Below are 204,780 nucleotides of genomic sequence, written 5' to 3' on the forward strand. Positions count from 1 at the left end.
TACTGCCTGATAAATCAGGTTAAAGAGCTATTGTTAATGCCAAAGACAGTATTTAAAGGTAACATGTGCACATAGTGCTCCTTACCTCTCCTCTGATGAGAATACAGTCCTTTATGTCAGTGGAAACAGCAGGTTTGCCGAATTCCCAGCTAGTGAAACTGACAGTGGAGTGGTCAATCCAGTCAAACTGTCCCTCTGTCTTCCTGTCATTCAATCCAATCCAAAGCTCATCAGTGGATGCTGCAGATACAGACAAAAAAGTATCACCCAAAAAAATATGTTGCCATTAACTTAATGTTCCTAATGATTAATAGCCAAGGAAAATCACAAAAGGGGCTACTTTTACTCATCTTTTTTTGTTTTTTGCAGTGTATATATTTAGCACATTTTAACGTTAATATGCTTACCTTTAACCTTTGTGTGCTATTTGGGTCTGTGAGACCCGTTTTCAGTGTTTACTAAAAGAACATGTTTGCAATCTAATTATTTTAACCTGCTTTATTTGGGGGCGGACGGGCCTCACCTCCTCTAGGGGGGTCTTCACGTCCTCTAGGGGGGTCCGGGGGCATGCTCCCCCGGGAAGATGTTTTTTTTATATGTTGAAGTGAAATGCATCAATCTGGTGCCCTCTGGTGTATCCATAAATTCTGGTGAATTTATAGGTACAGCTCTCAACACTCAAATGAAAGGGAGCTGTTTACTTTTCAATAAACCAATCATCTTTAGAATATGATCACAACCAATAACAAATCATTTAAACTGGTTTATTCTTATCTTATGTTACCTAGTTAGCATTCTTTCTTTTTATTTATGCATATTTTACTAATCATTCCCTTTTTAAACAGTTTTTTGTTTTTTTTACTGTCCTATAGTACACATTGGAATGATTTCTTACTTTATCTATATTAAATAGATAAAGGTGCGCTCACACACACACACATACACACACACACACACACACACACACACACACACACACACTCACACACACACTCACACACACACAGGCTGTGTGCTTCTCCGTGGCGATGACGGCTTGCGTTAAAAAATAATAATAAACATATTTGTAAAGTGGGGGGACACAAAGGGGATTTCGAAAAGAGCGGGGGACATGTCCCCCCTGTCCCCAGTGGAAATTACACCATGCGTGTGTGTGCGTCAAGTGGAATAAATATATATGCAAGTTGCAACACACAGAGTAAAACTCTGCCCCTCATGTGTAGGCTGGCATGATAGGCTGTTCAATGGGGCTGATGTGTTGTGTAGATTCTGCCAGAAGGAAAATCAGCGGGGAGGTGCCACATTGCAACGCTGGTCCCGCAAATCAAGCAAGAACGTGATTAGTCGATATTCATTGTGGGGGTGGGGGGAGGAGGGGTGTTGTAGTAAGTAGATAGAGTTCGTTATGATTTAGGTTTCGTTTATGCATAGGATAGATTCTTTTAATTACATTTCCTTTTTTGTTTTGTGTATTTTATACATTTTGGATTTGCTTGGCGAGCTATTTTTAGAACATGCCCCGCGGGCGACTCACGTTGCCCCTGCGGGCGACTAAGTGCCCCGCGGGCACCGTGTTGGCTACCCCTGCTGTAAACTGTGTACATTTGTTGCTGAATTTAGCTAAAAATTCAGAAAAAGATGAATATTGTATTAGTTGAATGGTCTCCGTAGCTGCTTTAAGCTAAAGAAACCAAGTAAGTGTGCTGCTGAACTTAGCGGAGAAATGCAGAAAAGTGAAATGATTTGAATAAAAAAAATGGTTTCGGCTCAAATGCATTGCAATGACTTTGTTGAAAACTTGAAAGTGAAATGTTAAACTGGAAGAGGAGGACAAATAGTGAAGAAGCTTAATATTTAAAAGAAAAGTTTAAAAAAAGGTAAAAAAACCAAAAATGTATAGCCTCAATGTCCTGAAGTAGCTGAATAATGTAATAGATGAATGGTTTCTGTAGCTGAAAGTAGGCTGAAGGAGTTAGATATTAAATGTAAGTAGTAGTGAATTAATGTGTATTAAGAAGAGAAAATAAAGTAGAAACACTTTGAAAAACAGCAGAACATTTTAACTGCAAACTTTTTGAACTAAAACCATACGTCACCAATAATGTATAAAATATGTGGAACATGTTTAAGTCAGTATGAAGCCTCCATCAGACAGAAAATAATAGGCTGAGACAGTCTGTTAAACTCCAGTCTGTGGGTGTTTCTCAATGTCGAGGACGCTTGCTTGGTAGCACATGTCTTCCGAGTCACTTGCTTCAGAGGCGAGGCAATAATCCTTCCTGGCATTCGGAAAACAAAGAGTGGAACAGGCGAGCAAGTGTGCAGGTGTGCGTCATATGAGAGGCCCCGCCTTACATTTTACGCCACAGATTTTGTGAAATTGGTCCGTGCGCAAAGCATCGTGGGGATTTTAAGACTGCGGAGGCTACACATGTGCAGCCTCGAAATTTCTCGCTACGAAGTACGCCGGGCTCGGTAGAATTCTAAGTATGCTGGACATTGGAACAGTCCTTCGGCGGCACTTGATGACGTAGTATGCTTGAAATAGTGGCTTTTGAGCAGCCTTCCTCGACATTAATAAACACCCTGTGTGTTTGTGTTTTGAGGTGACAACGTTATCTAACACCTGTGTGTGAGCCCAGAGATCAAAGGTTAACATGGTGATGTGCAGTGATCAGTGAAAGGAGAGCCATTGATCCACTTTCCATTGATGTGAATGAGAGATACACCTCTTACATTTCCAACTATAGTTGAAAAACGGTAGCTGCTATCGGTAAAATGTCTACGTTGTGAGCATGCCAGGACCCTGAGGAGCGTCTCAAGTGTGCTTTTTGTGTACTTACGGGTCAATAATGTGGCATTTTTGGCAGATTAACTAAAGCTGTGCAGCTGGTGCTGTGATGAAAGATGAGGCTGAATTTACAATGGGCCTTAATTGAGACATGTTGAAAGTTTTCCTACAATTCAAGCATAAAATGATGTCCAAGGAGTGTAGGGTTTCGGAATTATGGCAGGTTTGAAAAAAACATTTAAGGCAAATTTCAAGCTCTCCTCCACTCTAGCTGTGACATCATGCACTCTAACCCTTAACGAGCTGCGCAACACACACTAATGTTAAAATCTGAAGGAGGCCTCTTTACCAAGCTCCAAACTAATTATATGTCAAAAAGTGTAAATAATATAAAAAATCTGAAGAATAAGTTTTATAGCTGAATGTCTTGTGACCGTTTTAAAGTTGGAATGAAGTCTCTAGCTGAAGGTATGTGTAAGGAGTAGCATTTGGCGCACAGTGTAGGTAAGAGAGGATTTGAAGGTTCCTCCCATGTTAAAAAAAGAGTTTAAAAAGCTGAATATTTCAAAAAGTATAAAATATTTTGAAAAAGTTGAAATTATTGAAATTATTCGGTGAAATAATAATAATAATAAGATTAAAGAAACAGAAGAACTTTAATGTGAATGCTGTTGCACAGCATTCGCACTAATTACAAGCGGAAGTGATGATTAAGAGGAATTCTTTTTATATGAGTCTCTACATAATTTTTTCTTTTGGACGTTTCTCCATATCATGTCTTTACAGATAACTTATGTTTGTTTTAATTTTTCACGTACTGTATCCAAGCTGAGAGATTACAAAACTTTGGTCTTCCACATTTCTTATGGTGGCGAGGTCCCCTCCTTCAAAGCGACAGTCTCTCTGGGCATCAGGCCATGTTTTCTGAGTGCGGTTAAGGTTGAAGCAGTGGCCATTGTAGGGAATCCAAGGGGCTGAACAAAATCCTGTCTCTGCAGCTGATCATGAAAAGAAACAAATAAATATATTGATTGATTGACATGTTAACAACAGTTTGAAATGGGATTTGTGGAGTAGAGTAAAATAGATCTTATTCTTTACCTTTTGTAGGCAGTGCCTCGGCTGCTTTACTGTAGCAGATGTATCCGAGTTTCTTGCTGCAAAGTGAACTTTGCCATGAGTACTGTCCAGCAGGATCAGCAATTGCACAGTTGTGTCCAGGATCAGCAAGGGGATGTCCTAAAAGAAAGCGGCAATTACTTGACAAGTTGGTTTAGCAAAGCTTCATATTGTTCTATAGTTGATGGATGAGGGATCATGTTACCTTTTATAAACCTTACAGATTAATATGGGAGTATCACTCTTTTATTCTAACTCTGAAAGCAAGTGTTTTCCCTACATTTGGACTACTTTAGTTCCAAGGAGAGCTGATTTGAGCAATGGGATGCATAACGTCCCTGCATAACCTACTATACCTGTCTTGTGTATATATTTAGGCCTAGACCTTTGAGTGACTTACTCAATAGACAATAAATAACGCCTTTAAATTAGTTTTATATTTAAAAGGAAGCCAAGGGCCACGAGGGCCATGGCCCTCGTGCCCTCCCACTTTGGCCTTGTGCCCTTAAAAATGATATCTGCCATAAGGCCACAGTGGCCTTGATGCCCTCTCTGATAAGTTTTGTGGTTTAGCAGTCTGCCTCTTTTCTGACACGGCTTCAACACCAGCATATTTTGAAGGAGGAAAAAAAAATCAGCGGTGCACTTGATTTGAGCCTGGAATGCACCGCTTGGACGGTCTATGATGACAGTTGACATCAATCTAGGACCTATCTCCGCCCACCCCCTCACGCGTCCGTGTGCGTAGGATGGTCTAGGACCTAGATAGCTGATTCTCCGCTCAAGAAAAGGCTGAGGTGAGGTAAGGTTTTGTGATGATCCTGTTTGCCGTTAAGTTTTTCATTTGTCCAGCTTTAAGTGTAATTTTATGGATTACATTACTATTTCTTGCTCGTATGGTAATGCATAATTATAATATTTTGAAGTGTTTTTGTTACTACTTGGATAAGTTATCAGGGTTCGTACGGGTGCTTGAAATCCTTGAAAATGCTTGAATTTTTACGAGGTGTTTTCATGACTTGAAAAGTGCTTGCATTTTGGGAATGGTGCTTGGATTTGAGATAAAGTGCTTGAAATTGTAAATGCTTTACTTTTACAATAAATTGCTGTCTGACTGAATAGTTCGCTTTTTAGATTAAAAGAAAATAAAGAAGTCGGAGCGCGCTTAGTTGCTTCGCTTCTACATAAAACAGCTCCGCTCCGGCCTTCCCGCGCTATGCGCGCGACCTGCAAGTGTTTTATTTGTGTGACCTGGGCATTCTAATGAGAGAATGACAGTATGCCAGGAGGTTGCTGTTTTAACGAGCGTTGGCTATCCGAAAAGAAATACAAGCTGTGGCTAAAACGAGGATCAACCCAACGATTCGCCTTCTGCACAGTTTGCCACAAAGAATTTCAATTATTCGCGATGGGAGAGTCTGCGCTGACGAGCAATATGAAAGGTAAGCCGTAGTAGAGCATTTTGGATTAGGCTAACGTTGCATGTTACGTTTGTTTAAGCTAGTAACGTTAGCGAACTCGATGTGGGATAATTGCTTATGCAGGTGACAATAATAAAAAGGAGCGTACCTATGTCAGTATGAGCGACAGTCGCCATCCTGTGGTTTTCAGAGGATGAAGCACATAAAAGCAATGTATTTCTACTGGTAGTATTTTTCGTGCCTAAACTTGCTCCATCGAAATCAGTCACATTGACCCGAAGACACATTTTGAGTTATACACTGTTGGAAAGAGGATATTCCTAGCTTTCTAACGGAGGAAACATATTTTCGTTTGTATTAATGGTCTGGGGGAAGCTCGCGAGTGTGTGTTTGTGTGTTTGTGTATTTTTCCGTTTGTGTGTATTGTGTTAGTTTCCCGGGGAAAACACTCACGAGAAACACCGGCTGTTGTTATGCCTGCTTTGACGTAAAGTTACTCCGTTCTCCGCTTGTAATTATGCCGTTACAAGCTTCAAAGTTGTATTTATCATCTGAATTTGCCGAAACAAGTTTAATATTCTGAAAGCCAAGACTTTGTTTATTTGAAATCAGATGAAAACAAACTGTAACGGACCTTGCCGTGTTATCTATGATTACTATACGCAAGGGGTCGGCAACCCCTGGCACGCGTGCCCGCATTGGCATAACCAGTGGCACACTAGGAATAAGTGTGCAAAATATTTAAATTAATTTTCGGATCCTGAACGCGAGATCGCCGCCAGAGCTCGTCTCCCCGTTACCTGCAGAAGGAAGCCATGCACGCAACGCAGCCCCGCTCTCTTTAACTCCAGGTGACTTTCTGCCGCTTTCCTCCGTGGTGCAGTGCTGATCGTTTCACCACGGAGGAAAGCACTTAACTAATTGCAGTAGCCATAATGAGCTGTACAAATGACGCAGTTTTTGCGTGGCTGTGTATTTAGTTGAAAGCCCAGTGGCGATCTGCTCATCTCTCATCGAAATAATATGCTACAAAGGGGCGGACTGGCCATCTGTGTGTTGAACTTTCCTGTCGGCTCCCAGACCGTAGTGGAGGAGGGCAGAAGCAACAAGCTTCAGGTTCAATAACCCACTTTAGCTTAAATGACTGGAGAGAGGCGAGCTCTTCTTGGGAGGACGTTGCATTTATTTAGCTGTTCTTCTGTTTCACAAAATACATCACAGACCTCTGTTTTTCTGCTTTCCCGTTTCACTTCCAGAAACATATACACGTTCCCTCACTGTCGCTCTACCATTCACAAACACACATGCACAAGCCGCACCCCTCTCTCTCTCTCTTAAAGGGACAGCGATCTCATCTCACTCTGCATGACCCTAATATCATAACTTGTGTGTTCTGGAGAATCACAGAACGGACGATCGTCCTTATTATTATGCCGTTTAAACCAATTATTTAAATGTGTTTGTTAAATTCGGCATCATGTAAGTTGCGCTGACAGGTCCACACACTGCTTCCCCGCAGCGAGGCTCCCCCGCCCTCCAGCTGATAGTTGACGAGCGTCAAGCTCCTCAACCCCCCCCCCCCCCCCCCGTTGATAATTATCGATCGTTGGCACGCTGATAACATTTTTAAAATGGCACTTCATATCAAAAAGGTTGCCGACCCCTGCTATACGCCATACATTCATAATGTCAGCGGGAGGGAGGGGGGAGCATCGCTACGTAAAAGCATTAGTGCGAGGGAGAGCTGTCATCTTCCCTTTACAAGCTTCAAACATGTATTTATCGGGAGATTTTGGCAATAAAAGTTTCATATTCTGCAAAAAATTCCCTGGAAACCTCCAAAACCCTTACACAGAAAGAGGATCTCTGCACATGCTTTTTTTTATATCAGCTTTGTGTTTCAATGGTTTTGTCCTAACCTTGGAGAGCCGTATGTTTACTGCCACCCTAAAAGGACCTCAAAAATGTTAAAAATGTTAATCAAGAATTTATTGAAAAGTTAGTTGGCTGATTGTTTTATATTGGCTCAGCCAGGTTATATGGGATGCCCAGTCTACTATATATGATATGGGTCACTCATTTTACAATATTGAAATTTGGTTTCTTATCTTTAATTTGTCATCCTTATGTAGAATGCTATTACGAAACACACATTTGGTTGTTTATAGCATAAAGAACATCGGATTTAATGTGAGGTAGGGAAATAATAATTTGAGTATAAATATGTGCATATAAATATGTAATTTACAACAGCTGTACGCTGCTTGAAAAGCTTGAAAATGCACCTTGAAAATGCACCTTGAAAATGCTTGAAAAGTGCTTGAATTTGACTTTGGAAAAGGTGTAAGAACCCTGAGTTATGTTGCAGTTGTGTTCTTTTTTTATTATTATCTAGTGCTAGGCAGTTAGCGCTGTGTTGTTAGCTGTCAAAGACCTCTGTGCAGACTTATTTGACCACCGGCGATCGCAGACGGAAGTTCAAAGTTTGCTGCTCGTTTATATCGCCCAATTTTCAAAACGCGATCAAAATACCCATTCACATGTCTTGTGGCATGCCTGAACTGTCTACATACGACATTGTGCGTCACCATAGTAGGGAAACTTTCCTCCCATTATGGTCCAGATTCTTGTTGGAGAAGGGAAGAATGTACCCCAATCTGCTGCACCTAATACAAATAGTCCTAGTTTTTCCTGTCTCTACCTCTCAAGTTGAACGGCAGTTCTCAGTAATGAAGAGAATGCAGGGCGATTGGCGTTTAAGCCTGCACACTTCAACAATTGAAGATCTACTCCTCATCAAATCCCAGGGTTGTGCTCCTGCTGAATATCAAAGTGATGAAGCTGTGGCAAGATGGTGGGCAGCTGGCATAAACAAAAGGAGAACCAATATTCATCCCTATGGTCAAAGGAACCCCAAAAGTCCAAATCTCCCTGACTCGTCATCATCTCCATCTTCAAGTGACTCAGAATAAGGACGCACCTTGACGTAGGCCCACTACCACAGTCTCACAGTGAGCCAAACATGTCTGTGCTATAAGAATCCTTTGTAGTTGTAATAAAGACTTTGTTTAATTGCAATTTGGTGTCCATTGAATGCTTAATAAATATATATAAAAGTATTGTAAATGCATATACAATCGTAGTCACTTCATATCGTATGTTAAATCATTGTTTTAATTTATGGCCTTGGTGCCCTGGCTTTTGGCCTTTGTGCCCTTAAAAAATTGACAACTCAAAAGGCCAAGTGGCCTTGCCCCTAAAATGACGAAATTCCAGGCCTGGTTGCAACTGACTAATGGTTTTATTGGGGTGGCCAGTTAGGAGTGCATGAACACTTTCAACAAATAATTGCCTGAATGGTCTTTTCTACATCTAGCTTGGACACAAAGTTTTATCTTTTTTTAAGATGCCAGATTATAGAATTCGTTTCAGCTTTAATGTGGCCAAACAAAATGGAAATGTGGTTTGTTGAGTATTCATTTTTTTTCAACACACTGGATTCTATTTTGTCTAAAATTGATTTTATTTTCCTATACATTTTAGGATATAGCAATTTTATTTTATCAGAATAGAACCACAAAGAAAAATACCTACCAGAGTCCCAATTCATATAACGGTAAGGTCCCCCATTAGACCATTTCCAGCCATGCTCTGGATCCAGGAACAGACCAGTCCAAAGCTTATTGCCTCCTGTACCTAGTAGTGCTGGCACGGAAATCAAAAAGGACAAAACATTTAGTCTTTCCCAATGCCACTAATTAGTTGTGTGGCTAAAAGTTTCTGATCATTGTTTATATGTACAGTATATATTCAGAGTCAGTGTCACCTTACCTGTGACATAAGCCTGCTGGTGAAGATCGTAGATACTCAGCAGGGAGGCCCCCTGCTGTTTGCAGCTGGCTTCAGCCTGGGGCCAAGTCAGAGCTGATTGTGAGTTGAGCTGGTAATATTCTCCTGTGGTTGGGTGTGTATTCCAGTCTCCTTTTGCTATGAATGTAAAACATAAACATGTTATGTTTGCTACTTTCTCTCTGTGAACTTAAAGCTCACCTATTATGCTATATTTGAAAGATATATTATCGGGCCATATCTATACAAAACATGTCTCTGAAGTGTTTTGCTCAAAACAGATCACCCATTGTAGCATGCCTCATACCCAGGGGCGGGGGGGGGGGGGGGGGGGGTTCGGGTGCTAGTGGAGTATCAAGCCCTCAGCATCGCGAAATGTCAACGGGGGGGCGTGCGCGCCCGTGCCTCGCAGCAGGGAGCGCATGAAGCACGTAGTCACGCGTCTTACCAGTTCTTATGCAACTCGCAAATATCTCTCTCTTCTCTCTTTTCTATATCTCTCTTCTCTCTGTCTCTCTCAATGTTGGTGCGCAAATGCGCTTTTTTCAAATGATCCGGTGCTCCTTTTTTGGCGGCGGGTGCGCATGCGCACCTGCGCACCAGTTATGTGCAGCCCTGCTCATACCCCTCTATTTCAGCTCTGTTACGAAAGTGCTGATTGTTGGTCTGGCCCTTTAAATGTAACTGAGCTGCTGCTGGCCACGCCCCTTTGGATAGTCAGCACGTTTGTTCTGGGATGTTATTATAAATATGCATCTGTAATTTTGGTTCTAATCAAACAAAAAAATTCAGATTTTCATACTGCAAACATTTAGGTGTTAAAGGGCCCAAGATGCATACTAATGAGTTAATAGCAGGTTAAAATATAATCTAATAATAGTATTAAGAGTCACATATTGTACTGGCAGTACTCACTTGTAACTGGGCAGAAGCCCCAGCGTTCGCTTTGATATTTTGTTTCAACTGCACACCAAAGATGCCTTTGCGGAGAGTCGAGCGTAATGCAATTTGAGTACCACTTGTCTTTGTACTGGAAGGGAAATATGCACGGCAGTCCAGCTGCATTTCCATGAATTGCAAAAAGTTCTGAGAGTTACAAGAAAAAAAGAAACAATTATTTGACAACTTCAAAATAATGCTTGATTATATTTGAATGCAGCTAGGAATCCTTAAAATATGTTTTTGTGATTTTGAAATAAATAAGTAAATAGCAATGCATGAGTACTACTATTTTAATCTTCTGTTGAATTGAGCAAAATGTAAATATATTTTTTAACATCATCTCTCTAAAAGGTTTTCTCTAAAAATGTTGGTAATCTATTTTAAGAACTTGAACTCCAATGAGAAACGGTTTTGGTGTAGAGTGCCCTGAGGACAGTGCAGTTCCTTAAAAACATTGCATTTGTATACTGTACCTCTGTATGTTCTTGCACAAGCACCACTGGATGTCCCTGAAATTGTAAGGTGGTTGTTTGGTCCGACTGTTTTAGAGAGAACTGCTGTGTTGTCTGCAGTGAGCTCAATGTAAAACTCTTGTCCTTTGAGGGCGAGCAATGTCCCGTTCTTGCATTCCCACTTTTGGAGGTCGCTGGTTTCGTCACATTCATGGAGGCTTATTTCACTTCCCACACTTTTACCTTGGACTCCAAGGCACTTATTTGACAATTGAACCAGAAGTCGGTCCCCATTTGTCCAGCGTACATCATTGCAGTTGTTATTTGTTTTAACCAAACAAAACCCAGTGTTCTTGTTAGTGAGTTGAAATGGTGAATCTGTTAAGAAAGAATCACACACTGTACTTACAAGAAACCCAAAAAATATATTAACAACTGTTTGTCTATCATTGACTGAAAATAATTCAAAAATAAAGAGAAATTTAATAAGCAAAGTTACAATCATCTGTTCTCTTTTAAAATATAAATACAAAAATCTGTTTGCTATTGAACAGTAGCAAATAAACAAGAATGTGTTTAACTCATCTGACGCAAACTGACACATGAATGCACACTGCAGTCTCACATAAGGAGCAGTGCATCTAAACTAACAAAATCCCTTAAAAGTTGAAATACTGTACCATCTGAAGCCAAACATTGTAATGTTTGGATGAGGAGCAGTAAGGCTGTACAAGTTATCCTCATGGTTGCCATTGAGATGTCTCACATCTGAAGACTTTATCCATGCATTTCTTGCTGCGTTGTGTGTGAATAATTGTTGAACGTCAATCTTATAGTACTGACACATCCTGTCCTGCCAAGTCGTCAGAACTTTTGAACATTTGTCTTAGACTTTTTTCCTCTGAAATATCACTTCCGATTTTTTTTAACCAGACCCCGAATGCTGATACTTGCACATTTGGCTTTTTCATCTTCATACACATTCCCAGAAAACACTTCCTTTTTTTTCATTTGCCATTTCATAGTAATCAAACACAAAAACAAGAAGTACTAGTATAATGCTCGAGTAAATGATAATTGAAGTGATAGACAGCAAAACAAAAACAGGTTTTTCTCCTATCTCAACATACATTACAAGCCAATACGGTAACCAACAGTTATTGCATTTATTATTTATATACATTGGTATTGTTACATTTATTTTACATTCATGAATATAAATGAAAGTGTCACGGTCTGTCTGTGTTGTGTTTTGTCTTGTTTAGATCTGTCTTTGGTTTTCTGTCTGCGTTGTGTTTTGTCTTGTTTAGATCTGTCTTTGGTTTCCTGTCTGTGTGTTCCCTCCTACCTGTACCCTCCTACCTGTTTACTTGATTGTGTTCACCTGTTGCCCCTGTGTTTTCTCCTCCCTCCTCACCTGTCTCTTGTTTCGTTGATTAGTCTTGTGTGTATTTAAGTTCTGCTTTTGCTGTCTGTCATTGTTGGTTCGTCGTTTGTCTGTGACTGTGTTCACCGGGGAGTGTTCTGAGTTTTGACGTTTAGCATTGAAATAAAGGATTTTTCAGTGTTATCGGCGTTTGGGTCCTGCTTGCTTCACTCACCGTAACAGAAAGTGCCTGCTATGATTTTAAGACCCTTATGTGAGGACAGTGGAAGCAGATGTGATACAAATTGTGGTTGATGCCAAGCATGATTCACAGATACCAAAGAAGATTGGGGTTGGCCGTTTGGTTCTTCCCTTCCACTTTAACTGGAGAACAGATTGTGTAATATTCCCATCAAGAAAGCTATCATAATGCTGACTTTCTTTTTTTCCCTTTTTTTTTTGTGTGTCTTTGAGCAAATATTAGGCCTTCTCGAGAATTGTTTGCAAGAAAGTCCCCAGTGTTATTAATGTTGTGTTAAAATAATTTTTCAACATAGTTAGTGTGTTTCATAGAATGGTTGTTGAAGACTAACCCAGTGTTTCCCCTAGGTTTACCCCCCCCCCCAACGGGAGCAGAGAGAGGAGCAGTGGATTATTGTTATTGATATCGTACAGCAACAACGTATTTGTACATTAAAAAGTAATACAGTACAGTGTCACACTGTACTGTATTGCTTTTATTCAAACTGTATTCCCTTCTTATCATGTAGCCTACACTTCTTCCTTTCATTGATACCGTCCAATCAGGTACCGGTATTGACTTAGTACCGGTTCCCGGTACCCATCCCTACTGATGATACATTTTAAGAGACAATTTGTTGAGTCACTGCCGCTAAATGCCGGTAGCATCAAGCTAGCAAATCCTGCATTAGCCTCATATCAACAGGTGTAGACAGAACATCCAATTATCCTGAGCTAATTTACGGAATAAACCAACTCACATCTCCTGTCTTTTTTTTCACCCAACTGATAGCTTTGTTCGTTATTCTCGCATCCAGGAGAGAAGCTTTAAAAGTAGGAGACCAATGGAGTCTCTGAGAAGGTTCAAATGGGTACTTTAATTAAAATGGCGCGGTAATGTTACAAACAGAAGGTAGTGAGGAGAGAGGGATGTAAAAAGCTCCCTCTCTGTGGTCGGCCGAGCAGAAGAGAACCCACAAGCATTCGTCCTTCCCGCTTGCTGGTCTGTTCGCTCCTCCTCTCTGGGGGCTGTGGTGACGTAGGGGGTCCTCCCTCCTCCGATCTTTAATGTTCGTTGTTGCGCATAACAGAGGATTCAGACATTTTACATTCATTGCTCACTTCCACATGCCTTTTCTCCTCCTTATCTCTTTCATAACTTTATATGTAACACATGTTAACGGCGTCAATAGCCAATTTAATGATACTACTGGACGGTAGTCCCGGATGTCGTCATGAAGGATTTTCAGAATAAAAGCTTGGTATTGAGAAATTCCATTTTTTTCCAGAATAAAATAGCATTTAAACTGACGGTATGTTCAAACTTAATTATGCCATAAAACATTGATTTTAATTTCTAATACAACTTATTAGACTATTCTTCTGCTGGCGTTTCATTGTTTTCTGTCAAATTCGATACTGTAGTTCAAAACCGCAATACCTGCTCACCATCTGTGAGCTATTTTTAGAATACGTTCGTTGTTGCGTTCGCGCGCGTCCACCTGGGCAGGCTGTGTGTGTCCTTCTCCCGTGACGATAACGGCTTGAGGTTAAAAAATAATAAACAAATTTGAAACAGGGCGGGGGGTGGACAAACGGGCAGACAGCAGAGCTCGGGGCAGTAATACAGATTTGTTTGACTTTTTTACACTTTGTTGTTCTCCTCCTTTCCTCCGCTCTTGTCTCTGATTGTGTGTGTGTGTGTGTGCGTGTGCGTGTGCGTGTGCGCGTGCGTGTGTGCGTGTGTGTGTGTGTGGACACTGAAACATGCACATACATTGGATAAACAACATAGGCGTTTAGTTTATTTAATAAAAGAGCACATGTTCAATGTGAAAAGTGACCGTAGATAGATTACTTCAGTTGCAATTTGGTGCTATATATATATATTTTTTAAATAAAAAAACACCTTGAATTTCAGGCGGGGCGCGGGGCTCCGTTGGCAGGGCGCAGCGCCCCGCCAAGACAATGGTAGGGGAAACACTGCTAACCAGCAGACACACATTACTGATACGGCTAGGGTGACCAGGTGTCCCGCTTTGTGCGGGACTGCACAGCATTTTTATCATTTGTCCCGCGTCCCACAAATTGAGACTATGTCCTGCATTTGAACATGGAGCCCCTTTACCGACATAAAATAGAACGAAATAGCAGGATAAACTTTTGGTGGTGTAAAATGGAGCTACAATAAAGCCTGGGAAGGTATTCTTGGGTGAAACCAGTGGAGGGAGTGTTTTGGCTCGGTACGCTGACGGCCAGCACTGCCCTTTATTATTTATTTCTTTAAACGGCATCATTTAAGTTGCGCTGACAGGTGACAGAGGTCCATTAATATGTGTTAAAATAACACATGGAATCATCTAGTAAACAAAAAAGTGTTCAAAAATCCAGAATATGATTGATATTTTTGCTGGCTACTGCAGAATGCTGTGGTAGCCATGCTGGTTGAGTGTGCTTTGAACTCTGAATAAATCACCAACAGTGACACCAGCAAAGCCCCCCCCACACCATCACACTTCCTCCTCCATGCTTCAGGGTGGGACCAGACATGCAGAAACCATCCGCTCACCTTCTCTGCGTCTCACAAAGACACGGCGGTTGGAACCAAAAATCTCAAATGTGAACCCATCAGACCAAAGTACAGATTTCCACTGTCTAATGTCCAATCCTTGTGTTTCTTGGCCCAAACAGTTATCTTCTTCTTGTTCTTCATCCTCAGTAGTGGCTTCTTTGACCCACCTGGTCGAGAGAGAGACCGTACAGCTGTGACCAGTGTGTGGAAAGATGGCGCCTGTGTCGGCTCGCCGCTCCCTCAGCTCTACCTTTAACTATCCTTTTTGTTGTTGTATGTATGTCAGAATGTCTCTGCTCTGCTCGTCTACGATCGCCAAGCTCTCCTCCACCTCAGACCCTCACTGGAGTTGATATTGCTGCCCAAACCTACATCTGGCAACCATAAATCCCCCCCCCCCCTCTACTGTCGGATATTCCCACCTACCTGCGCCGGTTGCCCTGCATCCTGCCTCGCCAAAAGCGCTTTAGACGACGGGGGAAGCGTGGTGGTGCACTGCTCCATCTTAAGGCATACCTGACGGCTTCTTCTGGGACTTATCCACGCCTCGGATGCCATGGCCCTCCCGCTGCACGCCATGTGAGGGATCGGTGGATTCGCCCTGTTTTTCCGGAGCTGCGGCCCCTTCTGAGCCCGCTGACAGTTCCTCCTGCCCGACTGACTGCTCCCGGCCCGCGCGGCGTTCAACACGCACATCTTCGTCAGCTGAGACGCACTACACCTTCGGCAAGCCTGGAGCGAAAACTTTGCATGGCTTTGCTAAATGCTAGGTCGATAGCAAACAAAACGTTCCTGCTAAATGACTTCTTCACCTCTCGTGAACTGGATTTTATGTTTCTGACGGAGACCTGGGTCCACGCTGGCGAGTATACACCGTTCACTGAACTTCTTCCTCCTGACTGTACATTCTTCAGCTCCCCCTGTGCCACCGGCCGTGGTGGGGGCCTAGCATCAGTGTTTAGAGCTAGCCTCCAATGCCGATTGCTTCACCCTGTAACTAGCTATGCTAACTTTGAGTTGCAGCTTTTTGAACTGAACCCGGCCTCGCCTATACTCTGCGCAGTCGTGTATCGTCCGCCAAAGTGCAATAAGGATTTCATAAATGAGTTTTCTGACTTTCTGTCCGGGATCATGGTGAAATATGATCGTGTTTTGATCTCCGGAGACTTCAATGTCCATGTGTGTTGCGAGTCCGAACCTCTGTTTAGGGACTTTTTAAATCTCTTTGATTATTTTGGTCTCGTTAATCCGCGGTTGGCCCAACACACGAAAAAGGACACACTTTGGACTTAGTATTATCGTTTGGACTGTGTCTCTGTGGATCAAATCTGTGCAGCAACGCGTATCTCAGACCATTTACCAGTTCTGATTACAACCTCGATCCCTTCCGCAGGAGTTGAATCACGTGCCCCTGCGTGTCGTCTGCATTCAATTAACCCCTTGACTGCCTCACAGTTCTCTGATGTTTTTAATGCTTCTCCGATCTGTAAATTAGAGGTGAACTGTGTTTTTAGTGCTGATGAGCTTATCTCCATGTTTGACTCGACATGTACCCTAATACTGGATTCTGTTGCTCCTTTTATGCTTAGACGCACCAAAGTTCTCTCCGAGCCATGGCTCAATGACTGTACTCGTGCTCTCAGACGCGCTTGCAGGCGTGCAGAGAGAAAATGGAAAAAGGGTAAACTCCATGTCTTCTTAGAAATCCTTCGTGCTTGCCTTTCCGACTACCAGACGGCAGTCAAAGCAGCCAAAACGGAGCACATTTCTCTGTTAGTCTCCAAAAACTGCCATAAACCTCAGCCCACACTAGTGCTACCCCAGATCCTGCTCCTTTTCTGTGCCCTGCTGTCCTCGACAACTTTGAGCCTGTATCCCTCTCCTCTCTCTCAGATGTAGTCATGCACCTGCGGCCGACAAACTCCACCTCAGACAGCATTCCCTCTCGCCTTCTCAGAGATGTTTTCGAATCAGTTGGAACAAGTATTTTATTACTTATAAATACCTCTCTTAGCTCAGGATGTGTCCCAGCTGCCTTCAAACATACCATGGTCAAGCCACTACTTAAAAAGAAAAATCTCGACCCTTCCATTCTCGCAAATGTTAGGCCCATCTCCCAGCTACCTTTTTTATCTAAAGCCCTGGAGCGAGTAGTCTACGCCCAGCTGCAGTCTTTTTTAACCATGCATGGCATCCATGAAAAGTTTCAGTCTGGCTTCAAACCCATGCACAGCACTGAAACAGCCCTTTTAAGAGTTTTTAATGATCTGCTCCTAGCCGCCGACTCAGGTAGCCCAGCTGTCCTGGTGCTGTTAGACCTGACAGCTGCCTTCGACACTGTGGACCATAGCATCCTGTTGTCACGGCTTGAACAGTCCGCTGGCATCACAGGCTCTGCCCTTACATGGTTCAGGTCCTACCTGACAGACTGTAGCTTCTCTGTGCAGCTAGGTGCCTTCTCCTCTGCCAAAGCCCCTCTTACTTGTGGGGTTCCCCAAGGCTCGATTATGTGCCCCATCCTTTTTCTACTGTACATACTGCCCCTAGGTTCAATTCTCACAAAACACAACATCCCCTTACACTGCTACGCCGACGATGTACAGATCTATCTGCCACTCAATTCAAATGTCAACTCATTACAGCTATTGATGGACTGCTTTGCAGAGATCAAATCCTGGCTGAGCCAAAATGTCCTCAACCTCAATGAGAGCAAGACTTAGGTCATCTTTTTTGGACCCCAACCTCCAGCCTCCCAGGTTGACATTCTGGGCTCCCTCAAAAATAATATCCTCCCTTCTGTCACGGACCTTGGAGTGACCTTCAATAGCGCTTTTAAATTCGATAAGCAGGTCAGCAGCGTAGTCAAAACCTGCTTTTTTAAAATACGACTATTGGCCAAGACCAAGTCGTTTTTATCTTTTAAAGCCCTGGAAAGGGTTATTAACGCCTTTGTTACCTCGAGGTTGGACTACTGCAACGCTCTGTACGTGGACCAGGCGTCAATTAAACGCCTGCAGCTAGTGCAGAACGCAGCTGCACGTCTACTCACTGGCCACAAAAAGCGTGACCACATCACCCCAATTCTGGCCTCACTGCACTGGCTTCCAATTCGGTTCAGAATTGATTTTTAACTCCTTTTATTTGTTTTTAAAGCACTAAATGGGCTGGCTCCAGCCTAGCTGAACTCCTCCAGCGCTAGACCCCAGCCAGAGCTTTAAGGTCTGCTGAACAGCTGCTGCTGATAGTGCCCAAGACCAGGCTAAAAACCAGAGGGCACCGAGCCTTCGCGGCAGACCTAGGCTCTGGAACACTCTGCCCCTCCATGTGAGGTCGGCCCAGACCCTAGGGTTTTTTAAATCTACTCTTAAAACACGCTTCTTCTCCCTGGCCTTTTAGTCAGAGCGGAGCATGACTCCTGACTTTTCCCTGTGTTTTTTATATATCTGTTGTAATTTATTGTCTTTTATTGTGATTGTAGTAATGTGTTTTTATGTGATTGTAGTATTTATTACATGTACAGCACTTTGGCCTGACCAAAAATCGCTTTTAAACGTGCTTTATAAATAAACGTTGATTTGATCTGATTTGCAGCGATTCGACCATGAAGGCCTGATTCACGCAGTCTCCTCTGAACAGTGGATGTTGAGATTGTCTGCTACTTGAGCTCTGTGATAATTTATGTGGGCTCTAATCTTAGGTGCTTTGATTTGCCGTTTCTGAGGCTGGTAACTCTTGTGTATTTATCCTCTGCAGCAGAGATAACTCTTGCTCTTCCTTTCCCGGTGGGGGGGAGAGCCAGTTTCATCAAAGCGTTCAATGGTTTTTGGATACATTAAAAGTTCTTGACATTTTCCGGGTCGACTGGCCTTCATTTCTTAAAGTGATGATGGACGGTCGTTTCTCTTTAGTGAGTTGAGTCGTTCTTGCCATCATTTGGATTACAACAGTAGTCAAATAGGGCTTTCCACTGTGCCCTAACCCTACCTCTGCACAACACAACTGATGGTCTCAAACACAATAAGAAGGCAAGTAATTCCACAAATTGAATCTTGACAAGGCACACGTGCTAATTGAAAACCATTCCAGTTGACAACCTCATGAAGCTGACTGAGAGAAGCTAAGAGTCTGCAATGCTGTCATCAAGGTAAAAGGGAGCAACTTTGAAGAATATAAAATAAAAATCATATTCTGGATTTTTTAACACTTTTTTGTTAATTAGATAATTCCATATGTTTTCTTTTCATAGTTTTGATGTCTTCAATATTAATCTACAAAGTAGAAAACAATTTAAATAAACAAAAAACATTGAATGAAAAGGTGTGTCCAAACTTTTGACTGGTACTGTATATAGGGCTATAGATTAGCCATAAGAGAGTCGATGTTGCAAGTCCATCCTCATTGGCCCCTCAACCTTAAAGGTCTCCTATCATGCAAAATGCACTTTTTTATGTCTTTTATACATAAATATGTGTCCCCGGTGTGTAAGGGAACCCACAAAGTGTCAGAAAACAAAACCCTTTTTTTTCCTCTGTACCCAAATCTCTAAAAACGGGGGTACAACGGAGCTGATCCAGATTTGCTGCGGTCATGACGTAATATCGGAAATGTGGCTGGCTTTACACCCACGGCCCTATCAGAAACGTTGCTGTATCAGAAACAATGTGCCACGTGTTTTGGACATAATATGGTCTTTGTTTACATTAGCAAGCATCGCTAACACTCAGAGCTAAGCTGTACTGGAGAGAGTATGTGTAATAAGCAGGATATAAAAAGGAACTAAACCCGCAAGAGAAAAAGCATTTGAGTTCCATACTGTTTCAGAAATAATCCTTGATGTGGTTTGGAACATTATATGTTATTTAATCACGGCAGCATTTAGCTGAGAATCTGCTGAGTTATCAGCCTTCTCTTCCCTCTGCAGCTCACTGTGTGCCTGCGCTCCAAAGGGGACGGGGCCAGCAGCTGCTGACCCAGAATCAGCACTTCTCTAACAGGGCTGAAACAGAGGGATATGAGGGATGTCTAAAATGCATGATCTGCTTGGTATTTTGAGCAAAACGCATCATAGACATGTTTTTTATATATTTGTATATATCTGAGACCCATAATATATACCTAAAAATAGCATAATAGGAGACCTTTAAATATGGACTTGCAGGAGCAGCACAGAAAGTAGGCTTGTCTATATAACCACTGAAATATAACTTATTTAGTCAAGGAAAACTTTATTTAAATACTTAAGTGTGTGTTCATTTTTGACAATAATGTTTTGGTTAAAAAGGAAGTGGCATCTGTGAATTTGAGAAGTGAGCTGTGAGAACAGTAGTGTTGAGTAAGAGGTCAAAAGTGAGATGTTCTAGTATAAATTGCTCAATAAACAAAGCAAAGGGCCACATCTTACATGCAAGTCTTTCATTATTAATAATAATAAAACAATTTATTTATATATCTCTTTCCATGGTACTCAAAGGCATTTACAGATATAACAAAAAAAAACGTTATAACACACAATATTTATAACACATTTAAAGCAATTCTTGAACATGGTCTGATTGGTGCAGTGACAAATGTGTTTGGGGAGAGAGTTCCAGAGGGAGGGGGATGTTACATCACCACTAGACCAATGGCAAGTTAACCTTGCCTTGCTTAACCAACTGCTGATTTCACCAAGGGGGTTAACCCAAAGTTAGCCACATCTTTGCTACGGCTCACTTAAAGTTGTCAGACATTTTTAGAAGATGGACCAGCTATTCTTATTTAAGTAACATGTTGATCATCAGTCTTCCAACTGCTGTTCTATTTGTATTATTTTTTTAATAAATAATAGATTGTTCTTAGTTTCAGTGTTTAGAATAAAGCAGCAATCAAACAGTTTAATCCTGTTTTAGTTTCCTAAAGTGAATTGGTAATAACTGCATTGAATAGGCACGTGATTGCACAGGAGTCTGTCCGTGGCAAATATTCAAATATACTATTATCCTAACAATTTTAAGTCTTCCCAGTACCTCCAATGAATATGTTTCTTCATAGTCATTACAAAATATATGAATTCAATTATCATTACAATCCATGTACAGTCCTCGTGGCTTTGGACATTTAAGCTAGTCATTGCTAAATCTATTGAAATTTCTCCCATTTCAAACACACTGTGAAATCTCTGAAATGTCAGGTATGTTTACCATTTGATCCTACTTTTTAGTGTTTTTTTAATTACACTGATACAACAGGTTCAGGGCTGTCTTCCTCTGCATGCTCTACCAGTTTTTCGGTTTCAACCACACCAGTTTGTGACTTCTCCTTGCTGAAGAACAGCGGGTTGTTAAAGGTGTTTAAGTTGACAGGGATGGATAGGCGATGAACAAACTTCTTATAGAGGAGGAAGGCAATCACTGCCCCTGTGGCAATCCCAATAATGCTCACCACAACTGCCAAAGCTATGTGGCCATGCTGAAGGGGATCACCTGTTTGCGAAGGTTGAAATAGAAGACGATGATGAGCCAAAATAATTGAATTGAATTGCAATTGTAAAGTGAAAGGTGTGTTACTTACGATTTGGTAGTGTTGTTGGTGTGGTTGGTGCCAGTACTAGAGAGAAAAAGAGGAGATTTGACTATTGAACACCAACATCTGACACAATATCAGCCTAGCAGTGACCAAAACTGACGGACTGAAAACCAGATTCAAAGTTGTCCATAACAAATGCATGTTTTCCTGTGTAATGGGTTATTATAGAAGACAACCACCTAGTTTGTCAAATGTTATGACTTTTTGACAGTATACCATGGGAAGACCAAACACTTTTTAGTGCACAACTATAAGGACAATGCATACTCATATTCTGCTCACCTACAAAATCACACTATTTCTACAAGTTGGGAGTGCACAAGATGGGGCAAGCTATTACATGATTACATATGTTAACGTTTGTTGTTGGAACAGTGAAGTCAGTGTCTGGCACATTTCCAGTAGCTAATAAGCGAAAGGCAAGTCTTAAACAAACAGAAAGCTGCGGTCGGTCAGTCACTATTATTTCATTATTTGAGTCTGATGGCATTATAAAAAAAATCAATACAATGCACACCAAAGAGTCCAAATAGGAAAAAATATTTTACCTTGGGGTGTTTTGCAGATATATGGTCTTCTAAACCTCTGATTGCTTGTCTTCCATGTCCCGTCTGAAGTACTAATCCCTCCGTGGCTGCCATCATCAGGTTGATCTTCATCCCAATAAGCGTAGTCCATGATTGTTTTGTCTAACCACAACCACTCCCCTAGAGACAGATTTTTATAATACTTTGTTTATACCAGGTGCTTTTTCTGTCTCAATACTTTACATGAGACAATAACCAAACGTTGTGAACAACAGCTTATGAGAAAGAAGAATTTTAAAATGTATCATTTTAAAACTGTTTGATGGATGTATACATTTACCTTTGTGAGTTTTAAACAGGCCAATCCAGAACGAGCTGTGGCTGTCTTTAAATATGTGTGTGTTGCTTTGAATGAAGTCTTGCTCAAAGGGATGTTCAATACTGGCTAGTGATCCACCTTTACAAAATAAAAGAGTCGTTACTGAGAGCTATATCCATTTTAGTCTCATAAATATCTTAGACTATCCACAAAAATGACTTACCATGTCTTAAACAGCTGGCAGATGCTTCTCCCCACCCTTTTCTTTCTGAGAAAAATTTGTAACAGTATCCGTGAAATGGTAACCAGTTGTTCTTCCCGCCTGTGTTTAATGCATCTGAGTCTTCAGGGCAAATGCCAGTGAAAACACTTGGCTCTGTTGGTGGCACATCTGTAATTGAGAGAGACAATAATGACACTGGAGTCTACTCATTAAATATTTTCACACTCTCAAATCATTTATTTATCAGTATCAGTATTTATGTCACATAACTCAAACACACGGTAAACGCGTACAATCCACTTATTTTATAGTTCGAGTGTTTTTATAAACAGCGATTTGTGTCAAAATGTTTAAATATTTAAATTATACCCCAAACAGTTAAGCACGGGAGGAATTCTGACATTTACAGGTTGATCATTTAATGTTGAAACAAGTTGGCATTTAGGATAAGTTGTACATTCATTAATTCAAATAAACATTAGTTGTTGTACCTGTAGACTTCATGCAAACACTGTTCATGATCTGCTTGCAGTCAGCGGTCTTCCATTTTCCATCCACATCCACGTAGACACAAGGTCTGTCCCTGCTCGGTTCATTGTTGCCCCAGTGAGAAAATTTCAGGAACCAGCCATCAATATATCTGAAATACCCATTGGTCTGAAAGCAAAGAATTACCTTACACTTTTGTACAGCCATGTATGTCTAAAGGGTGGTTCCTGATGTATTTAGTGACCCCCTGACTTACATTTTGTAGCCACTATGAGGTTGACATTTGTGATTTTGAGTAAACTGTGTAATGTTTTTCTTACATTTTTCATGTTGACCTCAGAAAAAATTGCAATAGCTTTGTTGATCCTTTAACTTTTGGTTATAACCCAATGCCTGGCAATCAAGCAGCCATGAGCCACACCTGTCTTTTGGTTATCATTTTTACAGAGGTTTGTGGAAATAAGCACAATCCTTTTGCCTTGTGCTTTTTTTAAAGGCTTTCAGCACTGTACCTGATTTTTGTTCAGCCCAATCCACAGAGGAGCTTTAAGATTCAAAGCCAGCATCTCAACATACGCCTGTGACCAATTGTTTCGCAGGTTAACCAGTCTGGCACCATCATCTTCACAATGCTTTTTGGCTGCATCCCAGCTCATATTTTGAGTCACAACCTTTACAGAGTCATTTGATATTTTGACATAGTCACTGGAAGTCGTTGGTTCAGGGGAGTCTGGGAAAGAAGGATCTGTTGAGGGTGAGAAATAAGATGGAATGAAATGTAGTTTTTCATTAAGATCATACCATAGTTGTAAAGATGCTTTTCCTCCCTAAACTTGCAATAACAGATTTTTTTTATTTGTGGACAGCAGATATATGTTTTGAAGACAGCATCCGATTTAAGTTGATACGGCATACTTGTTAACCAATAGTTAATAGTTTATCCAGGGAAGCTGGAGTTTCAACAAATAGTTATCGGTAGGTTTATTGCAACCTTGTCTCTTTTTTCCATGATTTAATTCATATTAATCATAAAACATTTTAGCTATGGCTGCTTTAATTAACATACAAGAAAAACTCTTAACAAAATATTCCAATATTTGAGTACTAAAGGAAAGCTAGAAAATGAACTCACCAACACTTTTAAGACATACAAATCCATTGGTGTCATTGCAAGACTTTCCAATCCATTTCCCAATACCAAAGGAAGAATTGGTTGTGATCACAGCACATTGTTCCTGGTTAAGCACAAATTGCGATTAGTTAGGAGAAGAGAAAACTGTCAGGATACAATTTAAAGAGGCATTACAATTATTTTTATTTAGAAAAATGCAGCAAATAAAACATGCACTAAGTTTCTTTCACGTACTGTAGCCACAGGTCAATCTTTCAACATATATATTAAATACAGAGTTATTTGAGCAACTTAGTACAGTCGTCTAAGTGTGGAGGCTGCTCTGCTTTAGAAAGCCATTGGGTCTTTATTCTTAACTTTAAGGGAAAATATTCCACCCTTTCATGCCTGTTCAGAAGAAGCTAAATGCTTGGGCTATGGTATTGCTGCTATCTGCTTTCTCACATGGGCTCATCCAAGCAACTTCACACTCAGCTAAATATAAAATGCTAAGTACTAAGTATTATTATCCATTAAAACTATTCATCAATATATTAAAGGCAAAAACTGTATGTAAAAATAAGTAGCATACATTGTGATGGTAATGCTTTTCTTTCACTCTTTAATAAAAATTGTGTTTTTACTGTGAAAAATAATAGATATACTTCAGAAATGTTTTTTGAGTACGTCTTCTACCACTAGCAATAATTTCAAAGTAAATATGAAAAGTAATGCAGGACATATTTTACTAGGGGGCCCAAGTCCCAACTACGACGGTCTCCAGGAAATTTGCCAAATAACACAATCAGTTGTGTGCTTTGTCGTAACCATTGCGCTTATAAAGTAGAGCATCGATTATTGTTATTTTGCCCAAATAGGCTACGTTCTCCTGCTCTATGAGCTTTGCCGACAGTGTCTACATGGATGTATTGGTTAAAAACTTCGGACTCTTTAAAAAACGTCTTACCATTCGTGATTTACGAAGTATTTCCATTAATCTTTGATGATCCCAGTGAACCTGCAATGTTAACCCAGATATTAATTATTTTTGTAATAAATGTATTTGTCTCAGGACTACTAAAGATTGTGTTTCAATAATTAATAATTGTAAACAGTTAGGCCTCAATTAAATTTGAACACGTTACCAGATGATGTCGAAAAATTATTTTCCCGAAACTCTAAAATGGAAAATCAGACAAGAGAGAAATAAGATGTCAAATCTTTATAAAAACACACACAATTGATCACAAGGGCACACTCGCATTATAAAACTACTTTTTGTTTTTGTCCACTTACTTCCAAATCCAAGTTCACATATTGCCTTGGTTGCCCATCAGTCCAATAAAATGCTTCAGAATATGATCTGCGTAAACCAATCCAAAGGTCTGTAGTAGGTGTGTCAGCCATTTGAGTTATCAAAAACACTGAAAATGTAACAGAATGACTTTAAGATCAGATATTTTCATGAAAGATTAACTCCTGTAGATGAACCTCAAATCGCTGTACTTCAGGATGTGCACTGTTCTGTTTTTGACATGTAGGTATATTACAAAGAGGACAACATAATTCAGTGCCCCTCACACATCACTATCAATAGTATAGAGCTGGTTAAAACCACTCTATTTTGGTGAACAGCACCGAAGAGGCTGCTAGCTTTAGATTTGTTGTACATCGTAAAGACATGAGACACTTCAACTTCTTAAAATGTTCATCTATAGTGCCACAGTGACGCGTCCTAAAACCTGGAAGTAAACTCCTTCCGGTTCCCTCGACAAAAAAGCAATGCAATTTCTCCATAGGATTTTGGAAAATAGCTCGAAATAAGGTCTGTGGTTGATACAAATTGAAGAGACGGATCACGTTTTGTTCAGCCGGATAATATCCACATGTCTACCCTACTTTTATAGAAGCCAAATGCTAACATTATGCTATAAACGAACTACAGCAGGGTCGCTGCTTCAACGACACGCCAACTTAAAGTCCATATTCAAAAATACAGATTCAAAGTTGTACAAGTTGAAGCGTTTGTTTTAACAGTTTGCAGGAGGCAAGTGCTTGCTTTCAAGCTGAACAGGGCAAACAAACTTAGCGAGAGTGTTTACGTGTTCGATGTAATGACGTACAATGGCCTTGACAACTTCTGTAGTCCTATTCAGCCACTCGGTAACAACCATCAATTTTCAGACACCTAAACTCTTCAAAAATCACCAGTGGGGTCACTGCTGATGTATTTAATGTCATAGAACAAAACGTGATCTGTCTCTTTAATGTGTGTCAACCACAGACCTTATTTCGAGCTATTTTCCAAAATCCTATGGAGAAATTGCCTTGCTTTTTTGTCGAGGGAACCGGAAGTGGTAACATGCTAACTTACTTCCGGGTTTTAGGACGCGTCACTGTGGCACTCTATACAAAGTTTTGTAATCACAACCATCAAAAATGTCCAATGTAATCTTGGCATACATGTATGTATGCTGTATCTTTGTCACCTGCCATCTCATGCAATAAATTATCCTGACCATTAACACAAAATAACACAAACATAATTTAAAAGGCTGGTGGCTATATTACCAGGGGGAAAAAAAAGTGAAAACAAACCTTCCACGTGTCTTGAGGATATAGAGGCCAAGTTTCCACCCATATCTTTGCATTGTTTCCTTGCCCCGTTCCATGTTTCTTTTTGGTCTTTAATGATGCTGTAACACTAGAGGTAAGGAATAATAAGATAATTTTCCCCAATTAAAATACACTTAATACTGGCACTCAAACAGTGTCATATGTTGCACATTGATTCCAATTGTACATGAGAAAAACAGCTCAATCTCGAAAGAGCACCAGATAAAAATGTATAACCTTTTATATATTTTTTAAAAACAATGCTGTCCATCAAAGGCTATTATCAATGCAAGCACTGAGAGGTAAATGTTGTTCTACTTGAGGTGTATTCCAGAGCATTCAACACGTTTAAATGCTTAAAGTTATCTCTGACCTTATGGTTAAGTTGCTTCCAGTGGGGTGGGCAGCCACCTTTAGGGGCAACTGTGGGGGCCACCGTTGTGTTGGCAGGTGGTGAGCCACTGCGTTTACAAATGGAGCCGTACTCAAACCCGCAATTGTAATTATGCCAGAACCCTGTGAACCAATCAGAGACTTGAAAATGTGAGCAAAATACAATGTGATTTTTCAAAATAAAATAAAAGTCAATCATTTTGAAATGTTCAAAAATGAAACCTAAGTGCTATTAATGGTCAGGCTCTTTAGTGCGATCAATTTGAGTAATTTCCCTTTCTGCTATGTAGAACAGTTTTTTATCAGTAATGGTACAGTTTGCCATTCCTACGCTAGATTCTAAATACCTACTTAAGAACAAGGAATTATTCTAGTCCCGAGTGGCTTGCAAAAAAACGTGAATCAGGTACCAAAACTTCCCCTCTAGATGGACATGTGTCTGCCAATAGATTGTAGCCCACCTGTTGACAAAGTAGCTTCTCAACAAATTCTTGCTCTATTAAACTGCACTTGTTGTTATGACGTGTTGCTGAATAATCCAAGACTGAAATCTTAAGGATTACAATTTCAATGCTTGAATTTCCTATTTGCATAACGTCAGTTAAGGTGAATCTTATCAGTTCACTCACCGGTTGAATAGCCCATGATGGCGCAGTTCTCATCATGATACTTGAAATCAGGCTGACCTTCATTCCAACTTTGATACAAAACTGGAGAACTATCCATCCACCTTTAAGTAACATAAACAAACCGAATGTTGTCAAAAACAAATACATTTTCAGTGATGTTCCAGGGTGGTCAATGTAAATGTTTAGAATGTGTAAAGGTTTTAATTTGTTAATGCAATCTATTATGGTTATTCACATTTAAACACACATCAAATGATTAGGAAATAAATCATAGTAATTGTATTTGAATATTTATTTTGATTAAAACATTTTTTTTACTAATTAGCAAAAAACAGTTTACATACATGCACCAAGATAAGATTATGATTTTAAATGGTTTAATAAATAATGAGCAACTTAGTCAGTATCTCTGCAAGGTCTAAAATGAAAGCCAAATTCAACAATAAGTTACAGAAATGCTATCGACTTAGATTATATATCCTTTGTGTTTGTATTAATGACACCCTTGTAAACAAGTAATTATTCTTGGAACTCCCAAGAGTCATATTACATTTTTCTTTATTATTTGTGTTTCATCCATACTCACTCATATGTTCCATCAAGGTCAACATCCAGGCCTATCCAGTAAGAACCTTGACTTTTGGATATCTACACACAGACAGAGGCACAGGTTAATTACCAGTAGAACCTACATTTCAGTTAAATGTAAATGCCGTAGTTGTTGTACTTAAATTGATAATCTCTTAGTTTAATGTAGTCGAGATGTCACTGCTTACCTGATTCCACAAAAAGACCCTTTCAGCTTCACTGTCGATTGTTACTAAGTCCCCATGCCTCTGTTGGCAGAAGCGACGAGCTTTTTCCATGGCCATCTTCTTGTTGTTAATATAATATTGAGTTCCATTCCAATCTAGCCACCCATCTGAGGTCTTGTTGTAGTCTGAAAACATGTCAGAAAGATAAAAATGTATCTCTAATATAACTATAATATTTTTAATTGGTTGCTTTTGTGTAGGAAGTCTGATGGCAGTTTAGATTTAAAGGTAATGCAGCACCTGCCACATGGTAACTTCAACAACATTTCTTTAGAATAGATAATAATTCTGATGACTTTTACAAGAGCAAATAAACTAATTTTCATGTGTTGATATTTGGGTGATTAAGGCACTAGTTTCTATAAACCAATGATCGCACATTGCAACTAGATGTCAAAGAAAAATTGGGACGCCATAAAAGAAAAAATTGAGCTATACAATTTTAATATAATTTATGCAATCTGAGTTAAAGGTGTATCTCATCATTCATGCAAAAAAAACCTGCCAAATGTATGAGTTAATATTTGTATCAAGTACTACAACGGTTATATTGTACCACTGTCAATTGAAAAAAAGCAAATTTACACAGCGTTTTAGTGAAACTAACCATTATAGAATATAAATTGCCTTTTGTGTGCTGTTTATTTTAAGAGAGCAAAGGACAATTGACTGATTGTATCTATATTAAAAAGCAGCATGAAGCAAAACATGGATTTTAATTTAAATTGTACTAATAATCATATTTCCATATACCCACTTACCAGGGATGACAGGGTCTGGAGGCGGCTTTGGAGTTGCTCCTGTTAGGTCATGGATAGACAAAATATATTTTTAGTATAAAAGTGATAGTGAGAACTTCTGGTTTGATACATTGCATTTTCCTCAACACATTTAATGAAGACTTTGCTGAAAAACAACTACTTTCAACAAATATCTCAAAAGAACACACTTTTTCTTTATAAACAAATGACCATGCATTACCTGTACGGATCTGACACAGCCATTGATTATTCTTCTCACAGTTCACATCACTCCAAGACCCAGACCTAAGATATGTTCTGGATTCAGCACACGATTCCACATTGTTTTTATTGTTTGGCTCTCCATCGTGCCAGTGTAGGAAGTTCACCTGAAAACAGAAATAAACAATTGACAATGACAAAAGGATTTATTTTTTAATTTAATTTAGTTTAATCAACTAAATATGATAGACTCAGCCATTGTAGAAGAAGAAGACGTTTAACTCACTGGAGACCCATCGCTCCATACGTAGCCCGTGACTGGGTCTGGAGCACTAAGTCCAATCCAGACTGTTCCAGAGACACTGTATAATGGACGGACTCATATTAATGATTTAAATATGCAACCTGTTGAATGTTTTAGCAACACACTTCTTTTGTTATCTTATGATGCCGACCAAATGCTCTCCTAAACACTATTTGTATCACTTTGAATCCAGTTTTGTACTTTTCATATTATTTGATTTTCATTTACCATAGGCTACAGAGCTCGATTTTCTGTCAATGATAATGTTTACCACCTGATTTTAACCATGACAAACAGGGAAGAATTTAAAGCATTTAAAAAGAATTGCAGTGATCTTTGACGCAAGTAGTGTGTGATTGAGACTGGAAATTGTATCTATTACAGCTATGATTGAATGAGACCAGGTCATACTGTACCGTTTCACAAAGGTTAGCTCAAGACCGCTGTGGATGCTGAGCAGGTCTCCTCCGATAGTCCTGCAATAATCTCTTGCGTCATACCAGGTCCTTTTGCTTTCTGATGGCTCTCGAAACAACTTCAAACAAGGCAGGAAGTTCAACTGTCAACTGATGTCTAGTGGTCTTGTAGTTTGTGTCAATTTCTCTGCTTCAGAGTGCTTCAATGCAATTTATTGTCAACATTAGCACTTGAAATACTGGAGGAAGTAAGGGCCACATTTGGTATTGTGAGTAATTTCCGTTAATCACATGTTAAGGGATTCAAGATTAATCGCATGTTAACAACGTTGACAGTCCTAATTTGAAACATTTGCCAACTTGTAAATAAGAGAAAAAGTCATTACGTTTTAAAATATCATGCATTCCTTTGTGAATCAGGTGCAATGCAATGCAGGTGCACTTGTTTCACTTATTTTAAGTTGTGTTGGATTCTACCTTATAGCAAAAGTTTCTGGCTCCGATTGGAGTCCAGCCGTCGGCACACTTGAGAGGGGCTTGAGTGGGTGGTGCAGGGGTTAAAACAGCCCCCTCTGCCAGATGTTTACAGATGTATTTCTCCTTATTGGTGCAGGGCATCACATCCCAGAGGCCAGCAAAAAACCCTGTAGTCATTGCAACACACCCCTGTTGGTGACCTTGAATTGTTGAGGAAGAAATGGTCAAATGTCAGTTGTGAATCCATTTTCATCTTACAGAAGGATTTAAAAATGTCACCATACCTGGCATTTCAGCATTCCAGTGAGTAAACCTCACTGAGTTGGCATTGGTCCACACAAATTGATCAATGTCATTCTGGTTTGAGAGGCCCAGCCAGAAGTATTTCTCTGGTCTCAACCCAACCAAGCTGACGAGGAAGGCATTATCCACTCTGGAAACATTTACACATTTAGGGTCGCAGGAATTCTCATGATGATGTACAGAAACAAAGATTGTTGTTTGAGTATTTTTACCCATTTGAAACATCAGCTAAGTAGGAATCTGATGTCTTGCAGTCATTTTTGGCTTCATCAAATGTCTTTGTCTCTGTTCCTACAAAGTAGCAGTAGGAGCCGTGTCTTTTCCAACCCTGGGACGTAGGGGAAAAGAAGTGGGAAGATGTCTGGTCTTAAATACATTTCCAGAGAACACAAAGCAAAAAAAACATGACCGCAATACAGTATGTCTTCAGGGATTTGACATGGTTGCTTATTCATTGAGTATTTCAAACTTTGATTCCTGGCTTTCACTTTCCAATATGTTTTCTCTCTTGGAACAAAAAGTAACTGTCCTATTTACTCAAATGATTCGGATATGAACAGAGGAGTTCAGCACGCTTACTTGCACCATCAGTATATTGTAGCCTATGTTCTTGATCTACGGGTGGCTGAAATTGTGTACATTTTAACATGGCCTTACAAGCTACAGTATGGGAAGCAGTGCTTGGGCCTACCAATAAGTAACATCATGTTATTTACTTTCAAATGAATATTGTCCTTTCTCAAGAAACAAAACCAAGGATCTAATTGAACTTTCTTTACTTGAATGTTGAAGTTCCGTCTTGTGGAAACAAATTGATAATCAGACAGTTTTGAGGTACAATACCGGGCGTTATATGATAACATTCAGTGTTTAACCTTTGTACCCACCCATATACAAAAATGTTTTATATAAGAAGAAAAACAAAGGGTCACTTACAGTTTTGCAGCCTACATCCCGCTCCACTTCATCTCCAGAGGGTTGAGAGGCACTCATCTTCATACAAATGAAGCCATGTTTCTCATCACACACACGGTCAGCCCAGTTTCCATTCTGAAAGATAAAGGCACACAAACCTTTTTTTTTTTGAACTGCAGTGAAGTCATTTATTGCAACCTTTTCAACAGAATGTTCCTTGTAAGATCAGCAGTTGCGTTCGATATGCTATTATAGATTCCGGCTGCTAATGTACAGGCTGCGTTACACATTACTGTCAATAATAGGCTGCTGGTTGTAAAGTTTGCACAATTTGCTGGATTGTTTTGAATCAGATTAGTTTAATGACTTCATCACCAAAACAAATAATGATACTTTTTCAAGAGGGTAGCAAGTGTAACATATCCACATGGAGCTCCTTACTGTACCTCTCCCCTGATGAGAACACAGTCCTCTGCGTCAGAAAAGACGGCAGGTTTACCAAGCTCCCAGCTGGTGAAGGTGACAGCAGAGTGGTCAATCCAGTCAAACAGCCTCTCTGTCTTTTTATCATTCAGTCCAATCCAAAGCTCATCAGTGGATGCTGCAAACATGGAGAGAAAAAAGACACCTTTCACTCAACTGCCTATGAAATATCATTATTGTGGAGCTCTGCTCTACTTGGTATGTGTGCAACTCCTCATTGTTATTAAGAGATGGCCCAGACATCTGTGTGCAATTTTGGCAAGTTGTAATTCTCTAGATGGCTGAGACTGTGATGCTCATCACAAACCAGAACACAAAGCTATATGTTGGGAAACAAATGATTTGTCTTGAATCAATATCATTAGGTGGGAAGGTAATGTTAAGTGTTGTGCCAGTGAAAGGTTTTGTTCTCTCAGGTGTATTGTTCTTTGCAAACTCTTATTTTTGAAGCTCACTAATTATTTATTTTTCTCACCATAGCCGAGTTGAGAGATGACAAAGCTTTGGTCCTCCACATTGCGGATGCTCACTAAGTCTCCTCCTTCTTTGCGGCACACTTGCTGAGCATCAGACCATTTTTTCTGAGCTCGGTTAAGGTGGAAACAGTGGCCATTGTAGGGAATCCAAGGTCTTGAACAAAATCCCGTCCCTGCAGCAGATCAAGAAATATACGGACTGAGTCATTGATATACATTTAACCAAAGACATTATATTAACACACAAAACGGTTGAAAGGTATTTGTTTGTTTTGTTTACCTGTAGTAGGAGGAGTCACAGCTCTTTCACTGTAGCAGATGTACCCTAGTTTCTTTGTGCATGTTGAACTTTGCCACAAGTACTGCACAGCAGGATCAACAATTCCACAGTCGTGTCCAGGATTAGGAAGTGGATGTCCTAAAACAAGAGGATGGTTACCTCGACATGTCAGTTCTCACATGTGTCTTGGATCAAACAAGCTTTATTTTTAAGAAGAATTCTATAAAATGACATTATAAATCACAGGCTTAAAAAAAATCATTGTACTGATTATTTTTTAACAGCAGTGACATTAATCATGATAAAGTGGAACGGGCATTTCGGAGACACAGCAGACCTATTTTTATTGTTTATGGTACTAAGTGTTACGCAGAGTGAAGCAGGTAGGACCCGAACGCAGATAACACTTGATAATACCTTTATTGCAAGGGCTCTTATCTCATACATGACTTGGACAAACAAAACACTCTACGGTGAACTAGGTCACAAACAAAAGAAGCACCAACACTGAACACAGGAGGAGTAAGACTAAATACAGGGAGGGGTAATCACAAGACGAGAAACAGCCGGGCAGGGGAGGAGAAACACAAGGGTCACAGGTGAACAGAATCAAACAACTAAACACACCAGGGAAACTAACAACAGGAGGAAAAACACAGGGAAAAGGACCAGACAATAACCCAGGAGGAAAACATGACAGCAAAACCCCAACATACAAAATTACAAACGTGACATAATCCTAGGAGTGTGACAGAACCCCCCCCTCAAGGGACGGATCCCAGACGTCCCAAAAAACAAAGTCCAGCAGGGTGGGTGGAGGGGGTCTGGAGGACGGGTCTCGGGCGGACGGCCCGGGGGCAAGGCAGAGACCAAGGTGGGGAACTCGGGCGGATGGCCTGGGGGCAAGGCAGAGTTCGAGGAGGGGCGAAGACCGGACAGCTCCGGAGGCCGTGCAGGAGCCGGTGTCGACAAGATCCCCCACGGAAGAGGACACAGGGCCGGCAGGACCCCCGGCAGGAGAGCAGTCGGCGGAACCTCCAACGGCACATAGGGTTGGCAGGACCCCCGGCAGAAGAGTAGTCTGCGGGACCTCCAACCTGACAAGACATGGAGTTGGCGGGACCCCCGGCAGAAGAGTAGTCTGCGGGACCTCCAACGGCACAGGACATGGGGTTGGCAGGACCCCCGGCAGAAGAGCAGTCTGCGGGACCTCCAACGGGACAAGACATGGAGTTGGCAGGACCCCCGGCAGAAGAGTAGTCAGCGGGACCTCCAACGGCTCAGGACATGGGGTTGGCAGGACCCCCGGCAGAAGAGCAGTCTGCGGGACCTCCAACGGCACAGGACATGGGGTTGGCCGGTCCCCCGGCAGAAGAGTAGTCAGCGGGACCTCCAACGGCTCAGGACATGGGGTTGGCAGGACCCCCGGCAGAAGAGCAGTCTGCGGGACCTCCAACGGCACAGGACATGGGGTTGGCCGGACCCCCGACAGAAGAGCGGTCAGCGGGACCTCCAACGGCTCAGGACATGGGGTTGGCAGGACCCCCGGCAGGAGACCAGTCTGCAGGACCTCCAACGGCACAGGACATGGGGTTGGCCGGACCCCCGGCAGAAGAGCAGTCTGCGGGACCTCCAACGGGACAAGTCATGGAGTTGGCAGGACTCCCGGCAGAAGAGTAGTCTGCGGGACCTCCAACGGGACAAGACATGGAGTTGGCAGGACCCCCAGCAGAAGAGTAGTCTGCGGGACCTCCAACGGCACAGGACATGGGGTTGGCAGGACCCCCAGCGGAACCTCGAGCGGCACTTGAGTAGGGACTAGAGAGAGGGCTTGAGAAGGAACTCGAAAGGAAACTTGAGAGTTGACTTGAGAGGTGACTTGAGAGGGATCTCGAGAGGGAACTTGAACGGAGGCTCGAGAGGAGACTTGAGAATAGACTCGATAGGGAACTCGATAGGGAACTCGAGAGGGAACTCGAGAGGTGACGAGAGGGATCTCGAGAGGGAACTTGAACGGAGACTCGAGAGGAGACTTGAGAGGGAACTTGAGAGGGAACTTGAGAGGGGACCTGAGAGGGAACTTGAGAGGGAACTCGAGAGAGGGCTTAAGAGGGAACTCGAGAGAGGGCTTGAGAGGGAACTCGAGAGAGAACTTGAGTGAACTTGAACGGAGACTTGGGAGGGGACTTGAGAAGGGACTCGAAGGAGACTCGAGAGGGAACTCGAGAGGGAACTCGAGAGGTGACGAGAGGGATCTCGAGAGGGAACTTGAACGGAGACTCGAGAGGAGACTTGAGAGGGAACTCGAGAGGGAACTTGAGAGGGGACCTGAGAGGGAACTCGAGAGAGGGCTTGAGAGGGAACTCGAGAGAGGGCTTGAGAGGGAACTCGAGAGAGAACTTGAGTGAACTTGAACGGAGACTTGGGAGGAGACTTGAGAAGGGACTCGAGAGGAAACTCGAGAGGGAACTCGAAAGGATACTTGAGAGGGAACTCGAGAGAAGACTTGAGAGGGGACTCGGGTAGGAACTTGAGAGGAGACTTGAGAGGGGACTTGAGAGGGAACACGGGAGGATACTTGAGAGGGAACTCGAGAGGAGACTTGAGAGGTGACTTTAGAGGGGACTCGAGAAGAGACTCGAGAGGAGACTGAAGAGGGGACTTGAGAGGAAACTTGAGAGGGAACTCGAGAGGAGACTTGAGAGGTGACTTGAGAGGTGACTCGTGTAGGAACTTGAGAGGAGACTGGAGAGGGGACTTGAGCAGGGACTCGAGAGGAGACTTGAGAGGGAACTCGAGAGGGAACTCGAGAGGATACTTGAGAAGTGTCTTGAAAGGGGACTCGAGAGGGGACTCGAGAGGTAGCTCGAGAGGAGACTTGAGAGGGAACTGGAGAGGAGACTTGAGACGGTTGGTTCGCCAACAGAACACGAGGGGCTGGGGTCGGCCGGTACGCCGACAGGACTCGGGGAGCTGGCGTTGCTTGGAGAGCCAACAGGAGACGCGGTGCTGGAGTCGGCACCATGGCTACTGGGGTCGGTAATGAAGCCGGAACCATGGCTGCTGGGGCCGGAACTGGAGCCGGAACCATCGCTGCATGGGCCGGTTCTGGAGCCGGAAACATGGCTGTGGGATCCGGAACTGAAGCCTGGATCATGGCCAAGTGGGCCGGTTTTGGTGCCGGAAACATGGCTGTAAGGTCCGGTTCTGGAGAAGGAACCATGGCTGCTGGGGCTGGTTCTGGAGCAAGGACCATGGCTGCTGGGGCAGGCACTGGAGCCGGAACCATGGCTGTTGAGCACGGAGCAGAAGCCTGGACCCTGGCTGTGTAACCCAGGTAATGGAGCACGGAAGCAAAGCTGCGTGGGCCGGTACTGGAGCATGGAGCCATGGCTGCTGGGGCCTGTACTGGAGCTGGAGCCATGGCTCTTTGGGCTCGGGCTGCTAGCTTGGCCTTGCGACTCCTTCTCTTAGCAGCCACCTGAAGGCTCCGTGGACCCCCATAAGCCAGACGAGTTCCAGCATACGACTCCTGGACAGGAGCAGGAACTGGGTTAGAAGCATGGGTTAACTTCAGACAACTTCAGCCACTCTCGCCAAATGGGGATACCTAAATGACGGGGACGTTGTGTGTGACTGCGGCATTGAACCACAAACCATGCAACACCTCCTGATATGCCCCCTGCTGGAGCAACCCTGCACAACATCGGACTTGGCAGAGTTTAATGAGAAGGGACAGCAATGTGTTCAGCTGTGGCTGAACCACATCTAACCAAGCCCTGTATACTGCCTTGTGGACACGATAAGAAGAAGAACTTCAGACGGAACCCACCGAGGCCTATGGTGCCAGGTTGGGAGTTGGGAGACAGGGAGCTAGCATGCCTGGGGCTAGCAGGCCGGGAATCCCACACCGGGATAATGGCTGTTGGAGCACGGGCTGGAATCCTGGCCCTGCGTCTCCTAGAGGCTCTTTGGAGACTCCATGGACCTCCAACAGGACCGTAGTCGGATCCGAGGAAAGGGTTGGAAGCGTCGGACCAGTCCTCAGGACAACTTGTGAAAAGCTGTAACCACTCCGGCAACAAACTCCTCAACCAAGGCATTTCGGCCACCTCCATTCGTGCCCTCTCGAGAATAGCCTCTTTGTCCTTTCTAGAAGAAGTTCCTTTCCACTCGGCATGAGAACATTGTAGAGAAAAGTCTTGATCGAACAGATCCAACTCAAACTCATGAAAATCCGCTGGGTCCATTTCCGGTTGGTGCTTTCTGTTACGCAGAGTGAAGCAGGTAGGACCCAAACGCAGATAACACTTGATAATACCTTTATTGCAAGGGCTCTTATCTCATACATGACTTGGACAAACAAAACACTCTACGGTGAACTAGGTCACAAACAAAAGAAGCACCAACACTGAACACAGGAGGAGACGAGACTAAATACAGGGAGGGGTAATCACAAGACGAGAAACAGCCGGGCAGGGGAGGAGAAACACAAGGGTCACAGGTGAACACAATCAAACAACTAGACACACCAGGGAAACTAACAACAGGAGGAAAAACACAGGGAGAAGGACCAGACAATAACCCAGGAGGAAAACATGACAGCAAAACCCAAACATACAAAATTACAAACGTGACATAACCCTAGGAGTGTGACACTAAGCTTAGATCTAAAATGCACTTGAAATGAATATGTATGTGTGACTTTATAAATATGAAAAATATTGTGCACACAGATGAACAGAATCAAATGCAAACAGCAAGGAAAGTGCCTCTTTAATAAATAAATGTACTGTTATCATAAGTCTTTCATCTAAACTGCTCAAGAGATTAAAATACTCAGTTTAAATATTTATCCAAGCAAAAATGATAGCAGTTTTACAACTGACTGGCAATCTGTTGTGTATAAAGTACAAAACTGCAGTATACTGTATACGAGATGCAGAAATCTTAGCATCATACGATTAGCACCACAAAGTATTGAGGTGGAAAAGAAAACTTACCAGAGTCCCAGTTCAGATAACGGAAAGCCCTCCCGTTAGACCAGTGCCAGCCATGCTCTGGGTTCTTGATCAGCCCGGTCCAAAGCTTGTCCCCCTGTCCCCCGCCCTCTCGCCCTAGCAGTGCTGTGAGTTATCGTGTTTTTGATTATGCAAATGTTGAAAGCATAGGAAGAAAAGATGATACTTAAAAAAATGGGTACGGCTCAAACATTAATCACAAGTCTGACTATTGTCCCAACTAGCCACAACTCCAATTAATTTCTTTGCACATCTGCATTATATAACCACTTTTAAAACTGCACAGCTCCTATTGTATACGCTAAAGTTATATATACATATTTTAACACTTATATGTCAAATGTTCACTGTATTTCCTTTTTGTATATTTGTATTGCTTGTAAACATTTGTATTTGATAATAGTTTTAAAATACTTTGTATAATATTTTTTCACTTTATTTCACTTTTTGTGTTTATATATGCATAATTGTACAGCTTATGTGTAAACATGGTTTATATTAAATGTAATTATGAACGAAATGTACTAAGGCATGTATAACAAGCAACGTTTAAGTTAGTGTTCGATGTTAAACTAATGTAAACTTTTTTTATATCAACTAGATATTGTTAAATATTAAAGTTAGTGTCAGCTTACCTGTGAGGTAGGCCTGTTGGTGGGGATCGGTGATGCTCAGCAGGGAAGACGCCTGCTGCTTGCAGCTGGCTTCAGCCTGGGCCCAAGTCAAAGCTGACTGTGTGTTGAGCTGGTAATATGCTCCTGTAGTAATGTGTTTATTCCAGTGCTCTTTGGCTGCATACACAAACAGAATAGGCAAATGCTTTTCAAAATGTAAAATGGACTGCATTTAAACTGCACTTTTCCAGTCTTTAAGACCCCTCAAAGCTCTTTGACAAATACAAGTCTGCAATCACACTCAGAGGCTGCCATACAAGGTGCATCTGCTTAGGGAAACTAACATTCACACATCGTCGGCCATGCCGTTCGGAGCAATTTGGAATAGTATCTTGCCCAGTCAACATGTTGACAACAAGCCACCTTCAACATTAGCCACCTTTGCATTAAAAAAACAGTTTATTGCAACCATTCTCTCATTATAGTAACATAAAACAGGCATTACTTACAGTTAGTTGGGCAATACCCCCAGAGTTGATCATCATATTTAGTTTGAACCGCACACCAAAGTCGGTTGTCTGGGTTATCATCCGTAGTGCATTGAGTGTACCACTTGTCTTTGTACTGGAAGGGGAACATGCAGGGCCTACCATTTGCATTTCCACCAATGGTGAAAAATTCTGAAAGGATAAACAAACAAATCAAAGAAAATCTTGAGTATTTCTAATTTACGAAGATATGATGCATTGCTTTACCATTTATGTTGCAAAATACTAGGATCCATTGCATATATCTGTTTTTATATTTTTAGTTCTACGTTATTATCCCTCTAAAGATTAACAAATAATTGAAACAGTAATTCTTAGTGAGAAATTAGCGTGGACAAGCATTTTTTATACTGTACCTCTGTATGTTCTTGAACAAGCACCACTGGACGTCCCTGAAATTGTAAGGTGGTTGTTTGGTCCGACTGTTTTAGAGAGAACTGCTGTGTTGTCTGCAGTGAGCTCAATGTAAAGCTCTTGTCCTTTGAGGGCGAGCAATGTCCCGTTCGTGCATTCCCACTTTTGGAGGTCGCTGGTTTCATCACAAACGTAGAGGCTTATTTCACTTCCCACACTTTTCCCCTGGGCTCCAAGGCACTTATATGACCATTGAACCTGAAGTCTGTCACCATTTGTCCAGCGTACATTATTGCAGTAATATGAGTTATATTTAACCAAACAAAAACCAGTGTCTTTGTTGGTCAGTTGAAATGGTGAATCTGTAGAAAAATATGTTTTTAAGAATCAATGTCAGAGCAATGATAAAATGTATAATTAATCAGCAAATGCTATTTCCTCAGTCTTTCATTAGGTTTAATATAAGTTGATGTTGCACTGACAATAATACTGATCATTTTTCAAAAGAATAATCAACAACAAAAATCTCACTTTAAATCACAATTACCTCAATATTGAATTTTAACAAAAACATATGGTAAAGGGTAAAACAGTCCCACATACAGTAGTTATATTGAGCATTGTTAATGACATACCTGCTCTGAAGAAACACACAAAAAGCATAACATTTAAAGTTGGAATACCTTACCATCTAAAGCCAAACTTCGTAATGCTTGGATGAGGAGTACAAAAGCTGTACAAGTTATCTTCATTGTTAGTATTCTTTTGAGACGTCTCACACCTGAAAACTGCATTTCTCACAAAGGATTAAGGAGTTATGTGAATGATTGTGGAAAGAGGGGAGATTATATAGCTTTTACATATATTGCCACATTGCATTTTTTTTCATGAATAAGCAGCATGACTCGTTATTGTTTGTGACCTATTTCAGACGAAAAGGGAGTGACAAATACTGAAAATGGCACTCTTGGGTATTTCTTGGCATTTGTTACGTCACTAATCGTCAGACAAACGAAACAATCTCGACCACCTTAAATCAGAATCAGAATACCTTTATCTGTCCCACAGAGGGGACATTTACATTTGTTGCAGCAGAAAAAGAGCCAAAGACACCTGTTAAGCCCTGAGCCTGTTTTTCAGGTCTCAGGGTTGAAAATGACATTCCTAGAACAAATGACCACATCTTCCCTTCTAAAAGGGTTAAATTAATAATCTTTTTTTCAAAGTAATTATAAACCTGTGAGTTGGATGTAGAAAAGTCAGAATCAATATAGATGTTTTTTATTTTAAGATTTTGGTGACTGACCGTTTTTTGACCGTTAGAGCCAATAGAATCGAAGGGGAATTTCCCCATACACACACATGGTAAAAAAAAAAGGTGGGGGCTTTGCGCATGCAGGTTTGCATCAGAGTGAACCTATTTGTCGCTCTGACATCTGGAAACGGAAAAGCAGGTTTATTGCTTATGGATTAGGGCTGTACCCGAATATCCGAATATTCGTTCGTTGGAGTACTATTCGGGTTTCAATTTCGTTATTCGGATTGAAGAAACACACTCCTCAATGTCAGTTTCGGTGATTTATTGACAAGGATGACGACACCCTAAAACAGAATAATGCAGCAAGATAAGCTGACAAAGTATTACATCCATGCAATTCAATCAACACAAATATATACCACGAAACAGAGTATAGTAGTATAATAGTATAATATATATATAGTATAATATATGGTATAATATAATAGTGGAAACAGTCTTACATGAATGAGTGGACGAACGTCTCAACTCGAGGCGGAGTGCATGAACAATGTTTGAACTAAAATGGCCGCTCGGCACTTCCGGGTCAGAGCACGGCATAACCGGGCAGCGACAGCAGTGACACTGCCCTCTAGTGGCCGGCGATAAACTCTTCATCCCCCCCAGACCGGAAAGCTATGGGCCGGAATAGGTTAACGGTCTACATCCCGTATCCAGCTGCCAGACTCGGGCTCGTAACGTGCAGGCGGCCTCCTCAAGCGGCCCGGCCGAGTCGGCTGGGGCAGCGTCGGCGGCGACTGCGGCACCGGGAGCGGTGCACCCAGGAAGGCACCCGTAGGAACAGCGAGGTCAGAGGATGCCCCATCAGCAGGCGTCGGTGGGGAAGCGCCAATAGCCGAGTCGCGGGGCCCGACAGCCGGCCGCTGAGCAATCCCCTGGGGCGTCGCCCAGCCCGGGTGGATAGGTGGGGGCTGATGACCCAGGGCAGCGGGCGGCGGCGACGGCGCAGCCGACTGCTCGCGGGCGCAGGGTGTGGCCGGCGTGTAGGCACGGAGGAACCGCCGGTTGCGCAGTGTCAGACGTCCCGAACCGTCAACCCTGACCCTATACTGGTCGTGGCCCGGCGACTCCACCACGATCCCCGACCTGTCCCATTTGTGGGGGCTCGGGCCTTGCTGGTTCTGGAGGAATACCCTTTCGCTGAGTGCCAATGGGCGGAGCGGTCTCGAGTGAGTCCCCAGAGACTCGGTGGTACGGGACATACGGGTCCGAAGGGCGTCCTCCTTCGCCGCCCATGCCTCGCGCCATAGCAGGCGGATATGCGGGTTCGAGAACTTCTCGAGGCGGTTCACGAAGGAGAGCGAGCCACGAAGTGGGCGGCCGAAGATGATCTGTGCTGGCGAGAGGTCGCAGTCGGGGTCAGGCGTGTTACGCAACTGCAGCATAGCGCGCAGGAAGCGGTCCTGATCAAGGCTGCCCGACGGGCCGGTGTTGGACATCAAGAGGCGCTTAGCAGTCTTAACCGCAACCTCCGCCCTCCCATTCGACTGCGGAAAGCTAACGGAAGACACACGGTGTTCGACGTGCCATAAGCGGAGGAAGTCCTCGGTGTGGCTCGCCTTGAATTCCGGACCACCGTCGCTCGAGAGCTCCTCCGGTACGCCGAAGGTGGCGAAGAACGACCGGAGGTGTTGGACCAGGCCAGCTGAGCCCGCCAGGGCAGTACCCGCCGTAGAGCTCAGGACCTCTACCCAGCCCGAGAGCCGATCCCCGACAACTAGGTAGTGACGGCCCCCATAGTCGAAGAAGTCAGCAAACACCGCCTCGAATGGCGTGGACGGGGGTGGGGACGGCCGGGGGGGTGTAGCCGCCTGTGACGGAGCATTGCCGTTGCAGTCTGCACACCCGTCCCTGGTGGCCTGAATGTCCCCGGACATCCCGGGCCAGTAAACTATGGCTCGGGCATGCTGCCCCATGGCTGAGGTCCCCTGGTGAGCGGCATGGAGATGCCGAAGGACCCTCCCACGGAGGGATGGGGGAACCACGACGCGGTCCCGATAGAGCAGGACGCCGTCCTGGGCGTAGACGGACTCACAGACCGATGACAGACTCGCCAGGGCAGGGTCGTTAACGTCAATCCCACCCTCTTGCTCGATGAGTTGGAGGAGGTGGCCGAGGCATCAATCAGCCGCTGTTTCCCGTGCGAGGAGGGGCCAAGAGACGGCTCCGAGCTCCCGTGCGTCGTCGCGGATGGAGGCCATGAGTGCTGACTCCATGGCGTCAGGCCCGCTCGGCAGCCCCAATGAGAGGCCGTTCGCTGAACCCGAGGGGGAAGGATGCCTCGACGTGGCATCAGCGGCATAGTTGCTCTTGCCAGGCAGATGCACAATGTCGAAGCGCCATGGGAGGGTGCGCTGCTTCAGTCTAAACAGACGCGAGTTTGTGATCTCATCCAGCGTACGGTCGCCAAAGATTTTCACCAACGGCTTATGGTCGGTGACCACGACGAGGTTGTCGGACCCCTGCGTGAAGTACCGCGTCTGTTCCAGGCCCCATGCCACAGCTAGGGCCTCTCCCTCGACGGCTGCATAGCGCTGCTCCGCAGGGGACAGGAAACGCGAGCCCGCGAGGGTGACCCTCCACCCTCCTGGACAGCAGTCCGGTATGCCCGAGGCACAGTGACAATGTTGCTGGAGCAGGAAGTAGCCAATGCCACGCATGGACCAGTCAGGGCGGAGGCAGGTACGCTTCTGCATGTCGTAGATCTCCACGCCCTCGCGGATGGCCTCCATTATGGCTTGCTTGGACGTCTGGAAGGCCTCATCCAGAACGGGGGACCATAGGAACGCACAGCGTGGGCTGAGGAACGGCTTAAATGGAGCCATCGTGTCACGCAACTGGGCGTAGTTAGCCACCTGGTTGACAAGGCCGAACCAACTCCTGATGTCCGTCGTGGAGCCTGGGGTGGGGAAGTCCCGGATGGCGTCCAAGTATTTTGGGAGCGGTTCGATGGTAGATTCCGACACCCTGAAGCCAGCGAAGTCGACGCACCTCTCCGCGAACTGAAGCTTGTCCGGATTCAGCACGATCCCCGATCGGCCGACACGCGTCAGGAAGTCGATGGTCCTCCACCAGTGTTGCTCCAGGTCGGTGTCATAGTGGATGGTGTCATCCACACAACGTTCCTTGCGTTCATAGTCCGAGAGGACGGCGTCAAACCGACGGTTGTAGCCATCCCCTGACGACAGGAAACCCTGTGGTGCCCTGGTGTAGCGCCAACGGCCGAAGGGCGTGATGAAGGTAGTGAGGTGGCGATCCGACTCACGCAGGGGAACACTGTGGTAGCCGTTCCAGGCGTCCGTGACGGTCTTCCAGGTGCCCTTCGGGACGCGGCGTGCGAGGTGGAACGGGGACTCAGTGGCGAAGGTCTCACGTTGGCAGAACTTGTTGAGGGGGGAGAGGTCCACGGTCCTGCGGGGGGAACCGTCGTGCTTCCGAGTGACTACCATACGATGGCACCACGTCACCGGCTCGCCGTACGGCACGCGTTCAATGACCCCAAGGGCTTCGTCCCGCAGGAGGTCATCGTGAACCCTCCGCTGCCAGTGTAGAGGCACCGTAGCCGCGGTGTGGCATGCCTTAGGCGTAGCTGCGGGGTCCACGTGCATCTCGATAGGCGGCCCCTCCATGCATGGTAGTGCCCGATGGGGGCAAGTATTGAATGTCGACGAGGCATATCTCCCGAGTAGCCAACCTTTCATCCGGTTATTGTTCTCTGGCGTACAAGGGAACGGCAGTGCTGCGGGGCGCGCCGGGGGGACCGTGCGCTGAGGACATGAGCATTGGGCGTCCCCGGGGTCACTTGGCCCCACGCAGCCGCCGTTGGTTGACCTCGTCGCATTGATGGACAGGGGCTGGACTGGCGTGTCAGCCGTGTCAGGGCTACGCCTGTCCTTGGGCCCCCTTGCAACGTCGTCCGACGGGAAGTTAATGGGCAAGAGGCCGAGGTTGAGCAACGACTCGTAGGAGAGGTACATGGCCCGGACTGAGCTGCTCACATATACCATGGAACGGCAGGATGTAGTACGGCCCCCGCTGCAGGTCGTCGAGAGCCTAGCGAAGAACGCTCCCTCGATGGCTATAGGGGAGCGGTTGGCGGCCAACAGGCTGAGGCTGACGGGTCGCAGGTCGTCCCGCGCGAAACCGCAGGCCAGGAACTCCTCCAGAGACCAAAGGTCCGACTGCGCGCCAGTGTCTGCGACGGCGGATATTCGAGCTCCGTCGGCCGAGCCCCGGTTGCTGGTGCCATCCCTCGGCCCGACTGGCATGTCCATCGAGATGGTGATTAACGCCCGGGGGTGGTCTCTCAGCCTGGCTCGCCTCCATTCGCCCTTGGAGAAGATGTGGTGCTCGAGTATGATAGGTGAAGGCCTGTCGACACAGCCGTGCGACGTAGGGGCGCGGCGTCGGCGAAGGCTCCCGCGACGTCGGCCAGGGCGGGCTCCAGCTTGCACCGACGAGACCTGGGATACCAGCTCCGACCCCATGGCGGCCTGTTGACTGTCGGATGACGGCTGTTGACGCCTCTGTTGTCGGCGGGCCCTGTAGCAGCCGATGCACACCTGGTGAGGCTTAGGATTCCACCCGCGAGGCCCCTCCGTGAAGACGTTAAAGACGTTCTTACATTCCGGACACGAGGCACGTTTAGCCCCGTCCGCGGGGCTCGGGGCGGGGCTCGCCTGTGGAGTCGTCTTCAAGCACCGGAATGACGACATGGCTGATAGGGAGGACGACGGGAGAGCGTTACGGGCCATCTCTTTGTTCTCGACGAGTGCAATCACGTCATTAACTGGCTTGACCAGGACGTCAGTTGTCCCTAGCGTCTCGCGGCGTATGTCCGAGTCATAGATGCCATTGAGCAGCACATCGCGGATAATGTGGTCGGTATAGTCCACGTCCTTACCACACTCGCATACCGCATTATATGCGCATGTCTCTGCTTTACCCCGCACTCTGGCAGCGAATGCGCGGAATGTCTCGTCGCGTTCCTGGCGTAACTGAAGTAGTTCGGTGCGCAGGACGCATGTAGCAACTGGGATGACAGCTAGGGAACGCATGACGGTGATCAGGTCTGGCAAGGGTCCGGAAGCGGCGTCGGGGACGGCTTTCAACAGGCTGTCTCCAAGTACAGGCCCAGCGCACTGAAACAGCCGGAAGGGGGCCTGTGCGTCCCCTATGCCTGAGCCGGCGCGGAATACATTCCAACGGCGGATGAACACGTTCCATTCCTCTATTGACACGCCCACATCAACTTTGGGCCGATCGAGTCTCGGGCCGTGAGGGGCTGGGGCCTGGGCTGGCGCGGCCATGACAGGCGCTGCGTGCTGGTGGCTACATCCATGAATCGTCAATATAGCAATGACAAGTGCTTCAGACAAGTCATCGGATTTGAACTCGCAGCCGGGGACAGGGCATCCAACAACGACCATGGTGTCGTCATGAAGAAACACACTCCTCAATGTCAGTTTCGGTGATTTATTGACAAGGATGACGACACCCTAAAACAGAATAATGCAGCAAGATAAGCTGACAAAGTATTACATCCATGCAATTCAATCAACACAAATATATACCACGAAACAGAGTATAGTAGTATAATAGTATAATATATATATAGTATAATATATGGTATAATATAATAGTGGAAACAGTCTTACATGAATGAGTGGACGAACGTCTCAACTCGAGGCGGAGTGCATGAACAATGTTTGAACTAAAATGGCCGCTCGGCACTTCCGGGTCAGAGCACGGCATAACCGGGCAGCGACAGCAGTGACACTGCCCTCTAGTGGCCGGCGATAAACTCTTCACGGATATTCGTTTTGTTTGTTTTTTTCCCGTTTTTTTCCCGTTTTTTTTTCGAATTTAATTTATTGAAATCTCCAATATCAACATAAGAGCTTGTGCCTCTTTGGGGGGTGCTAACACTTAACCATAAACATTATCGTTTACTTTCTCCGTCTTTATATGTAGATATTATAGTCATGCTGTTTCCAACGCAACAACAACTTCCTGTCAACTGCGCTAACTCTCCTTCAAAATAAAAGCATGTCCATAAATAGGAAGCCAAGCCAAATTACACTTAAGACATATAGCCTACAATTGCAACGAAAGTAACACACACAATGCGATATCCTTGCGATACAAATTGGGTTACATTAACGAATAACTATAAAACAACAATACTGTAGAATAACAAAATGAATGCTGTGAATACACCGAAATACACGTGTTGAAGCGGTTGGCTGCTGATTACTACGCCCCCCCTCCCTCGCGCGGGCCGAATATTCGCTGTTGATTGCTACCGAATATCCGGAGCACGAAAAATGGTATTCGGGACAGCCCTAGTATCAGAAATGTCAAAGGGACACAGACACATTGGATTAATTTATGGATTAACTTCAGCAGCATTTTTATCGTTTGAATGCCATTGAAGACCACTTTTGACCAGACAACGACATAGGGGAGCCATGTTGCCGTTTTTAGCTACCTAGCGCCACATGTTTTGATGTCTGTTCTTGTTAATAGCTTCGCAAGTTCTTATCATGGAGTGATGATGTATGTACCCATCGATTCTGTGTCATCTCACGATCAGATCGATGGGTTGGAGGTGCAGCTACGATAAGTAATAAGGGTGTTATGAGTGAGTTTCTGTGCAACACGCCGTTAGCATGTTTCGCTCGTGGCTAATTCATAGACTCAGCACTAGCTTTGTGGGTTTTTTTGAGAAAAAAAAAAGGAAAAAAGATCAGTTAGCTGAGTTTCTTCCCGTTAAATGGATATAAAACATTCATAGTTTATTTAATATTTAGATGCCCTCAGACCAAGGCCGGATTAACCATATGGGCAACCTGGGCCTAGGGGCCCTTGAGCAAAGAGGGCCCTCAGTGACAAGATAAAAAAAAAAAAGAAATGTGTTAATTTTTTTATCTTGTCTTTTTCGGGCACAACCTCACTCATCATACATTCTTTTAAATGACACTCACTCTTCACCATAAATGAGCGCTCAGTGCCCAGGGGCCCCTGGAGGTACTAAGCCGGCCTTGCCTCAGACGCTGTTTCCTGCAGATGATGCGTTCCCCGGGGGTGCGGTGTAGAAGAGGAATATTTAACAAGAAGTAGGCTATGCATAAAAATACAGAAAAAAAGATTAAAGATTAAAAACTAAAATTAAATTGAATTTTTTTTTTTAATTACACAATTTACAAAATACAAAAATACACAGCCTTTAACAGCAGAACAGAGTTCATCTGGCACAAACCTACAGGAAATAAAGCTTCAATGATCATGCTGATTGACAATGAGCATTTCAAACGACACCACTTCCATGAATTGCTACATACAACGCTGGACCTTGTTTTCTCAGAAAAGAGGACGTACTCACTGTGCTGCCAGTAACACATGGCTGTATAAACTTCTCACTGCACGTAGCTGCAATGATGTCACATGCAACACTTAGGTGTACTTTTCTTTTTAAACTCAACACGCTTACAAATCTTTGTATTACAATTCTAAAATGCCACACATTAATTTACTGTCTTCAAGAATATTACCATATTATATGGTTTGATTTCAAATTTGGTGAACTAGAATCTGTTGTGCATACACTACATTTACATTACGTTACATGTCATTTGTTGGACACTTTTATCCAAAGCGACTTACATACATTCAGTACTGTGGACAATCCGGAGCAATTTGGGGTGAGGGACACAACGACATGCTGACTGCAGAATCGAACTTGCTATCCCCTGATTTGAATTCCTGCACACTAACCACTGAGCCGCAGGCAGCCTCCCTTCGGATACAGAACTTAGTCCTGTAAGATACTACATTTCACTGTCCCTGTCTGAACAATCTGAATAGCATTTGATATACTTGTTTCATAGGTCTCAAATAAGGTCGTTATCAATTGTTGTTGTTTCTTCAGTGGAAATAGTTGTAAATAGATGTTATACTTTAATAGATATATGGTGATGGACTTCAGAATTTACCATGGGTTTCAGTGAGGCAAGCATTTGTCACAATTCAGTGGATTTGTTAACTGTTAAAGATTGGTATGACAGATGTCGAGAGCTGTTGTTTGCATCGCAATAGGATTTTCCATTGGATTTTCTATTGGATTTTGGAATATGACAGAAAATAGGAGGGCAAACACACGTTTGTGCTACCCACACATGATGTTTAGTTGTCTTATTTAATTACATATTAGCCTTCTTCTTTTTTAAAAGAGACGTTAAAAGATTCCGACACAAGTTGGGTATTTACTGACGTATTTTATGTCGTAGAAAATAAATAAAAAAGTTCTTCAGCTAGTGTTTCAGACGAGGGAACCCGGAAGTGCTAAAGGTTTAGCTCATTTCTAGTTTAAGGATTAATTCCTGTGCCACTCTATAATGAAAATCTTACAATCTGGTGGTCAAAGGTTAAGTTTACTCAGACTTCAAAAAACACATTTTTGGACATAACTCAATGATAAATGCATATTATGACAATTTGTCTAAAATGATAAAGAGATGATTTTTTGAAAAGTCAGGGATGTAAACTGCTACTAGATTGTTAAGTAGAACCATGGAACTACAAGGTGATATTTCTCGTTTGAAAATGTGATTTGTAGGGGTTTTGCATACACATTCAAACATGATAGTGAAGAATATTATTCATTTCAGCCTTAGAGTGTAATCACGTGCTGTATGCACTTTTTTGAAGGAGTTGAAGCCTGGTGTTAATAGAGCAGGGTATTATTAAATCAAGTCTGCCTTCCATTTATCAATAATGCCAATTCCCAAATCAACTTCCAATGCTTGTTTTATTTTGACTGCCCCAGACAGCTTAACAGCATTTTATCTTCAGGAAGTGACGTATTGAATGTTAAATGTTTCTCGTTGCATAGGAAATATGAAATGATGCAAGAGAAAGCACACTGTCAGCAGGTGTATTAGCTCATAGGCAAAACTTTAACCGTTTAGACACGTACACACACTTTTTGGATTGTGCAATTCTTACCAAAAGGAAGTGATCGTAACCCTAATGGTCAGTTATTTATTGTCTAAGTAAGCAAATGCAAACTTCTCGGGAATTGATTGAGAAGAAGTCCCGACTTTAGTTAATATTAGACATAAATTAAGTGTCTTTCATGGAATATCTTGTCTGATGATTCAGTCGTTACTCCCTGTAATAATACTCAGCACCAGGCTACCTTTGAGCTTTAACCAACTTTCAGATGAAAACAAGTTAAGGCTGTCGTTAATTAGAGAAACAAAAGGAGAACAACAATTCTGATTACTGTATCAATATCAATTTAGCTTAGTGAGGCACCCCTCTACCACATTTACTGCACTCTATATAATGTACAACTTTAGAAACACTTCAATTGTATATAGATGTGTGTTTGTAGTGTTATTCATTGGTGGATTTTATCAAATAAATACATATAAATAGTTAAATCAGAGAGACATGTTTTGATGTAAAAATATGTAATTATTGCCAAGAAATACACAGATGAATGTAATGGTGTTTGGCGATTAGACCCTGTTGTGGGGAGTATCATCCAGGAGGGGAATACCGAGCCGGTCGGTCTGAAGAGGAGTGGTTTAAGCTTGACGTGAACCCTGGTTTCGGGGAAATGGGAAGTGGAAGGGGTGAAGGAGGGCTGCGTTGAGTCACCTGCAATGACAGCTGTCCGGAGGGGAGAGAGCAGATTTAAAGGTCTGACGATGTTCTATGATCGGCTTGTGGGAATAGAGACGAAAGTGATTAGCTGGGGAGTGAATGACTCTGATTGCTGATTGGAGGGGTGAGCATAGTAAGAAGGAAATATGTGAATGACAGACATAAAGATACTGTAGAGTTGAGTTATCAATGGTGCGGCAGAAGTTTTTATATTTTTTGGTGAGGGTTTTTTATATAATATTTAATGTTTGTTGTCCCTGTTACTTTCCGTTATCTTTCTGTATCTGTTCAATAAGAGCAATGCAACAAAATCACACTCAAATCTATTGTTTGCACACACATACTTGGCCAATAATAGTTTCTTTAATAAAGCAGTGATCTGATGTCAACATACTGACTTGACTTTCCTTTTCCTGATGCGTTTTACTGATACTGTAAGTCAGGGGTACTCAAATACAAATGTTAAAGGTCCAAAAAAATGTTTTTAATAAGACAAAGGTCCGATGATTACGGTCATTCAACATTTTAAACAATTGCAACAAGATTCTTAACACGAGGTTGCAAAAACAAAAATAATCTGTGTGCAGCAGTTTTCATTGTTATTGCGTCTGTGCTTGATCCCTCAGAGTCGCAGAGCTGCGCAGTTATGAATAAAGGCAGCCGCACCCTCTTTCATTCAGCATTCCCATCATTGCTTTATAAATGTCTTGCCCCCTTGTGTGTCCACTGAGGTTCGTCAGGCCCAACACATCTTCAACAAACTCCCCCTTTGCCTCATCATAAAAACTCACAAACACCAGCAACTGAGCATTGTCAGTGGTGCCAGTGGTCTCATCCACAGCTAAGGAAATGCACTGTGCATTTTGTATTCCATCACAAAGCTGATTAATTAAATCACCAGCCAGTATTTATGTTCTTCTGGTTGCTGTGGAATCTGAGAGGGGGATTTGCTTTATTTGACCTGTTATTTCCTCTTTTTGTTTGCCTTCAAACATGGTCTCCATCACTTCAGTCATGCATTATTTTATACTTCAGTTATTATCCAGTGGAAAGTCCTTACCTACTGGCCTAGTTAAAAAAAAGTGGTTACTTTTTTTTGGCTGGGCAGTGTAGTTTTACACACCGTCTTATTTGACTTTCTCAGGACTTAGAACAGTTTTTTGGGGGCAGACCCCCACAAAGAAAAAACACGTAAGGTCATCATCTTAACAGTTTTGTATGCTCATCCCGTGAGCAGAGCATCATGTCTATTACAGCTGAATGCCGCGATTACCATTTTGTTCAGCAAAACGCCTCACCAAATTAGTAAGATCCAAAGCTTTAGTGCGTTTTGATTCAATGAACAGCCATTGATTCAATGTACAGCCAAACTTGACAGTCTCTTCTCTGTCATTGTAGACCGCAAATACCTCATTCCTTCAGTACTTAGGTCCGAATCAGTCTATGGTCCGAATGCTTCTCGTTTTGCGCCGTACCGTTCAAATGAAATCGCCGCCAATCATATTTCAACGCTCGCGCCATGGGTTGACGTGCGTTACAAGACGTGTGTCTTGTGCTGCATTCACTTGCACTCGGACATTAGAGACGTTCTCTCATAAATGTCCGATGAGCCACAACTTTTCTTTCAAAACAAAGCTGCCAACTGGGGTGGCAGCGCCTATTTTTAGGGTGGCAGTTGCCACCCCATGCCGCCCCGGGGTCCCCGGTAGGTGAAACTAGGCTGCTAGCTACAGTACAGATGCAACTAGATGAGCTGTTAACTCTCGCTCTGACTTTTTTTTTTTTAAACACACATTTTTCCCACCCGCATTCCGCGAAGACCCGCCCTACTGTGCCTCTGATTCGCAGAGTGTTGGTGGGGGGGAAAAAACGCTGACGGGATGCTGAATGTGATTGGACCAATGCATTGACAGACACACACAGACACACACAGACAGACAGACAGATAGAGCGCTGTTTGTACACAGCGGAGAATTTTGACTCGTTGCGTTGTCTCAAAAATAACACAGATAATACAGATAATACATATGAAAAGTATAATTTCGCTCAGAGTCCAGAGACAGTTGTCGTTCGGTCCGGATCCGGACCGGAGTCCGGACTTTGAGGATGCCTGCTGTAAGTGATTAACTGTATCACTGTTTTCGTTGCTAATGTCTTAGCTGCCCCAGCAAAAATGCACGCATTGCAAAAGGTCATGTTCAACCGATCAATAAAAATGAACTGATCAGCTAGAGGGTGATCCACGCTCAATCTTAAGGAAATAGAGTTTAATCTTGTTTTCCTTTAAGATAACGTGAATAAAGCGAGCCATCACTTCCATTTCCGGAACAGCTTTCTGGCAACTTTAACTAGCTAACAGACTTGACTAAATTAGACTGACTGACATAGTGTTTCCATTGTAACTGTACACCGCCAGGTCCAAGGAATAAAACCCAGGACAGAGCAAACGCTGTACAGTTGTTATTTGTCATCGGAGTTGATAGTAATCATCATGAATTATGATAAATGTTGTGTCTGTGGCACAAAAAGAGGAAGTGATTTATGTTAATCTGTGAAGTGAATTGTAAGGATACTGCTGATTTAATAAAATGTTTTGAGTTTGAGGTAAACATCTGGTGCTTGTCCTATGAAAGAAAGTTGGCTAATGACAGTTGAAAAAGCTGCTTCTGTCAGCACAAATTTGCCATATCATTTCCTCAGAATGCACTTCACTACCGAGCGAATAATGTGCATGCCCAATATGAACTTTTTGGGAAGTTGTTCATGTAGTGTGTAGTAATGTTTTCCTGTTTTTATCATAGTTCATTTATGTTCAGTCAATTGCTGGTTTGCATAACTGTTTCTTAAAGTTCAGTGCAAAACCCGAAACACCCACCGTTTTACATTGAGAGGATAGTAGTTTAAACGCCTTGTACCTGAGACATCTTTTTATGTTTTCATGGCTTTTCAAGTAACTTTTATATATTATGAAAATGCAAAGTTACATTTATGATTCAGTATACTGAAAATGGTGGTAAGGAGTAATTGGGAAAAATACTAAACACTCCAAGGGTTAACTACTCTGGATGTTTTTTATTTGGGATTCTTTGTCATTGTTGCTTCTTGTACCACCTGGTGAGAGTCTCTGTCTTTACAATACCTGCGCCATGTTTCTTCAGCTGTTGGGTGTTGGTAATGCAAGTTAGGACAGGGTTGGGGAAATATGCTGTTTGATTCTGCATTTGTTAAAGGGGACCTATCATGCAAAATGCACTTTTTTATGTCTTTTATACATAAATATGTGTCCCCGGTGTGTCGGGGAATTCACTCAGCGTCAGAAAATAAAACCCTCTCTCTTTTCCTCAGTACTCAAATCTCTAAAAATGGGGCTACAACGGAGCTGATCCAGATTTGCGTCCGATATGACGTAATATCGGAAATGTAGGCTGGCTTTACACCCACGGCCCAATCAGAAACGTTGCTATCAGATACAATGCCCGACTGTTTTGGACGTAATATGGTCGGTGTTCACATTAGCATCGCTAACACTCAGAGCTAACCTGTACTGGAGAGCATGTGTGTGAAGAAGCAGGAAATAAAAAGGAACTCACCTTCTGGTATAACCGGCAAGAGAGAAAGCCTTTGAGCTCCATACTGTTTCAGAGATAATCCTTGATAATCCATGATATGGCGTTTCATCACCGCAGTATCTGCCGGTAGCATCTCCCGCATGAGCTCAGCCCCCTCCGTTTTTTTTTATCTTTTTTTTTTTTTTTAAAGCTTTATACCCAAAATCAGCACTTTTGAAACAGGAAGTGAAATAGAGGGGTATGAGGCATGGCTAGAATGGGTGATCTGTTTAGTATTTTGAGCAAAACACTTCATAGCCTTTTTTTAAATATTTTTTTGCTATTGCCTAAAAATAGCATGATAGGTCCACTTTAAATAAGGCATTCAAGCATGCAATTCAAGAAAGTAAAGGGACCATTAATCGATACAGGTGATGTGAAGATGTCCATCTATCATATAAATTGCCTCTTTTCAGATGTACTTGACTTACATGAATATTGATAGAAGTACACTATAATGCTAACAATCACTACTAGGAGTACTTTGGGCTCTGTATAAATATATCTAAACTGAAATCCTTGTTAAGCTATAATTACTGGCACTGTACAGCTAGAATGGGAAGATGACAGGAAGTTAATTATTCCCTTGTTATTTTATTTCACAAGATATAACTCACTTAATTACCATGTATTACCAAGTTTATTGTTCATTTAACAGTGACAGGCAGGGAGATTTGTTTTCATATTAAGAGCACAAGCAATCTACAGCATCTAATGAGCATAAGCATAACATGTAACAATTATATTCTGTACATTTAATCAGATAAAAAGACAAAATCAAAAAACAATCATTCCCATTGAGACATCCTAGAGCCTAAACTGTTCTGTTCCAGGAGGTCAGACATAGCCAACTCCATTGAAACTCACACTTAGTGACTTATTGTTAAATAACTGAATATACACTGAATATTGTAAAAAACAAAACAAAGCAAAAACAAATAAAGCATCACCGTGTAATACATGAGCCTGGGATTCAGTGTCTCACTAGATTTTACTACTTTATAAATCACAGAGCTATAATAGGCTCAGGGTTTTCCTCTTCTGCATTCTCTATCAGTTTATTGGTATCGACCACATCAGGTTGGGATCGTTCTCTGTCGAAGTAGAGCGGATTGTCAAAGGTGGGTAAGGTGGGACGGGGAGCCTTCTTGTAGACGAAAAATCCAAAGGCTATCAGCGCAGAAGTGACGGCAATTATCAGCACGACTATCAAACTGGTGTGGACACGACTGTGAGCATCTCTTTTCTGGGTTCTGCACACATTTCATCAAAGAAGATATCAGTCAAACAATTTTATTTTCCGTTACATATTTTTGAAACCTGTCAATGTTACATTACTGTAATGTTTTTTTTCCAATAATAATAATAATGATCAAATACTCAACGAAGACTTACCAGGATTTGCTCCTGGATCTGAAGGCATCACTGTTGGGGGGGGGGGGGGGAAGGAAAATGTCTCATATCATTATTCTCTTTTATGTAATATAATGTGTAATATTATGCCAAATTCTGAAAAGAAACATTTAAATGACATGGTTAAGTGATCTTACCTTTGGGTGTTTCGCAGACGTATGATCTGTCGTGCCATCTGCGCCCCGTCTTCCAAGCCCCGTCCGAGGTGGCCACCTCTGCGTAGTCATTATCATTGTCGTCTGCAGCCCAGTTAGTGTAGTCCATCACAGTTGTATCCAACCACATCCATGTTCCTGGGGCCAAACGGACAATTATTGTATCACTACAGGGGGAAATCTGGTAAACACTATATTTGGTGAATTCAAGCTAGAATTGTTCATTTGGAAGATTTTTTTTAAATGTTTCGTTTGTTTTAATTTAATCTCGTAAAAAAAGAGAGAGCACCAATCATTTTCAAATACATGCATGGCGAAAATACATATAACACTATTGCAATTCATTTTTCAAACATTATTCCTTTGACCGACAGGTGGCAGCACTGCGCAAAGATACGCAACAATGCACCATCAAAGCTTTTTGTTAAGGTTTCCACAAGTTCAGTTTCAAGAGGAAGAAAATGTATTAAACAGGTTAGATCCGACGGATACACGCAATGCATTTTAGTGAAGAATAATGAATTAACTTTAAGTACAGTTTTTCTTTGAAATAAAATGTGTATAGGTACAAAGAGTGTAGTCGTACCTTTATGAGTTTTATACAAGCCGATCCAGAAAGCGGTGTGGCTATCTTGAAACATTTTCACATTGTTTTGAATGAATTGTTGCTCATCTGGATCTTCGATACTAGCCAGGACTCCACCTTCAGAACAACATAACAGAACCGGTTATAACAATTACCTAAACCCTATTGCTAGTTGTGGTTTGGTCACATTTACTGACCCGTAGAATAACATTAACATGTCCGAATAAAACAAAAAATATTAGGGCTAGGTATAAAATTATTCTCTGCAGGATGTGTCTCTTACCATGCCTGACACAGCTGCTAGCTGCATCTGCCCATTCAATTTCCTCTGTTATAAACAAATAACAATGACTCTTGTATGGCAGCCAGGTAAAACTCTGGTGGTACTCCTCATTTGTCTCGTCAGGGCAAATCCCTGGGAAGTTGGTTGACTCTGTTGGTGCTACATCTGTGATTGATAGAGAAAGTATTGTTTATGTTCAAGGAAATCACAACTGGCTCCTAAAATGATAAGATGATATATGCTCTATGGTATTGCGACCAGTGTCTGCCACAGAAAACCAGCTTACTGTATGTAGAACAATACGATACAATATGTCAATTATCTCTTACATTCTCACAAAAATCAACAAAAATATAATTTGACAATTTGACGAGTTAGCTCTTCCAGACATTTAAATGAAAGAAAATCTACAATTAAATAAAAAGGATAAAAATAGACCTCCTGTTACCTATAAAGTCACATTAACGATGTTTAGGCCCTGTTCAATGTAAAGGAAGGACTTGCACATGGACAAAGACATGCTATTGGAGTTATCGTTGATGTTATGCATCCATATCATGTTTCATTACACCCTTACTTGACACTATCTATTTACGTTCGTACCTGTAGACCTCATGCAAACACTGTTCATGGTCTGGTTGCAGAAAGCAGTCTCCCATTTTCCATCCACATTAAGGAACACACATGGCCTGTTCCTGCTTGGTTCCCCTTCAGCCCAGCCTGCATTCTTCAGGTGCCAGCCATCAATATACCTAAAATACCCATGTGTCTGAAAACCAGAATGGATCAAATCAACATTTTAATTTGGCATGCATTGTCAATGGCTTTTTGAAATGCAATTTTGTGCCAAATAGATTAAACAATTGTACACTTTGTTGTTTCCTCATGGCTAAAATCTTATAATTATCTATAGTAAATCAGTTATAAAAAAAAAAACGGTGAAACTCTGAAACTAGCCCATAGGAGTTGTTTCTACAGTAATGTTGAGCTTTCTGCAGCTATGTACCTGATTCTTGTTCAGTCCAATCCAAAGAGGGGCTTTGAGTTGCATAGCCTGCAGCTCCACATGGGCCTGCGTCCACTCGGTCCGCAGGCTAGCCAGGTTTGCTTTTTCCTTTTCACATAGCTTCTTTGCATTCTCCCAGGTCAGATTGTTAGTCACAACTCTGATGCTGTCATTTCCCAGATTTACATAGATGTTAGAAATGTCTGGGTCTGGTTGGGCCGGGATATTTGGGTCTGTTGAGAGGAAGACAATCGTTTTTTTATGTTTTCTTATTTTTACAGACATCTTATTGCTACGTAAACTGTTAATTTGACTGCAAACACTTTCTCAAATCATCTTTACTCTACTACAGAGAATGCACAATGATGTTTGGGCTATATAATGCGGTACCCTAGTTACTTAATTCAAGACATGCATACATCACCTATCATTTTAAAAAGAGAACAAGTATAAACTCACCAAGATTTTGAAGACAGACAAATCCATTGGTGTCATTGCAGCCCTTGACAAGCCATTTCCCGGTACCAAGATCAGGACTCCTTGTCATCATAACACAATGTTCCTGTTTAAGTATATTAGGAGTGGGAAGTCAAACATCTTTACAGTATGACATTCAAATGTAAAACTAATTCTGAATCATGGTTTGAAATTGCAGCAGTCGTGATTGATTGATTGATTGACCTTTATCTGGTGTTGAAAACTAAAAAGACTGATATTTAACTTTAAACAAGCAGTTAAAATGTTACCTCATCCCATCTTTTATAAAAGGTCCCCGGACGACGTCGGTGTTTCTACAGAGCAGAACAAGATAAAAAATATTTCAAACACTTTTTCCATCTAGACAGCAACTCAACAACAAGTTTGTAGATTGTGTGTACTTACAGAATAGCCCCAGTTGGTGTATAGCCTTGTTTTGCCATCAGTCCAGAAAAACCCGTCTTGTTTCAAACTATTCAAACCAATCCACAGGTCTGTGGTTGATATTTCAGCCATTTTAGTAGTCAAAAATGCTGTAAATGTAAATGGTAGAAATTAAGTCGTTATAACCTTTTTTGGTTTATGACACATTGCTCATTTTTTTAAGATTGTGATTAAATTAGATTTAAATCAGTTAGAAGACACCATATAAACGACATCTCAAATATTAGCCTGTTAAATTTGTGCAGTTGTTTTAAGGTTAAGCAGGAACGTTCCCTTTCTGTATTTAGATCATACTCATGATTATGTTACATGATGATAATTAAAACAATAGGAATAAATGTGGAACAAACCTTGCACACGCCTTGTGGAAATTGACGCTAAATTGCCTCTCATGGTAATGCACTGTCTCCTTGCATCCTCCCAGGTGGCCACTCGACTACTAATAATACTGTAACACTATAAATGAGGAATAAAATATGGATTATTTCCCCTCTACAACCAAAAACCATTTTGTATTTAAGCTTCAAGGCCATCTGATATGACCTTCAAAACAAATCAGTCCCATGAGACAAAGAACATCTAAATGCTAAATAACTGAGATTAAAAAAGTGGTATTGTAAGATTTGTGCTGAAGATGTTAACATAATTTAGCAGTTGTTTTTCACCTTTGAGTCAAATTTGGTCCATTTGAGTGGACAGCCACCTTTAGGAGGGACTTTGGGGGCGGCAGTGCTGTTGACGGGTGGAGAGCCTCCTCGTTTACAGATGGATCGTTGCTCCTGGCCACAATTAACAGTACGCCAGAAGCCTGTAAAGTCAGCAGAGATATGATCAGTAACATTTCACCAGCAACATTTTACTTAATCTAATCTTATTTAGAACATCTTGTCTCTTTATCATCGTTCAATTTGAATTTACTCACCCATGTAATAAGTCATAGTAACACAGCTATCATCAAAGGAATTATCATGTGGTTGATTTTCATCCCAACTTTGAAACCCCACTGGCGAATTATCCATCCACCTTAAACCACACACAGTTACGTCAATTACAATGTGTAATCAAGCAAAGAATAGGAGTTTCACATGATATACTGTAACCCAAATTATATACTATCAACCATTTTTCCATGGTTCATAAACCACAGAAAAATTAAATATAGAGGTCAAAATGACACTAAAATCAAGAAAAGTTATGCACGAAGTCCAACTGAAGCGTTACAATTACTTAAAACGGCAAACAGGAAGGTTAGGAAAAGTGGAATAATTGTTGCTATACACATGCATGGTTGAGGATGACATAATGTAAGTTATGCACAATAAAATGCACATAGTATTATCAGCAATAGGCAACAAAGATTGCCCTAACCACTTTAGATCAAATCATTGTATTTCATTTTTTTTTTTTTGTGACCAACTTTTTATTGTTTTTTTTTTTGCCCTCACAAAAAGGGTATTTCATTTTATATAATTTTAAATTTATACTCACCAAAATGAACTATCAAGATCGACTGACAAACCTATATAATAGGACCCATAGCTTCTGGAAATCTGCAAGCACACAAACACGCAACCTTTAAGACCCCTTCTAGTTATAAAAGGTTCTTCTAATATGGGTACACTTTCAAGGTGTAAGAAAAACACACACACGAAGACCCCTACCTGTTTCCATAGGAAGACATTTTCGTCTTTGCTGTTGATGGATACCAAGTCCCCATGCCTCTGCTGACAGAAGAGACGAGCATCCTCCATGGACATTACCATTCCGTTCACATAATACTGACTCCCTCTCCACACAAGCCAGCCGTCAGATGTCGTGTTAAATTCTACAAAGGTTTTAGAAAGATATTGACAATTTTCAATGTATTTTCTTTTTCAAGTTTTCCTTTCTTTTTTTTCGTTCTAGCCAATCTTTAACACTCCTCATCTGAAAGTTGACAAAACATCAAAGTGAATGAGTTTTGGTCCATTATATGGCCTATCCCAAGTGTGCCTTCATTTTTTTTTTTTAAAGATATATTGGTTTAGGACAATTCTAAACTACTTAATTAAGAAAAAGTCATATTTAAAGATGTGCCATTGGTCTTTCACTTGGTTTTCATGACCCTTTAATATATTTGTATGTTCACATTTCAATAAGATGTGTTACATTTTGGGTTTTAGCATCTGAAACAGCCAATTGTAAGACTTTCGTGATCATTATATATACTAATCATAATTGTGAAATGTTAAGCTAGTACTTGAACACATCAAAAAGTGTTACATGTGACTGAAGTAATACTCTGTCTAAACAGCTATGTCTAAATGTGTTGCACTTGTTTCTATCCCCATGGGTGTGTGTTTGGTTATACAAAGTCACTTACCCACCACAGTATTATTTGGAGGTGGCTTTGGTGTCATTCCTGTAAGGCCACAAAATAATGTCAATTTCATGCAGAAGAAAGCAAAAACATCTCCCATCCTCCAGGCACTTGTCTTTGAGTCTTTTCTTACTTTTTGATAATGTTAATCAGAAAGGGTAACACGCCATCTTGCCTAGTTTTATTATCTGATTGAATATAAGAGAAGTTAAATGTAAGATAAATAATTTGTGTAATTATTAAAGACATGTCTTAAACCCTGTCGTTGTAAAAGTATTTCAGAATAATAAATACTATATTTAACCTGGAAAATGTGTGATAGTTTCATCATGAATGAAAAAATATAAATAAAATACATTATTTATATAAACATAAGAAATAAGAATGTGCAAAAAAACATAATTTAAAAATAAGAATTAAAACTAAAATGGTCCAATGAAGACAAAATAAAATATAAATACATATCAAGTCAGTTTTTCCTAAAAAAACTTCTTAAAAGAAAAGCATTAACTACACTTTTTTTAAACCGTACCTGCGCGGATCTGACACATCCAGTCATTGTACACTTCACAGTTCACATCATTCCAAGACCCGGACTCATCCCAGTTGTGAATCTTGAACTCAACACAAGATTCATCATTGTTGTGATTATTGGGCTCTCCTTCCTGCCAGTGTAGGAAGTTTACCTGTGAACGAAAATACATATTTACAGGATTGAGTGATTTTGATGATCAGATTAGTTGGAAAAAGTAAAACACAGTCAACTAACCGGTGATCCATCACTCCATGTAAAACCAGAGACAGGGTCAGGAATACGAAGTCCAATCCAGGCTTTTCCGTTTCTGCAGTACAAATATTATCAAATGGTTTATCTATCCATATTATTAGCAGGGGTGCCGTAAGGGGGTGAAAAGTTAGGACGATGCTAAGGGCCCGTGACTGACAGGGGTCCAAACAATTGTAGAACATTAAGAAAAAAATGTTTAAGTAACCAATGTGATATCTTTTCATGGGGCTCAAAATCCCTGGCGGCACCCCTGATTATTAGTATTATTATTATATTGACTACTGTTACCCCGTATGACGTAATTGAAGAGATGAAGACTACAAAAAAAAGTACTCAAGCAAATTAACAGATCTCAATTGCAGGGTGAACATCTTATTCTATTATTGTACTTATTCAGTGTAAGTTTTGTGTCTTTTTTAATTATTTTTCTTTCAAAGGGATCGAATACCACACTGTATATTAATCCTTGTCAATTTTTAAGTAATAGTTCAAACAGGCTCATACCGTGCCCCAACCAGCTCAGCTGAGCTGTGGATGCTGAGCAGGTCTCCTCCGATGGCCCTGCAATAATCCCTGGCCTCAAACCAGGTCTTCTCATTTGCACGAGGGCCTGTGAAAAACTGAGCACAAGAGGTAAAACCTGATTAAAGTAAACCAGATAATGTTTATTTGATATTTGTATTTTTTTAACAAAAAAATTGGAAATAAATTATTTGTGACCTGTGACATTGGCCCACACAAACAGTAATGTTTCTCGCCACTTGGGGCAGCAGAAACAAGTCGTTTACACAACACCGACATACAGTACAGTATCATCTCCTTTTAGTTCATATGGCAAACTTGTTAGCAAACAGTTATTCAATTGGAGGTGGGTTCCTCTCTATCTGGCGATTGTAAGCCCAATATTTACTCTCTTTAGCTCTGTTTTTGGTCCCTTCTAACTCCTGAGGTCATTAATATGTGGATGATTAACTAATAAACCAGTGCAAACCCATGTATACATCACAGGAGAAACTATACTGTGTATATGTAATGTGGCAACATATATAGAAATGCTTGATTGTTGGTCAGCACCATTAAAACATTTTGGTTTCAATTTAAGTTGCAACTCTGTACAAAATTATTGTTTAGATAACTGTAACAAAGAAATCATAATTTCAGTGCCAAGTACTTGCTATAACTCCACTGATCTGCATTTATAACTTTGGACAGATAGTTTAAGCGTCTGATTACCAACCCAGTCATTTTGGCCAATATTAAACGTGTGCTCATGATGATGATCGGATTGGCCCTAGAAACAACAGCTAACATACAATAGTAGTAGTTTAAAGTTTGGTTATATTTTTGAATTAATTACTTTGATGGTAAATGTGAAAGGACAGTCATCTTTTTCTGTTGGTATCAGCTTGTTTTATTTGCGTTGACCGCTGGTTGTACCTTTGAACAGAAGTTTCTTGTTCCAATTCGATTCCAACCCTCCTCACACTTAGGAGGACTTTGAGTGGGTGGTACAGGGGTTAAAACTGCCCCCTGTGCCAGACGTTTGCAGATGTATTTCTCCGTATTGGTGCAGGGCAGCAGATCCCAGAGTCCAGACAATATCCCAGTTGTGATGGCAACACAGCCTTTTTCGTAACCTTGATTTGGGTATAAATATGTTATTGTTAATCGAGGAGCTACTGGTATTGCCTCCTTTTTTAAAGATACAATTGCATCTTTCACCCTACCTGGCATTTGAGCGTTCCAGTGAGTAAACTTCACCGTGTCGGAGTTGGTCCACACAAATTGATCAATGTTTTTCAGGTTTGAGAGGCCGAGCCAGAAGTATTTCTCTGGCCTCAACCCAACCAAACTGACGAGGTAGGCATTATCCACTCTGAAAGTAGTTACACAAGTAGATGGACTTTTAGTTTTTGTTTAATCCAAATGTGTGAAATATAGTGTATGGCACTTGCACATAGTCATCTCATCTCTAATACAAACATAAGGGGTCTTACCCATTGGAAACATCTACTAAGTAGGAGCTTGAGGTCGTGCAGGCATTTTTCGCTTCATCAAACGTCTTTGTCTCCGTTCCTATGAAGTAGCAATAGGACCCATGTCTTTTCCAACCCTGTAGGACACCGAGCACTAATTAGATCTCCAGAGTTGTGATTTTAAAATGCTACATATCCATTTTGTACAAAAAAGACATTTATCTGCATTGGTTCAGTATACATGAGAGAGATAATAAGCTGACCTACATCTGAACGTGATATATAGCCAGTAACTATTCAAAGGTAATTTCTGTCTTATTAATCACGCACTTTGATACTATATTATGAATTCATATTATATGCTTATAGAACTCTTTCCTCTACAACATGTACTCACAGCTTCGCAGCCAATGTCCACTTCTACTTCTACCGGGCTGGTTTCTGAGGAGCTTTGCTTCATGCAGATAAAACCATGTTTATCTCCACAATAGTTATCCGCCCAGTTAGCATTCTGCAAGAAAACAAACAACTGTAAAAATGATGCATACATGTGAATCCAATATACTGGATGGATTGACTACAACACTCATTCATAATGGGACATTTATAATGCTTATTCTTTATCTTATACGACAGACAACAGATTTGTTCTTGTAATATAGAATGTGGTTCTATATGTAATATTGTCTGCACTACGAGTAAATGTATCTTATGTTATGACAATGACAATGTTACTGAATGTCACAAACAATAATAAATATATGCGAGTACTTACGAACTACGTTCATAGCTTCCAACAAAATAAAATAATTGATGAATTTGACCCTAAGCTCTAAATTTGTTTCGTCGACCAGGATCAAATCTGTCTTTACAAACGAAAATGCATCTGAATATTTATTGTACAAATCAATAGAGCTTTTCTAAAGTTCCATACAACCAAGGTGTTATCTGACCTTTCCCCGTGTGTGACCTGTATGGATTTAGTGGTATTGAATGGGAATAGGATGGATACAATAATAAAAACAGTCATATCCACATGGTGCTCCTTACATCTCCCTTAATCAGAACGCAGTTGACTGTATCTGCGGAAACAGTAGGTTTCCCAAACTCCCAGCTGGTGTAACTGACGGTGGAGTGGTCGCTCCATCCAAATAGCCCCTCTGTCGTCCTGTCGTTCAGCCCAATCCAAAGCTCATCAGTGAGTCCTGCAAACGTGGGCAGTAAAGAATATACAATATCTCATGTCAACCATTGGCAAAAATCATATTATATTATATGTTCTTCAACTATAATAGTGGACGTTTTGTTGATGTGAACATTGGTAAGAAATAAGCAATTGTAGACATCAGTAAATCTGTCAGCAAGTATTGTGTACTTTCTACTTTAGGTGATACATTTTTTCTCAGTATTTGTTTCTTTAATATACTGTATTCTACAGTCTCCCCTATCGATTTACTCTGCTGTTAACTCTGTAAAATGCTAACTTTGTCTTCTGCAGACCCCTTAACAGTCAACAAACATTGAAATATATTAATAATTATCCCATTTTGAGATTGCGTCAATTAACAATGTTTCCGACATGATTATAAGTGCATCGTTAGTTATCTCATGAATAAATAACTAATCCAAATACATTTTACTGTATTTTTTAATTCTTGCATGTCATGGAGATCAACATTTTATGATGTTTAAGTCTGAGTGAGCTCATGTCAAATAAAAAATAGATTAGGTTTTGAAATCAATCCACAGCATAAAAAAGACGTTAAGAAGTTAGACTGTCGTGTCAACCCGTACCATATCCAAGTTGCGAGAGGATAAAGCTTTGGTCCTCCACGTTGCGGATGCTCGCTAGATCCCCTCCTTCACTACGACAATCTCTCTGAGCATCAGTCCACATTAGAGCTGTCCGCTTAAGGTGGAAGCAGTGTCCATTGTAGGGAATCCAAGGGTCTGGACAAGATCCTTGCTCAACTGATGAGAAAAGGAACAAAAGGGGATGAATGACTGATACCAACAAGGAAACACAGTAAAGTAGCTATGGGAAGGTAGAATATGTTTATTTACTTTGTGGAGGAGTTGGGGGGGCCCCGGGTTTGTAGCAGACGTAGCCCAGTTTCTTGGCGCAGGATGAACTTTGCCAGGTGTGCTGCCCAGCAGAGTCAAGAAATGCACAGTTGTGTCCTGGATTAGGAAGTGGATTACCTAAAAGAAGATGATGATTTAACATGAGATTCCTTTCTTTATGAGTGGAGATTAAAATACACGGACTAAACTGACTAACACAGCCTGGTTTCTTGTTTCTCTAGATATCATAAGGTATAACACATCTTGCAATCCTGTCCAATAATATCCCTTATTTAAATGAGGAAGCTATGGGATCTTATCAAGGGAAAAGGGATATTAATTTAGGGACAGGATGACTGGAAAATGTGTTGTTTTTTGTGCATGTTTCATTATTAGAAAAAAAGGAAATTAGCTGATTGTTGCCGGCATTGAAACAGCAACATTGACAAGGATTTAGCTGCTTAATGCTTCATCATGATGCAAGCTAATTGCTAACGGAGTCGGTTTAGTGCTGTGCAGGTAGTTTACAGTTTACAGTTTTTCACTAAAAAACACAATGGTGCGTGTCATGAGAGTGAAGCATAACAATAAAATATTAGGCTCTAAAACCAAAACAATAAGCTGAACAGTCAGTTAGAGGAACTTTGGAAGATCATGTTCTGGCGTGCAGACTTACCTGCAGACCATCGCAGATAACAGAAGGGCTTCGAATCCGTCCATTGCCAGCCATGATCTTGGTCAAGGACCAGCCCGATCCACAGTTTATGTTTCCCTGATCCTATTAGTGCTGTGTGTTAATGTGTGTTTGAGAGGGAGAAAAAAGGGAAAAGGACAGAGTAAAGAAATTGTTCCTCTTTTGCACATTGTTCCTCTTTTGCACGCTTTATAACAAGTCAGCAAAAAGCAGAATTCAAAGTCACACAAGGGAAAGCTTAAAAAATGAACCATGTCCTTTAAGAGTGTCAGGATTAGAGAAAAACAGTGCATATTAGTATATCTAATGGGGTGTGATACAAATATAATAAATAAACTGAGAGTGACTGGGAGCTAGTTTCAACGAGACCTACAGATTTGCAACCAAAGTGCAGAGGCTTCATATCACTCCTGTAAAAATGGATTGCACAATTTCCTCTGTGTCACAGTGTTACAATGACCCTTGGACCAACATTAGGCTGATCATAATGTTCTGCAGGCCTTTTTTCCTAGAACTACTGGTTACTGGTAGTCATTGTATCACTGTCATTTGAAGTGAATTTTGTTTTTTCCAGGGACTGCAGAGGAAAAATAGCCTGTTGGCTAACTCTGGCGCATTTACAGAAATGTTAATCAATGTGCACTGTCCCTGTCAAATAAATAATAAAATAAATAAACTTGCTTCTTGTTTTCCCCCTAAACAAAACAACAACATGCCTGACATGTGCAATTGAATAAAACAATTTCAGTGGTTTGAAAAGTAAATGTCATTTGGAAAAACGTATTTTCAAACAAAATCTTAAGATTCCAAACTTACAGAGTATCTTACTGAAACAAATACTGGCCATGTTTTCCTTACTTAGAATAGATGCATTAAACATCATTTTAAATATCAATTTTTAAAATGGTGCTAGACTGTATCTCAAAAAGTTGAACATGTTAAGATCATTTAAGGGCTTTTTGATTCAACAACAGACCATTTAACCCATGTGAGATGATACATGTACAAAGTGACCACTCTATGGTGGGTCAGTATGCATCTGCACCATCCACCAGGTGGTGTCTTACCTGAGACAAACGCCTGCTCGTGAGGGTCTGTGATGCTGACCAGTTTTGCCGCCTGCTGTTTGCAGCTGGCTTCAGCCTGGGCCCAAGTCAGAACCGACTGTTTGTTGATCTGGTAAACTGCTCCTGTGACAATGTTCTTCTCCCAGTGTTCATTGGCTGTTCATCAACACAGTAACATAAACAAGTAAATACTGAATTCATTCAAACAACAATTCATCTCTTTTTAACCTAAAATTGAGCTCTCACATTGCATGCTTTGTGTTTAGCATCAGGGTATGTTGATTAAACTAGATCAACTCGTAAACAATATCATGTAATACGTTCTCTGATACCAAAATGAATCTGCCTAAAGATGCATGAAATGTTGAAGATGAAATGCAGTACTCACAATTAGTTGGGCAGTATCCCCACCGTTCATGTTCATATTTTGTTTCAACTGCACACCATTGACGCTTTACAGAGGAGTCGTATGTAGTGCAGTCTCCAAACCACCGGTCTTTGTACATGAAGGGAAACATGCAGACCTTCCCAAACGCATTGCCTTCAATGGTGTAAAGTTCTAAAAGGGAATCAAGAGGTTGATCAAATGAAATCGTCTTCTCTTCACTCAATTTACTTCAGTCAATCACAGCCAAACTCCAGTGAGAAGAAACACGTGGCATCGTTCTACTTTACTATACATCGACTGACACACATATGCATGATTTTTACTGGGTATTGTGTTGTTTATTATAGGGTTTGGCTGGTCAGTGTTCATACTGTACCTCTGTATGTTCTTGAACAAGCACCGCTGGCTGTCCCTGTGATGGTGAGCTGGTTATTGGGCCCGACAGTTCTGGAGAGAGCAATTGAATCATCCGGTTTGACTTCAATGTAGAGCAATTGGCCTTTGAGGGCAAGCAGTGTTTCATTCTTGCATTCCCACTTTTGCAGGTCACTGTCGTTACAATCGTAGAGGCTCACTTCACTCCCCACACTTTTGCCCTGAGCACCAAGGCACTTTTTGGTTGAGGTAACAAAAAGACGATCACCAGTCGTCCAGCGCACTTCAAGGCAGCGGATTGATCTTTTCACCAAACACGTAGAAGTGGCTTTGTTAGTGAGTGCAAATGGGGAATCTGCAGAGAGATGTGAAAACAGGCACAAGCATTAACTTCAAAGCTGGTCAAAGAACTTGTTTTTTTCCAAATTGGAAATACTAACAAGTAAAAAGCTTCATAAAAAATAATTAATTGGAGACTTCTTCTTTTCAACTTGAGCTCCTCTCTCTTCAAAACATGTTATTATGTAAGACTACAGATGCCATCAGAGCCTCCTTAACACTGTCAGCTGTAATCTCAACAAATACTTTTAATGGGTTTTAGCATTAGTTTTGGGAAGGCAGTGGCGCAGTGGACTAGTGTGTTGGTGTTCGGATCAGGGGAGCACAGGTTCAAACCCCACTGCAGTCAGCATGTCCTTGTGTCCCTGAAGACACTTCACCCCAAATTGCTCCTGTGGGGATTGCCCACAGTATTGAGTATGTAAGTTGCTTTGGATAAAAGCGTCTAACAAGTAACATGTAATGTTTTAACTCGTCGCGAAGCAGATGAAAAAACGATTAAATTAAACTAATTTTCAGTAAAACAAACGTACGAAGGTTGCTAATCTTTACATCCGTACAAAGACACACGTTGACAGCTCACAGATGTCAACAATATAAAGAAAGAATAAGTAAGTCCTCACATACAGTTGAGTGCATACTTTACCATTTCTCATTGAACATTGAGATGTTGTGATGAAAACCAAAAAGGCTGCTAGCGTTATCCTCCGGGTCATCATTCTCCTGATAAGTCTCAGAGCCGCAGACATTGTCCACGCATTGCAAGCAGAGGACTTATGAGCATGTACATAAAAGGGAGGGAATCTTAATACTACTGTCACTGTCAGCTTTTTTCCTGCTTCTGCACATTTCAACATTTTGCTACTGGTAAAAAAGGGGGGTTGGGAGGGAAGTAGGGGCAACATTCAGAAAACACACAAACACATGCACACACACACACACACACACACACACACACACACACAGTCTTGCTTGCACGGATCTCAAACTCCAGAAATCGCAAAATGTGGCCCCATTTACTTCCTGTCGTGGAAGAAAATGATGTGTAAGAGATTTATGCTAAACATGACTCATCAATGTCGGGGGTCTGTGGTCTGGTGCAGCTTCCACCATCAAAGACTTTATTACACCTCCATGGTTTCTGCCATTTAGGACCTGTCCCTCTGTGTCACTTTCATTGCCTTTTAATGGGAATGAAATGTATATCTGTAAACGATAAAGAAAAAAACATATTAGGAGATGATACGTTTGCAGGATTATAGCTGAAAGTATCCAGTGTCTCTGTTGATAGCATGACTGAATACGTAAACTTTCTGTGTACCTGGTCTGCCCTGCGGATAAACAAGCGAAACTGGTTCCAAATATGTTATTGTTGAACATTCAACATGAATCTAAAAAAAAGGTACCAATAAAAAAAGTACCAATTTCTACTGACAACTTGTATCCCTCAAACAATCTCTGAGCATAGTATCGCAGTCTTTTGCAATATTTATCGCACAAATTGAATTTACCATGACAATGATGACGATGAATGTTGGGCAGCAATACTCTTTTTTTCATAATACTGTTGCAATGGTTAAGCCAGTGTATCTGTGTCATTAAAATATAAACTAAAAAACGTTTGTAATCATAAACAACTGGTTAGCTAAATGATAGCAACAACTTAATTCTACCTTTCACCACCCTACTGACCTTCCAGCTGTCATACCAAACAATGAGCTGACTTTTACATGTGAAGTGTGTATGCCTGCTTAAAGTCACTATTTGACTGTATTTTCTAAACACTAGAAGTTTTATTATAGCTATAAAGAGGCACACGATTACTTGTAAAGTTATCAGAGCAGAGATATATTGCACTTTTGCTGATGAAGAGAAAAAATGTGCATCCTGAATGTAGCAACACAATATCCTGTTTAGTGGCAGAGGCCTTCAGATGTTGAGGTCTGTTCTCCAAACGTGCCTCAACATATATCATAGCATTTTATATTTTCACTTCCTCTTTGGTTATTCTCCTTTTTTCAGGACTGTGCTGAAATATGAACCTTTGTGACTGCAGTGATTTTTTTACAAGGCTTACAAGTAGGACTAGTGCAATTGTATTCTGCATTATACTCACATTTGTAATTAACAATGGCTTTTTGTGGCAAAAAAAAGAAAACATGTGCATCGAACATTGTAAACGATGTAGAAGGTTAAGACATATTTGTTTGAAGTGGAAAGAGAAAGATTATGTTTATGGGATAGAAAGTAAAGTGGCAACCTTGGATGTTGTTTCTTCAAGAAGCTTCATCTGCACATTTAACCAAATGTCTATCAAATATTGCTTACCTCCACCAAGGAGATTATGTTGTTGGTTTGGTTTTGTGTTTTCAAGTAAAAAAAAATATTCTTGCCTGATTTCCATGACATTTGGTGGAAGGGTGAAAAGAAAAAAAAAAAAAACATTACATTTGAAATACATTGCCTTCAAGTCGGCAGTGTGTTTTTATCAATGTCCTTTTAATGAGGTTTTTAAGCCTGTGCTTACTAAAGTACTTTTCTACATGGCTTATAAACACAGTTTAAATTAATTGCTCTTTCCCTCTCAGTTATGCAGAATAGTGTTTGACCTCATACACTCCTTCTCATAATGGACCTCATCACTCCTACTCATACGTGTTGAACTCATACACTCCTACTCATACGTGTTGAACTCATACACTCCTACTCATACGTGTTGAACTCATACTGTAAACTCCTACTCATACGTGTTGAACTCATACTGTACACTCCTACTCATACGTGTTGAACTCATACTGTACACTCCTACTCATACGTGTTGAACTCATACTGTACACTCCTACTCATACGTTTTGAACTCATACACTCCTACTCATACGTGTTGAACTCATACACTCCTACTCATACGTGTTGAACTCATACACTCCTACTCATACGTGTTGAACTCATACACTCCTACTCATACGTGTTGAACTCATACTGTAAACTCCTACTCATACGTGTTGAACTCATACACTCCTACTCATACGTGTTGAACTCATACTGTACACTCCTACTCATACGTGTTGAACTCATACACTCCTACTCATACGTGTTGAACTCATACTGTACACTCCTACTCATACGTGTTGAACTCATACTGTACACTCCTACTCATACGTGTTGAACTCATACTGTACACTCCTACTCATACGTGTTGAACTCATACACTCCTACTCATACGTGTTGAACTCATACACTCCTACTCATACGTGTTGAACTCATACTGTAAACTCCTACTCATACGTGTTGAACTCATACTGTACACTCCTACTCATACGTGTTGAACTCATACTGTACACTCCTACTCATACGTGTTGAACTCATACACTCCTACTCATACGTGTTGAACTCATACACTCCTACTCATACGTGTTGAACTCATACTGTAAACTCCTACTCATACGTGTTGAACTCATACTGTACACTCCTACTCATACGTGTTGAACTCATACTGTACACTCCTACTCATACGTGTTGAACTCATACACTCCTACTCATACGTGTTGAACTCATACTGTACACTCCTACTCATACGTGTTGAACTCATACTGTACACTCCTACTCATACGTGTTGAACTCATACTGTACACTCCTACTCATACGTGTTGAACTCATACACTCCTACTCATACGTGTTGAACTCATACACTCCTACTCATACGTGTTGAACTCATACTGTACACTCCTACTCATACGTGTTGAACTCATACTGTACACTCCTACTCATACTTGTTGAACTCATACTGTACACTCCTACTCATACGTGTTGACCTCATACACCAGGCCTATTCAACTGGCGGCCCGCGGGCCAGATGCGGCCCAGAACCAACTCCCGAGTGGCCCAGCCTCCCGTAGCCAAATTCCTACACTAGTAAAGACCATGAACGCAACACTCCGTGTTGCATAGAAACCACCAAACCACAACGCAGCACGTTTTTTGAAAGTGCATCAAGTGGTGCTAGTAACGGTGGTCCTATGATAGCAACTCTAAAATATGTCTCTCTCAACTCTGAAGCGTAAACAGAGACAAAACGGTCATTGATCTTGTGGAGCAGATCCAAGTCAAGCTGGACCTTTTCGCGACCGACTTGAGCACGGGTCGGATACTGCATTTTCCGACGCTCCCCAAACACATCACATCTCCGGCACAAATCACGGATGTGATGACAGATTTCATTGCGAGGTTGAAAGAGAACTTTGCCGGTCGATTATGGACTTGCTCTGCCCACAGAGGTGATGATGGGCTTTGCCAGAGACCCCTTCACTGTTGCAATAGAGGGGGACGTATCAACCGGAGCAAAGGAAGTGGTCCCCTGCATCGACAAGGGGAAATATACACTGGAACTTATTGACATGCAGCGCACTAACGGGCCAGCGAAGTTTTGGAGTGATGTCAAAAAACTGTAGTTCCCTAACGTTCAGAAAGTAGCGATCTGTGTGCTCAGTATGTTTGGATCAACATACATGTGAATCAAGCTTTTCACACATGAACTCAATCAAAAGTAGCACTCACTGCTCCCTGACTGACAGCACTCTTCACCAATGTCTTAGGATTGCATTGACATCCTATGAGCCAAAAATCACTGCTCTTGTTAAAAACTAAAAATGTCCCTTCTCCCATTGAGAAAGTCAGCGATGACAAATCACAAATGAGGTGATAGTAAGCACCTAGTTTACTATAGTAGACGTGTAGTGTAGTATTCATTCATATAGTTACCCGTGTCCCTTGTTATGGGTTTGTGCACTGAAGGGTTTGAAAGTTTTTTCTGTATTCATTTAAATGCACTTTGTAATGTGTCTGGGTCAAATGTGACCAAAACGTATGATTTTTTTGTTATTACTTGAAAAGTGAAAAAATAGTATTGCTAGAGTACTACCTCTTTGTGTTGCATTGGAGCTCTTTAGCTGTTTTTTTTGTATGTGAGGACATTTATTAAGACTGCTATTATTGTATTCACTAAATGCACTTTGTGATGTGCCTGGTTCAAAAAAACTAACCTAAATATTTCACTTCTAAAGCAAACAAATGTAATGCTACAACTGTGTGCTTTTTTTTCAGATTCTGTTCAATTAATGCTAATTTGTTGTGTTTTTATGCACTTTTTGACGTACCTTTGTTAGATGAACAATGAATAAAAATTGCATGTTTTTCATATGTGTTGGTCACTACCCGCTTTTTACAGGCCGCTGAATGTCTGGCCCAGCTGCATTTTGTAGTTATAAAATCTGGCCCAACTGAATGTGTAGTTGAATAGCCCTGTCATACACTGACACTAGAACATGCAGATATTTGTATCTCCCAGTTGGAAAATCCGATAAGATCCATTAAAGCAGTTCAGTATCACAAACATGACCCAGTAATGTGAGGGTAACGAACAATGAGAGCTTAACCGTCTTCATTTTATTGAAAACTCATAAATGACATGAAGTGTAAGAATGTCATCTGGAGAATGTCTTCCTGCCGGACTCGTCTGTAACTTTAAAAAGGACTGTGAAGATGGCTCAGACCAAGAGTTTTTCAACGCTTGTTAAACCTTTCCAGTGGTCGAAGAAGTACTCAGATCTTTAACTTAAGTAAAGGTAGTAATATAAATTACATGAAGTGCTAGATGTTTGAATTTTCCTGTGTGTGTGTTTTTTTTAGATTAAAATCCAAACTGACTCAAAGTTAAACCCACATTCATATTTTTACCTACAAAAACACTTCAAACTTTTATGGAACATCTACGATACGTAACATCCCTCTCGGTAATTGTAAATGAATGAGACGCACAATGAGGGTCATAAAGACGAGCCACGGACGTGTATCACACTTTACTGACAACCCTGTGGACTTTAAGCTTAAGGGTCGACCGATAAGGACTCTCAGCCTCAGCTCAAATGTTGGTATAAAAGCGTCTCTCCAGTAAAACAGTCACAAACTGTTTATCAGAGGGTTGGCTGGGGTTATGATCACACTTTAAGGATCTTTCATTTTCTTTGGATTTTCTTGCCATGTGGTTTGTTTCCCCAGACATGAAGCTAATATGTGTTCTGCTGTCAGGTAAGGGTCATCATAGCTGGACATAATATATTAAAGGTATTCTTAGGCTTGGCCATATTTTGATATTGTGATTTGAAACCAGATATCCTCTTAGATATATATATATATATATATTGAAGTATTGCATATGTGTCTGAGTTTTGATGGCCTTGATAACAGTCTAATGGTTGTTTTAACCACTTTATTGACTTTGATTGATCAAAAACAGTCAATTTCACTACATTGTCACAATCTCGAAATCAAGATATTTGGTCAAAAATATAATTATATTTAATTTTCTCCACATCCCCCCTGCCAATGTTGGTGTGCATTATATTGTGCATGCCTGTTAAAAAAGAGGTGTAAAGTTTGTGTTTAAAGTCAAAGGTGTTTTGCATGCCCCCCGAGATGATTTTATTTGTATCTTTTCGTAATAAAACTCTCTTTACAGTATTGTTGGTGGTCGTATCATCTTGTCCTGACGGGGAGTTCATCTGCTCATCTGGAGAATGTGTTCCCGCCGGACTCGTCTGTAACTTTAAAAAGGACTGTGACGATGGCTCAGACGAAGGGTTTTGTGGTAAGCTGAGTTTTTCAAGTCTTGTTAACCCTTTCCAGTGGTCGAAGAAGTACTCAGATCTTTAACTTAAGTAAAGGTAGTAATATCACAGTGTAGAGATACTCCTGTAGTACCTGCAGTAAAAATACAAAAATATCAGCATACAAATATATTTGTTGTCAAAATGTTCTATTTGGTTAATGATGAGTTTATGTTTTTTTAAACCATATATACTGCCAGAAAGCTTGTGACGTTCACTAAGGGATCAATAGCGTCAAAAATAGCAAGAGTTTAACATTTGTATTGTTATTTATTCGTCTTCTAAAAAAGCAAACATGCAATACAATAAGACGGAACAGAAACACGATACTGGGGACAAGAATGCTTTTGAATTATTTCACAAAACCTTTGGATACTTTCCATTTGTAGGCAAGGCTAGGCAAGTTTATTTATATAGCACCTTTCAACATAAGGCAATTCAAAGTGCTTTACAAAAATGAAAGACATTAAGAGCATTAAGAAACGTATTATAAAATGGCATTTAAAAGCGAAGATAATAAGAAATGAATAAAAAAGGCACATGAATAAAAGTTACAGTGCAGTGTGAGATATGAATATACCAATTAAAAGCAGCGGCAAAAAAAAAAGTATTCAGCCTGGATTTAAAAGCAGTCAGAGTTTCAGCGGACCTGCAGGTTTCTGGGAGTTTGTTCCAGATATTTGGAGCATAATAACTGAACGCTGCTTCTCCATGTTTAGTTCTGACTCTGGGGACAGAAAGCTGACCCGTCCCTGAAGACCTGAGAGATCTGGATGGTTCATAATTTAGCAGGAGGTCAGAAATGTATTTTGGACCTAAACCATTCAGTGCTTTATAAACCAGCAGCGGTATTCTTTGACACACAGGAAGCCAGTGTAAAGTTAGTGAGGACTCGAGCAGCGGCGTTCTGAATCAGCTGAAGCTTTCTAATAGATTTTTTTAGTGAGACCTGTGAAGACACCATTACAGTAGTCGAGTCTGAAGATAAATGCATGGACAAGTTTTTCCAAATCCTGCTGTGTAATCTTACCCCTTCTCTCTTGTTAAGGGTCATGTGACTTTGAGCATCACTCCTGTGGTTGGAAAGACAGCAGAAGTACTGCCTCTTACCGCTGGAGATGGCAGATGGCAAACATCACCTCAGTACCTGGACTGGACCACAGCACAGGAAATGCCTCTGGTAATTCTTAAACTACTTGCGTTTGTCATTTGTTTTATTACTTTGTGGGATAAAAATGTAATTAGATAGCATGATTGTTGATGTTCTTATTATTGTTTGTCGGTTGGATTCAGGACATGTCATGCATGTAGCTGGCGAAGAACACCCAATTATGTCTACGGCCTATTTGGAATACTTTGTTGACAACCTGGCAGCTCTGGGATGCCAGATCAGGTACTAAAACAATACATTTCCCCTTATTTGAACATGTCATGTGTCATATGTGTTCTACAAAAGGATATGTTTTTAGATGACAATGCATTTCAACTATATCATGCCAATTTATATTGAATTTGTCATTTAGCATGTGCTAGCTGGTGCCAGGTTTTTTATTTGACTGTCATTGTTTTACAGCTTTTGGTACTACCTTTACAATAACTCATCATCATCATCATCCTCATCCCTTAACCTCAACATGATCCGACGCCCCTCTACGACAGAGTTGCTGCACAGCACTAAAAGTAAGACAGACGGTTGGGAGAAGGCTACAGCTTTCATCGGTAATCAGCCAGGAGGATACAAGGTTAGTCAAATATACTGTTTGTTTTTAGACTAATAATAGATATTATCATCTCAAACTGTCCATAAATCTGCTAAGAAATCATAGAAACCAAGAAGCTTCTTACTCATGCAGAACTTGCCTGAGGATCATCACATAATATAGTCGTCCACACATCCATGAGTACTTTGCAAATAGGAATTTCAAGTAACTAATTCTGTATAATTTAATTGTGCTTATTTGCCAAAATGCAAACAAATACAGTCCTAAAATAATAGGGCCTACACACGTTCCTGCATCAAATGCAACATGATATGTTATCCCCACATATCCTCAAAGCATTATGGGAACTGTAGTAACACAACTTTCTGCATGTTTGTCTGCCAAATATAAAGTAAGCCATGGAAAACAATCAAAGTTACAAAGGGAGGATCTCTCATGGGACCTTTAGTAGTTTAGCTTTACTAATGTACTTAAAGGTGGGGTAGCTAATTCACTTCGGAAATACTTTTTGTTATATTCCATGGAATGCTCTAACATCCCGATAGCAATGAATACATTAAATGCTTTGACAATAAATACCTAAAAAATTTCATCTGTGGAAGCCGTGGCGCTGTAAAAAGCACTTCCATCTGTGCACAAACTTATCTCGTGCCCTCATTGGTCATGTGCGCGTTCGTGTGTGTTGGAAGAGGGGCTCTGTGAGGAAGTCTGAAGGAAGGGGCAGATTCTTTCCGGCTGCGTACTTTCAAATTCTAGCGCACTCGAGCTGGTTTCTCCATTCTTAACTACCCTACCTTTAAATTCTATCAGTGTATAGATTTAATTTAATTCATATTCATGGTGTAGCTCTCCAAATCATTAACTTTATTGTACCTATAAACTTTATTGTGTAAACAGTTTCCTGTTTTGTCACCTGGTGGATCAATAAAAATGCACCTAATGGTTTAATTATTTTATTTGGCGTCCTGTAATCTCTGGTACATCTTACACAATACATTTGTGTTGCCATACAGACAAAGCTAACGTGGGCCGGAATGTACAAAGAAATCAAATAGTTTCAGTGCTTTGTACTGTTCAGAAGATTCTAACAGTTTTTTTGTTCTGAGGAATTTATTATTTAATCTTGGTAATTTTAGCAATCTGCCTCTCCCAAAATCAGCTGAATTGTTGAGTTTCAGAATGAATGTAGAGCAAAACATTTTTCTTTACACAGTTGGAGTTTTCCTTCAATCCTCCATTTACGGTAGCCATAGACGTTATGTTGGACGATGTCATGTTTGAGAACTGTGCAGAGGGAGACGTCCCTCCAGGATCACACCAACTCTCATGTGATTTTGAAGAGGACACCTGCTCCTGGTACCACGACCACACTGCCAGCCTTCTGTGGAGACGGGAAAAAGGGGCACATAGTAAACTAACTGGGAAGGGTGAGTGCTCTCCTGGCGGTATGCAATCCTTCTGTTTTAAAAATGACTTGTGACTTGTTTTAGTGAAATGAACCAAATAAATGAACCAAATCAATTTGGGATCAATAAAGTACATATTATCTTATCTTATATAAACTCTACAAGGATCGTGCAATAGTGCAGGTGTTGGTTTCATTTGAGTTTATAATGCACATTAGTGATGCTTAAAGTTAAATTACTGAAGTTTAATTGCAGTGGACCTGGAGCTTTTCTTGACCAGGGGTTCAGGGACATTGCTTGTTTCTGTTTAAATGGACTTACAGCTTAGAATTTGTGCAAATTCATCAAGAGATAACGACACGTACATTAACAAGAAGAGCTTTAAGTGGAAATCTTTAGGGTTTCATTCTGCAAAACATATTTAGCTCAGATCGTATTTTATGTAATAAAAACACCTTAATCTTGTAACCTAACATCAAACTATTAACATATTAATTAACACATTATGATACTTGGTACTACCTATCCATAATAAATAAATATAATACAGGATTAAAAAAGGGACAAAGAGTGTGCCCGTTAACCAAAATCAAATGGCAAATAATACAACAACACAACTGCATTAAAGTCCTGAACTGTCCATAAAGTGTATTATTATCTGGTAATTCAGATAGAAACTTTTTATATTCCGTCTGCTTAGGATATTTCCTACTCTTTAACGTGTAACATGTTTTTTTCTCTTTTTCATGTCTTCTTTCTCAGGCTACTTCATGCTCATATCTGCTAAACACAACCTGAACATCTCATCAGCAGCCAGACTCATCAGCTTCCCTCGACCTGAAGGTCCCGCGACATGTGTGAGCTTCTTGTACCACATATTTGGCAACAGCATTGGTACGTGCCTCACTGTCTTTTTAACACATTTTTTGAATAAATAATATTGAATTAAACTAATCTAAATCCAGAGGTCAAAAGCTACATCCCAAGATCCACAGCATTCAGCTCATTTTTAACCATCTTTTGCCTTTTCTCTTAATAATTCACATGCATCCTACAAATGCACCAGCTTAGTTGATCTTTTGTTGTCATCAGGTTCATTGAAGTTTATTACAAAGCGTGCTGGTGAAGAGGAGACGGTTGTATGGATGAGAAGTGGCACCCAGGGAAACAAATGGAGATTCGCTGATCTTACCTTCGACAGTGGCAAACCAATACAGGTACAATTATTATTTCTGATATATGTTCATCTGCTGATATAATATATATATATATATTTTAGAGAATTAATCAGAATGAAATTGTATTTACTCTAAAGAGCTGTTTTAAGACATGTTGGAGAATTTCCAATATTCAGTATAAACCCGTGCAAATACATTTTCCTATTTTAAAACACAAGCCTCTTATTTGTATTACTGTCTCACTGTTTCATATAACAAATATATATTTTTCTTCTTATTGAATGTCAAGCTTCAATTTGGTTTGGTGTCTCATTAACTTTCCAACCCAGCAGTTCCCAACCTTTTTTAACTCAGGGCCCACTTAAGAATCTAAAAATAATTCCGGCCCACATTCAATCATAAATAATATGGAGGCTAAATAAAGCTCTGATTGGTCAATTCAGAACATGTGACACGTTGTTAATCCAGTAGATCAGACCGCTGTCAAGGACTGTAATGACCGTTGCTAAGGAGGATCGAGAAAGGAAAGGAGGTTCAAATTAAAAAAGATCGTTTCCAAAGAAATCATAATGTTTTTCAAATTATTTGGCGGCCCACTTGCAATGCCACAGGTTGGGAACCGCTGTTCTAACCCATTTGTAAAAAGGTAAATAAGTAATTTAAAGGTAGGGTATTTAAGTTTGAGAAACTGGTTCGAGATAAACTTTTTGTTATATTCCATGGAATGCTCTTAACATCCCGATTCGTGTGTGTTGGAGGAGAGGCTCTATATGGAAGTGGCAGATTTTCTCCGGTCTTGTATTTTCAAATTCTAGCGATCTCGAGCCGGTTTCTCAAACTTACATACCCTACCTTTAAACCCTTTGTTATGGTGAAATCCCCTCAATAAATGTATGTCCTTCAGTTTATTATAGAAGCTGTGGTGGGAGGTACCCAAGGCAGCATAGCCATTGATGACCTGAAGGTGTACAGCAGTGAGACCGGCTCGTGTCCGGCTGAGAGAGAGTGCACCTTCCAGGGCTCGCTGTGCGGCATGCTGCCTCGGCCCTCTGCAAACTCCAGCTGGAGCCGCTCCATGGGGGGGTCAAAGCCTGCCAACGTCTCAGGCCCAGCCACAGATCACACTCTGGGGACGGAACAAGGTTTGCATCTCACTGTGATATACTGTATGCTCAGCTGACTATCTTTTCAACAAGAGAAGTGTCGTATTAGTAGTGTTAATGTCATTGGATGTTTGCTCAGAGTTTCCTCCAAACAAAGAATCTATGAAGGATGGGGATAGGGTCGACTTTACATTCATTGTCCCCAGTCTCAATTCTGCTTAAAGATTGAAACCTGAAAAAGAGATGCAATAAACACAAATCAAAAACTGGTACATTAGGGAATTTATTTATTTTTACTCAGATGTAATATCAAAGGGGAAGGACTGATGAAATGGACTATGACTAGTAGATTTTGTTTTTTATATTATTAACTAATTTATTGGAAAAAGGTTTGATATCTGATCATAAAAAGGACAATTTCCTCATTACAGACTGATCTTGTTTGTAATTGCAATATCTGTTGATGATGATTTGAAGTCATTGTGCATTACTTTTGTGTGATCCCAGGCTCAAACGTACATGCATATACAAATAAATGAATCAGCGTGTGCATAACTCCGCCCTTACTGTGCAGGTTATTACCTGAGTGCCCAGCTGTGGAGCCAGCCTGCTGGGTCCAGAGTTGCTGTGATGACTGCAGTGATGGAGCCCACCCCTGCTGACGGGGAATGCCTAATGTTCTGGTATTACATGGAGGGAAGTGGAGTGGGGGATCTCCGTGTTCTCCTTCAAACTGCTGACGGAAACATTGAAGAGCTCTGGAGCAGAAATGGAGATCAGGGAAAACACTGGCGACACGGACGAGTGACACTCAGTTCTGGTGCAACGTATCAGGTACTTGGTAGTGTGTTATATATCAGGTAAAGACTGGTAAATAAACTATTGCTAAATCAGGGCAAAAAAGCATCTTACAACATTCTTTAAATTATTTTATAAATATATATTATTCAGTTTCCACACTCATGCACGTACATTTATACCTTTTTCGCCTGCCTTCTGTAACTTTGTCTCACATGAAAACAATAAGTGTCGATTATTTAATTGAGCTCAGCTTTTCCTGAAGCCTGCACTCTCTCAGTCATACTGTTCCTATGTTAAATACAAAGCCATGTGGAAATTAAACAGGTTGTTTAACAAATTAAAATGCATCGTGTCTGAGTGACAGGTGGTTTTTGAAGCTGTGGTTGGGGTTGAACCGAGGAGAGATATCGCCATTGACGACCTCATAGTTCTGAACGGTGCCTGTCCCGCAGCAGGTTAGTGACCTGTTGTGTGGATTTGAGTTAGTTTTTTTCATATTGCACGTATGTTGCAAACTATATGTGTTATCCCTCGCAGGATTTTGTGACTTTGAAATGGACTTCTGTGGTTGGGTGAATAATCGTCCTACAGAGTCCGGTTTGGACTGGGACTGGCTCTCAGGTGACAGCGTTCGTAGCCTTATTCCAAAAAAGGACCACTCCACAAATTCTGCTTTAGGTAAGAAAAAATAAACAAATTCAACTAGCTGCATGATTATTATAGAAACAATATGAGTGGGAGGAAGTTACCTAAAATGTTCATGCATGCACCTGACTAATTTATACTACCGACTTAAAGGGGTTCTGTTGTGCTAATTTTCAGTTTTCATATTTGTATTTTGTGCCTCTACTGTGACATGTAATGTTTAAAAAGTGCTTTATTTTTCTCATACTGTCTGTTCTGCAGCACCTCTTTTCACCCTTTGTCTGAAACCAGAGCCCAGTCTGCTCTGATTGGTTAGCTGGATGGCTCTGTTGTGATTGGTCCACCGCTATTATGTCCCGCCCCTCAGCCTGTCATGTAAAATGTGTTAAAGGGCTAGCCAATAGAAGCAGGAATGTAAGACAGTGATGTCAATATGGTAAGGAAGTAAACAAAGGAGTCCAATGGAGGTGGTTTATGCAGGGGGGGGGTGGCGGAGATAATCTCCCTCTGGAAATACTTGCCAGGTCCGACTTCTGTTGTATAGGAGGAAACATCTGCGGAAAACTCGCCATTTGGTAAATAGGTCCCAGGGGTGAAATCTAAAGACCATTCGGGAATATAGTGGGCCAAGCGACTGCCTTTATGCTCTCAAACTTTAAGCCGCCACTCAGACTTCAGGTGACAAATGAACCTTCTAGAAATGTGAATCATGCAACAACCTATGTGCAGGACACTGTTGGAAATGATTCTTCTGGATTGTTTATGTTGCTTTGAACCCTCTACAGGTCACTTTGCATTCTTCCAGCCGTCTGACTTTACGAAAGGAGAAACTGCCCAACTGGAGAGTGAGACGATGGAGGGAGTAGACCGAGCTTGCCTGGAGATCTGGCACTATGTCGGCGGTTGGCTTTCATCTGGTAAGAACAGTCTTTTCATTCTTTATTTAAACTTTTTTATAATTTGACATAACAGTAAGTATGGAGAAAGAGGGGACCATAAGCAGCTACAAGCATGGATTTAACCCCTGTATAAAAAATGAGCTGAATTGATTTGACCTGAAAGGGGACCTATCATGCAAAATGAACTTTTGTACGTCTTTTATACATGAATATGTGTCCCCAGTGTGTCAGGGAACTCACCAAGTGTCAGAAAACACAACCCTCTCTATTTTCCTCCATACCCAAATCTTTTAAAAAGGGGCTGCAACGGATCTGATACAGACTGATACAGATTTTAAAATTCTCTGACGTCGGGAACGAGGAGCTCCGCCTATATAGGCCAACTCTCCACCTATCAGGGGAATGTGGGCTTGGGCCACGGCCGGCCATTGCCGCTCGAAAGCGCTGGAGACGCTGTAGTACATATGCCAGGCCTGTAAGTGGCGCTGTAGTCTGCCACAAAAGCAGCGAAGAAGACTTCCGGCGCATGGTTGCCATGGTTGCCCTTCTGTTTATTCTCCACTGTGGCTCTTTTTCTCCCTCCCCGAGGCAAGTGTTTGCTCCCGCTGCTGTAATTCAATGCAATCCCTCCCTCGCTGTAATTCTCTCCGGTAGTCCACCAGCAGATGACAAACACCCACCTCTCCGCCTATTCCAAGGGACGAGGGGACCGTGCGGCAGTTTCCGTTCTTTGCTTTTTTTTTTGCCGGTCAACATTTCCGTTAAAGTTTAAATCTTCCGAACAAAATTTGAAAAGTGCCGGTCAAAGATCTTCTTTGTTATTTATTGAGCTTTAAAACAAATGAATAACGACTCTATATAATCATATAAGAATAAAACACGGAGGACGGAGATCTCTTTTTCTCCCCCTCTTCTGACAGCCCAGCAGCTGATCTCAGAGCACGTTCCCCTCTCCTGCAGGGGGGCGTGGTCAGCTGCAGCTCACAGAATCAGCCCCTGCAACAACAGGGCTGGAAAACAGCAAATAGAGCGAAATGAGGCATGGCTAAAATGCAGGATCTGTTTTGGTATTTTGAAAAAAAAACTATATTTATATACTTTATATAGGTATGGCCCTACAATATATAAATATAGCATGATAGGTCCACTTTAAGTGAGATACATGAAAGCTTCAGTAAGCATGTTAAAATCTCTAGGTTAGAGAGAGAGGATAGAGAAAAGTTTGCAGTTTCAATCAATGCAATTCTTCATCTAGCCACTACTGTTTACTTCCATTGTGCATTGAACTTAAAGGGGACCTATCATGCAAAATGCACTTTTTTGTGTCAGGGAACTCACGCAACGTCAGAAAATAAAACCCTCTCTCTTTTCCTCTGTACCCACATCTCTAAAAACGGCTGTACAACGGAGCAGATCCAGATTTGCGTCCGATATGACGTAATATCTGAAATGTGGACCCACAGCACTATCAGAAAGTTTCTATCAGAAACAATGCCCGACTATTTTGGACGTAATATGGTCAGTGTTCACATTAGCATCGCTAACACTCAGATAACCTGTGCTGGAGAGCATGTGTGTGAAGAAGCAGGAAATAAAAAGGAACTCACCTTGTGGTATAACAGGCAAGAGAGAAAGCCTTTGAGCTCCATACTGTTTCAGAAATAATCCTTGATCATCCATGATATGGCGTTTCATCACCGCAGTAGAAATAGAGGGATATGAGGCACGGCTAGAATGGGTGATCTGTTTGGTATTTTGAGCAAAACACTTCATAGACATGTTTTTTATATATTTTTATATATCTGAGATGCTATTGCCTAAAAATAGCATGATAGGTGATGTTTGACTAAATGTATATCCAAAAACGTAGGATGGTTTGATGAGTAACAACAAAGATCCAAGAATCAGAGAACGCGGTACAAGAGGGCTTCTGGTTTTGCATTGGCGCTCTGATGTGCATGCCTTATCACACATCTGATTATCCTACAAATATGAATGATTGTTTTTGTCATCAAATGTAAATTCCATCTTTTGATGATTAATTTTGTTGCTTCCAGGGCCCTCAGATATTAACCTCACAATGTTTGTGAATGAGAGTGCTGGGCTGCGTCCTGTGTGGAGTACAAGAGGATCTTTAAATCGCACGTGGAACCAAGACAGGGTGGATTACAATGCGTCAGGGCCTCACCAAGTAATGTGACATGTCTTGTTTCATAAAGAACCCTGATAAAGTGACATGAGGTAAAAACTCTGAACTAACCGTCATTCATCATTACAGATTATTTTACAAGCCAGCTGTCCCAAATCAGTTTCCGGGAGCTTCTCCCTGGACGATATCCACATCATCAGAGGACAGTTTTGTGATGATATTTTACCGACCACCACTCCAAACCCTGTTACTACGACAACCACTGCTCCTGCCTCCGCCATGGACTGCACTTTTGAAAAAGGTTACCAAGAAAAACAAGGGACAGGGAATCTTCTAATTTTGTTGTTAAGGCTTGTGGCCAAAATAATTCAATCAAAAACTGAACAATCTACCTGAAGACTTTAAGCTACCCTAGCCTAATTCAGCTTTTGTAATTAAAGATGTTAATGTGATCTTTCTTAAGTTTTCGAGTTTTACTTGAGGCCATTCGGATATTTGCGTACTTTCAAGCAAATGTTCTATTTTGTATTCATTATCTATTATTACAAATGTAGTATTTTAAGCAATAAGAATTTAAAAAAATTGTTTTGAAACAGGTCTATGTAGTTGGGTCCAGGAGGTCAATGATGATCTGAACTGGACTCTCAGTAACGGACTTCAAGCGCACGAGCCATGGGATGGACCTCAGTATGATCACACTCTTGAAAATAAACAAGGTATTGAATTTTGACAAAATAATCACCAAAGTTGTAAAGAACAAAGGAACTGAACTATACCTGAAAAGATATGTAACCAAAGAGGAGCTGTAACCAGGATCAGTTGTCTGTGAAACATTGCACTGTTTGTGTTGGATAACGCAGTGTTTTTGTCCAAAGAAGATATACTGTGACTGTAGAGAAACATCCCCAAGATATAAATCAACATGATTAACTTTCTTTTTTTTAAAGCAAAAACAAATCAGATTTGAGGATTTGTAGACTTTTAATGGACTTAATGATTTAATGATTAAATATTGAAATCAACATCGATATTTCAGATAGTTTCAACCCTAAACATTAACCCTTTATTATCCTAGATTTGGCACATAATTCAGATTTATGTTTGTTTTACTGCTATTTTTCATTTGATCATTTCTAGAGTAGTAGTATAGTAGTCTAGAGTTTATTTGATTCAAGCAAAACATGTTGGGTATTGTAAGACTTAAATGAGTTGCAACTGATGTAGTTTAGTCTTCTAGTCGTAGGCTATTTGCAGACATTGTTCCTGGTTAGGCTTTTCGGAAATAAAACCAAAATCTAATACAGGCATAGAAATCATCAATTCAACAGACACAGAGGAAAAACTGCTACAAACATCAACTACACATTTGTATTAAAGTCGAAGAAGAAAAGCGCCTTACCTTTGAAATCCAATAATGGATTTATTTCTAATGGCACATTTTTGGTTGATTACAAAACTATTAATTGGAACAGCTGCACTGCCTTGTCAATCATAGAATGGACAGAATACTCTGATGTAGCACAATGCTGCAGTATTCAGTGTTTCCTCACAGTCTGGCAGTCCTCTCTGTGTTTTATTCTCCACCAAGGCTTCTTCTTACTGCTGAATGGATCTGGATCTAAGAACGGGGAGAGGGCAGACGTCTCTGTTCCTGTCGTTGATTTTTCATCACGTTTCTGTGTTGGATTCTGGTTCTTCATGCTCGGGCCTTCAGTATCCACCCTGGACCTGCTGGTTGAGACGGTATGTACCATAGTTAGAGCTTCCTTAAACCGTCTGTTACAGTTATTGATACATTCAAAGGAATAATAGTTTGCTTTGTTTTAGAAATCTTCTTCTAAACTGTTAGCCTGGACTCGTCGAGGAACCCAGAACTCAGAGTGGATTAACGCACAAGTAACAGTCGACATGAACAATACAAAAAGGGTAAAATTGAACTCAACCACATATCCTTGCTCGCATGTTTTGCATTTTTATATGTTTTTATGCTGATATCAATATTTGCGAAAATTATAGTTTTTGTTAAATGCCGTACGTTTTTCTCCTTCATCTACAGGTGATGTTCAGAGGCCATAGAAACACCAACAGCCAAGGATTCATTGCCATTGATGACATTACAGTGAGGGAGGGGGCCTGCAGTAATCAGAGTGTGTAAACAGAAGCTGCCATTGCTTAATTTTCACAGCAATGAAAAACAAACATATAGATTATATACATTATAACTTATTTCCCCCTTTCAGATTTATGCGGCTTTGATTCAAATTGGTGTGACTTTGAGAACGATGTCGGACATAAGGGTCGATGGATTCGCGAAATAGGAACAAAAAATCATGTGGATCACACCTATGGAACTGAAAATGGTGAGTAGCAATCTTCATGCCCAAATTATGCGATTTAAGAGCAGTGCAATCATCTAGATCAGGGGTTTCAAACTCAAATACACAGTGGGCCAAAATTTAAAAAATCGGTACTAGTCGAGGGCCTGACTGGTTCAATGTGTATTGCAAAACTTATTGAAATGAATTCATTGCACATATTCAACCTGAGGAAATCCTCAGGATTGAGTGAAGGTGTGCGTGCAATATACCGGCGGGCCAGATCTAATAGTAATTTAAAATTATCCTGCGTGCCGAAATTAAATCCGCCAAGGGGCTGATTTGGCCCCCGGGCCTTGAGTTTGACACATGTGATCTATCAGGGGTTCCCAACCTTTTTTCCCAAGAGCCCCCCCAAATGACTCCTGTTGGAAGTTGATTCCCCCCCCCCCACACACACACACAAGCGGGGGGGCGCAACAGCGGTAATTAAAGTTTCAAAAATGCTAAAACTACTGTCCCAAACTGGATGAATGTGAAGTATTTTGTTAAAGGAGGATGAAAGCGTAATTAAGGAGCACCATTGGAGTGACTTTGATGTTTATTGGACTCAGGATTATTTCATTTGGATTCCCGCTGTATGAAGAAATTAAAGGACGGCGCGGAAGTGGAACCATTTCCCAAAGGGATTAAACTGTTTAAAACACATGCTCAAAGTAAGCCGGATTTTGCCGATGTGTTTATGTGGATTCAAAAGTCGTAAATAATCTACAAAATGGAGGAGACCGATCTGATCGGAGCAACTGTGACAAATAATCTGAAACCGGCATGGACAATGACTATGTTTTAAATATGCGCTTAACCAGAAAAGCCTGGTTTGGACAATTTACGGGCAGAAGAAACATTTCTATTAAAGAAAGAATTATACATTTCTGTCTTTTTATGCCTTTAATAGCTACTAACTTGAATTTGTATTCAAATTAATTAATCAATTATTTTTTATATTTTATTGTAATGTAGAGACAAGGCTTTTAGTGACAATCATGTATTGCCAATTATATGTAAAACAAAAAGTCTAAATATGATATTTGGCCTCAAATCATCTGAGGCCTGGCGCCCCCCCTGCGATCTTTGGCCCCCCGGGTCCCCCAGGTTGGGAACCACTGATCTAGATGATGGTTTTAATGCTTGGTTAATTAAAAGTAAATCAGACAATATTATGAAGTTGTTATCTGTTTGAGCGACTGTTCCAAATCTGGGAATCAGTTTAAATATAACTTTGAGTGATAGAAAGATGATTAACATAAAAAGGAAACCAGAGGAAAAAACTACTTCTGGTATTTTAATTATTTTAACTAAACCTAAAAAAAGACTAGTATAAATTGCAACGTAAGATGCTAGCTCTTTAGATGGCAATGTTGTTTTATTGCGTCTCGTCCAAAGTGAAATATTTACACAACAGTTAAAAGGTTGTGAGTTCAAATCCCGCTAGGAACACCACCACTAGTGTGCCCTTGAGTAAGGCACTTAGCCCTTAGTTACTCCAGGGAGAATGTCCCTGTAATCGGTAATTGTAAGTCGCTTTGGAACGACTTTCCTCTAGCCTTGTTCAAATGCTAGCATGCTAAAACTCTAAAATAAGACGATGAACTTAGGAATGTCCGATAACTTCAATGTAGCATTTAGCTGACAGCAACTCAGACTTTGTGGATATGAAGTGTGAAAGACCTTTGATAGTTAGATTCAAATTAGCTAGAACTGTTTCATAATCCCATTTTGATGTCTTACTATTTGTACAATGTAGATACTTGACCTCTCTCTTTGTGTTAGGTTTCTACATGACTGGGATGACATCCAACTCTACACAGGCTGAGGTAGCTCAGCTGCTCACACCTGAGTTTCTTTCAGCTACAGAGATATGTGTTCGCTTCTGGTGAGTCTAGTGCTGCCTTACGTTTATACACTGTTGTCTGATGCAGATTTAATGGTTGTGCATCTGCTGTACTTGTTCAGGTACTGGATACCTGCGGGGTCTAGTAACATCCTTGCCGTGCATTTGCTGCGCAGCGGGGACCTGGAGGATGCTCTTTGGCAACGATCTGAAGCGCCCTCTGCAGGCTGGGAGGTGGCAGAGGTCACTGTGTCCTCCCCCGCACAATTCCGTGTAGGCAGCTTTTTCAAATTTTCTATTTCCAACACTTCCTGCCAATAAAACTGCCTTTTCCCTGTCTCCCATTGGTTCTACTTCCTATAACAGTTCCTATCTTTCACCAGGTGGTGTTTAAGACAGATCATGTGACTGGCACCATCGCTACAGTGAAGTTAGATGATGTTTCTGTGAGGGAAGGGGCCTGCAGTCCTCCAGGAAGCTGCGACTTTGAGTCCGGACAGTGCACCTGGGTCAACATCCCCAAAGAAGATGGACACGACTGGGTGCTGGCACGGGGGGGCTCCCAGGGACCGCCCACAGACCACACCACTCAGACCCCACAGGGTACCAACTTTGACTTTAACTTGACTTTAAAATGCTTCTTTTTTTTAACTGCATCAAAACTGCACTTGAAAGTATTTTTCACATCACTGGAAAATGAAATATGTTCTTACTGTGCTGTTTCCTTGATGGTCTCTTTTTCAAAAGATATTTTATTTACCTTTATCACCTTACAATGGAATTATCTAGGTTTTTTTTTTGCTTTAATTTATCATTAGGAAGTAAATGTTGAATGCACAGTGTAGTGGCTATAGGACAATAACACAATCTGAGTTTCAATTGGTTCCCATAAGTCATTCACCACACATTTCTGTCTGCCAACGGGTACGACACACGGCACAAAGGAACTGTGTCAACCTTTGCACAACCAAAGAAGAAATCGCTATTGGTAGCTATCCCAAGATAGAGGAAATGGTTAAACAATTGGAAATGTATTATTTCGTTAATAAAGGTTTGGGAACAATGATGTGGTAAGTCTACCACTCAAAAAAATAACCCTAACTTGTCTATTGCCACTTTTAAATAATAAAACATAATGGAAAGGAAATTGCAGTAGAAATCCCAGCAATAATTAACGTGTGTTCATTTGAAAAGCCTCAGGAAATATTTGGGTTTAAAGTTAGCTGACTAATTAACTCAACAACCATCAATGATTGATTTACGCCACGTTAGCAGCTGTTAAACTGACATTCTGTTACTTATTAACTTCTGTTTTTATCTCTGACTTATGTCCTGTTACTGAAATCACATCCCTCCTGCCCCACAAATCATATCCTTATGTCTGTTCTACAAAAGCAACTTTAAAATGAGAAGGCTACAAAATCATTATCAAATATGTATCTTTCTCTTACTGACATTGATCATCATGCATTTAGAGTTTGAAAGGTTCCAACAGGCAAAAAGAATGTGTAGCATTCACAGAAGATAGCTTGCACTGGAAATAATTCCCTCATGTTGGTGCACCATTAAATGACAATGCAATGATCAGGTAATGCAAGTGTCAGCAAAACGTAATCATCTAATTCTTATCTTTGCATTTAGGTCAGTTCTTGTTGAGCTCCTCACTGCACCAAACCCACAGCAGCGTCTCTCAGGCTGTGTCAGAGTGGATCGTACCCAGAGGCAGCGCCTCCTGTCTCACCTTCTGGTACCATATGGACAGCAGGTCAGCACTACATGACGAACCACGACCTTTCACACAGTTCAGTTTGTGACAATGCGGAGGATGCACTTCATCCTGTTTAGTTTCCTCATCGACTTCCTCAGAAAGTGAGCACAAGTGGCATTTAGACGTGAATCACCTGCCTCCGCCACTTTGTGCAAGACAAAGAAGATCCTGTGACACTTTGTACACACTGTGAGAGTTGTATGCAAAAATGTCAATTTTGAACAAAGAAAAGGTTTAAGCTATCAAGAAACTGTAAAAATATGATCCACGTTAAATATAGCAAGTCAAAGTAGAACAAATTAAATTTGATTGACAATAGAATAATTACCGTAGCTGTTTTCACATGTCACATAATAACATGACTCTGCTGTTTGTCAGTGCCTCAGGGACGTTGAAGGTGTTGATGCGTTCAGGGCCATCGGAGGAGAAACCGATGTTCAACAGTAACAGCAGTGGACACGGCTGGACCAAGTTCTCTCAATCTATAGAGAGGACGAAACCTTTCCAGGTAATATAACAGAGGCTGAGTGGTAGACATCAATAAACAATAAGAGAATGGCGGGATATTCAAGCAAATATTTTCCCTGCTTCTCTCAACTACCTCATGTTCAGCTGCTGATCGAAGCAGAGACTAACAGAGGATTTATTGCCATCGATGACATCACTGTCACTCCAGACCTTTGTCAAGGTAATGAAATTGCTTTTTTATTTCAATATCTACTACATGCACGACGGGTAATTTTAGACTGTGTGTATCTGCATATCAGTGGCTAATCTTGTGTATCACCGGATTCATCAGCCTAATCTAATCTGTCTACATAAATCACTAAGTTCTCATGATTCCAGTGTATTTCTGAGAAATCTATATATATAATGGACTGTTTTATATTGTCATTGACTGCTGACTACACAAGTGACCGGGACCTCAGATGTTCAACAGCTGCTTAGGTAGCAATAGGCATTCCTGGCAAGCAGCTTGGCTAAAAAAAGAAATCTTACCTAGTGTATTTCGGGTAACACTTTGGCCTTTGCTGTGGTTTGAAACCAACATCCATATAAAAGTAGAGGCATCTTAAGACTACAATAATTCAATGCTTGATATTGTATGATCCACTAAAGTTGTGCATTTTGACCGTAAGGGAGCTTCTTTATGCCAATATGTCTGATGATGATTCAATAAATAATAAACACATTTTTTCTTTTTCTTTTAGTGAATGAGACAGGTTTGGGATTTGTGGGTTGCTCATTTGAAAACGGCACCTGTGGCTGGGAGGACATCAGTGCAGGCCAGTATCAGTGGACGAGAACAAGGAATGCTACTGGGAACACTGGACCCTCCGTGGACAACACAGTGGGCTCTGAACTGGGTGAGCCCCCTCTCATTCTGCTTCTGCATCTAGTGTGAAGGCCACTAACAGCAATAAGAGGCAGAGCAAAGAGGTTACCAACATTTGTGATGCTCTGGACTTTGGATTCCATAAAAAAGCAAACATAATTTGTATCTATCTGGATTTCCCTTCATATAATAACTCATCATAGTTACAACCCTGCCAAGTGGAAAGAAGAAAGATCTTTAGTTTTTTTTATCATACATTTTTAATCGTAAAAAATGTGTTTTTACAAGGGTAAGAAAAGGCTGAATAAGCAGAATATGTTTCCTCTTTTCCAATAGTTATGGTTGCATTGTCGGCTTTAGGTTTAGCCACAGCTTCTACATCCCCATCCTGTTGTTGTTCTGGCTTGGATTCCTTGATTTTAATGGAATATGAATTCAGGATAATGCTGTTAGGTCAGCTGTTATCACACCTAAAATAAAATGCCCTAAGCTCTGTAAAGACAATAAAGAAGGGCGAAAATATATAATCAGTCCCGAGAACATCTAAGGACTTCCTGCATTGTATACGAAACTCAGTTTAAACTGACTGCTGCTGATTGTGTGTGGAAAGATTAGTCTATAATAAAACGCTTTGGGTTCTTATCTTTTTATGCCAGGTTGGTACATGGCCTTGGAGCCGGGCCAGGGAACTGAAACTACCCCTGCTGCTGTGCAGAGTCCCATCATGAACCAGGCCAGCGCCACCTGCACACTACACTTCTACTACAACATGTTTGGAGAAGGTATGTTTAAAATAAACTACAAGGAACTTTCATTTAGGCTGTGAACCCTCACTTTGTGTCATTAGGTCATCATCTGACTATAGCGCCTACTGTACATTTATTTTAGGAGCAGGTAGTATGAGGACACTTAATGCGGGTTGCAGGTTGCATAGCCTTGCAATGCTTAGCTTACCCAAAGTCAGTATTAATATTCAAAACTTTCTACACATACTTGAAGTCAAGGTCTTGAATATGTTTACTCTCTTCAGCCGTGCATGCTCTTAACTTTATGCATTCTGCTGTTGATTGCCTAGTGGCTGTTGGTCATCACACTCAGTATTACAGAAAGCTTTGCAATGCCTGTTCTTTAACTTTCTTTTGTTATCATTTTCTGTTCTTTCTTTGTTGATCTTGCCTCCTTGCCAAAACCACAAAATATATTCTTAAAGGAAATGTCTACCCTTTAAATGGCTACCATTCTCCTCATAGTAACTTTAACTCTTTCTCATTGGTACAGACATGGAGGAGCTGAAGGTGCTGCTGCACGACGGCTCCAGGAGCACCGCACTGTGGTGGCTGTCTGGTAACCATGGAGATGAGTGGCATCACGGTGAGGTAACGGTTGGTCGAATCCCGGTGGCCTTCACCATCCTGTTTGAAGCCTCGAGGACCTTCAACCGGCCCGGACACATGACCATCGATGACATAGATTTCACCAACTGCTCCCTGCCTGGTAGGTGACCTGCTGTACCAACACACACTTTATTTCAGCTGTCTACTTTTCTTCTCAAGCTGATTCTTGAAATACGTTTGGTTTACTCAGAGCCCCAGCCCTCGTGTCCAGAGAATATGTTTACGTGCAACAACAGTGTGTGTGTCGGGCTCAACCAAGTGTGTGACTTCAGCGATGACTGTGGGGACCGGTCTGATGAGAACAACTGTGGTGAGACATCACAAATGTTTTAAGGTTACAAAATATGTTAAAAATACTGAATATACTGTTATGGTTGATTCATCAAGTCACACAGACACTCCCTGTGTACTTCCCCTTGTCCTGAACACTGTTTCATTACATCCGCTAAATATTTAGGAGTTAAGTTTTTACTGTATAAGAAAGTAGTAATATAAAAGTATGTGATATGAATTAATGTACAAGTGTGGTGTGCTGTATACAAATGCATTACACAATCATAGAGCTGCAATGATTAGGTAATTATTGGATGGAAAGAAAATTAATTGGAAGCTGTTTGTTTTTATAAAAGTGAATATTATTTATTTGTTACCATAACTGAGCAACATCTACTGGTTTCAGCTTCTCAAATCTTAGAAATGTGCTGCTTCCCTTTTTTTGACTGTCTTACATAACAAGAAATGTAAAGATGTCCGCTTTCATGGCATTTTCCACTTTTTTTCTGATGGTTTTTTAGAGTTACAAAATAATAGATTCATCAATAAGAACAAGCTCTACACATTCACAGGTTCATTTTTCTCCAGGAGCAGTTTTCAACTTGTCTACCTCTCACTCCCTTTTACCTGAAAATAATACAAAATGTAGAACAACAAGGTGTTTTGGAGCGCTGCAGCTTTGAACAAGGCCTGTGTTTCTGGGAGCAAAGTGACGTGGGCACAGCAGGAGCTGATTGGACGCATCGCAAAGGAGAGGAAGCCTGGCCCAATCACGGGCCTCCGAGGGATCACACCAAAAACTCTGATGCAGGTATATCACTCTCTGAGCTGTTACCATTAGCGTAACTCACATGGGTCTTGACTCTAAATAACTCACTAGATGGAAAATCTGTCATTTATTGAGTTTGCTTGTGTAAAAAGTAATTCTGTGCTTTTACTTACCATGGTATTTTCTTATTTCATCATTACACAGGTCACTATGTCATCCCTGGGGCTGAGCTGCCTAATCAGACGTCAGAGATTCTCTCCAAAACTTTACGACCCAGCTCCAACTGCACTGTGAGTATTCAAGGGTGCATGTCAAATCAAAATGAAAGAGGTGACTGTGTAAAAGTTGACATGAGCGCCATCCTGACAAGCTGATAAAAATGCATATAGATTTTTTTAAAGCATGCTAACATTTGGTCATTAGCACTCAACACACAGTACGCATTAGGCTGGTTAGAGTTGCATACGTTTTACAGATATGTTGTTATAAACTAAATATAGGAATTAAAATGTAAAATCTAATGATCGATCTAAATAAAAAGGCATAATGAGCAGAACACTGTAAGTAATCCAAAATTACTGAATTGTTTGGCAATGTCTGTTTCTGCAGAGTGTGCATAGCTTTTGTTATCAAACGCTTAATCTGATCTAGAGTAAATGATTAACCACTATTGCAGATTGATCACAGTTCATGAGACAGTTGAGATTATTTAGATAAAAGTAATGGCTTTATTGTTTTTAAAGCAAAGCATGGCCTCTTTTATGCACGTCCGCTCACTGTGAGGGCTCGTGTTGTTTCCGTGCAGGTGAGATTCTTCTTCTTCTTCAGCCTGGGCGACGCTGCAGGCCGACTGACAGCCCGAGGCCGCACACTTCGCTCTGGGAGAGACGACGCTGTGTTGTGGCTCGGAGAAAACTCCCAGAGCTACAGCTGGCAGAGAGCAGAGGTCACGCTCTCCACTTTGTCTATTAGCAAGGTCAGTAAAGACGCACACAATTCAGTAAATGACAGCCAAGGCCTACTTTATGAATAATTCTCTTATTTGTATCAATCATAAGAGATCACAAAGATGAAATAAATATTTTTTAAAGCTGTTCAATATTTAATGTGAACAATGGGTCGAATGAGGACATGTTTGAAAGAGGGAATTGACACTACACAATGACATAAAAGCCTGGCTTGAAATATGGGTTTGACTTAAAGCAATATCAATATATTTGAGCTCCTCTAAGATCCAAAGTGTCTAAAAAAAAACCTAATAACTTTTTTTTTAAGAGTGTCTCCTCCTCTACTTCTCAGCTTGTCTTCAGATATGAGCGAGGTGATGGGATCAGGGCGATGGTTGCGCTGGACGACATCTCTTTCTCCAGGGAGTGTGAATTTGACCCTGAGAACAACAAACTGCCTGACACACCCCCCACCTCTGCCCCCCCCACACCCTGTCAGGTAATACTTTAAATAATAAGCTCCTATTGTGAAACATCAAACTGTAGTCCTGTGGAATATAATCCAGAGCTGTTTTCTTTCTCTGTGTTGCAGGGTAATGAGTTCTTCTGTTGGCGGTCAGATGTGTGTATTCTGGCTTCTTTAAAGTGCGATTATCGTGCAGACTGCCCGCAGGGGGAGGACGAGGATGGCTGTGGTGAGCTATCTGTTGCATGCACAGACAAATGCTTCTACCATTTTATTTGCAGAATACAATTTCTTACAAAAAAGGAAATGACATCTTAGATTTTCCTAGATCCATGAGCAGGCTGCCAGAAAGTAAAATCAGGATGGTAACTCTGTCGCATTCGTTTTAGCGGGGAGAAATAATTTGAGCATGTGGGTCAAAATGAATATACATAAAAGTTGTCAAGTGATCATGATTGAGAAAGAATATGTTTTCATGCTGAATGTACAGTATTGCACAATAAGACAATGATAAGGAAGCTGAAACTTTTTATTTTATTTTGTAAGACATTATTTACATGATTCTAATGTAACCCCAATCTCAAATCTAATGTAACCCCAATCTCAAATCACCAAAATATATTTGTATGTGTAAGGTATACATTGCAAGTTCTGATGACAGCCGAGTGGCCAAATCTGGCAGTGTTTAATTTAAAGGAAAATGACTTTACTGGTTCACTTTAACAAAGGTCAACCTTTCCTATCACAAGATTTAGTAAAAGGTCGGAATTATATAATTTTGTAACAAGATGTTACAAAACAAACATGTGAATCATGAACCAGTTTTCGCCTCCGTTGTTTCCCAGCAGTATTACTCACGCCTTGTCTTTAACTTTTAGGTGGGTGCACATTTGAGAGTGACCAATGCCGATGGACGGACACCAGTGAAGGACAGATGATGTGGCGGAGACAGGAAGCCAGTAACAACACCGAGCCGCCGACTGATCACACTACAGACACAGGTTGCTTCATTATTAGCTTCAATTATTTGAATGTCAACAGACCCAAAGGACCAGATCTTTAGGGAAAACATTGCTTAGAAATCCTCATAACTACACTCAGCATGTTAAGGGGTCTACTTTATTGATTTTGTTGTTTTTCCTTGTTCTCAGGCTACTACATGAGTGTGAATTTAAGTCAGGGGTCCACGCAGAGTGAAGCCCGCCTCCAGAGTCCCCCACTCCCCCCTGCATCTCCCTTCTGCCAGATTCTGTAAGTGACACTCATAGCCACAACATTAACCTTCCTAGTATCTGTAAAATATGTTCTTTGTTAGTGTTGAAAATGTAAAGTATGAATTGCTCAACACTGTCCACCGCCCTCGTCTTTCTTCCCAATCCAACACTCTCCCCTTCTAACTTCCTTCTTTCCTTAACGCAGGTTTCACTTCCACATCCGCGCAGAGAGTGCTGGGTCACTCAGAGTGCTTATGCAGCAAGCTGAGGGGAGTGAAGCAATCCTGTGGTCACGCAGTCAAAACACTGTCTCCCATTGGACCCCAGAGCATCTGCCCGTAGGCCTGAGCCCCCAGACTTATAAGGTGTGCAACTGTGTATCCTACTTCTAACAGATTCATCAAGTTTTAATCCAAACAAGATTTTTTTTTCTGGATTTTGAGTCTTCCTCAAACTAGTGCAAAAGAACTAGTACACATCTAGGTTTTTATTTTTAATTAATTGTCTATTTGCATCTGTGTATTTTTCCTCAATTTAACAAAAGTAAGCAATGAATAATGCATTATTTGCATAACTAAAAATCATATTTCTGAAAATGTGTAATACAAAAACGAATTATCTAGGTATTACTAATTAACTGAGGAACTGGCAACTGGTTTGGTAATGTAGAGTAGACTTTAGTTGACCCTATATACCTGTAGTATCTCCCCTTAAAGGAAAACAAAATCACGTAAACACCATGGATACAAAAGCTTCCATACAGAAAAAATGTATTAGGATATCACATCTCAATCCAATTCAACACCTATTTATATTTTGGACTGTCTTTGACTTGTGCACCAAATGAACTGGCAAGTGAGTGTATTTTAAAAGAACTAGGGAAAGGAAATGATTAACAAAACAGTGAAAGAGTAGGGGATGTCAATATCACTGCATGAGGGTGAGGATTGTGGGTAAATGTTAGAAACGATTTAACATTTTCCAAAATATGTCCATGTGCAGGGTGTTTAAGTGTAGTTTTCTTTGTTGTTAAGGACAACATTCGTCAAAAGCATGAATGGAACCATTTCTCTTTCAGGTTTGGTTCAGTAGCGTGAATAAAGTGACTCAGACGGAAACTACTGCTGGAGACCAGATTGTTGCTGTGGATGATATCTCTTTTCTAAACTGTGAAAAATCCTACCAACCACCAGGTGTGTAAGGTTCATATCTGAATTGCATGTGAATGAATTGGACATGAGTACGAGGGATAATTCACAGATTGTATACTTCTCCTAATAAATCCACGTCTCCCTCCTCAGCTCTGTCTGCCTGTGGTTGCTCTTTCGAAGACGGGCTGTGTATTTGGGTTCAGGGCGCTGAGGACGAGTTGGACTGGCTCAGCAGGACGGGTCCAACCGAGACCCCCAACACCGGGCCCACAGGAGACCACTCTACCAGCACAGGTCACTTTAACTTCAGTCTCCTAAAACATACAAATAACTAGAGAGCATTTGTATTACTTCTCAGTTACATTTAATACAGGAAGTACAGCATCGGCTGTGTTGAGAAATGTTCCTTTGCTGCAAGCAAGATAAACATTAAGCTAAATGTGCTGCAGCTACAAAAACTATGGATAGGTCAAAGGTAAAAAGATAGACATAAGTAAGCACAATTACAATCCTCATATAAATAAAGCATGCAATTTGAAACAATAAGGAAGTAGGAATATTCACGAAAAATAAGATCAGCAACTGACCAGTAAGAACCATTAAAGCATGTGAGTTCAAATCCATAATAGAAGTATGAATACAATTGAATAATTATTGGACCTGTTAACCGGATTCATGGAAGAAAAGTTTTACAGTAAGTTAGTTTTTTTTATCTTTCTCTTTCAGTGTAGCTGTGGCCACAAGTGACCATTACTGGGAAATAACTGTCACAAGAAAAGAAAATTCACAAAAACAGAAGAGTGACTAAATAATGCTTATCAGCAGTTACACCACACTCATACTGGTCATCCCTTTCTGGTAAACAAATCCAACAACAACAAACGACCAGCACAACAAAGTAATACCACAGAATACTTGTTTTAAAATAGCAAACATTTCACAAATAATCACAAGGCAACTTTTACAATGATAGCAAATACTCTGTGTTGATCAGAATGTATACAAGCTATTGCTTTAAGAGCCTGAAGCTCTTGAAGCTTGTTTCCTGTTTCAACAGCAAAAAGTGTGAAAAAGTGTTTTTTTTGTTTGTTCAAAGAAACACTTTAAATGTATTTTACACTTTTACCTCCTAACTCATACCTCTTATTCCAAAAGGGGAAGACAGGCTTGTCTGATATGATATCATATATTTTGTAGATCTCAATCATGTCACCTCTTTCTCCTGTTTACAGAGGAGGAAATTGTAATTTGCCTTCGAATAGCCACATTTGACTTTTCTAAAACCTTTCCTCTAAACTTCTCTTTTTCTTCTTTTAAGTTCATTATTCTTCACAGCTCATTGGTTTATACAACATGTGACAAGGCATTGCAAATACACTTTGATTGTGTTGTGGATTTATTACTGTTTTTGTTCTTTCACAGGGAAGTTCCTTTTCATCGAGAGCTCAGCACCAAGTGTGAAGGGAGATAAGGCCCAGCTGAAGTCTCTGCTGCTGCCGCCTGCTGGTGGAAAAGGATACTGTTTCACATTTTGGTACCACATGTTCGGAGCTACTGTGGGATCCTTGAAGATGCTCCTACAAACAGCTGATCCCTTGAAGAGAACATTGGTAAATAAAATGGACAAAAATGTAGTTTGCTAATCTATTTTCTTTTTTAAATGCTGGTAAAGGTTATAAGTCCACCACTTCAGCCTCTCCAACACACTCAATTGTAAAGGATTTATTTTCATATGCACTGTAGCTACAGTGTAGATATGGCAATGAAAACTGAAGTCCCAAGGTCCTCCAACAATGCAACATAATATACAGTATGTATAGTACATCAAACAATAAAACAAATAAAATAAAATAGTGCAAGACTAAACAGAGTAAAATAACATAATGGAGATGTTGTTGCAAGAGCAAGCAGTCAGCAAAGTAATACCACCGTGTACTTAAAATAATAATAATAATGATATTTTTTATGTTTAAACAAGCTTAAGGATTACAAGGGTCAGAGGAGGCCACTTGTTGGAGTCTGGACACTTTACTTGACTTCCCTTGACTACAACTGAACGATTGTGAGGTTGAGAAATATTGGTGACTGCTCCTGCTGAGTTTTCTCAGTTATTATACGTTTTGCATAGTTGCGAAATCCTTGTTGCACAATGACATTAATGCATTGTATAATGAGTGCAAGCTGCACAGTTTCAGTGCATGCCCCGGTGTTGCAAAAGCATCCTCACATCCTCATTGAGTGAATCAGCCTCATGTCTTTCCTGTAGGTGTGGCAAAAATCAGGAAATCAGGGGGACGAATGGCGGCTGGCGAGGAGTCATGTGACCTTGCAGGAAGTCCACCAAGTGATTCTCGAGGCGACGGTGGGGGGGGAGGCGGGAGACATAGCCATCGATGACATCTCCCTCATCAGTGGACCATGTCCCGCCTCTGGTAATACAACTGAAGCTGCAGGAAACAAATACAGAAAGAAACATGTTAGTTTAGTTGCACTGTCATTTCCAGTGATTTGTTTGTTTTACTGTGAATCGAAATGTTGAAGACTGAGTAAAATAACTAGAAAAGAGGTAGAAAAGGGGTAAAAAAAACTCCTTCCCCTGCCCGGTGAATCATATCCACTTAACCTTCCCTCCCTCCTTACTGGCTCTTATAGACTTGTATACTGTCTAAAGGGAAGTATCACAATAAATGTGTACTGTATGTGATACTTTGTTGGGCAATATGAAAGTGGAGGGACTGATAATTATTTTATGATACTTCTTATAATATTTGAAAAATACAAGAACATTTTATAGTTTGTTTTTTCTTTGTCTGTAAAATACCATTTGTAGGCAAGGAGAACTCTGTAGCTCAACATTACTTCATTCAAAATGCTACTTTAACACATATTCAACCTTTAACAAATATAGTTGTACTTGTGTTTTGAATATCAAACTAGTCCATATTGCGATTTCCATAAAATGTGAATACATTTTGCATCCCTACTTGACACAACTACATTTAAAGAATACATGTTTAATATCCCTATTAGACTGGGTCTCATAGGCAAGGCAAGGCAAGGCAAGTTTATTTATATAGCACCTTTCTACACAAGGCAATTCAAGGGGCTTTACAAAAATGAAAGACATTCAGACAAAGGCATTTAAAAACAGTCATTAAAAAGAAAATGACAGCGTTTAAGCAATAATGAGTGCAAACACTGAGTTACCATTATCTTTCCATGCAGAAGTAACTCTTATAATGCTTCCCAAAACATTATCTTGTAGATGTGTGTGACTTTGAGGAGGGCAGCTGTGACTGGCAGCAGCAGAGCGACGATGACTCGGACTGGGTCCGAGAGACGGGCTCCACACACAACCCCCACACCGGGCCGGACAGCGACCACACCACCAACACCCCCACCGGACATTACTACTTCCTGTCCTCCTCTACAGACGACCTCCAGGGACAGACAGCTAAAATGTCTTCACCTCTGTACCCTGCAGGTGAGACAGTCAGACAGGACAGATGATTCACACAGGACCAAACATTAAGTTGAATGTCTTACAAAGAAAACACCTGATTTAATGCATTTGAATACAATATGATCAAAGGGTTTGACTTTAGGATGTATAGGATCCCCGCACATGCCCAATAAACTTCATCAAACATACAGTGTCTTCATCCCTTATAGTAAAACATTTGAATTCAAAAGAACAATGACTGTGACTGTCATATCATTAATGAAATGTACTTAGTACGATCCATCACTTCTTTTGTCTACAGTCAAACTAAAATATTTGGACACCTATGCAGTTAAAGGTGTACATTTCTTTCGTTTTTCATGTATCTGATCTGGTTGTCCTTCCTGTGGCCCTTCAGGTAAAGGGGTCTGTGTGCAGCTGTGGTACCACATGTACGGCAGAGGAGTGGGCATGCTGAATGTTTACCAGAAGAGCGAAGAAGGGAAGGAAGCTCTGATTTTCTCTCAGTCAGGAGACCAGGGCCGGCTGTGGAGGTTCGCTCAGGCGTCACTGCTGCCCCGGGTGCAGCCTTACAGGGTGAGTGACCAAGATCCGCACCAAACAGTCCGCTGATCACACACAGACGTTTTGGGAAAAAGTGATATTCATAGACAATGGTTGAAGATATAATAAATAGTAGTTAACTTAAATACAACTTGGAACCATTGAACTGTTAGTGGAGTATTTATTTGTTATGGCATCTAATACATTTGTACTCTTTTACTTTATTACATTTACTTGACAGCTTGAGTTACATGTCTCATATCTCGCAACCTCTCCACATAAAACTGATATTATATTGAAAATGTTACAAACTTGTTTTATTTATTTATTTTTGCAAACCCAGCCTTAAAGGGTACATAAGTGAACTGCCCCATTAATGGCCCATGCTATTACCGGTAGTTTAAAAAGAAAAAGGAAAATTACTTTAAACATTTTCCCGTTCGTTTTTTAATACCTCAAGTCTAGAACTGTCTCAAATTGAGACTATAATGTGATAAAATAAGCCTAAAAATACCTATATAATTCTCATTTTGCTCTTATATATTAATATTTACAGTTAGCAGTTTAATGTTCCTCGCTTTGTGTTTCAGATCGTGGTAGAAGGTGTGAAGTCCGGCCCCACGCAGGAGGGGGACCTGGCCTTTGACGATGTGCATCTGACGGACGCTCAGTGTCCTCCTCCGGGACATTGTGACTTTGAAATCAACACGTGCAGCTGGAGCAACCTGGGAGGGGACGTGGACCAGGAGGACTGGCTCCGAGGCAGGGGGGCCTCCACAAACCCCAGCACCGGACCCAGTGTAGACCACACCACCAACTCAATACACGGTAATGATACAGACATCCTATACCTCTGTGTGACCAAATCCAATTAATTTACACAATCAAAAAACTAAATTCAGTTGTAAATCACATCTGCATTTTCACTAAAGAGTAAGTAGAACGTTAAAAGTTTCCCAGCACATTATCAACACTTTCCCCTCGCTTTATAGTAGTTGCTCTGATGTCCTTAGACTTCAAATAAAAAAATATCTGCCTCGACAAATTCCCAAATATATATACTAATATTATTTCCAATCCATATCTTCTAACAAACATAATTTCTGATTATAAGCACCAGATATGCATTCATTTTCAGAATCTTAACCCTTTCAATTCCAGTTTGTACAGTACATAATGTCAGTGATGTTTTTTATGAAATGCACTGCTCCAACTCAAATGTAATTATTTACAGTATACAAAATGCTAGAGGGATTATATTTGTTCACATTCTAGGATACGACAGTGATTAGTTACATCCATTTTAATGCATTTGTATCTTTTGTGCGTGAAACAAAACATTAGTACTTGTGAAATGTGTGAGAATGGCTCAGTCTGGTGGAAATAGTATAAATTACAGTTTGGAAGCTTTGGCTCTATTGTATATACTAGTTTGAAGTGATGTTGACTATATCATGTTATCTAATAAGCTTTACTTTCTGTCAGGTATATTTTTTGATCTTGTCATGATTCCACCAGGTTACTATCTGTATGTGGATAACTCAGTGGGCGAGTGGGGGGACAATTCCTTCCTGATCAGCGACGTCTTCCAGCCGGCCTCTAGAGGTCACTGTCTCACATTCTGGTACCACATGTATGGCAGCCACATTGGGAATCTCAGAGTTTACACAAACGACAGGTAACGAGCAGTTAGTGTCTGATGATGAGAGGAACATAAATCCTGAATCGTACTCTTAAAATGATTTAACTTGTGCTGCCCTGTCTCATAGAACAATGCATTCAGGTGGCAACGAAGAAGGGATGCTGAAGTGGATTGAGACAGGAAACAAGGGAGACAGGTGGAAGGAGGCCAGTGTGACTGTGAAACATAATGAGGCATTCTGGGTAATGAAGTATTTTTGTTTTATCTATCAGAACAAACGCATGTAGTGTTAGTATGAGAAAAATTAGGGTTTGACATGTTGGTATTTGCCAGCTGTGGAAAGTTATCAACTACATTTACACAAGAACTGTAATATAATTTAGACCTGGTTTGACTTTTTATGCTACTTTATTTATATTTAAGAGGGAAATAATGTACTTTTTACTCCACTACAGTTACTTGTTAATTTTTAATGTTAAGATTTGACAGTATCTAGTCGAGATATCTTGTCATATTCCAGATGCCTTTGAGTTTGACTTCTAAACTTATTTGACTGTTTGTGGTTAACAGATGTAATTTTGTTCAAATATTTCATTACAAATATTTAGATAAAAGTCCCATAAACAACAAAACAAAATGAATGAAGTGTTTTTCCTCATGTGATATCTGACATTTCTGATTTGTATTTTGACATTAAACTATTTTTTTGTCGCAGTTTGTGTTTGTGTATCAGCGGGGGATGAATCCGGGAGGGGACGTTGCTCTTGATGACATCAGCGTCCGCCCTGGCGGCTGCTACTCAGAGCCCCCCATCGGCCCTCCTGATGATGATAATGGTAACCTGACACCCATTTGACCCTCTTAAACTGGCATACATTCAGCAAGAGAAAGGAAAATGTATGTTCTGAAGTGTTATTTTCCCATTAAGTAATGTCAAATGTAAATAAGAAAACAACTGTTTATCCAAAAATCATTAGCACACATTGATATTAGTATAAACAAATCATTTATGTCTGCATTATTAACCAACCTTTTTTTTTTTAATCCGTCAACAACTCCCATTAAAGCCTTTCATACTTTGTGCCTGTTTTCTAGCACACCTTACTATGTTGTTTAACATATATATATACTAATATTATTTTCAATCCATATCTTCTAACAAACATAATTAACTTTCCCACAGACTCATTTAGTGGCATTCCTCAACTTGAATCAGCTTCAAGAGATGCAGATAACGATAAGACTCATTGGTAGCTGTCATGATGCCAAACAAATGTGTTTTATTTTGTTTGCACATGAGTTTATCCTGCCAACTATTGTATGTTATCTTTGTGAACCATATCTGATTATTGTTACACAGAAATCAGATAATCCCGCTACCACCCGTGTAACAACCTTTTTTCCACCTGAAACATACGTCTAATAATAAATAATGTCACAAAAGAATAGTTGAATATTATTTAGAAAAAGCTATTAATATCAATTTGTCACTGTAGTTCTTAGCAAACATTAAGCAAAGAGGAGGGAGTAGTGCATTTGTTACAGACTTTCCGCAACAGGTTAACGTGTGCGATATTGACAAAGACATTGAAGTCAGATGTTGTGTTTCGTCTTGTTTCCGTGTGTCTGCAGACATGATGTCGGCAGGTCTGGCTGTCGGTCTGACTCTGCTGGCTGGAGTCATCATCTCCATCTTCCTCGTAGTGCTGAACAAGAACAGGCGGTGTAACACAATGTACAGACAGAGTTGTTTTTAAATACATACATCATTTACTTATAAAGAAACACCAAAAAAAGAACGCTGGTTTATTCTGACAGGGGACATTTCTGCTGGTGTGTTTCAGGAATCAGCCGATGATTTTAAATGAAGACAGAATTAACCAGGACGCTGGGTTTGACCTCTTTGACTGCAAAATACAAGTAAATAGCCGAATGTATCAATAACACATATTATCCATGCTTCAAGGAGCGCAGATTATTAAATACAAATCTATTTTCTTTTCCTCCAGGGCACAGAACATGGAACTCAATCAGACCTTTCCTTCTATAACAATCTGTATGACCCCTCGTCAAATGAAACTCACACCACAGTGACTGCATCTGATGCCTAGTCCAGATCAATAACTCCATGAATAAGGAGTCGAACGAGCAGTGATGAGTTGATGAGAAGTCAACAAGCTCTGAGTAAAATATGTTTTGAAAAGCTTTAAGTGTTATTATATTGTTCATTGTGACGATGATTTTTTTCTTTACGGCTGAAACTGGAAATACAATTCTCTGTTTTGTAAGAATGTTTACATAGATACAATAAACGTGCTTCATTTTCAAGTTTATAGCTTTTTGTGTGAGATTTGGCCAATGCAATAGTGGAGCAACTGTGCAAGAAGGAGCCACAACATTTAACAGAGCTGCAGTTGAATTCAAAATCAGAACTATACTTTCATTTTGCTGAAGGCCAGATTTTACTTACTAAATTTCATAGGGAGATATTGTACTTTTCTCTCCACTACCCACAATCGTTAGTTACTCATCGAAAGAAGATTCTATAATTGTCAGGGCCTCTAGAAACATTGCAGATGCCTGTGAGATGTTAACATTTTTCTTGTAAATGTATTTTGTATTTGAATAACTGTTTGTGGCTCATACAGGTAAACATTTTCACATTTTGCAAAAAAGACAAGAGAAAGAAAAAGATGAACGATAGAGAAAAGTATTAAAAATAACAACACAAATGGATTTGTGTATCAAAACACAGAGGGGTGAGATCAAAATGGGTGTGGTCCGAGCCGAACGTGAAAAGGGGCCAAATCATTATCAAATGTTACATCTCTGAAACTCTCATATTTTTTGGTATTGCTTAAAGAAATGTAAATAATAATAATTATTTGTAATATGTATATTTCACATGCACAATACTATGGTATCGATTTCAGGTTTCTTGTTTTCATGTGCACAACAATTACAGAGAATCAGTCAATGGCAGTGCACATCGGATCCTAAATCTCTCAATGGAGCTCAACCCCTTATAGAGCGTCTGGCTGGAAAAGTGTCAGCATATTTTTTGTCACACCTGCTCAGAAGTATCAACACCAAGACTCTTCAGCTGCTTGCCGCCAATCATTGCCACGTGTTTGTAGCCTGTCCAAAAGAAAAGCCTTTCTCAAATAAGATATAAACAAAATACATTTATTTGGGACAGTAATTACCTTTAATTAGGACGACCTCCTTTTAAGGCCTTAATATTGACATCCGCAAATATTCAAACTAAACATTAATCAAGTATGTGTTTTACTGCCTAAACCATGGTAACATAATATTGTTTATAATTATTAGTTTTATTATCAAATTGTAAGAATTACCTTCTTCATTAGGCTTCAGGGATTGAAATGTGGACATTTGGGAGGTGTGGCAAATGCATATATTCAGAAACCCCTTCTTTTATTAAAATGTAAATATTTATTTACCTTCTTTTTTGCTTCTTTCTACTACTTTATTCTACTGTTCACGGGTGCTTTGTGTCCTCTATAACATCTTTCCCGTTTCATTCATCTGTCGAGATTTTCCAGCACTATAGTTTATAGATTTGTGCGAGAGTGGATCATGTTTGCAAATATTTTCTAACTGTTTTATTGGATAGGCGAACCTATACTTAAAAAAATGGGCGCAGTTGTCCTTTACGTTACATTCCACAACTGTCTGCAGTGGGTGTGGAACAAACCATTTGCATTTTCTTTTGAGGGGGGAAGGGAAAGAGTCTCTGCTGTTGCTTTAATTCAATGTATTGTATACGATTTTTCAATATTCAACAGTAATGGTAATATGCAATGCAGATATAACGTATACTGTATTCATTGTCGTGCAATACGCTTTAATTGACATTCTCAGTAATAAAAACAAACGTAGATGACACCACAGTTCCGCTGTTTCCCTTAGTATAACTAACGCCCCAGGTGCCTTTTATAATTTATGTTTTGATTCAAAGACACACCTTTCTCGCAAATTGTTCACGCTCTGAAAACCAATTACACGCAGACACACCATGGATGTTTTATCACACACACAAGAATTAAAAGCACAAAAAAACGCCCGCATGCCCTCTCACCCACGTCAGAAATGGTACAGTCCAACAGAGAACGCACCAATCAGGTTGCGTGTGACTGAACATAGAGGGCTCGTCCAGGAAGCCGGTAAACGGGGGAAGACGACTTGGAAAAAAGAACAATGGGAGTAGAAGTAGAAACCCTTAGACCAGGAGACGGTAAGAATTGTAGCATTTTTATTCATTTACCCAACAAAATAAATATATTTCACTCGGTTTTTTTCAACCACCTTTTATTGTGTCTCATTTCAGGAAGAACCTTTCCACAAAAGGGACAGACTGTGTTCGTGCACTACGTTGGTAAGATCTAACGTTGATTCAAAAATTACCGGTCAAAGGTTGTTCAGTTGGTGAATCGTTTATTTATGATAACTAATATAGCCCGTTTACAAATCAACCTGTGGTCGATTACAATCTCAGACAGCTGGTGTAGCTTCAGATCGTGGAAATGGCGTACTGGCTTTGGGTTGAGTCGGTGGGTCGGTGACGCTTGCATGTCTGTTCGTTACGGAAATATTAGCATGAACACGCTTAGCTTAGCACAAGGACTGCAAACAACTAGCCTAGCTCTGTCAATAGTTAAGCATGCTAATCTGAAACCCACATGTTGGTCATTTAATACTTCATATATCGTTTGTTAAATCTCTGCGATTATAAATAGCTAACAGTATCGCTTACCTTTGATTCCCCGTCATTAGGCTAACATAAGCTAACCTTGCTGTATGTTTAGCTACATATATATTACATTAAAAAAACATTCATTTACCTGTTTTAAATTTAAATAAATGCAATTGAAAAATAAAGCACACCGAGCTAATAGACCAGAGGAAGAAGTACTCTCGTTTACTTGAGTTAAAGCAGAAATACCACAACGTGCGAATACTTGGTTACAAGTAAAAGTGCTGAATGGCAAATGTTACCAAAGTACAAAAGGTATCCGCATCAAAATATACTTAAAGTGCCGAGATTAAAAGTACTCAATACGCAGACTCCTTGGTGCTGGAGAAACGTACCTTTTTATTTGACTTTGCAAAATAAGTAATCATGTTAACAAGTCTTTTGTTCTTGTTACAGGCACGCTGACAAATGGAAACAAGTTTGACTCCTCCAGGGACCGAGGACAGCCCTTCAAATTCAAGATTGGACAGGGACAGGTCATCCGAGCCTGGGATGAGGGTGTAGCTCAGGTGAGGCAGAGGAGACCTTCACACATGTCACTCTTCATGGTGGTTCACTCATCTTTTGGGTAGGCCCTGTAATGGGGCTGGCCAAAATGGCAAACTATTTATATTTTAATATCATTTACAACATTGCTGTAATGCAATATTTGTCTATGTCTACAATCGCAAGGCATTTAAGCTATAAACATGTGCCAGCTGCACTTCATGTCATGGTAATTCATATTAAGACATGGGTTATTCCACACAGCTGTGAACTGTTGTTGCCTAAGGTTTTTCAAACGGACCACTGACATCCTTTATGGTTAAATCAGCTGTAAAATAGCTGAAAGCAGAAAAGTCAGCTCATTAATTCAGCTGTTTCTGCTCTTAATCATTCTGATATCTGCAGACAGCTAACTAGCTCGTGTTAGCTACCCAGCAAGTAGACGCTATCTGAACACAGTAAAACCTGCTCTCTTATGTGTCAACTTCCACCTTACCAGATATAAGATCTCCTTATAAACACAAGCTCAGCACTCCGCTCAGTTTGCAGTCTTCCTTTGGGCCATTACATTTGCTAAGAGAAAGTGTTGGCTACACATGTGACAGCCTCTAATCTGCAGCAGGTGCCACGTTTAACTATTCATGTATTCATAACAGCTCATATTGCCAAATATCACCCACATATTATTTGAAACTGAGCATAACCCTTTTTTTTTTTTTTTGCAAGCCGCCACAAGTTAATTTAATTTGAACTACCCTGCCCTGCAGTGCAAATGGTTGACTGTGTTCTGGGACTGAAGTAGCTTTCCTGTCAAAGCACAACTAACAAAATGGGGGCAGAAGAGGAAAATATGTGCGTGATTCAGTCAAGGGGGTTAACCAAATAATTGATTTGCACTGTGGGAATTTTAGAATGCAGTGTTTTTGGAGCTTTAAACAGAGATGACAAATACACGAATCCCCCATTTTACATCACACCATATTGTTAACTTTTATTTAACTCGCTCTTCCTTTATTTGACAGATGAGCGTCGGCCAGATGGCCCGGTTGACGTGCTCGTCGGACTACGCGTACGGAGCGAGAGGATTCCCGCCTGTCATCCCAGGAAATTCCACTCTCATCTTTGAGGTGGAGCTGCTGAGTATCAGCTGAAGTTGAAGGTTGATCTTCAGTTACTTATTCCACCAACATCCGTCACAAATAACTGTTGATTAAAGGTGCTGTCAATAGCATTTATAAACATGTATTAATCATTGTAGACATCATTTTGATATCTTGATGATGGAGACTAATTAGACTATTGTCGGCAGTATTGATGGTGCATAATTGACACCTTGAAAAACATGACACAGTACATTATTTTGAGAAATATGCCTTTTTCTCCCAGGATTCATGTGGCCTCCATTTTTACATTTGTATGATAAATCTTAAAGCACATCACATACATAATGTAACGACGGCAAAAGACAATGAAACATTGATTAGAAAGACTACGGTGTTGTTTTTTTGCATGTGCCATAAACAAGAATATAACCACTGAATCAGCATAACAAATATTTTAATATAATGTCTCAGAAGTAGTGGAATGATTAATTTTAAAAATGCACTTGAAAGAACTTTTAATGAAGAGCGTATTTGTTCCCTTTTTTTGCATTAATGTATCCCTCCATCAGATGTATTGATTTGACAGCTCGAAACTTTGACACAATGTTAAGAAGCGCTTGCAGACAAAAAACGGCTTATGTTTTCATTTTTCATCCCTCCCTGTGTTGCCTTTTGACCATATTACATTTTGAAACCTGACCTTTACACTATCAAGTGTCCTTGTGTTGTCTTAAAGTTTTTATTTTATTGTGTCATCCATTAGAAATGTTTTTCTGGGGTATTGCATTCTTGCATTAAAATATATGAAAACAATCTTGAGTTGTCCAATTGATCTTTCCTTTGAAAACGTTTAGAGTTATCCCTAAGTAAGTTAAGGATGTGTAAATGTATAGCTGATAACAAATAATATGTACATTCCTCTCTTCCTGAGTACTAAATATGTTTTGTTTTAAAGTTTAATTATTTAACAGTGTACTGACGATGGCCCACAGCATTTTCTAAACAGCTCCTCCCTAAAATCTAACGAAATTATTTTTAATCAAATGGCTTCACGTGTCTAGTTATAAAGGATGGTTGTGTCTGGCCATCTAGTGGGGAAACCTGTAAATACATTAGAGACCTACATGCTGGTGCCTTCACTTGCTCCCCGTAATCTTTAGTTTTAAAGCCTCCTGTAGGCAAGCGTTTCAAAATAGGATTCGCTATAAACAATGTCCAAATCAAACCGATGTTCATGTTTTGCCATTAGGTGGAGACTTTTAATATACAAGGGTTAAAATGGGTTTTTAAGTATGGCAATTTGCATCTTACAATATGACAAACCCCTTTTCAAATATCCAAACAATTCATTGTGCAAAATGTAACACATTTTCGCATTTCAAAGTAAATGCACCAATCTAGAAATAGTGAGAATTAAGAGACTGGAGAATAAACAATCTTGTGCTCTTGTAAACAATGTCTTCAAAAACGTCATAACCGAGCATAAAGCCTTTTTAAGTAAAAAAATCCTAAACAACTGCTTTAATAATACATTTATTTTGTAAGCGCTTTTACAGGTGCTCAAATTCGCTTTTCAGAGGTTTTAGAAAAAAAAAATGTTGGGTTGATAGTGAAATGTGAAGATTCCCACTGCACATGAAGGCACCGTTTGGTCCAGGCTCTCATCACCGAGCAGCGGTGTTTTATTCCTCAAACTGAATTGATGCGCAGATGATCTGCGGATAATCCAAACCTCTATCATAAACATGGCGCAAATGTACCGTTAATCTAGATTAAGTCATACTTTTGTTTTACTTTTTCTCAGAAAAGTGGGCACTTTTTTTCAACTTCACAAATCGCGATTTTGGACTTTCCCTGTCAGAGGCGAGAACTCATTGCTTCAAATTAAATGTTTGAGCATTTAACATGCGTTACGAGCTGAGGGGCAGGATGGCGATGACACTGACCAACACATGTCATCTCCTCACAGGACTAGTTATTGTTTTCCAGTTACAAATAAGCTTCATGAAGCTGAAATCCGTGTATGGTAAGTAAATAAATATGTCTTGAATCTGCTAATAGGCCTACTAAAGTAAAATATTGTTTGTAAGTCATATTATGTATGTATATAAATCGGTACAATAAAGTAGCTAACATAACAAATTATCAACTTTAACCTTAGCTTTAAAGTTTCCTCCTGTGTGGTTCTGCGTCATCTTTTTGTTAGTTTTTCTTGTAATTAATGTTATAAATATTGTGTTATTGGTTTGAAAGATATGTTTAGTTCTACACCAATGCCTATATGCCAAGTACAGAAAATGTGGCAGATCTTTTGACATGTTCTTATCTTTCTCAGTGTGTTCCCTTGTGTTTGTGCTTAGCTAAGTGGAACATAGTTCATACAAAAATGTAGAATTGCAGAATTTTAATAATTTATAATACTCTCTTTGGAGATACCGGGGGAATACATTGACATTTCAGTGTCCTGTAGTTGTTGCAGCTTTATGGACAGTATGTGGTGCTTTTTGAAAGGTTTTCTCTGAAGCATCTGGGTTTGTTTTTACCTGGTTTGTGCCAGAACTTGTAGCTATTTTCTGTGGCAAACAACCCTTAACTTTTACCCTTACAAATGTTTATTTCCAGTTCAAAATAGTGAATGAGTGAGCTGTATTGAATTGCATAATAAGTCTCACTTGTGTTGATCTAAAGACCATTTTACACAATCTGAGTGGCAGTAATTGAACTCCATAATAACCAATAAAAGCTCTTGGTACCACTAAGATTATGTAGCATCAGAACACAGGGCCACCGTGTGACAGAAATATAGACACAACACCCACGTCAGCCCGGCCTCACATGCCTGGTCCTGGATCTGCTGGTGTGAAGAATGTGAAGCATGCTTTCACCCTCCGCTGTGAAAAGAGATATTAAGACGTTCTGTTGTCACTGGAAGAGTGGGGGGGGGGGGGGGGGGGGGCACTGACCAACAGGATTGCCACATGGCACCCACCGGGGGTTTGTTTATGTCCTTAGAGAGTGAGAAGGAGAGGCAGGAGTTTGTTTACTTATGTTTGAGATGTTCGAGGCATTCTCCACATTCCCTTAACTCACAGTTTCCTTTATTTATGTCCTTCTATGGAAGTTTAAAAAATCATTTGTTCCCCATCTTACATTTACAGTATGTTGTGTTTCAGTTTCCAAGCTCTTCATGGAAGCTTTATGTTTAACTCGAGTGAAACATGTGTGCATCATTTTAACTGATTTCCCCAAAGTGGAGCATGGCAGATTTGGTACCTTAAGATATATAGAAAAGCAACTATAAGATAAAAAAAAATATGAATTCAATGAGTATAAATAAGAGATTACAACGGAAAGAAAATGAAGCGGCCTCTATTTTGATTAGCTTAAATCACTTTTTGGAAAAAATGAACTTATCTCCCCTTGTTTGTTCCTCAGGAGTGTACGGCGCTGACCCCCCGGGAATGTCCTCTCCAGAGGGAGCGTGGTATGTGGTCACGGAGAACAACAGGCCCACCGAGAGGAGTCCCCGGGCCCCTGGCTGGGCTGCAGACAAGAGGGGCCACTACAGAGACAAGCACCAACCAGAGGAACCAGACCCAGAGCTGCTGATGGAGGAGGGACACGACAACTCCACTCAGATTGTGGTAAAGATATTTACCGAAAAGAGAGGAAGAAGTACAATTTGAAATATTTGAATAACTGAAAGTAACTGAATGTATTCAGTTTACGATTATAATGGCAGTTCTCCCGGATGAAAACTTGACAGAAATAGTTTAAATGTTGGTCTGAAATAATCTTATGGATCAAACTGTTCAATATGGTTATGATATAAATTAATGTTATACATAAACAGCTTACATTTTTTTTCCTGTAAGTACATGTGATGACATTTGGAGAATATTAGGCATTTTCTGTTTTTCATGTTTAATACATAGAAATAATTGGCAAGAAAGACTAGAGGGAAAAACTGAATGCAATTATTTTATAGAGTTTCTCAAAATGATTGTCCTCTTTGGAACAAGAATCTGAAAATACCGGAAATCCGCAACTAACACGACTCATTTATGTTATTTCTTAACTTAAGTTAGCCTTTTGTGATTGCTTGATGAGCAGCAGATGTTTTACTTTCCATACCTTTCAAAAGTTAAAACTCATAGCCTCACTTGCATTGGAGCTCACTTTTTACAGCTCCTTCCTAAAACACATGTCGTTTTTTTATATTCATCTTCACATAGTATTTTTTAAATGTTGATTTTAAAGTATTTCAATCCGTGTATTTTTGGCAGGATATTGATCACGCCTACTACACATCCAAAGTGTACGGCTCTGGAGACGGCAGAGATCTGTGGGTGAAGGTGGAGGAGGAGGACGAGGTGAAGCTGTGCGGCCTCCTGTCCAGCACCCACAGGCAGGCAGAGGTAACACAGCGTGGGAAGGAAGGGACAGTCAGGGTTATATTCAAATTAAATGTTGAAGAAGTTTGATTCCAATTGCTTTTGAGACATTGTGATATAGTGTGGCTCATCATATTACAGTTTATATTTATACTAGAACATAAACTGGGTTAACTCTCAGTCAGTAGCATTACAGCTACTTTTTTACAGGATGAAACATTCTGCTTTGTCTGCTCAGGGTGTCCGCGGGGTCTTAAAAAGTATTAAAAGTTGATAAATCAAATTTTTTTTAAACGGCATTTTCCAAGGTATTGCATTTTGTAGCTTGTTTTCAATAAGTATATCAATTGCCTGCCTGAATGTAATCATTGCGTAGGTGTGTAGTGTGATTCTGTGTAGTTTATTTATGGCGTCCCGTTGGATTTGACGTCATCTGAACAGGACATCGCACGCTCACTGCTCGATAGCGAGCGAAGGTCCGTTTACGCCGGTTGTTAAAACCTGTTAAACCCGAGCCTGTTTTTCAGGTTTCAGGCTCGAAAATGACATTCCCAGAACAAATGACCATATCTTCCCTTCTAAAAGGGTAAAATTAATAATCTTTTTTCTCAAAGTAATGATAAACCTGTGAGTTGGATGTTGAAAAGTCAGAATCAATATAGATGTTTTTTATGTTAAAGAAAATTCCGATTGAACATAGTAAAAAACTGTAAATGATAGTGTCCGTCCAAACATTTTTTTTTACTTATAGTGAAAACACTGTTGCTTGCAGATGTTGTGGTTTCGGACCCGCCGAAGGGTCCGTGGGGCTTAAGACATCGTTATGGGGAAATGCAAGTCTGCGTCCAAATGGTTGGAAGATAAGGAGGAAGGACAATCAATACTGTATAGTCAATGTGTGGTGTGTAACCGGTTAAAACTGAAAGTGGCGATGGGATCTTGAAATGTATGGAAAGGGTCTTAAAAAAGGGTCTTAATAGGGATTACATTTGACTTTCGGGTTTCGGCATATACCCTGCTGCTGCATAAGTGTATTTTTACCATCTTTAACAAACAGTTAATAACAGTTTTTCTCTCTCTCTTTTCCAGAGAGTGAATCTCTCCTTCGACTTCCCTTTCTACGGACATGTACTAAAGGAAATCACGGTGGCAACTGGAGGTAAATCTTTAACCACACGCGTCTTCTCATTGGGAGTCGAGAGCTCAGAGTCATGATGAGGCTCTTCATTCAAAGCAGTTTGAGATTTCATCTTTATTTGGGCTACAAATACAACCACATTATATGAATACAGACATTTTGGACTGGACGGGAGCAAGCTAAGCATTTAATATCAAGGTCAAAAAAGACGACCAAAGTCAACATGTTACTTGTATAAAAAATGAAGTTTATTTTTGGCACTAGCAATTGAGATAAGCTGATTAAAGCCCAAAGAGTCTGGACGCTGTTTCCTTTGGTAGCTTGAAAGTGCTCTAATTTCACTCTTTAAAAGCTGAACTAACCCTCATGCTAACCTCTGCGTGTGTTCCTCTCCCAGGATTCATTTACACCGGAGATATAATCCACCGGATGCTCACAGCCACTCAGTACATCGCCCCTCTGATGGCTAACTTCGACCCGAGTCTGTCCCAAAACTCTACTGTGGTTTACTTTGATAACGGTAGTAGACACTGTCATTTTACTCAACTGTCATCTGTTCTTCTTGTGTGGAAAATTGATCTTAAATGCATTTCAATCAGGAGAGACTTAGTTTGTAGTTGATAACATTTGTATTGCCGTATGTACAATAGCGTTTTGGAGATTAGACCCCATCATACTGTGATTAATTAAGGGGGAGGAGAAGCCGACTAGAGAGAGAAACCCCCCGGGGTCCAGACCCTGGTGGTGGTGGTGAGTACTAAGGGAATATAAAAGTCCGGAGTGATGAGGGTTCTTCTGGCTTGGATCTGAAAAACTGGAGGTGAAGGAGGTGGAGGAGGGTTGCATCAATTCTCTGAACGATGCTGTCAGGGGAGAGAAAGAGCAGATGTAAACCTTTTGCCAGGTGTGCTGTGATTGGCTGTGGGGAATAAGATGCAGCCGATTGGTTTAGCTGGGGTAAGTTGCGCCTTTGCTTACTGAGAAAGGGGCGAGTGAGTGAGGGAGAATTTGAATGAGCGCGTGGGAACCAGTCTTCCAGAAAGAACTTGTGCTGAGCTTCATTTCAATGACTGTGTTCATGCTTGTTCCCCCTGTAGGCACTGCCCTGGTAGTTCAGTGGAACCGGATCCACCTCCAGGACGACATCAGTCTGGGACCGTTCACCTTCCAGGCCGCTCTGCACAGCGACGGACGCATCGTGTTCGCATACAAAGAGGTGACATGTCCTCCCTCCTTCCTGTTCTCCTGTTAATGCGACACTCGTTTAGTTATACAGATTTATTTTTCAAAGATTCCTTTAGACATCAGCGACATCAGCTCTGAGAATCATCCTGTGAAGGTGGGCCTGTCGGACGCTTTTGTGGTGCTTCATAAGATCGAGCAGATCCCAAGTGAGTGGCACATTTGGTGTTTTAAAACTTGATTTTCCGACCATAGTTTTGCCAGCCAACTCTTTAAACAATTCTCTAAATCTCACTAGTTATTAACGACATCATATCCTCTCTGACACGCTGCAGATGTTCGTCGGAGAACCATTTATGAGTATCACAAGGTCGACATCCTCAAGTCCAAAATATCCAATTCTACAGCGGTGGAGATGCTCCCTCTCCCTAGTACGTACAACTTTTAAATTACTTTTGAAAATACATGTTTTGCAAAAATCCACAGTTTGCATTTGTTTCCGCTCAATTGTAGAAACTGAATAACTTGTGATGACAATACAGTATCAGCACGATGCTCGGTGCTAATGCATTTGGCTTTAACTCACAGAAGCCGCTCTTCCTCCTCGCTCTTCCTCCTCGCTCTTCCTCCTCGCCCTTCTCTGTTTTCTTTATTCTCAGCGTGTCTCCAGTTCTCCAGCTGTGGTCCATGTGTCTCTTCTCAGATCGGCTTTAACTGCAGCTGGTGCAGTCGGCTACAAAGGTAAACTGGAAATCCCTCAGAGAGCACAGAGCCACTAAATTCACATCCATCCTCCGCTGCTTTAGAGTACACAGATATCCAATGAAATGAAAATAGTATGAAATACAAAGAACGTGAATAGATTTTAAGGGAACATATTGCACTGCTAAAGAAGATGGCCACGTGATGAAGATATTAACATACTGTGTCTTACTGTTTACTCGATTTTAATGCACTATTATATTTAAGCAATAGCCCTCGACAGGCCGTGGTAAATGCTCAGTATATCACAGCTAAGGGGTTCGGCCCGACGAAAAGCAAAGTGCAGGCAGTTTGCTTTTCAACCCAACGGTATACAGTTTTTCTCAGACGCGGAGGGATACTGACTTGTTGTGAAAAGTAACTACAATTCTACCCGTGGTATACGCTCAGTATATCACGGCTAAGAACCAATCAGATTGCTTGATTTGTCTTGTCCGTTTTATAAATATATATATTTGGGTTGAAAAGCAAACTGTTTCATACTGGAACAAGAAAGCAGCGGAGAAGTAACGGGGCAGAAAGCCTCCTTTTTACGCAGCGGTCCAGACATAGACATCAAACGGCAAAACATATTCAGTGTGCAGTTCCTTTGGCATTAGGGCAGGGATATCTAGATACTTTTGAAGGTTTGACATAATGAATTTTGCTACTTTTAAAGCAAGCAACGATGTTTTCAAATCTGTAATCAAAGAGGTCCGCAAAAACGCTATCGACCAATCAGATTGCTTGATTTGACTTGTCAGTTTTATAAATATATTTCAATTTCTTCCGTTACGAAACAAACTTACAAAGCATAACATGGAAACATTTAAGATTAACTTCGACCTCCGGGGGGGTCTTACTATGGAGGAGTGGATTGAGCAGTGCCTATCTCCAGAAAAAAAAGCACCTAAACTACGACATGCAGAGCTACGTGAAGAGCAGGTAGACCAACTGGAAAAGTACCACCATTCAAAAGCTTTCTGATGCGGGTCTTGAAACAAAGCAGAGAAATTATGACCGTTAGTGGCCACAGGTGCGAAAGCTCTCTCCAGAGCTACTGGAAGCCCAATCTCGGGGACCGGAGAAAGTGGAGCAATATTCTCGCCACGCCAAGCAACAGCCTCGAACAACCTCAACCTATACAAGTGACCACGTAAGCCATGCTACTGATGCTGGACAGGTGTTCAGTGGATGCACAATAAACAGCAACATACACATAATGTAAATAAACAGCCAAATAATGGATCAACGCTCTCTGTCTAATATGTTCGCTCGCTGTTAGTGTTGTTGCATAGCAACCACCTTGCACTATGTTTTGTGCAGAAGGCAACGGAGGGACTATTTTATTTTGAACATCATTATTTACTAATAAAAACTATTTAAATTAGAGTGTGTATTTTTCTTTCATATTGCCACACTTGGTAACCGTTTTATAAAAGCAATAGCTCACTTCAGGCCGTGATATATGCTCATTATATCACAGCTAAGGGGCGTGGTTCGGCCCGACGCTATTGCTTAAATATATATACACACGTCTCTTATATTCAAGTTACTGCTGCACATGTTCTTCTCGTCTGTACTGGCAGCAAAGCTCCCTTCCTAAAGGGATTTCCATAAGGGATTCATTAGATCTCTCAATGTCCTTTTTGTTAGATATAAAGTCAGGAAGATACACACTTGATCAGATGAACTCAGAAGCCTCACTTCAGCTGGGCTGAATTCTCTCAAAATGAGGAACGCAGATACATTAAAATAGTTTTGGCAAAGTGTGCCCTTGCAGCCATTACAAACAGCTTTTCAACGAGGAGCAGGTGGGTGTAGTACTGGGATATACCTGAGACAAATATGGGCATACCCTTTAGGTAGGAACCAATTTATGTAAGCCCTGTTTCTCTCTTGCTTTACTACATGTGGAGCTATTCAATTGGAGATAGATATGTAAAGAAACATAACATTTGGTTTTGATAAAGCTTTATTGAGATTTGTCCCGTAAACACTTTGTCTTGAGCCTGAAATCACAGCTCGTGTACGTATTAATATCTACCGCCTTTCTCAGATGCTCCAGTGGCTTTGATCGTAACCGGCAGAACTGGGTCGACCTCGGCTGCCCGGAAGAGGTTCGGATTATTCTAGCATTTTAATAAAACTACAGAAAGTCAAATTCAGTTGAAACTTGTGTCTGAGTTTACAGCCGTTTGTTTTCCAGAGGAGAGATCCCCCCTGCCTCCGGCTCACAGACGTCAGCAACACCTCGTCTCGCCAACTCCCACATACGACCGCTGCTGTCTTGACGACCGCGATGCATCAGAGGACCTCCAGCACGCCCCCCGCCCCCCCCCGCAGGACGTCCCCCGCCACCCGCCCGCCAACACGCAGCAGCAAGAGCAGAGAAATAATATCCAGTGAGCAGCCTCCAACCAGCAGAGCTGCAGAAGGTCAGCTGACAGCATGCTTTCAGCCATCTAGTAAACAACGTGTGTTACTTAGAAAGTCCGACCACTACTTCTAATAGTCCTTGTTTTGATAGCTTAAAATGATGGAGCACAGATTAAAACAGATTAATACAATTAAAGATAAAATCAAAGATAGAAATTAAAAATGATAAAATAACTATAAAATAAGAAATTCATTAAAATGAACATATATACATATTGGGTCATATATACATATTGATAGGGAAATGTACATTTTTACAACAGCAGATAGTGCAGATAAAGTAAAGAGAATAGACTTACATATAAACAAATAATAATAACTAAGTATGCATACGTTTTTACTAATAAAAAACACAATCAGTAACAAAAATAAATAGCAGATAAGTACACCATGGTTAAAAAAAAGGGACCATATCAAATTAAAGAGGTAGCTGGTGCCGTTTGCCGATTGTTAACAAGTTGAAAGAACAAATAAAGGGTGAATGACACGAGGGTACGTTCTGTATGTACAGGTAGTGTTATTGCACATCAGGGGTTTTACAGTCATGTAATGTAAATGTAAGAAAAGTCATTACAGTTAAAGTTACATAGTTCAGCTCAGGGGAGGGGGGGGGGGGGGGGGGGTGTCCTTCCCATCTAGAGTTCACCCTTGTTGTCTGTGCATGGTAACACAGCGCATTGTGTAAAGGCTGACAGTCAGGGGGTCAACTGGTCAGATATTTCCCAGCCCTCTGTCACAGCGCCATGTTAAATACTGCATAGTGTCCTCAGCTGCTGAAGGATGACTCGATGTATGTGTGCGTCTCTGCAGAGTATAGGACGGCTGCAACGTCCCACTCTATAAAGCACTCAGACTTTAGTTGTCTTTTAGCTCTTGATTTTTATTCTGAAAAAAACCAGTCCCAAAGTTGATCCCAAAACATCTTTGAAAAACTAGAATATTCAAGATGCAAGGCTTTTATTGTCATGTGTGCATAGCTACCGTGTAGTCACAATGAACATATTAGGTCACAGGCTCCTCCAACACAATAAAACAGATGTAAGAAAACATCAAATATGGATGTTTCGTAAAGATTTACTTCAAAAGGAGAGTTTGGATTGGGTAAATTAAAGTGATTATTTGCAAATGGCCGCACACTTTTTGGGGACCTACAACAATGGTTTGTAGTGTAGCAGTGTCTCATTACAAATTCAGAATAGTAAAGTTGAGTACTTCTGTACCGCCTGAAAAAGCTGAATTACATTTGAGTCAAAAGATGCTTCTCCATGTATCATTAATGACCTTATGTTTGCTTTCTTTCTCTAGATGACACAAAGATCTCTCTGCACATCAATGAAGCAGGTAAGTAATTCCCCTGCTGTGTGTCTGATCGACATTTTGGTCATTATTTTCAGCAGTTTTCAAGCAAAACTTAAGTCAAAATGTAAATATTTGCATTCGACCTGATAGTTAAAGCCACAACGTGTGAACTATTTATATGTTTCCAGCGCTGAAATATCTGCATGAGCTTCTTTAATTATATTAAGTCCTTTTGACGAGGAGATGCACATCGTCCAGGTCTATAACCTATAAACCCTCTCTGTACAGCCCGACACCAGGACCCCCCCGCAGAGTGCGACGAGCGGCTGCAGACTGGGCTGCTGGCGGGTATCGTCATGGTGATAGTTATTATGGGAGCTGCTGTCTTCATGTCCGTCTACATGTACACCCACCCCACCTGCAGGGCCAGCCTCTTCTTCATGGAGGTCAGTGACCCCAAAACCACAAAACTGAAGCTATGACACACTTCCTCTGCACCCTTCTATGTAAGTTAAATACAAAATATGCCTTTTATGAGTTTTATTATAACATTCAAAAGGTTCTCTTGGCCTAAAAAGTTATTATATTATTTATAATAGTGCAATGTACTGTGGAAGATGTTTTAGGGACGTTCTGCAATGCAGAAAAACACCTCTCATTCCAATACGTTTAAATACATAAAGGGTATATAGTTCTATGTTCTGGTCTACAAAGGTTTTTTATATATTATGTCGAAGTAATCCTTGAACAAACCCATGTTTTTGCTCATTTCTCCGTTGGTTATTCCCCCTCAGCGGCGGCCCACCCGCTGGCCCATCATGAAGTTCAGACGGGGGTCCGGCCACCCCTCCTACGCTGAGGTCGAGGCTCCGGACAAAGACAGCGCGGCCGCCATCGACCACAAACAGTCGTTCGTGATGTCGGACCGAAGAGAGAGCGAGCAGAAAGAAGGATTCATAGTTCCCGACCAGAGGGAGCGCTTCTTAGTGTCAGAGAGCTCCTGACCCAAAACTACGTATCCCAGAAGGCTTTGGGACAGAGCTGGATCACTATGTGAGGGAGACTTATTATTTTCCTCATTTGAGCATTAAAGGAGAAAAACACAGAACCTCCATGAGGAAACAGCGAGGACAGAATAATGTATTCACACTTTGCTTCACATCTGATAACCCATGAGAGTATTTAATACATAAGAACTACATTTACTTTTCTCAGGTCACTCGTTCGTGTTTACTGCGGCGTCAGAGGTGACGCCGCTGGATGTTTGTTTTCAGACCATTTCTTTCTGAAAGACGTCTGTTATATATGTGTCGTTCCCACACCTTCCTCACAAGCAGGAATCTCATGTTCGGGTGTCACATCCTCATCTCAAAAATACAGGCTACATTCCTCACCATTACACCCACCTTCACCGGAGCACAGCGTCTCACGGCTGTTTACCTCGGAGAGACACATTCATACAGTAAGGCAACGGGTCTTTTTAGAGTTTACTTTATTTTCTGAACTAAGTAAGAGGCAGAAAACAACATGCTGATTGGTTTGCTGTACATCACAACATTTCAAACATACATATCTATATTTATTTTACACATGATACAGTCTAGCACCAAACTTGTCTACATTATTTCCCATGTATCTGTATATTTGTGGTATATCGGTAAAAATGGTGTAAATGCAGGTTTTAAACGATCACTTCAGTTTCTTTTCGGTCATTATACAATGTTTGTATAGCTGTTTTCATCAGCAAGGTAAATGGACTACTACTGATGTTAAAAATGAATCTAAATCAAATATTTTCATTAAAACAAGATTTCTTGTCCTCTGCTGTAATACACTAGTGTAATCATTTCAGTTTTATCCCACTTTGTGGAAATAAAAGAGTTTTAAAAGACAAGTTAGTGATTTTCTGCCGAGCTGAAGGGTTAACCCTCTCCTCTTCACCAGATTACCTCAAACGTTATACGGCAGATATGTCTACTGTACATGTTGAACAGTTGACAGGATAAACAGTTTCAGAGACACACAGCGCTGATCCTGTGTTATTTGAGGCATGTTAGTCTAAATGAAATAAATGAAGGCACGCTGTCCTGCAGGAGCAGGCGAAGGCACTGCTGAGGTCTCGCTCAGACACTTAGTTTTCCTCTGAGAGAGAGATCGAACAAAAGGCAGGAAAAATCAAATTATGCATTAATTTAAATGTAATTTCAAATACAAATACATCACTGCATATTGAACACATTCTTGTCTCAACTACACCTGTATCTCTTGTTTCTTTTCAATGTTATGGTGTTGAGATAAACAAAAGCAGCGGCTGGTTATTAATGCATCTTTGTATAAAAACGTTTGGACAAGTACGTCTTATAATTAGTTTTGTGTCTCCAAAGATTCAATAATGAGACTACAGTATAACTGCATACAAATATTTCCCATACCGAACGTTACATTTAAGTATATTCACAACAGTTAGTATGCAAACCAAAAAAAAATCTGTAGTAAAATGTTAATCTAAAAACACTCTTAAACCATCCAAGTTAAATATATTTGATCCTGCTAGTATAAAACATATAGGTATGTTAATTATTTTACACCGTCTACAAAAACATGAATTGAAACAATTCATATGTATTGCATCACACAGGCAGTAGGTTTCCTATAATTATTACACACTCCTACCTTTGACAGGTGGAGCAGGAAGTCTCCTCCTCTGCTGCCTCGATGAGTCCACAGTGACCGGCTGCAAACACACAAGACACAACACCAGTTTGAATTCTTGCCCGAGCTGTTTGACATAATGTTGTGGTACTTAACCCTAATCCTATGGTCTTCGTTTCCCCGCGGTGTTCGCTGTCAAATTTGACCGGTCGGGTCATTCCTAGCATTCGGTGCCATTTAGGTCCCCACCACATTATATCATATATTTTGAATTTAAAAAGGTCTAATGCTTATTTTTTAAAAGCTTGGTTTTAAATGTTTATACCCTCTACCATAAAACAACAATGTTATTTAGCCAGGATATTAAAAATTATAAATAATTACTCAGATTTTAGCACAAGTAGGCCAAATTGCTGTGTCCCCAATCATGTTTGCTCAACTTCTGTAACAGATATACAAAAATAAATCAAAGAAATACAAACAAATTCTACATTTTTGTGAGTGTTGTATGACCCTTTTGCTAATTATCCTCACCAAATTGAAATTGTTGTTATTAATTAATTTGTATTGAAAATAAAGTGTGCGTCCCCTGTTTGAATGTCCCCCCTGTTACTCTGATTTGAATCCCTCTGGACACGCCCCTTTACTATTCTACTATGTGTATGACTCAAGAAGAAGAAGGATACATTTTGAGCGGGAAATAATCTTCAAGAAGCAGAGTGAATGCGTTCTTCCTTCAACGTTTTTCTAATGTTTTAAAGAACTTAACTATTGCGGTAAAGCATAAAATGTCCACCCTGTTATGCTCATTTTTAGTGGAACAGATCATTTGTTTTATATTTAGAAAATATGGTGAATATATCTATCAAATATATGTTTCTGTTGTCACCAAGTGCTAGCTTGATTATCATCACACATGTAGCAATAGCCAAGTTTAGCCTAAAATGTCCACCCTGTTACTATTTTTCACAGTAACAGGGTGCACACACAGTAACTGGGGATGGTAAAAAAAAAAAAAATGGACCAAAATATTTTTCTTATACTTTAACAAGCCATCATTCAGATTAAATAAAAAAAAAACATGGAAAATTATGTTTTTTATTTTTGAATACCCTAGCTGAAATGGCACCGAATGCTAGGAATGACCCGGTCCTGTTTTAACTGCTATTACATTAACACAAAAACCATTAATCATCACCACATTTCATTTAACACCCTTTCAAACTGTAAATATTGTATCAGACTACTGGTATACATGAAAAACTGCAGTAAATATACAAAGAATAGACACTGAACATGTATTGCGTGTGCCAGGTGTGATTCACATGGGGGGATTGGGCACATAAGGGGGGGGGGACACATCTAGAGTATGTGTGTGTGTGTGGGTGTTTGTGTGTGTTTTGTCTGATCCGGATGGTTACTAATTCCATTTCTTTATGGCGGTCATTTTTGACCGGGAACACCATGGGTGTTACAAAGTTTACTAAATCATCCAAACTGTAATGAAAGTGGTGATCAGCAATTGTATATGTTCAAATGTCTACTGTGAAGGATATCATAAAGCCTTAATGCAATCAAAAGTTATGATTGATGAAATTAGTAAATCGGTCAGATTTGACCCGAAGACAACAGGAGGGTTAATAGGAGATGATAATAATTTAAAATAGATGTACCATAAATGGAACGGTCCGGGTCTTGGTGAAGCGGGCCTGCTGTGTGTCCACATTCAGGCCCGCACTCTTCAGAGCAGCAATTCTGGCCGAGATGTCAGAAATCTGAAGCAGGAACAACAGAAACATGTTTGATTAAGATCACACAGATGTTGTTACGGTTGTCTTTCCAATATGAAACCTTTGACTACAGCGCCCCCATGAGGCCGATCTGTGTTTCATCAACTTTTCACACAGATCCCAAACATGGCAGTAAGTATTTAAAGGTCACCTATTATGCAAAATCCACTTTTTAATGTATTTTAATTTTAACATGTGTCCCATCTGTGTAAAGAGATTCTGAAAGTTTCATAAAAAATGATTCTCTCTCTTTTTTGTCCTGATCCATTTCTATAAAAACCTGTCTGAGAATGAGCTGATCAGATTTTGGCCACTTTATGATGTCATAACGATTTTCTGGCTTGTGTAACCATTAGCCAATCACCAACCAAGGTAACCCCCCCCCCCTTATCGCCTGAATCTCCTCCTAGAGCACCATTGTGTTCTTTTTAACCAAATCTCTCTCAGAGGGGCGTGGGGAGCGGCTCCTTATTTTCATCTAAAGTAACAGACAGAGAATCAGCACTTTGGAAACAGGGCTGAAACCGAGGGGATTATGGGATGCTGCAATGATCTGATTGGTGTTTGGAGCCAAACACTTCAGAGACATGTTTTGTATATATCTGAGACCTATAATATGTTGATGAACAACAGTGTAATGGGGGACCTTTAATATACAATGTTCAGCTAAAAACAGAATCACACATGGACCCACCTGCAGCTCAGACTGCTGCACCCTGGCGGCGGCCGAGGCGACCTGCTCCTCCAGGAAGCTGAGCTCCAGGCCGGGCGTGTCGCTGCAGACGGCGCGGGCGACCTCCTCCAGGTCTCCAAGCTCCGCCTCCAGACTGAACACCTCTCCAGCCGCCACGTACACCTGCAGCCAGGGATTTTGGGCCCCATGAAAAGATGATCACATTGGTTACTTAAACATTTTTTTCTTAATGTTCTAAACTTTTTGGGCCCCTGTCAGTCACGGGCCCTTAGAATCATCCTAACTTTTCACCCCCTTACGGCGCCCCTGCCTGCAGCACGTCCAGGTTAACACAACAGTAACTGCTAAACTTGGTCTTTTAAAAATTGGAAACATATGCAATTATCTGAATTAAACCCGTTTATATATTGTGTTTTTCTAGGAAAGTCAACTTAGTAGCCCATGGCAAATTTTAATTAAAATTATGTAAGAAAATACTATAGCAACACATATATTTAAAAAAATATTTAAAAAGGTTTTACAACATACTTTGTTGCAGTTGATTTCAAATATTAAGTTAGTTTCTTCAATAATGACCGATTTGTGCATTAACAGCTTCAACTGAAACGTGTCATCAGTAGCTTCACACTCTTCAAACAGAGCCATCTGCAGTGAATACATATAAAAAGCTGATCTTACGTTCTCCTCCAGTCTGGAGAACTGCTGGTCCAATTTCTTGGGGTCGGTGTGGGGGGGCAGCGGGGTGCAGGGTGGGGGGCCGTCTCCTCCCCCCTGCAGCAGCAGCTCCTCAGTGGCATTCAAAACCTTCAGGACCTCCGTGGTGATGCTGCACAGAGACACCGCCGAGTACCTCTGACACCGAGGAAAACATTTCAATTTCACTTACGTATGCCCAAAGAAAAAACACTACACTGGAGTCAGGAACAGGGTGGGTCATGTATGCTTCTTTTCCTAACTGCTTTGCTAATCATGGATATTATATGCAAATGATATATATGGGAGGCTGTGGCTCAGTGGTTAGTGTGCTGGACTTCGAATCAGAGTTTGAGCCCCACTGCAGTCAGCATGTCGTTGTGTCCCTGGGCAAGACACTTCACCCCAAATTGCTCCTGTGGGGATTGTCCACAGTACTGAATGTATGTATATAGACAAATACACAAATATATGCTGTCTATAGGAAATACTGGTTGATGTGGTCATGGTGACGGCTGGATGTTGGTGTTGTGAGTTATTCGTTTATCACATGAGAGATTTTTGATAAAAAGTGTCCATAAAGCTGAAAACTCATTCACACTATTGCTTTGAACAAACACAAGGGGGAGGGGGATTTATCATATCCACAGTGAATAACTTGAATGGATGAAATATAATTCATTCAGTGCAACAAGCATACCAGCATATTGAAAGAAGACAGAAATGAGATGAAAGCATTGAGAGAAGAACGTGTGATTAAGTGAAATGAAGCCTTTATGAAGCCAACGCTAGATCTCACCTGCTCCAGCAGAGTGGATATGAACTGAATAGTTTTGTAAAGCTCCAGGTCGCTACCCTACAGCACACAGAGAACCACAGAAGAAGAAAACACAGGACAGACAGGGGAAGTCAGCATCAGGCAGAGTTGTGTTAGTAGTTAGTTAGCAAAGGAGAAATGAGCTCAAACCCAGCTACGTAGAAGTTTATAATGCTCAGCCTCTCCGAAACAGAACCTGTTGATATGGAAATATTAGGTTTCTCTTCTCATCTCATTAAATTCCAAATGTAAACCTGTAAATGTGCCTCATGCTAAGATATTTAAACTACATTAGAAACCAAATTGATAGAACATGAGTTATGTGTGTGTTGTTGTTTTTGTTGGTGAAAGAAGTTGCATGGTAGAAAACGATGCACTAGAACCCAACTCAACTAGCAGATGCTAATTGACTAATTTAAAAGACAATGTATTGAGATATTTATATTAGATTTACCGTAATTTTCGGACTATAAGGCGCACCTGTAGCTACAGAACATGTACTGCGCTGTGTAAACTGTATCACATAGCGTCTCAGACACACAAACTTTTCAACTTTCAAACTTAAACGGTGCGCTCCCAGCGCACGTACCGGCAGTGATCTACAGCAGTGGTTTTCAACCAGTGGTACGGGGACAAACTGTCTCGCTCTCGTAATGTCTGTCTGTCTTGCTCTCGTTCTGTCTCTCGTACCACTCTCGGTTCCACTTTGACTTTTGCGCGCTACCTGTCTCACTCTTTTCCGGCCTCCAGCTTTTCCTGCTGGAGCCCGCCGCTTAAAGGTGGGGGGCGCGGACCGGCCATAGAGCCCATAGAGTTAAAGGTGGTGGACTGTAACCTGTAAAATCCATAGATTTAGGAGGTCCCCTAGTGGCCGTTAGCTGTAAAAATCCATAGATTAGCCGCACCGTTATATAAACCGCAAGGTCGAAAAATGGGAAAAAAGGCGCGGCTTATAGTCCGAAAATTACGGTCGATGCTTTGAGAGGCCAGGCAGAAGAAAGACTAGCATCAAAAGCTCTCAGCGTGCTGTAAAGGTGTGTTTTAATGCTTCTAAATTCATCGATTGAATTGATTCATCTCTTTCAATTTACACAGACCCACTTACAGTAAATGTAATAATCTCAACACATTGTTAGCGGGGGACATAAAAAGTGTTATAAGCAGGTTTTGAAGCAGCATCGGATTGTGCTCCTCTTGCAGGGAGTGATCATCATCAGTGTGCAGAGCGAGACAAAAAATAAAGGTCTTACATTTTGAATCTCCTCAGGTGACAGTAGACCGTGAGGAGAAGACGTGCTGCTCTGCTCCATGTCCTCCACACTGTCTTTGGTTTCTTCACGTCTCTCATCTGTTTCTTTAACTTCACGATCCCCCCGTGTCTCCGTCGTTGTCCCCTCCTTCAGGACTGCTCCTCTTCTTCCCTCATCACCCACTTCTATTCTCTCACCTGTCTGTTTGACCTCAGGTGTCTCTCCCATGGCTGCATGTACGTGTCCTTCTTGTACATCTGTGTCTTCCCCCTCATTCTCCTTCCCGCCTGTAGCGTCCTCACTCTCCTTGTTCCTGGAAATGTCTCCTCCAACTTGCTCGTTTCCTTTGACTGCCTCCTCTGATACCTCAGTGCTTCGTGCATCGACAGCGCTGTCCTCCAATCCCCCAACTGTTGCACTCTCTTCTATATCCTCCGTTTCTATATTTCCGCTCCTATCTTCCGTAGCTTGGTCCTCTAATGTCCCGACGACCTGCATGTCTTCCAAAGTCATCATCAACATGCTGCTGATGATCCTCTCGAACTCCGCGTCGTCCACATCGCTGTCTGTTTCTGCGTCCTGGCCCTCTTCTTCTTCTATCTCTTCCACTTCCTGTTGGACTTCTGCTTTGTTTAAGATGACCTCCTCTGTCTTCTCAGCTTGTATGACGGTTTCAAACTCCATCTCGTGTCTCCTCTCTGAGGCCTTAGCTTCTTGAACCGCCTCCTCTTCCAACACCTTTTCGTCACACACGTCCTCAGCTGGTGCTCTCTCCTTCATGCCACCCTCCTCTACCTCTGTTCCATCTTTAACGTCACGACTCTCAGTCTTTCTTTCCTCCTTTTCACCCATCACATCAAACATGTCCACGTCTACCTCTTCAAAGGACTCTCTCGGGTCTCCCACAATCTCTTCCCTCTCAATTCCTTCTTCGTTTGCTTCCTCCTCGTCCTCCGTCTCTCCAACTCTCTCCAGCTCATCCTCAGAGGAAGAGAACTGAGAGGCGCTGACCAGGCTGGCCAGATCTCGGAGTCGAGTGTTCTGGACGTCCAGATGTTCCTGCTGCATCTTCCACAACGTCTCCCCCTCCTCTTCGCCTCTTCCTACGCGGTCCAACTCGTCCTCCGTGGAAGAGAACAAGGTCGCGTTGGCTTGGTTGACTAATCTGCACACTTTCACCGTCAGCTCCTCTTCCTCCTTCTTCTCTTCTTCTTCTTCTTCTTCTTCTTCTTCTTCTTCTTCTTCATCCATGACTCCAGCTCTGTCCAGCTCGTCCTCTGTGGAGGAGAACTGGTTGGCCCGGGCTTCTTTCTCTAGCTGACAGAGTTTTGAGTTTAGTCTCCCGACCTTCTCCTCCTCTTCCTCCACGTCTTCATCCTCGTCTTCGTCACACTCGGCGTCACTCTGGCCAACTTTGTCTAACTCGTCGTCCGTTGAAGAGAAGTATGTTCGTCTGGAGTGTGCGACGAGTCTGTACAATCTGCTTTCCATCTCTTCATCGTCCCCTTCCTCTTCCTCAGGGTCGATCTCCATCCTCCAAAGACCCTCATCTTCCTCATATCCGTCCTCCCTTTCTTGTCTCTCTTCCTCCCTCTGTTCATCATCTCTCGCTCCTCCACCCTCAGCCTCTTCTTCTCCGCTGGAGGACTGAGAAAATTGCGGTTGTGACGTGAGCTCTTGCTCCGTCTGATTGGCTCCACTTCCTGTGATGTCACTCTCAAGGTCATCAGACTCAGGGGTCGAGGCTCCAGAGGTCAAAGTGTCCGGGGTCGCAGCCTCATATGTTTGTTGGTGACGGTCGTCTTCCTCGCTGTCCTCCTGTGACTGTAAGGAAGAATAGAATTCAGAATAAATGTATATTTCCTGAGGTCCTACCTTCTGTTATCGTCACGAGATGTGCATTTGAGTATATTCACTTTTCTACATGTGGGGAAATTCAATCCAGCTAGTTATATTTATAGAGAGCACAGCAGTGCTTCTCCTCTCACTATTATTACCGATGAGGAAACACAGGATATTTGTAGTTATTTTATATTAAAATATATATATATGATATTTTAGTTCATCAGGAATAAAGTTCACATTTTATTCATTTTTCGTTTAATCTTATTTAATCAACTTCCTTGATTATTTAATTCATCATTTCATTGTTGCTGATCATTTTGAGTCGTTTGTTTTAACAGCTCTGTTACCTTTTACAATATCAGCGAGTTGTAAAGACTTTAAGACATGCTATAGAACCATGTTCATCAGTTTCATTATTTTAATTCAACTCTTTTCTACTTGTAATTATTAAAAGATCCTCTCATTTCATCTGTTCTTAGTTTCTTGAAATGATATTTCCTACCCGCACAGAAGAAGACAGCTGTTTTTTACTCCTCCTTTTCTTCCGGGATCTCCTCACTTTCAGAAGGTCTGGCTCTGCAGCCACCTCTCCCTCCTCTTCCTCTCCATTTCCCTCCACGTTAAAGTTCACGTCGATGATGCTCGTCCTCCTGGAGGATGCCGGTTTCCTGATCTCAGCGGGCACCTTCCTCTTAAAGAGCGCCAGCAGAGATCTGGGCTTCCTCTCGCCCTCCGAGTCGCAGAACAGCTCGTCTCTGTTGCCCGGCAGCTGGAAGGGGGTCCCGTCCTGCAGGTTCGAGTCGGCCATCTTCCTGTGGATCTCCTGCAGGACGCCGCCCCACGAGCTGTCGGCTTTGGTTTCGTTATCGGAGCTCACTCCCTCGTAGGCGGACACGACTTCAGCCTCCCTCTCCAGGGCGCTGAAGAACGGGCTCTTCCTCTTCGTCAGCAGGCCGGGGCGGGGCAGCTGGGCGCTCTGCAGGGCCATCCAGTTCCCGTCTGGACTCTTCAGCACCGACGACACCGCTGCCAATGTGAGCGCACACATCATGCAGAAACAGACACATTATGGACAGTCATTTATGCTAAATAAATAAATGAACCAATCAAAAGGAGGATGCGTGGTTGGTTTTTAAAAGTTAAAGAGGAGTAGGATCTCACCAGCGTTGTCCAGCCGGTCGACACTCTTCCAGGTCGGCAGAGTGCCTCCCTCCTTCTTCTTCAGCGTTTGAGTGCTTTGTATTTGATCGGCAGGATTATTGTCCAGCAGGGAGAAAGCAGAGTGTGACCTCTGAGAGGAGAGCGATCAAAATAAAAGTTATTGTCACTGGGAGTCTGCAATAAGGTGAAGTTAATAGAGCCTGTTAACAAGTTTAACCAGCAGGTGTCACCACACAACTGAGAAGTGTTTTAGAATAGAAAACCTTTTTGATCACTTGAGTTGTGTGATATTATTAGTTTGTGAAAACTGGTGCATTAATGTGGTTTTTAATTCTCTTATCAAATAGTTTTCTGTTATATTAAATGGCTTATATAAAACCTTAAAATCAAACCTTCTGACTTTTTGTACATAACCACTAGTTTAATCTTTACTAATAACTATAATACCATTTAAAAAATAATTGTTTTGAACACATCCCTGTTCATTTACTGCAAAGTCAAACTAAAGCGAGACGTTTTTACCCAGAGGCCTGGTTGGTGTTCAATGGAGCTGGAGGCTTGATCACAGTCAGGATGATGAGGAAGATGAAGGTCAGTGATGTTTTCAACCTGGTCATATTCTGCCTTCATCTCAGCCAAAGTGTGTCTCCTACTAATAATCTAAGAGACACAGGAGCTGATTAGTTCTTAGGATTTCTCTGTTCAAATGCAGACATCAAACATCAGCTGATTTCCTCTCTCAATATGTTCAGGATGTTTTTAATATGTTAGGAGTAGAAAAACAGATGATTGAGTATTACACATTGGATTTTTAAACAAAGTGAGTCAACCGCACCATACACTATAAAACTGCTACTGTGCAAAGTGTGTATTTGCAGCTCAGGAGGGAAAATCTGTTTCCTTTCTTACTTTCTGCACAATAGTTTTGGACAGTTCCTCAACGAGCTGTCCTCTGTGCTCCCGCAGGTACAGAGCCTCATTCTGCTTCTCCTGGTAAACAAACAAACAAACAAACAAACACACAAAGAAATTAGAAAGCTATTCAGCACCACACACACACACACAAATACAAAGCATAAGCTGATTACGCCTCTAAACGTATGCTCTACATATACATATTTGCTGTACTAAGTTCAAAAGCTTTGGGATACGGATTAGTGTGGAGCAAATATTTTCGAACATACGGTAGTGTTTTAGAAAGTGGCTGCGGAAACAGAAGTGTACTTTGGCATTTAACTTGCAGATAGTGATGGAGTTGCTTTAGCAAAAATATCCTGGGACAGCAAAATGTATTACACTTAATATAAAAAGGGCAACACAACCCATCAGTGTTCATGGTTGTTCATCATGGTTGTCGTCATTGAGTCTCTTTGTGGTCGTTTTCCAGCTCTTGGAGTTACTTTGAGTCTCTTTGAAGCGATTTTTGTGTCTTTGTAGTTGTTTTGTCTCGTTCTGTAGTTGTTTTGCATCTCCTGAAGTGATTTTGTACCTTTTATTTAGTGACACTTTGCAGATGAAGCAGAACCCTTCAAAAGCAAGCATTTGGCATTTATGTAGTTTAAAAAAAATGTAAATTACTTCTTTGTTATTTTATCTGACAGTGTTTTTAATTTGTGATGTAAACTTATGTGAAATATGGCCAATAACCCTTTTCTTTTTGTGGCCTCACAATGGCCCTGATGTTCTTTTATACTGGAGTATTAAACCGTGATTTGGATTGCAGCGTAATCCCGATAGTTTTCTATAATCTGATTTAAACTCTGACCCAAAAGAGAAAAAGCAGGTGTCAGATTAAGGAGGAACATGTTCATAGGACTTCAGGGGGACAACATAACTTACTCCAGCATCTACATTACTGGCTAAAAATAATAAACAGGATTATTATAGTACACAGTTTTGAAAGAAAACAAGTTAAACAGCAGTTTATGGGACACAAAGTGCAAGGCAGTGTGTAGATATGCAATCTAACAACATAGCAGGGTATTTATAACATGTGAACAACGTAAATGACCTGGCTGGCAGTATCGAACTCAGCCTTGGAAATGGCCTCGTCTATGGCCTCCTCTGCCACCCGCAAGGCCACAGTAAGGGTCTCGTCCATGCTGTGCTCTGAACACAAGAAACATATATAATCATACAATAATCCCAATAATCACTTGTTTTGTTGTTGTATCTTAAATCAATGCAAAAACACAGGGGAGATTAATGCATCATTTTTGTGTCTGTTTTCAAGCCGTTTGCTGCTAATCTGTTTTCACGGTCACATTTGTGTTACTGAGGCTCTACGGACAGATACGTGACCATCAGGCCGCTTCAGCTTCTCATTCATGCTGTCACTTATCCTTTTGGAGCAGTGAACTGGGAAAAGTATAACCACAGCAGGTCAGCAAACAAGAGAACAGAACAGACTGCCAAAAGATTACAACGAGAAGCAAAATGAAACAATTCATCCCTCAGCTGGTCCATCTGCTGTAAAGCATTCAATGCCAGCTGTTAACAAATATGAGTTTATGGCCTCATGAGAGGATAACAATGATCCCAGAAAAATCTTGAACTGGATAATAATAATGAGGCCACAGAGGGTCAGTTGCAGCGACTCTGGTATGGAGTTGGAATTAAGCACTCACTGTTACGAGACTAAATAACCAACTGGGCATGTAGCTGCCCCGAGCGCTAAAGATGACGCTCACCGCAATCATTTAATATAAACTGACACGAAAAAGGTCGTATCATGACCCCAGGCTTTTTTTATCTGACAAAATCGAGTTTTAACAGAACAGTTTAACATTTTGGGAAGCGTGCTTAACCGCTTTTTTCTTGCAGTCATCCGAGACGTTCATTTAGGTATAATAGGGAGCTAGTTAGCTTAGCTTAGCCTCAACGTAACAAAATCCACCAACACCTCTAAAGCTCACTAATAAAGACATACTGTATATTGTTTAATCAGTACAAAAAACTAAATAAAAAAAAGGGCCTATAAACTGATTCCCCTTGTTCCAGACTTCATGCTAAGCTAACCATCTCCTGACTAACTTCATATTTACAATACAGATTAATTTATTCTTTCAACCTCTACTTTAATTCAGTAATACTTTGAGATAGAGACTACAATACTTATACAATGCTTTCCTTGATACAGAATAATGAACACTATATTTAGATATTGAATACAGTAGGGGAGAACGGGGTAAATTGAGCCACCTCCTGTAACCAGGCAACGCCTTATAGTTGTAATCAAGTGACCAGAAATTATGCAAGCTCCACCCATGTCTCATTGCCTGTGAAAGAGAGATACTCATTGTGGTCTGGTAAGTAAAGATTTTTACAGAAACATTTTTTTTGCTTGTCAAAGTACATTTTCTAGATGTCAGCTATGTCGGCTGTCATGTAAAAAAAGTATTCAGGTTTAAACACATATTGTATATGTTGATGTGTTGTCACTGGCAGTGTATTAAACCATGTGAATCATTAAGCTAAAGATGACTGAATTGTAATGCTAGGCTATTTTTTCTAAAATGGTGGCTATGGGGTAAAGTGAACCATGGGCCTTGGGGTAAGTTGAGACAGTTTTTAAAATGGAGAAATGAATGAAAGTAGGCCAAGTTGATAATAAGAGCTCATTGTAGGCTACATTTAAAGTTGAATTTACTCTGTCTTTGATTGGTAAGATGTATGAAATTGTATCACCATTTGTATGATTACCTTTCCTTTGAACATGTTAAAAAAATAAATCCATTCAATCGAAATTTATATTAAAACTATTTGAAAAACTAAGCATGTATTTGGTTTGTTATTTATTGTTTAGACCTTTAAGATTTGTTGTAGGTATAGCCAGGTTTGAACAGGTGTGCCCAAGTTTGAACAGTGGTTCAATTTACCCCCTGACCTGGATCAACTTACCCCTACACTGGGGCAAGTTGAGCCACAAGACTTTTTTATTTTTTTTAGAAGTAATATTTTCACTGCCCTTGATCAAATATGAATTATTATCATTGCCATTGATAGGAGACATCCTGAATTATAGGTGTGTGTTTTCATTTTTACTATGTGTCATTTCTCCTTGGCTCAACTTACCCCACTCTCCCCTGCACACTATATCTACCTAATGCACAAAACCTTTACATTTGATACTATTTGAAAAATGAGGATAAAAGCTGTTTTAACATTTTATGGAGCACTTTGTGTTACGTTTCGTTTGGAAAATTAAACTATAAATTAAGTTTGATTGATTGATTAATTTAATTAAAAACCTGAATGTATTAAATAGTACAAAAATAAATAGCTGTGCAGTAAAAACATGGATGTGTAATGTCAATATAATCATATCATCACCTTCAATTTGTCTGTAGAAGGCTGAGTCGCTCCCACTGATGCTTCCCTCATTGCAGATACTCTCCTCGTAGCCGCTGCCCTCTGCACACGCACACGTACACACACATACTTTATTTGGTTCCACAAATTATATTACATAAGACAAGGAATCAAATATATCGGGGCTAAGCAGCACAGAACATTTAGGGGAACACATCATCTCCTTCTCCACACGGCTAAGCAGCCAATAAGAGCTGAAACAGAGCAATATTTCGCAATCTGTTTGGCTTTTCTCTTTGACATTCCAGCAATTCTCAGACCAATCATGGTGCATTTATATACATGGCCAAGACTTCCGAATATGAGTATGCTATATCTACACTTGTACCCAAAGCTGGTTATCACATCGAGCAGTGGTTGGTATTTGATATACTTGTCGTGGAAAGCCATGTCATGTACAGGTCAAATGCCTACTTCTAATATTAGCACCCACACACACACACACACTAATCAAAACAGCTTCACTTGTGCGTTTCGTTTGGTTGTTCACAATTTGTGCAACTGAAAGATAATGATTATAATTACTTTGCATTTTATTTGTGGATAAATCTGAAATAAATTGTCCACTGATAAGTCTTTTTGCCATCATAAGTAAGTCTCATTTGTTGTCAGGTTTTCCTCAATCAATGCAAGATATCTGTTATTCCATGAATCTAAACAAAGAAGCATAATTTGATTCTTCACTTTTTAAATCTTATATTAATTCAAGCCTGACTTTATTCTGGTTTGTATTGCTACTTGTTTTTAAATGTCATTACACTGCCACTATAGGTTTGTCACACCATGGATAGTTTCTCCTTGTAATGCTGAGCCCTGAGCTCTTTTCACGTCGTGTAAATATTCATTAAACAATGCAGCCATTTGTGGTTATGTAAGTGCATTAGCGTGGCGTAACATGTGGTATTACCAGCGACCTGATCTGTGCGCTGGTTCAGAGGTACAGTACAGAACACAAGGTCACTTCCAATCATTTTAACGAGCAAAGAGAGGATTTATATCAAACGATGTGAACTGTAGTTATTTATATATTTGTTATTTAGAGCACTCGTCTCTGTCATTGCTGAACACTCTTCAGGCAAGCATGAGTTCACTGATCTGAGATATCCTGCAGACAAAATGACGTATTTCATGGGCAGCAGCATGGACTGTGTTTCTGTGCCCCCTGGTATAAATATATGGTTGTGTGTGCGTGCGTTTGTGCGTGCGTGCGTGCGTGTGGACATCTGTGTTGTAACATCTAATGAGTCTGGACACATTTGGCTGCAGCACAGGGGCAAGAAAAAGACTCATGATCAGAAAAGGTCACAGTGACCCTAAAGGCACCATGAGACTCTCAGAAAGGTTTTACACTCAAGTGTTTTTATGTCAATGTAATACGTTTCTATTAGGGATGGGAATTTGAAAGCAAATGTATATTCGAATATTCAACCCCCAAAAAAACGGTTAACCGATTAACCGAAATGTACATATCTTATAAAAAAAAAAAAAGTGGGAAAAATGTTGACAAAAAAATAATAATTTAATTTTGAAAAATAAATAAATACATGTTAAAATAAGTATAGAAATCAAGTCGAATTTGTCAAATGTATTGAACAGTTGACAGCTATAGGCCTACAGCTTTCATGCTTAAAACACAACTTGGTTTTTAAATTAAAGAGGGATCATACACGAACAACATAACGGGTTAGGTTAACGTAACCCTATTACAACAGAGATGAACAACCTATAACAGGGCCTATGCACAGAATGCAGCCATTCAATACTCATTCTTGTTTAAGAATATGAACATGTCTACTCAGGGGAGAGGCGGGTGCGGAGGCGATTCACAATCAGGCCAGCTGTAGAGAAAACACTCTCAGCTGGAATTTGGGCATAAGATGAGGTTTGAGTCTGCGTGATCTGCGTGTAGGGAGGGGCAGCAGCCATATCATTGGCTAGAACTAGCTAGATCTGATGGATTTGGACATAAACGCGAGTGAAATATAACCGGACGCGAGAGAGAGAGATCAGCACCTGCAGCTCTGCCCGCTGTGAGGGACCGGTGAGCGGAGCAAAACACACCTTTAGACCTAACACACTTTATTTCATTTGATCATATGTAATCAATTTAGGTATCCCTCCCAAAAAAATTACAATAAAAATATTCATAACTCATATTCTAATACCTGAAACATTTCGAATATTCTAATATTCGATTAATCGTTCCCATCCCTAGTTTCTACTTTTACAGTAGACACATAATGCTAATGTGATTCGCATCGTACATTTATAATAGGTCATTTTGGATACAGTATAACATTTCAATTATAACGATCCTTTAATAAAAACTTGAAATACTGTTGGAACAATAATATAAAACAAAAATGATAAACAAAAGCCTGGCATGTAATGTCATCCTACAAAAACATTTTAAAACCCGCATTGTGACATGACCTCTGCAGTCCCTTATATTAAAATGTCAACGCTAGTTGTATGAAATGCAATTATATATACACGGACATTGTCCCCTTTAGACTGATTTATAACAAGTGCTCTGTTGACCCATTAACTTTTCATCTGCCATCATAAAATCTAAAGTTGTATTGGTTTATAACATAATAGGCCTATTTTCATATTACATTCCTATCAGCGTCAGTTGTGTTGTGCGTTCAACTCAGATGGTAAACCTTATATCTGCATGTTGAGCGATATGGGAGCATGTAAGATTCTGACATGAGAATTTTGCTAAAATCACTACTGGGGAGTACAGCCTCACATCCGTAAGCATGACTGTAACTTTAGTCTGTTTGTCCTTATAAACGATCAAAAAAAGACTTTGATGAATACCAAACCAAATATATGTCTGGTGTTGTGCCCTTCATTAACCTAATTCTGACTTCTGACAGCTTTCTTTATTGCTCTCAATGTCCGAACTTCAACACTGCATGCAAAATAAGCACTAAGTAATGTTCGGCTGTCTGTTCTGTACGTCTCTTCCTCAGGGTCACTTTGTTATTTATCCCACTCTTTAGAGGAGGATGTCTCTGAGCTGTGTTCGGGGCTGTAGCAGTGATGGGGAAATGTTTCACTGCAACACAAATCTACAACACAGTCTCACGGCATTTCGTGTTATAGTCACAAAATGAATCTATTGATTCGCGTTCACAACACGATTTCGCCATTTTTTTAGTGTCACACAGAACGATTTTAAAAGCAATGTAAATAATAACAAATTAGAAGGAAAAACCGATTAAAGAAAATACAGATTTCAGTATTCTGACACAGAACGATTTTAGAAGCAATGTATTTCTATTGGTAGTATGTTTCGTGCCTGCACCAAATAAGAACAAATTAGAAGGAACTTTTTTTTTTTTTTTGAAATACAGATTTCAGTATCCTGAGGCTCTGAGCCCCATTTCTTTTCCTCACTGACGGCAAAAAAACTCCGACATTATAACATTTAAAATAAGAGGGTTAGGCTTAGGGTAAGATATTGAGCAAGAACATGTTTTCTGGTCTTCCAAGACCCGACCGGACAAAAAGACGTGGTGCAGGCACGAAACATACTACCAATAGAAATACATTGCTTTTAAAATTGTTCTGTGTGACACGAAAAAAAGCGGAAAATGGTATTGGTGAACACGAATCAATAGATTAAATTAATTTCGTGACTATAATACGAAATGCCGTGAGACTGGGTTGGAATCTAACGTGATGATGCTCTACCCACAGCTATTTCCCTAAATGTCAGCTCTATTCATTCTGATGCTTTTCATGCAGCTCACATTGTTTTTATGCAAAGTAAGGTCAGTTTTCCATGAGTCAGACTGTGCAGATGCACATTTGGCAGTTGGATGAAAACAGTGCTTTGCAGGTCAGTCGTAAACAAACTGTATGATATAGTGTGTGTTTGTGAGCGGAGAATGAAAACGGTAAACCAGAAGGAGACGCTGAGCGGTGGCCTGATGCCAGCCCACATCAGTCCTCCTCCCACGGGGTCACAGCTCTGCATCCTCTGCAGCCGCGACCTCGCCTCCACAATCACTCATAATTCTCTGAAATCCCTCGTCTGTTGCAGCAGATCAGAGACTCTGAAGTGAAGGCCTGCAGATGCACTCCTCACCGCTCTGACCATTCATGTTGGAGCATGTGCTGCCTGGTGAATGGTCTTATTTACGACACTGTAGTACCACCAGAGCATTTTCAGGGTTGGGTGGCTCCAGCTAAACTCTTCTCTGACTCTGTTGGACTGATTTATTTATGTGCTTTGCTATTTTTTAGATATATTTATATATTATACTACACTTATTGTTTCATACCGTACTGTAGTGGTAGTATTAGTATTTGCATTTCCTCCACAAAGGAAATAGGAAGCCAACAAAATGTAAAAAGAGACTTGGGATCTGGCAGCAGAAATAATAATCTGCAGAAGTTATGCACGATAAAAGCCAAGCAAGAGCTTAATCCTATTTCGTCCCCAACTTCCTGTTCTACACTGCTCTGAGATATCAAACACATGGATGTATAGACACACAAAAGAAATCAGGCACATACTGTAGGTCAACACATACAACCTTATAGAAACACACTATCACTTCTCATAAGGGTAGGTTCTCTCTACAGTAATCCGTTTAAACATTTTCAATGTAGGATTACACTCGTAGAAGAGATCAGAAGGGGTCAGATTCAGGCTATATGAACCCTTTCAAAATGCGTCACATACCACAAATTAATTCATATCATCAAAGTTGACTGCAACAGTTTTTTATCCACAACACAAATAAACAGATTGGTTTACCTGTAAACTCTGAAAGCGCGCTGTGCTCCGCCAGGTGCTTCCTGTAAAGAGTCTTCAGCACTTTGGCGCTGCCGAACCTCTTGAAGCGCGTCTTCACATTAGTGTAGAACCACTCCAGTGACTGTGTCTTCAACAACCTGAGAGACACAGACAGGAAGTTCAAATACACTCAATGTATATAATTGTGATCCTTTCAAAATATGTTTAATACATCTTCTCACCTGTACAGCACCCTCAGTGAACTGAACCACAGTAATAGGTGTCAAAATATGTTGCTTTATTGGTCATTTCTATATCGGTGTGACCGTATTAGGACTGGGCGATATGGAATATATCAAATATCACAATATTTTTGACAAAATACCTCTATGTCAATATTCCAACAACATATAATTCTGTGCATGAGCAGACTAATGTATGTCTGTCTCATCTTCAAGTGTTAATATTAAAGTAACAGGGATATAATTGAATGATGAGGAATGACAGCTGTAGGGTGCTGCAGAGATATTCATGTCAGCGCGTTTAATGAGTTACCATCTGTTCACTGTGCGGCTGACTTTGTGTGTGTGAGCGGACGGAGTGTGTGGACAGGATGTGACAGGAAGTGTCCAAGGGTGAAACACCTTTAGGTAACTCCTGCAGTCTGTGGTTGTCATCTCATTAAAACAGAACAGTAAAGTGTAGATAACTGAGGTTTGACTGCCATCGCTCCTTATACACATCTGTCTTCATCATTAAGAGGACCACTGAGATTCTCCATTGCATGCATCTTTTGCATGAAGAATTCCTAACAATGAATATATTTTCCAATAATGTATTTATATTTTCCGATCAAGTTACTTTTGCATTTATATGGAGTTTAGCCAGTGACCAACTTTGTCTTGCTCTCCATCTTAGTGAGTTTGTAGTGAGTAATAAGGGCCAAATCCATCTCTCCAGCAGCAGAAATAGCACAATAACCTTTGACGTCACCCTCTCATCCTTAGTCTAGTCTCATATACGCACACACCATGTGCAGAACCTCCACCAACACTATCACGTCTAACACTAAGACTAAAATAAAAACTACTAACACTTACACCACAGGGGCGACTGTGGTAGAGTGGTCGTCTACCAATCAGAAGGAGGGGGGTTCGATCTCAGCCCCAGCCGTCAAGTCGCCATGGGCAAAATACTTAACCCCAAGTTCCTCCTGATGGCCAACAGTTTCCTCGATCATGTTGCACCTTGTAAGGCAGCCTCTGGTGTGTGAATGCTGACTGAGGGGTTCTAAAGACTGAACAAATACCTATATAAATGCAGTCAACATTTACCAACAATAACACCACCAACACTACTTCTATTTGTATTAAGACACTAACACTACTTCACCACCCGACCTACCTGCTCTTCTGGCAGGCGGAGCAGAGCCAGGTTTTGTCTCGCTTGCTGTAGACGCGGCAGGCCTTGCAGACGTTGAAGTGGCAGTCGAGGCACGGGCGCTTGGGGTTGAGGAGGAAGTTGAAGGGCGAGCAGCAGCGGATGCAGCAGCGCCGGTTGAAGCAGCTCTGCCGTGAAAGCAGGAGGCAGCGACTGCCCTCCTCATCCAGCTCCTGCTTCAGATCACTGTGGGGGGGGAGGGGAGAGGGAGGATGACAGTGAAATCATAAATGTGTGTGTGAGAGAGAGAGAGAGTTATACAGCGGGAAAATACTATTACATATTTGTGTGTGGCTGTGGTTCCTCTCTGATAGTTTACCGAGTCCAATAGGATATTATTTGAAGATATGAAGAACATACAAACACACCCAGTCACACTGACCTCTGCCAACTGTTAATGGAAATGGAGCAGAAAATAAATGTATGATATTCTGGGTTTTTACCTTTCCTGTAGTGTGTTAAAGGTTATTGTGCATGTTAATGGTCAACAGAGGCTAAAATCCCAAAGTCCCCTCCAGAGGGAGTTTCTCTCACTCCCCCCCTGCCTGAAACGCTTCCATTGGACTCCTTTGATCACTATGTAACACTCTCAACTCTGTCCTTTGAACAGTATGTCACAGTAGAGGCACAAAATACAAATATGAACCTGAAAATGAGCTTAAAATGGTTTCACAAAGTCGTTATTTTAGTTATTTTCAAATCATCATTACAAAAGGTAAATGATGATTGAAAAAGATTTCCAGATTTTGAAAGATACATACAGTGTGGTAAATCAGGAAATGTAACAATTGTACAATTTAATATAAACAAATATAAACGTAAGGGAGGCTGTGGCGCAGTGGACTAGTGCGTTGGTGTTCGGATCAGGGGGTCAGGTTCAAACCCCACTGCAGGTCGTTGTGTCCCTGAGACACTTCACCCCAAATTGCTCCTGTGGGGATTGGCCACAGTATTGAGTATGGAAGTTGCTTTGGATAAAAGAGTCTAACAAGTGACATGTCATGTAATGTAATAAAACATGAATATATAAAAAATGTTTTAATTAAATATGAAAATCAAAGTTCTATTAAGCGTTTGCCTTTTTTGGTGGTTATATCTGACTTATATTAACATACATTATTCATTCCAAGGTGGCGAAAAGCAGTCAGAGCTCTTATTAAAAGTGAAATTATCATCCATAAATGTCTTGTTTGAATATTTGAACAAAGCATTTATCACTTCACATTCATTTAAATGTCACCTGCTGTGCTCATGTAAAGGTTGAAGCAGGCGGACGTGCTGAATAATACATTAGTTGGTTCTCCTCTGCAGCAGCAGGAGCTTTTCTACGAATGTGGGGAACCATAAATGTTTATTATTGTACAAGAAAAAAAGGCCACAAGGTCCACTAAGTGGCTGATCTGGAGCTTTTGCTCACATGACTGTTTGTTATGCAATTACAAATACAAACATTTTTTTTCATTTTGTTGAAGGCTTTTATTTTATGTTGGTTTAAAAATCAAGCTTCAACATAGAAATGTGTTATTTGGAAAAATGCAGTTTTAGGAAATGCTGTTAATGTGCTGGTACATAGGATATAAAAGTCCTTAAGATGTTCATATTTTTACTTACTAAAAACACTTGACTAACTTTGAGTACACTATTCAAAGTTAGTCCATAAAAAACTATTGCTGTTTTACAAATATATAAAAAAATAGTTTTCTACATTTCAAAAATTGTAAAGAATAGTTTTGCAGCAGATTTCACAATACCACAAGCAAAATTAAACATTTCCTTGTTTATCATAATACTAGTTCCATGCATGTAGCTTGCCCAGCAATACAACTGCAAAGCATCCACAACCACGTACACATGAACAGTCGCTGCATCTCAAACAGATGCAAACATGGCCGACTGCGACTTATAGTGACAGAATACAACATTACTGTAGAGAAACAAGATGGATGGAGGCAGAAGAGAGACACATTGGAACTTGTGTAAGTAGCGCTGGAAGGAAAGTGTCACAGAAATCCGTTATTTTCCCATCAGGAAGGCAGGAGCACCCGCCACGACTGAATCATTTATAGGTGATTACTGCTGCAGACTGATGGAGTCTGACAACACGAGGACGGAGGACAGGGGCAGCAGAAAGAGCCACTGTGGGTTACAACGTTTATTTTATTTCAGTTTTAAATGTAATTCTAAATGTAAGGCCAAAAAGGAATTCCTCCTTTCCTTTTCACAGAGATTTGTAGAGACGGTATTCACTTCAAGGACTCCTGATATGGATGTTTTAAAGTGAATTGATAATTGACCTTTAAAAACCGTACTGCTCCAACGTTAAACTATTGGGTTGAACATTTAAATCCCCAAGACCTCGACAAATGCATTGGACCGTCCTTGGTGTGACAGTTTTATTCTTTTCCAACTTTAGAAATGATGTGAGTCGGGGATGAAAGGGATTTCCAAACTATAAATATCTGACAGTGACCCTCAGCTGCCCTCTCACTTCAGCAGCACACTCCATTAGGGAAGGTATTAATACCTCAGGCACAGGAGGATAGCAGAGTAACCTGCAGAAATAAACATGAACACAATAACATCCATTCACATAAACACAACTCAGCAGACAAAGCTGCAGCTAAGGAGCCAACAGAGGAAGATGCAACAACAGCAGTCATTCACCATCTCTCTGAGTCTCATCTGAATAATTTAGAGGCATGAAACACCCTGTAGATGTTGATCCGCTCACTCTGTACAGTTTATCTGAAGAGAAGCTGCGTCCTCACACAGCCTCGTCTAAAGCAGCTTTCTATCTTCGGGCGTAAAACGAGAACAAGCAGGAGGGGCTCGAGCTGTCAGCTGCAATAATCCTCACAAAAAGTCAGTTTCAAACCCATAAGATGATGTGAGCTGCATGTATGTGAATGTGTCTATTTTTCTTGTGTTGAAAGATTCCAACATAAAAGAGGATAATTGAGATTATTTATTCCCATGATTTGTGGCTGAAATTAATTTTGGCGAGACATTTCCTTCGTGTAATTTGTTTTTTTTGATTGTTTTTTGTTGGTTGGTCGGTCCTATTGGATTTAGGCCAGATTTCAATCCTAAAATTATTTATATATATTTTTTCCTCTCTTTTGGGAGTAATTTGAATATTGTATTGGAAATATAACGCAGAGTTTTATTTATATCAAAGTTAATTCCATAAGCATGAAAAGTTGGGATTATGTGTCAAATATATGGCAAATAACAAACAATTTTAAATATGCATATTTATAAAATACAGAACCAATCTGGAAATCTTTTAATTAGTAATTAAAATAATAATGACTTCATCCTGGTTGGATGTGACATTCAAAAAGACATTTGAAAAGGGAAACTGCGTCAATTTTAACTTATTCCGTACTTTATAACTTAGATGACCAAATATGTACATATGCTGACAGTTATTTTACAGTTTTTTACTCATCTCCTATTTCAGCCTTTTATTATTTATTTTTTTTTAAAATCATGATTTTCTTGATTTTTGATTTTATTAATCTGTGTGAATCTTTGCTGTCCTGTGTTTTCACGCTTACCCTGTTGCTGCTTTGTACAACTGAATTTTCCCTCGGGGATTAATAAAGGTTTCATCTTATCTTATCAATAAAACAAGAATAGAAATAAGATTATTTGTATGATTATTTTCTATTTCTTCTCAGCACATTAACTGATTAGATAACAATCACACAAGATGCTACCTTTTCGAAGGGTACATAGTTACGTTTGTCTGCGTATCTCACATCTTATTACATCTAAATACAATTTGTGTGTGCACTAAGTATGTGTGATAAGTCATTAGGTAAAATAACAAACACCAATAAAATGTTTACTGCAGTTTTGAAAACCTTTATCTCTGCTCATGACTCCCCCTGATGAAAGACACATGCATATTATCTTAAAATATTCTTTTTTTATGAGTAAAATGACCTGCAGTAATTATACTGATGCAACAACCTCGAGAGTAAGGGAGGGAATATTTTATCTAGTTTGATATGAGTTCTGTTACCAATAGCTGTGTGATATTTCAGTTCTCTTTCACACACACCGTTACAAGATAATGCTGCTATCAGTCAGCAGAGACATGTCCTCTCTGCATTAGAAGAAGGGAGGCCCTGTCTTGCAACACTAACAACAAGAAAAGCCAACTTCAGTGCCGTCTTCATCTCTCATCTGTTTTCCTTTCTACTCTTCCCCTCGCCTGGCTATTACTCTTCGCAGTTTGACATTCAGAGCGGCTCCTGGATTTCATCCCAGAGGATGTCAGAGGAAGAAATTGAAAAGCAGGATGCAGTCAGAGTTCACTAAGCGACAAGAGGAAGCAGTGCGAACCCTGCATAACGTGAAGGGTTTACCATCAGATGTGATATCTGGAAATGGTACATGACCCCATGTCAATGGACGTCATACAGGAAATGACACAAGAAAGTTTTTGTTCGAATCCATGATTTGTTTAGTTTTTTTGTTAGTACCGTTTGAGTTCACCATTGTTTTCTCATTTTGCTCTTATTTTAGGTACAAGTAAGACGCCGAGAGCACTTTTGAAAAACATATCTTAAATTTAAAGCTCACAAATTGTTCTACCGAAAAAAGGAAACACAAGTTCTAATTTGAGGACTAATATAGCTAATCCTAATCACATTTGTATTATTCTAAGGGAATCTGACTCCACTTACACGATGCAAAAGCAAGAGTGTTTTTGTTTATATTACAACCTCTTTGGCTTGGTGCCCAAAGGAGAGAGGCAGTTTCTGTCTTATGGCCACTAGGCTCACACTTCAGATGTCAATAAGCAGTTGAATCTAAGAGACATTGAAAGTGGAAAGAAAAAAAAGGCATGAAAAACAAAGTGTGATGTTGTTGCAAGTCAGGCATATAAAAAACAAGTTGACTTTAACAGCATCCATCACCAAAAAAATGAATATACTCCTCACATTAAGTAAATGTCCCATAGGGTAGATATCTGTCTGTGTTATTGTGTTGCTCTGTTGGAGAAGCCTGTGACCTAAGAATGTCATCGGCATAGCTACGCTGTAGATATGTTCGTAGGACAAAATAAAGAACCTTGAACCTTGAACATTGCTCTGTTGGAACTCTTTAGGAAATAACATCCATTAGGTTTATCTTGCATGTGTGGTCCAGTGTGTTATCTTTGATTGGGTACCCTGATGGCTAAAAGCTTTTTTGGTTAAGTACGCAGAAAAATAATATTGTGTTAAGAATAAAAAGCACAAGGAGCAGGTAAAAGAGTCAGAATGAAATGACGCGACTATTATGACTGTACAGACCTATGACAAGCAGACAAATCATTTCCTACTATTATGTACCTGTCTCTCGCACACAATTAGCATCTTATTCTGTCTTTGTGATCCAACTTGTTTTGTTGGGGAAGTTTTGAGGAAACCATTCTGAGTACAACAGGAAAGGGAGGTCACTTCCTGTCCGGAGCAGAGACGCAGGATAGGAAAACACCCTTAGAGATGTAAAAAAGCCTCGAATGCACACTGAGCCCCAACCAATGTGACTGATTTTACAATATGGTTTAAAGTTTATATTTTTTATTCAACAATATATTATTCATAAAAATAGTTATCACCGCAAGAAACTGTATTTAATTTTGTCTTAAAGGTGGGGTATGTAAGTTTGAGAAACCGGCTCGAGATAGACTTTTTGTTATATTCCATGGAATGCTCTTAACATCCCGATAGCAATGAATATCTGAAGTGCTTTGACAACAAATCCATTAAAAAAATGCCATCTGTGGAAGCCGTAGTGCTGTAAAAAGCACGACCAATCATTTTAGCCGGCCCGGCTAAAACAACTGGATGGCCTACCTGCCTGTCAGCCTTCCATCTGTGCACAAACTTATCTCGTGCCCTCATTGTTCATGTGCGTGTTCGTGTGTTGGAGGAGGGGCTCTGTAAGGAAGTGGCAGATTTGTTCCGGCTGTGTATTTTCAAATTCTAGCGCACTCGAGCTGGTTTCACCAAAATGACCTACCCCACCTTTAATGTACATTATTGAGTTTCATATTCTGTTCTTGTACATATCATATTTTATTTACATGTAGGCTATATAGACTTCTTGCACTATTTTGTATCTGTATTTTTGTATTCTATTATATATGTTCAGTGTTTCCCCTAGGATGGAGTCATATAGCGGTGCTAAGGCATGTTTCTATGTGTCTGCCAGCACAAGAAGGCCTAGTACATACAGTGGCAATGTCTCAAGAATTAGCAAAATACACCTTTATTGAACATACAGTAACACAAATACTACAAATCTCCGTAACAAACAATCAAAAAGAGTCGCCACTTATTATTATTTATTTGTGTGGTACCTGGCTGGCGGCACCGCTATTTGTATATAGGGGAAACACTGGTGTTGCATTGTTGGAGGAGTTCGGGTCAGAATCATTTCATTGCTACACTGTAGCTTATGTGCCTATGACAATAAAACCGTTGAATTAGAATTTCTGAAATGGTAGACAGCATAGTAGAGCTGCAAGTAACTATTTTGTTACTCATTTATTGTTTGCTTGGTCAATAAAATGTCAGGAATATAGTAGAAATTGTAGTTTAACAATTCATCGATTATCAAAATTGTTGTCGTTTATCCGTCATTTAATGAATGAGTGGACTAATGGTTGCAGTTGTACTTTATAATGAGTATTTGTGTTATTTGATGTTGGAAATGGAGCCGCTGTGATGCAAGAACATTTGAAGTATTATCGTATCTGACCTGAGGCGCTCCTCCTCCTTCTTGCGCAGCCTCATGTCTCTCTGCACCACCTGCAGCACGTGCTCCGCCTCGTTGTCCGTCAGCCCGGACAGATCCAACTTCTTGCCCATCCTGACAAACCTCCAGCTGTCACTCAAAGCTCGAACCAATCAGAAGGCTTGTTGTTATCATCTGAAAGAGAAGAAAAACACACGTAAATAAACAATAAACAACAGCAATCAGAGCAGAACATGACAGTGAAAAAGGGTAACAGTGCATTGTACATAATCAGTGGAGAAAAGTAACTAAGTTTAAATATGTATTTGAGGCATTTATATTTTAACTGAGTATTTCCATTCCTTCTACTCCACTACATTTGATGTTATATTATGGTTAAAGAGAGGACTTTGTTTAATAGGATTAGATTGGTAAATTTTACAAACTACTTAACCCAGTAAATAGTGAACAATTAGTTTCACATTTACCAGCTGCTAAATTAAAGCACATCAACTAAAATTATAAATTCAGTGAGTAAAATAAAAACATCGTTAGAAAACATCTACAAGTACTACACACAATAAATGAACTGCCTTTGTGAGGCAGCATGGGTACTTTTGTGAAATAATTATATTATAAATGATGTTTTTTGTTTATAAAAAGCTATAAGTATCTGTTAAAGAGACATTGTGTTGAAATATTATTATTATTATTATTATTATTATTATTATTATTATTGTTGTAAAGTGCCCTTCACAGAGTCATAATGCATAACTGGAATACTTCCTGCATGTGTATGACAGTGAATACAAATAAATAAATCAGTTTTTCTAAACATGTTATGCATATATTCAACCTCTTAGTTGATATTATAGAGTTAACCGCAGAACACTAAGCACTTTAAACGCATTTGGAGGTCCAACAATCCACCTACAAGTAAATCAGAGGTATTAACACAGAGCAGGATTTGGTGTTTTCCGCATTAGCATTTCTGAGGAGCAAATCTCTCTCTGATAAAGTGGAACATACTTTTCTCTAAATGTTCTAAAAGAAGCAAACATGGCAGCAGATCAGAGGCTGCAGTGAGTCCATGGATGTGGAAATCAGATATACTGCCAGACTGCCAGAACAAGATAGTACAAGAAACACCGTTTATCTCAGTGTAAATTATAGCGATGATCCATACTTATGGTGCATGTTATGCATCAAATCTCGTGAATTATGTAACTTAGATGTTGAAAAAATAACAGTGTATCAAAATTGGAATAAAAAACACAATTGAAGACAATTTGTATGGAAATATTGTAGTTTGTTGATTGTGATTTTCGAGCAGGATGTTGACAACAAATATATTGAATTAGTAAGAAAAATGAATACAAACTCACCGATCTCGGCGTGTGTTGTCCCCGCTGAGTGAAATTGACCAACGGGGCACCTTCAGTTTACTCCTCTCGTGAATTGTGTGAAGTGTAGCCACAAAACGATTAAAATACAACGTAAAATAGGACGTTTTTAAAGTCCTGTTTTATTTTTCTGTTGCTGTTACTTTTGTTGAGGAGAAGTTTCACAGGTCTGATCCGTGCAGCCTGCCCCAGTTCCTGAAGGGAAACCAGGATAAAGTCTGATCCGGTCCAGTGTTTCTCTGCTGGGAACAAGGAATTAGCCGAAATGGAGGTGATGCAAGGTTGAGAAAAACAAGTCAAGAGTGAAAAGATAAGAGCGGAGTGTTTCATTTTCCTGAGGAGGTTTTTAGGCTACGTTACATTTCGTTGAATTGTTGGGCACATTTTCCCAATCTTTTGACCTGTTTCTTGATTTATAGCGTTCCCTGTATCACATGACTTCCACGAAACATGTGTAACACAAGCAGTGCCACAGGTCGAGTGCTTGAGGATAAAATAAATGCAATTTTTTAAAACAGGATAAATGCTTCAGACCTGCAGACAGTGAGGGTGTCTCGAGGAAGCTCTCTGATTGGCTAATGAGGAGCAGGTGAGTGACAGAGGCGGGAAACACTGAGGGCTACTAGCTGTCAGGTGGAGAATTAAAGTTGAGGTTTGTTATTAAAGGTCCCATGTCATGGCCATTTCTACAGCTCATAATTCCATTGTTGAGGTCTACTAGAATAGATTTATATTGTGCAATTTTTCAAACTCACATTGGTTTCTCATACAGCATCTCTGTATAGTATGTGTATTCACCATGGTATTCACTCTCTGTCCTACATGGCTTGTTGGAGCTCCTGCCCCCCCTCCCGTGAGCCCACTGTGCTCTGATTGGTCAGCTCGCCCACTCTGTTCTGATGAGTCCACCACCGTTACAGCGGAACATCAGTGATTATGTGTTACAATGGCGTTAGCAACCAGAAAATGGCACGGCTCTCTGCTGCAAGGAGCGGACAGTGTGAGCTGGGTTAATTTCCTGCTTGCTGTATGCGTTCTGTGAGACAGCAACATTGCGAATGGACGCGGAAAGGGGGGGTGCTGAAGGGGCTGCAGCACCCCCATCTGCGAGGCTCCACTAGCACCCGCACCCCCAAACACGGCGCAGTTTAGCTGCTGAAAGATTGTGTGTGTGTGTGAGGAGCTCCACGGATTGGTCCATTTGGGTATGGTCACGTCATTGTACCCAGTAAGAAAAAGAAAATCTCCAACGAGGCGTTCTGGGGCAGCATAGACAGGTATTTTCTGTGTTAGAGTTTTACTCGCTACAGGGTGTACTTTGAGGGTTTTTGACTATGCAGACCGTTTACATGCATAAAAACCTTCATAACACACAAGGGGACGGGTAATAACCGGAAAAGCATGACATGGGACCTTTAATGTAAATGCTGTAGGGGGGGGGGGGCATTTACAACATTTTAATGTACTTGTTATTTTATTTGCAATGTTATGTTTCATATATTTTTATTGTATGCTACTTTCTACTCTGTTACACATTGGTGCTACCTACATTTATACAAGGATTGCAATGCAGTTTAATGCTTGTCTCTGACCCTAACATTTTACTTATTTACAGCTTCTGAAGATACATTAATGTCTTGTTTGAATACATACAGTGGGGCTAAAGAGTATTTAGTCAGCCACCAATTATGCAAGTTCTCCCACTTAAAAAGATGAGAGAGGCCTGTAATTTTCATCCTAGGTAATCACATTGTCTGATTTTTAAAGAATTTATTTGCAAATGATGGTGGAAAATAAGTATTTGGTCAATAACAAAAGTTAATCTCAATACTTTGTTATATACGCTTTGTTGGCAATGACAGAGGTCAAACGTTTTCTGTAAGTCTTCACAAGGTGTTCACACACTGTTACTGGTATTTTGGTCCATTCCTCCATGCAGATCTCCTCTAGAGCAGGGATGTTTTGGGGCTGTCGCTGGGCCACACAGACTTTCAACTCCCTCCAAAGATTTTCTATGGGGTTGAGATCTGGAGACTGGCTAGGCCACTCCAGGACCTTGAAATGCTTCTTACGAAGCCACTCCTCCGTTGCCCGGGCGGTGTGTTTGGGATCATTGTCATGCTGAAAGACCCAGCCACGTTTCATCTTCAATGCCCTTGCTGATGGAAGGAGGTTGTCACTCAAAATCTCACGATACATGGCCCCATTCATTCTTTCCTTTACACGGATCAGTCGTCCTGGTCCCTTTGCAGAAAAACAGCCCCAAAGCATGATGTTTCCACCCCCATGTTTCACAGTAGGTATGGTGTTCTTTGGATGCAACTCAGCATTCTTTCTCCTCCAAACACGTCTAGTTGAGTTTTTACCAAAAAGTTCTATCTTTTTTTAATCTTGTTTGTTTGTAGGTGACCAAATACTTATTTTCCGAGGAATTTACCAATTCATTCATTAAAAATCCTACAATGCGATTTCCTGGATTCTTTCCCCCCATTCTGTCTCTCATAGTTGAAGTGTACCTAGGATGAAAATTACAGGCCTCTCTCATCTTTTTAAGCGGGAGAACTTGCACAATTGGAGGCTGACTAAATGCTTTTTTGCCCCACTGTATATTCTTGGTTTTGATCAAACATGGCAAAAGATATTGCCACAGAAAATAATTAGTACAAGGTTTGATCGTTTTTACTGGATTACTAGATAGTAGTAGCACCTCCATTGAGTTTTGTTGACTAGAAAGCAAAGCAAAGAAGGTCTCAGGGACTTTTTTTAATAAACTTTATTCACACTTCTGTGCAATACAGGTCAGTTTAGTAACATATCTCACAGTATTGTCCAACAAATAGGTTATTAAATACCATGAAGTTCATGTGAGTCCACCGTTATGTAATGCTGTTTCTCTGTAAACCTGCTGGCATATTTCCATTGATGTGATCACAAAATGTCTAAGGAGGGACTTCAGAGGAAGGAAAATAATATTTTAGATAAACTTAATTGTGGTTATATTTACCTTGAGGTTAAACAAATCATTTAAAATGGTGCATCTGCGTGTGGACGGGTTAACTTGCATCTGCACACAGTCTCTTTCTCTTTTTCCCTTTCTCCATATAAAGTGTGTTTCACAGCTGAATCAAACTCGTCTCTTCAGTCATGGTCAAAGGTGTGCTGCTGCTGCTGTTGAGTCTGCAGGTTTTCCTGCTCGTCACAACCGTAACTTCTTCTGATGCAGCCCCTGTGAGGACAGAGCCTCAACCTCTTGGTTTTCACCCTGTTGGAAGATGCTAGGAGGATGTGGATTGGCAGGCGTAAGACCAACACAGAGTTTATTCCTATCCCTTTTACCATCAGGTAATTTAATCTAATACGTGTCAATTGTCTCTGTTACAGATCCCTGGACGTGAGACAACCCCTCCTCCTACTCTAGGTAAGACATTTTTCCTCATGTGAACACAAACATTGACATTGGCTGAATAAAAATACATTACACATAACGGAGGGTCAGTAGCAAAGTCCTCTGTGCTGTTCATCAGCTGTGTTTCTAATTGATGATGCATGAATACATACATTTGTAAAAGTAAAATATTTTTTAAATAGAAAAGTTTGTAAGCATATATCATTATATACAGGACTGTCTCAGAAAATTAGAATATTGTGATAAAGTTCTTTATTTTCTGTAATGCAATTAAAAAAACAAAAATGTCATACATTCTGGATTCATTACAAATCAACTGAAATATTGCAAGCCTTTTATTATTTTAATATTGCTGATTATGGCATACAGCTTAAGAAAACTCAAAAATCCTATCTCAAAAAATTAGAATAGTTCCTCAGACCAAGTAAAAAAAAAAGATTTATAACAGCAAAACACAATCAAACATTTGAAAATGTCCATTAATGCACTCAGTACTTGGTTGGGAATCCTTTTGCACGGATTACTGCATCAATGCGGCGTGGCATGGAGGCAATCAGCCTGTGGCATTGCTGAGGTGTTATGGATGCCCAGGATGCTTCAATAGCGGCCTTTAGCTCATTAGCATTGTTGGGTCTGGTGTCTTTCAGCTTCTTCTTCACAATACCCCACATATTCTCTATGGGGTTCAGGTCAGGGGAATTTGCAGGCCAATCGAGGACAGTAATGCCATGGTCAGTACACCAGTTACTGGTGGTTTTGGCACTGTGGGCAGGTGCCAGATCATGCTGGAAAATGAATTCCTCATCTCCATAGAGCTTTTCAGCAGACGGAAGCATGTAGTGCTCTAAAATCTCTTGGTACACAGCTGCATTTACTCTGGGCTTGATGAAACACAGTGGACCAACACCAGCAGCTGACATGGCTCCCCAAACCATCGCTGACTGTGGGAACTTCACACTGGATTTCAAGCAACTTGGATTTTGCTCCTCTCCAGCCTTTCTCCAGACTCTGGCGCCTTGACTTCCAAATGAAATACAAAACTTGCTTTCGTCTGAAAAGAGGACTTTGGACCACTGTGCAACTGTCCAGTGCTTCTTTTCCTTAGCCCAAGTCAGACGCCTCTTCCGTTGTCTTGAGTTCAGAAGTGGCTTGACCATGGGAATACGGCTATTGTAGCCCATTTCCCGGACACGTCTGTGAACAGTGACTTTTGATACCTGGACTCCAGCTTCAGTCCACTGTCTTTGAAGCTCCCCCAAATTCTGGAAGCGACTCTTCTTCACAATGCTGTTAAGGCTGCGGTCATCTCTCTTGGTTGTGCAGCGTTTCCTGCCACATTTCCCCCTTCCAACAGACTTTTTGTGGATGTGCTTTGAAACTGCACTCTGTGAACAGCTTGCTCTTTGAGAAATTTCTTTTTGTGTCTTACCCTCCTGATGGAGGGTGTCAATGACGGTCCTCTGGACAGCAGTCAGATCAGCAGTCTTCCCCATACTTGTGATTTAGTTTACTGAACCAAGCTGAGTGTTTTTCAAGGCTCAGGAAACCCTTGCAGGTGTTTCGAGTTAATTAGACGATTCAAGTGATTCGTTGAACACCCTACTAGTATACTTTTTCATGATATTCTAATATTTAGAGATAGGATATTTGAGTTTTCTTAAGCTGTATGCCATAATCAGCAATATTAAAATAATAAAAGGCTTGCAATATTTCAGTTGATTTGTAATGAATCCAGAATGTATGACATTTTTGTTTTTTTAATTGCATTACAGAAAATAAAGAACTTTATCACAATATTCTAATTTTCTGAGACAGTCCTGTATTTGTTGATTCTGTTTTTGAATTTAAAATTAAATATTTCCTTAACTTTTTTTCCAAAAAGTGATCGTCCAATTGTACACTACTCTGCATCTACGTTGGGTTGTTGTTCTTCTAGCTTTTTGAGCTGGATGTTGTGAAACAGAAACAACATGGCGCTAAAAACCCGAGTTATATTTGATTGCTCAGAGCTTTTGTAATCTATGTCGACCAACGATTCAGATCCGCTCCAAAATGTAATGGGGTCTTTCTTGGCCCATGCTGATCCCTTCAACCAAGTTAAAGAAATCCTGCAGACAAACAAACAACATCTCTTCCTCTCCTTTGTGTGTCTCTCTCTCTCTCTGTCTCTCTCCAGGCCGGAGGAGCCAACATCTAAGGAATGGAGTTTGGAGGCATTATCTAAACCTTTGCTTTAAAGAACATGAATTGTATTGATCATGTACCTGCATCACATACACACTGCTCTGATATTATTTGCTGTTAAATCTAAAAGCACTGTTACTAAAATCGCTGTTGATTTATGTTTATGCTGCATAGAGTCAACAGTGAGTAACAGAGAATCAATGCTGTTCTGAATAAAGTGCTCACATTGTTGTATGTATGTGTTTCACTACAAGTTACATGTCACAATAAAACATTACTGATTAAAAACAATAAAAGCAGAATGTTTTCTTGAACTTACTGTCTTGTGTTAATCAGCTGATGGCAAATCTTTCCCTAAACATGTGGAAAGAAATATATATTTTTGTATTTGGATAACATTTTCATTTCAGGGTTGTACCTGTAGGCTAGAGGGATTGCTACTCAGATAAAGGTTTCATTAACTTCACCATGCTTTCCCTGATACAGGGAATGTCAGGGGAAGGAAGAAGAGATATCAGTCGGATAAACAAAGTCAAACCAGAAGAGATAAATATGTGTTGTGTTTATCATTGAAAGAACAGGACAGAAGATTGAATAACTTTATGCAAACATGTTATATTATATACATTGAAACTACAGGTGATAATAAACAGGTTAAATTGTGCTGCATGTGTCACCACAAGATGGAGTCAGCCAGCCTTTCTATTTCACAGCAGCTCACTTTGTAGCAAATATAAATAAAGTTTGAACTGAAAATACACAGCATTGAATAATTTCTTAGGCCCTCATTATTATGACTTATGGGATTGTATTTATATTTTTGAAATAAGTTCATATATACGTACGTGTTACACTTTGTCCAAAAAGTTGTAGAATTGTGAAGTGTATTTTGTTGTAATCTTATAACGTCCTCTTCTACCCCAAACCACTTCAGAAAGCAAAGATGACTAACCCATTCAATTGTGTAGCAGACCTTTTTTATAAAAACAATTCAAATGATCTACTGGAGCCAAATGGACTAAACTAACTCACAATGATTATCTGGATTCGTTTTGTTCAATATTCTCTGTCCAAAGTGTTTTCAGTTTAATCATTAAAGTTCTCTTCTTCTACTTCCACTCCACTACACTTCAGAGGGAAAATATTTGAAACACATGTAAAGAGACTTTTCCCTCTGAACTGCTCAGAGAAGTCACTGTTCAAGAGGTAAATGTGTCCATTGTTTTTTAATCAAAAAAGCAAAGATTACTACAAACCATTAACTTGTATGATTACTATTCAAGTAAAGGACTGGAACACACCAGACCAAACGTATTAATAATTTAAATGTTCCAATTTGTTTTCCCCTTTCCAACTGGTCCTTACCAACACATCGTCTTTTGAATAATTACTGTTATGACTCATGTTGATTTCAATCATATTCAGATGCTTTATACATATTGTATAGACACTGTTGGCCATAAAGTTGGAACAAAATATTTGTTACCGCTTCTCATGAAATGATTGTGTGTTTGAATAGGAATTAAAGGGGAACGTGTCTGAAAACTAAATGATTCCAACTTTATGGGCAACAGTGTATACCTCCTTATAATGCTGTAGTTTGAGGCAGGAGTAAGTGTGATTGATAAAGAAACAATTGGAAAAGATTAGAATTTAAACCATTTTTTATTTCAGTTCAATGATAATTGTGTGCAACTCGATTTAAGATAGGATACAGCTGCTGACTTCTAGAATTGTGATAAGTACTTTTTTGTTTTTAGACTTCTCTGTTTCAGTGTGCTCTGTATAAATGTTCAGTAGTTCATCTGATTAAAATTGTGATTTTAATATCAAAACAGCTAAGGTTTTTTTTGCAGAAATTTGGGAAGTGTATTTTTACAGAAACCTTAAAACTGAACTAACTGGTTGCTAGGGTTAATTTTGATTTAAACATTTGTTGAATACTAAGGGATTTATTGACTAGGGATAACTGTACTAAGGGTTAACTGCATAACTTTATTAGCTAGGGATAATGTAATTGTAAATTATTGTCACTAAAACGTTTCATTAAGATCTCAGGAGTGATCCAGTTTCAATGTCCTATTGCTGCCCATCAGCTGCAGAGAGTTAACTAATTAAAGCGGCGTGGCCCCACAGACTATCGCTCCTGATATTCTACCGTTTCTCACCCATCTCATCAATACTTCTCTAACTTCTGGTCACTTTCCAAACAGTCTCAAGGGGGCAAGAGTAAACCCTCTCCTAAAGAAACCCACTCTCAACCCGTCTGATGTTATAAACTACAGGCCTGTCTCTCTCCTCACATTCCCGTCTAAAACACTTGAACGCACTGTCTTTAAACAACTCTCCTGTTATCTCCATCAGGACAACCTGCTGGATCCGCACCAGTCTGGTTTCAAGGCAGGTCAATCCACAGAAACTGCTCTCCTTGCTGTCTCTAAGAAACTGCACACTGCCAAAGCAGCATCCCTCTCCTCTGTCATCATCCTTCTGGACCTGTCTGCTGCATTCGACACGGTGAACCATCAGATCCTCCTTCGCACTCTCCAAGAACATGGAGTTTCAGGCTCTGCACTATCCCTCCTCACCTCCTACCTCAAAGACCGCACCTACAGGGTAACTTGGAGAGGGTCGGAGTCCGACCCTTGTCAAATATCTAGAGGGGTCCCTCAGGGCTCTGTCCTCGATCCCCTCCTCTTCTCTCTGTACACAAACTCGCTCGGATCTGTCATTAGCCCGTATGGTTTTTTATACCATTGCTACGCTGATGACACTCAATTTTCTCTTTTCCCCATTCTGGAACCCAGGTTGTCGCACGCATCTCTGCTTGTCTAGCTGACATCTCTCAGTGGATGTCTGCTCATCACCTCAAGCTCAACCTTGACAAGACTGAACTGCTTTTTCTTCCGGGAAAAGATTGTCCCACTCTTGACCTAACAATCAACATCGGCACCTCTGTTGTTTCCCCGACTCAGACTGCAAGGAATCTGGGTGTGACCCTAGATAACAAACTGTCCTTCACTGCAAACATCGCTGCTACAACCCGCTGCTGCAGATACACTCTTTACAACATCAGGAGGATACGTCCCCAGCTGACCCAGAAAGCGACGTAGGTTCTGGTCCAGACTCTCGTCATCTCACGCCTAGACTATTGCAACTCCCTCCTGGCTGGTCTACCTGCATGTGCCATCCGACCTCTGCAGCTCATCCAGAATGCAGCAGTTCGTCTGGTCTTCAACCTTCCAACATTTTCCCACACCACGCCACTCCTCCGCTCACTTCCAGTAATTGCTAGAATCCACTTCAAGACACTGGTACTTGCTTAGAATGGTTCTGGCCCTCCCTATATCCAGGACATGGTTAAACTGTACACCCCAGCACGTGCACTCCGCTCTGCATCAGCCAAATGGCTCGCTGCACCCGCACTGCGAGGGGGACCCAAGTTCCCATCAGCAAAAACACGTTGGTTTGCTACCCTGGCTCCAAAATGGTGGAATGAGCTCCCCATTGACATCAGGACAGCAGAAAGCTTACACATCTTCCGGCGCAGACTGAAAACTCATCTCTTTCGACTACACTTTGTTACAACCCGGCTCTTGGGCTGCAACAAAAAGCTGGGAGGCGAGCGGGTCTGAAAGTAACAATCCTTTTATTTTGTGGACACCCAAAAAGACAGCCGCGACACGAAACTCACACGGGGAGTATGTGAGAGGAATATGAAAGAGAGACGTATCCGGCTGGGCCCTCTTCTTATAGGCTTTTCGACCCAGGTGCAGCTCATCAGGTAATTGCCGGCCCCACAGTACCGGATCCTGTAAACAGAAAGAGAGAGAGACCATGGAATGCCTAGTGGTGCGGAGGGGTCGTCACACTCCCCCCCATAATAAAGAAAGGAGTTCCATTCAGAACGCCGTTAACTACCCAACAGGACCCACCAACAGTAAACATCCCAATTTACCCCACATATTTTCCTTTTCTTTTACTTGACGTTACTTTTATCTGTACCGACCATTTGTAGTTCCTGTACTTTCCTCCTTCCCATCTCATCAACTCCGGCTCCCAACAAGGCACTTTAAGAGCTCAGAGCCCTAGACAAAGTATCGGTCACCACGTTATCCGAACCTTTAATGTAGCGGATGTCCAGACAATAGGCCTGTAGATAAAGCATCCACCGCATCAACCTGCGATTTGGGCAACAAACTGAGTGCAAGAAAGTGATGGGGTTATGGTCTGTGTACACAATCAGAGGAACCCTAGAGCCTACGTACACGTCAAAATGCTGTAATGTCCAGGGCCCAGGAGTTCAGAACTTGTAATCCCCATCTGATCAGATCATATTTTGGATTTTGGGTAGTTCAAAACCAAAAAGCAGGATTAGGATCACTTTGATATCCGATCAGATCAGGAAATCCAATCCAAGCTTTAATCTGGATCAAATCTTCAAAATGGGTAGTTCAAACCAACAACACAGGATTGGGATCAGTTTGATCCCAAAAAACTGGATTATCCTGATCCCAACAGAGAGATTTCCAGTGGATTTCCAGAGCAAAATGTACTGTACAATTTATTTTAAAATATGTTTCAATTAAAATAAGATGGCAAAGTTTGTTAACTGAAATAAAACAATTTTTAGCCTTCATGGGAAATACATTTTTATTTTTCCATTTTTGCTCACGTTTGTGGTGGCCTATTTAGTTTTCAACCAAATGTTGATGACTTAAATGTTTATGCTCATAAAAGTATCACAACAAAGATTGTCAATCACAAATGTAATTTAGATTAAAGAAAAAATATCTTCAACCAAAAAAAGTCCATCATCTGTCATCACCTTTCAAAAGTAATTGCGGACAATAGCATTTCGCATTGCACCACCACTCAGTCTCTCATTTAGAGGGAAATCCATAGGTGGGCCAAGATCATCAGCAGGTGTGAGGGGCTCTGGGGGATCATCAATTTCAGAGAGGGGGACTCTGCGATGGACAGCGATATTGTGTAGCACAATTAGGGTTGCAGGGGGGCGGAAAGTTTCCGGTAAATTTCCGGAAAGTTTCTATGGGAAGTTAAGCTGGGGCATTTTGGAAATATTCGATGCAAAATTAAACAAAAAACATGACATTTCAACAGATTTTTTTTAATTTTAATTTAATTAGTTTTTAAGTAGAACAGAACCAGTTTTAATTATTTTATTGAACAATTATTTGTTTCATTGAAGAACAAAAACAGGAATGTTGAATTAAATATTACTCATCTGTGCATGTGATGGAGGAATGCATAGTGCCTGTAGGGGGTGTGGTCTCAATAGCCACGCAGTAAGCAGTGTGCTATGGCATGGATATTCAAGTGTACTTTAAAGGCATCTGTTTGTTAGTCAAGATTATGCTAAAATATACTTTCCCCAACTATATTCAAGTTCCTTATGAAGAGCCAACCTTCAATTTGGAAAATTCCCAGTTAATTCCCATGGAAAGTTTCCATCTTTGAAAACTCCAGTACTCCATTCAAGCGCTCAATGGCACACCTTGTTCTTCCATGGGTGTAGTTGTAGCGCATCTGTGAGGGAGTGTTGACCGTGTGAAAAGGTCTCATCACCCATGGTAGGAGTGGGTAGGCACTGTCGGCTAATATAACTCCATCCGGCCTGTTGGTTTGAAATTCAATGAACAACCGGCTCTCTCTGAAGATTTGTGCATCGTGGACTGACCCAGGCCATCTCACAACACAGTTGGTGATTGCAAGGTCAGCATCTCCCACAAGTTGCACATTGATGCTGTGCCTCCCGTTCCTGTTGAAATATTCCCACACCCTCTGACGAGCTGCTTGAATATGTATGGGTGCAGTCGATCACCCCAATGGTGTTGGGCATGTCTCCCAGAAGAAAAAATTGCTGCTTCACTTTGGCAATCTGGTCATCATTGGGAAAAGTCACAAAGTGATCCAGCAAGCGAGCCAGTGCATCAGACACAGCTGTCACCACTTTACCCACTGTTGTCCTGTGGACTCCCATGCTGTCAGCTATGACCTGATAGAATGTTCCACATGCGTAAAAGCGCAGGGCAATGAGGACCTGTTCCTCTACAGTCAGAGCATGACTCCGCAAGGTTCTGCACTGCAGTTGTGGCCTGACCAGATCAGCAATGTAGTTGATTTCATCAAGTCCAAATCGAAAATGATTGTACAGTTCTTCTGTTGTGTACTGTTGGAGAGGTTTGGGGTGCTCGGTGTGGACCCTTTGGCGGTAACCTTTCCTTCCAGCATGGAAGATGTGAACAATCCCTGCCATGACTGTGTTCTGACTGTTCTTTCAGTCAGAAGGCCTATCAGTCTCTGAATAATAAGTCATTGCAAATACACACCTGGAATGCATGTCCAGATTGGTTAGGGGCCTGTGATTAATTATGCAATTAATAGCAAGGCCAGACCTATAAAACTAATTGCTGACCTGACCAAACCATTGAGTTGGAAAGATGGACAAAAAGGGGCCTAATTTTACATCTGCTGAGACCCATGCACAGCTGCAGAGTGTAAGGAACAATGACTCAATAGTTGGGAGCTTTAAAAGAGAAGGTGGAGCGACTAAAGTAAAGAGCGGCATATGGATGGAGCTGACAGACAATGTGAATGCCACAGGATACAAGAGGACGGTGGACCAAGTGAGGTTGAGGTGGAAGAATTTGAAGCAGCAAGCTACCAAAGACCATAGCCAGGCTAAAAACCCACAAACAGGTAAAAAAGCATAAAGGGGACAATACACAGATGTGGTACTTGATATCATTGGTGGTCAGCAGTCACAATCTTTATATGGAATACCAAACGTTGTACTGGATGGTGAGCCGCAGGTATGTGTGATTTTATCCTTGTCCTTATAGAACTACAATTATTATCTTGTATAATTGCTATTTTCCTAGCACAATGGCTATATGTCTTATATAGCATCCTACTACAATTTTCCAGGAGCTTGCATGCTTGTGATCATCTTATTAAGGGGTATAAAGTATATTGATAAACTTTCATTTCAGGTCATCAATGCACCTGATGTGACACACACCATTGAAGATGAGACCTGACCCATGTCGATCCAGAAGCTGGACCTTCAGCCAGGCCTGATGACACACTGCAAGAGCCACCTCGAAAGAAAAAATGCAAGCGCACCAGAAAACCGGAGCAGAGGGATGATGCCTACGAGACACTGCTGAGCTGTGAAACGGAGAGGGCAGAGATTCAGATCCGTCTGGCCGAAGAACAAATACAGCTGTGCCGGCTTCAGCAAACTGAAACCTCAAGGATTCAGCTCCTCAAAGTACGCCTGGATGATCCAGCAGCCTTTGAATTAATGTTTTTTTGTTGTTACCCTAGTGGGAGTATTTTTTTAAATTCCATTATGATTTGATGTCCTTTAAGTATTTAAAAATATAATTAAACATTATAGATGTCTCTGCAATGTGGTCTCTTGTCTTACTTGTATTATTTTTACAAGGAGCCACAGGATTCTTATCCGCCTCCAGTAGCAATCTACATTAAAAGGCTGGCCTTTTATATATTATAAAAACGACTTACTAACCTACGTTTGAGCACTCCGATGAAGCGCTCTACAATGTTCCTTGTTTGCGTTTGTTACGCCCCACCAAAATGGCCCTATGGAGCTAACAAAATTCCACCACTGACCCAAATATAACACAAAAGACACCCTTTAAAATCATCGAATCCATAGGATTTATTATAGACAACACATCAAATGTTTCTCCTAGGATGAGAGGCAGAGACACAGCAGTCCCCACACCAGAGGCCTCTCCCTTCTGCTGCTGCACTGGAGCTTTTAAGCACTTCCTTCTCCAGGTGCACCTCGTCTGAACCTCGTTATAGCAATGCAGCACACCTGGGTAGAGGAACCAAAAGGAAAAAGAAACAGGGAATACATACAGCCGTAACACCTCCACCCTTAAAACAATGAATAAATAGAAAAACTAACACCATACTTTTCTATTCATTGAAACGAATTTGGAATTTCAGTGATTTTTATCAAGGCTGTATGCAAGGCAGCGAATACACTTAAGCACACCAGACTTAATATATCAATACGAATGCATTAGATCAGACAACAGTTTAAGGACTGCTGACAAAAAGGTGTCAACCTGGGTCAAATGTGGAACAACAAGATATATTCAAACTCTTAAGACAGGGCCAACTAAGATGCTGCCACACAGAATGAGCAGCAACTACACAAGCAGCCAAATCAAGGAAACAAAATGGCTACCACCATGAGGTGACAAACAAACTACAAAGCCAATTTAAGTTACTGCGTTTACAAACACACAAACCTTAACAGACATGTCCAACACAATGTGGAGTGAAACAGCCACAAACCTAAAGGATCACCACAAGTAGACCAACTACAAAGTTGCTGCCATTCACTAATCGCAACACTATGATCCAACACGAGTCAACTGCCACTATCACAACACAAAAATGGACACCATGTGATCTTACAACCACATGCACAAGTTACTGTGATGGATGCAGGAAACCAACAACAAGCTCACTTGACAAACCGGTATGAGCACACCAACTACTGAACAAGCTCACTTGACGAACCGGTATGAGCACACCAACTACTGAACAAGCTCACTTGATGAACCGGTATGAGCACACTAACTACTGAACAAGCTCACTTGACGAACCGGTATGAGCACACAGAGTGGCCAAACAAAAAGTAGAGTCAAAAGTTGCTGTGCAAAAACTGGGAAAACAAGCAATAGTGAGGCACCCCAACCCTGAGCTGTTGGAGATGGCTAACTAACCTAACTAGTCTTCAGTGGCTTGCCGAGCTCGAGGCGACTTTAAACGCTGAACTCAGTGCATCACCAAAGACCATAGATATAGCCTAAAGCAATACACTGAAGCGTACCCCCACTCAGGATTACCACCAAAAATAAGAAAGGCAAAACAAAAAAGTGGCAAGATCTTCAAACCTGCCCGGTGACTAACTAGTCAGGTTGCTCCACACTGAAATTGCAAGCTGGTGAAACAATTAAATGCCCAGCTAAACAAACAGCAACAACCACAAATTAACTCAAACTAAATCTCTCCACAAAGCAAACAGCCACTAGATACAGACAAATGCTAATAAATTGACCTCACCTCATGGACATTCTATCCCGGACGAGTCCCCATTTGTTACGCCCCACCAAAATGGCCCTATGGAGCTAACAAAATTCCACCACTGAGCCAAATATAACAAAAGATACCTTTTAAAATCATCGAATCCATAGGATTTATTATAGACAACACATCAAATGTTTCTCCTAGGATGAGAGGCAGAGACACAGCAGTCCCCACACCAGAGGCCTCTCCCTTCTGCTGCTGCACTGGAGCTTTTAAGCACTTCCTTCTCCAGGTGCACCTCGTCTGAACCTCGTTACAGCAATGCAGCACACCTGGGTAGAGGAACCAAAGGGAAAAAGAAACAGGGAATACATACAGCCGTAACAGAATGCTTCTCGTTATAGCGGCGGTCCTGATCAGTTCTCTCTGCGATGACAGGTGTCATTAGCCATCGCTTCAGAGGGTATCCACTGTTTCCGAGAAGAAGACCATTCACTCTCCCTGCCTCAAATTCCCGTTGAAGGGCTCTCTCTCTGAGGATGCGAGCATCATGAGTCGACCCAGGCCATCTTGCAACGAGGTCGTCAATGCCCATGTCTGAGTTGCAAACAATTTGAACATTTATTGAATGGTAACCCTTTCTGTTAGCATACAAATACTCATGTTCACAGGGGGCCTGAATTCGAACATGAGTACCGTCGATGCATCCGACAATACCAGGTATACCTGATTTCACTGCTTCTTCTTGTGTTGGAAGGTGAATATAATTCCTAAGGCGACGCTGGAGAGCCAAGGAAACTTTTCTAATAGCCCGACATGCAGTTGTGCAATTAACATTAATCATGTCTCCCACAGTATTTTGAAAGGCCCCGTTCACGTAAAATCTGAGTGCAATCAGCACCTGCAAGGTTGGGGAGAGCTCAGCGTTTCGGTCTGATCCGTGCTGGAGTTGAGGGGAGATCTCCTCGATGAATTCAAAAAGGGCTTGTCTGCCTAAACGAAACCTTTCTATTAGCTCACTGTCCGAATAGATGTCCAGTGGGTTTGTTCGATCATGGATGACTCTCTCTCTCTTCTTAATGCCCTTTCATTGTTAAACCTGTAAACAAGACGCACTGCCATAGTTATTTTCCTTCTTGCCTGTTTTACGTTACTATGGATACTAGTCTGTTTTTCCGATTCACACCTGCTCCATACTAGGCTTAAAAGTTACACCCGGGGCGGAACCGGCGGACCGCATACAGGGCTTAAGTCTAAGTGGTGCACTAGTCATAACATTAATTTGGTCTTAACCTTCGGTTCTACGTCTGACGTAGAGTTACGCCCAGTTTACGCCCAGCTGGTGCACTCCACTCCAGGTGCTAATTACGGCGGGTATTTACGCACTAAATACCTTAAACTCGGCGAAGCGACCAGAAAACCGGCAACTCCACCTGCAGCCTCGGTGTGCTCCCGAGCTAATAGCTCCAACCGCGTTCACACCACACTAACAGCCCCCCCTACGACCTCCAAGGGAGATCGCACTGAAGCCTAACAGGGACAAGACCAACGGTACGTGACTTCCATGAATAATACTCTGTGCACCACACCTACTCGCATTCATAAACAAACAGCTGCCGTCTAACGCCCCGTCCACACACAGGCATGAAAAAAATCTTGAAAAATCTTGATGCTGGGCGTATCTGAAGCTTGGCGATTTTTTTGCAAGCAACGCAACCAACAACCAATCACATGAATCAACCGCCCCCGACATACAAAGCAATAGCAATGTTAAAACGAAGTAAACTGGATATAAAATCCCCAAACAGGCGAAAACCTACCAGTTTCACCCACTGTCTCTCCCACTTCCCTCCATGCCTGGTTCTTCCGGTTTGTATCCCGGTAAATAGTTCTGGTCGTAAAGAACCGGGTGATTTGCTAACGTAATTTCTCGTTTGGAATATGAGGAAATGAACTGCGTTCTGGCTCTCCCAGCTTGCACGCGGTTTGATTGGCTAGCGCTTGTACTGGCGGGATTTGCATAAACGGAATTTGATTGGCTGATGCCAGCTTCGAAAGCATCGGGAGCATCAAAAGTTGAACATTGCTCAACTTTTGATGCTCACGATGCTTGCAAAGCCATGCTCCGCTCCCCACAATGCAGTTTGGCGAAGATTACAAATCTTCTACGTCACCCCATTCAAGTGAATTGAGCTCCTGCGGTCACGTGACTTTTGGTTATCAGCCACCATTTTGGCAGTACGACCGGCGCCAGCGTTTTCCTACCGTGCGAGTATACATCTCATTTTAAGTCAAGTGAAATTCGGCTTTATAGTACAAAATTAGAAAGATTAAATATAAGCGACCCATATAATGCACCCGGTGTGCTTTTCAAGAGCATAACCTCCTGCTCTGAAGACGATGTACCCGACTTGCGCTACGCGGACATCCACAGCTATCTTGTAAGCTTTCCATCAGTGTACTCAGGAGACTCCCTCAGAGCTTACAAAAGCTTGGAGGCTTACAAATGGTGTCAGTCCGGCTTCGTAAACAACATTCAACTGTGGAGTCTTACATCCAAAAACTTCGGCATCATCACTGCAAGGGTAAGTATTAAATTATTCCAGTTTGATAGGCAGTGTCACGTTAGCATTGTTTGTTTATTAGCTTGTCTAGCTACGGCAGTGTCACGTTAGCATGTTTGTTTATTAGCTTGGATAGCTACTGCAGTGCGTCTGAAACTAGTTTGTATTTTTGAACGTACTCAACCAAAGTGGCTGGCGTTTTCAACCTTTATTTATCTATTTTTGAATTTCATATATAGGTTAATCACTCCCAAAGGCTTAATGAAAGTCAACTAAAGCCATGGGTGGTGGTCAGGAACGACGGTGTTGTGCTGGGAGCCCACTGCAACTGCACAGCGGGACTCGGGGAGAGCTGCTCTCCCCGAGTCCCGAGGAATATTTTCAACACGGGTTTGTTTACCACTAGCTTGCTACAAGCTAACTGGCTAGGCTGCACCAGAGCCACACTTGTTGAGTTAAAAAGGGACATCACAGAGTCCGTTAGCTATAATAACTGGGTGCTAGATTCTACTTCGGTAAAAATTAAACTGACCAGAAACTTTTTGTAGCATTGTACTGTATTCCTTCACCCACCTGATATGAAGTGATCACTGCATAAGCGAAAGCAAACGGCCGGGGGGTCCCATCTTTCAGTCTTGTTCAGACGGCTCCTGGCTCTTTTAATCGCTGCGATCCACTTTTCCCTCCTCTCCGCGTCTTTTGGAATGCGATAATAAGATACACCTTTCTTCTTCCCACGCCTATTTGTGCAACCTGGTGCACAGCAGTTATCCACCATCCTCGACAGTCTGCCAGTGCCTGCCAATGAATTTACTGACGCGATTACTGCCAAAATGGCTGCCCCCTTCGTTTCTCGTCACGTGACCAGCATATGTGACATCATCCGCAGGAGCTCTATGGGCGAAGCTTTGAAAGATTTGTTCATGCCTGTGTGTGGACGGGCCGTAAGTCACACTGCCACACTTACCCTCGTCAAGACCACTCCCAAACAAACAGCTGTGCGCTCCATCACACTCCACTGCCGTAACCTGCTACAGCTGTGTGTTAATTCCCCTCCGTTCACAAAACAACAGACTCCATTTTCAAAACTAACCTCCGAAACGACCAGGTGCCAGGTTCAACCACGAGCCCCCATATGTTACAACCCGGCTCTTGGGCTGCAACAGAAAGCTGCGAGACGGGGGTCTGAAAGTAACAATCCTTTTATTTTGTGGACACCCAAAAAGACAGCCGCGACACGAAGCTCACATGGGGAGTATGAGAGAGAGAGAGACGTATCCGGCTGGGCCCTCTTCTTATAGGCTTTTCGACCCAGGTGCAGCTCATCAGGTAATTGCCGGCCCCACAGAACCGGATCCTATAAACAGAAAGAGAGAGAGACCATGGAACGCCTAGTGGTGTGGAGGGGTCGTCACAACTTCGAGCAATAATATGAAGGGAAAAAAACCCGCACTTGCATAAGGACTGGCTTATCTAAAGCCTGTTGAGTATCACTTGAAATGGTTTGGCTCTATGAAACCTAATGTACTTATATGATTCTGTTTTCTTCAAGTTTGTATCTTCTTGGTCGAAGGCACTTATTGTAAGTCGCTTTGGATAAAAGCGTCAGCTAAATGCAATGTAATGTAATGTAATGTAATGATAAAGGTTTACTTCTGCTCCACAACATAAATATTATTGCACTATTTGAAATACATTTAAAGAAACGTTTCCCTCTGAACTTCTCAGAGGTAAATATATTCATTATTTTTGTGGGAAAAGAGCAATTAGAAGTCCAAACATGTACTCTTCTTTCCTGCCCTCTTAACCATCTCCCAACAGGGAACAAACTTGGAAATAACGTCCTGGAAAATTACAGACTCTTTGCAACCCTTGTCATCATCGACACCTAATCCATCATGAGTACCTTTACATGCAATCATCTCATGACTAATCTTAATTTATATCATAATGATGCAGTAGGGAATTTGTTCAATACATTTATTTTATCTAAGCATGTAAATGTGTTTCCTGGTATGGGCAGGGATGTCTAGAGATTATAACAACAAAGCAGAGATTATTAGAGTCAATGCTGTGATGAAACTGGATTTGTGAAATAATTTCAAAAACGTGCCACAGCATGCAACCTCTAAGTTCCCTCTTCATTGTTCACATGGGTGTGATTGGTTAGCAGTGACTATATAAACCCTGTTTGTTTCACAGCATAATCAAACTCTTCATTTAATCATCATGGACAAAGGTGCACTGCTGATGCTCCTGTGTCTGCAGGCTTTCCTGCTCATCACCACCGTACCTTCCTCTGAAGCAGCCGCTCTGATGAGAGAGGATCTGACTCCACCTGATCGTCGGGTAAGAGCATCCAGGAGCTGCGATATCTCTGTGTTTCTGACAGGACTCTTCTGCTCTAAATGACACTGCACAGATTTAGAGCAGGGACTTTTTTTAACTATACAACAAATGATTTCTCACTTGATGACTTCATGATTTTCTCGCAGGTGGATTTGACTGCACTTGACAGATTGAAGGTTAGAACACTGAGAAGACGATGGTCCGGCTGCCGGGGGAGGTCAGGTGCATGTTCAGCCAGGGTAAAACAGAAGATTTTAGATTTTTTATATATATATTTACACTATCATCTGCGATTTATTAAAACATGTTGAACTTCATTGTGCTTATTCCCCCCTTCCCAAGCTCTAACTTCTTGTCCTCTTGTTCTGCTTTAAAATGTTCAAATGTTATTGAACATCTTAATCACAAAGGATTTTCCATAAATCGCAGCGATGATATAACTTAATTATTATTTGTGTTTGTTCCGTTACAGAGAAAACCCACCACTTCTTCCCCTCCAATGCTGGTCACTTTGGGCAAACAGACGTAAATGTGCTTCATATTTTGAGGATAAATACAAAGCATTTATTTATTTGTATTTCCAATAGTTTGCAATAAAGTCAAATAAAAAAAGAGATTGTGTAGGTAAACGATTGATTTCAAATTCTGGTGATGTAATATTTCTACAATGATCATACTAATGTGTTTTCTTGCTCTACACTTTTCTCCTTTTATCTCAGCATCAGTCATAAGAAGAAGGTGGACCTGGCCAGTCTCCAGCAATGCAGACGGACATGAACTCCTGCAGCTTCTCTACAGCTGTTCTGTTTTTGCTTAACCATTAGCATTTTTGGACACAATAATCAATCATTGCATTAGCTTAGCATTGTGAATACCAAATCTTTATACTCAATGCTAATGCTGTAGCTGCCAAGGCTAAATGTAGGGTCAATCCTAAATGCTACAATGCTACATCTCTTTTAATATTCAGTTTATTCATTTACGAAAACTGTTAGATTTAAGTATTTCATTTTCATTATTTTGTGCCTGGCCTCTAGACATATTATTATTTTCATTTTATTTGTAATCATATTTAAGGATCATTGTAGGAGGGAGCCTATAACTTAAAATGTTCATTGCCAATTACCTTTTCTTTGTAACTGTTGCTAATATGATTATTAAAGAACCTTAAGGTGAACTTTATGTGTTTGTTTTTGTATCAGTGTGGCGTTCAGCTGGCTCAGTAAATACTGAACATTTCTGTATAGTCTAATTATAAAATCAGAGCATCTGCTCTCTGTGTTGAAGGGTCACACACTACACATATTTTAAACTGTATTAAAAAAATCATCAATGCAAAACTGTTCAACTGGACTTTGTAAAGTTCAGCAAAGTTTAGCCGCCATAACTTCATGCTCTCACTAAACGTTTTCAGATGTGATGGAAGGAACCTTTACTTCTTCTGATGCAGGCCCTGTGGTGACAGAGCATCCTCCTCCTCCTCCTCCTCCTCCTCCTCCTCATCCTCCTCCTCCTCCTCCTCCTAGTCCGGTAAGAAGATCCTTTAAAAAGCTTTCAAATGTCCCGGGTTAAATCAGTGCTCTCTCACAGATCAGGTTAAAATATCAAACATATTGTTGCAAAGAAAAGTCTACAAAATGCTTTCCTATTCCAGCGGTAAATTATGTAAGTATATTTTGAATCCAATCAGATACATTTTTGCTGACAAATATACATTTGGATTTCAAAGCATTGTATTGCTTTGTTCAATATAATCACTTTTAAGACAAGCCAGATACTTAAGTGAAGAACCTTTTCCTCATTATGTTAATTGAACGTCAAACTCGTCCAGCATTATGTTTACTCATGAGTATAAAGTATGTACTGTTGCAAAAATGTTTTGAATAAACATGATTTATGAGGGTTTTGTGACAATAATTAATGTTATTGCTAATGGATTAAACATCAGTTTAGATCAACAGCTGGATCAGTCATTATATTATTATCATTTTAAAAACATACTTATTATATTGTATAGCTGAATACCCATCTTCCCTGGTTTAGCCTAAACTAGTGTTGAAGTAAAAATACTCTATAGATAAATATTTACAGTCGTTTTTACATCATCACCATTTTCATCATGGACACTTTTACTCAGGAGTTACCATTTTCCTGAAATAATTGATCGTTTTTACTCAATAAAGAAATACTATCACTAGTTTGAGTCCCTCTTAAACAAAATGTGTGACCTCTCATTACTTCATTCCTTCTAATTCTTCTAGTCTAGTTTGAGTCCCTCTTAAAGGATGACAGATGTGGATCAGGGGTGAGACAAACACAGAGTTTATTCCTTTCCATATTAAAAATAGAAAAAGCACTGTTACTAAAATCCCTGTTGATTTATGTTTATGCTGCATATAATCCACGTTGAGGAACAGAGAATCAATAGTGTTCTGAATAAAGTGCTCACATTGTTGTATGTATGTGTTTCACTGCAAGTTGTATACATGTCACAATAAAACATTACTGATTAAAAACAATAAAAGCAGAATGTTTTCTTTAACGTACTGTCTTGTGTTAATCAGCTGATGGCAAATTTTTCCCTAAACAGGTGGAAAGAAATATATATTTTTGTATTTGGGTAACATTTTCATTTCAGGATTGTACCTGTGGGCTAGAGGGATTGCTACTCAGATACAGGTTTCATTAACTTCACCATGCTTTCCCTGATAAACAGGACATGTCAGGGGAAGGAAGAAGAGATATCAGTCGGATAAACAAAGTCAAACCAGAAGAGATACATATGTGTTGTGTTTATCATTGAAAGAACAGGACAGAAGATTGAATAACTTTATCCAAACATGTTATATTATATACATTGGAACTACAGGTGATAATAAACAGGTTAAATTGTGCTGCATGTGTCACCACAAGATGGAGTCAGCCAGCCTTTCTATTTCACAGCAGCTCACTTTGTAGCAAATATAAATAAAGTTTGAACTGAAAATACACAGCATTGAATAATTTCTTAGGCCCTCATTATTATGACTTATGGGATTGTATTTATATTTTTGAAATAAGTTCATATATACGTACGTGTTACACTTTGTCCAAAAAGTTGTAGAATTGTGAAGTGTATTTTGTTGTAATCTTATAACGTCCTCTTCTACCCCAAACCACTTCAGAAAGCAAAGATGACTAACCCATTCAATTGTGTAGCAGACCTTTTTTATAAAAACAATTCAAATGATCTACTGGAGCCAAATGGACTAAACTAACTCACAATGATTATCTGGATTCGTTTTGTTCAATATTCTCTGTCCAAAGTGTTTTCAGTTTAATCATTAAAGTTCTCTTCTTCTACTTCCACTCCACTACACTTCAGAGGGAAAATATTTGAAACACATGTAAAGAGACTTTTCCCCTCTGAACTGCTCAGAGACGTCACTGTTCAAGAGGTAAATGTGTCCATTGTTTTTTAATCAAAAAAGCAAAGATTACTACAAACCATTAACTTGTATGATTACTATTCAAGTAAAGGACTGGAACACACCAGACCAAACTTATTAATAATTTAAATGTTCCAATTTGTTTTCCCCTTTACAACTGGTCCTTACCAACACATCGTCTTTTGAATAATTACTGTTATGACTCATGTTGATTTCAATCATATTCAGATGCTTTATACATATTGTATAGACACTGTTGGCCATAAAGTTGGAACAAAATATTTGTTACCACTTCTCATGAAATTATTGTGTGTTTGAATAGGAATTAAAGGGGAATGTGTCTGAAAACTAAATGATTCCAACTTTATGGGCAACAGTGTATACCTCCTTATAATGCTGTAGTTTGAGGCAGGAGTAAGTGTGATTGATAAAGAAACAATTGGAAAAGACTAGAATTTAAACCATTTTTTATTTCAGTTCAATGATAATTGTGTGCAACTCGATTTAAGATAGGATACAGCTGCTGACTTCTAGAACTGTGATAAGTACCTTTTTGTTTTTAGACTTCTCTGTTTCAGTGTGCTCTGTATAAATGTTCAGTAGTTCATCTGATTAAAATTGTGATTTTAATATCAAAACAGCTAAAGTATTTTCAGGCAGAAACTTGGGAAGTGTATTTTTACAGAAACCTTAAAACTGAACTAACTGGTTGCTAGGGTTAATTTTGATTTAAACATTTGTAGAATACTAAGGGCTTTATTGACTAGGGGTAACTGTATTAAGGGTTAACTTCATAACTTTATTAGCTAGGGTTAATGTAATTGTAAACTATTGTCACTAAAAAGTTTCATCAAGATCTCAGGAGTGATCCAGTTTCAATGTCCTATTGCTGCCCATCAGCTGCAGAGAGTTAACTAATTAAAGCGGCGTGGCCCCACAGACTATCGCTCCTGATATTCTACCATTTCTCACCCATCTCATCAATACTTCTCTAACTTCTGGTCACTTTCCAAACAGTCTCAAGGAGGCAAGAGTAAACCCTCTCCTAAAGAAACCCACTCTCAACCCGTCTGATGTTATAAACTACAGGCCTGTCTCTCTCCTCCCATTCCTGTCTAAAACACTTGAACGCACTGTCTTTAAACAACTCTCCTGTTATCTCCATCAGGACAACCTGCTGGATCCGCACCAGTCTGGTTTCAAGGCAGGTCAATCCACAGAAACTGCTCTCCTTGCTGTCTCTAAGAAACTGTACATTGCTAAAGCAGCCTCCCTCTCCTCTGTCATCATCCTTTTGGACCTGTCTGCTGCATTCGACACGGTGAACCATCAGATCCTCCTTCGCACTCTCCAAGAACTTGGAGTTTCAGGCTCTGCACGTTCCCTCCTCACCAGGGGTGGTTCTAGGGGGGACCAGGGGGGCCAGTACCCCCCTAACACTGACTTTGGACCCCCCTTTGTGGACCCCTAAAAATAAAAATGATTAAAAGTTTATGATTAAACGATTTCTTAGCTGACGGAATAGGCGGAAGTAACAATATTTGTCATTCTAGTCGGACCCATTAGAGCAGGGGTCTCCAACACGTCGATCACGAGCTAACGGTATCTCGCAAGCCCTCAATAGCCCCCACTCTACAAATATGTTTTTTTTTTTTTTTTTTTTAACGCAAGCCGACATCGCCACGGAGGAGCACGCAGCCTTTGTGAGCAAGCGAGACAGAGAGAGCTAGAGAGAGTACACCTTTATCTATTTAATGTGTTGTAAAAAATAAAGAAATCATTCCAATGTGTACTATAGGACAGTAAAAAAAAAAAACAGTTTGAAAGGGGAGTGATTAGTAAAATATGCATAAATAAAAAGAAAGAATGCTAACTACAGGTAACACAAGATAAGAATAAACTAGTGTAAATGATTTGTTATTGGTTGTGATTAGTGCTGCGTACCGGTACGCCGAACCGGTACTGGACTTGTAAAAAGTTTCGGTTCAAGTCCGGTTAAAACCGGAACGTCGGGAACCGGTACTTACGTATATTCTCCTTTTTGTTCTAAACCATCTAAAACCTTCCATAGATCGAGAAATTTGCGCTGAGAAAAGACGAAAAACATTGTTTTGGCTTCTGATATGGCGGCCATTACTGAACTCACGAAGTCTCGCAAAATATCGCAACTGCTCGCGAGATCTGTGTGACGTCAAGGGAAGCTGGCTTAGACATAGTGGACACTGACAGCGTGGGATGCTGGTTGCCATATATGGTAGTGTAGCTAAGCTAACTCCTTTGTATGTATGGTGATATAGTGTCTGCCGAAAGAGCAACACTTCACCCAGACAATGTCAATATGCTGTTGTTCTTGAACAAGAACACATAGACTTGTACTCTTGCATATTGAGTCTTGTATGTACATCACTATGTATGTAGTTGTGTTGTGTAGTTAGTAACACATGTAGAGTTCTAGAAAAGACATGGTGTAGACACAGGTTGGAAGGGGGCACAATAAACCTGACGAGTTTGAATTTGAGTTGATTATGAGTTTATTTTCAATTGATAATTAGCTAAAAATAAGTTAACTTTAGTTACTGTTAACTGTGTTCGTTATTCTCTCGTCCAGGAGAGAAGCTTTAAAAGGAGACTAAATGGAGTCTCTGTGAAAGTTCAATTGGGTACTTTAATTAAAAAAGGCGCGGGTTGGTCACAAGCATGATATTGTTCAGTCAGACAAACAGCTGTGATCCGCTCCTCGTTAGGGAAGAGAAGAGCCTCGATCTCTCCTCCGGTGCTGTTATATATCCTCTGCTGGCTCCTCCCCGCCTGCCGGCTCGCCTCGTCTCCAATGTCCGTTATTGCATTTAAACAGAGGATTGGTTCTTTTCACATTCAATATATGCTTAACACGCCTTTTCTTCTCATATTCTCTTTCATCACTTTTCATTTAACACATTCTAAACGCTGTAATCAATACTCTAAAAAATACTTCTCGGCTCGTTTGGTTTCCGGTCATTCCGGATGTTGTCACATGCTCCTCTCGTCTGTAAACAATAATGTATTCAAATAAACTGTACCTTCATTTAATATTCAGCATGGTAGTATCTCGACATCTATAGTTGTAGTGTTAAATCAGTAGGCTTCGGTTTGCACCACTCCATATAATTTTGCTACTAAATTCACTTCTTTAGGAAATCGTATATTAGCCACATGCTAAATGCTAACCGTAGATGAAGGATTTTCAGAATAAAAGCTTAACTGCTTGTGCACAAGAATTTCTGGTTTTTCAGTATAAAAGAGCATTAAAACTGACGGCATGTTTAAACTACATTTCCCCATTAAAACATTGATTTTAATTTCTAACATTACTCACACAACTTGACACAAGTCCGGACTTATAAGTCCTGACCTGAACCTGAACCTCTGGACTTGAGTCCGGACCTGAACCTGAATGTGAGTCCAGGTACACAGTACTAGTTGTGATCATATTCTAAAGATTTGTTGATTATTGAAAAGTATACAGCTCTCTTTCATGAGTGTTGAGAGCTGTATCCATAAATTCATTTTGTGCTCAAAGTGCACTAGATTGATGCATTTAACTTCAACATTTAAAAAAAGATCTTCCCGGGGCTGCATGCCCCCGGACCCCCCTAGAGAAGGTTAGGTCCACCCCCGAATAAAGCAGGTTCAAATAATTAAATTGCTTACATTTTCTTTTAGTAAACACTGAAAACGGGTCCCACAGACCCAAACAGCAAACAAAGGTAAGCGTAAAATAATGTGTAATGAAACAAATACCAATAACTGTATTGCATTGTTTTCTTAGGTGTATGCGCAATTACTTCATACTGTCTTTGTCTTTTTCGTCCAGCATTTATTGTGCCCCCCACAGAAAATAACTGGCCCCAGCCTGGCCCCCCCAGTCAAATTGTTCTAGAACCGCCACTGCTCCTCACCTCCTACCTCAAAGACCGTACCTATAGGGTAACTTGGAGAGGGTCGGAGTCCGACCCTTGTCAATTATCTAGAGGGCTCACTCAGGGCTCTGTCCTCGCTCCCCTCCTCTTCTCTCTGTACACAAACTCGCTCGGATCTGTCATTAGCCCGTATGGTTTTTTATACCTTTGCTACGCTGATGACACTCAATTTTCTCTTTTCCCCGTTCTGAACCCCAGGTTCTCGCACGCATCTGTTTGTCTAGTCGACATCTCTCAGTGGATGTCTGCTCGCCACCTCAAGCTCAACCTTGACAAGACTGAACTGCTTTTTCTTCCGGGAAAAGATAGTCCCACTCTTGACCTAACAATCAACGTCGGCCCCTCTGTTGTTTCCTCTACTCAGACTGCAAGGAATCTGGGTGTGACCCTAGATAACAAACTGTCCTTCACTGCAAACATTGCTGCTACAACCCGCTGCTGCAGATACACGCTTTACAACATCAGGAGGATACGTCCCCAGCTGACCCAGAAAGCGACGCAGCTTCTGGTCCAGACTCTCGTCATCTCACGCCTAGACTACTGCAACTCCCTCCTGGCTGGTCTACCTGCATGTGCCATCCGACCTCTGCAGCTCATCCAAAATGCAGCAGCTCGTCTGGTCTTCAACCTTCCAACATTTTCCCACACCACGCCGCTCCTCCGCTCACTTCACTGGCTTCCAGTAATTGCTAGAATCCACTTCAAGACTCTGGTACTTGCTGTGAATGGTTCTGGCCCTCCCTACATCCAGGACATGGTTAAACTGTACACCCCAGCACGTGCACTCCGCTCTGCATCAGCCAAATGGCTCGCTGCACCCTCACTGCGAGGGGGACCCAAGTTCCCATCAGCAAAAACACGTTGGTTTGCTATCCTGGCTCCAAAATGGTGGAATGAGCTCCCCATTGACATCAGGACAGCAGAAAGCTTACACATCTTCCGGCGCAGACTGAAAACTCATCTTTTTCGACTCCACTTTGTTACAACCCGGCTCTTGGGCTGCAACAAAAAGCCCCACAGTACCGGATCCTGTAAACAGAAAGAGAGAGAGAGACCATGGAATGCCTAGTGGTGTGGAGGGGTCGTCACACTCCCCCCCCCATAAAGAAAGGAGTTCCATTCAGAACACCGTTAACTACCCAACAGGACCCACCAACAGTAAACATCCCAATTTACCCCACATATTTTCTTTTTCCTTTACTTGACATTACTTTTATCTGTACCGACCATTTCCTGTACTTTTCTCTTTCCCATCTCATCAACTCCGGCTCCCAACAAGGCACTTTAAGAGCTCAGAGCCCTAGACAAAGCATCGGTCACCACGTTATCCGAACCTTTAATGTAGCGGATGTCCAGACAATAGGCCTGTAGATAAAGCATCCACCGCATCAACCTGCGATTTGGGCAACAAACTGAGTGCAAGAAAGTGATGGGGTTATGGTCTGTGTACACAATCAGAGGAACCCTAGAGACTACATACACGTCAAAATGCTGTAATGCCCAGGGCCCAGGAGTTCAAAACTTTTAATCCCTATCTGATCAAATCAGATTTGGATTTTGGGTAGTTCAAAACCAAAAAACAGGATTAGGATCACTTTGATATCCGATCAGATCAGGAAATCCAATCCAAGCTTTAATCTGGATCAAATCTTCATAACGGGTAGTTCAAACCGACAACACAGGATTGGGATCAGTTTGTACAATTTATTTGAGCAGAACAAGTTTTAATTATTTTATTGAACAATTATTTGTTTCATTGAAGAACAAAAACAGGAATGTTGAGTTAAATATTACTCATCTGTGCATGTGATGGAGGAATGCACAGTGCCTGTAGGGGGTGTGGTCTCAATAGACATGCAGTAAGCAGTGTGCTATGGCATGGATATTCAGGTGTACTTTAAAGGTCCCATGTCATGGCCATTTCCACTGATCATAATTCCATTGTTGAGGTATACTAAAATAGATTTATACTGTGCAATTTTCCAAACTCACATTGGTTTCGCATACAGCATCTCTGTAAACTGTGTATTCAGCAGTATTCACTCTCTCCACTAAACGGCTCGTTGCAGCTCTTGCCCCCCCCTCCCTGTGAGCCTAGTGTGCTCTGATTGGTCGGTACATTGTGAATCGCGCTGAGCTCCGTGGAAGTGTGATTTCCTTGTTTAGCGATACAAAGCGAAACACAGCCAATGTAACGGCTCCACGGATTGGTCCATTTGGTTCCGGGTAACGCATGACATCATGAGGTACCCGGAAGAATCAATGGACAGTGACGTATCTCCAACGAGGCGTTTTGGGGAGGTATTTTCTGTGTTAGAGTTTTACTCGCTACAGGGTGTACTTTGAGGGTTTTGACTCTGCAGACCGTTTACATGAATAAAAACCTTCATAACACACAAAGGGACAGGTAATAACCGGAAAAGCATGACATGGGACCTTTAATGGCATCTGTTTGTTAGTCAAGATATACTTTCCCCAACTATATTCAAGTTCCCTATGAAGAGCCAACCTTCAATTTTGAAAATTCCCAGTTTATTCCTGTTAATTCCCATGGAAAGTTTCCATCTTTGAAAACTCCCGGAATTTTACAACCCTAAGCACAATACAAGCCAGTGTTATGAAGCATGCTCTTTGGGGTTCCACTCAGAGTTCAGGCATGCGAAACGCCTCTTCAGTACTACATTCAAGCGCTCAATGGCACACCTTGTTCTTCCATGGGCGTAGTTGTAGCGCATCTGTGAGGGAGTGTTGGCCGTGGGAAAAGGTGTCATCACCCATGGTAGGATTGGGTAGGTACTGTCGGCTAATATAACTCCATCCGGCCTGTTGGTTTGAAATTCAGTTAACAACCGGCTCTCTCTGAAGATTCGTTCATCATGGACTGACCCAGGCCATCTCACAACACAGTTGGTGATTGCAAGGTCAGCATCTCCCACAAGTTGCACATTGATGCTGTGCCTCTCTTTCCTGTTGAAATATTCCCACACCCTCTGACTAGCTGCTTGAATATGTATGGGTGCAGTCGATCACCCCAATGGTGTTGGGCATGTCTCCCAGAAGAAAAAATTGCTGATTCACGTAACCTTTCCTTCCAGCATGGAAGATGTGAACAATCCCTGCCATGACTGTCTTCTGACTGTTCTTTCAGTCAGAAGGCCTACATCAGTCTCTGAATAATAAGTAATTGCAAATACACACCTGGAATGCATGTCCAGATTGGTTAGGGCCTGTGGTTAATTATGTAATTAATAGCAAGGCCAGACCTATAAAACTAATTGCTGACCTGACCAAACCATCGAGTTGGAAAGATGGACAAAAAGGGGCCTAATTTTACATCTGCTGAGACCCCATGCACTGCTGCAGAGTGTAAGGAACAATTATGACTCCATAGTTGGGAGCTTTAACAGAGAGGGTGGAGCTACTAAAGTGAAGAGCGGAATATGGATGGAAGTTACAGACAATGTGAATGCCACAGGATCTGGACACAAGAGGACGGTGGACCAAGTGAGGTTGAGGTGGAAGAATTTGAAGCAGCAAGCTACCAAAGACCACAGCCAGGCTAAAAACCCACAAACAGGTAACAAAGCGTATAAAAGGGGACAATACACAGATGTCGTACTTGATATCATTGGTGGTCAGCAGTCACAATCTTTACATGGAATACCAAACGTTGTACTGGATGGTGAGTCGCAGGTATGTGTGATTTTATCCTTGTCCCTATAAAACTACAATTATCATCTTGTATAATTGCTATTTTCCTAGCACAATGGCTATATGTCTTATATAGCATCATAGTACTACAATTTTCCAGGAGCTTGCATGCTTGTGATCATCTTATTAAGGGGTATAAAGTATATTGATAAACTTTCATTTCAGGTCATCAATGCACCTGATGTGACACACACCATTGAAGATGAGACCTGACCCATGTGGATCCAGAAGCTGGACCTTCAGCCAGGCCTGATGACACACTGCAAGAGCCACCTCGAAAGAGAAAATGCAAGCGCACCAGAAAACCAGAGCAGAGGGATGATGCCTACGAGACACTGCTGAGCTGTGAAACAGAGAGGGCAGAGATTCAGATCTGAACAAATACAGCTTCAGCAAACTGAAACCTCAAGGATTCAGCTCCTCAAAGCACGCCTGGATGATCCAGCAGCCTTTGAATTAATGTTTTTTTGTTGTTACCCACTATAGTGGGAGTATTTTTTTTAATTACAATTCCATTATGATTTGATGTCCTTTATGTATTTAAAAATATAATTAAACATTATAGATGTCCCTGCAATGTGGTCTCTTGTCTTCCTTGTATTATGTTTAAAAGGAGCCACAGGATTCTCATCCGCCTCAGTACCAATTCACCTAGCGTCGGAAGGGGGATTCTCTTTTTCTCACAGATGTTGTGCAGCACCGCAGTGGCAGCAATGATCACGCAGACGCTCTCAGGGTATATTCGCATTTCACTGTGGAGGCAGTGAAACCTACAAAAAAAAAAGCAAAAAACAATTTAGCCTATCTACATTAAAAGGCTGGCCTTTTATATATTATAAAAATGACTTACTAACCTACGTTAGAGCACTCCAATGCAGCGCTCTACAATGTTCTGTGGGCTACTTTTTCACCTTTTTTCTGGCCCGACTAAATCGTGGTTTTATCGAGGCCAACAATCAGGGCTGAGTCGGGCTGAGTTTGCTAATCTAGAGAGAGAATCGCTGTCAAGGGGGCTACAACTACATCAAGAAGAACATATTTGACCGTGATTTCATTGTAATACATGTTTCAAAATGATGCCGAAGTAACATACTGATACTGGTTAGTAAAAACCATGAATTAATGCTTTGACAAGTCTGCAGACAGACGGCAGGCGAAAAACCTTTTAAAATGCGTGATCTTCTTATTATAGACACATACATTTCCAAACATTTGGTCTACCTACGCTGTCAAATGTATTATCTCTTCGATTTACAAACGGCATCTACTGCACGTCTGTCCGTCCTGGGAGAGGGATCCCTCCTCTGTTACTCTCCCTGAGGTTTCTCCCATTTTCCCCTTTAAACTGTGGGTTTTTCTCTGGAAGTTTTTCCTTGTACGATGTGAGGTTCTAAGGACAGAGGGTGTCGTTTTCTCATACTGATATTCTGTACAAACTGTGCTGTTGTATTTGCTGTAAAGTGTCTTTACTGTAGGGTATTTTTATTATATGTACAGCACTTTGGCGCGACCAGAAATCGTTTGAAAATGTGCTATATAAATAAAACTTGATTTGTTGTCTAAATGGAGATCGGCTAAGCTAACGCAATATGGGCTATATGCTCCGACCGTCCACACTCACAACGGCCTATACAGACATAAATAAACCAGCGACTGTATTCGCCATGACACAGACAGTCAGTGGTTTGTACTTGTTTAACTTTTGTCTAGTTTCTGAACAGATATGAGGAGCTTGAGTGCAAACAGCTAACGGCGGATTTTTTTTTTTCTGGGGTTCTCACGGGTACTCATTGAAGATGATGTCACGGCTCCGCCTATACTGCGTTACTATAGTTACTGCCCCAGAAGTGAGCCGGGCCTAACCAAACCGAGCGAGGCCGAGCGAGGCCTGCGGTGGAAATGCCCCATTAGTGGTGCACTAGTCATAACTTTAGTCTGGTCTTAACCTTCGGTTCTACATCTGACGTAGAGTTACGCCCAGTTTACGCCCAGTTTACGCCCAGCTGGTGCACTCCACTCCAGGTGCTAATTACGGCGGGTATTTACACACTAAATACCTTCAATCAATCAATGTTTATTTATATAGCCCAATATCACAAATGTTACATTTGTCTCAGTGGACTTAAACCTTAAACTCGGCGAAGCGACCAGAAAACCGGCAACTCCACCTGCAGCCTCGGTGTGCTCCCGAGCTAATAGCTCCAACCGCGTTCACACCACACTAACAGCCCCCCCTACGACCTCCAAGGGAGGCCATACTGAAGCCTAACAGGGACAAGACCAACGGTACGTGACTGCCGTGAATAACCACTCCTACTGCCATTCATAAACCAACAGCTGCCTTCTAAGTCACACTGCCACACTTACCCTCGTCAAGAACACACCCAAACAAACAGCTGTGCGCTCCATCACAGTCCACTGCCGTAACCCGCTACAGCTGTGTGTTAATTCCCCTCCGTTCACAAAACAACAGACTCCATTTTCAAAACTAACCTCCGAAACGACCAGGTTCCAGGTTCAACCACGAGCCCCCATATGTTACAACCCGGCTCTTGGGCTGCAACAGAAAGCTGCGAGACGGGGGTCTGAAAGTAACAATCCTTTTATTATGTAGACACCCAAAAAGACAGCCGCAACACGAAGCTCACATGAGAGGAGTATGAGGGAGAGACGTATCTGGCTGGGCCCTTTTCTTATAGGCTTTTCGACCCAGGTGCAGCTCATCAGGTAATTGCCGGCCCCACAGAACCGGATCCTTTAAACAGAAAGAGAGAGAGAGACCACGGAACGCCTAGTGGTGTGGAGGGGTCGTCACAACTTCGAGCAATAATATGAAGGAAAAAAACCCGCACTTACATACTAACAAAGGAATGGCTTATCTAAAGCCTGTTGAGTATCACTTGAAATGGTTTGGCTCTATGAAACCTGATGTACTTATATGATTCTGTTTTCTTCAAGTTTGTATCTTCTTGGTCGAAGGCACTTATTGTAAGTCGCTTTGGATAAAAGCGTCAGCTAAATGCAATATAATGTAATGTAATGATAAAGGTTTACTTCTGCTCCTCAACATAAATATTATTGCACTATTTGAAATACATCTAAAGAGACATTTCCCTCTGAACTTCTCAGAGGTAAATATATTCATTATTTTTGTGGAAAAAGAGCAATTATAAGTCCAAACATGTACTCTTCTTTCCTGCCCTCTTAACCATCTCCCAACAGGGAACAAACTTGGAAATAACGTCCTGGAAAATTACAGACTCTTTGCAACCCTTGTCATCATCGACACCTAATCCATCATGAGTACCTTTACATGCAATCATCTCATGACTAATCTTAATTTATATCATATTCAGATGCAGTAGGGAATTTGGTCAATACATTTATTTTATCTAAGCATGTAAATGTGTTTCCTGGTATGGGCAGGGATGTCTAGAGATTATAACAACAAAGCAGAGATTATTAGAGTCAATGCTGTGATGAAACTGGATTTGTGAAATCATTTCAAAAACGTGCCACAGCATGCAACCTCTAAGTTCCCTCTTCATTGTTCTCATGGGTGTGATTGGTTAGCAGTGACTATATAAAGCCTGTTTGTTTCACAGCATAATCAAACTCTTCATTTCATCATCATGGAGAAAGGTGCACTGCTGATGCTCCTGTGTCTGCAGGCTTTCCTGCTCATCACCACCGTACCTTCCTCTGAAGCAGCCGCTCTGATGAGAGAGGATCTGACTCCACCTGATCGTCGGGTAAGAGCATCCAGGAGCTGCGATATCTCTGTGTTTCTGACAGGACTCTTCTGCTCTAAATGACACTGCACAGATTTAGAGCAGGGACTTTTTGAACTATACAACAAATGATTTCTCACTTGGTGACTTCATGATTTTCACGCAGGTGGATTTGACTGCACTTGAGAGATTGAAGGTTAGACGACCGAAAAGAGGAGGCTCGGGCTGCTGGTGGAGGATAAATGCATGTGCAGGCGAGGTAAAACAATGTGCTCGATTTTTTTATTTTGTATATATATTAACACTATCATCTGTGATTTATTTCAAAAATGTTTTCCTTAAATAAGCTCTAACTTGTTGTCCTCTTGTTCTACTTTAAAATGTTCACACTTTAGCAGGTTATTGAACATCTTAATCAAAAAGGATTTTCCATAAATCGCACCGATGATATAACTTAATTATTATTTGTGTTTGTTCCGTTACAGGCGAAACCCCCGGACGAACCCACGCGCAAACCCACGCGCAAACCTAGAAGGTATTTACTCTGATCTTTAGTGAAAAAATACAAGCAAATAAGTACGGTATTTTGATTTAACAGCCAAGATTTTAAACCCCTGCAGACGGAAAGAAGAAGAAGCTGTTTTTCTTTCTTTATCTCTGAACTGTTTCAAACTCTCTTTATCTCTGTTTACAGGCCCCACCACTTCTTATTGTTGACTGCTGGCCGCTTTGGGCAATCACACGTAAATGTGCTTCATATTTTGAGGATAAATACAAAGCATTTATATTTTTTTATTTCCAATAGTTTGCAATAAAGTCAAATAAAAAAAGAGATTGTGTAGGTAAACAATTTATTTCAAATTCTGGTGATGTAATATTTCTACAATGATCATACTGATGTGTTTTCTTGCTCTACACTTTTCTCCTTTTATCTCCACATCAGTCATAAGAAGAAAGTGGACCTGGCCAGTCTCCAGCAATGGAGATCGACATGAACTCCTGCAGCTTCTCTCCAGCTGTTCTGTTTTTGCTTAACCATTAGCAATTTTGGACACAATAATCAATCATTGCATTAGCTTAGCATTGTGAATACCAAATCTTTATACTCAATGCTAATGCTGTATCTCCCATCAATATCATTGTTGGTGGGAGCCTACAACTTAAAATGTTCATTGCCAATGACCTTTGCTATGTAACTGTTGCTGATATGATTATTAAAGAACCTTAAGATGAACGTTATGTGTTTGTTTTTGTATCAGTGTGGCGTTCAGCTGGCTCAGTACTGAACATTTTTGAACACACTACACATATTGTAAACTGTATTTAAAAAATCATCAATACAAAACTGTTCAACTGGACTTTGTAAAGTTCAGCAAAGTTTAGCCGCCATAACTTCATGCTCTCACTAAACGTTTTCAGATGTGATGGAAGGAACCTTTACTTCTTCTGATGCAGCCCCTGTGGTGACAGAGCATCGTCGTCATCCTCCTCCTCCTCCTCCTCCTCCTCCTCCTCCTCCTCATCCTCATCCTCATCCTCCTCCTCTAAGAAGATCCTTTAAAAAGCTTTCAAATGTCCCGGGTTAAATCAGTGCTCTCTCACAGATCAGGTTAAAATATCAAACATATTGTTGCAAAGAAAAGTCTACAAAATGCTTTCCTATTCCAGCGGTAAATTATGTAAGTATAGTTTGAATCAAATCAGATACATTTTTGCTGACAAATATACATTTGGATTTCAAAGCATTGTATTGCTTTGTTCAATATAATCACTTTTAAGACATGCCAGATACTTAAGTGAAGAACCTTTTCCTCATTATGTTAATTGAACATCAAACTCGTCCAGCGTTATGTTTACTCATGAGTATAAAGTATATACTGCTGCAAAAAAGTTTGGAATAAACATGATTTATGAGGGTTTTGTGACAATAATTAATGTTATTGCTAATGGATTAAGCATCAGTTTAGATCAGGGGTTCTCAAAGTTTTGATGAGTGAGGGCCAATTTAGGTACCCAATATTGGATTGAGGGCCGCCCATGAAAAAACGGAACACAAAATTCCAAAACAAATCTTTTCTTTATTGCACACACACACACACACACACACACACACACACACACACACACACACACACACACACACACACACACACACACACACACACACACACACACACACACACACACACACACACACACACACACACACACACACACACACACACACACACACACACACACACACACACACACACACACACACACACACACACACACACACACACACACACACACACACACACACAGAGAGAGAGAGTATTGCGCTGGAGTTAGTGATATGCTGTGGATTTCCTGTCTTATCAGCAGAACCAATTCCAGCTACTCAAGCACCACAGGATAGTCTCTGCAAGACAAATACAGAGAGACAGAGAGGGGGGAGGGAGAGAAAGAGACTTTTAAAATAGAAGCTTACCAAAGACCACAATAACACAGTATTCATCATCATCATTGTTATTATTATTGTTGTTGTATTTGTAACACAAATCGGCTATTATTGCCTGTCATCAACATACCTTTTCCTACTTTGAATGGGATTTATGGTGCTGTCGTCTGTTGGCTACTATTCCTTTGATGTCCGGTTCCATCTCCGTTGTTGCTATACGAAGGACAGCATGTAGATGGGCATCCGTCAGCCTGGATCTCAGCTGGGATTTGTTGATGGCCATGGTGGAGAAGGTTTTCTCACAAATGTATGTGCTTCCGAACAGAGAGGCCATTCTGATGGCATGTTGGCGAAGTGCAGGGTACGTAGATGGGGAAAGTCCTTTGTAGAACTCGATAAGATTCTTGTCTCAATATGCTGCTCTGGCCTCAGAGCTCTCCTGCAGGTCGATGAGCTCGAACTGCATTTCTGCAGGCTCTTCTTCGGGTGCACATGTGAAGGGATCTTGGAATAGGTTGAATGACTTCTCGTGGTCACTGAAGTCCGAGAAGCGGTGGTGGAATTCCTCTTGGAGTTTTTCCATGAGGTTGTGGTTCTTGTCTGAACAGAGGTGATGTAAAACGTCACATTCACCTGCGAGCACCTTGCAGGCGGGGAAATGGGTTAGATCCCCCTCTCTGAGCTGTCCCTGCACTAGTTGAAGTTTTCGCTGGAAAGCTTTGACGCTTTCAAACAATGTGGAAATGAGCTTCCCATGGCCCTGCAGCTTCACATTGAGATCGCTGAGAAAGGTGTTCAGGTCAACAAGGAACGCTAGGTCACAAAGCCATTCAGTGTCACTTAACTGTGGCAGATCTTGTCCTTTTGATTGCATGAACTCAGCGATTTCTTTCCTCAAATTAAAAAAACGCTTCAGTGTGGCACCTCTGCTCAGCCACCTGACAGCAGTGAAGTATATGACGTCACCAAATTCAGCCTCTGATTGCACCAAAAAAGTTTTGAATTGACGGTGATTCAGACCTCTGGACTTTATGAAATTCACTGTCTTGACAACAATGTCCATGACATGTTTCATTTCAAGCGTATGAGCAGCAAGGGCTTCTTGGTGAATTATGCAGTGATATTTGATTAGGTTCTCACCTCCGTTATTGGCCACTTTGTCGCTGAGCAAAGAGAGAGCGCCCGCCTTTCTCCCGACCATGGCTGGCGCTCCATCTGTTGTGACACCGACCATGGATGTCAGCTCCACATTGTATGCATCGAGACTACGACACACAGCATCACAAATGTCGATTCCCCTTGTTCTGTCTTTGATACTCTCCATGCTTAGCAGTTCCTCGCCTATTTCAAAGTCCTCCGTGACCGTTTGAATGAAAATCAGCAGTTGTGCAGTATCAGAAATGTCTGTACTCTCATCCAGTGCTATAGAAAAGGACCCCTTGCCTAGGCCTTCCACACGTAGTCCCAATTGCTCTTTGAGATCATTGGCCAGATCTTCGATTCGTCGTGTCACTGTGTCATTCGATAAACTTATGTCACGGAACTTTGACTTTTGTTCAGGGCATACAATGTCAGCCACTTTCAAAATGCAGTCTCGCACAAATTCTCCATCACTGAACGGCTTGCTCCGCCTGGCAATTTCGTGAGCTACCACATAGCTAGCCTGTGTTACAGCTTCACCGGATTTTGCAAGATTTGTGAAAACTGACTGCTGGGCAGTTAAACCTCTTTGAAGTTGTTCAAGTTTAGTTCTGCGCTCCTTGCCCATAAACTTGTCATACATTTTATGATTGGTATCATAATGGCGTTTTATGTTATACTCCTTGAGCATTGCATTCACCTGCTTGCAGATGAGGCATATCACTTTATCCGACCCCTGAGGTAAAACGAAGTAAGCGTTGCTCCATTTCTCCTGGAACTTCCTTTTCTCCTCACTGACAAAACGTTTTTTACGCGACGGCCCTGGCTCCTCCATCTCGCTTACACAACGAAAACTTCCAACAAATTTTGTTTCCGCTGTTCACGTGAACACTTTGCCGCCTTTGGGACGTGCATCCAATCAGGGAGTGAGTTTGGGGATGCTCGCGCTGGGGGTATTCAGTGGAAATAACATTGTGCCTGAGTGTGGACGTTGGGAGAGACAGCTTGTTGTTTTATTATTGTATAACCGGACTTTTGTGTGCGTTCATATACTTAACCACACACGCAAACACACACTTTCTCTGCCGTTACATAGCAGACACTACTTTATCTGTCAAGTTGTCTCTGATGCCACCACAACTTCCTGTCAAACACGTTATCTCGCCTTCAAAATAAAAGCATGCAAACGGAACTGGAAGTTAACCTAAATTAAATCCAAAATACACATAAAACTACAACGAAGGCAACAAAAACAATGCAACATCTCCTTCAGTCTCAGAGGACACAAAGTTGGGTTATCTACAGACAGTGACTAGCTAAAATCGCTAGCTAACTCCCGTTTCTGATAACTTACAACAGATTTTCCGCTTAACTGCAACTCGCGAGATTTGCGAGATTTGCGAGATTCAGGTTACCAAATAAGGAGTGAGAGTGACGCGTAGAGGAACCGGAAGCTGCGCTAGCCTCCGGTGGCTACCATAATGCTATCATTTAGTTTCTCCAATTTTTGCACAAAAATGGATTGATGGACCATCAATAATTTTACTGTACTTGGGGTTTAACAGGTTAACTATCGCGGGCCGCCAGAAACATTTCCGAGGGCCGCCATTGGCCCGCGGGCCGCACTTTGAGAACCCCTGGTTTAGATCAACAGCTGGATCAGTCATTATATTATTATCATTTTAAAAACATACTTATTATATTGTATAGCTGAATACCCATCTTCCCTGGTTTAGCCTAAACTAGTGTTGAAGTAAAAGTACTCTATAGATAATCTTTTTTTTTTTTACAAATATTTGTATTGGTATTTCGTTTTTTCAGCATAAGACATTGCACAAATATATATCCCATAAAGGAAAATCAAAAACATAATAATCCAAGAAAATACAAGAAAGAAATAAAAAAAATTAAATAAAAAAAAAGACATATATATATACGCGTAAGTGGACATGTGGTAAATATTGTAATTTAAACATTGCAAGTTATAAGGCCGGTAGACAAGCAGCCATATCACATCCAACCATTATAGAGGACAAGGTCAATTAGGAGGCACATTTATTTCCAGAAACTCCAAGAATTCCCCCCATATTTGATGGAACACTTCAGGCTTTCCCTTTATGGCAAATGTCAATTTTTCTAAGGCTAAACAATGAGAGAGATTTTTTAACCAATGATTGATCGAGGGATTTTCTGGGTTTTTCCAAAAGACAGCTATTGTGTGTTTAGCTTGGAGAAGAGAAAAGACTACCAGTCTTTTCTTAGTGATATTAAGTCTGGGAGATAGAGGGAAAACCCCAAGAATACAGAGTTTCGGGCCTTCTGGTAATGTGGCGGAAATTATTTTTGATAATGTGCACAGAACATCTTTCCAAAATGATTTAATATTTGGGCAGTCCCATAAGCAGTGGAACAATGTTCCCTTATCATTATCACATTTTACACATTGATCTGGAATATTTGCATCAAAATGGTGTAGCATAATCCATTTGTACTGTAGGAGTCTAAACCTCGTGTTAATAGTTTGAACCTGGGCTTTGTGGCATATCTGCCCCCATTCCTCAATTGTTACATCTGCATTCAAATCAGTAGACCAAGCAAGTCTTTTATTCTCTGAGGACTCTCCTGATTCAGTTTTGCAAAGGTCATAGATCACAGACACCTGTCCATGACCACAGGAGTGATGTACTATAATTGTTTCCAGCTTTGACAGAGGTGGACATAATAGTGAGTGATTTTGTGCCTTAGATATATAACTCCTGAGCTGCAGATACTTAAAGAAATGTGTTGAGGGAATATGATGTTTATTTCTTAGCATCTCAAAGGTCATCAGTTTGTTGTCATCATATAAATCACAGATCTTATTGATGCCTCTGTTGGCCCATATTTTAAAACCTTAGTCATATGTTCCTGGTATAAATCTTCTGTTACCCCATACAGGAGTAAAAGAGGATATCTGTGGCTTTAAACCTAAGTGGCTTTGTACTTTGAACCAGACATCAATTGTGTTCCTGACAAAAGGGTTCTTTGTATTCTTTTTAAGCTGTTTTGGAGAGTCAGAGAACAAATACAAATTCAGTGGTAGTGGAGTTGTTGTATAACGTTCAATTTCAACCCATGGTATGGGGGTTCCGTCCAAGAACCAACAGATTGCTGCTCTTATTTGGGCTGCCCAGTAATACCAGGACAGATTGGGTACCTGAAGTCCTCCTCTCTCACAAGGTAGATATAAAAGGGATAGCCGTTACCTTGGTCTCTGATTGTTCCAGATAAAATTTGTAAAGATTTTCTTCATTTTGGGAAAACATGAGGATGGTGGGTGCAATGGCAGGGATTGAAATAGATACAGAAATGTAGGTAGGACATTCATCTTGATAATATTGATGCGTCCGATCAGGGATAGAGGGAGTGATGTCCACCTGTTAATAGCATCTGTCACAGAAGCTATTATGGGGTCATAGTTTGTTGGAACAAGGTCTTCTATTTCAGGTGTAATCTGTATTCCTAAATATTTAAAGCCTTCCAGGGAATTTTGGAAATCTGTTTGAAGAGGTGGATTAAGTTTTTCAGATTCTTTAAGGAGAAGAATGTTAGATTTCGAACTATTCACCTTATACCCTGAGAACGTACCAAAATCCTTTATCAGTTTATTGAGCGCTGGCAATGACACTGACACATTTTTTATAAATAAAACGATATCATCAGCGTAAAGGGCCAGGCGATTTTCAATGCCCCCAACTGTTATTCCTGTGATATGAGAATGAGTTCTAACCGCGATAGCCAGTAATGGAGATCGAGGGCACCTCTGACGTGTACCTCTCGATAGTGCAAATGGTGCAGACACTATGCTATTGGTTAATACTTCTGCATTTGGGGTGCTATACAAAATTTGTATCCACCTACAAAAACCCTCCCCGAACCCAAATCGGGATAATATCTCAAATAGATACGGCCATTCCACCCTGTCAAAAGCCTTTTCAGCATCCAGGGACAGAATGGCCGTATCTGGAGCCCCCCTTTCTGTATGTAAAATATTGATCAACCTCCTAATATTGTGGAAGGCCTGTCTGCCCTTGACAAAGCCATTCTGATCCAGGCCCACCAGTGTAGGCAGGTGATTTTAAAGTCTTAAAGCCAGTGCTTGAGCGATCAATTTTGTATCTGAATTAAGCAATGATATAGGCCTATAAGAGCCACATCTGGAGGGGTCTTTACCTGGTTTTCGGATAACCGTTATTAATGCACCCTGTAAGGTTGGGGGAAGACAGCCCTTTTCGAATATCTCCTCGACCATATTCAGGAGCGGTGGCAGCAGTTTGTTTTTAAAGGCTTTATAGATGTCTATGGGGATCCCATCAGGACCAGCTGCCTTTCCACCCTTCATGTTAGTCATTGCCTCAGACAATTCTAATAGTTGTATTGGTTGATCTAAATTAGCTTTTCGTTCCTCAGACAAACATGGAAAGTGTATCCCGTCCAAAAAAACTGACTGAGTCTTTGGGTCGCCGGGGGGCTCAGACTTGTATAGGTGATTATAAAATGTTTTAAATGATTCATTAATTTATTTAGGATATGATGTAATATTTCCAGCATTGTTTTGAATTTCGTTTATCGCTCTTTCGCCATGTAATGCCTTAATTCGCCAGGCTAGTAATTTGCCTGCTTTCTCCCCTTGGTCATAAAATGACTGTTTGAGTCTGTTGATACTTGCCAAGGCTTTATTGGACGATAGTTCATTGTAGTGGGCTCTTTGTAATGTCAATTTGCATTGTAGATCAGGTGTGTCGTTAAGGGCTATGTCCCTTTCTAGTTGTTTTATTTCTTTTTCTAAATCAGACATTTGACGACGGAATTTGTTCGATTTAGAGCTCGTGTAGCTAATTATCTGACCTTTAATGTACGCCTTAAATGCCTCCCACCTGACAGAGGGAGAGGTCTGTGTAGTGTTTATTTGAAAGTACATATCTGTGTGAGAATCCAGGAAGCTTACAAAACTTGGGTCATGCAACCACTTTTTATCAAAATGCCATCTCGGTGGACCCTTAAATGGCTTTACTGCAATGTAGTCCAAGGTTAATGGGGCATGATCCGAGATTACTATGCTGCCGTAGGTACAATTCTTAATATTTGGCATTAGGTTTTTGGAGATTAAGAAATAATCAATGCGTGAGTAAGTATGGTACGTGGAAGAGTGGCATGGAAATTCCTTCTTGTCAGGGTTTAGGACTCTCCATATGTCACAAAGACTCATATCCATCATGAACTGTGAGATCACCCTCCTTGTCTGTTCATGGGAGGCATCTATGCCTGAAGATCGGTCTACAAGAGGGTTGAGGGTGCAATTAAAATCGCCACCCATTATAATGTTACCTCTAAGTCAGTGGTTCTCAAAGTGGGGGGCGCGCCCCCCCTGGGGGGCGCAGAGGCATGTCAGGGGGGGCGCGAGACACCGCGGGAGGAAAAAAAGGTGGAACTAATGTTTTGATGTAAGTTCCCGGCGGAACAATTAACAAACGTTGTTCAAGCAGTGTGTACATGTGGTTGTTGATTTTCTTCAATAAAACGCTGTTCAGGTGCACAGGATGGAGAAATATCTGACAGGGACGAAAAGAAAAACATGCAATGCTTCTGAAACAAACGAGACAAAGAGCCCAGCTGACGGTAATAAACCGAAAACCAAGTTAAGAAAATATGATGACGCCTATCTTGCTCTAGGGTTTACGGTGAATGTGGCGGGAGATGAGGAGCGACCAGTTTGTGTTTTATGTCTGAGAACTCTGGCAGCTGACAGTATGAAACCCAACAAATTAAAAAGACACTTGGAGACATCACACCCCAGCCACGTTAACAAGCCACTCAAGTTTTTTCAGAGGAAACTCGGCGAATACCGTCAGCGGGAACATACTTTTGTAAAAACTGCAACAGTGAACAGCAAAGCACTTTCAGCATCCTACAAAGTTGCATACAGAATTGCACAGTGCAAGAAGCCACACACCATAGCAGAGGAGCTCATACTCCCCGCAGCTTTAGATATGGTGTCAACAATGCTTGATGAGAAAAGCGCAGAAAAATTAAAGGCCATCCCTCTTTCCAATGACACAGTTGCAAGACGTATAAGCGACATTTCTGATGATCTTGAAAAACAACTAATCGAAAAAATGAAAGACAAACGTTTCGCCATACAAATGGATGAGGCTACCGACACCAATAAAGACTGCTTGTTTATTGCTTATGTTCGCTTTGTCACGTCTGAGTCACTATATGAGGAGTTACTGTTTTGCAAGTATGTCCAAAGCAGAGCGACAGCTGATGAGCTCTTCAAACTTATTGACTGTTACCTGACAGAAAATGGGCTGAAATGGGAAAACTGTGTGGGCGTTTGCACGGATGGCGCACAGACCATGGCAGGAAATAAAAAGGGATTGCAGGCACTAATCAAGCGTGCCTCGCCAAATGCGCAATGGACGCACTGCGTAATACACAGGGAAGCGCTCGCATCCAGGCAGATGAGCCCTGAACTGAACGAGGTGATGACTGATACTGTTGGTGCGGTCAATTTCATAAAAACTAGACCCCTGAAAGCGCGGCTGTTCTCTGCATTGTGTGAGGAGATGGGTGCGCAACATACAGCTGTGCTGTTTCACAGCGAGGCCAGGTGGTTATCCCGTGGGAAAGTGCTGTCGCGCGTCTACGAGCTCAGAGAGGAAATCCGGATGTTTTTGGAGGAGAAGAAAATGTATGAGGCTGCGAGCAAATTCGGTGATGAACACTTTCTGATGAAACTGGCCTATCTCAGCGATATCTTTGGAAAGCTGAATGAATTAAATATTCAGCTCCAAGGCAGAGACAAGCACCTCCCTCACCTGGCAGATAAGATCAGCGCATTCACTCGTAAGCTCGAGATGTGGGGCAGGCGACTTGATCAGGGAAACACAGAGTGCTTTGAGAATCTGACTGAATTTGCTGAAACAAGTGATTCTGGAGCAAACACCATGATTCCATGTCTTCAGGAGCATATCTCTTCCCTGAGAGGATACTTTCAAAAGTACTTCCCAAACAACAGCGCACAGTATGACTGGGTGAGAGATCCTTTTAACGCAGCAGCACCTGCTGATTTCAGCTCTGCTGAAGAGGAACAGTTCATCGAGATGACGTCAGACTCCACCCTGAGGATGCGGTTTACAGCTCAGACACTGACTGAATTCTGGCTGTGTGTGGAGAGGGAGCATCCACTCATTGGACAGAGGGCTGTGGGAATTCTGCTTCCTTTCGCCACATCTTATCTCTGTGAGATAGGCTTTTCAGCTGTTGCCACACTGAAAACAAAGTACAGAGCTAGGCTCCACATTGAGCCTGACCTGCGAGTGGCCGTATCAAGCCTGCAACCCCGTTTTGAGATGATGTGCAGTGAAAAACAGGCTCATTGCAGCCACTAATACACGAACTCTCACAAACTGCCTCACAACACTTGTCCAATATCTGCATTTGTTCTTTTTTCCTACACATTTAACTCAATTGTTTTTGTTCTTGCAAAGTGAACGAATCATTCATTTTGATGTCACAAAAGTGATTTGCTAAATAGTTATTTGCACAACAGAAAAGGGAAAGGAATGTTCATGTTAAAAAGTAATGTTTATGATTTTGATATCAAAGTGGTTTGCTAAAGTTAGTTATTTGCACAACATACATAGTGAAATGAATGTTCATGTTAAAAAGTAATGTTCATGATTTTGATATCAAAGTGGTTTGCTAAAGTTAGTTATTTGCACAACATACATGACTAAGAGAAGTGAAGTGAATGTTCATGTTAAGAAAAGAAATTAAGAAAGGAATGTTGATGATAAAAAACTAATGTTAATTTTGATGTTACAAAAGGTGGTGTGTAGTGCAGTGTTAAATATTATTTGCACAACAGTTGTTATTTGCACAACCGAAATGACTAAAACACGTGAGACGAATGTTCTTTTTTTGATGCTGTATCAATAAAGTTAAAAACAGCCTATTTTGTCACCAGTTTGTCGGGGTGGGGGGGCCTGAAAATTTTTCTTCCTCAAAAGGGGGGCCTGACAGAAAAAGTTTGAGAACCACTGCTCTAAGTGAAGAGATATTTAGAAAAAGATTATTGTAAAAAAGTTGGCCGTCAATATTTGTCCCATAAACATTTATTAAATTAAGTTGTTCACCCAATAAGGTACCTTGTATTATTATATATCTACCCCCTACACTACAGTATGTCCGCATTGATGTCCGTCACTTGAGAAGGGACCGATTTATGAATGAGTATTGCTACTCCCCTTGAGTGTGACGAAAATGACGCAGTTATGACCTGTCCCTGCCATCGTCTTCTTAAACGCAAAATCTCAGTGGATGTTAGGTGGGTCTTTTGCAGGTATACTACCTTGTCTTGCAAAATGTTAATTCTAGTCATTACTGGTTTTATTTTAGATAATCCCCCTAGCCCTCTAACATTCCATGATGATATTTTAAAAAGGTTATCAAGTGTCATTAACCCATCTCTCCAAAATGATCAAAAGGGACCTCATTGTAAATATTGAAACAGCAACTACTCGTCTTCCAGACCACATTGTCACATCAAGGATCACACATAAACAAACATACAAATACAAAAACACACCATAAGAAAACATGAACCCTCCGTCTCCCCAAACGAGACGTGAAACATTCTCACCAACGGCCTTAACGAAACGCGCCGTCCTCCTCACCTCTTCCATGTAAGAGCTCCTAGGCTATTTAACCGATCCTTTAAGAGGAGCAGTTAAACCAATAACTAACCACTGCAAGAACCCCTCATCTTCAATCAATATATATTCGAGGGATGAGAGAGACCAAAAGCAACAACAAATCCGAAGTATTGCAAAAACATTAAGACAGATTAAACATCCATTCAGTATTTTTGACACACCCCAAACATGAAATGTGGTGCATTCAACACTGTTTTAAATCAAATCACTACCACAGATCGAGATAACGGAGATAATCTTAAAAGTTAGTTGGGCGTTACAATGCATGAATGAGCTGTAATAAGCCTGAACAGAGATATGAATGCAGATGAACCTTCAAACGACGTAATGTGGATCGTATCATTTCCAAATGAAAACTAGTGACCAATAGTATTAGCTTTTTATCTTAATTCCAGCAGAGCATCATTATTCCCTCCGGAACAAACTAGGGGCATAGCGGAGTGTGTCAAACCTAGTGAAATTACAGTGCGTTCTTCATCAGTAACGCCAGGATATATCCATAGGCTTGAAGCGTTGAAGTCGGTACAAACCATAGTTCAAGTTGTACAGTCAGTATAGGAACAAAAAATAAAAAATGCTCCGCTGGATGATCCAAATTATGTAAACTCACCACATCTAGCCGTTGTCTGTATCCTTTCCATCTCGAAGAAATGACTCAACCTCTTCAGGGGTATTGAACACACGTCTTTTCCCGTTGTGCAGCGTGTACATTCTGGCAGGGAAAATAAGGCCGAATTGTATTCCCCGGGGACGGAGCTGTTGATTCACTTCGCCATACTTCATACGTCGCTTCGTCACGTCCGCTGAGAAGTCGGGGAAAAACATGATATGGCGAGTCCCGTATATCACCTTTCCTTTGGCTCGTGCCGCCTGCATCGCCCTGAGATTATCCCTAAAGTTTAAAAATGTTATGATGAGAAGTCTCGGGGGAAGAGGGGAGTTGGGCTTCGGTCTGCCACCCGGGATTCTGTGAGCTCGCTCGATTACCAACGGTTTTGGGAAGTTTTCGGGACTGAGTACTGCTGGTATCCATTTCTCCAAAAACGATTCCACGTCTCTACCTTCGGCGTTTTCTGGGAGACCAATAACACGTAGATTTGACCTCCTATCGCGATTCTCAAGATCGTCTACTTTCTCGTTGAGTGCTGTAATCACCTTCTCCATCCCGTTCACAGTGTTATGAAGCACCGTCACGTTATCCTCTGTCTCACCAATGCGATCATCGGCCTGTGTTAATCTTCCCGAGTAGGAGCTGAGATCCGTTTTAATTTCCGAGATTGCAGCCAGAATCTCATCATTACGGGTGGTAACGTCTGCTCTTAGGGAGTGGATTGCTTCTAATATTTTGCCGTAAAATTCAGCTTGGGCTGAGCTAGCTATGAGGTTCGCGCTGGCTCCACCGGCATTGGCATTAGCCGTGTCCATCTTTTAACTTAGCTTGCCTGGTTGTTGGTGGAGTCCTTCGTGTTCTGGCACAATTCAGCTTCAGCTTTGTAAATTTTTTGGGCATATCAGATTGCCATTGCTTTATGTCTCAAACTGTGGGTTTTTATGATTATTTAACTGGTCAGTATTAGGTAAGTAAAAGGATGGAATTGATCGGAGAGTCGGGGCTCGTCACCTGTTCAGCCGTCCGCCATTACCGGAACCAGCATATATAAATATTTAGTCATTTTTACTTCATTACCATTTTCATCATGGACACTTTTACTCAGGAGTTACCATTTTCCTGAAATAATTGATCGTTTTTACTCAATAAAGAAATACTATCAGTAGTTTGAATCCCTCTTAAACAAAATGTGTGACCTCTCATTACTTCATTCCTTCTAATTCTTCTAAAACTTCTCACTCCCACATTTTCCTGGTAAAATAACCCAGTAATTATTTTTGTTTCGGGCTGTAATGTAAAGTGTGATCCATCTGGAACAGGAGGGGAGATTAAATGACGGAGTGAGATCTGGAGGCAGATATCGAGGTTATTCACCCTGTTGGAGGATGACAGGAGGATGTGGATCAGGGGTGAGACAAACACAGAGTTTATTCCTTTCCATATTAAAAATAAAAAAAGCACTGTTACTAAAATCCCTGTTGATTTATGTTTATGCTGCATATAATCCACGTTGAGGAACAGAGAATCAATGGTGTTAACTTCACCATGCTTTCACTGATAAACAGGACATGTCAGGGGAAGGAAGAAGAGATATCAGTCGGATAAACGAAGTCAAACCAGAAGAGATAAATATGTGTTGTGTTTATCATTGAAAGAACAGGACAGAAGATTGAATAACTTTATCCAAAGATGTTATATTATATACATTGGAACTACAGGAGATAATAAACAGGATGAATTGTGCTGCATGTGTCACCACAAGATGGAGTCAGCCAGCCTTTCTATTTCACAGCAGCTCACTAGAAATAAGGTTTGACTGAAATACACACCATTGAATTCATTATTGTTACTCATGGGACTGTATATATTTTTGAAATAAGTTCATATATACGTGTTAAACTTTGTCCAAAAAGTTGTAGAATTGTGAAGTGTATTTCGTTGTAATCTTATAACGTCCTCTTCTACCCCAAACCACTTCAGAGAGCAAAGATGACTAACCCATTCAATTGTGTAGCAGACCTTTTTTATAGCAACAATTCAAATGATCTACTGGAGCCAAACGGACTAAACTAACTCACAATGATTATCTGGATTCGTTTTGTTCAATATTCTCTGTCCAAAGTTTTTTCAGTTTAATCATTAAACTTCTCTTCTTCTACTTCTACTCCACTACACTTCAGAGGGAAAATATTTGAAATACATGTAAAGAAACGTTTCCCTTCTGAACTTCTCAGAGGTAAATATATTCATTATTTTTGTGGAAAAAGAGAAATTATAAGTCCAAACATGTACTCTTCTTTCCTGCCCTCTTAACCATCTCCCAACAGGGAACAAACTTGGAAATAATGTCGTGGAACATGACAGACTCTTTGCAACCCTTGTCATCATCGACACCTAATCCATCATGAGTACCTTTACATGCAATCATCTCATGACTAATCTTAATTTATATCATATTCAGATGCAGTAGGGAATTTGTTCAATACATTTATTTTATCTAAGCATGTAAATGTGTTTCCTGGTATGGGCAGGGATGTCTAGAGATTATAACAACAACGCAGAGATTATTAGAGTCAATGCTGTGATGAAACTGGATTTGTGAAATCATTTCAAAACACAGCATGCAACCTCTAAGTTCCCTCTTCATTGTTCACATGGGCGTGATTGGTCAGCAGTGACTATAAACCCTGTTTGTTTCACAGCATAATCAAACTCTTCATTTCATCATCATGAACAAAGGTGCACTGCTGATGCTCCTGTGTCTGCAGGCTTTCCTGCTCATCACCACCGTACCTTCCTCTGAAGCAGCCGCTCTGCTGAGAGAGAATCTGACTCCACCTGATCGTCGGGTAAGAGCATCCAGGAGCTGCGATATCTCTGTGTTTCTGACAGGACTCTTCTGCTCTAAATGACGCTGCACAGATTTAGAGCAGGGACTTTTAACAATACCACAAATGATTTCTCACTTGATGACTTCATGATTTTCACGCAGGTGGATTTGACTGCACTTGACAGATTGAAGGTAAGACCACTGAGAAGAGGATGGTCCGGCTGCTGGCGGAGGCCAGGTGCATGTTCAGGCTTCAAGGTAAACCAAAATGTGCTTTATTTTGTATATATACAGTATATATATTAACACTATCATCTGTGATGTATTTAAAAATGTATGTATTCCAAACTTGATTGTGTTTATTCCCCCCTTCCTTAAATAAGTTTTAACTTGTTGTTCTCTTGTTCTGCTTTAAATATTAACACTTTAGCAGTTTATTGAACATCTTAATCAAAAAGGACTTTCCCTAAATCGCAGCGATGATATAACTTAATTATTATTTGTGTTTGTCCCGTTACAGCGTCCCCTGGACAAACTTGAAGGTATTTACTTTTCTTTAGTGAAAAGAAATGATACAAGCAAATAAGTATTTAGATTTAACAGCCAATATTTTAAAACCCCTGCAGACGGAAAGAAGAAGATGCGTACAGATGCCATCCCTCCACTACTGTTCGCTTTGGGCCAACAGATGTAAATGTGCTTCATATTTTGAGGGTAAATACAAAGGATTTATTTATTTGTATTTCCAATAATTTGAAATAAAGTCAAATAAAAAAAGAGATTGTGTAGGTAAACGATGGATTTCAAATTCTGGTGATGTAATATTTCTACAATGATCATACTGATGTGTTTTCTTGCTCTATACTTTTCTCCTTTTATCTCAGCATCAGTCATAAGAAGAAAGTGGACCTGGCCAGTCTCCAGCAATGGAGACGGACATGAACTCCTGCAGCTTCTCTACAGCTGTTCTGTTTTTGCTTAACTATTTGCATTTTTGGACACAATAATCAATCATTGTATTAGCTTAGCATGTGAATACCAAATCTTTATTCTCAATGCTAATGCTGTAGCTGCCAAGGCTAAATAGGGTCAATCGTAAATGCTACAAATAACGCTACATTTCATTTAATATTCAGTTTATTTATTTACGAAAACTGTTACATTTCATTTTCATTATTTTGTGCCTGGCCTCTAGACATATTATTATTTTCATTATATTTGTAATCATATTTAAGGATCATTGATGGAGGGAGCCTATAACTTAAAATGTTCATTGCAAATGACCTTTGCTATGTCACTGTTGCTAATATGATTATTAAAGAACCTTAAGATGAACTTTATGTGTTTGTTTTTGTATCAGTGTGGCGTTCAGCTGGCTCAGTAAATACTGAACATTTCTATATTCTAATTATAATATCAAAGCATCTGATCTGTGTTGAAGGGTCACACACTACACATATTGTAAACTGTATTACAACATCATCGATACAAAACTGTTCAACTAGGACTTTGTAAAGTTCAGCAAAGTTTAGCCGCCATAACTTCATGCTCTCACTAAACGTTTTCAGATGTGATGGAAAGAAATGTTTTAGGATGGACTTCAGGGAGAGGAAGCGGATTATAATGTCAAATACACATGAGAGCCTAATGGAAATTATTTAAATTAAACTTGTGGTAAAACAAACCATTTCAGGAAAGGGTATGCATGTAGAGTGGATGTTTTGATATCTGCATACACCTTCTCAATTGCACCCTCTTGTTTGTCCACATCAAACTAACTGTTGTGTACAAAGATGTTTGGTAATCAACCTCTAGTCTCGTGGTCTGGTAAAAAGGATTAGTTTCTGGTCACTGACTGCAAAAGCTTTCTATATCCATGATTAAAAAAGGATGTGTCTTAATAAATCATGTTTTCACTGACAGACTCATGACACCATAATTGTGTTTTGTTTGAATTTGTAGTATTGGGTCACGTTTTGGGGACTTTTAGTCACACTTAACTTTAAGTGAACCTATTAAGAAAGAGTTAATATATTTATATTTACTTTAATGTATCGCACAGTTTCTATTTCGTAGTGTAAATTCCACCATGTACTACTTAACCAACATTGCACTGTTTGGGTCAATTTGTCTTGTTTCTTCTATTGGAATAAAGCTAAATCATTTGTATTTGACAGCTGTTATTACCACGATGACAATTAAAAATAAATCACATCTGTTGTGTGGACAAACATAAGGACTCTCACCTGTGCGCTCAGGATCGATGATGCCGCCCTCCTCCTCAGTCACGTTTGACCGGAGAATTCATTATAAAATATGACTTTCTCCGTACCATTTGGTATTTTGTTGACGAAAGCAATTAATTGAAAATATAATTTGAGGAACATGCTCGTAAAACATACATTCTTCGCTATTTGTTTATTATCTGGACCTCTACTTTCAACGTATCATTACGTCCCATATCTCCATTATATTGTATTTAGACTGTTTCTGAATACATTGAATTGAATTTGATGGAAATGAGTGTCTGGATACTGAGTGTGTACTTTTAGCCACATGCAGTGCCCTCAAACTTTTCCACAATGAGACAAAAAAGGGTAGTGTCTTTCAGCAACAACCCACAATGCAGTCTGTTGCAATGTGAAAATAGCGGTTGTACGTCGAAACACCTGTCAGTGATGACGCCCATGTTATGAGGATATTAGAATAATGGGGAAAAGGGAGTGACTTCGGGGCACTTTGGTGACACTGGCATGTTTAACAGCTACAGTGTGCATCAGCTGTTAGCGTGTCAGATCCAAAAGCAGTCCTGCAGTCCCTGGGTCACAAAGTCTATAGATTTCCTTGTATTTTAGTAAAACTCTAATGTCTAAAACACAGAGCTTCCTTTCATGGTGTCTGTTATAATAACAGGGTGTAAACCACCTAACCGCAGAACAAGTTATTTCTCTAACAAAACAATCATATAAACCTTACATTTTACCAGCTGTCTGAATTTAAACTATAATATGTTTGTGATCCCTCATTGACAACAGAAGAATAATACAAGACAAAATACTT

General features: G+C 40.8%; 12 protein-coding genes, 3 long non-coding RNA genes and 1 pseudogene across 27 annotated transcripts in view; 9 read left to right on the forward strand and 7 right to left on the reverse strand.

The window, feature by feature from the left end:
- The window catches only part of LOC307018997 (macrophage mannose receptor 1-like), a 52,268-nt gene extending 40,814 nt beyond the window's left edge, over positions 1–11,454 (reverse strand). For 2 of the 6 annotated variants that reach the window (XM_079649590.1, XM_079649587.1), the window contains exons 1-8: positions 11,255–11,452; positions 10,596–10,952; positions 10,096–10,266; positions 9,163–9,318; positions 8,926–9,036; positions 3,893–4,030; positions 3,610–3,789; positions 86–240 (exon numbers count right to left, since the gene is read on the reverse strand). In XM_079649590.1, the coding sequence (XP_079505716.1) occupies positions 86–240; positions 3,610–3,789; positions 3,893–4,030; positions 8,926–9,036; positions 9,163–9,318; positions 10,096–10,266; positions 10,596–10,952; positions 11,255–11,327 (1,341 nt within the window). In that variant the 5' untranslated portion in view covers positions 11,328–11,452. Of the gene's footprint in view, positions 1–85; positions 241–3,609; positions 3,790–3,892; positions 4,031–8,925; positions 9,037–9,162; positions 9,319–10,095; positions 10,267–10,595; positions 10,953–11,254 lie in introns of all 6 variants that reach the window. The other 4 variants (XM_079649588.1, XM_079649592.1, XM_079649591.1 and 1 more) reach the window with 4 other exon arrangements.
- Positions 11,455–20,161: 8,707 nt separating this feature from the next.
- On the reverse strand, positions 20,162–44,916 carry LOC307019942 (macrophage mannose receptor 1-like; the record flags this gene model as incomplete). Its single annotated transcript, XM_079651039.1, has 32 exons — positions 20,162–21,213; positions 21,302–21,337; positions 21,865–22,023; positions 22,184–22,300; positions 22,386–22,553; positions 22,877–23,042; positions 23,387–23,619; positions 24,007–24,109; positions 24,953–25,003; positions 25,131–25,163; positions 25,282–25,409; positions 26,584–26,689; positions 26,975–27,117; positions 27,624–27,724; positions 28,210–28,271; positions 28,400–28,563; positions 29,200–29,238; positions 29,420–29,567; positions 29,687–29,762; positions 30,121–30,239; positions 30,598–30,797; positions 30,882–31,030; positions 31,113–31,228; positions 31,837–31,950; positions 32,262–32,416; positions 32,774–32,947; positions 33,055–33,192; positions 38,058–38,180; positions 38,711–38,866; positions 39,199–39,369; positions 39,594–39,962; positions 44,361–44,916. 32 exons carry the CDS (start codon positions 44,914–44,916, stop codon positions 20,963–20,965), a joined length of 4,824 nt encoding a protein of 1,607 aa, XP_079507165.1. The 3' UTR covers positions 20,162–20,962.
- A 10,400-nt stretch (positions 44,917–55,316) lies between these two features.
- On the reverse strand, positions 55,317–69,397 carry LOC307018998 (macrophage mannose receptor 1-like). The gene is made up of 30 exons (XM_079649593.1): positions 69,249–69,397; positions 68,265–68,618; positions 67,889–68,059; positions 67,501–67,656; positions 66,416–66,526; positions 65,740–65,877; positions 65,470–65,646; positions 64,726–64,880; positions 64,073–64,186; positions 63,697–63,812; positions 63,427–63,575; positions 63,137–63,336; positions 62,204–62,319; positions 61,682–61,754; positions 61,445–61,598; positions 60,916–60,954; positions 60,215–60,378; positions 60,042–60,103; positions 59,476–59,576; positions 59,219–59,361; positions 58,904–59,009; positions 58,515–58,642; positions 58,379–58,423; positions 58,092–58,194; positions 57,633–57,865; positions 57,230–57,395; positions 56,627–56,791; positions 56,344–56,460; positions 55,740–55,895; positions 55,317–55,614 (listed from the first exon to the last, which is right to left on the reverse strand). The coding sequence occupies exons 1-30, from the start codon at positions 69,349–69,351 to the stop codon at positions 55,562–55,564; spliced, it is 4,068 nt and encodes a 1,355-aa protein (XP_079505719.1). The 5' UTR covers positions 69,352–69,397; the 3' UTR covers positions 55,317–55,561.
- A 5,132-nt stretch (positions 69,398–74,529) lies between these two features.
- On the forward strand, positions 74,530–106,666 carry LOC307018996 (MAM and LDL-receptor class A domain-containing protein 1). Of its 2 annotated transcripts, XM_079649586.1 has the most exons (52): positions 74,530–74,686; positions 75,117–75,245; positions 75,984–76,059; positions 76,313–76,444; positions 76,558–76,657; positions 76,838–77,006; positions 78,199–78,412; positions 79,154–79,285; positions 79,484–79,608; positions 80,474–80,711; positions 81,247–81,506; positions 81,838–81,928; positions 82,011–82,151; positions 82,904–83,035; positions 85,075–85,208; positions 85,296–85,467; positions 85,763–85,882; positions 86,755–86,909; positions 86,994–87,092; positions 87,223–87,313; positions 87,407–87,526; positions 89,312–89,414; positions 89,495–89,645; positions 89,756–89,975; positions 91,014–91,137; positions 91,519–91,648; positions 91,753–91,828; positions 92,352–92,507; positions 93,133–93,258; positions 93,755–93,970; positions 94,061–94,180; positions 94,793–94,954; positions 95,117–95,202; positions 95,718–95,888; positions 96,212–96,358; positions 96,452–96,554; positions 97,204–97,326; positions 97,477–97,576; positions 97,745–97,904; positions 98,618–98,732; positions 98,841–98,984; positions 100,113–100,300; positions 100,957–101,122; positions 101,956–102,174; positions 102,551–102,729; positions 103,287–103,524; positions 104,215–104,374; positions 104,466–104,580; positions 105,054–105,174; positions 105,971–106,073; positions 106,183–106,258; positions 106,348–106,666. In XM_079649586.1, exons 3-52 carry the CDS (start codon positions 76,038–76,040, stop codon positions 106,447–106,449), a joined length of 7,047 nt encoding a protein of 2,348 aa, XP_079505712.1. In that variant the 5' UTR covers positions 74,530–74,686; positions 75,117–75,245; positions 75,984–76,037; the 3' UTR covers positions 106,450–106,666. The 2 variants fall into 2 exon arrangements, with proteins under 2 accessions (XP_079505712.1, XP_079505711.1); XM_079649585.1 differs by lacking the exon at positions 75,984–76,059.
- A 1,818-nt stretch (positions 106,667–108,484) lies between these two features.
- Positions 108,485–111,517, forward strand: LOC307019005 (uncharacterized protein). The gene is made up of 4 exons (XM_079649601.1): positions 108,485–108,596; positions 108,690–108,737; positions 109,512–109,624; positions 110,624–111,517. Exons 1-4 carry the CDS (start codon positions 108,560–108,562, stop codon positions 110,750–110,752), a joined length of 327 nt encoding a protein of 108 aa, XP_079505727.1. The 5' UTR covers positions 108,485–108,559; the 3' UTR covers positions 110,753–111,517.
- Positions 111,518–112,415: 898 nt separating this feature from the next.
- plxdc2a (plexin domain containing 2a) lies at positions 112,416–122,908 on the forward strand. Of its 2 annotated transcripts, none has more exons than XM_079649597.1 (14): positions 112,416–112,730; positions 114,140–114,348; positions 114,991–115,122; positions 116,188–116,257; positions 116,634–116,756; positions 117,334–117,452; positions 117,528–117,627; positions 117,754–117,849; positions 118,078–118,159; positions 120,219–120,279; positions 120,369–120,597; positions 121,904–121,939; positions 122,186–122,343; positions 122,692–122,908. In XM_079649597.1, the coding sequence occupies exons 1-14, from the start codon at positions 112,610–112,612 to the stop codon at positions 122,899–122,901; spliced, it is 1,746 nt and encodes a 581-aa protein (XP_079505723.1). In that variant the 5' UTR covers positions 112,416–112,609; the 3' UTR covers positions 122,902–122,908. The 2 variants fall into 2 exon arrangements, with proteins under 2 accessions (XP_079505723.1, XP_079505724.1); XM_079649598.1 differs by having other exon boundaries at positions 122,186–122,403; positions 122,692–122,829.
- Positions 122,909–122,972: 64 nt separating this feature from the next.
- Positions 122,973–152,009, reverse strand: myripa (myosin VIIA and Rab interacting protein a). Of its 2 annotated transcripts, XM_079649594.1 has the most exons (17): positions 151,490–152,009; positions 150,129–150,299; positions 143,331–143,552; positions 141,948–142,084; positions 137,132–137,212; positions 134,811–134,908; positions 133,709–133,789; positions 133,322–133,459; positions 132,800–132,929; positions 132,141–132,664; positions 129,794–131,617; positions 128,526–128,582; positions 127,712–127,885; positions 127,034–127,195; positions 126,223–126,324; positions 124,571–124,631; positions 122,973–124,039 (listed from the first exon to the last, which is right to left on the reverse strand). In XM_079649594.1, exons 2-17 carry the CDS (start codon positions 150,236–150,238, stop codon positions 124,029–124,031), a joined length of 3,912 nt encoding a protein of 1,303 aa, XP_079505720.1. In that variant the 5' UTR covers positions 150,239–150,299; positions 151,490–152,009; the 3' UTR covers positions 122,973–124,028. The 2 variants fall into 2 exon arrangements, with proteins under 2 accessions (XP_079505720.1, XP_079505721.1); XM_079649595.1 differs by lacking the exon at positions 128,526–128,582 and having other exon boundaries at positions 151,490–152,005.
- Positions 151,961–157,375, forward strand: LOC307019010. 2 transcript variants are annotated; one of them, XR_013802555.1, is made up of 4 exons: positions 151,961–152,096; positions 154,650–154,806; positions 154,889–154,925; positions 157,090–157,375. It is a non-coding gene; the product is annotated as an uncharacterized lncRNA (long non-coding RNA). The 2 variants fall into 2 exon arrangements; XR_013802556.1 differs by having other exon boundaries at positions 152,043–152,096; positions 154,615–154,806.
- Positions 157,376–160,729: 3,354 nt separating this feature from the next.
- Positions 160,730–166,371, reverse strand: LOC307019011. Its single transcript, XR_013802557.1, has 2 exons — positions 166,233–166,371; positions 160,730–160,909 (listed from the first exon to the last, which is right to left on the reverse strand). It is a non-coding gene; the product is annotated as an uncharacterized lncRNA (long non-coding RNA).
- Positions 160,932–163,377, reverse strand: LOC307019002 (putative nuclease HARBI1; annotated as a pseudogene). Its single transcript has one exon. The product of its transcript is annotated as a putative nuclease HARBI1 (transcript).
- Positions 166,372–169,853: 3,482 nt separating the features above from the next.
- LOC307019003 (uncharacterized protein) lies at positions 169,854–172,470 on the forward strand. The gene is made up of 5 exons (XM_079649599.1): positions 169,854–170,089; positions 170,963–171,109; positions 171,256–171,348; positions 171,582–171,634; positions 171,829–172,470. The coding sequence occupies exons 1-5, from the start codon at positions 170,009–170,011 to the stop codon at positions 171,884–171,886; spliced, it is 432 nt and encodes a 143-aa protein (XP_079505725.1). The 5' UTR covers positions 169,854–170,008; the 3' UTR covers positions 171,887–172,470.
- A 13,360-nt stretch (positions 172,471–185,830) lies between these two features.
- Positions 185,831–187,172, forward strand: LOC307019006 (uncharacterized protein). Its single transcript, XM_079649602.1, has 5 exons — positions 185,831–185,959; positions 186,105–186,197; positions 186,424–186,473; positions 186,633–186,681; positions 186,882–187,172. Exons 1-5 carry the CDS (start codon positions 185,840–185,842, stop codon positions 186,885–186,887), a joined length of 318 nt encoding a protein of 105 aa, XP_079505728.1. The 5' UTR covers positions 185,831–185,839; the 3' UTR covers positions 186,888–187,172.
- Positions 187,173–188,306: 1,134 nt separating this feature from the next.
- LOC307018605 (general transcription factor II-I repeat domain-containing protein 2A-like) lies at positions 188,307–190,056 on the reverse strand. The gene is made up of 2 exons (XM_079648928.1): positions 188,512–190,056; positions 188,307–188,342 (listed from the first exon to the last, which is right to left on the reverse strand). The coding sequence occupies exon 1, from the start codon at positions 189,703–189,705 to the stop codon at positions 188,791–188,793; it is 915 nt and encodes a 304-aa protein (XP_079505054.1). The 5' UTR covers positions 189,706–190,056; the 3' UTR covers positions 188,307–188,342; positions 188,512–188,790.
- Positions 190,000–194,710, forward strand: LOC307018606. The gene is made up of 2 exons (XR_013802462.1): positions 190,000–190,118; positions 190,263–194,710. It is a non-coding gene; the product is annotated as an uncharacterized lncRNA (long non-coding RNA).
- Positions 194,711–195,676: 966 nt separating this feature from the next.
- Positions 195,677–196,954, forward strand: LOC307019943 (zinc finger BED domain-containing protein 5-like; the record flags this gene model as incomplete). Its single annotated transcript, XM_079651040.1, has 1 exon — positions 195,677–196,954. One exon carries the CDS (start codon positions 195,677–195,679, stop codon positions 196,952–196,954), a length of 1,278 nt encoding a protein of 425 aa, XP_079507166.1.
- A 3,275-nt stretch (positions 196,955–200,229) lies between these two features.
- Positions 200,230–203,055, forward strand: LOC307019008 (uncharacterized protein). Of its 3 annotated transcripts, none has more exons than XM_079649605.1 (7): positions 200,230–200,299; positions 201,071–201,126; positions 201,593–201,739; positions 201,883–201,978; positions 202,241–202,262; positions 202,347–202,434; positions 202,605–203,055. In XM_079649605.1, the coding sequence occupies exons 3-6, from the start codon at positions 201,620–201,622 to the stop codon at positions 202,412–202,414; spliced, it is 306 nt and encodes a 101-aa protein (XP_079505731.1). In that variant the 5' UTR covers positions 200,230–200,299; positions 201,071–201,126; positions 201,593–201,619; the 3' UTR covers positions 202,415–202,434; positions 202,605–203,055. The 3 variants fall into 3 exon arrangements, with proteins under 3 accessions (XP_079505731.1, XP_079505733.1, XP_079505732.1); XM_079649607.1 differs by having other exon boundaries at positions 200,232–200,299; positions 202,611–203,055; XM_079649606.1 differs by lacking the exons at positions 200,230–200,299; positions 201,071–201,126 and having other exon boundaries at positions 201,487–201,739.
- Positions 203,056–204,780: the final 1,725 nt, after the last annotated feature.

This window comes from Notothenia rossii, assembly GCF_949606895.1.
Source record: "Notothenia rossii genome assembly, chromosome: 9".
Classification (NCBI taxonomy): Eukaryota; Metazoa; Chordata; class Actinopteri; order Perciformes; family Nototheniidae; genus Notothenia; species Notothenia rossii.

Coding starts and splice junctions, on each gene's coding strand:
- LOC307018998 (XM_079649593.1), bottom strand. CDS start 69,351: ATGTCTGCGGCTCTGAGACTTATCAGGAGAATGATGACCCGGAGGATA. Junction 58,195..58,378: donor TTTATAAAAGATGGGATGAG/GTAACATTTTAA, acceptor ATACTTAAACAG/GAACATTGTGTTATGATGAC. Junction 56,792..57,229: donor TGTTTGCATGAGGTCTACAG/GTACGAACGTAA, acceptor TATCAATCACAG/ATGTAGCACCAACAGAGTCA.
- plxdc2a (XM_079649597.1), top strand. CDS start 112,610: ATGCGTTACGAGCTGAGGGGCAGGATGGCGATGACACTGACCAACACA. Junction 117,453..117,527: donor TCGTGTTCGCATACAAAGAG/GTGACATGTCCT, acceptor TATTTTTCAAAG/ATTCCTTTAGACATCAGCGA. Junction 118,160..120,218: donor TGGTGCAGTCGGCTACAAAG/GTAAACTGGAAA, acceptor CGCCTTTCTCAG/ATGCTCCAGTGGCTTTGATC.
- LOC307019005 (XM_079649601.1), top strand. CDS start 108,560: ATGGGAGTAGAAGTAGAAACCCTTAGACCAGGAGACG. Junction 108,597..108,689: donor AACCCTTAGACCAGGAGACG/GTAAGAATTGTA, acceptor GTCTCATTTCAG/GAAGAACCTTTCCACAAAAG. Junction 109,625..110,623: donor GGGATGAGGGTGTAGCTCAG/GTGAGGCAGAGG, acceptor TTTATTTGACAG/ATGAGCGTCGGCCAGATGGC.
- LOC307018996 (XM_079649585.1), top strand. CDS start 74,638: ATGTGGTTTGTTTCCCCAGACATGAAGCTAATATGTGTTCTGCTGTCA. Junction 93,259..93,754: donor CTACAACATGTTTGGAGAAG/GTATGTTTAAAA, acceptor TCATTGGTACAG/ACATGGAGGAGCTGAAGGTG. Junction 96,555..97,203: donor GGAGGACGAGGATGGCTGTG/GTGAGCTATCTG, acceptor TTTAACTTTTAG/GTGGGTGCACATTTGAGAGT.
- LOC307019003 (XM_079649599.1), top strand. CDS start 170,009: ATGGGGAGTATGAGAGAGAGAGAGACGTATCCGGCTGGGCCCTCTTCT. Junction 170,090..170,962: donor ACCCAGGTGCAGCTCATCAG/GTAATTGCCGGC, acceptor TTTGTTTCACAG/CATAATCAAACTCTTCATTT. Junction 171,110..171,255: donor TGACTCCACCTGATCGTCGG/GTAAGAGCATCC, acceptor ATTTTCTCGCAG/GTGGATTTGACTGCACTTGA.
- LOC307019006 (XM_079649602.1), top strand. CDS start 185,840: ATGGAGAAAGGTGCACTGCTGATGCTCCTGTGTCTGCAGGCTTTCCTG. Junction 185,960..186,104: donor TGACTCCACCTGATCGTCGG/GTAAGAGCATCC, acceptor ATTTTCACGCAG/GTGGATTTGACTGCACTTGA. Junction 186,198..186,423: donor TAAATGCATGTGCAGGCGAG/GTAAAACAATGT, acceptor GTTCCGTTACAG/GCGAAACCCCCGGACGAACC.
- LOC307018605 (XM_079648928.1), bottom strand. CDS start 189,705: ATGGAGAGTATCAAAGACAGAACAAGGGGAATCGACATTTGTGATGCT.
- myripa (XM_079649594.1), bottom strand. CDS start 150,238: ATGGGCAAGAAGTTGGATCTGTCCGGGCTGACGGACAACGAGGCGGAG. Junction 133,790..134,810: donor AGTTCGATACTGCCAGCCAG/GTCATTTACGTT, acceptor TTTGTTTACCAG/GAGAAGCAGAATGAGGCTCT. Junction 127,196..127,711: donor TCTCCAGACTGGAGGAGAAC/GTAAGATCAGCT, acceptor CCCTGGCTGCAG/GTGTACGTGGCGGCTGGAGA.
- LOC307019008 (XM_079649605.1), top strand. CDS start 201,620: ATGAACAAAGGTGCACTGCTGATGCTCCTGTGTCTGCAGGCTTTCCTG. Junction 201,979..202,240: donor GTGCATGTTCAGGCTTCAAG/GTAAACCAAAAT, acceptor GTCCCGTTACAG/CGTCCCCTGGACAAACTTGA. Junction 202,263..202,346: donor TCCCCTGGACAAACTTGAAG/GTATTTACTTTT, acceptor AAACCCCTGCAG/ACGGAAAGAAGAAGATGCGT.